The sequence below is a fragment of the Ambystoma mexicanum genome, chromosome 8 (genome assembly GCF_040938575.1).
Source record: "Ambystoma mexicanum isolate Mex_15411 chromosome 8, UKY_AmexF1_1, whole genome shotgun sequence".
Classification (NCBI taxonomy): Eukaryota; Metazoa; Chordata; class Amphibia; order Caudata; family Ambystomatidae; genus Ambystoma; species Ambystoma mexicanum.
In genome coordinates this window covers 801,217,677-801,506,034 of record NC_090929.1, presented here as the reverse complement: position 1 = coordinate 801,506,034, position 288,358 = coordinate 801,217,677, and positions in this window count along the sequence as shown.

Genomic DNA, 288,358 nt, shown 5'->3' with positions numbered 1-288,358 from the left:
GATTGACTACTTACCCACAAGTCAGGTACGCTGTCCTTTGTGTGTGTTCATGTAAGCTGGTAGGGCGATGTTGCTCAGTTTCACGGAGCCATCTGTGGCACTTGGGAATTGGGGGCAGCAGTGGCTGATGGTGAGATCGGCATTGCATGCCATCTGAATGTTCATGGAATGGTACTGTTTACTGTTGCGGTATGCCTGCTCCACCACCTAGGAGTGCACTCATGCCACATGTGTGCAATCCAGTGCCACAATTATATTGGGGAACTGGGCAATGGTGGAGAAACGTGCTTTAGCTGCGTGCACCTGCGCGTCTGCAGCGGGCGGGGAGATGTGCTGATGGGCATGCCTCATGTGCTCATACAAGACTTGCTCCAGCACCTACGTGAATGTTGGCTGGGATATCCCATGCATGATCCCAACAGTCTAGTGGAATCCCGTGGCACAGAGTTGTAGTACAGACACCAGCTTTACCAGGGTTGTGGGGGTGCAATGGCAGTACTGATGGCGATGGCACTTTGGTGATCAGACTCGATCAGGTTCAGCACGTCTGTGATGGTGTGCCAGTCCAAGCGATTGAGTGTGACTAATTGGTTGTCTGTCAGTGTCCAAGGGGATGGGCAGACACGTGGTATGGGTGGCCTTCACAGCACACATCGCCTGTGTCTTTGTTGCCTGTCTCCTTCCCTGCTGAGGCCTTGCATGCTGCTGTAACTCAATGAATAGTCGCGGGTTGATGATCCCATTGTTCATGTCGGTTGTTGCTGCATGTTGCTTGGATGTGTGCTTGGATCAGGTGTGGGCCTTGCATACTCCTCCTGAGTGGATGGGATGCACCTGTGACTTGATTTACATCACCTGCATACATTTACCTCCACCTTTTAGGTGGAGGGAACTGCACTGTGTTTTTGGCTGAATTACCACTGGTATTTCAGGTGTATTTCGACATGTAATATGGTGGAAATACCATTTTTGTTTCTGGTGGTAATTCCGCCAGCAGAATTAGCCACAGCGCTAATTCCGCCAGTTCTCAGCAATAACTTGCCGGTGGTAAGTTTGCTATACTAATTCTGCTGTAGAATTAGCACCAATATTCTGGAAAGCATAATTCAGCTGAGTAATAAGAGTGGTGGTAATTCCATTACCGCCACTGTATCCACTTACAGATGAACTCATAATGAGGCCCCATCTGTTGAGTCGTCGCTGAAGGTGTTTGGTAGTGCTGATTAGATGTGCAGCACAGGCCCTGAGAGAGTGCATACAATCTGCCCCAGAATGGTCATTGCCCAGGGACTAAGGGCACAAAGTGGGTGGGTCAGAAAATGTACATAGTGTATGACAAAAGGTGCAATGTCGAAACCCAAAAGAGTGGGGAGTCAGCGGGTAGAGGCCACAGATAATCTGATGAAGGTTCTCATTCATCATGTTGATAGTGGCCCCAGTGTCTACGATGAATTGATGGTTCAGCCCCTCTATCTGGATGGTCACTCTTGGAGCGTTGCCATCATCGGCCTCTGCACTGATTAGTCACACATATTCCCTGCTGTATCGATCAGTATGGGCGTATTCTTCCTGAGAATACATGCTTTCTTCTTGCTCCGTCGGGGGATTCTCATACAGGTCTCTCATATAACTCAGGTTTTATGTTTCGTGGTGGCGTGTATGTAGCTCCATGGGGTTTTGTGTGGGTTTTCTTGCTCCACATGATACTTTGGTGGCATCTGCAGGGTGAGATCCTCCATCGCTCTGACAGACCTAGTCTGGGTTTGCAGTGGTGGTATGGGTCTCCCTGGAGGTGGTCTCTGGATGTTCTGATGAGGATACATCCTGTTGTTGAATCCTTGGGTCTATTCTTGCCGTCCCACTGCCCCCCTTGCGTGGGGTAGTTTGGGAGAGTCAGTGTATTTTCCGTGCACATCACCTGGAAGTGGTTTTCTCGGCTACACCGCATACACACTTGCCCTAAGGCTGGGTACTGTCCTCGGTGGGGAAATTCAAATCCACACCTGTAGCACTGCTTGGCCCCTTGGTATCTTTGATACGGACCATCTTGTCTCGCCCTGCTGGAACCACCTTGGCTCCTGAAAGCACCGGTCAGCGTAGTTTCTATTGTGCCCACCGTGTCTGCTTTCTTGGGATTCTCCATGGCAGCGGGTTGGACATCTACCTCTCATAGACCCTGGCCAGATCCATGATTTCAGGCCGTTACAATGTTTTTTTTAACAAGTGTTTCCTAAATATCGATGAGGTGTACCCCTGTATTATTCTGAGTCGGATGGCCTCAGCCTCTGAGAAGTTCGCAAAGTCACAGTGTGTAATTTTCTTTTGGATCCTGAGTGCAAACTCCCCTATTGTCTCATGGGGAAGTCGAACACACTGATTGAAAGAGTACCTTTCATAGTCTCGATTGGGCTGCAACACCAGTTTCCTGTTCACCGCAGCCGTCAGCATTGTGTAAGTTGTTCGATCTTGCAGAGGAATTGTCTTTATGATGCTTCTAATTTCTTTCCCTGCAGGTTAGTAAATATATTTGCTATGTGGGGTGTTCCTTGGTCACCCAGTACCTTTATAAAGTTGTCTAATTCTTCCACCCATTCCTCCCATCTTTGGCCTTAGTTCGTGTTGAGGTTGTAATGAAAATGGGCTTGGTCTTGAGTCGTATCTAAGGCACCAGGCCTAGGGGTGCCCCCCATGAACCTCATTTTAGCCATAAGGTGATTACATGAACCTACATTGTTTTTAGGGAGTCAGTTGGTGGCATCTGTACTTTAGATTTGGCTTTATCAAGGGTGGAAGCCATGTTACCACATTAGTAGCTAAATGTACTTTTTGGTAGCCATTGGGCTATCTATGTATTTATTGTATTCATGATCACAGCCATATTTGTATTTTAGGGCTTCCTTTGTTCAGAGCAACTATGAGGTAGGCTCAAAATGCCGGTTCGGACCATGTGGGCTTTTTGTGAGCTCACATTCGCATTCTCCATGTTGGTTGTAACTTGTTTAGACCAATGTAGCTTCCTGGGCTCCTCCCCGACTTCCCACGAGGGTGGTCTAGGCCTGGTACTCCTCTTTGCCAAACTCTGGACCCCAACTACAACTCCACTCTTAGGGGTCAGTGGTGAGCTTTCGGAACCTATGATTTAATTACAAACTGATCGTTGACCCACCATACATCAATCAATATACTGAAACACATACCGCTAGCAAATGCTGTAGTGGGGTAGAAATTATCCTCATTTAGCCAAATACCTTAATCAACCGAATGTCACCTTTTTGGAGATTAAACACATGATGCGACTATTGCAGAAAGAATAGACATATATTTGGACATCATACATTCCCTTTCTAACACGCTGGATAAAGTCAATTATGTGAAGCAGTCTGCGGCTTTGCAGACTTTATCATGTGGTCCCTCTGAAATAATAGACAATGCACCAGACAAGCTTTTAAATCCTAAGGGTTCTAAGGATATGACTACAGAAAAGAGTGCAGGAGTTATGCAATCTGATATTCTGGACATGGCTGTGGTCCGTCATGCACAGGTCCACTGTTCCAGTACACAAGTAGACTGCTCCACTTTTACCCAATCCAGTTCCACTCTAGGAGCTGACACTGAGGGTGTAAGGGTGTTACGGGGTTACAAGGGCTAAGAAGCAACATCAGGGCCCCAATCATGCTAAAAAACCTCAGTGCTGCATCAACAGGGGGCATTCTGAAAAGCTTCCCCATTCGGTGCTAAAGGATGGAAAGAATACTATGTCACTCATGACCCACTAGAAGGATAGAGAGAACAACATTTGATCTGCTGTATTTTTTTAAAACTCTTTTTATTAGTGGTCACAAAAGATACACAGCACTTATCACATCATTTTCACAGTTCACAACAAGTACATAATATATATCTCATTTGAATGTTAAAGATTACATAATCTCATCGTCCTCAGAAATCATGTCGCATAAGTACATTCTGAAGGGGCCCCAGATGTCTTTGGGCCTACTTGTAGTTGGGCGGGTAAGGACAAACTGTTCCTCTGTTTCGTTTACATATGTTAATTCTCGAAGGAAGTGTTTCATGTTGGGTGGGCCAGTACTCTTCCAATTTTGCAAAATACATTTTTTGGCCACCGCACATGAAATGTTAAACAGTCTCCTGATTTTTTCAGAGCATTTGCCTATGTCACCAAATAGGTATTTCTGTGGCCTTAGTATCGGGGGAACCTGTGCGATTTCCTCTAACATCTCCGCCACCTCCCTACAGAAGTCCGGAACTACCGGACACTCCCAGTACATGTGGAATGCACCCGCTTGAGGTGCTTTGCATTTGGGACATTCACCCGAACCCACCAGTGTGAACTTGGCTATTTTGGCTGGAGTGTAGTGTAATCTGTTTAAAATCTTAAACTGGATCAAGCGTAAGCCAGCATTCAAGGATACCTTTTTAGTAAGCGAGCAGTATTTGTCCCAGGTCTTATCATCAATGGGGGCCTGCAGATCTCTTTCCCATTTGTCTTTGACCTGGCTTGTTGTGGGGGAGTGTGCTTGGACCGCCGCATAAAGTTTGGAGATCCCCAGGCTGTCCTTAGCCGTTATCAGCTGTACACATGGATGTGTGGGGGGGCTCATCTGGGAAGAGTGGCCAGTGCTTCTGAAAAGCTGATCTCATGCAATAGTATTGGAGTGTTTTGAGTGGTCCCCCGCCCAGTGCCCTCAATGTGTCTTGTAAGGTCGCACATTTCCCTTCGATGAACATATCACCCAGTTTAATTTCTTCATTGGGATCCCAGGCTTCCTGCAGGTTACAATCGTGTGTTGGAGGTATACCCAGGTAGTTCCAGAGGGAGACCTCTGGGTTATAGGGGGTTTCCATGCCCAGTCTTTTAACTATAGCCTTCTATGCCCCAACCGTACAGCTCACTGGGTTATAATCACACGTGTCTCTATAATGTGTATCGAAAATTACAGACTGTATATTCGTGGGATGTGTGGTGTATTCTTCTATCCACGCGTGGAGGGGGGCCATCGATCTCACTATACCAGTACCTCGCGAATTGGGCTTGGGCAACATAATAATACAGTTCAAAATCGGGCGCGGCTATGCCGCCTGAGGAGTATGGTTCAGTCATTTTTTCCCATCCTATCCTTGCAGTCTTACCGTTCCACAGAAAAGCTATCACCATGGATCGAAGCCTAGCAAAGAAGGGTCGTCCCGGCCATATAGGGATATTGACAAAAAAATACAGCAGTTTGGGCAAAATGATCATTTTAATGACTGCGACTCTACCATGCAGCGAGATCGGAAGGCTTCAACACATCAATAATTTGGTAATAAGGTGTGTAGCACGCTTTCATGATTATCTGTGTGTTAAGATGGATTTCTGAACTCTGTCCTGGAGGGGCAGAGGTTCAGAAGGCCAGCCTAGTTTCTTGGAACAGGGTAACCTCTGGACAAGCTAGACCAATCAGGGTAGCGATGGCGGCGGTCAAGACTAGGTCTCAAGAGGGGTGAGGGTGACTGAAAGCCCGCAATGAGCACACAAAGCAAGGACGCTTACAAATTACTCCAAGCAGGTGTTATATTAAAAATATAGACACATTTATTACAAGGCCTTTGTAACATTGACCATAGTAAAGAATCACAGTAAAACTCAAGTAAACCAACACATCACAATCAAATACAACATATATACAATTACCGAAGGGTCTAAAGAGGTCGAAGCCCGAAATATGCAGACCACCTAGATGGGGAGGAAAACAGGCAGTGCACGTAATCGTTAGACCCAGTTCGCCTTCAAAGGCCACCTAACTAGAAGGAAGTCCAAGCCCTACGAAGAGTGGAGCCTTGTGCTCAAAAGTACCTGCACACGCTGGTGCCAATGGGCCAAGGGGAGTCTCTTCACGGAAATCAGGCTGTTCAGAGCGGTAAACAAAGGAGGGCGAACAGATCTCCGCTACTCAAGCGCGGCCTCCAGTTGCGGGCAGAAGCAGAGCGCGAGTGCGAAAAAGGCATGCTGTTTAACACAGCGAGGAAAAGCTACAGGCTATTCAGGAGGGCGACCAGTTCCTAGCATTGCTACTCACCGGTCCCCGATGCAGGCAGACCCAGGCTTCTCCGCGTCAGTTTCAGTGCTGGCAGGTTCAGATACGAGCAGGGGACGTCTCGGCGTCGTGTAGATTCCGCGGCAGCAGAAGTTAGAGTTGAGGATGTCCCAAACGCAGTGAACCCGCACAGCAGGGCAACGAAGCGGCTGTGTGTATTTCAGCCCAATGTACACTTCTCACTTCAGACCTGGGAATGCCAAGTGTACGAATCGTGTGAGAGTGTCAAGGACTCGGAATACAGCAGCAACCTGACAGCGGTGACAGAGCAAGACTCCTGGGTAAGCTGGTCAGTCCACAGGATGGCCCAGAGACGCTTCCGAAGGCTTACGTGCAGGAGATGAAGATGTCGAGAATAGTTGTTCCCACTATTCCAAAGGGTCGAAGTACCAGTACAGGCCTTCTCGTTCGATCAGAGGCAGAATGGTTTCACAGGGCGACAGCAGTGCAGAGGAGCAGTCCTTCAGCGGGTCACCAGCAATTCCTCGGTTCAGCCTCTTAGTTGCAGGATACTTGGCTCCTGTATCCGTTGTTCGTGAGAACTCAGGAGATCGACATGGTAGTGGTGTTTCCAGCCTCCTCTTATTCCCTTTGCACCAAAACGGAGAGGACCCAATGGGAGATCCGCTCACAAAACACTCACACCATACGTGGACCTATCACGGACCACGGTGGTCCCAGGCATTCAAGACACACTAGACTCTCTGGCAGCCACGATGTGTATTGGGACCAGACATCCCAGCCCACATACTGGAGGCACACACAAGGCATGCAGAAGCCCGCAAAAGCATCTGTGTTTTGCGGGAAAGTACATGCCCAAATATGGATGGCACCGGGTCGGCTCGACCTGGGGAAGGTGAAGGGGCAAGACGGTCAGCAGACAGGACAAAGAACCTCGTGGCATGGCCATTTTGGAAGCCAGGCCACCCATTTTGGCCAAACGCGAGAAGCGTGGTTAACAGGGCAAAAGGGAGTTCAAAACACAAAGAAACGATTGCTGCCAACAGTCCCGTCTGTGACATACTTGCACAGTTCGTTATAAATCCATCGAGTTTCTAGGGCCTGTAGAGTGATTAGAGACCCAAGAGCGCGGTAATGTAAGTTACGGTGCACTCTTGTGCCATGTTGCGCGAAAACTGCAACATGAGAAAAGAACTGTGGAAAACAACGTTTCCCGGTACTGACAGTCTTAAGGGCATGTCAGTTTCCCCGTAAGAATGGAGCGAAAGCCCAGAGGAGTGCGGCGGAAGGCTGCACTTCTCTGGCAAAGTCTAGATCAGGGTGTAAACAACAGCAAAATGTTTGGGGGTTGCCACATGGAAGGAAAATTACCTACAATATGAAATCTTTCCTAACACTGTGTACAGTGTATGTCTGTCTCTGGAGACAAGTATCCCCAAGTATCTAATGTTTTGTTCGGACCATTTAAATCCAGATAGATTATCTCGACATTTGGTTGCCGGAGTAAGTGGGAATATCTCAGATTTATTTATTTATAGTATATCCGGAGTAGACTGTGAAGTTCTGAATCCCTGCCATAATGGGTGCAATATTGTTGTTTGGTTCACGGACGTACAAGAGCGTATCATCCGCAGATAGGGAGATTAGTTGGGTGGAGCCTTTCAAATTTATCCCCCTACCTGAGTGTCTCAGCCTAATCGTGACTGCCATTAGCTCTATTGTCAATGCAAATAATATTGGCGAGAATGGGCACACCGGCCTGGTGCCCCTCCCCAGTAGGAATAATTCAGAGATGGTTGGTTAGTCAACATTCGTGCCCAAGGTTCCATGTATAACAGCTTCACATATCTGATGAAGTTCGGGCCCATCCCAAATGCTTCTAGTACCGCTAACAGATAAGCCCATGACACCGAATCAAAGGCCTTTTGGCATCTAGGGATATGGCCACTGCGTTCCTCCCAGGGTCTATTTGTGCCATAATACCAAAAAGTCTACGGAGATTAAGGACCGTGGATCTAGTGGGGATAAACCCGTTTTGGTCGGGATGGACAAGTGTAGGGACTTCCGTCAGGAGCCGACTTGCCAGCACCTTTGCAAATATCTTGGCGTCCGTGTTTATAAGAGAAAGGGGCCTATAGGATGATATATCTTAAGGTGGGCGACAAGGTTTAGAGAGCATAGTTATTATGGCCTCTCTCATTGTCGGAGGTAGTATGCTGCTCTGGAGGGCTTCCTCCCGCACACGCAACAGTACTGGCACCAGCTACTCGCGGAACTCCTTGTAGAGTTCTGCACCCAATCCGTCAGACCCTGGAGCCTTACTCGAGGCCAATGCCTTAATCGCATCAGCGATTTCCTCAGCGGTAACTGGCCGTTCCATTGCCAGTCGGGCCTCCTCAGAGAGTTTTGGCATTGCGAGTGCCTCTAAGTAGGATTTGATTTCCGGGCTTGCCTTAGTGTCTTTGTTGCTATATAATTCTTGGTAGAATTTAGCAATCTCATTGTTGATATCTTGCTCACCCAGGAGTACCTCCCCTTGTGATGTTTGTATACTTGTAATCTGGTTAGGTTGCCTATCCTGTTTGAGCAAGTTGGACAGTGTCCTACCGGCTTTGTTCCCATCGCCATATCTACGGGCGCGGACCGGTGCCGGCATATATTGCACTTCTCTAGTGGCTAACTTGCCAAATTCTTGAAGACGTGCCTGAATTTCAGCCAATATTGCATTGTCTTGTCTGCGAGTGTAGGTTTCTTCAAGCTCCCCTAGTCTACTTTCAGTTTTGGTTAATTCAGCTCGGACCCCTTTCAGGAGACCCACGGACTTAGATATCAAGGTTCCTCTAACCCAGACCTTAAAGGATTCCCAGACAGTAGAGTATCTGTCGACTGATCCCATATTGTTGGTGAAGAACTCTGTGACTTCTATGTGTAACTCTTCCACAACCCCAGGGTCGCTAATATTCCTCCCGGAATTCTCCATCTTTTTACGGGTCTGGGGCAATCACGAAACTCAACCTCCATCACCACAGGGGAATGATCGGACAGTGTGCGGGATAGTATTTTGCATGTCTGCAATACAATGCTCACAGCAGGGGAGACGAACCAGTAGTCGATTCTAGACTGAGAGTCATGAACTGAGGAGTAATATGTGTATCCCCTTCTGTTCGGGTGCAGCAAACACCAGGCGTCTTCAAGTGAAAGCTGTGGTAGAATTTGTTTCAGGGTAACAACAGTTTTGCTAGGCGACCTGATGGCAGTACTGGATCTATCCAATCTGGGGTCAATCTGGGGTCAAGGGCAACATTAAAATCTCCTCCCCACAGTATGCTCCCGGCCCTGCCATTGGGATCAGTTGATTCCTGATGGAAAACAAGATGGCCCCGGTGGCCTCTTGCTTTCTATTACCCATTACCTTGTTTTTCCAAAGTCCTGCGAAGCCCTGACTCTGTCCCTTCCCCCTGACTGGCTGTTGGGTGGAAATGCCATATATGGTGTTGTTGAGAAGGCCCGGTCAGACTAGCTGGAGCCTTCCCGGTGATGTATGTTGTGGGTACCTCCTGTGGTTGGGACCTGGGTGAATAGAGTGTGTGACGAATATGCATTCTGTGTTGTGGGTGTCTTGTATCTGGTGGTTGACACAATGACTGAGACAACCCTGTCCGAAACCGGTCTGAATGCAGCTTGGAGTGTTGAATGGCTCGATACTTGTCCCAATACACATAACTTGTTGTGAGTGTCTGGAGAGAAGTGAATGGTCTGAATACCTCGTGTGCCTGATTGGCTGCCTGCCTGCATGAATGCCCGTAGTCGTGATTGGATGCTTGAGTGTGACCCAGCGGAATGAATGGGAGATCAACAGTATATCTGGGGACCTCTCACTGCTAGGAATCGTGTTCAGAAGCTGAAGTACACTACGACGAGTAACTGGATTAACTGACGCTTGACCTTGAAGCCCTGCTGGACGAGAAGAATTGCTGTTGCTCTCCTTCACAATCTGAAAGCTGCTGTGCCTCCAAGGACTGACCCAGAGAGGACCTGGTAAGGCGCCCTCTTCCCGAGCTACGAGGGACAGCGTCGGACTGGCCTCATCGGCCGATCGGCCGCTGGCCGATGGCCCTTGAGCACCAGGGGGGCCGGTTTTCATCAGCCACCCCCTGGGCCGGTTTTTGGCAGGTGTTTTTTGAGTGCATGACTGCATGTGCGTCGGGAACTGGGCTGGCCCTGTGCACTGCAGCATCAAAGCAAGGTAACAACGTGTGTGTGTTTACACGTTGTTACCTTGCTTTGATGATTTTTTTTGCAAATTGTTATTTGCATGCATCCGTCAAGGGCCCAGTCAGCCAGGCCATGGAGAGACACCATGGTAGCACTTTTGTCAATTGTCTCGAGTGTCGAGACAATTGACAAAAAGTGCTACGAATGTGCTATGAATTATCCGTGACTAATTCTAGCACGGTGAGCCAAGCGGGGGCTGGGCTCATGGGCTGAGGCCATAACAAGTACTTTAAGTTGCAAGCAACTTGTGCCTGGGCCGGGTCCTGGGGCTGGGGCCGCAGGGGGAAGGGAAGTTAAAAACCAATTAATCAATTAATGCAGGCAGCAGCGCCCGCACACAGAGACTTGGAGGCGCCAGAGAGGTCAATTCCGTGACGTGGGAGTGTTGTCAGTGTCACGTGAATATGGGCCTCTCTTGCTGCCTGCAGCCCGCCTGCGCATGATTTTGCACAGAGTCCGAGTCTCACTCAGAGACAGACACAGCCGCGCACACGGTGCAGCAGCAGGGCAGGGCACTGCACTGGCAGGCAGTCTGTGTTGCACTGAGGACAGGTGGACAGGTGCACTGCAGGCAGCCAGGCACTGTGTGCAGCAGGCACTGTTTGTTGCATAAAAAGCAACGAGGAACTGGAAGGCAACCGGATCCTGCAGCAGGTAAGTGTAGGAGAATAGGCTGCACAGCGGATGAGGTTGGGGGCTGGGGGGACACCCATTGGGGCGTAGGCCGGACCCCTGATACAGCCTGCTACAGTAGTACAGGGTGCTGGGGAACAAACGACCGGCATTGCAGGGTCGGCGGCCGTCGGCCTTAATGGCCTAGATTCTGCACAGTCAGTCTTTTGTTGCCAGCATATAGACATAGATCCAGAGGCCCTCTTGTTTGATTTGCAGACCTCTCTTTGAGGTTTAGATTATGGATCGTGGATGGAATGGAATTCCTAGGCATTATTTAGTGAAAGTTAAGTGGCCCCCTTCTTGGTGGATAAAAGCACTCCCTGTAGCTCGCCTAATACTAAATTATTTATCTGGCAGTGTAGGAGATACTTGAACAGTGCAAGGGGAGGTTACCTGCAGTTAAATGAGTCGGTTGTTGAAATAGCCTGGCTAACGGCTATGTAATGGGATACTCAAATGTGTGGCCTGTTGATCTACGGGACTATAAGAATGTCATTCTTAAGAATTACCTTTGTTGTTGGCCTCAGACTACGATTGACTACTCAGCCCGTGCATAATGTCATTAAAGGTGAGGAGAATTTAGCCGGCCGTAAGAGTTAGCAATGCATGCTATTATTGCAGTGAGTGACTAGGTTTGGCTGTGCAATGGCTAGATGTCAAGCGGCGTTGTTTTCGCTTGGCAGTGGCCAAAGATGGCTCTTGTGAGTAAGACTGGTATTTCAGTGAAAGTAGACATGCAGGTTTATTGATGCGGGAGGAGTGTTAATGCTGGAAAGACACTGAGACAGTCTAGGCATGCGACTGGAATGCAGCTTGTATGACCAAATGTCATGATGGCTTTGCTGCGAACAGGATGTGCAGGAAAGCAGTGAGACAGTTTTGCTGTGCAATAGATATCTGAGTAGTACACTTGAATTAACCTGGCTATGCATTTGGAGCATGGGTAATACAGGAGCTGGTTTTCATTCAATTTGAAATTTTACGGCGATGAGTCGTCACGTTGACATACGCGTAGGCTGCTCCCCGGAGGCAAATCTTTGTCATTTGCACGGACGAGTTCACTTTTGCACTGTTTCATTCAGCCGGCAGATACCATTTCATGCCAGCATTTGCACTGGCATGAAAAGCCATGTTAGCACAACTGCTGGAGTATTTGTATGGCAGAGAGGAAGGGTGGCAGTTGAAATACAAGTTGCATTTTGCCCCTCCTCTCCCCCATACGAATCAATGAAAATGGGCCGTGAGTGACTTAAGAAAACATGCGCAAAAGCCTTACCCACGGCTTTTGCACATGTTTCTTATGTTACGCTTCCATGAACATGAGCTCCAACGAGTTAATCTAGATATTAGTTCAGATAATACAAGAAATCAAGATTTATACAAAGAGTTAATCTAGGTATGCGGGTAATACAATGTCATTCTGTTATGCAATTGAAAAGGGATAATACAGTGAGTTGATACAGTTATGCAGTTTATATGCAAGTAAAAGAGTGACTTGTTCTAGTTATGCAATTGGTAAGTAGATACTAATATAGTGAGCCCATGAAACTAATTGTTGTGCAGGCAACACAATGAGGTAATCAAGCTATGTAGTTAATATGTGATTTATAACTGTGCTTTTGTTGGGCATGTACACCCTGGGTGTGCAGGTAGACAGAAGGGTAATATAGCTATGCAGTAGGTTTATATGTTATATAGTAGTGAGTCATTGTAGTAATGTAATTGGTACGAAGCTAACACATACAACATTATCTGTGCATAAGATATGCAGGTAATGCACAGAGTCCCTTTAGCTGTGCATTGGGCATAGTGGTGAGCAGTAGGTAAGAATAACGATGCATATGCTGTGCTGGTATACAACGTGTCATTTAAGTGGTGGGACTGATGGTTACTGAAATTGCACAGGATTTGCTACGAACTAGACTTGCAGCTGAAACAATGAATCAATCTACATATGTAGGTAACACAAGTATGAAATCTAGATATGTAGGTAACACAACTATGCAAAGTAGACATGTAGGTAGCACAATGAGGCACTCTAGGTATGCAGGAAACACAGTGATGCAATCACACAAACCTAGAGTGTACACGTAGCTTATCTTAATGTTGATCACTCAGTTTGTCTAAAGGTGACAGCAGGGGTAGAGCACCAAGTCTTGCAAGTGCCTTAAAATGTCTGCACCCAATTAAAAGCCTAGCTCTTTCAGTCATGAATGCAGGTGTGGACTTTCCCGGTAGGCCTCTGCACATTGGGCCTCTTTTGGGTGGTACCAACTTTTATTTCCACATTTTCTCATAAGGAAATGATTGGGCTTGCTGAAAAAGTGTAATATGGGGCCCCTTTGAAAATTATTTCCAGGGCCTCTTTTGGTTCCCAGTGAAGTCCACCCCTGGTGGGTGTTTTATGTTAATGAGGTTTTACAAAGTGCAAAACAATTCCCAAAGCCCTTAAATAAATAATGACCTGGGGATGCAAGTTGCTGCTTGCATGAGCGCAGCTACTCAAAAGTCTGGGACAGGTACTCAATACTGGAGTGCATTGGGTTCATTTATGGTGATTTGGGGAGTACAGCATGCTCAACACTTCAAAGTTTTTGGGGCGGCTGGTGTTCTGTATTGTTTACCATACTACAGGATTGTATATATGGTACCGCAATGATACAATGCATTTGTAATGGGAGCATAAAACTACAAGCACCAAAATGCAGAGAAACTCAGGTTGCCCCTTTCTCAGCTGACTTGGGGCATAGTTATGTTATCAAACTGCCATACACCAACACTCTGTTCTGCATCCTGCTCCAAACCGTAATGTGATTATCGTGATGCTGTGACTGTCAGAGTCGGAGATGAAATATTCCTGCTCATTGCAGCTAAGAATATCATCAATGTTTCGGTTTCAAGGTGTTAAGTCGGTTGCTCTCTGAGACCATGTGTTCACATTTTTCAGAAGCCAACTGTAATTATACACTGACAAGTTGTCAGTCACACCTGTGTGCTGTGTGAATCACAAACCTGAGACCCCTCATTATCCAATTACAACATCAACATGTTTGGATGCACAAAGCTCACAGTTCTTGCCCGTGGCCTCCCTGGTGCAGTGATGTCTGTTATTAAACGTTACTGCCTCCTCTTTGTCTACAAAGAGGAGGCAGTATTTATACACCCAGGCCCTCTTCTCTTTGCAAGTAATCAGTTAAGTTGTCCAACCCAAAAATGAAGGGATGGAGAAGATACAATGGGTTGCCCCCTCTCTACTCTCTCTCATTCCCTGTATTTATTTATTTATTTATTTATTTATTGAGCAGTTGTTAGGTGATTATACATCTAATAAATTGTGTATATTTGTGTAGAGTCAGAAGCAGGGACGTGTGTTCTATGAGTGTAACAGCTCGCTGGAAGTGTGTGCAGTGATCAAAACCTTACCCTAACATCCCCAACCTATCCATAACCTCTCGCTAAACCTCATTCCGGTTTCCCTACCCCACCTTCCTAGCAAACCATCATCACCCTAACCCTCCTTCCCTGTTGGGATTGTGGAGCCCTGTATAAGCATCGACATGCAGCAGGTCCCAAAACTGCAGTGTGAGTGGTAGGTTCATGCCACTCCTGCGCCATCGGAGCTGTGGACCCTGTCACAGAACTGTATGCAAAGTTATGTTATTTTATGAGTTGTGTTGTAATGTAACAGACACTCCATAAGTAGCATTTTCTTTAAAGGATTCACAGATGATGGTTTGAGGGCCACTTTTTTTGAGGCAAGGATAGGGCCACTTTTTTGAGGCGAGGTGTGGGCCACTTTTTTGGGGCGAGGGGTGGGCCACATTTTTTTTGGGTGTCCGGGCCTATTTCTTGTCCCAGTCCGACCCTGACGAGGGACCATCGTGCACAGCTGATCTTTGCCAAAGCTCCCTGGTAGACAGACCTACGACAGGCTGCCGACCCTATACGGGGACTGCTGCGGAATTCCAAGGAGAAGCACTCGGACTGTTGTCCGCCACTGTCGACGACCGCCGTCGCCGACCGGAGCCGCTGTGCTCCCGTTTGCCTAAGAACTTTCATTGATCATCGGACGTTCTCGCCTGCATCATCATCCGCTTGTCTCCCGCTGGAGAAGGCCCGACTGTCGACGCGCCGAGGAGCATCCACCGGTGGGTTTCCCGCCACCTAAGGACCACAGAGACGCCGACGACTCGACGCCCATGCTGGGCCACAGTTCTTCATCATCTCTTTGCGGTCCAGAACTATCGTCACCGAGGTGCCCCGCACGCCTCTTCCTTGCAGGACGCCAACGCTCTGTCATCGACAAGCACCGCTAGGAACGAAGCTGCCACTTCACTGCCGTAGTTCCACCTGTTCACCGTCGGATGTTCGACAACCCGTGACTCCCGCCTTAAAGGGAGGGCACTCAAGAAGGGCCGTCGATTCCCCGACACCAAACGCCAAGTTCCCCGACACCTTTCAACGATCCGTGGCTCCCGCCTGAAAAGGAGGCACTCAAGAAGGATCGGTCGACGCATCGTCGGAGAACTCTACTCCACCAGGTACATTGGGGGGGTAAAAACCTTAATAGGAAGAAGTGAGACTATTGAACATATGGACTGGGCTTGTGCGATATATCTTATTTTACAGGTTGCCCAGGTGGGGGGGATCTCCTTACAGAACTGTGTCTAGGGTACGGGGCCAGTATTCTGGCTACTGTTTCAACCATCTTGCGTTCCTTCCTATCTCTATTGCTGGTTTCCTCATTATTAATCTGTGTGACATTTTAACTGTACAGTTGATGCACTTTAATGAGATTTGATAACATTGGTGGTACCACTTTAGAATTGTATATATTTATCATTATTGACTTCCAAGTACAAAGTGCGTTATTGTGATCGTGTACATACCCTTGAATATTAATTATATAAAGACTGTGTTTTCAGTAATACAGTGTGTGGACATTCCTTTGTGGGGGTTCGGGGACTACACTGTACTTAAGAACCAGCCTGCATCACCTCCTGAGAAGCTAGGCCTTGATTGCTCGTCCATTGCTACTTTATAGAGAATCTTGGCTGGGGTCTCCTGTGCCTCTCCTCTACCATATAGAGAGCAGAAGTACAGACACCCCCTACCAGTCTTTACATCAAGGTATGGGTAGACGTGGATCCCCTGTAGGCGCAGCCGCGCCGCCACTGGTGCTAGGCACTTGGTGAACACCCTGGGCGCCGACTTCAGTCCGAAGGGAAGGGCCTTGAACTGGTAGTGCCGCCCTTGGCCTACGAATTGCAGAAACTTTCAATGTTTTCTCAAGATGGGGATGTGAAAGTAGGCGTCCTCCAAGTCCAGTGACGATAGGAAGTCGCCTTCCTCCAGTTGTCCCAGCACTTGCTGGAGGGTGACCATCCGGAACTTCTGGGACCTGATGTACTTGTTTAGACGACGAAGGCCCAGGATGGGTCACCAACCGCCAGTCTTTTTCCTTACGAGGAAGTACCGCGAGTATACTCTGGAGCCCCGGAGCCTCTTTGGGACGAGTTCGATGGCTCCCTTCTTTAACATAGCTCGTACCTCCAGTAGTAGTTGAGGGACGTGGTTTTCCTTTCTGGCCACAGGTGGAATAACGGGACACTTTCTTAGAAATTCCAGTGTGTGCCCGCGGGCCAGGGCATCCAGCACCCAACGGTCGGTGGAGATGGACTCCCACACACTGACGAAGTTCGCCAGCCGGCTTCCCACCGGGGTGCTCAGGTGGGGGCCCAACACTATGGCTGGTTCAATCCTGCTTGGCGGCAGCCTTGCCGCCCTGGCCTCCTTGGCGGCGACGATGAGATCCTACTTGCTGCCGCGTCCCCTGTAGGCTTCCTGCGACGAGGAGCGGGCAGCTTGGTGGTACGTCGAGGAGTTGCTGCCGAATCCCTTGGAGGCGCCTTGCTTGCCTCCGGAGCCCCGGAAGGGCGGCCGTCGTTGCTGAAGAACGTCTCCATGTCGGCTTTGATGGCTTGCAGCGACTCGTCCACTGCCTTGCCAAACAGATTGTTCCCGTCGAAGGGCATGCCCAGGACCTGGTCTACACGTCTTGATGGAAATCGGTTGCCTTGAGCCAACCGCGCCGGCAAAGGCAAACGCTGTTGCCCATCTGGCAGAAGCCGGTGTCGGCAATGTCCGTGGCCACCGTTATGGCATGGTCCGATGCCACCTCTCCCTCCTGTAGGATCTCCAGGGCCTCCGCCCTCTTGTCGTCCGGGAGGAAATCCAGTAGGGGAGCGATCTTAAACCATAGCTCCCTGTTGTAGCGGGCCACAATCGCGAGGGCGTTGGCCGCTTTAATGGTTGTCGACGCCTACGAGATGACCCGTTGTCCCATGGCGTCCAGTTTCTTCCCTTCGCCGTCCGGCAGAGATGTCGAAGTTGACGCCGTCGCCCCCGCCGCCTTCTTCTTGGCTGCCGCGGAGACAACCGAGTCCGGGGTAGGCTGCGCCCTAAGGCACATGGGGGCAGAATCTGGAACCCGGTACTTCTCCTCATACCGGTCTCTCTTGGCAGGGACCGTGGATGGATTCTTCAGGAGCAACAGCCCCTCGTCCCAGATATCGTCGAGTAACGGGACCGAGAGAACCGTCTTCCTTTTGGCCTCCCGTCGTTGATAGAGGAACCCTTCCTTCTTCTCTTCCACGGGGCAGAGCTGGAAGAGCTCGGATGCCCTGGCGATCATGGCATGGAAGGAGTCAATTTCGTCGGGCGGGGAGGCCCGAGGAAGTGGTGATGGAAGGTCCATCCCGTCGTCACCACCGTCGTCATCCGTCCCTGTCGTGGCTGTCTCTGTTCCCGTATCATCCCTCGGCTCAGGAGACGGGGAAGAGGGCTGTGCAGGCCGAGAAGGCTGGAAAGGAGGGGGTGGATGAATTCTCCTCTGCTTGTTTGGAGGGCTTTCCGACAGACCAGGCTCCGCTGGGTCGTCCGTTGGCGGTAAGGGCAACCTTGTCCTTATCTCCGTACACAAGGCCTGGATCGCCATCAAGATCGCCCCTGAGTTGTCTTGTGGCCCAGGGACCGGCTGTGATGGGCGCGACGGTTGGGGAGTGGAATCCTCCGCTTCCACGTGTTCCTCGTCGTCGCCGCCGTCGCTTTCCTCATCCGCCTCTTCGGGATCCTTCCCGTGGGACCAGACCTCCTCGAACTTCTTGTTCAGGATCTTTTCGACTCCAGCCAGTTCCTCTTCAGAGGCTGTATCCGTGTCCGTGATGGCCACCGGGCCCCCCCTCTTTTCCCACCGGGGTTTTCACAGGGGTCTTGTCGATGGGCTGAAAAGAGGATTCCCTCCACGGTGGCATGGAAACTCTAGGCCTGAGGTTGCCTCCACTGGGGTAGCCTCCATAGGCTTCGCCAGGGCCGCCACGACTCCTTCGATAGAGGCCTTAGCCGGGTGAATCAAGGTCTTAACGACCTTGGATGCGCTTGAGGCCTTCACCTTTGGGGGAGGGTGTCATGATGCCTACCTCCAAGGAGCCAGGCCGGGCCCAGCAACCCCAGAGGCAGACATCATTTTCCCCAGGGAAGTCTCAGCGGGCCCAAGTCGGGGCCCTTTGGACTCAGTCCTGGCGCCTTAGGCGCCAGGCTCATAGCGGACCCCAGTCCTGGCGCCTTAGGCGCCAGGCTCATAGAAGAGGATATGTGTTTAAGTGTTTGGGTGCACACTTACCTGATGCAGACCTTGCTGCTTCATCCAGGCCCTCTTGAGGCCTGAATGGGACTACTTTACCTGTAGGACTACTTCACCACCCGGGTGTGGTCGGGGAAGGATACATACCTGATTGGTGGAAGGATACATACCAGGAACTTCTTCCAAGGCTATTTAAACCCCACCCGAACAGCCACACGTGCTTCGCGTTGTTCTGCACCTAGCAGCTGGACGCTCACCGTGTCAGCTCCTGCATCCTGACTTCAGCCACGCCTGCCAGCACCCTGGAACACCTGCAAGGGGAGAAAGGAAGAGAATAGGAGAAGAAAAGCCCTTACCTGCTAAATCTGCATCCCGGAGTCATTTCTCCAACGGCCCTGAAAAGGAAGACATCATTTTAAAGGCATTTTGTTTCGATCGCTGCAGCGCTGCATTTTACTCACCTTTGCAAGGCGCTTCCATCTTCAGCAGCGATCTTCCGGATTCAGCTACGCCCTGGCGCCTAGAGGAAAAAAGACAAGAACAAAGGTGAGAGGGAGAAAAGGAATAAGGAAAGCTCAGTTTCCTTTTAAGTCTTACCTGTTGGATTATTCCCACTGCATTTCGGGTCCTGCCGCTTCCTGGCATCTCCGGACCCCGGCCCCTATGGGGAAAAAAGACAAAGACATTGAATGAGCGAATGCAAAGATATTACCTGAGCGCTCATCCAGAACTGTTTCACTTCGGGTCGGCGCCATATCTCCGGCACTCCGAACCCCGGCCCCTAAGGGGAAAAAGACATAAGCATTAGCGCTTGCTGCAATTAGACAACGAACATTATTATTAAGCTTGAACTTTTGAACAGAACTTTTACAGCGCCTTACCTGAACAGTCAAGCTTACCTGAACTCCCATCAATCCTCAATCCAGTGAAGTAACTGGGTTTCAACGCGCCCCTGCATCAGAAGCAGGATGGAGAGCTCATCCTTCCAAACCCTAAGGTGAGGCTTCACGGGGAATCGTGGAGGAGGTATCGTGGAGGGTTGGAAGGGAGTGGGAGGCTTGAGCATTGTTCCACAGTTGGTAATACTCCCTTTTCACGCACAGGAGGGTATCCAACGAGCCAGGGAAGCCAGAATAGAGGGGCCCTTCCTGTCCATCTTCAGAGTTCTGCGCCTTCGACGCCGCGCCTCCGTGGGAACCAGGTGAGCGTTACAGAACGCGAAGCCTCACCACAATTTCCCACCTGGGCGCTATGGAGACTTCCGAGACAGATCAGCTGGCCCATCTTTTAGGGGAATTACGGGCAGAAGTGCACTCAGCTCGCCAGGAGACTAATGCTCTCAGAAGGGAACTAATCCTATCCAAGGAAAGAACTGATGATCTGGCCAAAAGGTTATTGCAGGGCCAGGCAGAGCACACTCCTTTACCTGTTTCCGGAGATATTTCTACAACAATGGGTTCGAATAACCCGGTACAAATCAATCTACCTGGACACATGCCTTTGGCCCCGCCGGAACGTTTTGCGGGGGATCCCAAGAAATATGCCGTTTTTATGAACCAATGTCGTTTACACTTTTTATGCAGGCCCGGGGCCTTCCCCAACGACCAGACCAAAGTAGCCTTTGTACTATCTTACCTCAGTGGCTGTGCTGCCGATTGGTCTATTCCATTGGTAAATCAGGATGATCCCATTCTCCGGGATTTCCAGGGCTTCCAGTCCAGCATGGAAAGATTGTTTGCTCGACACTCGCAGGGACAGGCCCTTGACAACGAACTGCTATCCTTACGACAAGGTAATCAGGATCTTTTGTCCTATATCGCCACCTTTAATAGACTAGTTGTGGAAACCGGATGGCCTGAAAATAAAAGGATCACATTGTTTCATCGAGGCCTGCGCAGAGAGCTTAAAGATGTTATAGCTCAGATAGTAGATCCACCCCAGGCCTGCGCAGACTACATAGACTTAGTGGTTCAACTTGATCACAGACTTCAAAATAGAAAAGCAGATCGGCTCAAGTATGAAACCAGAGTACCTATCAAGACCCACGTTAACTCCAAGAGTACTGACGTTTCCGAACCTATGCAAATTGGCAGTGTTAAAGGACCATTAACGCAGAAGGAACGAGAGAGAAGGCGACAAATGCAACTTTGTCTGTATTGCGGAACTTCCGGTCACTTTCTTCAAAGTTGTCCAGTTAAACCACCCAAGAAGGTGGTTGGAGCCACTGATAACGAGTTATTGACACCTGGTTCGGGAAACGACCTAGCCCGACAAGCGTAGGGGTCCGCTTGCCGAGCTTGAAAACAAACTCTTTGACCTCGCATTTTGTCATGCCAATGGTGCTTGTGAACCCAAAACAGCCTCAGCAGTTGCATGCTATAAAAGCATACATAGACAGTGGAGCTATTGGAAATTACATAGACCGTGAATTGGCTTCCAGGATTAAGCTTCCTCTCCGCCCGAAAGTAACCCAAGATGTAATTACTACAGTTGATGGAACCGAAATAGCCTCAGGGCCTGTAACGCATTCCACAGTTGAAATCACTCTGGTGGGTTAGGATGGACATCGGGAAGCAATCGTGTTTGATGTGATCAAGGCCCCACAATTTCAAGTACTTCTTGGTATCCCTTGATTAGAAACACATAATCCGAGAATAGACTGGCGAGCAAAGAAGATAACTTTTCCTGATTGTGAACCAACCTGTTACCCAAGGAATCCAGCTATGGGTCTAGCCTCTGTAACTTCCACCCCTGTACAGCTACCATCTGAATACCAAGAATTCCAAGACGTTTTTCAGAAAGAGCAGGCTAACACCTTACCTCCCCATCGATCTTACGATTGCCAAATCGACTTGGTACCCAATGCACAACTACCTTGTAGTAGGATTTATGCTCTTACTGAACCTGAGAACCTGCATTTGCGCCAGTATTTGGATCAATACCTGGCCAATGGCTTCATTCGCCCATCAAAGTCACCAGTCTCTTCCGCTTTGTTCTTCGTACCTAAAAAGGAAGGAGACCTTAGGGCCTGTATTGACTACCGCGCCCTAAATCAGATAACGATTAAGAATCGTTACCCTTTGCCCCTGATACCTGAGCTTATCGACCAAGTAAAAGATGCTCGTGTGTACACCAAGCTAGATCTCCGAGGAGCTTACCACCTGGTACGTATAAAAGAGGGCGACGAGTGGAAGACTGCATTCCGCACCAAATTTGGGCTCTTCGAATATCAAGTAATGCCCTTCGGTTTATGCAACGCACCTGCCGCCTTTCAGTACTTCATGAATGATGTTCTTCGGGAACTTATCGATGTTTGTGTCATCGTTTATATTGACGACATCCTGGTATATCCCTCCTCAGAATCTGATCACAGAAACCATGTTAGGGCAGTTCTTGAGAAATTGCGCCAGCACAAATTATTTGCCAAGCTCGAAAAATGCGTTTTTCATACCACAGAAGTGGAGTTTCTCGGATTCATCCTGACACCTCAAGGAATCCGAATGGACTCGCGGAAAGTGGACGCCATTCTCAAATGGCCATCTCCTAGCTCTGTGAAGGGAGTGCAAAGCATGCTTGGCTTTGCCAATTTCTATCGAAGGTTCATCCCGGAATTTTCTCGAACTTTTCAACCCATCACAGCTCTCCTAAAGAAAAATAAACGCTTTGAATGGACTCTTGAGGCTGAACAAGCCTTTCAGGACCTGAAAACCAAATTCACCTCTGCACCTGTATTGAAGCACCCGCGCCCAGATCTCCCTGACATTGTGGAAACCGATGCATCCAGTTCGGCCATGGGAGCTGTCCTGTCGCAAAGAGACCCAGAAACTAACCAACTACACCCTGTAGCCTTTTGGTCCAGAAAATTCTCTCCACCTGAACTCAATTACGCAATTACCGACAAAGAACTACTGGCTATTAAATCAGCTTTCAAGGCTTGGCGTCACTATCTTCTCGGTGCAAGACACACCATCACCGTAATTACGGACCACAGAAATTTGCAGTATTTAAAGACGGCCAAAGCTCAATCTTCGCGACAACTCCGATGGGCTTTATTCTTTGCGGAATTTGATTTTGTAATTACCCATCGCCCTGGCTGCAAGAATGGTAAGGCAGATGCCTTATCCCGGATAGGCATGGAAGAACCCAATTCGAGTTTAGAACCTGTGCCAATCATACCGGAACAAAGAATTCTGGGCTTGACTTCATTGCAAACCATTGAGGACATCCAAGCTCAAGTAAAACAGCTTTTTGACTCTTCTGCCTTACTGGAATGGAGTCAAAAGGGTCCTCACTACACCGTTAAGGATGATTTACCCTACTTCCAAGAGCGGTTATTTCTGCCAAGTAAAGAATTGCAGGAACTTGTCATTACCCGTCATCATGAATCATTAATGGAAGGACACCCCGGTATCGCGAAAACAGAAGAAAAGATCAAACGCCACTTCTGGTGGCCTTCTTGGAGAAAAGACATAAAGTCATTTGTGTTGTCTTGCGGAATCTGTGCCCAAAATAAGAGTCAAAAGAAAAGGCCAGCCGGCCTACTTCAACCTTTGGACATTCCACCAGCACCTTGGCACACCTTGTCAATGGACTTTATAACTGACCTGCCTCCTTGTGGTGGTTACAACACGATTCTCGTAATAGTGGATCTATTCTCCAAAATGGCCCATTTTATCCCTTTAAAAGGATTGCCGTCAGCTTCCACCTTGGCCAAGGAATTTATGGAAAATATAGTGCGGTTACATGGTTTCCCTTCCATATTAGTCTCAGACCGTGGAAGTCAATTTATCTCCCACTTTTGGAAGAAATGTTGCCAACTAGCACAAATAGACGTGCGGTTATCCACCAGCCACCACCCCCAGACCGACGGACAAACCGAGAGAACCAATCAGACTCTCGAGCAATATCTGTGGTGCATGTTACACCAATCCGAGTTAAATTGGAAAGACATCCTTTGGATTGCAGAATATGCATACAACAATTCAGTGCATTCTGGAACCGGACAGACTCCTTTTTATACCCTGTATGGTCACCATCCTCGGACCTCTGACCTAGATCCACCTCTGACCCTGGAGATGCCTGCAGTAAATCACCTTCATTCCACAATAACCCAAGCCTTCAAAGAAGCTACAACCCACTTACAGCAAGCCAAGAAAAAGTATAAAGAAAACGCTGATTTGCACCGAAGTAAAACTCCTCCTTACCAAGTAGGAGATCAGGTATGGCTAGCAACTAAACATCTACCCCTCAAGGGTCAGCGAACTTTTAATCCCAGATTCATTGGGCCTTACCCCATCAAAGCTATTATCAACTCAGTGGCCTTTAAACTCGATTTACCATCCAACATGCGGATTCATCCCGTTTTTCACGCATCTCTTCTAAAACCAGTACAACCTGGAACCAGACTGTCTGAGCCCCCAGGCCCTGTCCAAATTGATGGAGAATTAGAATTCGAAGTGAAAGACATTTTAGATTCCAAGATAGTTAAGTCGAAACTCTTCTATCTTGTTGATTGGAAAGGATATGGACCTCAGGAAAGATCTTGGGAACCCAGTAACTATGTTCACGCACCACGATTAATTCAACGATTCCATCGAAGATTCCCGCACAAACCAAAACCCCCGGAGGAAAAGACCTTGGGAGGGGCCTTGAGGGGGGGTACTGTCATGATGCCTACCTCCAAGGAGCCAGGCCGGGCCCAGCAACCCCAGAGGCAGACATCATTTTCCCCAGGGAAGTCTCAGCGGGCCCAAGTCGGGGCCCTTTGGACTCAGTCCTGGCGTCTTAGGCGCCAGGCTCATAGCGGACCCCAGTCCTGGCGCCTTAGGCGCCAGGCTCATAGAAGAGGATATGTGTTTAAGTGCTTGGGTGCACACTTACCTGATGCAGACCTTGCTGCTTCATCCAGGCCCTCTTGAGGCCTGAATGGGACTACTTTACCTGTAGGACTACTTCACCACCCGGGTGTGGTCGGGGAAGGATACATACCTGATTGGTGGAAGGATACATACCAGGAACTTCTTCCAAGGCTATTTAAACCCCACCCGAACAGCCACACGTGCTTCGCGTTGTTCTGCACCTAGCAGCTGGACGCTCACCGTGTCAGCTCCTGCATCCTGACTTCAGCCACGCCTGCCAGCACCCTGGAACACCTGCAAGGGGAGAAAGGAAGAGAATAGGAGAAGAAAAGCCCTTACCTGCTAAATCTGCATCCCGGAGTCATTTCTCCAACGGCCCTGAAAAGGAAGACATCATTTTAAAAGCATTTTGTTTCGATCGCTGCAGCGCTGCATTTTACTCACCTTTGCAAGGCGCTTCCATCTTCAGCAGCGATCTTCCGGATTCAGCTACGCCCCGGCGCCTAGAGGAAAAAAGACAAGAACAAAGGTGAGAGGGAGAAAAGGAATAAGGAAAGCTCAGTTTCCTTTTAAGTCTTACCTGTTGGATTATTCCCACTGCATTTCGGGTCCTGCCGCTTCCTGGCATCTCCGGACCCCGGCCCCTATGGGGAAAAAAGACAAAGACATTGAATGAGCGAATGCAAAGATATTACCTGAGCGCTCATCCAGAACTGTTTCACTTCGGGTCGGCGCCATATCTCCGGCACTCCGAACCCCGGCCCCTAAGGGGAAAAAGACATAAGCATTAGCGCTTGCTGCAATTAGACAACGAACATTATTATTAAGCTTGAACTTTTGAACAGAACTTTTACAGCGCCTTACCTGAACAGTCAAGCTTACCTGAACTCCCATCAATCCTCAATCCAGTGAAGTAACTGGGTTTCAACGCGCCCCTGCATCAGAAGCAGGATGGAGAGCTCATCCTTCCAAACCCTAAGGTGAGGCTTCACGGGGAATCGTGGAGGAGGTATCGTGGAGGGTTGGAAGGGAGTGGGAGGCTTGAGCATTGTTCCACAGTTGGTAATACTCCCTTTTCACGCACAGGAGGGTATCCAACGAGCCAGGGAAGCCAGAATAGAGGGGCCCTTCCTGTCCATCTTCAGAGTTCTGCGCCTTCGACGCCGCGCCTCCGTGGGAACCAGGTGAGCGTTACAGAGGGTCACCGCCTCGCTCCCCCTCGGCTGTCGTCGGGATCGACCGGGACTTCTCCCGAAGCTTACCCCGGTTCTCCACTTTCCTCTTCCCTGAGCCAGAGCGTTGGCTCGTGGTTGATGCCATCGGTGAAATTGCGCCCTGCCTGGCAGCCGAGGAGCCCGACCGTTCAGCACTCCCGGTGCCCACGGGCTTGCGGTGGTTAGCCTTCTATTGGGCCCCTGTCGCCGGATCGCCCTCAAAGGACTTAGAAGACCACTCAGACTTCTTCTTTTTCTCACTCGCTGCTGGGCTCATCGCTTCTAGCCAGTAGGTGAGGCGGGTACGACGATCCCTCATCGTCGGCTCGGTCATGTTCTTGCAAAACGTACAGTCCTTCTACACGTGCGTTTTGTCTTCATGAAGGCAGTAGAGACATTGAGAATGTTCATCCTCCTTGAAGACATTCTGCAGTCCACATCCAGGGCAGCTCCTGAAGAGCTTGGGTCCGGGCGTTGTGTTTCCTTTTTCCTGGGCCATGTCCATGCGGGGTAGGCCTCAAAGATCTTCCGGAAGCCTCCGAGAAGTGAAACTCGACGGAAAAAATCGCCCTTGAGGGGCGCAGAAAAATCCGAAACGGGTCCCCGTTGATCGGAAGTAGAAACGGTGGAGCTTGAGGCTCGATTGACCGAAGAATTCGTTGAAATCTCTTTGAAAATTTGCAAAACGCAGTAAAAGCTCGAGAGCTACAGCACGAGGACTCCCAACACTTGAACGTGCGGTAAAAATCTGAAGATGGCTGCTAGAGGAGGGGCTTAGGTAGAGGGTAGTCATTGGCTGGTGGCAGTATGACCCAGAGACCAGTGATTGGTTATTAGTAGAAAGACAGTTCAGAAACGAAACTGAAACTGATTTTTTCTTTACCGAGGATTCCCAGCCTGACGACGGGGAATATTCATGAGCATGTGAATCCATGCCAGACCCCATGCTGGAGAACTTTGGTATTTCTCTCCCTCCTTGTATTGTTGTTGTGTCCTTGCAAAGACCATGTGCATCATGATTGTGGTTAGAGTTCCTTGACCAGATGGAATTGGTAATTAATTATGTGTGTTGTGTGAATATGTAACCATGTAACAGTATCATGAACAAACAGCAGAAATACCCTCAGAAGGGGCGTGCTGTAAACATGAGATGATGCAAATGTTTGTTGAAAGGGGATGGTAGTTAAATAAATGTGTCCAATGAGAGCGTGAGAACTAAAGGAGATTGGATTTCTTTGTATAGGTGTTACCAATCATGTATGGGGAGCCTGATTTGTAATACAATATGTGGGAGTGTTTTAACTGTTGCAATGTATTAATGCATACTAGACACAACTCCACCAGACCCACTAGGTCCCCATACGTACACCAACTTAACATCCCTAAATTCAACCTGAAGAAGGCAGGGGGAGCTAGTTTCCTTGTGCTAGCAGTGAAATGCTGGAACACACTACCTATGGCAATTAGAGCCGAATCCTCGCTCTGGTCATTCAGAGCCAAGATAAAGGAATTGCTCATATCTCAGCAATAAACTGTCAACTGCACTTAGCAATATCTTATATCCTGCTAAATGTGTGCCAATACGGCTACGGACCAACCTGTAACCTGGTCCGTATAACTCTCCTTGCCCATTTTATCACGGACCATTCTGTAACCCGGTCCCCTATGTTATTTTTGTACTGTATCATACCTTGCTGTCTCTCATCTGTGCAACTTTCTGTAACCTATGTTGCTCTTTAAGGTCAAAGCTCCCAGTTACCCCAGGGTTTGGCTGCGCTATACAAATACACAAACTAAACTAAACTAATGTGAAATGTTTGCGTGGTTCGATGAGCCTTGGGGTAGTTTGACTCCACGGCTTTATCTAGCTTGTCCCAGTGGTTTATACAACAAACTTGCTTTATGGACAAACATGCACTGGCTTCTTAAGAGTTGGGCATACATTGGACTAAGGAGATCGTAGATCCATCCACACATCCGTCACATGAAGTATGGCCCCATGGGGCCCTAGCACACTATGACAACATAGTACATAGAACACTACATGACAGCACACCCTAATAAAGACCATCAAGATTTTGATCCACTCTTTCATGTCTCCTAACAGGCACACAAGACGCACAGGACCCCATGGAAGGTTCCAGTACCTCCAGCAAACCTGCCCCAGCAAGTGGGAAAAAGGCCACAGGACATGCTGAACCCATAAAGGGAACTGTCCACAAAATACCCCTGTCCAAGGGCACTGCATCGGCCACCTCTGTGGGTACTGGCACACCTCCCACGATTGAACCACCAACTCCGGCCATGATGGAGGCTGCTGCACCACCCACGACTGAGGCACCACTGCTGCAGAGTCAAGGCACCAACCCACCCTTCCAAATGCTGATAACATTAAGGCACGGGCCCAGCCCACTGCACCCACTGCCACTAAGCAACCGAAGCCTACTACCACTAACTGAAGTCCTGCAACTTCCCCTGCAAGTCAGTTGTCCACTGAATCCTCTCTCCGGCCAAGCATATCTCCCATGTGGTCCTCCCCTTTGTTATCTCACTGTGCCCTTCGTTTTGACTGCCCAAGGCCACAGATTCCCATGGACATGATGACGGGGGGCAAGCAGGCCAGGCATCCAGCAATGAGGGAATGCGCCCCCATCCGCTGTACAGGAGTGCACCACCTGTCCGGTGGATGCACCTGAATCTTGCCTTTAGCAGTCCGAATGTGTGCTGAGTGCAAGTCCTGGTCCTCCTGTGTGCATTATTAGGGGCTATATTTTGAGGTGTACCAGTGTTCCACCAGGGTTCCCCACAGGTGTCATCAACCAGGGTAACTGCATCACCTACAACACATAGGATGTACAGTGTCACACATGGAGGTTTGTCTGTCGAGGTACATGTATAGTGTCCTATTGTGCAGGTGGCCTATGTGTGCTCATCTGTGAATGTGGATCAATTGGGGTGGAGGGTCATTGGCCTACAGAGTGTACTTTCAGTCATTCACAGTGCGTCCAGCATCATTCATAATGTGTTTGTCTATGTGCTGACATCACCCTTGAAGTTGACACTATGACGATGGCGCTAGGCCATGTACTTTCATTTGACCATGTATTGTTAGATAATGGCTTATTGGATTGGACAAGGGCCTCGCTTGGTGAGAATTATTGTGTGCCTGCTTCCATGCATGCCAGGATGTCCTGTGGAGTTACCTCAGGTCACTCTGCGGGCTGCGGAAAATCAGTCATGGCCTATTTATTGTATTCTTGGTATTGCATTATGGGACTAGTTTTGCTCAGTATTGTTCTCATTCCGGTCTCCATGTGTCTCTGTGCCATGTCATTGTCAGATTGACTACTTACCCACAAGTCAGGTACGCTGTCCTTTGTGTGTGTTCATGTAAGCTGGTAGGGCGATGTTGCTCAGTATCACGGAGCCATCTGTGGCACTTGGGAATTGGGGGCAGCAGTGGCTGATGGTGAGATCGGCATCCCATGCCATCTGAATGTTCATGCAATGGTACTGTTTACTGTTGCGGTATGCCTGCTCCACCACCTAGGAGTGCACTCATGCCACATGTGTGCAATCCAGTGCCACAATTATATTGGGGAACTGGGCAATGGTGGAGAAACGTGCTTTAGCTGCGTGCACCTGCGCGTCTGCGGCGGGCGGGGAGATGTGCTGATGGGCATGCCTCATGTGCTCATACAAGACTTGCTCCAGCACCTAAGTGAATGTTGGCTGGGATATCCCATGCATGATCCCAACAGTCTAGTGGAATCCCGTGGCACAGAGTTGTAGTACAGACACCAGCTTTACCAGGGTTGTGGGGGTGCAATGGCAGTACTCATGGCGATGGCGCTTTGGCGATCAGACTCGATCAGGTTCAGCACGTCTGTGATGGTGTGCCAGTCCAAGCGATTGAGTGTGACTAATTGGTTGTCTGTCAGTGTCCAAGGGGATGGTCTTTGTTGCCTGTCTCCTTCCCTGCTGAGGCCTTGCATGCTGCTGTAACTCAATGAATAGTCGCGGGTTGATGATCCATTGTTCATGTCGGTTGTTGCTGCATGTTGCTTGGATGTGTGCTTGGATCAGGTGTGGGCCTTGCATACTCCTCCTGAGTGGATGGGATGCACCTGTGACTTGATTTACATCACCTGCATACATTTACCTCCACCTTTTAGGTGGAGGGAACTGCACTGTGTTTTCGGCTGAATTACCACTGGTATTCCAGGTGTATTTCGACTTGTAATATGGTGGAAATACCATTTTTGTTTCTGGTGGTAATTCCACCAGCAGAATTAGCCACAGCGCTAATTCCGCCAGTTCTCAGCAATAACTTGCCGGTGGTAAGTTTGCTATACTAATTCTGCTGTAGAATTAGCACCAATATTCTGGAAAGCATAATTCAGCTGTGTAATAAGAGTGGTGGTAATTCCATTACCGCCACTGTATCCACTTACAGATGAACTCATAATGAGGCCCCATATGTTGAGTCGTCCCTGAAGGTGTTTGGTAGTGCTGATTAGATGTGCAGCACAGGCCCTGAGAGATGCAGTGCATACAATCTGCCCCAGAATGGTCATTGCCCAGGGACTAAGGGCACAAAGTGGGTGGGTCAGAAACTGTACATAGTGTATGACAAAAGGTGCAATGTCGAAACCCAAAAGAGTGGGGAGTCAACGGGTAGAGGCCACAGATAATCTGATAAAGGTTGTCATTCATCATGTTGATAGTGGCCCCAGTGTCTACGATGAATTGATGGTTCAGCCCCTCTATCTGGATGGTCACTCTTGGAGCGTTGCCATCATCGGCCTCTGCACTGATTAGTCACACATATTCCCTGCTGTATCGATCAGTATGGGCGTATTCTTCCTGAGAATACACGCTTTCTTCTTGCTCTGTCGGGGGGATTCTCATACAGGTCTCTCTATAACTCAGGTTTTATGTTTCGTGGTGGCATGTATGTAGCTCCATGGGGTTTTGTGTGGGTTTTCTTGCTCCACATGGTACTTTGGTGGCATCTGCAGGGTGAGATCCTCCATCGCTCTGACAGACCTAGTCTGGGTTACAGTGGTGGTATGGGTCTCCCTGGAGGTGGTCTCTGGATGTTCTGATGAGGATACATCCTGTTGTTGAATCCTCGGGTCTATTCTTGCCGTCCCACTGCCCCCCTTGCGTGGGGTAGTTTGGGAGAGTCAGTGTATTTTCCGTGCACATCACCTGGAAGTGGTTTTCTCGGATACACCGCATACACACTTGCCCTAAGGCTGGGTTCTGTCCTCGGTGGGGAAATTCAAATCCACACCTGTAGCACTGCTTGGCCCCTTGGTATCTTTGATACGGACCATCTTGTCTCGCCCTGCTGGAACCACCTTTGCTCCTGAAAGCACCGGTCAGCGTAGTTTCTATTGTGCCCACCGTGTCTGCTTTCTTGGGATTCTCCATGGCAGCGGGTTGGACATCTACCTCTCATAGACCCTGGCCAGATCCATGATTTCAGGCCGTTACAATGTTTTTTTTAACAGGTGTTTCCTAAATATCGATGAGGTGTACCCCTGTATTATTCTGAGTCTGATGGCCTCAGCCTCTGAGAAGTTCGCAAAGTCACAGTGTGTAATTTTCTTTTGGATCCTGAGTGCAAACTCCCCTATTGTCTCATGGGGAAGTCGAACACACTGATTGAAAGAGTACCTTTCATAGTCTCGATTGGGCTGCAACACCAGTTTCCTGTTCACCGCAGCCGTCAGCATTGTGTAAGTTGTTCGATCTTGCAGAGGAATTGTCTTTATGATGCTTCTAATTTCTTTCCCTGCAGGTTAGTAAATATATTTGCTATGTGGGGTGTTCCTTGGTCACCCAGTACCGTTATAAAGTTGTCTAATTCTTCCACCCATTCCTCCCATCTTTGGCCTTAGTTCGTGTTGAGGTTGTAATGAAAATGGGCTTGGTCTTGAGTCGTATCTAAGGCACCAGGCCTAGGGGTGCCCCCCATGAACCTCATTTTAGCCATAAGGTGATTACATGAACCTACATTGTTTTTAGGGAGTCAGTTGGTGGCATCTGTACTTTAGATTTGGCTTTATCAAGGGTGGAAGCCATGTTACCACATTAGTAGCTAAATGTACTTTTTGGTAGCCATTGGGCTATCTATGTATTTATTGTATTCATGATCACAGCCATATTTGTATTTTAGGGCTTCCTTTGTTCAGAGCAACTATGAGGTAGGCTCAAAATGCCTGTTCGGACCATGTGGGCTTTTTGTGAGCTCACATTCGCATTCTCCATGTTGGTTGTAACTTGTTTAGACCAATGTAGCTTCCTGGGCTCCACCCCGACTTCCCACGAGGGTGGTCTAGGCCTGGTACTCCTCTTTGCCAAACTCTGGACCCCAACTACAATTCCACCCCTAGGGGTCAGTGGTGAGCTTTCGGAACGTATGATTTCATTACAAGCTGATCGTTGACCCACCATACATCAATCAATATACTGAAACACATACCGCTAGCAAATTCTGTAGTGGGGTAGATAATTATCCTCATTTAGCCAAATACCTTAATCAACTGAATGTCGCCTTTTTGGAGATTAAACACATGATGCGACTATTGCAGAAAGAATAGACATATATTTGGACATCATACATTCCCTTTCTAACACGCTGGATAAAGTCAATTATGTGAAGCAGTCTGCAGCTTTGCAGACTTTATCATGTGGTCACCCTGAAATAATAGACAATGCACCAGACAAGCTTTTAAATCCTAAGGGTTCTAAGGATATGACTACAGAAAAGAGTGCAGGAGTTATGCAATCTGATATTCTGGACATGGCTGTGGTCCGTCATGCACAGGTCCCCTGTTCCAGTACACAAGTAGACTGCTCCACTTTTATCCAATCCAGTTCCACTCTAGGAGCTGACACTGAGGGTGTAAGGGTGTTACGGGGTTACAAGCGCTCAAACCTAAGAAGCAACATCAGGGCCCCAATCATGCTAAAAAACCTCAGTGCTGCATCAACAGGGGGCATTCTGAAAAGCTTCCCCATTCGGTGCTAAAGGATGGAAAGAATACTATGTCACTCATGACCCACTAGAAGGATGGAGAGAACAACATTTGATCTGCTGTATTTTTTTAAAACTCTTTTTATTAGTGGTCACAAAAGATACACAGCACTTATCACATCATATTCACAGTTCACAACAAGTACATAATATATATCTCATTTGAATGTTAAAGATTACATAGTCTCCTCGTCCTCAGAAATCATGTCGCATAAGTACATTCTGAAGGGGCCCCAGATGTCTTTGGGCCTACTTGTAGTTGGGCGGGTAAGGACAAACTGTTCCTCTGTTTCGTTTACATATGTTAATTCTCGAAGGAACTGTTTCATGTTGGGTGGGCCAGTACTCTTCCAATTTTGCAAAATACATTTTTTGGCCACCGCACATGAAATGTTAAACAGTCTCCTGATTTTTTTGGAGCTTTTGCCTATGTCACCAAATAGGTATTTCTGTGGCCTTAGTATCGGGGGAACCTGTGCGATTTCCTCTAACATCTCCGTCACCTCCCTACAGAAGTCCGGAACTACCGGACACTCCCAGTACATGTGGAATGCACCCGCCTGAGGTGCTTTGCATTTGGGACATTCACCCGAACCCACCAGTGTGAACTTGGCTATTTTGGCTGGAGTGTAGTGTAATTTGTTTAAAATCTTAAACTGGATCAAGCTTAAGCCAGCATTCAAGGATAACTTTTTAGTAAGCGAGCAGTATTTGTCCCAGGTCTTATCATCAATGGGGGCCTGCAGATCTCTTTCCCATTTGTCTTTGACCTGGCTTGTTGTGGGGGAGTTTGCTTGGACCGCCGCATACAGTTTGGAGATCCCCAGGCTGTCCTTAGCCGTTATCAGCTGTACACATGGATGTGTGGGGGGGCTCATCTGGGAAGAGTGGCCAGTGCTTCTGAAAAGCTGATCTCATGCAATAGTATTGGAGTGTTTTGAGTGGTTCCCCGCCCAGTGCCCTCAATGTGTCTTGTAAGGTCACAAATTACCCTTCGATGAACATATCACCCAGTTTCATTTCTTCATTGGGATCCCAGGCTTCCTGCAGGTTACAATCGTGTGTTGGAGGTATACCCGGGTAGTTCCAGAGGGAGACCTCTGGGTTATAGGGGGTTTCCATGGCCAGTCTTTTAACTATAGCCTTCTATGCCCCAACCGTACAGCTCACTGGGTTATAATCACACGTGTCTCTATAATGTGTATCGAAAATTACAGACTGTATATTCGTGGGATGTGTGGTGTATTCTTCTATCCACGCGTGGAGGGGGGCCATCGATCTCACTATACCAGTACCTCGCGAATTGGGCTTGGGCAACGTAATAATACAGTTCAAAATCGGGCACGGCTATGCCGCCTGAGGAGTATGGTTCAGTCATTTTTTCCCATCCTATCCTTGCAGTCTTACCGTTCCACAGAAAAGCTATCACCATGGATCGAAGGCTAGCAAAGAAGGGTCGTCCCGGCCATATAGGGATATTGACAAAGAAATACAGCAGTTTGGGCAAAATGATCATTTTAATGACTGCGACTCTACCATGCAGCGAGATCGGAAGGCTTCAACACATCAATAATTTGGTAATAAGGTGTGTAGCGCGCTTTCATGATTATCTGTGTGTTAAGATGGATTTCTGAACTCTGTCCTGGAGGGGCAGAGGTTCAGAAGGCCAGCCTAGTTTCTTGGAACAGGGTAACCTCTGGACAAGCTAGACCAATCAGGGTAGCGATGGCGGCGGTCAAGACTAGGTCTCAAGAGGGGTGAGGGTGACTGAAAGCCCGCAATGAGCACACAAAGCAAGGAGGCTTACAAATTACTCCAAGCAGGTGTTATATTAAAAATATAGACACATTTATTACAAGGCCTTTGTAACATTGACCATAGTAAAGAATCACAGTAAAACTCAAGTAAACCAACACATCACAATCAAATACAACATATATACAATTACCAAAGGGTCTAAAGAGGTCGAAGCCCGAAATATGCAGACCACCTAGATGGGGAGGAAAACAGGCAGTGCACGTAATCGTTAGACCCAGTTCGCCTTCAAAGGCCACCTAACTAGAAGGAAGTCCAAGCCCTACGAAGAGTGGAGCCTTGTGCTCAAAAGTACCTGCACACGCTGGTGCCAATGGGCCAAGGGGAGTCTCTTCACGGAAATCAGGCTGTTCAGAGCGGTGAACAAAGGAGGGTGAACAGATCTCCGCTACTCAAGCGCGGCCTGCACTTGCGGGCAGAAGCAGAGCGCGAGTGCGAAAAAGGCATGCTGTTTAACACAGCGAGGAAAAGCTACAGGCTACTGCAGGAGGGCGACCAGTTCCTAGCGTTGCTACTCACCGGTCCCCGATGCAGGCAGACCCAGGCTTCTCCGCGTCAGTTTCAGTGCTGGCAGGTTCAGATACGAGCAGGGGACGTCTCGGCGTCGTGTTAGAGTTGAGGATGTTCCAAATGCAGTGAACCCGCACAGATTGTTACCACAGCAGGGCAACGAAGCGGCTGTGTGTATTTCAGCCCAATGTACACTTCTCACTTCAGACCTGGGAATGCCAAGTGTACGAATCGTGTGAGAGTGTCAAGGACTCGGAATACAGCAGCAACCTGACGGCGGTGACAGAGCAAGACTCCTGGGTAAGCTGGTCAGTCCACAGGATGGCCCAGAGACGCTTCCGAAGGCTTACGTGCAGGAGATGAAGATGCCGAGAATAGTTGTTCCCACTATTCCAAAGGGTCGAAGTACCAGTACAGGCCTTCTCGTTCGATCAGAGGCAGAATGGTTTCACAGGGCGACAGCAGTGCAGAGGAGCAGTCCTTCAGCGGGTCACCAGCAATTCCTCGGTTCAGCCTCTTAGTTGCAGGATGCTTGGCTCCTGTATCCGTTGTTCGTGAGAACTCAGGAGATCGACATGGTAGTGGTGTTTCCAGCCTCCTCTTATTCCCTTTGCGCCAAAACGGAGAGGTTTAGAGAGCATAGTTATTATGGCCTCTCTCATTGTCGGAGGTAGTATGCTGCTCTGGAGGGCTTCCTCCCGCACACGCAACAGTACTGGCACCAGCTACTCGCGGAACTCCTTGTAGAGTTCTGCACCCAATCCGTCAGACCCTGGAGCCTTACTCGAGGCCAATGCCTTAATCGCATCAGCGATTTCCTCAGCGGTAACTGGCCGTTCCATTGCCAGTCGGGCCTCCTCAGAGAGTTTTGGCATTGCGAGTGCCTCTAAGTAGGATTTGATTTCCGGGCTTGCCTTAGTGTCTTTGTTGCTATATAATTCTTGGTAGAATTTAGCAATCTCATTGTTCATATCTTGCTCACCCAGGAGTACCTCCCCTTGTGATGTTTGTATACTTGTAATCTGGTTAGGTTGCCTATCCTGTTTGAGCAAGTTGGACAGTGTCAAACCGGCTTTGTTCCCATCGCCATATCTACGGGCGCGGACCGGTGCCGGCATATATTGCACTTCTCTAGTGGCTAACTTGCCAAATTCTTGAAGACGTGCCTGAATTTCAGCCAATATTGCCTTGTCTTGTGTGCGAGTGTAGGTTTCTTCAAGCTCCCCTACTCTACTTTCAGTTTTGGTTAATTCAGCTCGGACCCCTTTCAGGAGACCCACGGACTTAGATATCAAGGTTCCTCTAACCCAGACCTTAAAGGATTCCCAGACAGTAGAGTACCTGTCGACTGATCCCATATTGTTGGTGAAGAACTCAGAACTCTGTGACTTCTATGTGTAACTCTTCCACAACCCCAGGGTCGCTCAATATTCTTCCCGGAATTCTCCATCTTTTTACGGGTCTGGGGCAATCACGAAACTCAACCTCCATCACCACAGGGGAATGATCGGACAGTGTGCGGGATAGTATTTTGCATGTCTGCAATACAATGCTCACAGCAGGGGAGACGAACCAGTAGTCGATTCTAGACTGAGAGTCATGAACTGAGGAGTAATATGTGTATCCCCTTCTGTTCGGGTGCAGCAAACGCCAGGCGTCTTCAAGTGAAAGCTGTAGTAGAATTTGTTTCAGGGTAACAACAGTTTTGCTAGGCGACCTGATGGCAGTACTGGATCTATCCAATCTGGGGTCAAGGGCAACATTAAAATCTCCTCCCCACAGTATGCTGGGCACATCTATTGACGCAATCAACTGATATATAGACGTATAAAAGGAAGGGTCATCAATATTAGGACCGTATGTGTTTACCAGTAATATTTGCTGACCCGTGACCTCACCCCAGACCAGAACATATCTGCCAAGCGGGTCAATCTTTTGGCCCAACAGTTTGAACCCCAGGCCTGGATGGATAAGAGTAATGACCCCTCTGGACTAGGATGAATAATTAGTGTGGAATCTCAATTTGCCCCACTTGGGCAATATGTGCTCGTTGTTCGCATTCATCGTGTGTGTTTCTTGTATCATAACAATCTGGGAACTATGCCTGGTTATATAATTGCCCACTTTCTTAGTTTTCAATCGGTTATTCAGCCCCCTTACATTCTATGACAATAACTTTACTTTCAGCCCATCACCAATGCATCGTGGAGAAACGTTTCGATGACACCATGCATCTTAGAAATATACTGTTTGTATAGCACGGGTAGTGCTAGCATCTGTGAAACCACTGGTTTAACCATTAACAAACATTCTACTTCCTTCGTCCTTAACTCAGGATGGGGCTCCTGAACACGGGGCCCATTTACCGTTTCAAACCATGAGTCTGTGTAACAACTGCAACATGCTGCATACCCTCTAACCAACCCCCCTCCCTCATCATCATCCCCAACTTGACGATGTTCCCATTTCAACTTGTGGAATATTCCAGGGGTAGTCATGTTGCCTCACATGACCGCCAATTCAGGATCCCACCGCCCCACCTATCAACGGATCATGAGGCCGTCCTAGGCACCATTCGGCCTCGTCTCGAACCAAAAAGGGAAAAACCGATAGCTCAAATACAGTTGAATTTATCCTGTGTCATTAGTCTGCCGGACGGGTTCTGTTGTTCTGTGCCGGTCTGTCCCCTCTGGGAGGAAGGGGTATAGAGGTCTCTATATATGCTAAGGCTTCAGTCAGATTTTCAAAAACGTGTGCTCTTCCTGCATGTTGAATCCTCATCTTGGCTGAGAACATCAGGGCATAAGAGATCTGGCGTGCTTTCAAATGTTTCTTAACTGGTTCGTAAGATCGTCTGCTTGCCTGAACCGCGGCAGAGAAGTCTGGATATATATGTATGCGGTTCCCCTCATACTGCAGTGTTCCAGCCTCCCTTGCCAGGCGTAGGATAGTGTCTCTGTCTCTAAAGTTGAGGAGACGTGCAATTATCGTACGTGGTGGTGCGCCTAGTTTGGGTACCGGTGCAAGCGTGTGGTGTGCTCTCTCTACCAGGAAATGTTCGGAGAATGCCGCAGACTCAAGCAGGGTTTTGAATAATGCTTCCAGTTGTTTCTCCATTTGACCCTTCCCAAAGGACTCCGCTACGCCAACCAACCGAACATTGTTACTCCTTGATCTGGATTCAAGATCTTCACATTTACTTTGCAACTTGCTCATTGTTTCTTTGATATGAGTAATGTCCCAACTGTGATGAGCAATAGTATCTTCATTCACACTTATTCTACTTTCTGTTTCCGTGACACGTGCGCTCTCCTTATCTATTCTGGCCCTCATGGAGCCTATAGTGGCCACTATCTCGTCTAGTTTCATGTTTACTGCCAAGAACCCATTTTGCAGTAGTGTTGCCAGTTTGTCTTCTCTCTCCACTCTTTCAGACTCGCCAGTTAGACTGGGTTCCGGGTGCATCTCAACTGTCACGGTTTGATTTTGGCCACTGGTATAAGTGTCCATTGGTCCCTTTTTCTTGCTTCCAGGGGTCTTTGATGGTTTGCCTGTTTTATGTGGTTGCCCCATGTCATCGCAAGGCAGCGTGTCACTCCCAGTTGCACTTTTGTCGATGTTGAAGGCAAATATTCTTATAGGTGTTCACCCCCTCTCCATGTGTTTCGCATGGCTTGCAAGGGATGAGGTTAAGGGAATGCCCGTGTACCCTTCCGAGCCTCATGTCACCAAAGCGTATCGGTCACAAGTGGACTGTGCTCTCCCACGTATGTGATATTTTGGTCATAGTATCTCGCAGTTTTTAATTCAGCTTTCTCCCGTGGGACCCGTGTGCGTTTCAGGTGTCTTTCTTCTTAATGTTAGCAGGCTACGGGGACAGTGACTGCGCGCCTCCAGATAACCAAGAGGACGCAGTGTATTAGGCGTTGAGTGTTATTATGGCCTCTCCCCAGTGCTCAATCAGAGGCACTTCTCCGCTTAAAGTTCAAGTGCGCCCCCCGAATCAACCAACCGTGTCTTTGCGGGCCGATCAAGCTACGTGCACTCACCCTGGGGGTAAGAGACCCCCGCACCGCCAGATCCGGCCTTTATATTATGCCTTGAGTCAGGCAATCGTATTGCTTTTTGTTCGCCAGTGCTCGGCGCTCGGATGTTAGCGTTTCCTCAACGGATCCATGCTGACAGGCCCGTAGACCTGTTTGTTTCAATTCACTTGCGCTCTGGCAAGGTCGCCCACCTCAGACACCAAAACGCAGGGCTGCTCCAGCCGCAAGGCTGCATTATGAGAGGGAAACCCCCACGTAGCCAGGTTAGGGCCGCCATACACCGCTCCACATCTTTCCCGTATCACACGGTGCCTGACTTGGGATTGTATGTGTTCACTGTCTCTCCACGAGAGAGCCGAAGTGCCCGCCGCGCCACTTAGGGATATCGTAGGATCACTGTTACTCGTGGCATCTGGGATGGTGTTGGGCACTCTTGTAATCCTCAGCTGGAGCCCAATCGAGCACAGGCACTCCCGGCAGGCACCAGGCGTTGCTGTCTTCCCAGCATTTTGAAGGCAGCTCCCGTGTGTCAGGCCCAGGTGCGAACTGCCACTGCAGGCTCCTCCCCCTGTGCGGCCCGCGGTCCACCCACGTCCTCGGCAATCGGGGGAATCTGTCTGGTTCTTTACTCCGGTTCGCCACAGTGCCAAGTGTCGGCCAGTCTTCACTTGGCCATATCTTGGTGAATCTGGGACGCAGCCACCCAGGATTTTCTCTGGTTGTGATCAGCTGTCTGGGCCGTTGATAGCACAGCTTTCCAGCCTCCCAGGCAGCCTCAAAATGGATAAATTGGCTCAGGATATTACGGTGGAGCGGGAGCTCCGAAATCAAGCAGCCATTTTCCTCGTGTGCAACAGCGCCCCCCTCCGATCTGCTGTTTTAAGGGTCTAATGCACAGCAATAAAAACTCATATAAAAGATAATTAGCTAAAGCCCTGTCTGAATTTCTAGGTGTTAATGATATCGAACCTGTGTTGCTCCGCGTCATCTTGCTTCGAAGGCGAGTGCAATGCTCCGAGTTATCCTGCCAGCCCAAGAGTCCTCATTGTTTCACTCCTTGAAATATCCAAGTTTTTGTCCTATTTTTGGGAAATCTTTAAATAATTATCTTCAACATCAGTTACTTCTGTGATGGCCGGCTACTGAGACCCATTGCTGGTAAAGATCCTGACCATCAATAGGTTTACTCAGCCATGTTAAGTCCTCTTCACAAGTTTGAGGCCTTGCGCATTCGCCATGATGACTGACATGAAGAAAAAGAGCCTTTTCAATGCTTGTACGAAGTGTTGCCTCAAGAATGTCTGTGTGAAGGACCACCATGACAAGTGCTTATATTGTCTACACCCAGACCACGACATGGACCATTGCTCTATCTGCCAGTCCTTTTAATTGAAAACTCGTAAGGACTGCTACTGCAGTTTGATGACTTGGCTGGAGGAGGGTGGCGGGGCCTCTGACTGGACCTCAGTCTGCAGTCATGCCTCTGGCAGGATTGGCAGGCCCATAGACCGTACTCGCTCATCTAAGAGGTCAAGGTCGCATCAAGAACCTTCCCTGGGAAGAACCTTAAAAAGGGACACAAGTCGCACACTTCGACTGCCCCCCCCTCGACTGCTTCGTCGACAACTCTCTCAACGCTAATAACACTATCCACTTCATTGACGGCCCCTTCTATGACTGCTTCGTCTTCAACTATGACTACCAGGTCCACAGTTCCGACGACACCCCTGTCTTCAACGCACTGGTCGGAGAGGCGATGTCCGTCAACGTCTGCAACTACTCCATCCATGAGCCACAGGCATAAGTCGGCCTCATCATCAAGAGCCTTGCCGACGACTACCTTTTCGACGGGCCACACACCAGTAAAATTGTCTACGTCGATGGCTACCCCGTTGACAATGGCCTCGTCAACGGCTACTAGCACGATTACCGTCTCTACCAAATTGGCCAGAGTTTCTTTGCCACCTAGGCCATTGTCAGCACCGTTGGCGTCCTAGTTGTAAAGCTCCAGCAATTGCCACATTTCCCAGAGGTGCTAGTGTGGATCGGGAGATTTTTCCGGCATTGTCTTTTCTACCAGATGCCTTTGGGCTTGGAGCGCTATACAAATAAACAAACTAAACTAACTACCGAGGGTCACAAAGGCAAGGGCACTTTTCACCCTGGTTCCTTCTGTGTTTACTGCTACTGCACTACCTGACAAATTACTGCAAGGAGGTGAAGTCTCAGCTGAAGAGCCTGTGGAGGCCCTATTCTCAGACCACGAGAAAATCAGTGATCAGCCGTATTCTATCCTGCCAATACCTTGTCCGCCAGTTCAGCCTCCTCCAATTCCTGCCATTCCACCCACTCTAGCTGCACCCAGGGACCTTTTTTCTGACATTTTGTCAACTTTGCAGACCTTGGTCACAGAACTGCAACATTATCTTCCTCTTGCGGCCCCTCAAGGAGCCCCTAGTAGGAGCCCTCCAACATTACCGTCAATATGGGATTTAGTTCCACCTCGGCCACCTCAGCTGTTTCCTTGGTTCTCCGTGCCAGTCGCTACCCTCACCGATACCGACACTGGTCCTGATGACATGGACACCACCACTGACACCCAGACCGATGACTATGATGACCTCGACCCGGGTGATGGTGAGACACCAGACCTACCTTCACGTGACTCACCTCCAGATAACATAGGCTCTTTCCATGCACTCTTAACACATGCTGTTAAGCTTTTTGTTCTGGTTCCAGAGGAACAGCTGAAAGAGGGTTTCCTGTTTCAAAAATGTGAAGCCTCCAGGAAGTTAGTGGTCACAATTCCTATGCTAGATGAAATCTGGGAACATGGCCTTTTGGTGATGAAAAATCCCTTCTTGGCTCCTCCAAGAAAGGCTCGCCTGGAGAAGAAGTATAAGGTGACAGATACAGCTCATAAGTCACAGACTCAGTGGTATAGGTGGCTGCTCGAAAGAGATCAGCCAACCCTTCTTTACCATGCTTGGTACCCCATGACAAGGATGGCAAGCAGCTAGATGCCTTTGGCAAAAGGGTCATTTCCACAGCCGCTACAACCATTAAAGCGGCCAACTCATTGGCAATTCTTTCAAGGTTTGACCACGAGTTGTGGTACAAGATAGGTCCCATCTTGGATTTTCTGCTGGATGATAAGAGAGATGAGTCGCTAGTGCTATTATGCGAAGGGGAGGCCACTTCAGACCATAAAATTACTGTTGCAAAAGCCATCGTGCACACTGGTTTTTCATCAGATGGCAAACAGAGTGGTGCTCAGACGCCACAGACTGTTGAAGGCGAGCAGTTTTTATCCTGAGGTGCAATCCAAAATTGTGGCTATGCTGTGTTTGATGGGGTGGACATGTTTGGGAAGAAAGGTGGACGGGACAGGGCTGATACGGATACGGCATAATCCCTAGGCATGCTACAGCAGCGGAGGCAGCCCTTCCGTTCTGGTAAGCAATGCTTCTCCAAGACCTCCAGAGACTACAGGCCCTCCTACCATCAGCCGTCTCACACCAGCTCGCAGGAGGCATAGAGGGCAAGGTAGCAGGTATACAGGGGTCATCAGCGAAAGGCCTGGATCTCCCTCCAGATTGCAAACCCCCAAGCAGGCCTGACCAGTGCCAGGACCCACACCCTCACTTCAGCACCCAAGAGGGAGGCTGGTTGTTGCCATTTGTCAAGCAGTGGGAATACATCTCCACCTGCTGAACATCCTTTGACAGGGTAACATCCTAACATAAAGTCCCTTCAACAAAAGGGAGCTATTGTAGTCATACCATTGCACATCTGGGGCTCCGGAGTGTACTCCAGATACTTTGTGGTGCGAAAAAAGTTAGGTGGGTGGAGACCCATCCTAGACCTCAGGCAGCTCAACACGTTCCTGAAATCACAAAAGCTCTGCATGGTCATGCTTCAACACGTTCTCGACTGTCTAGAACAGGGAGACTTCCTTTCCTCTCTGGACTTGGAAGATGCTTTTTTCCACATTCCCATTTATTGCAAGCACAGACGCTTCCTTTGATTCACAGTACAAGGCAAGCATTATCAATTTAAGGCTCTGCCTTTCGTCCTCAAATCAGCTCAGAGAGTCTTCACAAAATGCCTTGCTCCGGTGACTGACCATCTTCGCCATCTACCCATACCTAGACGATTAGCCAATATGTTTTCCTCTTGGCCGCTAGCCTTGCAACATACCAGGGAAACCATCCGGTGTCTGATTTCTCTAGCGTGCACCATCAACTTTCCGAAGTCATGCGTATCGCCATCTCAGAACGCTCTGTCCTGTGTTCACAGTTGAACCCCCTGGAATGTCTTGCTACTTCCTCAGATGAGAGGGTCAAAGCCATACTCCACAAGATTTGACAACTGTTCACATTGTGTGTGACAACAGTCTACTCATCAAGTCTCTGTTACATGTGATGTCCTCTTGCATCCCATAAATTCCATATTGCAGGCTTCACATGAGGCCTATACAGATGTTCTGGATGCTCGATGAGAGCAAATGTCAGGTTCTTGGAAAGACCAGATTAACTTCACACCATCCTTCCACAAACTCTCCAGTGGTGGGATCATCGCTAGCACCTCACACAAGGTGCTCCCTTTTGCCTCCCAGTTCATCAAGTCACAGTTACCACTGATGCTTCCCTGGAGGGGGGGCCGAAGGCAAAGCCCTATACATAAATGTCTTGGAGCTAAGAGCAGTGTTTTTGGCCTTGAAAGCATTGTAACCGCAAATCCAGAACAAGGTGATTTGTATCTTCACCAGCAACACAAACCCCATATTTTATATCCAGAAACAAGGCAGCAACTGCTCACTGATACTGCCAGAGCAAGCTCAATCGATCTATTACTGAGCATTGTCCGAGAACATGTATCTCCTTCCTTTTCATCTACTAGGAATCCACAACACCATTGTGGATCATCTCAGCAGGGAGCTACGATCTTGCCATGAAAGCGAACGCCACCAGAGTCAAGTATTTTGCATCTTCTCCTCGTGGGGTCGCCAAGAAATCAACTTGTTCGCTATGGCACGGAACTCCAAGGGCCCCCAGTTTGCCAGCCGCTGTCCTCAAGAAAATAGTATGGGGGACACCTTCTCCATGCGTTCACTCCACTTCCACTTCTTCAAGTGATATACACACTCAAACGGAGCAGCTGCAAGATGATCTTAATTGCCCCAGGCATGCCATGCCAAATTTGCTACTACAAACTACTTCATCTGTCGGTCGTTCCTTGCATCAAGCTACCCCCTCTGTTGGACCGCCTGAATCAGTGCTACATCACAATCCAGCAACCGAAGAAGACACTTTGCTTTGCCTCTAGAATACAGAGACATTCTTGCTAGGGCACCCTCTACATTGTCGGGTTACAACCACAAATGGAAAGGTTTCACCATATGGTGTCAATCGCAACAGCTCAACGCTTTCTGGATCAAAGCTGCTCAAGTATTGCCTTATCTCCTGTCCCTGGCAATAGCAGGGCTGGCACATTCATCCATTAAAGTACATTTAGTGGCCACTTCTTACTACACTCACACTGATGGCCGGCCTTCTCTATGGTTCTACAGGCTAGTTAAGGAATTCCTTAAGGGACTCTTCCAGACTATTCCTCCTGTCAAAGCTCCAGTACCAGTATGGGAGCTCAATCTTGTCCTTCCCAAGTTAATGGGCTCTCTGTTTGAACCTCTTCACAGGGCTCCACTGAGGTTTCGATCATGGAAGACGGCCTTCTTGGTAGCCATTACCTATACCAGGTGTGTAGGAGAGCTGCAAGCCCTCTCTTATAAACGCCATATATGGCTTTTCATCAATCCAAGGTAGTGCTCCACATGAATCCTTTCTTCATGCAGAAAGTTCCTTCAGTGTTGCACCTGAACAAGCCTTACTTCTGACAGTTTTCTTTGGTGCTCCCGCTTCGCCAGCAGAGAAGGCCTTACACTCGCTGGATGTTGTGCGTGCTTTAAAGTTTTATACCACACGCACAGAGGAGTTCTGAAAAACGTGTAACCAGTTTTCTTTATTCTGACCTGGGTTTAAAGGCAACGTTTTATCAGTGCACAATGTACCTTCCAGTACAATGCGCTGGGGGCTCTTTTTCATTTTAAAATATCTTTGGTGACTGTACAAGTGTGCCCAGGACAGAGCTGGTGGCAGCAGGTACTTTTAAAGCATTTTGGACTCTTTTCCAAGTCCAAACCGTGTTTACCGCGTTTGGCCCTGGACAGTGGCCACATGCCACAAGGTCCTTTGTTCTGTCCTTTGCCCATCTTGTCCCTTTTCCTTCACCAGGTCGAGCAGACCCGGGAAATTCCTTATTCGGTCATGCAGACCCAGGGCAAACCGAAGCTTTTGTGGGCTTCCGCATGCCTTGTGTGTATGCGCCCAGGATGTGGGCTGAACTGCCTAGTTCCAATACACATCCTGGGTGCCAGGATGTCTGGTGTGCTGGGATGACTAGGACCAAGTAGTCCGTGATTGGTCCGGGTCTGGAATGGTTGAATGTGAGCAGATCTCCTATTGGTTTCTCTTTGTTTTGGCGCAAAGGAGATTCTGGATAAGAGAAGGCACTCTAAACCTATTCCAGGTCGATCTTCTGAGTTCACACCAAACTTAGTAAAGGAGCCAAATATCCTGAACCGAAGAAGCAGATCTGTGGAACCGCTGGCGACCCGCTGGAAGGTTTGGCACCCTGACCCCACTGTTGTCCCTTCGGAGCCCCTGTTTCTCATCGATCACAGAAGGCCTGCAAGGGCGCTTTGACCCGTTGGACTAGTGGGACTAACTACTCTCGGCACTTCCTGCTTAACCTGCAAGCAAGCCTTTTCGGAAGTGTGCCTGAACCGCCCAGTGAACTGACCAGCTCATTTGGGACCTTTGCCTTGGAACTGCCGCTGTCTTGTGTTTCGACTTGAGACTTTGGGAACCGTAAGCTCTTGGTAGAAGGCACCCTCCCGCCGAGTTTCGTACACCTAGCATTCCTAGGTCTGGATTTAGGAGAGTCTGCCACAAGCTTTGTGTGTGCCTTGCTGCTGTGCCCCCCTGTGTCCTAAGACGGGCTGCAGTGGAACTGGCTCGATCCCTTCCCCAGAAGCAGAGAAAACACCACTTTCTTGCCACAGACTGAGGTCTCGGAACGCAGCCCCTGAAAGTCAGAGTGACGCGCAACTGCTTGACTCGAACCTGCAAGCGAACTGGACTTGACTGGCGAAGTTTGGTCCGGAGTGAATCGAGGGTCGGTAAGTACTTGCAACACTTACTGGTGGCCCCTGGCACATCCATAGACTTTTACACACAAGTGGCCCCCAAGGGGCACTCTCCTTTGTTAGTGTAGCCTGTGCTACCATCCTAACATCCTGTAACGCTCACCTGGTTCCCACGGAGGCGCGGCGTCGAAGGCGCAGAACTCTGAAGATGGACAGGAAGGGCCCCTCTATTCTGGCTTCCCTGGCTCGTTGGATACCCTCCTGTGCGTGAAAAGGGAGTATTACCAACTGTGGAACAATGCTCAAGCCTCCCACTCCCTTCCAACCCTCCACGATACCTCCTCCACGATTCCCCGTGAAGCCTCACCTTAGGGTTTGGAAGGATGAGCTCTCCATCCTGCATCATATCTTTGATTGAATGTTTTGAAAGTTTGTATGAATTATATGCAAAATACTAAGTTGTACCCTTCTCTACTTTTTTCTAGAAATTGAATTATGAATTGTGAAATATGTTTTTGCCCCTGAAGAAGAGTCTATACTCGAAACGCGTCGGGCCCAAAGATATTGTACAATAAATATTATGTTTGTTGTCTATATACATTTTGTGAGCTTGTTATTCACTGTGACTGCTCCACCTATTTAATTGTCTTTTGAACTGTGTGTTATGAAATTCAGTAAAACAAAAAAACACGAAAATTATTGATCTGCTTTGCAGATATCAGACAGTGTGCAGGGGACGGGAGTTCCTAAATCGTTTAGGAACAACCACTTTTTATCCTCCATTTCATAAGTATGCATCTCCTAGCTATAATCATACAAGATGTCAGAAGTTTACTACACTTCATGGGCAAACCCGGAGACCACCCCAGCATGCCACATATTATCGTGCGCGGGACATTCTGTCCCATGTTGTCCGTCACAACCTTAAACACCCCCTCCCAAAAGGGGCCCAGAGCAGCACATTCCCATAACATGTGGATCATGTCCGCTTGATCTTTCCTACATCTCGGGCAGGCATCAGACCTTGTTGCATCAAATGTATGCGTACGCGCTGGTGGGACACATGCCCTTTGGAGTGTCTTAAGTTGAATCAGTTGCAGCCTCGATCTGAACGCTCCTGTATGCGTAATTTCACATATTCTCCCCCATTGCTTATCCACGAGGGTGACCCCACTGTCTCGCTCCCAGTGCCCTTTACTTGGGGGGTGGCTCGCGATGAGTGTCTGCCTGTATCATTTTATATATCATCGATACCACTCCCCTGCATCCTTGGGAGTTGCGTATGTAATGCAGCAGGGGGGTAGTCTGAGGGACTTCCGGGAACACCGGCGACCATTCTTTAAAAGCTGCCCTCATCCTGTAATACTGTAACGTGCGCCGAGGACCCTTGCCCATCATACCCTCAAATACCTCCTGAGGGATTAACTTCCCCTCAGGATACATATCCACCAAAGTTTCAATCCCCGCCCCACTCCATTCACCTACAATGGACTTGTCGCACGTGGGCACCAGGGCCTCAAATCTGCCATAGCCGGATGCCCCGGTCAAACGGGTGTTCCACTCCCACACTTTTTGTAACCCGCCTCCATGCATGCACTGTGCATGCCACAGGGTCGAATCTGCATTTATCTGCCACTCTCCCCAAAATCAAGAGCCCCTGCAGTGAGTAGGGGTATACCAAGCCTCTCTCAATATGTACATCTGGTGGCCCCCATCCCTTCCCCATCCAGTACTTCGCAAAAGACAGCTGGGCCTCCAAGAAATATGCCTCAATATCTGGGGCCCCTATCCCTCTGCGCTCCCATGGCTGCACCAAAGTCTCCAGGCTTATCCGCGGGCCCTGGGGTACCAGGTCAGGCGAATCAACTGGGACCTTATCTCATTGAAAAAACTGTTCCCCGGCCAGACGGGTATGTTTGCGAACATGTACAAAAGCTTGGGGACAACTACCATTTTAACAATGGCCACACAACTCATTAGTGTGAGGGGAAGCTTACACCATCTAACTATCTTTGCCCTCAGTGACCTTAAGTACTCCCTGTGATTCATATCCAGCAGAGACTGAGCCTTCCTACTGACCACCACCCCCAGATACGTAACCGAGTCCTGTGCCCACCCAAACCCCTCCATGCTAGTCGGGGGTGTCGTTACCTCATTCAGGGGGAAAAGGGAGGGCTTGGCCCGATTCAATCGAAGTCCGGAGAATTCGCCAAACTCAGCTACTTCCTGTGCAAGGGGTTTAAGGTTAGCCTCAGGGTTTTTTATATAAATAATAGCATCATCCGCGTACAGTGAAATCAATTCCCTCGTCCTGCCCATGCCCAGCCCCCTATGTCCATGCAGCCTTCGGAGTCTACCCGCCAATACCTCTATGGCCATTGCAAAAAGCAATGGGGAAAGTGGGCACCCCTGCCTCGTCCCCCTCCCGAGCAGAAATAACTCTGACCAAACCCCACCCACACTTATCTGAGCACTACACCCCAAGTACAATAACCTCACAGCCTTCACAAAATAAGGGGGGGTACCCACGCCAGCACCTCAAACAGATACTCCCACTCAACAGAGTCAAATGCCTTCTCCATATCTAACAGTGCAGCCACTGCTTGCGTCCCCGGGTCGATTTGTGCCAGAATTGCAAATAGTCGCCTAAGATTCAAAGATGTCGACCTCCCTGGAATAAATCCAGATTGGTCTCTATGCGCTATTTGCGAAACATGCGGCAAGAGTTGGTCCGCCAAGACCTTCACAAAGATTTTCGTATCCAGGTTTATCAAAGAAATTGGCCGGTACGATGAGCAATCGATTGGGTCCTTGCCGGGCTTTAGAATCAACGTGATTACAGCTTCCCGAAGTGTGGGGGGGTATACCCCTGTCCATCCCCTCTTCCCACACCCCCAGCATATGGCTAACCACCTCCGGGCCCCATTCTTTATAAAACGCAGCCGTTATTCCGTCAGTACCCGTTGCCTTCGCAGTGGGTAGGGCTTTTATCACGCCCAGCACATCCTCCACCGTTATGGGTCTAGAAAGTGACTCTACCGCCTCTGCATCAAACCTGGGGAGCACTGCACCCTCAATATAATCCTTCAAGGCAGAACCCGGAGGTGTGCCTCTCGCAGTATAGAAGAATTCATAGAACCTGCGGAACTCCCCGGCTATCTCACGCGGCTGCACCAGGATCTCACTGCTACTGGATTTCACTGCCATTATTTCCCCAAATCCCCACTCTCTCCTGACAAGAGCTGCAAGGTATCTGCCCGGCCTCCCCTCCTCACCATATACACAAGCTCTTGCAGGTCGTGCAAAGTACTGCACCTCCCTTTCCGCTAACGCCCGAAACCTATCTAGCCCTTCCTTCAGCTTGGCCAGCGACTTTGAGGAATCCAGCCTCTCCACCTCCCCCTCCCACTGCTTTATCTCCACTTCCACCACATCGAGTTCTCTCTGTATTGTCCTCAACACCCCGTGCTCTGCAGATAAACACCCCCTTCTCTGCACCACTTTAAACGCTTCCCAAAGCGTTCCCTTACTCTGTACCAAACCATCATTTTCCTGGAAGTAATGCTTAAGCACACTATGTACATCACTTTTGAAGGCGATGTCTTGCAAAGCTGCTGGTTTAAACCTCCACCTTGGCCGAGGCAACGGTTCTCCCAGATCCACTGACCATAAGACCAGGGAATGATCGGACAGAGTCCTAGGCAGCATTTCATTTCCTACTGTGCACTGAATGACATAGGGGCATCCCAACACATAATCTATCCTGGTTGACGTGTTACATACTGTTAAATGGTGTAAAAAACCCGCTGCAGCACCCTCCACACATCCCCCAGCGTAAGAGCGTCCATGGCCCCCAGCACTGCACCCGCCGCCTTCGTGTGCCTCTTTCTCTCCCCAGTAGATTCTAGCCCCGGGTCCAGGATGACATTCAAATCCCCTGCCCACAAGATATATGTATCACGATATTTCAAGCATTTTTCCAGAAGAACCTCAAAGAAGCTTGGATCGTCCACATTGGGACCATAAATATTGACCAACGTTAGCCTTGATTGACCCAGACACCCCGAGACAACAACATACCTTCCGGCCGGATCTATCTCCGTCTCACTGACCTGAATCCCTACGATTTATGAAACGTCATCACGCCCGCCGAATACGACGAATATGTGGTAAAAAACTTGCATTTACCCCACCCGCAGGCAACCCCTTCATTCCTCTGTCCCTTGAGGTGTGTTTCTTGCAACAAAACGATATTAGCGCCATGCCTCTCACAATAGTGTATAACTTTTCTTGTTTTGCACGGGTCGTTCAGTCCCCGCACATTCCAACTCAACACCTTATACACCATTGCTCAAGCCAATGCAGCTACAGGCGGTATACCTTGCCCAGGTGGCTCTGCCCACTCATTCACCATGGTCCTCCCAATGCGATGTGAACCCTTTTCATGAACCCCTCTCCTGCCAACCGGGCAGTTCGTACACCCCCAGACCCTCCTCCCGCCACCCCGCACCCAGACTGCCTGCCCCCAACTTGCAGTGATCACCCCCCACCATCCCGCACAAACAACAGCATGGGCCACTGCCGGGGGCAACGGACACCACTTTCCAAGCGGCCATCCACACTTCAAAAGCAGAGGAGGATCAACCAAAAAGGAAAAACAAATGAAATAATAGCATTCATGCATGCCGCTGGACTGACTAGGTATATAACTCGCTATATTCCAGCTTGACCCTCCAGAGTACAAGTTCCGATGAAACCCGCTTCTACTTGATCTCCTTTCCACGATATAGATACACCTGGTTGCATATCTCTTCAAGCGCAGCCTGACGGGCCTTCTCCGGGTCCCTTATCGTCCCGTCGCGGTAGGTTCTCGATAAATTCATGCGCAGCCAGCACATCTGTAAAGAAATACGCTCTCCCATTGTGCTGCACCCTGAGTTTGGCTGGATACTGCATGGAATACTGCAGACCCTTCTCCCGCAACCTCCTCTTCACTGCCGCAAACGACATGTGAGCCTTCTGGACCGACGGGGTAAAGTCAGGATAGAAGGATACTCTACTGTTCTCGTACGTGAGGTCCCCCAGCTCCCTTGCCCATCTCAGTATGGTATCCCGGTCACGGTAATTAAGTACCTTAGCAATGATCGGCCTTGGGTTTTGACCAGGCCTTGGCACCACCTGCATTACCCTGTGTGCCCTCTCTACTAAAAATTGCAAGTACGAGGCAGGCCCCTGCAGAACATCCTTGATAAAAGTCTCCATGAACACCTCCAGGTTCCGCTGGGGGACAGTTTCCGGGATGCCAACCACCCTTACATTGTTCCTGCGCGACCTCGCTTCAAGGTCCTCATTTTTAACCCTTATGGCCTTCACCTCTCTTCTCAGTTCTTGCACCGCCTGAGCCATCTCATTGCTAGTATCCTCTAGCGCCCCCACCCTGATCTCCACCTCCGAGGTTCTGCTGCTTTCCTTATCAATCCTTTCTTGCATCCTGTCCACCTTATACATCAGACCATCGAGCTTGGAGTTAATAGCAGCGAACCCGGACCGCACCTCCGCCAGGATCATTCCCAACTCAGAGGAGGGGGATTCCTCACTCGGGCCCTTTGATGACTCCACGATGGACTCTGCTTGCGCCATAGTGACTACAGTTGTTCCCAGCTTGGGTGCTTCCCGGTCCCTCCGAGGCCCTTCCCTATGCATGAACGGCAGACGAGTTTGCTTCTTGCCACCCATCTCCAGCAATATCCTCCCGGTTGCCGGCCGCCATGCACCCTTCCAGGACCCTTGCCCTCCAACTGTGTCCCTACCTTGAGCTTAGACCAGGGTCCCAACCCCCACTTCAACCACGTTAGCCCAAAGTCCAATCAGCCCTGCACTCTGATTCCGCCCCCCAGTGCGCAGAGAATCGAGCTTCTGTCCACTGCCCAGCCTACAAAGTCTTCCAGGCTCCTACCAACCACCCACCACCTTCCCCCCCAAGCCCGCGACCTCTCAGACCTGCTCTCCTGGGCTTCGGCCCCACGTGTCCTTCAGCACTCAAAACAGTTTCTGCCCCAGCAACTCACCACTCAGGCCACGGGCGCAGCTAGCCGTGATGCCCCAAGGCTTCCTGTGTCCACCCGCGCCCGCTGCCCTCTGAGTGCCACAACGCCAGCGTCTGTGGGGTGTGCCAAAATCCGATCACCCTCTGGGACTCCTGTCTGATTTCCCCATTTGCAGTCTTGCCGCTAGTTACTTTTCCATTAGTGCACCTCTGTATAGTCCACAGATTTAATTACATTGCTGTAGTTCCAGCCACATCCCAAATGTAAGTGTCAATGATGTTTCAGACAAACTATGGTCCCCGAGGTTTTCACACTCCGCCTCCTCTCCAGCCCGAGGCCTCCCTGATCCTCACTCCTCCGCCGCCGGCACAGGGCACCACTTCTCTGCCCCCCAAGGTTCACTGCCGGCTGCCCTCGGATACAGAAGACGGGGGGAGAGGACACCCGCCCAGGCCAAACATGCGGGGTTCCACGCACTCTCCCCCACCCCACCGGCTGCTCGCACCGGCCTGCTGCCCAGGGCCTCCTCCTCACCTCCTCTCCCGCCAGCCACACCATCCCTCCTCCTCAGCTGGGCCGGCCGTGCACGAGCACTCAGGCCCAAGCAGAGCCGAGCCGCGCCGCCGGAACCATGCTCTTAGTTGGACTTCCACTACTCTGCCGCCGCAACAGACACCCCTGCCGCCACCACTTTGGCACCCGGGCACCGCTGAGCTGGTGCCCTGCGCCCCCGATCCTTTCTGAGGGATACAGCTGGATGTCCTCTGCGGCCGAGTTCTGCCCGTTCCGGGCTCCACGCACTTTCCTGCCGGTCCCTGGGCTGTCCCCGCTCTGCTGCTGGTGCTGGATGCGGCCGCCTCCACGCCTCTCCTCCTCGCCCCACTGCCGTAAGGCCACACTGACACTACTAGTCGGGCGGCACACGAGCACTCGTACCCATACAAATCCGAGCTGCACCGCCCGACCCAGGCCTTCCCCCATGCCACCACTCCCCGTCCACCTCCACAGTTCCACTGGCTGCCTCCGCTCCTGCCCAGCCGCAGCCACGCCAGACGACCAAACTGCTCCAGTCGCTGCCCCGGGTCTCCTGCAGTTTTTTCCGCAAGTCTGTTGTGGGTCTGGGTCCCGGAGGGTCGGATTACATCCTCCTCTGCTGTCGGGCTATAGAGAGCTCGCACAGACCCCGCCATCTTGGTCGTGGGCTCTCTAGCGCCCCCTGTGCTACCATCCTATTCCCAATTTCTGGAAATTGCTCTGCCCTCTTGTAGAGACCCTCCTGGAATAGTGGAACTCTATTCTTCATCACCTCACCGACCTTCCTGAGCCACTACAGCCCCTTGAAGAGACCTGTTGTGTACTTAACCGCACGATTGAGTGCTGCTGCGCTGAACGTACTTTTGAGCACAAGGCTCCATACTTCTTAGGGATTGAACTGCCTATTAGGGTTTGAGTTGTTGAAGGACTGCCTACAGTATATTTGCACTGTCTGACCCCCTTCTGTTTCAGATTGCGGATCTCTACTTATATAATACTGCTTCAGGCCAATAGTTACTGTATATATGTTTCCTAGTATAGTGTTGTGTTAGTATTGTTAATATTGCTCTGGTTGCACTTTGTGTTTCAGCTAAAAGGCCTTTAAGAAAATGTACATGTATTTTTGATATATACACCTGACAGAGTAATTTGTGGTGTTGTTTACTGTGTGTGCTCACTGAGGACTTTCGATCACCCTCACCCCTCCTGAGACCTAGTGTTGATCGCCGCCAAAGCTACCTTGATTGGTCTGGCTTGTCCAGAAGGTTACCCTGTTCCAAGAAACTAGGCTGGCCTTCTGAACCTCTGCCCACCAGGTCAGAGTTCAGAAATGCATGTTAACACTTATAGACCTTGGCTGCGGTTCGTACTAATATGGTACTAATATGGGTGTTAGGCAGGGATGCCAGTTAACCCCCCAGTTATTTATCATCTTTTTGTTAAATTTTAATCCCAGTTGCCAGCAGGGACCAATATTCTCGCTTGTTCTAAATGGCTACAGTTACCCCGCTCTTCTATATGCTGATGATACAATTTTGTTGGATCTTACACTAAGGGCATGGGATGCAGCTTGGGCTATAGGCTAGCTATTTTGAAACTCATGGCCTGATGCTAAACCTGTCAAAATCCCAATTTTTCTTCTTTGGCAAAAATATTTTCAATCACCTATGGGCGATTAACAAGGTGAACATTGAGGTCATGGACTCCTATACCTATTTAGGGACTTTGTTTACAAAAAACTGTAGCTGGGAACCCCACTTTGGAATATTGGAAAATAAGCTATGACTAGGCCTAGGGGGAATGGCAAGATTCTATTATAAGTGTGGGGGTCGGTTAAACAAATGCCTTGAGGTTATGGAGGCCAAAGTATATGCTGTGGTTCTTTATGACTCAGAATGATGGGGCCGTTAGAACGTTGTATTAGATCGTATACAAAATGGCATCCTGAGGAAGATACTTGCACTTGGGCCCAGCACGCCTGGGGAAGCTCTGTGGCTCTAACTGGGAGTACCCAGTATTAAGATCTCAGTGCAGCAAAAATTCCTACAATTTGCCGCAAAGCTATTTACCACCAGATCTGAAAATCCAAATATTATAAATGCAATAGGGGAAATGATGGCCCAGTTCCCGTATGTGAAATATCCATAGAAAAGTGTATAGCCTTGTACAAGAGTTGGGGCTTTGCATTTACAGAGCTTACTAATGGCAAAATACATATGCTGGTCCTAAAAAAGAGAGCTAGGCAGCTGGACCATCACACTACATTAAAGTGTAGTATGAACCTATGTTCTCTGAAGTACCTGACAGCCTCTTGTCGGGTGCCTTCAGTTGACAACATTACTACCAAAGTGAGGTCCCCGGAACACAGAAGAACACAGAATAATTACTTTAATGGTGAGACTGAACATACTACCCCTGAGGAGGCCTATGGATTGGTTAGTCAATACTAGGCACTGTCCCTGTGGATCGGGGGCCACTGAAAATCTGGTAAATGTTTTGCTGACCTGCAGCCACCTGACTGATATTTGGAGACTGTGGCTCAGGGGCCATTTCATCAATTCCAATGTAAACAATACAGCAGAGACAATGGCGTTCTTAATATGTTGCAAAGCTATTCATGTTTTAATAGACATCTATGAATATGGCAAAGCTTCAGAAGACTTGATAGGCAAATTTAATATTATTTTAAAACATTTTATATACTGTATCTAGATTTATTTTGTACAGTGTCTGATGTATTGTGTTATGATGTAACTATTATATGCATGTTTTGTTAGGCGAAAGCCGTATAAATATGGACTTCTCTCATTTGACCCGATAGGGATCTATATGTGCAACATACATGTATATATTTATCAGTGTATTGGTGTGGTGTTTTTTTTATCTAAATTGATGTGTGGACTAATTGTACCTTTGTGTCAGCCTGCTACCCCTACCTTAGAGTTAAGCCTTGTTGCTCTGTCCGTATTACCTTCTTTTAAGAGGTTTGGCTGCCCTTTGTCAGATGTGTTTGCCCCCCAGTCAGTGGAGTGGTTCTAGATCCCTAAACAGAGTTTCACAAAAATTGCCTTACCAGTGACTATGCAGCACCACCAACAGCTAATGTGCCTTCTGCTCACCTGAACCACTCAAGTTCAAAAATACTACCGCTACCACTCTTTGATGCGGCCCCTTTCCTGTCCATAAGGGTATGAGACAGGTCTGCATTCTTGCACGCTTACTGGTTTGCATATGTATGAAAGAAATTGTAGCAGCGCTGCTAGAGGATACTGTAAACTTCCCAAAGATGGGTCAGGATAGCTATCCCGCTCTCCTCTATGCAGACAATGCTGTCCTGTTATCCACTATGCCACAGGGCTGAAAATCTGCTTGGGAATTTTTCTGAATAAATGTGCTGACCTTGATCCAAGTTTAAACGTTGGCAAAATGAAAGCTCTTGTGTTCAAGCCAAAATTCACCAAGTAGTGTAGATTAAATATTGAAGTGGAAGGCTACCTCTTAGAACACGTCAAAGTTTATGATTATTTGGGCATCCGCTTCAACGAAAATAGGCAATGGACCTCCCAGCTAGAGAAGGCACGCTCACGCTGGGGAAATATTGTGGAGCACCATTATCTCTTTTAAAAAGACATGGGAGAGGGGCAATTCACCGGGCTTTTGAGCTGTATGGCAAACATTCTATTTCTGCCCCCTTCTATGGCTCAGAGTTATCGGGTAACTAAAGGACACTTAGGACCTCATCATGAGTTTGGCGGTAACCCTTAAATGCAGTGGTAACGCTATTACCATCACATTTAAGGGTCTGCCAAATCACAGGCTTAGCAGATTTACCCCAAGCTCTGAGCTGGGGGCAAATCTGCTGCAATTTTGCCGATTTTCGGCGCTATTACCGCCGGCGGTATTAGTGCCGAACATTCCCCATTGGCCGCAATGGGGAATGGGAAATTCCAGAATGGGCCCATGAGGAATGGGGACTTACCATTCTGCCAAACCTGTGATCCGGCACTAATAGTGCCGAGGGGTTTGGCGGTAGGGCTAATAGCCCCGGCGGTAATACTGCCGGGGTTAGCACCCAACTCGTGATGAGGCCCTAAGTCTTGCCAGGGTGGAAAATAAAAGTATGAAGCAACACTTGCAGTTCCCTAGTTCGACCCCTAATGCCCTTGTACATTTGGAACACCAAGTATGTACAATCGGGAACCGTGCTTCTCTTTCTACAACATTGGATTGGGTGAGGCTCTGAAGTTCCAGTAATCTGGAGGGAGTATTTAGATGCCTTGAAATATCATCTGGGCCTTGAGGGTGGTAAAACTATTGCTTGGTTGGCGTGTGTGAAAATAAATCTTGCATGAACTCGACAAGGTCAGATTGTGGCATGAGCCTCAAAACACAGACAAGGTTGCCTATAGAAGAATAAAGAAGGCAGCCATTGTAATCACAAGAAAAAATATGATTGAAAAAGCAAGCAGGCTCCAATGTGTCTCAGGGTATCTTTGCTCTAAACTTGAATTTGGTCTAGAAGGCTGTCTTAATTATCTATCCCCCGACACGCAAGATTGCTCTCTGCAAGACTGCGGTTTGGGTCTCTGCTGATTGCCACCTTAACTAACCCTTGGACCGGGCGCGGCTCAAAGGTTTGTCCTATATGTGGTGAGCAAGACGAGACAGAGACCCACTTCCTGTTCTTGTGTGCGGTCACAAAACCACTGAGGGTGAGATATTTACGTCCCCTACTCAGGGAAGCTGGTGTTTATTCAACCATTGAGGCCCTGGAACTATGTAATGGGATCATAAATCCATACATCGAAAGCTGTGTTGCCCAATATGTCCATAGAGCCTGGCTCTTAATATGAAAATGCATGGCTCAGTGATAGAGGAAAAGTGACTTTGAAATCATTTGAACATAAAATACAGCAATTAATTTGACAAAGACACCAACTTCAGCTAATTTTATGAGTCAGTGGGGCTGTGATTATAATATCCCCACTGATCTCCCCACTGATTTACTCTCTCCATTCCTTTTATTGGGCACTTTGCACTTTCACTTTATGTTTTCTTTTTTTTACGTCTAATGAATTTTCACTGATTGAATTTTAACCTTTTGTACTCACATATGTTTTTATCGTTGAGCTTTCATGGCATTGCTGAATAAAGTTATTTGATTGATTGATATAGTAAAGGATGCATTACCAAGAATGCCATTTGGGATGCCATAAGGGAGAAGGTGGTGGCAGTTGGCACTGTACCCTGTCACAACGAGGACTGTGAAAGTGGTGAAATGACCACAATGCCAGGGGCCACAGCCTGTTGTCAATCAAACGGCAGGAGACAGCTGCCACAGGAGGCAGCACTGTGGAGCCACTCACCCTCAAGTCATGGGAGTAAAAGGCGAGCAGCATCCATCACATGGAAGACATCAAGGACATAGAGAAGCCAACGTTGGATAAACCAGTCAACCTGAGAAGGCTGAATATGCATTTCACCTCTCCAATGGCACTACATGACCAAACCCAGTCGCTGTTAGGGAAAATTCTCTGTTTAGGCTGAATTTCCTAAACTAGTGAGTCCCCCAGCAGCTTTGCTGGATTTCTGGAGTTTGTTTTTTTCATCCTGCCAAGAGTGAGACTCTTTTTCTCCCACTCTTGGACATGATTTGTGGTATTTCTTTGAATGTTAATGTGTTCTATGGGCTATGGGGTCTTTTACTCCATAGGGTCTCATGTGTTTTGCTATGTGGGTTACACAGCACCCTCCGTGCAGCGTCGGACTGGCCTCATCGGCCGATCGGCCACTGGCCGATGGCCCTTGAGCACCTGGGGGGCCGGTTTTCATCAGCTACCCCCTGGGCCGGTTTTTGGCAGGTGTTTTTTGAGTGCATGACTGCATGTGCGTCGGGAACTGGGCTAGCCCTGTGCACTGCAGCATCAAAGCAAGGTAACAACGTGTGTGTGTTTACACGTTGTTACCTTGCTTTGATGATTTTTTTTGCAAATTGTTATTTGCATGCATCCGTCAAGGGCCCAGTCAGCCAGGCCATGGAGAGACACCATGGTAGCACTTTTGTCAATTGTCTCGAGTGTCGAGACAATTGACAAAAAGTGCTACGAATGTGCTATGAATTATCCGTGACTAATTCTAGCACGGTGAGCCAAGCGGGTGCTGGGCTCATGGGCTGAGGCCATAACAAGTACTTTAAGTTGCAAGCAACTTGTGCCTGGGCCGGGTCCTGGGGCTGGGGCCGCAGGGGGAAGGGAAGTTAAAAACCAATTAATGCAGGCAGCAGCGCCCGCACACAGAGACTTGGAGGCGCCAGAGAGGTCAATTCCGTGACGTGGGAGTGTTGTCAGTGTCACGTGAATATGGGCCTCTCTTGCTGCCTGCCGCCCGCCTGCGCATGATTTTGCACAGAGTCCGAGTCTCACTCAGAGACAGACACAGCCGCGCACACGGTGCAGCAGCAGGGCAGGGCACTGCACTGGCAGGCAGTCTGTGTTGCACTGAGGACAGGTGGACAGGTGCACTGCAGGCAGCCAGGCACTGTGTGCAGCAAGCACTGTTTGTTGCATAAAAAGCAATGAGGAACTGGAAGGCAACCGGATCCTGCAGCAGGTAAGTGTAGGAGAATGGGCTGCACAGCGGATGAGGTTGGGGGATGGGGGACACCCCTGGGGGCATAGGCCGGACCCCTGATACAGCCTGCTACAGTAGTACAGGGTGCTGGGGAACAAAAGACCGGCATTGCAGGGTCGGCGGCCGTCGGCCTTAATGGCCTAGATTCTGCACAGTCAGTCTTTTGTTGCCAGCATATAGACATATATCCAGAGGCCCTCTTGTTTGATTTGCAGACCTCTCTTTGAGGTTTAGATTATGGATCGTGGATGGAATGGAATTCCTAGGCATTATTTAGTGAAAGTTAAGTAGCCCCCTTCTTGGTGGATAAAAGCACTCCCTGTAGCTCGCCTAATACTAAATCATTTATCTGGCAGTGTAGGAGATACTTGAACAGTGCAAGGGGAGGTTACCTGCAGTAAAATGAGTCGGTTTTTGAAATAGCCTGGCTAACGGCTATGTAATGGGATAATCAAATGTGTGGCCTGTTGATCTACAGGACTATAAGAATGTAATTCTTAAGAATTACTTTTGTTGTTGGCCTCAGACTACGATTGACTACTCAGCCCGTGCATAATGTCATTAAAGGTGAGGAGAATTTAGCCGGCCGTAAGAGTTAGCAATGCATGCTATTATTGCAGTGAGTGACTAGGTTTGGCTGTGCAATGGCTAGATGTCAAGCAGCGTTGTTTTCGCTTGGCAGTGGCCAAAGATGGCTCTTGTGAGTTAGACTGGTATTTCAGTGAAAGTAGACATGCAGGTTAATTGATGCGGGAGGAGTGTAGATGCTGGAAAGACACTGAGACAGTCTAGGCATGCGACTGGAATGCAGCTTGTATGACCAAATGTCATGATGGCTTTGCTGCGAACAGGATGTGCAGGAAAGCAGTGAGACAGTTTTGCTGTGCAATAGATATCTGAGTAGTACACTTGAATTAACCTGGCTATGCATTTGGTGCATGGGTAATACAGGAGATGGTTTTCATTCAATTTGTAATTTTACGGCGTTGAGTCGTCACGTTGACATACGCGTAGGCTGCTCCCCGGAGGCAAATCTTTGTCATTTGCACGGACGAGTTCACTTTTGCACTGTTTCATTCAGCCGGCAGATACCATTTCATGCCAGCATTTGCACTGGCATGAAAAGCCATGTTAGCACAACTGCTGGAGTATTTGTATGGCAGAGAGGAAGGGTGGCAGTTGAAATACAAGTTGCATTTTGCCCCTCCTCTCCCCCATACAAATCAATGAAAATGGGCCGTGAGTGACTTAAGAAAACATGCGCAAAAGCCTTACCCACCGCTTTTGCACATGTTTCTTATTTTACGCTTCCATGAACATGAGCTCCAACGAGTTAATCTAGATATTAGTTCAGATAATACAAGAAATCAAGATTGATACAAAGAGTTAATCTAGGTATGCGGGTAATACAATGTCATTCTGTTATGCAATTGAAAAGGGATAATACAGTGAGTTGATACAGTTATACAGTTTATATGCAAGTAAAAGAGTGACTTGTTCTAGTTATGCAATTGGTAAGTAGATACTAATATAGTGAGCCCATGAAACTAATTGTTGTGCAGGCAACACAATGAGGTAATCAAGCTATGTAGTTAATATGTGATTTATAACTGTGCTTTTGTTGGGCATGTACACCCTGGGTGTGCAGGTAGACAGAAGGGTAATATAGCTATGCAGTAGGTTTATATGTTATATAGTAGTGAGTCATTGTAGTAATGTAATTGGTACGAAGCTAACACATACAACATTATCTGTGCATAAGATATGCAGGTAATGCACAGAGTCCCTTTAGCTGTGCATTGGGCATAGTGGTGAGCAGTAGGTAAGAATAACGATGCATATGCTGTGCTGGTATACAACGTGTCATTTAAGTGGTGGGACTGATGGTTACTGAAATTGCACAGGATTTGCTACGAACTAGACTTGCAGCTGAAACAATGAATCAATCTACATATGTAGGTAACACAAGTATGCAATCTAGATATGTAGGTAACACAACTATGCAAAGTAGACATGAAGGTCGCAAAGAGGCACTTTAGGTATGCAGGAAACACAGTGATGCAATCACACAAACCTAGAGTGTACACGTAGCTTATCTTAATGTTGATCACTCAGTTTGTCTAAAGGTGACAGCAGGGGTAGAGCACCAAGTCTTGCAAGTGCCTTAAAATGTCTGCACCCAATTAAAAGCCTAGCTCTGTCAGTCATGAATGCAGGTGTGGACTTTCCCGGTAGGCCTCTGCACATTGGGCCTCTTTTGGGTGGTACCAACTTTTATTTCCACATTTTCTCATAAGGAAATGATTGGGCTTGCTGAAAAAGTGTAATATGGGGCCCCTTTGAAAATTATTTCCAGGGCCTCTTTTGGTTCCCATTGAAGTCCACCCCTGGTGGGTGTTTTATGTTAATGAGGTTTTACAAAGTGCAAAACAATTCCCAAAGCCCTTAAATAAATAATGACCTGGGGATGCAAGTTGCTGCTTGCATGAGCGCAGCTACTCAAAAGTCTGGGACAGGTACTCAATACTGGAGTGCATTGGGTTCATTTATGGTGATTTGGGGAGTACAGCATGCTCAACACTTCAAAGTTTTTGGGGCGGCTGGTGTTCTGTAGTGTTTACCATACTACTGGATTGTATATATGGTACCGCAATGATACAATGCATTTGTAATGGGAGCATAAAACTACAAGCACCAAAATGCAGAGAAACTCAGGTTGCCCCTTTCTCAGCTGACTTGGGGCATAGTTATGTTATCAAACTGCCATACACCAACACTCTGTTCTGCATCCTGCTCCAAACCGTAATGTGATCATCGTGATGCTGTGACTCTCAGAGTCGGAGATGAAATATTCCTGCTCATTGCAGCTAAGAATATCATCAATGTTTCGGTTTCAAGGTGTTAAGTTGGTTGGTCTCTGAGACCATGTGTTCACATTTTTCAGAAGCCAACTGTAATTATACACTGACAAGTTGTCAGTCACACCTGTGTGCTGTGTGAATCACAAACCTGAGACCCCTCAGTATCCAATTACAACATCAACATGTTTGGATGCACAAAGCTCACAGTTCTTGCCCGTGGCCTCCCTGGCGCAGTGATGTCTGTTATTAAACGTTACTGCCTCCTCTTTGTTTACAAAGAGGAGGCAGTATTTATACACCCAGGCCCTCTTCTCTTTGCAAGTAATCAGTTAAGTTGTCCAACCCAAAAATGAAGGGATGGAGAAGATACAATGGGTTGCCCCCTCTCTACTCTCTCTCATTCCCTGTATTTATTTATTTATTTACTTATTGAGCAGTTGTTAGGTGATTATACATCTAATAAATTGTGTATATTTGTGTAGAGTCAGAAGCAGGGACGTGTGTTCTATGAGTGTAACAGCTCGCTGGAAGTGTGCGCAGTGATCAAAACCTTACCCTAACATCCCCAACCTATCCATAACCTCTTGCTAAACCTCATTCCGGTTTCCCTACCCCACCTTCCTAGCAAACCATCATCACCCTAACCCTACTTCCCTGTTGGGATTGTGGAGCCCTGTATAAGCATCGACATGCAGCAGGTCCCAAAACTGCAGTGTGGGTGGTAGGTTCATGCCACTCCTGCGCCATCGGAGCTGTGGACCCTGTCACAGAACTGTATGCAAAGTTATGTTATTTTATGAGTTGTGTTGTAATGTAACAGACACTCCATAAGTAGCATTTTCTTTAAAGGATTCACAGATGATGGTTTGAGGGCCACTTTTTTTGAGGCAAGGATAGGGCCACTTTTTTGAGGCGAGGTGTGGGCCACTTTTTTGGGGCGAGGGGTGGGCCACTTTATTTTGGGTGTCCGGGCCTATTTCTTGTCCCAGTCCGACCCTGCCTCCGTGCCGTAACACTGGGGTGTCCTAGGTGACCCCCACCATAGACTCCATACCCTGGGACTGACTACTGTCTCCCAGGAAATGTAAAGTCACCATTGGCTTTACTAGACCTAAGTTTACTAACAGAACCAGTACAAACCATCCTATTGTGGACGTACTGGTAGGGGTAATTCGATTACCCCTGGGTCTGTTGTTCGAGGGGGCACTGTCCCGTCCCCCCTCGTCGAGTTTTGGCTGGTGGCAGTGGATACTACTTTTTATATTCGACCGCGAATATATTCCTATGGGATTTTCCCATTGTTCGAGGCTAATACTTTTTCTATATAGCCTCGGTCATACCGCCGGTTTATTACATTAAAATAAATTCACTGGTTGGTATTTTCTGCCAGAACTCGGTTTTTAAATGGCGTATGTGTTCGCCTCTGTAACTCCAAACCAAACGTTGAGCCCTTTGTTCCACTTTTGGCGGGCTTCTGCACAGAAGCCCTCCAGAGTGGTGCCATTCTGTCTGGGTACCACAGGGGGTGTGGGAGGGGGTTTAGGCACCCCGGACTGAGTTGCCTTGCCAACTCAAGTCGCACTCTGGTGTGATTGGCCCAAGTGGTGAGCCGCCCTGCTCACCACTTAGCATGTTTGATTGACAGCTAGGCTGAATGAATGGGGGTTTTCTGCATAAAAGCAGGGCTTTGGGGACTGGAACTTCAGAAGTCGCCACAGGACCTAAGAATCCGACGAGGGAGAAGCTGAGCCGACCTGCAACGACGACACCACCGGTGGAGCCCTGCTGAACCGACTCACCACTTCCCAACGACAGAGGAGATCTCCCTTCTGGAGAGTCTTCTTCCCTTTGACTGGTGGGAACAACCAGTCCCTTGCTTTTTCTTCGCTTCCAGGACGTCTAGTGGTCGAATTGCCCGTGCTGAGCACCCCGGCAACCGGATAGCCACTAACCACTGTACCGCGACCAAAAGGTGGTGCCTTGTGACTGAGCACTCCGCGGCTGGTCTCTTCCCTGGTGGTGCAACGATCTTCAACTTTCCTCTACGACAAGATCATCTCTTCTTCTGGCAAAGCCCCGACTTGCATCCACCACCAGGAACAACTGCCCCCGCCGGAGCTGTCTCTCCACTTCCAAGGTACTGTGTCCGCCGGGCTTCCATTTTCACGGTTAGCGTGAGGTGTCTTAAATCCTTACCTTTCCACTGGGTCGCCTCCAGACCGTCTTAACTTTTGTTCTAAAAACTGGTCCAACCTTTCTGTGACATTTTTCTACAAAGACTTGAAGTGCATTTCCACTGTGGTATTTTTGGGACATACCACCTTGCCTCTCTCCGAGTGGGCCTGGCCTCTGAACTTTGTGATCTACAGTAGACCTTGCCTTGCTTGCCTTGCATTTGCTTCGTAAAAGAGTTGGCACTGAGTTGGTTTCATACCCTGCCTTTTTTCTCTCCCTTCCTAACGAATACTAGAGTGCCATCTAGGTTAAGCACTCACCTCTGTCTGGAAATAAGTGGTGCCTTTGAACCTAGACTTATTGAAATATTATTATGGGATTGATATATACTTATAGTAACTGTGATCGAAGTTGTTTGCCATATTAGTGCCAGTGTGTTTTTCATAGATGTGTTTTTAAATAAATAATTATATATCTTTACACCCAAGTTCTGATCCGTGTCTGCTTGTTCTACTGTGTAAATTGCCCTATCTTGTATACTCTATATACTGCCTAACTCGTCTTGAGAGAAGTCTGACTGCTCAGCCACAGCTACCAGGTAAATCTGGGTGGTGCAGACTGCTACCAATTGGGTTTACTGCTAACTCCTGTAGTCTTACACTTTTTGCAGTGGTCCCAGAGGGAACTGCACAGGTTTCTGCCTAACAGTCGCCTATGCATGTGGCTGCCTGCATGATCAGATGGGCAACTTTTGAAGTGGCAGTGTGACCAATGGCACAGCAGCACCATGCAACTGCAAGAGAAGGAGGGACACCAGGGAAACATACCTGTGTAAATAGATATGTGCCATTGCATATATGCACATGTGACCCCATGAAATCATTAGACACACCCATTAGGGTAGCCCATGGCCATATGCCGACGGGAACCCCATGTGCTCACATTGATCACTGGAATACCCAAAAGCCATTCAACCTACACAGGACACACCACCACTAATGACTGACCCGATACATGTAAATTACATTTGAGAAAGACATCTGCCAATGAGAGCCTGCATACGAGGCAGGGGCAGTCTACATGTTACAGTCAACATGTTACATCACCCTACTCCAACCTTGCAGGAGCAGTGTATGCTACCCCACAACCTACCCTGCCCATGTTCTCTGGTCACCCCACCGGGCAATCCACTGATGACAGTTCAAACATAACACCATGTGTCTAGGTCAGCATCCATCATTGTGCATGTTTGTCTTGCTATGCCATGTACAAGTACACATTATTTGTATTTATTATGTTTATATAGCGCTTTACGCATTATAACAACAAGAATACATTGAAGATGAAAACAGTAGAAGCAAATTACAAAACATGAATCATACAAGTAAAACAGTAAGTAGAACAACTTGCCTATGAAGATAAATGAGAAAGGATGGGGTGAAGAAGGGGAAGGAAAAGGGGAGACAGGAAGAGGAATAGAGTGAAGATGCGAGAGGAGGAGAAGAAACATAAGAGGAAAATGAGCAGGAAGAGAGAGGGAAGAGAGAGGAAGGTGAAAGGAGGGGATGGGAGTGTCATGGTGGGGAGTGGAGAAGAAGAATTATGTCTCATGGCATATCATTCATCACCCATCTAGCCCAAGTACATCACTAGGCTCATACACAGGTGCAAGCACCTTTGCCTCCACCCCTCTGCCTCGCAGCCATGTCACACACAGGAAGACACCTGGGAGGGAAACACCTGCCACAGGCAGCATGCCACACGGACACCATCCCAACAAGTATGGCGGTGGACCCCACAGACAGAATTGATGATGCCACTGCTGGCCCACCACCTGCTGCCAGTACAATCGGCACAACTGCAGGAGCTTCACTCCCACCAGCTGCCGAGGACACCCATCTGCCGGCCCTGTGGACACACATGAGGACTTCCATGCCACCACACCTATTGGGTGACACAGGCACCCACATGCCCAGTCCCCGACTCCCCCTCACCTGAGCCATCAATCTAATGCCACAAGCATCTGGACTCTGACACAGTCACCGATGAAGATGGCATTGGACCAGTGGATACATGTGGCAAGGGGGTCAGGCCCCTTGCTTTATTCCCAACCCTGTACACACTACTGAGGGTGTGCCACAGCGTTGCCTGTATGCCATATGGAGGAGAACACCACCAGAAGGTTATTGAAAACATCACAGAGCTGCAGCTCCAACATCTCCAGGCAATCAGGGATTCAGTGCAGGGCTCATCCCACAGGATTGCAATGGCCGTGGACAGGCAATGTTGCCACCTCTTTGTGGAAACTGCTGCCAAAGCAGTTGTGGGTCAGATGGTCAGAGATATGACAGAGGCTATCCGGGGCCAGGAGTCTGAGGCTTCCACCTCTGTCACCCCCATGGAGGGCTCACTGCCTGGCAGCCCCCATTGCTGCTCACAGTTCACTGAGGAACATGGTGCATACAAAGTGTGTGCGAGATGCCATGCCCAAGAGGGCATGGAAAGGAGACTTAATTTGACTTTGCATTCATACCGCGCACTGGAGAGGTGTGAGGGTTTGGGGAATTGAGGGAGGTGGAAGGGCATGGATGCTAAGTATTGAAGAAAGTGGGAGGCCATGGTGTTTGATTCACTACAAAATAAATTGCATTTACACTTGAATTGATGCAAGAACAATGATTTGTGATTAGGTATGAGAAATGTAATATGTGCCTTTATACAAATGTGTGAGGCAAGTGCAAAAATGTGTTCAAAAGAAATGTTCAATGATTTCTTGCCACACAAGCCACCTGTCTCTGCCTTCTTCCTCACTGCATGGCACCAATTGATTCCCAGCATGCGTGGCATTGTCCTGTGGGAGAGCCATACCAACATCTCGGGCAGGTGGACATGTCACCTGATACAAATGTGGTGCAACATGGGACACATTACTGCTATTTGACCAACCTTCTATGGCTTATACATCAGGGCACCTCCTGTCAGATGTAGACACCAGAAATACCCCTTCACTAGTCCAAAGGTTTGCTCAAAGCAGAGGATGGTCCTAGTGTGTGCCTTCTTGTAAGCCACCTCGTGTGGTGTACGGGATTGCGGACAGGTGTCATCAGCCACGGCAGCTGTAGGTATCCAAAATCACCTACAAAGGGAACGGGCATAGGTGTCAGTAACAGAAATATGAACATGTGTGGCATTTGGTGCAGTGGGAAACCCCATGGTTGTTTGTCCCTATATGATTCGATGTCTCATGTACTACAGGTGACATGGGCAATGTCCCTTTCGGAATCACTGTTTCACACATCACTGAACCACCACCTGTAATAGTCATACATTGTAATAGGATTATCAATATACATTTTGTCTGTGGTAGTATTTTATTGGCTCTTATGCATGTGCCTTGAAAGACGTATGGTTCATATTGTGCACTTTTATTCTGTTAGCATTCTTGCTATTGGGAAATTATAATCATGTTTTGCAGCGTGCATGCTATCACTGCTTGTTTGTGTTAAGCTCTCATAGTGCACTGGTCAAATGTGCATTTGCCTGTGTAGGTATGGGATCCCTATGCATTGTTGTACCTGTAGTTCACTCTTAGTGGATAACTCACTTGCTTTTGGATCATGTGTTACTCTCATGTGACAGCAGTATTATGTAGGGCCTTGTCCTTTGGGATGGTGCTTCTTATGTATTGTGTCAGAGGGCAGGTCCTTCGTGCAAAGGGCTATGACAGGGCATGCATTGAATTGTCAATATAATGTTACCCCTTTCTGGACCAATTTCACTTGTGATGCATGTATGCAATGTGTGATGCTGCTTGTACTTAACTAGTAACCATGTCCAGTGCCCTCTGTGGGGAAAAACAAAGTCAGCCTGTGTGCTGTTTCGCAGGACCATGACATCATCCGTGTGTCACAGTGTGGCCTGCATAACAAGTCACCTGTAACTTCAGGGAATGGCATTGTTTCCTATTCTGTAGACCTCTTTCATTTCCTGAGAGGCCACCAAGGCCACGTGCGTGCAGTCCAGATGATGGGGCAGTGAGGCTGTAGCGTAGAATCATGCCTTTGCGGCATTTATCTGTACTAAGGTGGTGGGCAGGGAGAGGTGCTGAAGTGCATGCCGCGTGAGTGCATCCAGCACCTGGCCAAGCACAATCAAAAAGGTGGGCTGTGAAATGACATGCAGCATGCCCACAGTGTGCTGGTAGATGTTTGTGGCAATAAAGTGGCAATGAAGTGTAGCACAGATACAAGCTTGACAAGTGGTGTATGGCAGTTCGGATATTAATCCTGATTTGTATGTCATATGGTATCAGGATGAGTACCTCAGCAATGATCGTAGACGGTACAGTGTTATGAGCTGCCGATCTGTTAATGCCCAGGGGGAGGACCTGACCCGGGGAATGGCTGCTCACCTTGCATGACCTTTCCTCTGCCTTTCTGCTGTATGTGGTCTCTGGTGCTGCACCTCAGTGAAGAGCAGGAGGAGATGGATCGCCAGAATCATAACTGCTAGGAAGCATGGTGTTGGAAAGTGTATTTGGGGAAGTTGTGAGCCTTATGTACCCTTTCTAATTCCATTGGGTGCACCTGTGGCTTTATTTGACTAATGTGGTAGTTCAGAAGGAGGAGACAGACCAGTTCCTGTCATACTTAAGATTGTTGTTTTAAATAATATGTGAACAGGGTCCCACTATCCCTAATCTGTGGCTTTCGCTACATAACCAAATTAATTAAGGTGCTCGTCGTCTGTTGTAAAGTCAAAAGTAAACAGTCTGGCCTCCACCCAAAGCTAAGCGGATCAGTCCCTACCACTAATATAAAATAACAAAAAGCCAGGAGAATGACTCCCTTCTCCTGGATAGGCTTCCTTAGCTTTAGTAGACAATTTTGAGATACTTCTTGGCTATCTTTTGTATTCATTTAGTTAGTTCTTCTAGTGGACTTTTCCCAGTCCTTGGTAACCCTATTCCTTCTCTTTGTAGACATCTTCTCCTCAGAGTTATTGACTTTGGAAATCTTGGCAGAGGGTCTTTCCTAAAGTCCTCTAAAAGTCTTTCCTTCTCTGATTCTAGTGGGGATATTGAATCCCTCTTTATGTGCTCTCTGTGTTTCTGCAGTTCCTTAAATCTCAATACATAAGACAATTGATACTGTGACTTTCCTCCTGTGGTTCACTATCTTTCTCTATGATATATTAATAGCAGTCCCAATAGTTATTCCTATTCCCTTGTTTAATACTTATACTACTGAGACGAGTAACATGAGTTACTGAGACGAATAACATGAGTTTCACAATGATTTTCATTCTTCTCAACTTCTGCCAATTCACTGGGACGAGTAAACTGTGCCTCTGAATGTTTCTTTGTATTCTTCTTAACTATTGGCCACTCACTGGGATGAGTAGGCTGAACCCCAAAGTGGTTTTCGATCCTCTTACTTTCGGACCACTCAGTGGGATGCTTAGATTGAGCCGCAGAGTCTTTCTCACTCTTCTTACTTTCAGACCACTCACTGGGATGAGTAGACTGATAGTATTTGTGTTCCCTGTGTTCCCCCCATGGGTCTCCTGCTGTTCCCATTTCCTTGGTTTCCACGGGTTGGTGTCACTGCGCCTGTTCGCAGGATAATGACTTTACGGGTTGCCAGGACAACTTTGATTCTTGCTCCAACTACTTCTATTTCTTCTCTGCGGCTCGGCTCTCCGGCACTACTGCTCCAGTAGCCTTGTCGTTGTTTCCGGACTCAACAGTCCACCTCTCCTGGGTCACACCACCGCTATCATTTGGTTTACTCTCGAGGGGCTTTCTTCTCTTTCCTTGTCTGCCTTCGACTTGCTCAGTGCTTCTCTCTCCCAACAGCTTGTTGCTTCCTCCTGACGGAGGATCTCCTGGTCTCCTTCAGCATTCACGACTCGACTGACTTGAAACTCCTGGGTTTCACTTCTCTATTCCAGTAGTCCTTCTTCCCTTTTTATGATAGGTTGCTGGGTCCAGCCCAGTGAAGTATTACAGTCCTTCCTCTCTTTTAGTGGAGCACTCTTCATTGTTTGTTCATTCTTCTTTGTCATAGTATCATTGGTTCTCAACCATTGAGAAATCGATATTACTTGCTCATCATTCTTGTTCTTCACAGTAGTTTTAATATTTTGTTCTTCGGGTGGAATCTTGTTTCTTATGTCACAATAACAAACAGCAGCTTGATTTGATGGATTTTCTATGAAGCTCTGGTGTTACTGTTATTGCAAAAGAAAGGGCTTTAGGCAGTGCCTCTGCGGAACAGGAGTCCTTGTGCCTCAGGGGAGGATTCTCTCCCTGCGAGGTCCGCTTGCCGCCACCCGTAGGGGGATTATTGCATAGGGGCCTCACTCCATAGCTTCACAAGGAAAGGCTCACTCTGGGGAGAAGTGTCTGAATCCTACAATTCAACTCACCTGTTTCAATTTACCTCAGCGTTTTAGGTGGAGGTTACTGCAATTTGATTTGGCAGAATTACTGTCCATTTTCGGCAGTATTTCAGAGGTATTTCACAGTATTATATGGCAGAATTACCATTTTGAATGCTGGCATTAATTCCGCCAGCAGAATTAGCGCAGGGCTAATGCAACCAGTTTTTGGCGTCCTCTGGCAATAATTCCACCAGCACTAAATCCGCTGACAAAATGCAGTTAGAGTGGTAAACGGGGCAGCAATTCCATTATCACCCCTTTTTCCATTTACTGCCTAACTCGTAATGAGGCCAGTTTTGCAAAGTTCTCCCTTAACCAATGTTTTCTTTTTTGATTGACGAGTTGGTTGGAATGCTTGTCGATGGGCTAGGGCCTCAGAGGAGCTCCACAGTGCTGTGGGTAATTTTTAAGCCTTTGAAAACTTAGCCTGTGGGTTTGGATTCCTCCTGTGACAATACCAGTTTAGGAAATTCTGATGCGTCATATGGTCAATTAGGTTGGGCGTGGTTATAATAGCTGGCTTCTGGCTAGGAGCTAATGTTCCAGAGTGTGCTGGTTATCACTTTGGATTTTCAATGTATTGATATGATTGAGAGATTCAGTGAGGACGGTGTCTTGTTTTATTTTTGCACTTTGATTCTGTCTCCTTGTACACACATACAACAGGTATGTTCTTGTGAGATACTTCTGGACTCGTAAATCACTGGCTCTCGTTGTGGACATTTGAAGCATGGCCTCCATGGGGCAAATTGATTTCTCTACTTCCAGGTGACCAAATGTTATGTTATGTCATGTGGTATTTGTATATCGCCTGCTGCCATGTGTTATGGCTTCGAAGCACCGTGGTTCCATTGGCCCTCGGGTACCGTAGTCTGAGCAGATGAGAAACATTTGGGGGAGGGCGTCAGTGACTATGATATCTGGACTCCGTCATATTCTATGTGGAGCAGCGATGAGCGGAAATAACTGCTTAACTTACTTGGTCAGCCCCATGAGTGGTGAGGTGGTTTCTTAGAAGTGATGATTTCTAACATGGTGTGCCAGTGTCCAAAGTATTTGAGGAAGGAAAGTGGGATGTCAGTTAAAGAGCCTAAGTATGAGTCATAGATTATTAAATAAATATATACATGGAGGGTTCTTTGTATTTTTATTTAGAAAGCAGTGAGAAGAGACAAGACGCTCAATTGAGAAAAAATCTATAGTCAATTATGTATTAAATACATTTGTTAGCATTTATCACATAATGCAAATACAACAGCATAGGGCAGAAAGGTAATCATATGCACATTAAACAACGTACTTATCAAAGTTCTGTTTTTGTTACATATATTTGGATTCAGCAAAAACATTTGTCAGGTATGTAATTACTGAAATAGATGGGTTAAGAGTAGAACTGTCTTCCTAGTTTTCCATAGCATCCTTCTTTGCAATGCATCACCATCATGCAGCGACACGGGTTTCAGTGATGTCTTTTCAGCTTACATGGGAGCTAGTTTGGTATATGCTTCTTCCTGTTATGTCTGGGTGTTAGCTCGTTTTTGGTGCTTGTTGGTCTCTGACTGGTGTCAAGACTGTTTTCTCTTTTTTAGGTAATTGGTAAAATGTTTTTCCATTCCTACAATCCATCAGTGTCTCATGACACTGCTCCTAACTTCTTGGGTGTATATTGAGTGTCCTTCTCCTAGGCCAGGGATGGCATACTGTGATTCTATTAAGTTGAACATGTAATTCATAGAGGATCCCTGAAGTGTTTTTCTGCCAATGGGTTTCCCAGGAGCAGTAGTTAGTAGTACATGGGGCCCCCGTTTTAAAGCGATGAAATGTTGACAAGTGAGAATGGCCCCTGATTCCGGTATTAATCCCGCCCTTTTGATATGGTTGTGATATAAATTTAATATGAAAATGATATCAAAGTTGATATCAATGTTATATCAAATCTATATTTTTTTATATAGACTGTTTTTGTACTATATGAGAAAGGCTATAAAGTGAATCTAAACTTTATATTAAAATGATTTTCATATTAAGTTTATATAAAATGTGGCTGGGAGAGCACATGTGTGCACTGTTGTCTGGTTGAGGTCGAAGTGAGTTGTGAGGAGGTAGACTGTGAGTGTTTGGTGGTGATGACGCCGCAGAGGGTTTGGCCTTTAAGACCTGACATTATGGGCCTCATTCTGACCCTGGCGCACTATTCCGAGGTCCCTTAGCAGGTCCCGTTATGGGCGCCTGCTCTTACCAGGCGGCCTTAGCGGGAGCCGCAAACAGACCAGGGAGCAAATAACGGTACCGCAAATTGCGGTACCGTTATTTGCACCTTCCCCATTCCCATTGAGCCCTATGGGGGCTCAAATGGGAATGGGGAATGGAATATTCAATGGGGACTTACCGGTCCCGCAAAGGTCAGGATAGACCGGTAAATCCCCATTGAATGAGGGCGGACTCGGGACCGTTATTGGAGGTAGTCATGGCGCTAATAGCGCCATGACTACCTCCAATCTTGGAATGAGGCCCTATGTTTTTATATATATTTAATAGAGATGTAATATAAAGCTGGGTTTTGCCTTTTAAGACCTGACGTCATAATTGTATAACAGATTTTATATAAAGTTGGAGTACATTTGATAAGAACCTTAAGAAAAGAAACACCCGAGGTCGGAACAATGGTGGCCTATGTACTCTGGTTAAATCACACCTGGAGAGTGAACAGGTGGTTCTGAAGACTAAGGTCCCCTTTATTTTAGTGGTCAAGATACACAGACCCGGCTAGGTGAACCTACTGGTTGTCCGTTTTTATAACAGTCCGCATAAACGGTACGGAAAGAAATGCTTGGGCATACTGGACTCAGTTTTGGAGGAACTCTCCACAGTGCTATCCATGGGCAATCTGTGCTTGGGACTTGGGGAATGGGGGGCAGTTTAATGCAAAATTAGGAGGTGGGCTCTTGGCAACACACTCTTTGATGACACAGAAGATATGGTGGCAGGGATACCCATGTCTGTTATGATGGACCCCAGGTTGTGTGCAGAGGAGTTGCGCCTATAGCACTATTTACATGAATGGGGGTTGCGTGTCACAAATGGTCGATTTAGTGCAGATAGCCCAGGCAGGGTTACTTTCTCTTCCCAGATGGAAACTTCTACTATTGACTACTTTTGCGTTCCCGTGAAGTTTTGGGTGCAAATAGTGGGGTTCAATGTAATGGATAATATATGTAGCGACCATTTTCCAATTAGGCTCGATACTCGCTCGGCACCAAGAGCGATTCTGCCATGCCAGGTATATCCTGTAGAAGTGTCCTTGGATGCCTCCTGGCGTAGACTGAAATGGAGGGAGGAGAAGAAGGACGACTTATTAAGGAAGGCAGTTTTATCGAGCCCCCAGGAGCTAGGGAATTTGCTGTATGCGTCCCTGGACCAGGAATCCGGGTCAGGGGAGTTTTGATCGCTGTTGAATAAGCTGTGTGATGTGTTTTCCAGTGCCCCTGGTAAACAAAAGAAGCAAGTGTGGGGGTGCTGGTTTGACTCTGAGTGCACCGATGCCAGGGCAAATCTTCTTGCGATCCTGAATTGTGTACGGGCTCCGAGAAGCGCAATTGTTAATGCTAGGTCCCACTATAAAAAGGTCCTTGCCAACAGGAAAAAAGCAATTGAAGAGGAAGCATAGGAAACATGGGTGGGTGCCTTTAGAGACAATGGGGGTCATTATGAGGTTGTAGGTAAAGGAAAAACGATGCCAGTAAGGGAATACCGTCACTGCATACTGCTCCGGCCCATTCCAAGTGTACATCCCGGTATTAGCGGCAACGCTAATAACGTTGCCGCTAATAGCGGCATGGGCGCGGGCATGCAGCCCTTTGGCCCGGCATTACTGGGATGGCGCTAAAAGGGGTAGATCCCAAGTCATGTGGACATGCCCATTACCGGTGCTGCGAGTGCGGTAATAACGTATACCGCCGTGCTGGTATTACCGCCATTGCGGACCACCCGCTAACAGCAATCTGCTGTGCTACCAACTGCCACAGGTGCACACAATCAGCACAGGTGGAGCCAATGGAGTCTGGCCCAGCAAAAAAGGAGCACACCCAAATGATCCCAATTGCAGTTGCAATACTGGGCCTGGAGGACATGCTCGCAGAGCTACTCCATGAGCAACAACTACAACAGGCACAACAGAGGAGACGCAGGAGGAGAAGGAGGGTGAGAGCGGGCCCAGCAAGTCCCCCCAATGCAGCCAGTGTTACCACGCAGGCAACCAACAATCCCTCGCATCAGAGCCAGTCCCTTCAACCTAACCCCTGAGCAGATTCACACCCTGTTCTGCCTGGACCGGGACACAATCACCACCATAGTGAACATGATACACAACGGCATCGCCAGCCTCATTGACATCTGTACCGCCATCCCCCCTCTACTGAAGGTGGAGTCTGTGCTCCACTTCCTGGCCACAGGCACCTACCAGCACACATTGGGGCAGATGCATGGCATATCACAACCATTATTTTCACGCACGCTGAACCAAGTGCTCGATGCCCTCCTGAAGCACACAAGCGACCACATATCCCTACCACGGACTGCCCAGGAGATCTCCAACACCAAAATTGGCTTCCATGCACTGGCAGGCATGCCAAATTGCATTGGTGCCCTCGACTGCACCCATGTGGAATTGGTGGTCCGACATGCCATGGAGGTAGTGTACCGCAACGGTAAGCTATACCACTCGATGGACGTGCAAATGGTATGTGACGCAACCAAGATCATCACACATTGTTGTGCCCGATATCCCGGATCAACCCATGATTCAATGGTCCTGCGGAACTCCACGATACCACACTAGATGGAGCGACATGCCGCCGGACGACGTGCCTGGCTGCTTGGTGAGTTGCATGGCAAGCACATGGCAGTGTGATGGGGGGATACATACCTCACGTGGGTGAGATTGGGGGGGAGATGCATACTTCACCTGGGTGAGATTGGTGGGGGGAGATGCATACTTCAACCGGGGTGAGATTGGGGGGGAAGATGCATACTTCAACCTGGGTGAGATTGGGGGGGGAGATGCATACTTCACATGGGTGAGTTTGGGGAGGGGAGAGATGCATACTTCACCTGGGTGAGATTGGGGGGGATGCATACTTCACCTGGGTGAGATTGGGGGAGGAGAGATGCATACTTCAACCTAGGTGGTATTAGGTGTGCGACTGGACAATGCCCATACTGCAATACACTGTGCCCCAAAGCATCCCAGACTGACCTTGACACCTGAAACCAATATGAAAGATGTAAGCTGCACAACAATGACAACATGCCAGTACTGCAACCATACCATATCCATCAACACGTACACTGCACATCATCACACCGTACCCTCTGCAACACAATGCAGCAACATGCTGTGAGTATGCCCAATGCAAATGACCGATAAACAGCATTACACCGGACATGCGTCCATGAGTGCGCACAAATGAATCACACAAAGGCAATACACAGATTGTCACTGGCACACCACCACAGAAGTACAGCATGCCAGCATGAGAACATCAAGCGTGGAATGGTAGATCATTATGAGTCTGGTGGCAACGGTTCCAGGATCAATGCATACGATTAACTACACATCACATAGATCATGGCAACTACTGCTGTAGGCAACCACAGTGCATGAACACTAGCAAGGAATAGGACACCCTGCATCAACTTGACGATGCAACCCACACCTGTGGACCATGTGACTTCACACATTGGGGTTAATTTGAACAACTCCATTCATGCAGGGATATGTGGATGCGAGCAACAAATAACTGCAGGCATGTGAGTGATACGTACAGGTTCCATTTCATGAAATCACTTACACATAGCCAATGTTGCACCCATGCATGTGATACTGGCTATCCCTTGAAGAGGTGGCTCCTTACCCCTGACCGGAACCCGCAGAACAGGCACGAAGAGGACTACAATCGTGCACATACCCGTACCTGTGTGGTGATCGAGCAGACGTTTCGCTGCCTCAGCAGGTTGGGTGGGGCCCTCCTTTACGGGCATGAGAAGGTGGCCAAGATCATCATGGCATGTGTCAAGCTGCACAACATGTGCATCCGACGGAACGTGCCTCTGCCCCCTGATATTGAACAGCAACCGCCAGGTGAGGCTGAGGAGGAGGAAGAAGATGGGGTTGCACGTCAGGCAGGTGGCGATGCACAGAAGGGACGTGCTGTGCGCCAGAATGTGATGGACCAATATTTCTAAAGCACATAGAATCGGAGGGTGCCATGGAGGTGGGACTCAGGGTACTGGGTGTGGGGGGGACACTGTGCACTGTTCACCAATAAAGCACAAATACACAATAACCAATGTCCAGTCATGTGATTTTTCTTGACACAACGGGTGTATTAACCTTAAAGTGTATAGAAAGTGCACAAACCCCACACACCCTCTCCCCTCTCCCCCTCTCCCCACAACTCCCCCACACTCCATCTCCCTCTCCCCCCACACATGGTGTGCACTTCAATGCAGCATTAGTCCGCAAGAGTTCCCATCATCAGGCTGCCCCTACTTCCCGTGTCCTCTACCAGCATCGGGTGGCGGCATGTCTGACCACCGCAAGGTCCGCGCAGACCTGCGCAGGGGGCTGGTCTGAGTGGAGCTGGCAGAGGAGGAGGTGCCTGGTTGCTCCAGTCCCTGTGCGGGACGCTGGGTCTCCATGACATCCGCGATGCGGCTGAGGACCTGCCTCACAGCAGCCAACTCATCACAGATGCGTGTGGTACTCGCTTCTATCGCAACTTTAATGGCCGTAGCGTATTCACAGCACTCCTCCCTCGCCAAGGCACCTTCGCTCACGTGCTGGGTGACCAGCGCTGTGAGCTCCTACTGGCGCTGTTGGATGAGGGCGATTCCCTGGTCTCTGTCCCTGACACCGGTGGATGTTGATGCAGCTTGCGGCATGGGTCCCACATCATGTGTGCTCTCCATGGGGCTCCGGCTCCCTGGACATGACTCACCTCCAGACAGATCATGGCTGCTGGCATTGGGTGTGGTGTGTGGGCTGAGGTGGTGTGACAGCTGCGGGCTGGGTTTGCCATGTGTTCCTGGTGTTTGGCAGTGTACCTCTTCATCCGTCAGGTGTGCCGTGGCAGCTGATTCTCCAACAGAACTGTTGGCAGCAGACAGTGAGCCATCAGCCACTGGCTCCTGTGCGGTGGTAGCAGCTGGTGTGGGTGCTATCGCGGTGTCAGTGCCCCTTTCACGCCTCTGTGCCGTTGCATCCTGAGTTGCTCTGGGCTTCTGTGGCAGTCCAGGTTTGCCTGTGCCCCTTGATGTGGAAGGCCTGTTGCCTCCTTCCGTGCCCCGAGCCTTCCTCATGGGTGTTGTGGCCTGCGCCGTGGAGTCCTGGACCTCGCTGTCAGATTGTGAGCCTGTGGGGGATCAAGAGAGAGACAGCATCAGTTATGGTTCTACGTGCATCATGCATATATTGGTATTGTTGCAGCTCTCTACATTTGAGGGTATTTGGACTTGGAGTTGTGACATACAGGTTGCTTGCCATATGGGTGGGTCATGCAGGCATACGTCTGGGTGACACATGTATGAGGTGCTGCGTGCATGTGGATGTGATGGTGCTGTGGACAGCCTATAGGCAGGGTTGTGTACGTGTGTGTGATGGCCCATGCATTGGCTCATTTCACTGTCACATTTGGGGGACATCATCATGCTTTGCATTACAGTGGTTTGTGTGGACACTCACCTCCATCTGCTGATGACGGCACTCCACGCTCCATTTCCTCCACTCCCTCAATTGACTCCATGCCCATTGTGCTGGCACATGTCTCCTCCCAGTGAGTCATCTTGATCGGTGAGCCTGCTCCGCCACCTGTTCCGATGCCCTGGCTCCGATTGGCTGCAAGAATGTTCCTGATGCGTAGGCGCAGGTCATCCCAATGCTTGCGCACGTCCTTTACGGTGCGGGGGGTGTTACCGACCGCACTGACTTTGCGTGCCACCTCCTCCCAGATCTCCTTCTTTCTCATCTGGGCAGGTCGCCGCAGATCTGCCGCAAACACGACCTCCCCATTTTCGGCAAGGGTGTCCGCGAGCATGTTTAGCTCCTCCTCCGAGAAACGCACCTTGCGCTGGCGCTCAGCACCGTTCTTCAGGGCCTTGGGCATGGTGATGGAGTGGTATGTGAAGTTTGGGCTGCTGTTGTGCTGATACAGGTCCTGTGTATGGAGGATGGCAACGGATTGCGTTTTTAAAGATGGCCGCCATGCTCTTTCCCGTTCCTGTGCGATGACGCTACTTCCGGTTCGGCTTATTTACGGGCACTACTAATAGCGGTGCCCGCTAATGCCGTATCCATTGATGCCGGTAGTGCTGTCAACGCTTTCCATGATGCAGCTAAGGTCCATTTTTTGAACTTTAGCGGCATGCCGGTAATGTCGTTACCGGCATGGCGCAAAGCTTGTGCTCGCGAACTCGTAATAGCCCTCTATTAGCGGGCTCTTTACTACACGGACAAAGTATTTGCTCCATGCCGGTAAAGACAGTTACTTACCTCCAAACTCGTAATGAGGCCCAATGACACAAAATTGTTTTGGGAAATTGCTCAACGAGGTCCTTTCTATACATTTTATTTGGATACTCCAGTCAGTAGTGTATCAGATAGGGCCTGGTTGGAGCATTTCTCTACCCTGTACAGTGCAGTGAGGGGGCTCAAGCACTGCAGGGATGTCAGTGGGGGCAGCTTCGGGTGTCTGACCATAGAGGGCCCTGAGGAAAGAATTGTGTTCACAGTTGATGAGATTAAGAAGGCGATAGGCTGCCATCGCTGTAACAGAGCCACTGGGCCAGATAATTTCCCGTCAGATCTGTTTACTATGGCTCCGGAACTTTGGACCCGAGTGTTGACTGTAGGATTCAATGCGATCTGCGCGGGAAGGAGTATACCACCTTCATGGTCCACTGTTACAATCCACCCAATCTATAAAAAGGGCCCACAGCATCTCTTTCATCATACAGACCCATTTCATTGTTGGATTCTCTTTTTAAAATACTGGTCCGCGCTATTTTGGCCCATTTAGAGGAATGGGTTGTAAGCAGTGAGACACTTTCCCCAGTACAGCTGGGATTTCGGCCAGTGCTGGCTACGGCAGAACAGGTATTAAACCTTTATCTAGTGATCACAAATTCATTTCATTTGAAGGAAGAGCCTATCTATCTAGCGTTCATTGATCTGAGCACGGCTTTTGATAAAATGAACTGTGTTAAACTGGGAAATGCTCAGGTCCATGAACTGCCCACCGGCTCTGGTAAACCATCTGGCCAGATTGCAGGTCTCCATGCAGGCCAGAGTGAGGAGTGCAGCTAATTGGCATTATACTGGCTCCTTCCCAGTCGAACTGGGGTAGCGCCAGTGTTGTGTCCTGACGCCCTTACTTTTTTGCCTTTACATTAATGGTCTGTACAAATACCTCCTTCAGAATTCGTCAGCAGATGTCCCGAAGCTAAGTGGCCAGCATCTGCCAATGTTGGTGTATGCAGATGATGCTGTTTTGATGGCACACACCCTGAGGGCTCTCCACGCTCTCAACACTGACTATGCAAAGTTCATGGACGGTTTAGACCTCATAGTGAAGGCAGCAAAGTCGGCGGTGATGGCCTGAAGGAAGGCGTGACGTCTGATCAAATTTAGGGATATACTCTGTGGGAGTAGTGTGATCCCCAGGGTTGAATACTTCGACTGCCTGGGGGTAAGATTTGCTGCTAACCTTTGTACGTCTGCCCATGTAGCAAAGCAGGTGGCAGGATTCAAGCAGGCTCTGGGTGGGGTCACCAGGGCAATGTCAATGTTTATAACTAGACTGGTCGAGCCACTGATGAAACTGTATATGGCAAGGCAGATTTGGGATGGAACTCTGGAGCTTTCCAATGTTAATTCTATCCAGATTGCCAAGAAAACATTTTTTAAACAATTGCTGGGCCTGCCCGATTCGGCCCCAAACATTGGGGTCCAAATGGAATTAAGGTGCAGGCCGATTGGGGATGTGGTTTCTCTGCAGCCTATGTTTCACTGGCTCAGGCTCTGAGGTAATGAGAAAGCAAGCCTCACGCAAGAACTGATCATTTTTATGATCTCCAAAGACCGAGGTGGCAAGGTTCCATGGCTGTGTGTAAGGGAGAATTCTCATTCTATGGCTAATTTCCCTTACCTATAGAGTCCCCTAGCAGCTTTGCTGGATTTGAAGGGTTTGTTTTTTTCTCCTGCTAAGAGTGTGACTCTTTTTCCCACTCTTAGGCATATTTGCTCTGTGTGTTCTAGGCTATTTTTTTGTCTTTAATGTCCATGGGGTTTATCTCACCCCCATAGGAACCGTCTTTATCCATATGTGTTACACAGCACCCTCCGTGCAGTGACTCAGGGGTGTCGTAGCGACCCCCAAACATAGACTCCATACCCTGGGACTGACTACTGTCTACCAGTAAAGTTTAAAGATGGCCGCCATGCTCTTTCCCGTTCCTGTGCGATGACGCTACTTCCGGTTCCGCTTATTTACGGGCACTGCTAATAGCGGTGCCCGCTAATGCCGTATCCATTGATGCCGGTAGTGCTGTCAACGCTTTCCATGATGCAGCTAAGGTCCATTTTTTGAACTTTAGCGGCATGCCGGTAATGTCGTTACCGGCATGGCGCAAAGCTTGTGCTCGCGAACCCGTAATAGCCCTCTATTAGCGGGCTCCTTACTACACGGACAAAGTATTTGCTCCATGCCGGTAAAGACAGTTACTTACCTCCAAACTCGTAATGAGGCCCAATGACACTAAATTGTTTTGGGAAGTTGCTCAACGAGGTCCTTTCTATACATTTTATTTGGATACTCCAGTCAGTAGTGTATCAGATAGGGCCTGGTTGGAGCATTTCTCTACCCTGTACAGTGCAGTGAGGGGGCTCAAGCACTGCAGGGATGTCAGTGGGGGCAGCTTCGGGTGTCTGACCATAGAGGGCCCTGAGGAAAGAATTGTGTTCACAGTTGATGAGATTAAGAAGACGATAGGCTGCCATCGCTGTAACAGAGCCACTGGGCCAGATAATTTCCCGTCAGATCTGTTTACTATGGCTCCAGAACTTTGGACCCGAGTGTTGACTGTAGGATTCAATGCGATCTGCGCGGGAAGGAGTATACCACCTTCATGGTCCACTGTTACAATCCACCCAATCTATAAAAAGGGCCCACAGCATCTCTTTCATCATACAGACCCATTTCATTGTTGGATTCTCTTTTTAAAATACTGGCCGCGCTATTTTGGCCCGTTTAGAGGAATGGGTTGTAAGCAGTGAGACACTTTCCCCAGTACAGCTGGGATTTCGGCCAGTGCTGGCTACGGCAGAACAGGTATTAAACCTTTATCTAGTGATCACAAATTCATTTCATTTGAAGGAAGAGCCTATCTATCTAGCGTTCATGGATCTGAGCACGGCTTTTGATAAAATGAACTGTGTTAAACTGGGAAATGCTCAGGTCCATGAACTGCCCACCGGCTCTGGTGAACCATCTGGCCAGATTGCAGGTCTCCATGCAGGCCAGAGTGAGGAGTGCAGCTAATTGGCATTATACTGGCTCCTTCCCAGTCGAACTGGGGTAGCGCCAGTGTTGTGTCCTGACGCCCTTACTTTTTTGCCTTTACATTAATGGTCTGTACAAATACCTCCTTCAGAATTCGTCAGCAGATGTCCCGAAGCTAAGTGGCCAGCATCTGCCAATGTTGGTGTATGCAGATGATGCTGTTTTGATGGCACACACCCTGAGGGCTCTCCACGCTCTCAACACTGACTATGCAAAGTTCATGGAAGGTTTAGACCACATAGTGAAGGCAGCAAAGTCGGCGGTGATGGCCTGAAGGAAGGCGTGACGTCTGATCAAATTTAGGGATATACTCTGTGGGAGTAGTGTGATCCCCAGGGTTGAATACTTCGACTGCCTGGGGGTAAGATTTGCTGCTAACCTTTGTACGTCTGCCCATGTAGCAAAGCAGGTGGCAGGATTCAAGTAGGCTCTGGGTGGGGTCACCAGGGCAATGTCAATGTTTATAACTAGACTGGTCGAGCCACTGATGAAACTGTATATGGCAAGGCAGATTTGGGATGGAACTCTGGAGCTTTCCAATGTTAATTCTATCCAGATTGCCAAGAAAACATTTTTTAAACAATTGCTGGGCCTGCCCGATTCGGCCCCAAACATTGGGGTCCAAATGGAATTAAGGTGCAGGCCGATTGGGGATGTGGTTTCTCTGCAGCCTATGTTTCACTGGCTCAGGCTCTGAGGTAATGAGAAAGCAAGCCTCACGCAAGAACTGATCATTTTTATGATCTCCAAAGACCGAGGTGGCAAGGTTCCATGGCTGTGTGTTAGGGAGAATTCTCATTCTATGGCTAATTTCCCTTACCTATAGAGTCCCCTAGCAGCTTTGCTGGATTTGAAGGGTTTGTTTTTTTCTCCTGCTAAGAGTGTGACTCTTTTTCCCACTCTTAGGCATATTTGCTCTGTGTGTTCTAGGCTATTTTTTTGTCTTTAATGTCCATGGGGTTTATCTCACCCACATAGGAACCATCTTTATCCATATGTGTTACACAGCACCCTCCGTGCAGTGACTCAGGGGTGTCGTAGCGACCCCCAAACATAGACTCCATACCCTGGGACTGACTACTGTCTACCAGGGCATGTAAAGTCCCCATTGACTTTACTAGTCAATCTTTATGAACAAAACCAGCACAACCCATCTTACTATGGAGGTACTGGCAAGGGTTAATAAGTTTTCCCTTATGTTCATTTTCAAGAGGGTACCGTACAGTCCCTCTCTCAAAAGTTTCTGGCTGGTGGCACTGGTTAATACCAAAAATATTCAACCGCAAATATTTCTCTATGGGATTTTCCCATTGTTCGAGGCTACCACATTTACTGACAGCCTCTAACATACCACCGGTTTATTTTTATATTAACTTTACTCCGGTAGGTTTTATTTACCAGAACTTTTATATAAATTCTTTCTCGTTTCTTTCTCTAAACTCCTAACCCAGGTCGGGGATCCTTTGTTCGTCCTTTTGGCGGGCTTCTGCCAAGAAGCCCTCCTTTACGCGCCACTGAGTCAGGTGGATCCATTGTGTGGGAGGGGGAGTAGGACCCCTGGACAGGGTTGCCTCAGCAACCCATGTCGCACTCTGCCATGATAGGCTGGAGGGTCTCCCGCCAGGATGCCCACTCCACTGTGTGAGTGACAGCTAGGCTGTATGAATGGGGATCTTTTTGCATAAAAGCAGGGTCCTGAGGACTGGAAGAGCAAGCCGTCGCCACTGGAACTAAGAAGCCGAAGAGGAGAGAAGCCAAAGACATCTGCAACGACTGAACCACTGGTGAAGCCCTGCTGCAGCATCTCACCACTTTTGTCCACACGACGAGAGAAGATCTTCATCTGCGAGAGCCTTCTTCCCTTGAGCTGGTGGGGCCAACCAGTTTGAGGATTGCCTTCCTGGACCTGCCTTGGTCGAATCACCAGGCACCCGTCCACTCGGACTGCGATTTAAAGGAGCGTACCTTTTATTCGTTGGGCAGCACCGCGGCTGGTTTCATCCCTGTGCAGTGCAGTAACCCGAACCTTCCTTCACGACGAGAGTCTCTCTTCCTCTGCTGGATCCCCCGAACTGCAGGAACTGCCAGGAACAACCGCCACCGCAGGAGCCTCTTCAACATTTCAAGGTACTTTGTTCCGCCAGGCCTCCCTTTTCGTGTGGTAGTGCTAAAGGTGTTTTAAATCCTTTACCTTACCTACCTGCTGGGTTGGCCGCTCCTATCCTCTAACATTGTCTTTCTCCTTCTGCATCCACCTTTTTGAATCGTTTAACAAAGACTTGACTGCAGCTACAAGAACATTTTGCTCCTGGGCCCTTTGCCCTGTACCACTGACTCTGGCACAGGCCTATTGACTCTGGCTGAATTTGTTAGAACTGCCTTCTCTAGATTGCTTCTCAACTAGAACTGTGTTGGTGCACCTATTTCTTATAACCACCTTTTCCTTCCCACTTTTAAAACTAGTGAAGTGCCATTTTGCTCGGTTTTCATTTAAGTATTAGACATGCTAAAGTACTGCCTTGCCTAAACTTGTTCACAAACTTATGGGAAGTGTTGCTAGGGTGTTTAAGAAGATATTCCTGTATAACTTGTGCTTTCCCTCCCTTGTGAGAAATTGCTAGAGTGCCATTTGTGTTTGGTTTTCACTGTGCCGTTTTGCTCAGTTTTCACTCTTGCTCAAACTTGTCTACAATTTAACTAGGGAGTTCTGTATACTTTTCTTGACTGCTTTTAACTTGCTTTAATAACTGTGATTAATGTGTTAATTTAGAAGTGCGTAAAATAAATATATATATTCTTTTTAATACAAAGCTTTGGTCAGTGTTTCCTTGTGCCATAGTATTATAGCCCTATTGTGTAAATCTTGAATATTGCTCATCTCCCACTTGAGATAATTCTGACTGCTTAGCCACAGCTACCAACTAAATCTTTGTGGTACAGACTGATACCAAAGGGGATTTATTGCTCATACCTGTAGTCTTAATCTTCTGTAGTGCTCCCTAAGGGAACTGCACAGGATTCTGCCTAACACTGTGCTATATTAAGAAACAACGGAATGCTGTCAACATCACACATTTGTATCCACCAGGTAGCATGCTCTCTGGGGTGAGATAAAACTGTGGACCACAAGTTTTTATGAGTTTGTGTCTATGAATAGAGAGCACACGGCATTGCGTAATGTTAGGCAGAATCCTGTGCAGTTCCCTTAGGGAGCACTACGGAAGATTAAAACTACAGGTGAGAGCAATAAATCCCCTTTGGTATCAGTCTGTACCACAAAGATTTAGTTCGTAGCCGTGGCTGAGTAGTCAGACTTATCTCAAGAGGGAGATGAGCAGTATTCAGGGTTTACACAATAGGCCTACAGTATTATGGCACAAGGAAACACTGACCAAAGCTTTGTATTTAAAAAAGTATATATATATTTATTTTCTATACACTTCTAAGAAAACACATGTATCACAGTTCAAGCAAGTTAAATTAAGTCAAAGGAAAAATACACACACTCCCAAGTTAAATTGTAGACCAAGTGAACCAGAGTGAAAACTGAGCAAAACGATACAGTGACAACTACACACAAGGGATCCTCTAACAATTCCTCACAAGGGAGGGAAAGCACAAGTTATCTAGAAATAGTTTCTTATACACCCTAGCAACCCTTCTCATCAGTTTGTGAACCAGTTCAGCAAGACAGTGCATCAGTATAGGCAATACTTAAAATGAAAACAGAGCAAAATGGCATTTCACAATGTTTAAGAAGGGAAGGAAAGGGTAGTTAAAAGAAATAGGTGCACCAACACAGTTCGCAGTGAGAATCAATCTAAAGATGGCAGATCTAACAAATGTAGCCAGAGTCAGTAGGCCTGTGCCAGAGTCAGTGGTACAGGGAAAGGGCCCAGGAGCAAAATGTTCTTGTAGCTGCAGTCAAGTCTTTGGTTAACGATGTTGAAAAGATGGATGCAGAAAGCGAAAGACAATTTTAAGAGAGATGGGCGGCCAACCCAACAGGTAGGTAAAGGATTTAAAACACCTTTAGGGCTACCGCGCAGAAAAGGCGGCCTGGCGGAACAATGTACCTTTAAATGAAGAAGTGGCTCCTGCGGTGGCGGTTGTTTCTGGTAGTTCCTGCAGTTCGGTTGATCCAGCAGAGGAAGAGAGGCTCTCGTCGTGGAGGAAGGTTCGAGTTACTGCACTACCCAGGGATGAAACCAGCCGCGGTGCTGCCCGACGAATAAAAGGTACACTCCTTTAAATCGCGGTACGGGTGGACGGGTGCATGGCTATCCGGCCTCCGAGTACAGGGTACGGGAGATTCGACCAAGGCAGGTCCGGGAAGGCGATTGGCAAACTGGTTGGCCCCACCAGCTCAAGGGAAGAAGGCTCTTCCAGGTGAAGATCTTCTCTCGTCATGTGGAGAAAAGTGGTGAGATGCTGCAGCAGGGCTTCACCGGTGGTTCAGTCGTTGCAGATGTCTTTGGCTTCTCTCCTCTTCGGCTTCTTAGTTCCAGTGGCGATGTCTTGCTCTTCGAGTCCTCAGGACCCTGCTTTTATGCAAAAAGATCCCCATTCATACAGCCTAGCTATCACTCACACAGTGGAGTGGTCATCTTGGCGGGAGACCCTCCAGCCTTTCAGGATAGAGTGCGACATGGGTTGCTGAGGCAACCCTGTCCAGGGGTCCTACTCCCCCTCCCACACAATGGACCCACCCCAGACTCAGTGGCGCCGAAAGGAAGGCTTCTCGGTAGAAGCCCGCCAAACGGACGAACAAAGGATTCCCGACCTGGGTTAGGAGTTTAGAGAAAGACACGAGAAAGAAGTTATATTAAAGTTCTGGCAAATAAAACCTACCAGAGTAAAGTTAATATTAAAATACACTGGCGGTATGTTAGAGGCTGTCAGAAAAAGTGGTAGCCTCAAACAATGGGAAAATCCCATAGGAAAATATTCACGGTCAAATATTTATGGTAGTAACCACTGCCACCAGCCAGAAACTTTTGAGAGAGGGACTGCACGGTACCCTCTCGAAAATGAACATAAGGGAAAAACTATTAACCCTTTCCAGTACCTCCATAGTAAGATGGGTTGTACTGGTTTAGTTCATAACAATTAACTTTTAAAGTCAATTGGGACTTTACATGCCCTGGGAGACAGTAGTCAGTCCCAGGGTATGGAGTCTATGTTTGGGGGTTGCTATGACACCCGTGTGTCACTGCACGGAGGGTGCTGTGTAACACATGTGAATAAAGATGGTTCCTATGGGGTTGAGAAAATCCCATAGCATTAAACACAAAAATAGCCTAGAACACACATAGCAAAAATGCCTAAGAGTGGGAAAAAGAGTCTCACTCTTAGCAGGTAAAAAGAAACAAACCCTTCAAATCCAGCAAAGCTGCTGGGGGACTCTATAGGTAAGGGAAATTAGCCATAGAATGCAAATTCTCCCTAACACTCGCCCCCCCCCAGACTAAGGGACAGGAGGATCTAATCCACTCCTGGATGAGTCTCTTACCTCTAGTCGGTTATAAACATCCTAGAGAGACCATCAGCATTTTGGTGGTGACATCCTGACCTGTGCTCAATGGTAAAATCAAACCCTTGGAGGCAGATTGACCAGCTTAGCAGTTTTGGGTTTTCCCCTTTCATTTGCATCAACCATCTCAAGGGTTGGTGGTCTGTTTGAATGCTGAAAGTAGATCCATACAAGTATGGTCGAAAACTTCTTCAGAGCCCACACAATGGCAAAACATTCTCTCTCAATAGTTGCCCACCTTGTTTCAGGTTCCTTCAGTTTCCTACTGATGAAGCAAATGGGGTGCTCCCTACCTTTCTCATCCAGTTGACTGAGTACTGCACCTATACCTATATTGGAAGCATCTGTTTGTACAATGAAGGGTTGGTGGTAGTCAGGAGCTCTGAGAACTGCAGCTTGACAAAGGGCTTTCTTCAGGCTTTCAAAGGCCTGATTGCACTCCTCATTCCATTTGATCTTTTTAGGGAATTTAGGAGAAGAGATTACATTCAGTGGAGAAGCTATCGACCCATAGTTCTCAATGAAATTCCTGTAATACCCAGTGAGGCCTAGGAAGGCTCTCACCTGGGTGTGAGTAGAAGGGGTTGTCCAATTTTGCACCGCTTCAATCTTGCTGAGCAAAGGCCTTATTTCACCACCTCCTACCTCATGCCCAAGGTAGACCACTTTACTCTGACCAATTTGACATTTACTTGCCTTTATGGTCAGATGGGCCTGTTCAAGAGCCTGCAAAACATATCCTAGGAGGTCAACATGTTCTTTCCAAGTAGGGCTGAACACTGCAATGTCATCCAAGTTTGCCATGCAGAAGTCCTCCATCCCATTCAGAACCTGATTAACCATCCTTTGGAATGTAGCAGGTGCATTATTTAATCCAAAAGGCATAACCTTAAACTGGTATAAGCCAATTGGGGTGGAGAATGCAGTTTTCTCCTTGGCATGGTCAGTCAGGGCTATTTGCCAATAGCCTGACGTGAGATCAAATGTGCTGAGGAACTTGGCTGAACCAAGTCTATCCACCACCTCATCTGTCCTTGGCAAAGGATGAGCATCAGTCTTAGTGACTGCATTTAGAGCTCTATAGTCCACACAGAATCTCAGTTCCTTGGATCCTGCCTTTGGTACTAACACAACTGGGCTAGACCATGGACTAGTAGAGGGCTCTATTACCCCGAGATCAAGCATCTTGTTGACCTCTCCTTTGATGTGGGTTCTTACATTTTTTGACATCCTGTAGCCCCTGCTTTTGACAGGTAAACAGTCACCAGTTTGGATATCATGCTGGCCCCAAGGGGGCAAGCCTGGTGCTAGAGAAAACAGGGGGGGGCAAATTGATTTAACAAAACTTTGCACTCCTCCTGTTGCTCAGGTGTCGGATTAGAAGAGAGATTAACTCCCTCTATTTTTCCATCCAAAGGTTTGCCTCTGAGGAGGTCAGGTAGAGGCTCACTCTCCTCCTCCTCATGAGCTGAAGCTAGAAGCAGAGCTCCCAGTTCTGGTCTCGAGACATAAGCTTTTAGACGGTTGTTGTGAAAGACTCTAGGAGCCTCCTTAGGATTGCCTAAGTCCATCAGATAGTTCACCTCTCCAAGTTTTCCCACAACCTTGAAGGGTCCCATCCATTTGTCCTGCAAGGCCCTCTGCCTTGTTGGGACCATAACAAGAATGAGCTGGTCTTGAGCGAACTCAACCATGTTGGCCTTCTGGTCATGCCAATGCTTGACCAGAGCCTGACCTGCTTTCAAGTTATCTTTTTACATTTTTTATTTGTATCTGGTTTATACAAAATAAACATTTACAAAATCGAATTAAAACATGTAAAAAACTTAAAACAGTGTACTCTATTATTCAAATATTTAGCCAATCTAGAATAATGTACAAATTCAGTGCAGGTATTTAACATTTTCTTAGAAAAAAACAGAGAAACACAGGTAACCAAAAAAAGACATAATTTTCATTCAGGAAATCGCAGAGCTGATGGAACTTCTTCTAAAGTTTACGTATTTGACATCGAAATCATAAGAACAGGGCAGACAGGAGAATAGAAGGTACTATACTATACATTCATGAAGATGCAGAGTTCAAGTCAGAATTCTTTACACTATTAGTTTTGTTTTCTGTTATTGCTAAGCCACATACTTCAATTAAAAAGTTTACCACAGCTAATTTTAGAGCATTTAGCCTCCCATGGAGCATGTTCCACCATAGTGTTTCAGACAATACTCTCGAAGTATCATGGACAAATCTACCAAAGTAAATAAGTCGCTGAGGCGCAATTGTTTCACAGTAAAGCAATAAATGTTAAAGTGATTCAGTCATGGTTTTACGGTTGCAGAACCGACAGGGGAACCTTTGACCAGTGCATGATCTAATTTCTAATATTTCCCCCGTGGGAAGAACATTAAAACGAAAACGTAAGTATACTGCTCTCCTAGTTGGATCAGGGAATTTAATCAGGTAAGATTCCAACTTGCCTATTTCTTTCCCTTCTGCAATTAGTTGTTTATATACCTTAGATGCGGCCACCATTTCCATAGTATTCGCCCAATCCAACCATTGCAGCCGTTTTTTCACGCCTATAGGATTTTGAGTTAACATTTTGTGTGTTACATTAATTGCCTCCAAGAGGTCTACAAAGTCTTTCTGCAACTTCAACATCCATTTCGAGTCACTAATAGCACTTCTCAGTTTACATCCCAGTAAAGTATATAGGGAATTATTCTTAGATACCATCAAATTCCGATACAGTGTCATTTTTTTCCAATTGACTCTAATTTTTAAAGACGTGAGACCTAATTCATAGCGAATTGCTGATATCGGCACGCATTGGGTAGGTAGAAAATGGTTTTCCGCCATATTTTAGATTCTATTTTCTGTACCAAGCGTGATGTTTCGAATGGTAATATTTCAAAACCATATAATAATTTTGGTACAATTTTCAGGTTATAGAACCTGATCAAAGGAGTAACAGAAAATGTGCAATATTTATTGGCGACCTTCCTCTTTTGAAGGATACATTTTTCAGCCTTTTCAAAATAGAAGTTCCAATAGAATTGCGAAAAAGCAGTCCCAAAAAAAGGGAAGCGTAAATAGCAGAGAGATCTTACTTTTGCAAAAGAGCATGCATTTATTCGCCACTTATATTTTACAGTCTTTTTCCTGGTGGTGAAGGATATTACCACCGATTTATTTTCATTTATTACAAGTTCATTTTCGTGGACGTATATTGCCAGTGCTGTGAGTTTACGTTGCAGACCCACGGGGGTATTTTCAACCAGGAGGAGGTCATTGGCATATGCATTCCAGCATATTTTGATTCCCTATACACTTGGAGAAACAAGGGAAAAGGTTGTAAGAGGGACATTTACATCAGCGGTATACAAATTAAAGAGAGTGGGCGCGAACAGGCAACCTTGTCTAAGGCCATTATAAATTTGAATTATTTTAGAAAGGTCGCCGGACATATTCAATCTCACTTGGATTGCAGAATCCTCATGCAGATTAATGAGAATGGCCAGAAGTCCAGCAGGGAGCCCCATTAGGTCTAATTTTGTCCAGAGTCGCACCCTGTCCACCTTGTCAAAGGCGAGCGAAAGAGCTACTGACACCAGATATGTAGGAGATGCAGTTTTTTAGACGCCTTTTCTAAGAGAAGACAAATAATCAAACCCCCTATCACCGTTCCCATCCCTTTTCGAAAACCAAACTGTTGGGGTGGGAGGATCTTGTTAGATTATGCCCAGTCCTCGATTCTCTGTAATACCAGGCCCGCAAAGATTTTTGAGTCGCCATCCATAACCGAAATCGGGCAGTAATTAGTCGGGCAGGTTCTATCCCCCTTTTTGTATATCGGGACGACATAGGATATTCTCCAGGACTGGGGAATGACCCTGGATTGTATAATGGATTGAAGGAAAATGGATAAAGACTTAGCCCAATGTTCCGAGGACTTCTTCAGTGTATTATTAGTTAACCCATTTGGTCCGGCCGCCTTTGATTTGTTTGCCCTCTTAATCTGGGTTTCGATATCTGTGACTGAGAAATCAAAATTCCAGGTCCCTCTTTTTATAACTACAAGTTCATTTGTCATCTCCATTTTGCCTTTACATAAGGTTGAAAAATGTTTTTCCCAGGTTGCTTCCTGTACATTTACTGCTTGAATAGTAACCTGACATTTTTCCAGTGAGTTTATCAAACTCCAAAACTGGCGCCCCGTCGACCCCCTAAGAGCCTCAAGCATATTAATGTTATTGTTATTCTGAAGGATCATTTTTTGGTTTTTCATCCAGTTTTTTTGGCTTGTTTAATTCAAAGGATTTGTTTCCTTTTTTCTGTTTGAGTCAGATTGGCCTTCAGAATTGCTCTAATTTGGCGGTTTGTACGATTTTTTTTTGCCTTACCAAAGGCTCGTAGGCATGCGAGTAAAGGAGTTTCACACTACCTTGTTTTCTCTCTTTTATCATCCTGCCTATCATGTCTTTGATGTGTTCCGTAAAATTGGATACAGAAAAACATTGAAGTCTAGTAGACAATGGCATATTATTATATTTTTGGACAAAAACGGAGTTAAGTTTTTTGACATTACCTTCATGCAAGGTTATGCAATTTCCACTGCAAGACACTGTAAAGTGCGTCTGCATTGTGCTTTGTTTAGATGTTATGGTATTAGATATCATTTTAATCTCCAAAAATCTGTGGTCGCTCATATTTGTATCATTTATCTGAAATTCTGAACATAAGGCGGATAAAGATTCAGACATAAAAATGTGATCAATCTGCGATTTGGAAACACCATTTGACCATGTATACTCACACAGAGAGGATATAAAGAGACCATTAATATGGTTAAGTCCCCAGTAGTCAAATTTCAAGTTATCACCTGCCTCAGCCATCATATGTGACATTCTCCTCTGGAGTCCTATCACATAGTCAGTGACTCTGACTGGCGTGGGGGAAGGAGCACTCTCCAACCCCTCCTTGATCAGGGCCAATGGACCTCTGACCGGATGGCCATAGAGAAGTTCAAAGGGACTGTAACCCACTCCCTCCTGAGGGACTTCTCTATATACAAAGAGAAGGCATGGCAGTAGAAGATCCCACTTTTTCTTAAGAGGGTCCTCTAAAGCTCCTGTCATGCTCTTCATGGTTCTGTAAACCTTTCTACCAACCCATTTGTCTGAGCATGGTATGCTGTTGAGAACTTGTAGGTAACTCCACAGTTTTTCCACATGGCCTTCATGTAGTGGGACATAAAATGTGACCCCCTGTCGGATATTACTTCCTTAGGAAACCCAACCCTGGTAAAAATACCAAGGAGGGCTTAAGCCACAGCCGGAGCTGTAACAGTCCTCGTAGGAATTGCTTCAGGGAACCTAGTAGCATGGTCTACTACAACAAGTATAAACCTGTTGCCTGAAGAAGTTGGAGGATCAAGGGGACCAACAATGTCGATTCCTACCCTCTCAAATGGTACTCCCACCACAGGGAGAGGCACTAGAGGTGCCATGTTCTTGGAGCCACTTTTACCAGATGTTTGGCAAGTTTGGCAACTCTTGCAATACTTATCTACTTCAGCCCCCATTTTAGGCCAATAAAAGTAGAGAGAGAGCCTTTCCCTGGTCTTCTTGAAACTCAAGTGACCAGCCAAAGGTATCTCATGGGCTAGTTGCAAGAATTGGAGTCGGTTTGCTTGAGGCACTACAAGTCTTTTGTAGTCCCCAGGGAGTGACTCTGTTGGTTCACTATAGAAGAGGCCATCTTCCCAGTGTAACCTATACTTCCCAGGTTCTTGCCCTTCAAGCCGAGAAGCTGCCTGGTGGTGAAGACCTTCCAGAGTTGGACATTCTCTTTGTCCCTTACTGAAGTCTGCCCTTTGGGGTCCCCCTTCTGCCAGTAAAGACTGCAGCGTAGGATGGTCCACAGGGTCAAGATCTCCAATGAGTTCCTGGCCTCCTACTAGATCTGAGTCTTCAGGCTCTAGTTCAACCACACAGGGTTGTACCTCACTCTCAGCCTCGGCTGGAGGAGGAATCACAGGTGTGACTTTTGACAACCTAGGAGATTTCCTGGTTGGCAGCACTGGAGTGCTTTCTGCTGGTTTCTTCTTTGAAGTCTTGGGTTTTCCCTTTGCTTCTGGTTGCTTGGAAATAGCAGTTAGTAACTCCAGTGGAGTAGGAGTGATTTCTTTTTCTATCATCTCCTCAGGAGAGCCCCTCAAGGTCCTCTCCATTGCAGGTCTGGTAAGCTCCTGTAGTCTCTTACTAGGAGGTCTGGGGGTACTAGGCACCACTCTCAGGTATTTCATATCATTGCCCAACAGCACTCTTCCTGGTGTTTCAGATTGTACACTCACAGGTATCCTGACAGTCATTTCATTGCACTGGATGAGAGCTGCTAATTGGGGAAGCATCTGCACAGGCCCTCCAGCTAACTTGGTGAGGCGTTTGGGTGCCTTAGCAACTCCTCCACCTTGAAAAAAGATTTGTCCACAACAGTTATGCTGGCCCCAGTGTCTCTAATGGCAGGCGTCTCCTGACCATTGACTAGGACGCTGTCTTTATAATACTCTTTAGTATTAGGGGGGAAAGAATTATACACATCTAAATTCTGTTGTTCCCACAACCCTAGCGATACTAAAGATACACTAGCTGAGACTCCAATGGGATCTTCAGCTAGTAGTTGAAAGTTTCCACTGGCCATATGTACTTCCTCCTCCGGGGCGAAGGCTAAGGAGACAGTATGGACCCCTGAAGGTTTACCTTTACATCTGGGATCCCCTTTCACATGATCAGTAGAGCCACAAACATACCATTTTCCAAATGTCGTTATGAATGGTGGCTTGTTCTGACCCCCTTCTGGTCTGGGACCAGAACGTGCACTAGCCTGATTAGGTTTCCCTTGTGGCTTACCCTTAGAATTTTGTTTGTGGCCCTCTTTGGAATTGGAATTATTTGAATTCTCTTTGTTGTCTTTCTTAGGCTGCTTTCCCTCATCCTTTTTCTGAGTTACCCCATAATCCTTGTGAGTAGCCCTGTTGGCAACCCACAAGTCAGCAGCCTTAGCTAGTTTCTTAGAATCCAGTTCTTTTGAATCAGCCAAGTGCTGTCTGAGCTCAGGAGAGAAGGCATCATAGATAGACTCTATCATAACAAGATTTCTCATTCCATCATAAGTGTTAACTCCATAACCCTTAATCCATCCCTCTAAATTCTTCAAACACTCATTCACCCAAGTAGCCCAAGCGGTACTATCATGCTTTTTGAGGGTCATAAACCTCTTAAGGTACTGGGAAGGAGTCTTCCCAAATCTAGCTATCAAAGCTAGCTTTACACATTCATAATCGATCCCATCCACCTCCCCCAACTCCATTACCACATCAGATGCAACAGGGGGAAGCCTAGAGAATAACCAGGGGATCAACTGATTCCCTGTGATATCCTGGAGCCCATGATTATATTCAAACATAGCAAGCCAATCTAATACATCCAACTTAGGTTCATACATACCCACAATCTCTTTAGGCATCCAGGGTCTTTTTGGACTGGAAGATCTAGAGGATTCAGGGAGAGAAGCATTTTCCAAAGACAATTTCTTCATCTCAAGCTCATGGTTGAGCTCCATTTCTTTGAGCCTTAGTTCTGGATGTCTCTGTTCAGTTTGGGCACTAATTCTTTTGAATTCTAGTTCAAGTCTCATTTTTTCTAGAGAGATAAATTCAGGACTTAATGTGGAACCTGGTAAGGGTCCAGTAGCCATAGGTTGAGGCCTTTGAGCAGGTAGAGGCCCAGAGGGGGTGACATTGGTATCCTCCTCTTCCTCATCTGTTTCAACAATAACATCTTCAACATTATTTTCCTCAAGGTTTGCTACATTTGCTGGGGTAGTGGGCACTACAGCACCACTATCCAGACTTTGTTTCTCTAACAGTCTATCAATCATTTCTAATTTCTTGCCTTTGACAGGAAGACCTTTCTGTCTACACAGATCCCTTAAATAATCAGCAGTATTAGTAAGGAGGGTCTCCTGGCTGTAACTTTCCATATTTTTGACTTTTGTTTAAAATAAACTTTTTGTGATAGTTAGCCTTGTGGTTATTTGAACCAAGGTACTAGCAGGACTCTAAAATGTAAATCCAATACTTTTATCCTCACCGCTGTACACCAGTGTTAGGCAGAATCCTGTGCAGTTCCCTAAGGGAGCACTACAGAAGTTTAAGACTACAGGTGAGAGCAATAAATCCCCTTTGGTATCAGTCTGTACCACAAAGATTTACAGGGTAATTCATAGAATTTCGCAGAAAAGTGTCGCAAGCGGCTGGCGCAGAGTGTCCGCGTGCGAATGTCTGCGCCAGGCACGTGCGCTAAAACCGATTTCCGCGCACAGCGTATTCATGGATTTTAGGCTCCCAAACCAGCCGTGGCGCAGAGAATCGCAGCGACCCTGCAGCAGCGCCAGTAACGCCCCCAAGAACGCCCTCGCGCAAGGAAAAGCCATCCAAATCGCTAAATCATCGCAAAGGGCTGCGCTAACCCTGGACCAGTTCACCGGGCTGGCAAACAGCAAACGCCAAGCGGGGAACGTGTATTTCAGGGGTGCGCGGGAAGTTCCACACGCGATTGGCCCCGTGCAAGCAGGGTACGTGTATTCCATGGGTGCGCGGGAAGTTCCACACGCGATTTCAGCAGGGTACGTGTATTCCAGGGGTGCGCGGGAAGTTCCACACGCGATTCCAGCAGGGTACGTGTATTTCAGGGGTACGCGGGAAGTTCCACACGCGATTGGCCCAGTGCGAGCAGGGTACGTGTATTCCATGGGTGCGCGGGAAGTACCACACGCGATTTCAGCAGGGTACGTGTATTCCAGGGGTGCGCGGGAAGTTCCACACGCGATTCCAGCAGGGTACGTGTATTTCAGGGGTGCGCAGGAAGTTCCACATGCGATTGGCCCAGTGCGAGCAGGGTACGTGTATTCCATGGGTGCGCGGGAAGTTCCACACGCGATTTCAGCAGGGTACGTGTATTCCAGGGGTGCGCGGGAAGTTCCACACGCGATTCCAGCAGGGTACGTGTATTTCAGGGGTGCGCGGGAAGTTCCACACGCGATTTCAGCAGGGTACGTGTATTTCAGGGGTGCGCGGGAAGTTCCACACGTGATTGGCCCAGTGCGAGCAGGGTACGTGTATTCCATGGGTGCGCAGGAAGTTCCACACGCGATTGGCCCCGTGCAAGCAGGGTACGTGTATTTCAGGGGTGCGCGGGAAGTTCCACACGCGATTGGCCCAGTGCGAGCAGGGTACGTGTATTCCATGGGTGCGCGGGAAGTTCCACACGCGATTTCAGCAGGGTACGTGTATTTCAGGGGTGCGCGGGAAGTTCCACACGCGATTGGCCCAGTGCGAGCAGGGTACGTGTATTCCATGGGTGCGCGGGAAGTTCCACACGCGATTTCAGCAGGGTACGTGTATTCCAGGGGTGCGCGGGAAGTTCCACACGCGATTTCAGCAGGGTACGTGTATTTCAGGGGTGCGCGGGAAGTTCCACACGCGATTACAGCAGGGCATGTGCATTTCAGGGGTTCTGGGGAGTACTACACGTGAATTGGCCGTGTGGGTCCTCCCAGGTGTACGCTCCACAACCTCCACGGCCCCTGCAGGCAGCCCACACCACGGGGGACTACCCTGCACCCCTGCTCATGTCCCGCAGGCAGCCCATCCACCATGGGCATGCCCCCCAGCCAACCCACATGTCACCTTGCACTACTGATCAACAATGCATGTCTCCCACCACCCCCACCCCCCAGCAGTACAGGGGCAGCCTCCACCAGGCCCCCACTCATGTCTCCCACCACCCCCACCCCCCAGCCACCAGGGGCACCCTCCACCAGGCCCCCACCCATGTCCCCTATCACCCCCACCCCCCAGCAGTGCAGGGGCACCCTCCACCAGGCCCCCACTCATGTCTCCCACCACCCCCACACCCCAGCAGTGCAGGGGCACCCTCCACCAGGCCCCCACTCATGTCTCCCACCACTCCCACCCCTCAGCCACCAGGGGCACCCTCCACCAGGCCCCCACTCATGTCTCCCACCACCCCCACCCCCCAGCCACCAGGGGCACCCTCCACCAGGCCCCCACTCATGTCTCCCACCACCCCCACCCCCCAGCAGTGCAGGGGCAGCCTCCACCAGGCCCCCACTCATGTCTACCACCACCCCCACCCCCCAGCCACCAGGGGCACCCTCCACCAGGCCACCACTCATGTCTCCCACCACCCCCACCCCCCAGCAGTGCAGGGGCAGCCTCCACCAGGCCCCCACTCATGTCTACCACCACCCCCACCCCCCAGCCACCAGGGGCAGCCCCCACCAGGCCCCCACTCATGTCTCCCACCCACCCCCACCCCCCAGCCACCATGGGCAGCCCCCACCAGGCCCCCACTCATGTCCCCTATCACCCCCACCCCAGCCACCAGGGGCACCCTCCACCAGGCCCCCACTCATGTTTACCACCACCCCCACCCCCCAGCCACCAGGGGCAGCCCCCACCAGGCCCCCACTCATGTCTCCCACCCACCCCCACCCCCCAGTCACCATGGGCAGCCCCCACCAGGCCCCCACTCATGTCTCCCACCCACCCCCACCCCCCAGCCACCATGGGCAGCCCCCACCAGGCCCCCACTCATGTCCCCTATCACCCCCACCCCCCAGCCACCAGGGGCACCCTCCACCAGGCCTCCACTCATGTCTCCCACCACCCCCACCCCTCAGCAGTGCAGGGGCAGCCTCCACCAGGCCCCCACTCATGTCTCCAACCACCCCCACCCCCCAGCCACCAGGGGCACCCTCCACCAGGCCCCCACTCATGTCTCCCACCACCCCCACCCCCCAGCCACCAGGGGCACCCTTCACCAGGCCCCACTCATGTCTCCCACCACCCCCACCCCCCAGCAGTGCAGGGGCAGCCTCCACCAGGCCCCCACTCATGTCCCCTATCACCCCCACCCCCCAGCAGTGCAGGGGCACCCTCCACCAGGCCCCCACTCATGGCCCCTATCACCCTCACCCCCCAGCAGTGCAGGGGCACCCTCCACCAGGCCCCCACTCATGTCTCCCACCACCCCCACCCCCCAGCAGTGCAGGGGCAGCCTCCACCAGGCCCCCACTCATGTCTACCACCACCCCCACCCCCCAGCCACCAGGGGCAGCCCCGACCAGGCCCCCACTCATGTCTCCCACCCACCCCCACCCCCCAGCCACCATGGGCAGCCCCCACCAGGCCCCCACTCATGTCTCCCACCACCCCCACCCCCCAGCAGTGCAGGGGCAGCCTCCACCAGGCCCCCACTCATGTCTCACACCACCCCCACCCCCCAGCCACCAGGGGCAGCCCCCACCAGGCCCCCACTCATGGCCCCTATCACCCCCACCCCCCAGCATCCAGGGGCACCCTCCACCAGGCCCCCACTCATGTCTCCCACCACCCCCACCCCCCAGCAGTGCAGGGGCAGCCTCCACCAGGCACCCACTCATGTCTCCCACCACCCCCACCCCCCAGCCACCAGGGGCACCCTCCACCAGGCCCCCACTCATGTCTCCCACCACCCCCACCCCCCAGCCACCAGGGGCAGCCCCCACCAGGCCCCCACTCATGTCTCCCACCCACCCCCACCCCCCAGCCACCAGGGGCACCCTCCACCAGGCCCCCACTCATGTCTCCCACCACCCCCACCCCCCAGCAGTGCAGGGGCAGCCTCCACCAGGCCCCACTCATGTCCCCTATCACCCCCACCCCCCAGCAGTGCAGGGGCACCCTCCACCAGGCCCCCACTCATGGCCCCTATCCCCCCCCACCCCCCAGCAGTGCAGGGGCACCCTCCACCAGGCCCCCACTCATGTCTCCCAGCACCCCCAGCCCCCAGCAGTGCAGGGGCAGCCTCCACCAGGCCCCCACTCATGTCTACCCCCACCCCCCAGCCACCAGGGGCAGCCCCCACCAGGCCCCCACTCATGGCCCCTATCACCCCCACCCCCCAGCCACCATGGGCAGCCCCCACCAGGCCCCCACTCATGTCTCCCACCACCCCCACCCCCCAGCCACCATGGGCAGCCCCCACCAGGCCCCCACTCATGTCTCCCACCCACCCCCACCCCCCAGCCACCATGGGCAGCCCCCACCAGGCCCCCACTCATGTCCCCTATCACCCCCACCCCCAGCCACCAGGTGCACCCTCCACCAGGCCCCCACTCATGTCTACCACCACCCCCACCCCCCAGCCACCAGGGGCAGCCCCCACCAGGCCCCCACTCATGTCCCCTATCACCCCCACCCCCCAGCCACCAGGGGCACCCTCCACCAGGCCCCCATTCATGTCTCCCACCACCCCCACCCCCCAGCAGTGCAGGGGCAGTCTCCACCAGGCCCCCACTCATGTCTCCCACCACCCCCACCCCCCAGCAGTGCAGGGGCAGCCTCCACCAGGCCCCACTCATGTCCCCTATCACCCCCACCCCCCAGCAGTGCAGGGGCACCCTCCACCAGGCCCCCACTCATGGCCCCTATCCCCCCCCACCCCCCAGCAGTGCAGGGGCACCCTCCACCAGGCCCCCACTCATGTCTCCCAGCACCCCCAGCCCCCAGCAGTGCAGGGGCAGCCTCCACCAGGCCCCCACTCATGTCTACCCCCACCCCCCAGCCACCAGGGGCAGCCCCCACCAGGCCCCCACTCATGGCCCCTATCACCCCCACCCCCCAGCCACCATGGGCAGCCCCCACCAGGCCCCCACTCATGTCTCCCACCACCCCCACCCCCCAGCCACCATGGGCAGCCCCCACCAGGCCCCCACTCATGTCTCCCACCCACCCCCACCCCCCAGCCACCATGGGCAGCCCCCACCAGGCCCCCACTCATGTCCCCTATCACCCCCACCCCCAGCCACCAGGGGCACCCTCCACCAGGCCCCCACTCATGTCTACCACCACCCCCACCCCCCAGCCACCATGGGCAGCCCCCACCAGGCCCCCACTCATGTCTCCCACCCACCCCCACCCCCCAGCCACCAGGGGCAGCCCCCACCAGGCCCCCACTCATGTCTCCCACCCACCCCCACCCCCCAGCCACCATGGGCAGCCCGCACCAGGCCCCCACTCATGTCTCCCACCCACCCCCACCCCCCAGCCACCATGGGCAGCCCCCACCAGGCCCCCTCTCATGTCCCCTATCACCCCCACCCCCCAGCCACCAGGGGCACCCTCCACCAGGCCCCCACTCATGTCTCCCACCACCCCCACCCCCCAGCAGTGCAGGGGCAGCCTCCACCAGGCCCCCACTCATGTCTCCCACCACCCCCACCCCCCAGCCACCAGGGGCACCCTCCACCAGGCCCCCACTCATGTCTCCCACCACCCCCACCCCCCAGCCACCATGGGCAGCCCCCACCAGGCCCCCACCCATGTCCCCTATCACCCCCATCCCCCAGCAGTGCAGGGGCACCCTCCACCAGGCCCCCACTCATGTCTCCCACCACCCCCACCCCCCAGCAGTGCAGGGGCACCCTCCACCAGGCCCCCACTCATGTCTCCCACCACCCCCACCACCCAGCAGTGCAGGGGCACCCTCCACCAGGCCCCCACTCATGTCTCCCACCACCCCCACCCCCCAGCCACCAGGGGCACCCTCCACCAGGCCCCCACTCATGTCTCCCACCCACCCCCACTCCCCAGCCACCATGGGCAGCCCCCACCAGGCCCCCACTCATGTCCCCCTGCACCCCCACCCCCCAGCATCCAGGGGCACCCTCCACCAGGCCCCCACTCATGTCTCCCATCCACCCCATCCCCCAGCCACCATGGGCAGCCCCCACCAGGCCCCCACTCATGTCCCCTATCACCCCCACCCCCCAGCCACCAGGGGCACCCTCCACCAGGCCCCCACTCATGTCTACCACCACCCTCACCCCCCAGCCACCAGGGGCAGCCCCCACCAGGCCCCCACTCATGTCTCCCACCCACCCCCACCTCCCAGCCACCATGGGCAGCCCCCACCAGGCCCCCACTCATGTCTCCCACCCACCCCCACCCCCCAGCCACCATGGGCAGCCCCCACCAGGCCCCCACTCATGTCCCCTATCACCCCCACCCCCCAGCCACCAGGGGCACCCTCCACCAGGCCCCCACTCATGTCTCCCACCCACCCCCACCCCCCAGCCACCATGGGCAGCCCCCACCAGGCCCCCACTCATATGCCCCTGCACCCCCACCCCCCAGCCACCATGGGCAGCCTCCACCAGGTACTCACAATCCCCAATCATGTGCGTTATGGTCAGCCTCCACAGCCAAAAAGCCCTACCAAGTAACCCATTCACCCACATGGAAAGGGAAATTACATGTTACACCCCCAATGTTCATAAAGCTAATGAACCCATGTCCGTCACACACAATGGTTGAAATTGAATGGGAAAACACCCAACATGACATGCATGAAAACAATGAGATGATACCACACAGTGAAGTATGAAAACAAAATTGTATTAAAAAAAATAAGAATGCAAAAGAAATGAAACAAACTACAATGGCAATGAAAAAAAGATAAGCTGCATGTCCGTTTAAAAAAATAAAAACACCAAATCCTAATCCAAAAAAATGTTGTCCAAAGTCAAATGAAAAATAAAATCAATCCAATGAAGAACTATGTACAAAACTTCCAAGGGTCCATGAGCCCAACTGAACAAAGGAAACCTACAAAAAACCCTAACTAAAATGCAACTATATACAAAAAGTGGAGCAGTGTCAGTCGACTCCAAATCATAAGAACAAACAAAGGAAACCTAAAACTAAAGAACTATATACAAAGGCGGCGGGCAAGTCCAGCGGCTCACTCCGTGGTGTTCCGGGCCAGGGCATCATCGAACTCCTGTTCGATGTCCCAGAGGCGGTCCTGTTCCATGGCCCCGAGGGTCCGCAGGGACGACGCTGTGTCCTCCTCCAACCCCCTGCGGATTGCCTCGAGGCACTCGGCCCGCCTCAGGGCCCTCCGCATGGAGTTCTCCGCCCTGACCATTGTGAGCCGCGCCTCTTCCGCCCACCGCCGCTCCGCATCTATGGCGTGGCCCAACCGCTGCCACACGGAAGACACTCTCTGTCCTGGGTCCTCCTGCCCTCCGGCCGATGCCTGCCCCTCCGATGTCGAAGGCCCCGAGCCTTCATGGCTCCCACCATGTTGCTGCTGCTGCTCTGCCTCTGCCCGTGCACTGCCTCCTGCTGCCTGCACATCCTCCGCCGGCTGGGGTGCAGTCGTAGATGTGGCCACCCCTGCTGGACGTCCGACTCCCGACTGTGGCAGGGATGCCTCCTCCACCAGCCTGGCCGCACCGTCAGAGGCAGCTCCACAGGGCACCCAGGTGACTGATGGGTGGGAAGATGGCACAGAGGACGACTGGCGCGTAGGGGGTCCAGTTGAGGAGGGGGTCGGAGCAGGCCCCATCAGACGGAGGAATCCGGCCTGGGTGACCTGTCCCAGCAGGCTGACGTGGTCAACGAGCCATTCGAGATGACGTGCAGTCTCTCCATGAAAAGACTGCAGGTCACCTCGCATGGCCCGTTGACGCAACGCCACACCAGCCAGGACAGGCTCAACCCGGACCTGGATAGCCACGTCCGCAGGCAGAGGAAGGCCAGTTGACGTCACCTCATCCCCTGCCTGAAAACGGGTCTGGACGTAGGCATCCCTGCTGGTGCAAGATGATGCAGGGACAGGATCAGGGACAGGATTGCACACAGGCACCTCCGCGGCGGCCTGTGCTGCCTCCTGTCCCTGGTCCTGCACTGCACCACTAGCACCAGTGGGATCCCCACCTCCAGACCCCGTGTCTGGTGCTTGCACGGCCTCCTCCTCCACCAAACCCCCCACCAACCTGGATGACTCCGTGCCATCTTCCCCTGTTGGGCCCTGTGGGGTCCCAGCTGCCCCTTCTGCTGCCGAGGAGTCCAACTCCAACCTCCGCCTCTTGGACCTCCCCCCGGCAGCTGCGGCCTGGGACTTGGCACCGGACTCCTCACTCCCCGACGAGATGACAACACGGGAGGTGAGCCGGGCCTTGCGTCTCCGGCTGGCGGTGGGATCCCGCCGCTGTGCTCCACAGCACCTTCTCCGCCCTCTTCATCAGTTGACGCTGCAGACAGGGAGAAACAAAACACAGGCATCAGGGCACTGTACAATGGACACATACACACATGACAGTTGCACATGAGTGGCATTGGCAAACCTCAGACATGTCATCACAATCCCCAACACACATGTCATTACAACTCGCACACATGAGCCATACCACAGCCATATCGCAACTGCCACCACCATCCCTACACATACAACAGCATGAGCAGCCAAAGGTGAGCCCGACATCACATGCAACACAGGAAGTGCACCACACATGTACACACACCACCACACTTGCATGCATGTGTACACCTCTGCCAAGTGTCGCACTGTTCAGACGGGCATCCATGTCACATCTGCCAATCAGGCTTCCACATACCGCTGTCACATGCATCCATGTTGCATCACTGTTGCACCCTTGTCAAATACACACACATGCACATGTACACAGTGCTGATACATGCAGCCGAAAACAACATACATGCGTGACATCACGGACATGTCTACTTACATACACATTCATCCAAACATGTGTGCCCACACAACTGCATTTGGCATGCAAGCCTACACACACAAGCACCATCCATGTCTCACACATTACAGCCCTCGCATGTGTCAGCCCCACGGCCCTGTACACCCCCACCCATACTCGACCCCATACAAACAGATGTGCAACCTGCACACTACCGAATAATCACCACACGCACTGCTCACAATCAGGATGCATGTACACTCACCGCTCGACTCCAGACGGGTCTGCTTCTCTAGGACCTGGATGTGGAGCGCTGGGGATATGCGTTCCAGGACCCTCATCTGTTCTTCCGACAAGTGGCCCCGGCGCCCCTTGGCATCCGCTGCCTTCAAGAGGCGCCGGGCCTTGTTCAGGGTCCTGGACCTGAAGTCCTCCCAGCGCTTCCTGACATGTTGTAAGTCGCGGACTGCCACCCCCTCCGCGTTGATGGCAGTCACGATGTCAGTCCAGATCCGAGTCCGTCCTTCCTTGTCGGCGCGGGAACTTCCGAAGAGGGCATCATACTGCCCCAGGACTTGCTCCACCAGGACACCAACTTTGGTGGCACTGAAGCTGGTGCCCCTCTGCCTCTCTGGCCGGGGGTTGTCAGTGGTCACAGATGGTGTTTGCCCCGACATGACAACCCCAGAGGCAGGAGTGGGTGGGCAACTGGGTCCTGGGGCTGGGCTGTGGAGCGATGGAATCCCAGTCGGGAGTCTTCGGTTCCAGCAGGGGTGGTCACAGCAACAGCACCCCTGGCTGATGTGCAGGCAGCAAATGGCAGTGCACGTGGGCAGCAGGCAGTCAGGCAGCAGCAGATGGCAGGTGGGAGCGTGCTCGGGGCTCTGGGGGGCAGTAGTTCGGCCTTCTGGGCAGGAGCGTGGTCTTCCGTGTGCATACGCTTGGCCAGCTTGATACGGAGTGATTTGGCACGTGAAAAATCTGCACGTCAGCGTGTAATTCGAGGAAAGGCCCTTAGCGCGTAAGCGCGTCTGCACGCATACGCATTTTCATTGGACAGAAGGCCCCTCAAGCGCAAGCGCCCCTGTGACGTGGCGCGTACAGACGTGCATGCGCATTTCAGCGCGCGTGAAAAACTGCACGTCCACGTGTAATACGAGGAAAGGGCCATGCGCGTATGCACGGCAGCACGCATATGCAATGTCATTGGACCAAAGGCCCTTAGCGCGTAAACGCGTCGCCAGCGTATGCGCGTCTATGAAGTCACGTGCACGTTGAATTGGGCACACGTTTGAAAATGTTGCGTGTCAAAAAAATGAAAGACACGTCCGAGTGTCAAAGCGTGTAATTGGTGGGAATGGGCCTACACGCAGAAGTGACAAAGCGTGTAATTGGTGGAAATGGCCCTACACGCAGAAGTGACAAAGCGTGTAATTGGTGGAAAGGGCCCTAGCGCGTACACGCCGTGTAAGTGACGCTGGACGTGTGGGCCTGTATAAAAGGTACGTGTAGAACACAATTTCCTTGTACGTGCTTTTCGTGGAGAGCGAGTGGGTGAATTCTGTACTTCTTGTCGTTTCACACGCGATTTACTTCACAGCGTTTCAAGTTCGTATTCCCTGTTACCTCTGACAGCTTTTTCTCTTTTTTCTCTTTTACTGGTTTACCTGGGCCTGTTCCCTCAAACAGTGTTCCCTTCTACTGTTGTCCTGTCTCCTCAGACAGCGTACAAATCTTCTTTTGGCGGGGGTGTTGCCAACCAAACGCGCTCCTTTTTCACGCTCTTTTACCTGGCAGACGGTGAGTCACGCACGTATCTAACATCTGTGCTTGCCCCGTGTGTAGCCTACCCCTTCAGAGGTCATTCTAGGCTGCGTGTGACACGCATACGTTCATTCTTGTGTTACTGGGTGCCACAGCGTAGTGCAGGTTTTTCTTTCTGCACACGTGGTCTAGGAGGGGTTGCGTGCATGTCATCTCCCTTTTTTGGGGCTCCTGTGCGTAGCGTGACCCGTCATCTTTCCCCAGGGGTTACATTCAGCCTTGCTAGAGCACTAGGGTACAATTACCATCTGGTACCCAACCCCTTTGACCCCCAATTGCCCAGGACAATAGTTTACAGCCACTCCCATACGCACATTAACATCAGTGCCATGGCTGGGAGGCGAGGATTCCGTAAGGGTGGCAAAGGTGGAAGAGCCACAAGTGGTGGCCGTGGTGGATCCGGTAGGGGACGTGGTCGTTACTTGCAGGGTGAGCCTGTCCCCCCATGTGTGGAGGACCAGTCAAGGGCACCCATAATCCCCCCCCCTCCCGTTGAGGCTGATGTGGCTGACACCATCCATGCTCAGCCCTTGTTGGACCAGCCCATTGTGGCACCAGACCTGGCTGACTCCATGGCTGACTTCCAGGTCAGCAGGCCTATGACACGTGCGCTGGTGCACATTGATGTCATCATGCCACGTGCATCTGGGGCAGCAAGGTCATCTGCTGCCCCAAGTAGGCAGGGCGGAGAGGCTGCAGGGGCAGCTGCGGCTCCATCCACCCCAGCTCTCACACACCCAGCCAGGACAGTGTCGGTCCTAGTCCATCCTGCTGACATTCCCCCTGACACCATTACACTTGAGCCAATGCCTGCACCAACTCCCATGCTGAGTTTGCAATCCCACACTCCTGATACAGAGTCCACCAGGGCTCCTGCCCCTAGTGTCCAGAGCGGCGCAGGACACTCAGGATCACCACCACCTTCCAAGCGGAAGAGGAAGAGTGCTCGTCCGGCACAGGCTGATGCCCCAGACACGGCTACACAGTCCGGCCCGTCGAGGAAGCCCAGCTTCACGGATGACGAACTGAATGCACTTGTCGAGTATGTGTCCGCACATGATAACGAGATGGTCATTGTTGCAGGATCCAAGACCACACCTGCACAACGCCAGGCACACTGGCAGACCGTTGCGGACATCGTAAGTGCCCTTGGAATCGTGAGGCGCACAGCCAATGATTGCTATAAGCGCTGGAATGACCTAAAGCGCAGGGCAAAGAGTAAGCTGGCCTCAAGTCATGCCGCAACTCTAGTGACTGGAGGTGGGTCTCCAGTAGTAGACATGGAACTCACTCCACATGAGTCAGTCGCTGGGACCTACGTCACGGAGGAACAGATCCAAGGCGTGGGAGATCTGCCTGATTACGAGGCATTGTCCGGTGAGTGCACATGCATGTGTGTGTCATCCATGTGCATGGTGTGTGTGTGAGGGCTTCTGTTTGTGTGCCAGGTGAGAGTGTGTGCGCCTGAGTCGTATGGGTCAGCCATGTGCTTCATGCAATACATCCTGCGCAGCTGCATTTGGCCATAGCAGTATCCCTTCTGCCAACAGTAGACATCTAGCACAACTGCACGCCAGTTGCCCTTGAAGTGTCACCTTGCCACAACATTGTTGCTTATTTTTCACTGTTCATTCAGTCAGATTGTTTGCATTCCACCACTTTTACTAGGCATTTCGCAGTCCTCTAGTCACATGTCTGACATGGCTATGGTAAAGTGGAGTGACTTTGTTACCTGGATATCATTTGTTCACACATGTCCCTGTGCAATTGGACCATTTTGGACTGGCAGCTCCAGGTGAAAAATCGGACCTGTTTGAATTAGAAAAGCTATTACTTGCGGGAACTGGACTGAATGAATAGGTGCTGCCCTCCTCTCCATCTTCACTCAATAGCAATGGTACATGCCATCTGTGTGATGGCATGTGTGTTTCACCTGGCAATCACAGGCCAATGTGTGATGCCACTGCCAGGCAGCATGCAGAAAATGTGTTCATCTTCCATCTTGGTGTCATCAATGTGTGCCATTTGCCTCCCCTTCATACGCAGTGAGGGTGCATGCATGGGAGGGTTTTAGTCATGTGGGACATGTGTCAATCAAGTACTGGTTCTCTTGCTTCTCAGCCCTCATTGTGTGCCATGGTGCTAATGCCTGTTTCCATTTCTTTGTTTTTATGTCTTTGCAGGGGAAGACGCACCTGATACTGCTGGGGTTGTGGGGATGGTGCAGACCCAGGAGGGGTCCGAGGGCCGACCAACCACCAGTGAGGGACGTGGTGTGGTGGTGGGTGAGAACCCACAAGTGCTGCAGGTCGTGCTCTCAAGGGGTGTCTCTGGCTGCACCTCCCCCGAGCTGTACTCAGGTGTTGATTCGGATGATGAGACCTACGTGCCGTCGCAGGTGAGTGTTCCAGGGAGGGATTCTGTTCTGTCCCACCCACCTGCACCAGGGTCAGAACCCTCAATGGGGATGTCAGTGTTGGCAGCTACGCCTTTGGTGGTTACAGATGCAGGGTCACACTCCGCGACATCTGATCCTGTTCCTGGGCCAGCAGATCAGAGGGGGAATGCAGTCCTGCAGCCTCAGGCAGTGCCGGCACAGCAAGGCGCAGTTCGCCTTGCCCCAGACAGGTGTGGTGCCCGCCGACGTGGTGGCCGTACGCCACCTGGCAATACCGCATGGGAGCAATCCATTTACGGTATGGCAACCCAACAGGCAGCATCATCCGAGATGATGGCTCAGGCCATGGATAGGGTGGCCACTTCCATTGTCCCCCCTGAAAGGCTGATGGAGCGACTACAGCAGGCAACCGACTCCATCTGCCAGTCACACAGGGAGGACATGTTGGCGTCCAACAGGGACAGGCGGGCGGCACTGGCGACTCTGCAGGAGGCCATCTCCATAGAGTCCCAGGGCCACAGGGAAGCCCTGAGGCAGGAGCTCCTTCACCTCAGGACGACTCTTGTTGAGCTTGAGGCTTCAACACACCAAAGGACAGAACAGCAGCTGGAGCGTCTCACCCGTACGCTCTCAGCTGAGATGCAGGCAACGAGGGCGGAGGTCCGGGCATCCCGTGAGTTGTTGCATGGGGACCTCCGCACACTCATCCTCCAGAACGAAACCTACCACACCCGCATGCTTGCAGCCATGGAGGAGCAGACTAGGGCCTTGCGTGGGCTGCCTCCCATAGTGCAACCACCTCCGGATGCAGCTGCACAGGGTGATAATAGCGACAGCAGTGATACTCCCACAATTGGGTAGCCGTGTGGGCCATGAGCCCATGGAGGGGTTTTTTTTCCCCAGGATCCACACAGGTGGGTTTTGGTGTGCACCCTGTCCTCGGACCTCCTGGGTGGCCTCCCCAACCCCCCCAGGCCCATCAATGGCCATTTTTGATTTTTTTTGATTTTTATTTTTATTTTTATTTTTATTTTTAATTATTTTTTTCCCAATTTTTTTGGGACAATTTGTTGCCTTCCGTGGTTCCTGTGGGCATACGCTGCATTGTGGCTGGGCACATGCAGGCTTCTCATGTATTTGGTTCAGATGCTTGGGTTTGAGTCACACACACCCCTCCTGCTTCCCGTTTCCATGGGCTTGCAAAGGGTGTGCCCAAGTGACATTGACGTACATGGTGACATTGGACTCCCACTACATGTGTGGGTAGTCTAGTCAATACTGTGTATACATTCCTAGTGCATATTGCTGTTGTGTTGTACACTGCATGTTGCATTGATGTGTAACTCATCATCTGTGTCTACCTCCCAATTTGCAGGTCCCTTCCTCATGTCTACACAAGGCCCTCTAGTTTGGAGATGGGGTCCATGTTGGCAGCAGTGCACCTACAACTCTACATGGTGCCAACACTGCACAGTTGGTAGTGGTGGGAGTGCAGGCATTTCCAGGTGGTGAGACTACTAATTTATTACATTTGTGATGTCATGTTAATGGTAGTACCTGCTCAAGTTTGTTGTTGGTCCTGCATTACTGTGAGCATTTCAGGTGTTGCAAGTTTCAATTAGGGACACTGTACATTGTGACACTAGTGTCATGTTGTGGGGATTACTTTGTTTACCTGCAAATAGCATGACATGGCACGGTGTGTCGTGTGGCGGTGCTGGGGATGGGTTGGCTGACATGGCACTGTCCTCTTGTTGCATTTTGCAAGTGGGTATTCATTTTAGCTGCTTGAATGTGTTTCTTCACAAAACTGCATTGGTGGTGTCTGTGTGGGTAGGGATGTACACATTGTAACACTTCCAGGTGAACAATCTCAGGCTGATATGGTTTTCACGGTTGATTCTCCAGACATTCAGGATCAGTGTCAGGTTGAGTCATCATTGATTGTCAGATGGAATGTGCCAGGGCAGTGTGCACTCCACAGGGGTGTGATTTCTATGTGAAGTAATTAGCCACTAGCTGTGTACGGGCTGCCTCCCCCCGTGCCCTTTCCCCTCCCATGCGCAGCGGCTGTGCATGTGGTTGGGGATGTGGGGCCACCACCATGTCCACGGCCAGGCCCCGGCGTGTTGCAACGTTGTGCAGGACACATGCTGCCACTATGATCCTGCACACTACTGGGGGAGCGTACAACAGCTGGCCGCCAGAACGGTCAAGGGAGCGAAAGCGTGACTTTAGCACTCCGAATGTGCGCTCCACTATGCCCCGGGTTGTAATGTGGGCTGTGTTATATCTTACCTGGGGTGGCGTGGTGGGGTTCCGAATTGGCGTCATCATGTGGGGGCTGAGAGGGTAGGCACTGTCCCCTGTGGAGGTGGTGATTGGTATCATTGGTGGGGTTGTGACCTTGCTCAGTATCTGACATGCATGCATGTGCAGTGGCATTCATACTCACCAAGCAGCCATGTATCGCCATGCCGCCCAGCTTCTAGGTCCCGGCTTAGGGTGGACATTCGGTAAATGAAGCTGTCGTGGGTGGACCCGGGATAGTTGGCATATACTGAGGTGATGATTCCCTTGGCATTACATACTACCTGCACGTTGATGGAATGCCAGTGCTTGCGGTTCCTATAGATGTGCTCTGATGCCCTGGGGGGACGTAGAGCCACATGGGTGCAGTCGATGGCACCTAGCACTTTGGGGAATCGTGCCACACTGTAAAAATCCAGGGCGGCAGCATGCCTTTCTGCAGGTGTTCTGGGCAGGTATATGTGCCTGCGGACTGATGGGCGTGCAGTGATGATGTTCAAGACCTGGTGTAGGCAGCGTGACTGGGTGGCCTGTGATACCCCACCCACTATGGCACTTGTCCGCTGAAATGATCCAGTGGCTAAGAAGTGCAGTACATTGAGGACCTTCTCCAGGGGGCTGAGTGCTTGGGAGCACAGGGTGGGTGATGTGAGGTCATCCTCCCACTCACTCACCAGGTCCAGTATTATGTGTGGTGGAAACCTGTACCTCCCATACACCTGGTCATCAGGCATCCCGAAAAGGCTGGTTCTGGGTGTGAATATTCTGGCCCTGACTATCCTCCTCCTCCTCCTTTGGTAGCCCACGCCCACTGCTGCTAGGAACGGTATGTTCATCCTGGGTCTGAGCTTGTTATTTTGTTAGCACGCAAATTTATGCGTTGCGCGTGTTGTAGGCGAGCGTGTGACCCGCGCACCCCTGAAATCCAGTGCCCAGTCCAATAGCGTGTGGAAATTCCCGCGCACCCCGGGATACAGGTGCGCTGACGTACTTGCGTGTGTAAGTGCCCGCGCACCCCTGATATACACGTACATAGGCCAATGCGTGCACGCGCACTTTTGTCCAATTACACGCGATGACACTCTGACGTGCTGTCCAATTACACGCGATGACACTCTGACGTGCAGTCTTTCCACGTGTGCTCTGTCATCACGTGCTGTGTGGGAAAAACCCGTGCGGGTCACGTCACAGACGCGCTTACGCGCTGAGGGCCTTTGGTCCAATAGAATCGCGTATGCGTGCTGACGCGCTTACGCGCTAAGGGCCTTTCCTCGAATTTAACGCTGACGTGCAGGATTTTCACGTGCCAAATCACTCCGTATCAAGCTGGCCACGCGAAAACACACGGAAGACCACGCTCCTGCCCAGAAGGCCGAATTACTGCCCCCCAGTGCCCCGAGCAGTCTCCCACGTGCCATCTGCTGCTGCCTGCCTGCCTGCCTGCTGCCACCGTGCCCTGCCATTTGGTGCCTGCACATCAGCCATCTGCAGGGGTCCAGTTGCTGTGTCCACCCCTGCTGGAACTGAAGACTCCCAACTGGGATTACATCGCTCCACAGCCCAGCCCAGGACCCAGTTGCCCACCCACACCTGCCTCTGGGGTTGCCATGTCGGGCACTTCCACATCTGGCACCAGTGGCAACCCCAGGCCAGAGGGGCAGAGGGGCACCAGCTTCACTGCCACCGAAGTTGGTGTCCTGGTGGAGCATGTCCTGGGGCAGTATGATGCCCTCTTTGGATCGTCCCGCGCCAGCAAGGAAGGACGGGAGAGGATCTGGGCCGACTGTGTGGTTGCCATCAACGCGGAGGGGGTGGCAACCCGCGACGTCCAGAAGATTAACAAGCGCTGGGAGGACTTAAGGTCCAGGACCCTCGTGAAGGCCCGGCGCCTCGTGGAGGGGGGCCGGGGCCGCATGAGTTCCATCCAGATGAGGGTCCTGGAACGCGTACACCCAGCGCTCCACGCCCAGATCCTTGAGAGGGAGACCCGTCTGGAGTTGAGCGGTAAGTGTCCGAGCATTGCTGTGTGAGACAGGGCATGTTGCGGTGTGCTGGTTCTCTGATACTTGCCTGTATGTGTGACATAGGCCATGTATGCATGTATGTGTGCAGGGACATCATGGTAATGCATGTGCGACCAGTGATGTGTGAACCACATGGTTGTTGCATGTGTTTAAATGCCACATGGGGAGCCCTATGCAGATTTTAGACATGAGAGCATGCCAGTCTCTGTTCCTGGACATGGGTGGGGGTGAGGGATGGGTGCTGATGGCAGGTACATATATGGTAGCCATGTCTGTGTGCCTGACCTGCGTGTCTGTGACTTGTGCATGCCATGGATGCATGACACATGTGTGTGACAATGCACAGATTCACTGATGCAGCCTAGTTACCCTTGTATCCGCTGTGTTTGGGGTGTATAGGGCCAGATGGATGTGACTGAGGTGAAGTGTGTGCATGTGATAGGCATGACCCATGATGCATGTGAGTTCCATATCATTGTATGTTTCAAGAGTCCATTGGACATGTATGGAAATGTCCATGGCATGCACCATGCCTGTTACTGTGTGTGTTTTGCCTGGACTGACCCATGTGTTGTGGAGGGACATGATGGAAGTGTACTTTGACAGTGGTACTCATCTGCTATTGCTTCCTGTCTAGGGGACCATTGTACAGTACCCTGATGCTTGTGTTCTTTGTCTCCCTCTACGCAGCGGCTAGTGAAGAAGAGGGCGGAGACGGCGCTGTGGAGCAAGGCGGCGGGGATGCCCCCACGGCTGCAGCGGAAGGGGTGGGTGAGCCCCCACAGGGGCCTGCTACGGTGGAAGACGGTGAGGAGCCATCCAGGTTGGTGGTTTCCACAGAGGAGGAGGAGCCCGCCACAGGGGCACACATGGGGCCTGGTGGGGGCATCCCTGCTGGTGCAAGTGGTGCAGTCCAGGGCCAGGGGCAGGAGGCAGCACAGGTCACCGTGGAGGGGCCTGTGCATGTCGCTGTCCCTGACCCTGTGAGTGCACCACCATGCACCAGCAGGGTTGCCCCGTCCCAGGCCCGTCCGCAGGTAGAGGGGATGTCCATGTGACCTGACTCCCCTCCACCTGCGGACGAGGGGACCCGTGTCCGTATGGAGAAGGTCCTGATTGGGGTTGCGATGCGCGCGGGTGCAATTCGTGATGACGTGCGTGCTTCCCGGGAGGAGCACGCACATCATCACGAAGAGCACCGTGCCGACGTGGCCCAATTGGGATCTTCCATGTTCGGGGGTTTCCTGCATGTGTCGGCCAATCTGGCGGCCCTCTCCTCCTCTGTGGAGGCTATACGCCAGTCGTTCTCCTTGCCGTCTTCCGGCCCAGATGCCACCAGGGCCCCCTGTGGACCTGCCCTGACCTATGCAGCCAGCTCGGTGGGGATCCCATCCCTGCCACAGTCGGGAGTCGGAGGTCAAGCAGGGGTGGACACCACAGCAACTGTACCCCAGCAGATGGAGGATGTGCCGGCATCATCAGGCAGGGCACGTGCACGACGGCGTCGGTGGATTCCATCAGCCTGGATGCCGTCGTGCTGGCAGAGGCAGTTGCGTCGGAGGCAGCAGCAGAGTCAACGTGGGAGGCATCATGGCTCGGGGCCATCAACATCGACCCAGGACAGGAAGTGTCTTCCGTGTGGCTGCGGTTGGGCCAGCAGATAGGTGCGGAGCGGCGGCGGGCGGAAGAGGAGCGGCTCACGATGGTCAGGGCGGAGAACTCCATGCGGAGGGCCCTGAGGCGGGCCGAGTGCCTCGAGGCAATCCGCAGGGGGTTGGAGGAGCAGATGGCGTCGTCCCTGCGGACCCTCGGGGCCATGGAACAGGACCGCCTCCGGGACATAGACGAGGAGTTTGATGATGCCCTGGCACGGAACACTACGGAGTGAGCCGCTGGACTTGCCCGCCGCCTTTGTATATAGTTCTTTAGTTTTAGGTTTCATTTGTTTATTCTTATGATTTGGAGTCGACGGACACAGCTCCACTTTTTGTATATAGTTGCATTTTTGTTAGGGTTTTTTGTAGGTTTCCTTTGTTCAGTTGGGCTCATGGACCCTTGGATATTTTGTACATAGTTCTTCATTGGATTGTTTTATTTTTTAATTTTATTTTTTCTTCTCCATGGAGCAATGGTGTTTGGATTTTATTTTTTTTCTGTCGGATGATTGATTTCATTTTTAATGTGACTTTGAAGTACATTTTTTTTGGATTTGGTGTTTTTCATTTTTTGGGACGGACATGCACCTTTTCTTTTTTTCATTGGCATTGTAGTTTGTTTCATTTCATTTGCATTCATATTTTTTTAATACATTTTTGTTTTCATACTTCACTGTGTGGTATCATCTCATTGGTTTCATGCATGTCATGTTGGGTGTTTTCAAATTCATTTGCAACCATTGTGTGTGACAGACATGGGTTCATTTGCTTTATGTACGTTGGGGGTGTAACATGTAATTTTCATTTCCATGTGGGTGAATGGGTTACTTGGTAGGGCCTTTTGGCTGTGGAGGCTGACCATTACGCACATGGTTGGTGATTGTGAGGACCTGGGTGCAGGGGGACATGGGTGGGGGCCTAGTGGAGGCTGCCCCTGGTGGCTGGGGGGTGGGGGTGATAGGGGACATGAGTGGGGGCCTGGTGGAGGCTGCCCCTGCACTGCTGGGGGGTGGGGGTGGTGGGAGACATGAGTGGGGGCCTGGTGGGGGCTGCCCATGGTGGCTGGGGGGTGGGGGTGGGTGGGAGACATGAGTGGGGGCCTGGTGGGGGCTGCCCCTGGTGGCTGGGGGTGGTGGTAGACATGAGTGGGGGCCTGGTGGAGGCTGCCCCTGCACTGCTGGGGGGTGGGGGTGGTGGGAGACATGAGTGGGGGCCTGGTGGAGGGTGCCCCTGCACTGCTGGGGGGTGGGGGTGGTGGGAGACATGAGTGGGGGCCTGGTGGAGGCTGCCCCTGCACTGCTGGGGGGTGGAGGTGGTGGGAGACTTGAGTGGGGGCCTGGTGGAGGGTGCCCCTGCACTGCTGGGGGGTGGGGGTGATAGGGGCCATGAGTGGGGGCCTGGTGGAGGGTGCCCCTGCACTGCTGGGGGGTGGGGGTGTTAGGGGACATGAGTGGGGGCCTGGTGGAGACTACCCCTGCACTGCTGGGGGGTGGGGGTGGTGGGAGACATGAGTGGGGGCCTGGTGGAGGGTGTCCCTGGTGGCTGGGGGGTGGGGGTGGGTGGGAGACATGAGTGGGGGCCTGGTGGGGGCTGCCCCTGGTGGCTGGGGGGTGGGGGTGGTGGGAGACATGAGTGGGGGCCTGGTGGAGGGTGCCCCTGGTGGCTGGGGGGTGGGGGTGGTGGGAGACATGAGTGGGGGCCTGGTGGAGGCTGCCCCTGCACTGCTGGGGGGTGGGGGTGGTGGGAGACATGAGTGGGGGCCTGGTGGAGGGTGCCCCTGCACTGCTGGGGGGTGGGGGTGATAGGGGCCATGAGTGGGGGCCTGGTGGAGGGTGCCCCTGCACTGCTGGGGGGTGGAGGTGATAGGGGACATGAGTGGGGGCCTGGTGGAGGCTGTCCCTGCACTGCTGGGGGGTGGGGGTGGTGGGAGACATGAGTGGGGGCCTGGTGGAGGGTGCCCCTGGTGGCTGGGGGGTGGGGGTGGGTGGGAACCATGAGTGGGGGCCTGGTGGGGGCTGCCCCTGGTGGCTGGGGGGTGGGGGTGGTGGGAGACATGAGTGGGGGCCTGGTGGAGGGTGCCCCTGGCGGCTGGGGGGTGGGGGTGGTGGGAGACATGAGTGGGGGCCTGGTGGAGGCTGCCCCTGCACTGCTGGGGGGTGGGGGTGGTGGGAGACATGAGTGGGGGCCTGGTGGAGGCTGCCCCTGGTGGCTGGGGGTGGGGGTGATAGGGGACATGAGTGGGGGCCTGGTGGGGGCTGCCCCTGGTGGCTGGGGGGTGGGGGTGGTGGGAGACATGAGTGGGGGCCTGGTGGAGGCTGCCCCTGGTGGCGGGGGGGTGGGGGTGATAGGGGCCATGAGTGGGGGCCTGGTGGAGGGTGCCCCTGGATGCTGGGGGGTGGGGGTGCAGGGGGACATGAGTGGGGGCCTGGTGGAGGGTGCTCCTGCACTGCTGGGGGGTGGGGGTGATAGGGGACATGAGCCTGGTGGGGCTGCCCATGGTGGCTGGGGGGTGGGGGTGGGTGGGAGACATGAGTGGGGGCCTGGTGGGGGCTGCCCATGGTGGCTGGGGGGTGGGGGTGGTGGGAGACATGGGTAGGGGCCTGGTGGAGGCTGCCCCTGGTGGCGGGGGGGTGGGGGTGATAGGGGCCATGAGTGGGGGCCTGGTGGAGGGTGCCCCTGGATGCTGGGGGGTGGGGGTGCAGGGGGACATGAGTGGGGGCCTGGTGGAGGGTGCCCCTGCACTGCTGGGGCTGGGGGTGCAGGGGGACATGAGTGGGGGCCTGGTGGAGGGTGTCCCTGCACTGCTGGGGGGTGGGGGTGATAGGGGACATGAGTGGAGGCCTGGTGGGGGCTGCCCATGGTGGCTGGGGGGTGGGGGTGGGTGGGAGACATGAGTGGGGGCCTGGTGGGGGCTGCCCATGGTGGCTGGGGGGTGGGGGTGGTGGGAGACATGGGTGGGGGCCTGGTGGAGGCTGCCCCTGGTGGCGGGGGGGGTGGGGGTGATAGGGGCCATGAGTGGGGGCCTGGTGGAGGGTGCCCCTGGATGCTGGGGGGTGGGGGTGCAGGGGGACATGAGTGGGGGCCTGGTGGAGGGTGCCCCTGCACTGCTGGGGGGTGGGGGTGCAGGGGGACATGAGTGGGGGCCTGGTGGAGGGTGCCCCTGCACTGCTGGGGGGTGGGGGTGATAGGGGACATGAGTGCGGGCCTGATGGGGGCTGCCCATGGTGGCTGGGGGGTGGGGGTGGGTGGGAGACATGAGTGGGGGCCTGGTGGGGGCTGCCCATGGTGGCTGGGGGGTGGGGGTGGTGGGAGACATGGGTGGGGGCCTGGTGGAGGCTGCCCCTGGTGGCAGGGGGGTGGGGGTGATAGGGGCCATGAGTGGGGGCCTGGTGGAGGGTGCCCCTGGATGCTGGGCGGTGGGGGTGCAGGGGGACATGAGTGGGGGCCTGGTGGAGGGTGCCCCTGCACTGCTGGGGGGTGGGGGTGCAGGGGGACATGAGTGGGGGCCTGGTGGAGGGTGCCCCTGCACTGCTGGGGGTGGGGGTGATAGGGGACATGAGTGGGGGCCTGGTGGGGGCTGCCCATGGTGGCTGGGGGGTGGGGGTGGGTGGGAGACATGAGTGGGGGCCTGGTGGGGGCTGCCCATGGTGGCTGGGGGGTGGGGGTGGCTGGGAGACATGAGTGGGGGCCTGGTGGGGGCTTCCCATGGTGGCTGGGGGGTGGGGGTGGTGGGAGACATGAGTGGGGGCCTGGTGGAGGGTGCCCCTGGATGCTGGGGGGTGGGGGTGCTGGGTGACATGAGCAGGTGTGCAGGGTAGTCCCCTGTGGTGTGTGCTGCCTGCAGGGGCCGTGGAGGGTGTACAGGGAATACCTGGGAGCACACAGCCAAATCGCGTGTAGAATTTCCCGCGCACAACTGAAATCCACGTACCCTGACAAATCGCGTGTGGAACTTCCCGCGCACCCCTGAAATCCACGTACCCGGCCAAATCGCGTGTGGTACTTCCCGCGCACCCCTGAAATCCACGTACACGGCCAAATCGCGTGTGGAACTTCCCGCGCACCACTGAAATCCACGTACCCTGACAAATCGCATGTGGAACTTCACGCGCACCCCTGAAATCCACGTACCCGGCCAAATCGCGTGTGGAACTTCCCGCGCACCCCTGGAATCCACGTACACGGCCAAATCGCGTGTGGAACTTCCCGCGCACCCCTGTAATCCACGTACCCTGACAAATCGCGTGTGGAACTTCCCGCAAACCCCTGGAATTCACATGCCCTGCCAATTCGCGTGTGAGACTTCCCGCGCACCCCGGTATACACGCACACATATTTTTTGTCAGCGGGTGTCCGTGTTTGTGGGTACCCCTTTGCACGTCATTTGTCCTGGAGGGCCACAGTATGGGACATTCATCATGGCAGTATATAGGTGCTATTTTTTGCCGCACCTTTTGGCGCACATTTCTTACAGGCGCAGAGACGCTACCGCCTGCTTTCTTGTGGCGGTCGTGTTTGTGCCTGTGCGCTGGTTTGAGCGTGCGCTTTTTTGCCCTATTCTATTCCATGAATACGTGTTGTAGGCGAGCGTGTGGGCATTCCGCGCACTTGTACCCTGTACTTCCCCCGTGACGCCCACATTTTGGCAAGTTGTTCCCCATTCCGAGTGTTCCGCCCCGTGTTCCGCCTACTTTTGTTGCGTGCGCCGCGCTATGTGCGATTTTCGCTGTGGCCTGTGTGATTTTTGCTGTGACCTGGCGCACGCAGTTAGATGGCCTGTGCGCTAACGTGCGCCGCGCACTTTATTATCGCACATCCGATGGTTTTCTCGCGCACGGCCTTCCATGAATCGATGTGCGCTGCTTTTCGTGCGATTTTCGCACTTGCACTGCGATTTTTGCTATTCCACTGCGATTCGCACGTTTTTGGCCACTTGCGCCGCGCTAATTATTCCATGAATCGGCCTCTTAGTTGGTAGTCGTGACTGAGCAGTCAGACTTATCTCAAGAGAGAGATGAGCAGTATTCAGGGTTTACACAATAGGCCTACAGTATTATGGCACAAGGAAACACTGACCAAAGCTTTGTATTTAAAAAGTAGATATATATTTATGTTCTATACACTTCTAAGAAAACACATGTATCACAGTATCAAGCAAGTTAAATTAAGTCAAAGGAAAAATACATACACTCCCAAGTTAAATTGTAGACCGAGTGAACCAGAGTGAAAACTGAGCAAAAGGGCACAGTGACAACTACACACAAGGGGTCCTCTAACAATTCCTCACAAGGGAGGGAAAGCACAAGTTATCTAGAAATAGTTTCTTATACACCCTAGCAACCGTTGCCATCAGTTTGTGAACCAGTTCAGTAAGTCAGTGCATCAGTATAGGCAATACTTAAAATGAAAACAGAGCAAAATGGCATTTCACAATGTTTAAGAAGGGAAGGAAAGGGTAGTTAAAAGAAATAGGTGCACCAACACAGTTCGCAGTGAGAATCAATCTAAAGAAGGCAGATCTAAAAAATGTAGCCAGAGTCAGTAGGCCTGTGCCAGAGTCAGTGGTACAGGGCAAGGGCCCAGGAGCAAAATGTTCTTGTAGCTGCAGTCAAGTCTTTTGTTAACGATGTTGAAAAGGTGGATGCAGAAAGCGAAAGACAATGTTAAGAGAGAGGGGCGGCCAACCCAACAGGTAGGTAAAGGATTTAAAACACCTTTAGGGCTATCGCTTAGAAAGGGCGGCCTGGCGGAACAATGTACCTTTAAATTAAGAAGTGGCTCCTGCGGTGGCAGATGTTCCTGGTAGTTCCTGCAGTTCGGTTGATCCAGCAGAGGAAGAGAGGCTCTCGTCGTGGAGGAAGGTTCGAGTTACTGCACTACCCAGGAATGAAACCAGCCGCGGTGCTGCCCAATGAATAAAAGGTACGCTCCTTTAAATCGCGGCCGGGTGGACGGGCGCCTGGCTATCCGGCCTCCGAGTATAGGGTACGGGAGATTCGACCAAGGCAGGTCCGAGAAGGCGATTGGCAAACTGGTTGGCCCCACCAGCTCAAGGGAAGAAGGCTCTTCCAGGTGAAGATCTTCTCTCGTCGTGTGGAGAAAAGTGGTGAGACGCTGCAGCAGGGCTTCACCGGTGGTTCAGTCGTTGCAGATGTCTTTGGCTTCTATCCTCTTTGGCTTCTTAGTTCCAGTGGCGACGTCTTGCTCTTCCAGTCCTCAGGGCCCTGCTTTTATGCAAAAAGATCCCCATTCATGCAGCCTAGCTGTCACTCACACAGTGGAGTGGTGATCTTGGCGGGAGACCCTCCAATCTATCAGGATAGAGTGCGACATGGGTTGCTGAGGCAACCCTGTCCAGGGGTCCTACTCCCCCTCCCACACAATGGACCCACCCCAGACTCAGTGGCGCCGAAAGGAGGGCTTCTCGACAGAAGCCTGCCAAATGGACGAACAAAGGATCCCCGACCTGGGTTAGGAGTTTAGAGAAAGACACGAGAAAGAAGTTATATTAAATTTCTGGCAAATAAAACCTACCGGAGTAAAGTTAATATTAAAATACACCGGCAGTATGTTAGAGGCTGTCAGAAAAAGTGGTAGCCTCGAACAATGGGAAAATCCCATAGGGAAATATTTGCGGTCGAATATTTATGGTAGTAACCACTGCAACCAGCCAGAAACTTTTGAGAGAGCGACTGTATGGTACACTCTCGAAAATGAACATAAGGGAAAAACTATTAACCCTTTCCAGTACCTCCATAGTAAGACGGGTTGTACTGGTTTAGTTCATAACAATTGACTAGTAAAGTCAATTGGGACTTTACATGCCCTGGGAGACAGTAGTCAGTCCCAAGGTATGGAGTCTATGTTTGGGGGTCGCTACGACACCCCAGTGTCACTGCATGGAGGGTGCTGTGTAACACATGTGAATAAAGATCGTTCCTATGGGGTTGAGAAAATCCCATAGCATTAAACACAAAAATAGCCTAGAACACACATAGCAAAAATGCCTAAGAGTGGGAAAAAGAGTCTCACTCTTATCAGGTAAAAAGAAACAAACCCTTCAAATCCAGCAAAGCTGCTGGGGGCTCTATAGGTAAGGGAAATTAGCCATAGAATGAGAATCCTCCCTATCACGGAAACCCAAGAATTGGGGGTTAATGGCTATTATGACCCCTGGTATGCAGAGATACTTGCTGTGGGCAGAACGCCCAGATGACAGGGTACTGATAACTAGGGCATGTTTCAACTGCATTAGCCTGCCGGCATTGGTGGCAGCAGGGCCTGGGGAGAGTGTGAACGGGTCTTGCCCAATGTGCAAAGCGCCATCTGAGGACCTTGCGCATTTGGTATTCTTTTGTTCCACATATGCAAGAGCCAGAGGTTTTCTTTTTCGGCCCCTACTGCAGGAACTGAATTTTGTGCAGTACCGACCCGCGCTGATGTATTTGTTGTGGGCGGAGTCTCTGCGTGTGGGCTGGTCTCTGCTCACATTTCTGAAATCTGCACTTTACTCACGGAAAAAGAAGTTGAATATTGAGCTCTGAAGTGAGTATACGTTCACCTATAAATGTTTGTGTCATAAAGTATAAGCTGTATCTTTTATCATGTTGTCATTGGAAAATGTACCAAATATCAAATGTATTCTTTTTATCCTGCACAGTTTTATATTTTGTACTGTTTCATGGAATGTTTTGTGCATATCCAAATAAACATGATGATGATGAATAATGTTTATATAAATGTTATATATATTCTATATTTTTTATATATAAAGCTGGCGTATATTTGATAAGAACTTAATTATTTATATACACTTCATATATTTTTATATTATTTGTATATAAAGTGGGCGTATATTGATAACAGTTTTTATATAGATGTAATATAAAGCTAGTTAGGGTGGCTGATGTCCTAATTTTATATAGATTTAATATAAAAAGGAGGTTGTATTTTTTAAGGCACGCCGTCATATATTTAAAATGTACAGTAAAGGTTTGAGCTATAAATAGGTCTGCTAGGGTTTTGGTGTTTAAAAGCGAATAAAAGCTGAATAAAAATGTATGCATGTGACTACAAAAATGTGTTTTGTAATGGGTTGAGCTGGAGCAGACATGCCAGATACGGAGTGGCATGAAACCATTGAAAATATAGGATGACAAAGCAGAGCTATAGGAATAAATAAAAAAATATATATTTTTTAAACTTTTCTTTACTGGCAAGAAGTAGTGGCAGGTACATCACACAGTACACAAACAGTCACAATCACATTATTTTGTTCATACAATGCATTTGAGAGATGTTCAGTGGGGTGGGCTGTCAGCCCAATTTCCTACCCAGAGTACAGAATCAATGCTAGTCTTATGTGCGTCCTCCCTGTTGTTTAGATAGCTGCAGAAGTGTGTCCACACTTTTCTCGGGCGAGAGTGCGCCGGAAGAGAATTGACATATTCCTCTTTGCATGTCTGTGTCCATGTAAGAGCTCTTAGCCACATCTCAAACGTGGGGGGCGGAGGGGCGGCATTTCCAGCACTATAGTATGCATTTTTTTGCCACCGTGGCACTTACATTAAAAAATGTAGACATCGTTTTCTCATTATCGCCGTCCCTAACCCCAAATAGAATAGCTAAAGGATCCAAACCCACAGTGGTCTCAACTATCTCTGAGAGGGCCTCTGTCACCGCCCCCCAGAATGTGCCTTGCGCAGTGCAGGACCAGAACATGTGCATATGGTCAGCATTTTCGGATCTGCATCTGGGGCTACTCTGTGTCTGATTGCGTGTAAATCTCGCCACTTTGTGTGGTGTGTATTATAGTCGGTTGAAGATTTTATATTGTATACAGCGAAATCTAAAGTTGAGGGAGACCTTGCGTGTGTGTGAGCACATTTTCCTCCACAAACCATCTGTGATCTCCACGCCCAGCTCCTCCGCCCACTCCTCGCGTGGGCCGGGGGGGCATCTTCGGATTTTTCCAGTAGTATCTTGTATAGGGAAGACACTATGCCCCTGCTATCAGCTGAGTTAGCGATGTAGTGGATCTCAGGAGAGTTTGGTGGCTCGTCCAGGTAGGAGGGCCACATGTCTCGGACCGCAGCTCTTAGTCTAAAGTATTGCAGCAACTCCAGTACAGATCCCAAGTGGCCTGGGCGCCATGTCTGGGGGGTAATGAATCTGCCCTCGGGATATAGGTCTGTAAGTGCATGGTAACCCAGGTGCTGCCAGTGTCGGGCCAGTTCTTTGTCATGAGTGGGGGCGAGACTGGGGAATTGCCAAATGGGTAGCCACTTATAGTACGGCCGATGCTCAGGCTGGGAGTCCAATAATCGATTCCATGCAATAATTGTAGCAGCTACTGACAGGGTCAGACGGGGCATCTTCACGGTATGCGCGATGGAGAATGAGGGACATAGGGCCTCATTACACGGTAGGCGGTAAGGGTTTACCGGTACCGGTATTTTACCGGTACCGGTAAATCCTTACCGCCTTACTACGAGGTCCCTTTGCGGGTTGGGGAATTTAACGCCTGCTTTTTGCAGGCGTTAAAAACCAACCCGCAAAAGGGACCAGTGGAGCTAATTACGGTACCGCAATTTGCGGTACCGTAATTAGCGCCTTCCCCATTCCCATAGAGCCCTATGGGGCAAAAATGGGAATGGGGAAGGGCAATGGTGGAAGGGGGAATTACCGCCCCGCCAACCTTGGAATGGGGCGGTAATTCCCCTTTCCACCAAGGCATTTTACCGGCATGAACCATGGCGCTAATAGCGCCATGGTTCACCGCCTACCGTGTAATGAGGCCCATAGTATTAATTCCTTCGACCGCCAATTTTTCTAGTTTCACATGGGGAGGTGCAATTGGAAATTTGTACCAGTGTGTGGCGTGGTAGGCTTGTGCAGCAATCCAGTATTGAGTGAGATCGGGGGCCATGAAGCCCCCTCTCTCGTAGGGGAGGGTCATGTGTTGCTACTTCTTGCGGACAGCACCGGAGTGCCAGAGAAGCTGGGCACATGTGGAGTGCAGCTTTTCAAAGCAGTGCTTCCCAGGCCAGATCGGGACATTGGCGAAGATGTAGAGGAGTTTAGGAACCACTAGCATTTTTATTAATGAGAGTTTGCCCGCCAGAGATAGTGGGAGATTGCGCCATCTTGCTATTTTTGTCTCTATAAGCCGCAGCAATGTAGTTGTCCGCTAGTAGAGAGGATCTAAGTAGTGACACCTGAACCCCCAGGTACTTGATACCACCTGGGGACCAGCAGAGGGGGAATTCGCATGATGGTTGCTGGGTAGCTGTGGTGTGCGGGAATATCTCTGATTTAGAGTAATTAATGGTGAAGCCCGAGAATGTTCCTATTTTCGTAATGTCGCAAACAATGGGGTCAAGATGCGTGGACGGGTCCCTGATGTACAGCAATACATCGTCTGCATACAATGATATTACTTCCGGTGTACCCTGCAGGCAAGCTCTGACATTGTCGGCCATGGGTTCGATGGCTAGTGCAAATAGGATTGGGGAGAAGGGGCAGCCCTGTCGAGTACCCCTGTACAGCCTGAAGGGTGAGGACGTCCGGGAATTGACTAGGACTCTAGTGACAGGGTCTGTGTATAATAGTTTGATGTAGGACATCATACTTGGGCCGACCGCCATTTTCTTGAGGACCGCCCACATGTACACCATGTCAAATGCTTTCTGAGCATCCAATGTGACCGCGACTGCGTCCGCTTTTGGATCGATCCTGGACAGTACATTGAAGAGCCGTCGGATGTTAAGGGCAGTTGAGCGACCAGGTACAAAACCACTTTAGTCTTCATGAACAAGATATGGCATAATTGGGAGGAATCTGCTCACTGTTATCTTAGTGAATATTTTCATGTCTGTGTTTATGAGTGATAAGGGCCTGTAGGATCTGCACTCGTCGTGGGGTTTACCCGGCTTGGGGAGCACAGTTATAAGCGCCTCACGCAGTGATTGGGGGAGGATGCACTGGGAAAGTGATTCAGCCCAAACTTCGAGTGGTTTTGGCGCTAAAATGGCCACATGCTCTTGATAAAATTCTGGGGTGAGCCGGTCTGGTCCCGGGGCCTTGCCTTTTGGGAGGTCTGAGATGGCTTTAACTATCTCCCCAAGGGTGATCGGGGTGTCGAGTTGTTCTCTGGTGGTTTGACGATCTCCTGGACCAAATTCCCATGTCTCAGATATCCCAATTTCCTGGGCGGCGTGTTCCTGTTGGGGCGCATATGAGACGGCATAGAATTCGGAGAAGGTGTCCAAGATTCGTTGATCTGACCAGTGTTGTGTGCCTTTTGCATCAGTAATGCTATCTATGCGGGACCTGCCCCCTTCAGCGCGTACCAGTCTGGCCAGTGTTCTCCCCGGCCTGTTTCCCTCCCTCTATTTCCTTGCCGCTAGCGGGCGTGTATAGTATCGTATCTCCCTCAGGCCGTGAGTTTCAAAGACTTCCAACTCCGATCTGATCAGTGCCAGCTTTGCGGGGGTGGACGATATGGCACATTCGCTCTCAAGCAGCTTGAGTCTAGTTTCAGAGCGATGTAGGTCGTGTTTTATGAGCTTGAGTATCCCGGCTTCCCTAGAGACACACATGCCTCTGATATAGACCTTAAATGCCTCCCAACAAGTTCCTTCTTTTGTGTCATGCTGTTTATTGCAGTGGAAGAAGGTTTTTATATCAGACAGTATTTCAGCTTTAAATGCAATATCTTGCAGTGTGTCTGATTTGAAGCGCCAGGCAGTGTGGACAGGTGTGCCCATCCCTAGCCTCATCTGCAATACAACTGGGGAGTGACTCGAGAGTGTTCGCGCTAGCATCTGGATGTCTGTAACCCTACCCATGAGCCTGCGCGATCGTAGAAAGAGCTCTATCCTGGACGAGCTGTCGTGTACTGATGAATAATAGGTGTATTCTTTCGAGTGTGGGTGGAGTGCCCTCCAGGTATCAAGTATGGACAACGATCTCATGTGTGTGTGCAATCGACGGGTTGCGCGAGACATAACCCTGTGGTTCGCCCCAGGTCGTTGTTTAGTATGAGGTTCATGTCCGCTCCCCAAATGATAGGGACCCCAATATATCCCATGAGTAGATTGGCCACCTCATCAAAGAATTCAGGAGTATCTTTATTCAGGCTATATGTGTTTACCAGCAAGCACTCTTCGATTGCTAAAATGCAATGGAGTATGACATACCTACGCTCCTGGTCTATATGGCTCGCCTTCAGTGTGAATTCCACTCATTTATGAACTAGGGTCAGCACACCCCTTGACCGGGTAGAGTATTTTATGTAGATCCTATTGGAGCCCCAGGTTGGCACCAGGCAAGATATAAGGTGCCCCAGGGCGTGTCTCTCCTGGGGGAAGAGTATTTTGATTCTGTGTCTCTGGGCGAATGCAGTGATTCTACAGGCTTTTGTGAGGTTACTTAATCCCCGAACATTACACGACATGAGTCTAGTGGTCATGGCGAGGAATTATGGAACATCCCAACAGTAGGATCTGTCTTCGTTCACCACTGTGCGCGTTGCTGCGGCGCCCAACTCCAACCAGCAGTGTAGTACCCCCCCTAGAGCGGGCTTCAGTGTGCCATCTCCAACTCAGCACAACCAAGTCGCAAGCCCAACCGGGGCATTTACTCAACAGTTCCATCAGAGCACACATTGCAGCCGCAGAGGGGGTCGCTGCTGCCGTGTGAACAACATTACTTAGGACTCAGTATAGTAGGTTAAAGCAAACGTATCTTTCAACGGCAAATGGTTTAATGAGTTACAATATTAACTACGATATGCATGATAAGTAAAACATTCAATCTGTGACATAAACTCCTGAGCCCACACTTGCATTGGTTAGGATGTGGTGCCACCCCGGTGTATGTAATAACCTGTGACGAAGTCCGGAGTGACTCTGCGCCTGAGTGTGGATAGAGCAGAGATGCTGTTGTCGGGGGACAGTCATCCCGTGATAGTGGAGATCACAGTCAAGGTTGAGCAGTAGGCTGAAGGATGGGATTAAACCTGAGGAGGGCCAGCCTCAGATGGCAAGTGTTGCAAGCCTCAGTCATTTTCCTCCAAGTCGTCCACTGGATCGTTGAGTGGGATATGTGCCTCTAAATACTTCACTGCTTCATCTGGGACTGTGAATAAGTAGAGTTTGTTGCGATGAGTGAATTTTAGGCGAGCGGGAAAGAGCATTGCATATTCAATCTTCCTGTCCCTCAGCATCTTTGTCACTCCATTGAATTGCCGTCGCTCCATTTGTACCCCTATGGAGAAATCAGGGAAGATCCTAATGATTTGTGATTCTAGTCTGAGCTCCCCTTTCTCACGTGCCAGACGGAGTATATGATCCCTATCTCTGTAACTCAGGATCTTTGCAATTATGGGCCTGGGGAAGTCGCCCGGCTTGGGGCGAGGAGCGAGTGCACGGTGTGCACGTTCCACTGTGAAGTAGGGGGATAGCTTGGGTTTATCAAGCAGGTCTTTGAGTAGTTTTTCGGTGGCAATCTCCATGCGTCCTGTGAGTGCAGATTCTGGAACGCCCACTATTCGAACGTTATTTCTGCGTGACCTGGACTCCAAGTCATCGCACTTGGCTTTGACCGATTTCATGTCGCGGTCGAGTTCTGTGACAGTATTTTGCAGCACCTGCACCCCATCCTCATAAGCACCAATTCTAGTTTCCGCCTCTGTGATCTTGGCTCCATGTTGGTCAAGTTTGGCTCTTAGTGATGCCACATTTGCGTTGATATCATCTAGCTTCTCATGGAAGGATGCAACATTCTTGGCCATTGATTCCATCATTGCTGTCAAGTTGGGGTGAGGAGGATCCGATGGTATGTCCATATATTTTCCTGGGCTGTGGAGGGCCCCCCTGTTCCGGCCTGGCAGTCACTTTGACAAATTTGTCCATAGCCCCAACTTTATTGGCTCCCCGAGATCCATTGGACATCGTGAAGGCAAACAGTTTGCTCTCCTGGGCAGTTGGGTTTCACATGTGCACCACAATGTGCTTCGCGCTACAGCACATGAGGTGTCTAGTCAAATGGAGGGGTGGTGGTCCTAGCTGTGATAGTGATTGCCCAGTATCCAGCCTTAAGTCATCCGGGGGTTCCCATTGAGCTCTCCTCTTCCTGTGGGTCCCTGGAAGGAATCAGCCGCTCCACCACAGTCCCCGCAAGGGTCAAGAAGAACAGAGGGGTCCAGGAAGATCTCTGCCACCCCTCAATGCAGTAGATGTACAGGGCTGCAGTGCTTTATTTACATATGCAAGAGGGTGCTGGGTGGTGACTTGCAGGGTTACTGAGCACTTGTGGAAGGCCAGGCCAGTAATTCAGAGGGAGAAGCTGTGTGTGTGGCGCTTTAGCAACAGTACCTTTATGGGCCACCTGTGGGTATTTGACCAGGCAGTGACACGTGAGTGGAGCCCAGGCAGCAGTCGTGGGCCCAAGTTTTATGGTGTTGCTGCAGTTAAAGAAGGAGGCGAGGTGGCCAAAGTGTTAGAATCAGTCAGGCTTCGTGGAGAGAGCTAACCCGCAGCCAGCCCCGCATCGAGTGCAGCCCGGGCTCAATAAGTTCTCCGGCAGCCGTCTCCCATGGAGAGGGGCTGGCAACAGCAGCAGGGGGATGGGTCTGCGCTCACAGCCACAGCTCCGGTGCGGCCAAGGCCCCGATCACAGTCCAAGACTGGCCGGGCAAGGAGGAACAGGAGTCGTGCCTCGCCAGTAGCCAGGAAGAGGTGCAAAGTAGCTGGCGGGGGGCCAGGCAGCCACGGCGGAATGCAGAGCCCAGCGACAGCACCGCTCTCCCCCCAGAGCACCTACCTGGGCCAACGAAGGTGAGTCGCAGCGCATGGGCAGGCAATCAGGTCCGGTGAGCGCTACCCAGCGCGGTCCCTCCGCCGCACACAGCAGGCCGCCTACCGGGTGCGCCCATGCCACACGCCTCTCACCCAGGCTCCCGGCCACAGCACAGCACACCCCGGCGGCCCAGCAGGCAGGGCACCTCCAGCAGTCCACGGCGGCAGCAAATGCTGAGGCAAGGATCACCCGAGCAGGCGCCCGGAGGAGGGGCCAGATGAAGAGCTGGGCCGCGCAGCCTGCACAGCCGGCGGGCAGGCCCAACGAGGGATCAGTTGGACACTGGTGTACGCGGTTATATCTGGATCGCAGGGTGTCGGTTCTTGATTATTTCAAGGTCGAATGTCCACCACACCCCAAGCAATGCGTGCATGCGATTTCAGGGCTCAGCATTCCAGGATTCCGCTGTTGTTAACGGATTAATGTTGGTGGCACACAGAGCTTCCAAGCTAGGCAGCCATTTTGCAGGCTGCTCAACAGCGCCCCCCCCTGGAATAAAAAAACATTTAAGTTGTATAGCATGATTAAAAATATCAGAAATGGCAGGCTATAGCTTTAATGACTAGTGCTAGGTTTGATTGGATGTTAATTATGGATAGCACGTCAGCACGTTGAGCCTTAAATAGATATGTTTAACTTATTTGTGTGGTTGTGTAGATGTTAAGAAAGGATAAAGTAAAGTACATTGAAAATAAAGTTTGATCAGAGAGCCCACAACAGCATTAGATAGCTTTTAAAACAGCATTTGAAAAAACATGTACATATCAAGACATGAGCCTGCTGAAAGGTGTCAAAGTTACTTTATTTTCAAAGATGACTCTGAAGAAACTGCTACTGAAAGGTATCCACTTTGTAACAGATATTGGGGGTCATTCCAAGTTGGGCGGTAAGGGTTTACCGGCACCGTTAAGGATGGCCATGCCGGTAAACCCTTACTGCCCTATTCCGAGGTCCCTTAGCGGGCCTCAGCAGGAACGGCTGGTCTGACCAGCCGTTCTTAGCGGGACCCGTTAAGGGACCTTGGAGCTAATAACGGGCCCGCAATTTGCAGGCCCGTTATTAGGCGCCTTCCCCATTCCCATTGAGCCCTATGGGGGCTCAAATAGGAATGGGGAATGGTTTACTGAATGGGGACTTACCGGGTCCGCATAGGTCGGAATGTCACGGTAAGTCCCCATTCAGTGAGACCGGACCAGGACCCGGGTTTGGAGACAGCCATGGCGCTATTAGCACCATGGCTGCCTCCAAACTCGTAATGACCCCCATTGACTCAATAGTTGCATTTTAATAATATAGATTTTATCTTTACAAAAACTCAGTCTTCTCGCAAATAATACATAGGGTGTATTTTTCATTAAGCCATTGGCTTACTGTGCTATACTTCTGATAATCACAATACTTACTAATTTCATAACTTGGGGGTGCTGAACAATGCCAACTATTTTGACAGGGAATGTCTAAACATTCAAAGACAGGATATATCAACTATGTTTACGCTAATGCGCATGCAATCAAAGCATGAGCCAGTTTTATCACTTACTATTTTTGCTCTACATGAATTGTAAAACGCTAAATGTAAAATAAAAAAATTGTCAAAGCTGCTTCATAGGGCCTTATTACACGGACGGCGGTGGACCAAGGTGCTGGTAGCACCTTGGTCCATGCCGGTAAAATACCGGCACCGCCTTGGAGGAAAGGGGAATTACCGCCCTATTCCAAGGTTGGTGGTGCGGTAATTCCCCCTTCCCCCATTGCCCTTCCCCATTCCCATTTTTGCCCCATGGGGCATAATGGGAATGGGGAAGGTGCTAATTACGGCACCGCAAATTGCGGTACCGTAATTAGCTCCCTGGTCCCTTTGCGGGTTGGTTTTTAACGCCTGCAAAAAGCAGGCGTTAAAGTCTCCAACCCGCAAAGGGACCTCGTAGTAAGGCGGTGAGGGTTAACGGTCACCGGTACCATTAACGGTGACCGTTAACCCTTACCGCCGTCCGTGTAATGAGGCCCATAGTGTCTGTAGGAACATGCTGCACCACAGTATGACAGAGACATCATTTTCAACACATTGGGGAAAGCTGAAATTTGAAGACCATTGAATGAGGGGTGGTGGAAACATATGGCCATACATGTGGCCCTTATATAAGCATCGCAGCCATGAAAGTTGGCCTTACCTATACGCTGTTCAAGTGGCCTGAATAATACTGTTTATTGAGAGATGCCAGAGAATGGTAGACATCTAGGAGACCAGGGTAATATTTATGGCGCATAAATCGGTGCGTTTGGGGGCGACAGACATAATAAAATAATGAATGCATTAAAAGCAGTGTTATTCTCATTACACGGCCACAGTAGTGGCCGTGTAGTTATGGTTAATTTGCTAATCCCATAGGAAGAGCACTTTTTGGGCGGCTTATAACTTTGCTCCCCCTGGGCGAATCCTCACCAAACTTTGCAAACAAAGTATATGGCCCACTCTGAATTTCTTTGCAATGTTTGGTGAGGTTTGGTCCGGGGGGGCAAAGTTACAAGGAGGGGTCCCAACATTATACATACATACATACATGGATTTTCACCCGATTTGCGGCAGGAACAGCGGCTTTGTCCCGAAAGCTTGCTTTTGTAAATGTGGTGAAAATCCATCCAGTAGTATTTTTGAAAATGACCAAAAAGTAGGTCTAAAAAAATTAGTGATATCTATGTCCGCTCCGCAGACACACTTCCCTGTTCACTCCACGGACAGGACACCGATTGGGTAATCTGCTTGTGTCATGTCTGCAGACATGCAACGTGTTCGCTGATTGGCTGGAATGAAGCGTGAGGTGCGTCGTATTGTTTTGATGTGTCCGCCATCTTGGATCCGCGGACATCCGCGGACAGCGCGGTAAACAAACTGGGGAGAAATACACCTTTGGCAAGTGTGTTGGTGTACTGGAGTGCTTGGGGAGGTTGGGGGAGTAAGAGATTGGCCAAATGTTGTATTTATTTAGGTGGCAGGCACCCCTGGTGTGTTCGCCATGTCCGCGGACACTGCGGCTGTCCGCGGACATAAAAAAATGCGCATCTAGCTATTTTACTTGAGTATGATATTGGTTTTGGGTTGTTAGTACAGTGTTGATTGTAATTAATATCCTGTATAAGTAGCCCATATAGCTCAGTTAAAATGTTTGATTCTATATAAGTAGCCCATATAGCAGAGTTAAAATGTTTGATTCTATGGGTGTGATATGCTGTGGTGGTTGTGGCCAGGGCCTAGAGTCTTGAGTGCATCGCCTACGCCATGTCATTAAGATTGTAGAGTTTGGTAACAAGCACTGTAGTATAACATATCCATGGAAGTAAACATTTTGTATTGTGGTGTATGGTTAGATGTTTGCTTCAATGGTTGTGTTATGGAGCAGTATTTATGAGTTGTATTCATTATAATATACTTACTGTTTGATTTTTTTGTGATTGGATATATTTTTTTCATGACGTGGGTAATTGGAGCAGATATTCTTTTTCAATTTCTGTGATAAAAGGAAAGATCACGTTAGTGTAGGTAGTTTATAAAGACTTATTACATTGCATAATAGACATTTCTGCTTTATTTCGACCCTCATATTTAGTAGTTTACAAACCAGTGTACTGTGCAATTTTAAAATGTTCGCGGTTCAGAACAGTGTCTGCAATTCAGGACACACGCTCAGCACGGGTGCGGTTACATGATGACGTCGCGAACACGTCCGCAAAGAGAACCAGTGGCCGCAGGACACCAAATGCACAAGAACGGTCGTGCGCATGATCGCAGATGTTCTACGGACAGTGTTCGGGTCCTCAAACTGATAAAAAGTGTGACACGAGTAATACGGACAGTTACGGACAGGCGCAATGTTCGTAGGACTTATGGATGTGGTGCGCATGTGCGTAGATGTTCTACAGGCAGTACGGACAGGTAAAGTGTCCTTAGGACACCTCCATTTTGGGTTAATTGCGAACATTTCAGACACCCAATGTGTTCTAAGAACAGTTCCATGTTGATTGCGGACTGTACGGACAGATATAGTGTCCTTCGGACACCTCCATTTTGGCTAATTACGGACACTCCGGACACCGATTGTGTTCTAAGAACAGTTCCATGTTGCTTGCGGACAGTATGGACAGGTATAGTGTCCTTAGGACACCTCCATTTTGGCTCCTTGTGGACATTCCAGACACCGAAAGTGTTCTAAGAACAGTTTCATCTTGCATGCGGACAGTACGGACAGGTATAGTTTCCTTAGAAGACCTCCATTTTGGTAACTTGCGGACAATGCGGACACTGAAAGTGTTCTAAGAACAGTTTCATCTTGCATGCAGACAGTACGGACAGGTATAGTGTCATTAGGACACCTCCATTTTGGTTACTTGCGGACATTCCGGACACAGAAAGTGTTCTAAGAACAGTTTCATCTTGCATGCGGACAGGACGGACAGGTATAGTGTCCTCAGGACACCCCCTTTTTGGTTAATTGCAGACATTCCGGACACCAAAAGTGTTTTAAGAACAGTTCTATCTTGCATGCGGACAGTACGGACAGCTATAATGGCCTCAGGACACCTCCCTTTTAGTTAATTGCGGACATTCCGGACACCCGCGCTGTCCGCGGACACCTTAACTGCCTTTAAAAACAACAAATAATATACAAAGGACTAAAAAGAACACATTTAAAAAAAAATTATATACAGATATAAAAATGTATGAAAGAGACAGGGAAGCAGAAACTGACACAAACACAGCGGAATTAGGGGTTTGGAGAGGATGGATGTGAGGGTATGAAGGGATGGATGTCTCATCAAAACATTTTTCTTGGTGTTCAGGGTTTGGGGATAGTTGATTGGGACATGGAGAGGGGGAACAGATGCATGTGGGGCAATGATATTTAATTTTTTATCTTATGTGGTCCTCCACAAAATGTTTCAAAAGATTGAAATTTTCCATAAGCATGTCCCTTTTTTGTTCCATCCGCTGCAAAGTATTTTCTAATGTCTCTTTTGGTGTATTATTTTCAATGTTTGTACGGTCTGTTAAAAGAAAATATGTATGTTAAGTACACATAAAGTAATGGTTATTAATGTTCTTATATAGAGAAGTGTCTACCATTAGTATCACTGTCTTCAGCAATTTCCTCACGTGGGAAATTTTCCTCAAGCCATTCCAAAGTACTGGACATTTCTGTGTAAAAAAAAATATACTACTTTTAGTCTACCATAAACAGAAAGTTTAGAAATATATTAGAAAAATGAAGTTTATTTACTAGTTTCTGGTAAATTGTGTTCTTACTGTTGTGTAGGTCTGCTGTTGCTCTTAGCTGTGCACTTTCTGTCAGGTAATTATGTTGGAGGCATATCTTTTTTGTTGTGGTATATTCCATTTTAGTACATTTGGTATTTAAATGGATGGTTGATGTGTTACATATACAGGTTCCATTTCTTATTTATTATTACATATAATGTGTTTATGTGCTGCTTTTTGTATTTTCCAGTGTTTATATGGCATGATAGAACAATCTAAGATACCCCGTGAGTTTTTGAGTAGTGTTGATGTTGTCCGCGCCCATCCGCGGACATTCGAACAGTCCGCGGACATCAAAATCACTAGCAGGGAGTTCAGCATGTTATATGTATATTCAGTGAAAAAACTTTGTTAAAGGGACGTTATGGTTCCAACTAAAACCAAAAAAAACCTGAAATTCGCCAGTTATGGTAAGCTAAGCAACCATAACTCACGCCACCACCGTGCACTGCTAAGACTAACACCCAGGACATCAAAGATGACAACACAAATGTCATTGATGACATCACTGATGACATCACATGTGCATTTACTTTTCATGAAAACTCATGATGGAGGTGCAATATTCATAATCTTGCCGTGTTGAATAGTGAAATGATAACTGTTTTCTAATTAGAGTTTTGTGTACTGTGAAACATGTAATAAGTAGCTAATAAAACCCACATTCTACATAATTGCATTATTACAGACAAAACACAAAGAGACAACAACACATACAAATATGAGTATATACAGGGAAAGTCAAGTAAGCAAAAAAGCAGCAGTAGTACCAGAAAGTGTTCTTAACCTAACTGATTATCTTTATGCAGAGAAATGATTGCTCTGTTTCAAAGCTGCTACTTACCCTATGTTTATGTATCACATGATGTGACTGCACCCTAAGGAAAGTAGTGTGAGTCCAATGTATACAAATATGAGCATATACAGGGAAAGTACATTCATAAAAAAACAACAGAACTATCAGAAAGTGCTGATAACCCTACTGATTATCTTCATGCACAGAAAGGATTGCTGTCTTTCAAGCCTGTGTCTTCCCCTATGTATATGTTTCATATGATGTGAGTGGACCCTAAAGGAATTACTGTAAGAACATACTTGAAGGATAAGTCTACAAATATAGTACCTTTTCAATATTTAGTTCCTGACTGTTACTGAAGAAAACCATGTGGCCTAGATATGTCAGTAAAGGAAAAAAGGGGGAGCCAGACATGTGATGTCATCAGTGATGTCATCAATGACATTTGTGATGTCATCTTTGATGTCCTGGATGTTAGTCTTAGCAGTGCACAGTGGTGGCGTGAGTTATGGTTGCTTAGCTTACCATAACTGGCGAATTTCAGGGGTTTTTCGGTTTTACTTGGAACCATAACGTCCCATTAAAAAAGTTTTTTCACTGAATTTCATAGGATTTTAGTAGCGCAACTTAACCATAATGTCCTCTTAACAACGTTTTTTACACGTTTCTTTACTGAATTTCATAGGTTTTTAGTAGCGCAAATTAACCATAACATCTCTTTAACAAAGTTTTTTTTACTGAATATCCATTTTCATAGTGCAAATTTGATAGATGTGACTAGGGTTCCCTTATTTTATATACAATTAACTTAGAACATACCAAACACCCCGCTAATGATTTTGATGTCCGCAGACGGGCACGGACGACATCATCACTACCCAAACATGCAGGGGGTATTTAAAATAGTTCTTTCATACTATATAAACACTACGCAAGTTGAAAAAACAGCACATATACACATTATATATATTAATAAATAAGCAGTGGAAGCTACATATTTAACACATCACCTAGCTATTGAAATACGATATGTAATAAAATTGATTATACCATAACAAAAAAGATATACCTCCAACATAATTACCTCACAGAAACTGCAGACCTAGAAGCAACAGTAGACCTACACAACACAACGATTACAACTTTCCAGAAACTATAGTAAGTAAACTTGATTTTTTGGTATATATTGCTGTACTTTTTGTGTGAGGTACAGTATAATTAATATATTTTTGTTTTTCACACAGAAATGTGCAGTACTTTAGAGTGGCTGGAAGAACATTTTCCACATGAGGAAATGTCTGAACAGAGTGATAATAATGGTAGACACTTGTCTATACAAGGAAATTAATAATCATTACCTAATTAATTATAATTTAACATGTATATGTTTATTTTTTACAGACCATACAAAGATTGAAAATGTGACTCCAAAAGACACAATGGAAAAGACTCTCGAACGCATTAAACAGAAAGTAGACATTCTTAAGGAAAATTGTGATCGTTTGAAACAATTAGTGGAGGACCACATGAAAGAAAAAATTAAGTACCATTGTCCCACCTATACCTGTGCCCCCTCTCCATGTCCCAGTGACCTATCGCCAAACCGTGAACAACAAAATAAATGTTTTGATGAGATTTCCATCCCTTCATCCTCTCCCATCCATCCTCTCCAAAACCCTAATTCCCCTATTTTTGTATCAGTTTCTGCTTCCCCCTCTCTTTCATAATTTGTGTATATATATATATATATTTCAAAAAAGAAGAAGTTATCGCACTTCTTCCAGAGTGAGACGGCACTCGTCAAGTTACAGCCATATGCCAATTCGTAGAATTCCTTCAGGTCAGCCCATCACACAACAACATGTGTATTTCTTATATCCAGTTTTATTTAGGCATCAGTAGAAACAGATTTGCCTCGTACAACGCGTTTCGCAACGGTCCCGTTGCTTGATCACGTACAAAAGAACAGACATACATCCAGCCATTAAATACAGGTACAAAAGTAAAAAAACTCTATGGTTCTACTGAGTTTCTTTGTCCGTTTTCGCTTTCTACCATAGTTAAATTCTATGTTTTCCTTTGTTCAAAGCATTCGGCCATTTTGAAATGACTTTTATATTCACTACACCTTTGGTTTAAAACATCATAATAATGTCGTCGTTTATGTATTCCATATGTTTCCAGGAATGGGTATATCGGAGAAACTACTTTACTAATTTTTTTAAAAAAGGATATATAAAGTGCATAGTGCATACAAAAATATACATAGTAGTTTCCCGGTGAAGAAAATTCTTATTATAATTTTTCTTTTTTGAATTTACAAAAATATTTACTCATAAACAATTTTTATGCACTCCCATGATTAGATAAAAGGTGGAGAATAAGGTAAAACCAATAAGAACCTTGATGTTGTCATTGTGTATAGAAGCTAAAGTGCATAGTGCATTATTACATAAAATACATAGCTGCCACATTATAAATGCTTCTTTCACACATAATATAATACTCACAAACAACTCTTGTGTACTCCTATGATTGGATAAACAGGTGGAGAATAAGGCTAGACCGATAAGAACCTTAATGTTATCAATGTGTATAGAAGCTAAAGTGCATAGTGCGTTATTTCTTAAAATACATAGCTACCACATTATTAATGCTTCTCTCACACATTAATGGTCAAAGCTTGAAAAAGGGGAAAACATTTAAGGTAATAGATTTCATCATATTTACATTTACATGAACACTCTATACTTTTGGCGGATAAAAATTCACATATAAACTAATAAAACTAGTAAAAAGACTTTCTTAGGGTTGTTTCAATTATTCCCTTCTTTCTTGAAACCCTGGGTCCAAGTCATTCAAATTTTTCAACAATTAGCAAAATATTTCCCAAATATATGGATTTTACAGTATTTTAACACTCTATGTGCCGAGAAAAGTATACAGCTCTTCGTCTAAGTTATGTCCCTTGGGCTTTCTGGTTGCTAGATCTAATATAAACCTGGTTTCCATCTGGCGGAGTTCTAATTCTCGATTGCCCCCTCGTGGATTCTCTTTCACTTGGTGTATTCCGAAAAACTTGAAACAATCCAGTTTACTTTGATGGACATCTCTAAAGTGAACTGCCATTGGATAGGAGGCATCAATATTCTTTATGGCTCGCATATGTTGCAGAATCCTTAATTTCAATTTGCCTATGGTACTTCCCACGTACCAAAGGTCACACGAACAAGACAGTACATATACAACAAACTCTGTGTTACATGTGATCATTGATTTTACTTCTACAATGTTGCCTAATACAGGATGCACAAAATTGTTCTTGTTTAAAGCATGTTGGAACGCTTTACACTTGGTGCATTTATGGAAACCTGTATTCTTGCTCCCTATCCATGAAGTGATGCCAAGCTTTTCTATTTTGGGGGGCAAAAAGATACTCACAAGAAGATCTTTGATGGAGGTTGATTTTCTGAAGGTTATATTTGCTCGTTCAGCAAGGTATGGTTGTAGTGCCTCATCGGATTTTAAGACATGCCAATGTTTGCGAAGTATATTTCTTATTGTCTTGGCTTTGGTACAGTACGTGAGAATAAGCCTTACCTCATCTGTTTTCGTTGCTTCTTCAGATGTTTGGTTAGTTAGCAATAAGGCAGTTCGATCTAGATTGCGTGCTTTGGAGTAAGCTCTTTCAATAACTGCTTTCGGGTATCTTTGATTAGTAAAATTGTTGGCAGTGATTTTACACTCTCTATCAAAGCACTCAAGTTCACTGCAATTACACCGAATTCTAACAAATTCTCCATACGGTATGGTCCATTTTAGTGCAGTTGGATGATTACGGCTAGCAAATAGAGGCATGTCAGAACTAGTGGGTTTCCGATGAAGCTCTGTGCTGATTTCTTTCTGGTTTGTTTTTACCAATACATCAAGGAAAATTAGTGACTCACGGCTATGTGTCTGTGAATTTTAAATTTAAGTTGTTGGTATTTAAAACTTTTACAAAGTCGAGCCACTCCTTTTCTTTGCCATTCCAGAGAATAAATAGATCATCTATGAACCGTAGCCAAAGAACTATTTGATTGGTATACTGGCTATTAGTCTCTGTCCATACTGTAAACTTCTCCCACCATCCCATTGTTAAATTTGCGTACGACGGAGCAAAGCTCGTGCCCATCGCGGTGCCTCTCACTTGATTATAATAAACATTATCGAATAGAAAAATGTTGTTACATAGGCATAGATCAATCATTTCCAAAATCATTTCGCCGTGTGTACGGTAGTTTAAAGATCTACTGTCTAAAAAATGTTTGCATGCTCTCTTCCCATCTTGATGTTCAATGGAGGTATAAAGAGATACCACATCTAGGGTTGCAAACATAAAATCTTTTTCCCAAGCTACTCCTTCAATCCTACTCAAAAAATCTTTTGTGTCTCGTAAATAGGATGGTAAAGTAAAGACTAAAGGTAGCAGCGTTTGGTCCACATATTTCGACATGTTTTCAAGGGAGGCTCCATTCAGGGTAACAATGGGTCTACCTGGGGGACGAGATGGATGTTTATGGACCTTTGGTAAAAAGTAAATTGTCGGTATGGTGGGGAACTTATTGTGCAGGTATTTGTGATCGTCATCATTCAGAATGTCAAGATCTGTCCATTTTTTCAAGAAGTCTTCCACTTTCTTCTTTACTGCCTCCATCGGATTCTCATTCAACTTTTCATAACAGGTGACATCAGACAATTGCCTTTCTGCTTCTTTTATGTAATCCTTTCTGTTCCTTTGTAGCTTATTTTTTTTTTAAAGTAGTTAAAATGTCGGCGGACAGCGCGCCTGTCCGGCCTGTCCGTAATTAACAAAATGTGGATGTCCTAACGACACTACACCTCTCTGTACCATCCGCCCGGGATGTCCGTAAATCAACAAAATGGAAGTGTCCTAAGGACATTATAGCTCTCTGCACTGTTCGCAACCAAGATTAAACTGTTTTTAGAACACACCAGGTGTCCGGGCTTGTCTGTAATTGAACAAAATGGAGGTGTCCTAAGGACACTATACCTGTCCGTACCGTTCGCAACCAAGATGGAACTGTCCGTAGAACAGGCGTGGTGTCCGGGATGTGCGTAGTCATACAAAATGGAGGTGTCCTAAGGACAATATACCTGGCCGTACAGTCTGTAGAACATCTACACACATGCGCACCATACCCATAAGTTCTGCAAACATTGCGCCTGTCCGTTACTGTCCGTTTCACATGTGTCGCACTTTTAATTCGTTTCAGGACCCGAACACTGTCCGTAGAACAACAGCACGCATGTACACGACCGCTCCTGCACATTTCCTGTCCTCCGGACACCCTTTCCCCTCGCGGTCGTGTTCCCGACGTCATCATGTGACTGCACCCACGCTGAGCGTGTGTCCTAATTTGCAGACTCTGTCCGGATGCCCAACATTTTAAAATAACTTATTTAGACAATTCAAATTATTTTACAGTAAAAAATCACCATTTCACATGTCCCAGACAATGGCCCTGGCTTTGCACATATTTTTTGTAACTTTTTAAAGGCTTTTGAGTGTTCGATATGTTCTCGAGGCGCACCCCTCAACCCCTATAAAAGGCCACACCCCAGAGATGTACTTCTGGCTATTGCAGTTTGACTTTTGCTGCCTTTAGTGCTCTAGCTCAGATTACTGCATCAACCCTAAAGGCATCCATGGCTGCTGTTGCTACATCAGCCTCGGCACCACCCCAAACCCTCCACCACCACCGCCTCCCCAAGGGCCTGCAGAGGGGAACACGCGTGAGGATGCAGAGAATGAGGATGAAGAGGATGAAGAGAACGAGGTGGAGGAACGCCCTACTACCAGCACTCGCCGGGAGTCTTGGGTGTGGCGGTTATTTACCGTTTATAGTAACGTACCAAAAGCACGTGTGGACAAGGTCACCTGTAACCAGTGCAAATTAGTGCTGAGTCGTGGGAGACGTAGTGCATACAGCTTTGGTACGACATCCATGAAGCGACACCTATGTTCGTTCCACGGTGCAGACGTTCGCAAGGTTGTACCTTGTGATGAACGTAGAAGGTTGAGTTCCTCCACAGCATCCTCAGTTTCTGCTCCTCTCACCACAAGAGACACTCCTGTGGGAGAGTACAGCCCTCCAGCTGCTTCACAGGCAATCCGCGATACTGTTGACCCTTACCTTTCGAGGGTCACAATATTGTGCATGTACTGTGACGCAGTACTCTGCAGGGGGGAGAGTCTTCGAAGTGCTTTTGAGACTATGGTCACAGACCACCAGAAGACCTGCTACCTACCTAATTAAGGCCCACCCTACATCTTCCTCTCTCCACCTGCCCTTTCTTATCCCAGTTGTTGGTGTCCCTTCCTTACCCTCCTTTCCCCTCCTCTCCTAGTTGTGTCGTGTATAAAAAAGGAAAAAAATATAAAACAACAAAAATCCAAAAAAAGGCTCTTTTCAGAGCCGCCTTTCACAGTTTAAAAATAGAAGTGTCAAATAAACAGTGCAGGGTCCTGCGCATTTTTTAAAAGTCTGCGGACAGTCCTAGGACAGATAAAATGTTGGGGTACTGCCCTAACAAAACCAATGCACTTTTCTCTTGGAGTAAGTGGTGGCTTTGAACAGAGCCTTTTGGTGGTGTTTTGTATGTTTGAAAAACTTGGATTCGCCAACATCTAATGCAAATAAGATGACTATAATTCCCAAAAAGGTCGCAATGCATTATGTACATTTCTAAGAAAAATCCGATTGCCAGCATATGTAAAATGGACTCAATCTCTGCGAAAAATGAATGTGCTACGAAACACAATATTTTCATTGTGAAGAGAGGACATGCCAACATCTCTTAGAAAGGCACAAACAGCCTTATTGACATTGCGCCTCGCTTTCTCCATTTGTGGACCAAATGAAGAAGAACACAGCCACATTTGTCTTTGCGCAATACGAGAAAAAATTACTTGGGAATTTGGAAACATGTCCATGACCTTCTCAAGTCCTTCTTTCATTGCAAATTGCAAAGAAATTCCAGACACATGTCCCAAACTGTTCCCTCCAAAATGAATTATAATTATGGCAGGATGACGCTCTGTCTGTATAGTAGCACAGAGAGGTACCAAGTCCAGCCACTTCATTCCATGTACTCCATGCCAGTGCACCTCCACATGAGGGAATCCAAGATCTGCAGATATAACACAACGTTCTGCATGCACCTCCAACCAATGTATCCATGAGTCTCCCAAAACCCAGATAATCTGTTTTCGAAAACACACAGCCATAGCTATCTGTTCTTCTCTCAGGAAAAAGATGTCCTCACTAAATCTCTCCTTACACAACACACCCACTAAACTTTACTGACCAATCCCTAGCTCAGCTCATTCTCATTTGCAGGCCTCTCCACCCCAGAATGCCTGTATGTAATACGCGCTGTCCGCAGACTACCGCCATGTCCGCGGACATGTAGAAGATCTGAGCGCGGTGAATGTACATTGAAATAGTGCTCCCCATTTCCCCTTTAAGGTGGGCTCTGAAAAGAGACGTTTTTTTGTTTTGTTTGCAGATGCCTGACAGACACCTGTTATTGTATTTTTTTGGGGTTTTTTCTTCTTAGTTTACTCCTAAAATCTTCACATAACCTGTTCCAAAGCAACCCTTACATTCCAAAAGAACATGGCATTTCCCAAAAAAGATAAAGAAACACCATCTGCTTCAAAATAAGCAGCATTACTCGAAAAATGTTCTCGTTGTTACATAAAAACATACCAGCTCTTAGCATGAAAGCACGCATGCCTCGGTTGATTGCACACCTAGCAATGCTTTGATCAAGACAAAAACAGAACTGTTGTCCCATTTTGCTCTAGGAAGTAATCCAGAAAAAATTACTTTCACATTTGGAAGGATGTTGATTACTCCTTGAACCAACTGTTCCAAATCTCCCAACAAAGTAGGGGAACTCACGTAGCCCAAATGGAAAGCACCATAGTGAAAAACTACCACATGGCGACTGTTCATCCTACGCATACCTCGGCAAACTTGGAGAATTGCCTCTACGTTGCAGTCAGTCACAGCGCTCCACACCACCTCCACTCCTCTAACATCGAAAATGTTTGCCACATGCCTGCATTGAGAATACTGCTGTAAACCATGGACAAACATATCTCCGAGCACCAACACACTGACTGTCTCCACCTCTGCCATCTTCACTAAACACACTCTCTTTCTACACAAAACAACAATGTAAACATCTGATTGGCTGATCCCTACAGTCCCCTTTCCATGCTGGATTTGCTGGAAAACCCTGTATATGGCACGCCCTACCACTCGGACAGCTGCGGTGTCCGCGCGGCACGTAACTCTTAGCCAGCCCTTCTACCCTTTCCACATCACTCGTGATTCCATTCCCTCATTGGACACAGCTAAGCAGTCACACAACCATCCACCAATAACATCCAAGACCTCTACATCTAACTCCATCATCAGAGTTCCGCACTTCAAATGTACTGTTGATCACTCTGAATACAAGTCTCATATCATTGCAAAGCACCTACTACAAAAACTACTGTGCAAGTCTCAAAGATTTCTACTTACAGCTCCATGCATATCCACATGCATGACTACAAAGTACAGGTATGCATACTTTATTCAGAGTACATGTACAACTCTTATGATTCCATATAAACAAAGTAATCCCACTAAATCTGCATAGCCAATACATACATGCCAACACTCCCGATTTAAGCGCGAGACTCCCGATTTTTCATTGAAAAATCGGACTACTTTTTACTGTCTCCCGCATAACCTATACATACATGCCAACCATCCAGATTTACGCGCAAACTCGATTTTTCATTAAAAAATGTCACAATTTTTTACTGTCTCCCGCCTAAATTAATGCTAATCCCAATGCAATCGTATGAGAAAAATAAATGTTCCCGATTGCTGTGGTGAAATCTCCCTCTCAGGTGCTCCCGATTGTTCACATATCTAGTTATAATATGAAATTATTCAAATTTTTCCCATCTACTATAATGAACTATCACTTCCAAACCTCTCTGCTATCTACAACACAGTTGCAAAAAAACAAGTGAATTTCATGAACTTAAAATTCTACTCATTTGCAAAGCAGGTTGAACTAACATACTGCAAATAACATATAAAGGCTGTACATAGTCAAATGAAATGCATGCACACACTATGTTCAGATATCAAACAAGAATACTACCGCAAAAACATAAAAATCAACGTATACATTAACATCAGTGCTATAAACACACAAAATTACTAACTTCATCCATTTACAATTGCAGTGAAGACCACTCTCCTGAAAATCAGCAACATCTAAACTACAAACAACATATCCGAAGAAACCTTCTCATTCCACAAAGAAAAAGTAGGTAGAATACTACCTTTATATTCTTACTGTTCCTCAAAGAGACTGTGTGGTTCATTCATGTAATTTGCACACCAAAAAAAAACATCGATTTCTGAACCATTCTGTCCACAAATCCGCATTTATTAAACAGAGAATTGCAGCCAGAATGGACCACAAATCCCTGTTTTTTGTAACACAAATAACATACTCAAGCCTTAGAATGTTACTACTACAAAAGAAAGAACTGTTTTAATTTTATACCATTACGTTTACTATTAATGCTTCTCCTCACCACTTGCTCACTTTCTACTCTCATCTGAACTGCAGTGTAGTAACATACAAACAGAAGAATAGCCTTCCCAACTCATTGTAACTGCCCAATGCACATTCACACACCACCACATACATCTTTCCCATGAAACTCATACAGGCATGCACACAGCACACATTGTCCACAAGGCCTTCTGGGGCCTGGGGCCTAAATACCTTCAACTCTCTCTTCCTAAATATCTTCCTTCCCGAGCCCTTCGCTCATCTGTCTCCAACTCCCTCAGGGTCAGCCGCTTCTCGAAGCAACGAGCTGGGGGTAGATCTCTCTCTGCGGCAGGGGCCTCCCTCTGGAACAGCCTTCCTGCCTCCCTGAAACTTGAGGAGAACCATCTTCGGTTCCGGAAGCACCTCAAAACCTTCCTCTTTGCTTCTGCTTTCTCTCTCCCTCTCCCCTGCTAATTCTTCACTGAAACTGCACTGAACCTGCACCTGGGCCACTCTCACCGACCTCGGTCCTTGGCCCAGCCACTCTCCACTTGCACTGCCTCCCTGGCAACCCCAGCACTGCGGGACTGTCTCTGCATCCCTTACAGCCCCCCCTCCCAGCACTTGTCTGCACTTACCTTGCACTTGCCACCCGCTGGCCCTATTTATTATTTATTTATTTTTTTATTCTACTTACCCTGTTCAGCACTTCCCCCTCTCCCCTTCCCCTTGCACTTTTCCCTTCCCCTGCACTTGCGCGATCTGAATGACACCTGGCCTAGTAGGATCGTTGTCTGTCTTCCCCCCTGTTCCCCCCTCCCTGCCTCGTCGCGCCTTGAAACACTTGTGTATAGGCGCGTTACAAATGCCATATCATATCATATCATACATTGCAAAACAAACCAACCCATACCTTCTTTTTTTTCAACAGACCCCAAAGTATGCCTACCAAAAAGTAAGATCGTAGAAAGCAACGCAGAAATAGAGCAAATGAAAATAAAAGTGTCCAAAATAAGCATCCATCTCTACCAGAGTTTGTACAAAACGTTCAAACAAAACAGCTAATGCAGTCATTTAACGAAACAAAAGAAGCTTCTACTACAGAAACTTTGCCTCCTCTATCAAAATGTAAAACAAAACAGAAAGTGATTAACAAGAATTCAGCTACCACTACTGCTAACACTGCTCCTAGAAATCTTGATGTAGTGGCAAGTAAACATACCAAAAAAAGTATTTTAGCAAAAATGTTCCGCCACAGAGTCCTTCAGAATCTTATAAAAACAGGAGCGAAATCATGCACAACCCTTAAAACCTATCATAGAAAATTCATCCTAGAAGCTCTCGTAGACAGTGCAATCCTTCACAAAAGGAAGTTATTTATTTTAGTTTTAAACAGGATGAAACCACTAACAAAACTAAGTACTAAACTACAAAAGAACCTTCTCAATAAATGCAATGTCAACAAAAATAACTTCTTAAATATCTGTGGAAGTGAATGGAGTCACACCACGACCACAGGACCATATTTTAATGAAGAAGCATACAAACAAAACCAAACAAACACAATTGCCATCCACAGCAGTGGACGAGGTTATGAAAAAATTAATAATACCATCATGGAACAAGAAACACTGCTTACAACAATATCCCCAGAAAACTCAGAATTACCTCTCCATTCAAGTGAACCAGAACTTCCAGTGTACAAATGGCCGTACACGTCATTGTGTAACACTCCCAACAAATCTTTCAAATCTTTACGCCACTTCCTCAATCAGTATTTGAAAGGTAAAGACAAAATCAAAATGAAAGTACTACAAAATATGGATACTTGTCCAGTGCGCAAATTCACAGGACTACACGGACATTCATTAGCCTGCATTTCAGAACCTATTTGCAAAAGCACCTTCCATGATACCAAATGATATCAACACATCATTCAACTGTAAGAAATCTAGTCTATAAACTGTACTATGCTAAAGGTCCTGCTTTAGAACTAGCCAATTTAAATAACACTCTTCTACATGGTACACCCAAAGACCTACAAGAAGAAATCGACCGTATCCAGAGAAAATATTTTGGAAGTGAAAGCCACTTACAAAATGCAATAGCTTTAGAACAGACTAGCAACAATTCTGCACATGGCAACCTTCTACTACACACATACAAAAAAGAAATACTAAAATTTAAAAGTACATCCGCTGAGTACCAAACCATGTGTGTGTGTGTGTTGCGGCAGAACTTTTTACTAAAGTAACACAAAAACTGTAGACGTAACATACAAAATAGAAGACAATCAAGATTCCAAATAGTTTGAATTAGCTCTCTACCTTTTAGCAGAAAACAAATACGAAATAAGTGACCCCTTAATACTTTGCAGTTACTGCACTACAAAACTTGACAGCAACCAAACTCCTTCATGTGCTATCAAAACACCTGCAACAACTCAATTTATATGAGAGCATCATAATTCAAACAGTACACCCATTTCAAGCAATAATACGCCTTGCACCAAAAACAGCAAAATTACCCCCCTCTGAATTGGTGAAAGGCATTTGTGGCAAAGTAGTTTATTTACCATTAGATCTGACAGAAAATGTGCACACTCTAGGAGTGCAACGTCCAACAGAGCAATCTTTAATTGTCTTAGTAAATGGTGTACCAACAAAAGACAAAACAATTTGGCAACAACTTGTGGACTTATATAATGTTAGACAAGCCTTGCAATATCTAAAAGACAATAATCAATACTACAAAGAAATAAATATTGAAGAAAACTTAAGGCAAACAACTGAAATGATTCAAGAGTCACCAGAAACTGGTCAATTTGAACTTCTGGATCCTGCTACAGTATCCAATATTTTAGACCATTATACAATTCATCCATTACACTCTAATGACAGCATAGATGATGCACTAGAAACATACCAAATGCGACAAACCAAAGGATCACCAATCAGCATATGGGAAAAAAGTATAGCAGCACGTGCTTTTCCTCTACTATTTCCTACTGGCAAAGGAGGAAGGTACGATGACAGACCCACTGAGATAACAGCATCAGAATACCGCTCATTACGAATGTATTCTGAAGATCCCAGATTTAGACAAAATGTGGAATACATATTCCACCTACTCTTTGAAAGTGAATTTGCAACTCTATGTTACGGAGTTGCACACATATTGAAATCGGGAACCGACTTTCAAAATATGTCAACTACGCAATTAATACAAAAAGTGCAAGAAAAAGATGAGGTTTTACAATCAAGCATTACAAATCTGTTTGCAAACATGCATGGTACGAAAGAATACTGGTTCAGACGTCACAGAGATGTACGTTGTATGATCAGAAACCTTGGACCACCCACTTGGTTTGTTACATTAAGTTGTGCAGAATATGCATGGGAAGATTTACATGATTTCCTACGCATATCAAACAAAAACAAAACAAACATAGATATACTAACACCTGGAGAACTTTGCTCTCTAGATCCTGTTAATGTTTCAAGATATTTCCACCATCGTTTCATTGCTATGCTACACTTTATTTAAAACTGTTCCTCCCCTCGGAGAAGTGCAACACTTCTTTTGGAGAAAGAATACCAAGCCAGAGGAGCACCACATATCAACATGCTTTTATGGATTAAAGATGCTCCTAAATTTGGCCAGGAAAGTGATGCCACTGTTTTGCAGTTCATCCAAAAATATGTCACTTGTGAAATCCCTTCACAAACGAGACATAGTGACCTTCATGCACAAATTGTACAATTTCAAAGACAGAAATGTGCCAAATATTGTCGTCGCAAATACAAAAACAAAGGGAAATACTACACCAAATGCCGCTTTGGTTTCCCTAGACCAGTTACAGAAACAGGTGAAGTAACAACTTCATGTCTTCAGTTAGACATAGTGTTAAAGGTAAATCACCTAAGAAAACGTATTACATAAAAAGAACAGAAGAATCAAAATATATCAATGATTACAATGCAATCATTGCCCTATTATGAAATGCAAATGTGATGTGCAGTTCATTGCAGACGATTCCACTGCAGTTGCACTATATGTTACAGCCTACTTAACAAAAGCAGAAAAAACAGAGCTTCAAGACCTCTGGAATGACCTATCATCAGACAAAACACTATCTCAGAAATTGTACAGCTTAGGCATAAAGATGGTCTCTTATAGAGAATGTGGTGCCTATGAAGCTGCAGATCGTTTAACCGGTACTGCTTTGTATGGAAAATCTGAAAATATTGTATGGCTAAGTCTTGGTCCTGCTAAATCTAGAAAAAGAGTTCTCAAATCATATGAGGACATAGAAACAATAGCCAAAAATGAGCCCAACAGCCAAGACATTTTGAAAAACAATTTACTAGACACATGCTACCCGAACAGGAGTACCACTTTGGAAACCATGTGTCTATACCACAATGCCCAAAACTGTGCATACAAAAATAATATATAACCGGATGAAAACAAAGGTAGACATAGAGTGACAGATTGTGAAGGCAGCTTAGTGAAACTTACCAAACAAAGCTTAATTAAACATATCAAATTGTCATTAAAAACTCCTCAACAAAAAGAACTATATTACATGTCCCTGCTACAACCTTTTAAACCATGGAGAAAAGAAGAAGAGATACTAGATAACTATGACTGCTATGAAGACGGTTTCAAAGCAAATGAAAGCACTATCACCGATGTGAACTTTACGCAGTACAAAACAATGTTGCACAATGAACAGCAACACGAAGAAGAACTCCAGGCCCAACTAGATAAGGACACTCCCGACAGTAGTCAACCTTCTGTAACAGGAATCCAAGAACCACTGGGAAAGCCACTAATAGCAAATGAGGCAGAATTAGCTATGACAGAAGTAGAAAACACCATGTGTCACTATGAAGAAGATACAGAAGACTTATCTGTACTACAATCAAAACTTAACAAAGAACAGCGCGCCATTTTTGAAGAAGTAACAAAAGAAATTGCACATGGTGTACAACATGATAATAAAGAATGTACCTGCCAAAATTACAAACCTATACTACTATGCGTCAGCGGTGAAGTTGGTTCAGGCAAAACATTCTTAATACGCCTTAATGCCAACTCTTGCAAGCTGTTCCAAATTCAATGAAACAATGTTGAAAAAAGAAATGCAACCAATAATTTAAATTTGCTCCACAGACAAACTGGACGTACATGGTATGACACTACCCATGTGTCAACAAGCCACAACAAGACTAAATACCTTAGAAAATTCTATCTCCAACACAGCTGGGTTGGAGAAAATATTAAAATTATCCTTAAACTGTAGAGTAATGCTTAAACGTAACCTTGATGTGGAGCAAGGACTAGTTAATGGAGAACTGGGTACAATTGTTGGCTTTCAAACATACCCACGTGACAAAAACATTCAGTTTGTCAATATTCTCTTCGACAAACTTTCAGATGTAAAAAGGATAGAGTGCTCAACAGCTCGATTCCTTCTCTTCAAAGACATGTATGTACGCAGAGAACAATTTTCTCTAACTCTTGCATATGCAGTCACCATTCATAAATCCCAAGGTCTTACCCTAGACAAAGCATTGATAGATATTGGTAACACAGTCTTTAAAGAAGGCATGATCTACGTAGCACTATCACGCTTATGTACACTTGACGGTCTATTTCTAATCAACTTTGATGCAAGTAAAGTAAATGCTGATATTCCTTGCATTTTAGAATACAATAGACTACGTTCACTATACACCCCCCACCTAAAAGCATATCCTGTTCCACAAAAAGGAAAATGTTGTAAAACAAAACTAATTCAAACTGAAATGCAACAGGATCTCACTGCAAATCCTCCAAAGAGAGTAAAAGAAGCTAATACTTCATCATTTACCATAAACAAAGAAGAACCTATTAGTCAAAGTAACTCAGGTACTTCTTCAAAGAAGCAACACACACTCTGAAAAAATTACTTGGACACAGAACTATCTGGTCCATTCAAATTTTCAAATGTAAGTGGTGTAAGTTGTTACGCGAATGTAGCAATGAATATTCTATTTCAATTGCCACCAATTGTTGACAACATTTACTTACACAGTACAGACCAATTGTGTTTGCAAATGTTAGTCCTTCATAGAAACGCAACAATCATGACAACACATATAGTGTTCACGGAATAAGACAAGAATTGGACTACTGTGCTGGAATGGTGAAATTCACTATAAACTCACAAGAAGATCCACAAGAATTTCTAATGTACTTACTACAAGTACTGGAAAACAAAAACATACCTATAAATGAAATCTTCCAGATTTCATACATGTGGAAAAATACATGCACTCTCTGCAACAATGTGACACAGGAACAAATCCCTAATGAGCGCTTTGTGTATGTATCCATACCTAATTGTGAATCCATTCCATTTCAGCAACTTGTACAAAATGCAAACTATGGAAGATTATGTACTACCAGCAAATCAGATAATTGCTCCACCTTACTAATACAAACACAAGTAACTACGTAATACTAATGCTTCTACATTACAATGCAGATGGTACCAAAAACAACTGCAAGCTGACTGGATTCACACACGGTCAAGTATCACTTGGTAAGAGGTGGCGCTGTTGCACTTGATCATGATGGCCGCCTGAGCATGACGCTCCACGACGGGGAGAATCCTTTTTGCGGATACCGCCTCGATACCGCTGTGTTTTGGGCTCCAAACCGGCGGATTGCACAAGTACGACCTGCTGATCCACCCAAGAAACTGGCGTCCTCCGGAGAGGAGCCAGCACAGAGATCCCCGCGGTGCAGCGAGACCCCGGCTGGACTCCTTTTGCCATCCCGCCGAGCACAACCATAGAGGGCGGGCTCTCATCTACCCAAGAGCCGCGGATCCTGGGGCCAGCGGGGGGAGGGGAGACTGCCACTCGGCACGGCGCGTCGCTCAGCGCTGCTATCCGGAGTTGTGGCTACGGTCCCAGTCCCCCCTGACCCACTGAAACAGCACTCCCCACTGCGGACCTGCCGGGGACTCTGCCTCTCTCACCCAGCCCCTGCTTGGCTCCCGCCCTGTAACCAGCCACCCAGAAGCTGCAGCCTGGGAGGCACAGCCTGGTGCTGCCACGCGCCCCCGTGACCAAGGGCTCTGCGGGCTGCTCGGAGCCTTGCCGGCTGGAAGAGGCCTCAGGCTGCCGGCTCTAAAGACACATCTGGCCCGGAGCTCCGTGTGCGCCGATTTTCGTCGAGATGACGCGCGGGTGGTGGCGCTGCCCCCCCATCCATCGGGACTCAAGGTAGGAGAGCCCTCATATTCCAAGCCACTCACCAGGTTGCTGCTCATGGGGAGTGGTGGCCACTCTTGGACCACTGGCACTGCTTAGAGCACAGAAGGCAACAAATCAGACTCTACATAACGGTGCACTGAATGACATTTAGCACCCTTGGGCCTTCCTTTCTCTTACTCTTGGCTCCATGTGGCCCTGCAAGCCCATTGTCCTGGATCCATTGTGCGCCCAGGCGCGGCTAGCTCCCCATAGACCACTGGCTTCCTGAACTGAAAGCACCCTGCACTCCATACGACCCCAAAAACCATGCAATACAGCCTTCCTCTATGCCCATATCCCCCTGCACCTCGGCAACCGCCCAAGGATACCCCCCGACTGGGTTGGTCCCCCACTCGCTACCCTGTGATCCACAACGGCGACCCCGCTGATCAAGGACAGGACATAACAGGAGGGTGCTGCGCCACCCACGCATTGGGGCGCAGGGTGCATGCCCCCACCACCTACAACACCAGGAGCTACATGGGCGCCACCATATTAATCCCACTACGGCAACCCTGGCACAAGTGAAAAGCAGAACTTGAGCTAAGACCCCAACACCACAGAGTCACCTGGGACTGAGTCCGCCACACGACGCACTATCCAAGCAACCTACACCTTAAGAGGTGCTGCGACACTCAGTGGACTTGTGACCAGCTGGCAGTACTCCAGACCAGAGACCCACTATACTCGGAGAGTGACCCCGGTGATTAAGCATAGCTAACCACTTACACCAACCCACCCCCCCGGTGACCACCCTTGTCCACCCTTCGCCGACACAATGACTAAAGGGGCGGGACCAAGCAAGAAACAGAGCTCTCTAAACATGTTTGCTAAGACTCCAGCTAAGCCAACAGCGGAATCACCAGAGGAGACCCCTGCAGCATCGGCCACACCATCCCCCGATGACTTGCAAACAATGTTGGAGTACATCCGCGAGGGGTTCACCACTCTTCACACCAAGTTGGATGACATGAATGGCACCATCTCATCCATAAAGGCGCATATTGAGAAAACTGATGGCCGGGTGACAGAAATAGAAACAAGGGTGGGTGCCGCTGAGGATGATCTCAGTTCCCACTGGGCCATGGTCTCCACACTCTCTACCCGAATGCTAGTGGTGGAAAAAAAGAACAATGACTTGGAGTCCCGCTCACGACGCAACAATCTGCGCATAGTTGGCGTGCCCGAGGACAATATTAATGAACCCATGGAAGATTTCGTGGAACATATGTTGTTGTCAGTACTGGATTCCCCGAAACTCTCCCAGCAGTTTGCAGGAGAGAGCCCACCGATCCCTGACTGCAAAGCCCAAGCCTGGCACACCTCCAAGCCCCATCATAGCCAGAATCTTAAATTTCTGCGACCGTGATGCTCTTTTGAGAGCGGCAAGACTCAAAGGAGAGTTGCGGATGGGAGCTGCAAGGATCCATCTCTACCCGGATTTTTCTGTGGCGATGCAGCAGGAACGGAAAACCTTCATGGCAGTAAAAAGAAGGCTTCGAGACCACAGAGCTAAGTACTCCATGTTATTTCCTGCCAAACTAAGGATAGAACATTCCAACCAAACGTTCTTCTTCACGATCCCTGAGGAGTTCTCGAAGTTCATGGATGAGCATTTCCAGGGCTAATACCTGCTTGCCGACATGGCACCAAAGTAACCCGTCCGCCTTGCCCTGACTCCATGTCTCAGAAATGACCCACAGATGCACTCACGCACACCTGAGGTTACTCCACATGGAGTGCATGGGCAATTCAATCTTGTTATTCCACTGTACTACTGATCCTCCGGTTACGCAGACTGTACTAATGTTGTTCAATCAAGAATGCAGTATTGAGAATCTCCTTATATGTCCCCCAGTCCGATGCGTCACTGCCAGGCCACCCAACAGGCCCCCGGGCGCTGATGCTGACGAGTTTGTTGTTACTATGGTTCTCTTGGGCTACCATTCCTCGAGTTGGGGGAGGGATGTGGGCAGGGGGAGGGGGAATGGGGAGTTCTGTTAAAAATGACTTGACGACCACAAGAGATACCACACATACCACTGTATTATATCATGGGCGTGCAGAGGGCACGAAGGGCCCGCCCCCGTTGGGCTGGCAACGGCTACTGCCGCTCGGTGCCCCGGAATTCACCAACATCCCCACACAAATGGCTGATAGTAACTTAGCATTCATGAGCTGCAATATAAGAGGCCTGGGTAACCACAAAAAAAATGAGGCAGATACAATTGTATGTGGAACATCATGGTATTAAAGTACTGTGCTTGCAAGAGACCCATGCCCGCTCAGAGCAGTGCAAGAGGTTTCCGAAACAATGGGGGCCTCAAAGATACTGTACCAACTATTCTACCCAAAGTCGAGGTACTCTAACTTTGATACATAAAACCCTAAAGTTCACTTGCAACCATTCACTGATAGACCCGCAAAGAGGTATGTACTAATCCATGGTAAATTGCAAAATCAAGAGGTGGTTATCCTAAATGTCTATGGGCCGAACATCGATGACCCCGATTTTTACTTACACCTAGCTTCAGAGTTGGAGAGCTACCCCCTGACCCCAATCATATGGGGTGGTGATTTTAATACTATACTAGACGTTGATCTAGACAGATAGGGCTCTAGACCCCGCCAACTATCCAGGGCAGCCCGTGCTATTTTGACTAAGCTTCCCCGTTTGGCGATCGTAGATGCCTGGCGACTCATGTACCCCGACTCCCGCACATATTCCTACTATTCTACAGTGCATGAATCACATTCCAGAATAGATAGGTGGCTTATATCGGATATATTAGTCAGGTGCCTATCCCATCTAATGATCCTTCCTAGAACTTTATCCGATCACTCACCGGTGGTTGTCTCTCTTAACTGGGGGCAAGACTGTAATAAAACAAGACAGTGGAGGATGAGACCTCACGCCCTACTTGACCAAGCCTTTGCGTCTGAACTTGAATCCTCCATCTAAGAATTTTTCGAGATTAACACTGATTCAGTCGCATCACAGGCTACTCTCTGGGAATAATTTAAAGCGTATATCAGAGGTATTGCCATCTCCAAAGGGTGTGGTATCCTGAAGGATATCCGCACGGAAATAGCGGCTAGTGAATCGACTCTAGCTGCCCTCGAGAGCCAATACAACCTCGATCAGGCGCCTGCTGAAACACTTGCACGACTGGGGACAGAGCTAGACACTTTCCGCACCCTAGCAGAACGGGAAGTTAAATTCCTAGACAGCCCACACTCGGTTAGGAAATATGGCGAGGGTGAACGACTAGGTCGACTGCTCGCCAGGCTGATTCATCGGGAATTCGGAGCCCCAGCCTCAACATACCAGCGATAGAGAGATCAGACGGTATACTAGCCACGTCCCCACAAGAAATCAATTCAGAATTTCTATCATTCTACACCTCCTTATACTCTAAAGTTGATGGCCCCCAGATTCCTGAGATTGACTATTTAGAAAACCTCCCTCTCTCGGTCCTTTCCACGTACGCTAGCATCTACCTGGAGAGGCCGTTCACACCAGAAGAACTCACGGAAGCCATTGAATCATTGGCGTCGGGCAAGGCCCCAGGCCCAGATGGCCTACCCATCGACATGTACAAGCAATTCAAATCGCTCCTAGTTCCACACCTATTAACCCTATGGGAAGAGGCGTGTGAGAGGGGCATACTCCCTCCCTCGCTCCGCGAAGCGATGATAACAGTCCTTCTTAAACCTGGCAAAAACCCCACCCACTGCGGCTCATACCGTCCCCTCTCACTAATTAATAGTGATGTCAAAATATATGCCAAAGTACTGGCTATCCGACTGGCCTCGTTTATGCCCCACATCAATCATCCATCCTGATCAGGCAGGATTTGTCCCGGGCAGATCCACCGCCCTGAACCTGAGAAGGCTCTTCAATGTGATCAGTAGGATTGATCCGGAAGTACAAGCGGTGGCGGCCACTCTAGACATGCAGAAGGCATTTGACTCTGTGTCGTGGGAATATCTGTGGCGAGTCCCCGAGAAGTGCAAATTTGGCCCCAACGTTTGCACCTGGGTTAGGTTGCTCTATACTGACCCATCGGCTAGGGTCCGCACGGAATATAGGTGCTCTCCCCCCTTCCAGATAGCCAGGGGAACATGGCAGGGCTGTCCTTTTTCCCGCTTAATATTCCCCATAGCCATGGAACCCTTCGCAGATATGATGCGCCAGTCACACTCGCATAGGGGCCTACGCACTGCGGGTCAAGCCGATATTGTTTCCCTGTACGCCGACGATGCCCTCCTTTAATTTTGCTCCCCAGAAACCAACCTTGCCCCTGTCCTGGAAGACGTGGTCTGCTTCAGACATATATCTGGTCTAAGAATAAACTGCTCTAAATCTGTTCTATTTCCACTCACAGACTCCACACAACCCCCCTCCGAACTGAGTGGATTTACGTGGTCCCAATTCAACATTACCTACCTAGGGGTCATGGTCTCCTGGCATACAGCAAAGCTACGTGAGGATAACTACCATACTTACCTCACGCACCTGGCCACTAAAACAGAGAGTTGGACTAGACTCCCCATCTCCTTGGCGGGCCGGATAGGTATACTTAAAATGGTGGTACTGCCCCAACTCCTATACCGATTCACAAACCTTCCCCTGTGGCCCGGCGATGAGTTTTTCCGATCGCTGCGCGGCATAACCAACACCTTCCTATGGCACTCCGGCGCAGTCCGACTCAAATGGTCAACATTGACCACCCTCAAGGAACTGGGAGGGTTCGGCGACCCTGACTTTGCCAGGTATTGGTTAGTGGCCCAGACACAATTTGCTTCCTACTGGTTTAATACCACAGACCCCCCTCCACATGTCTGCCTAGAGAAATGAACGGTCAGTGATCGAGAAATCGGATCCCTTATTCTTAAACCTGTCCCAGCCAACCCAGAATCGGCGGATCCGGTCGCCAGTACATCCTTAGCTCTCACTAAGATCTGGAAGCTGGTCGACACGCCACACCTCTTCCATGGGAACCTCCCGCTCTGGAACTCTCTTCCCGGTGTTCCATATATCCCACAGGGATGATGCAGGCTTCCTGACTCTCCGGGATATCTACATACAGGGCAACTTCCTAGAATGGTCCGACCTCCCAGCTCCCCTCAGACGGAAACCATCTGTATGGTAGCAATACTCTTCCCTCCGGAAAAATCTCAGGGCCAGATACCCCAACTTTCCTACAATACCACCGGACGAGCCCATAATTGAAGAACTGTGCACCTTTGATTGCTTTAGAGGGAAGGTATCAAGGCTCTATGCCCTACTGCAGAATAAGGACCTGGGAGTTGAGATTACTGATGAACGCTGGTCCCAGATGTGCGCCCGCACCCAAAAAGTGTCATATAACTCCCGGTTTAAACTAATACAATTCAAGGTGCTACATAGGTACCATCACACTCCGGGCAGACTACACCATATGTTTAGCGAGCTTCCTTCCAGCTGTCTCAGATGCGGGGCTGATCAGGCCCCCTATATCCGCATGATATGGAGCTGCCTACAGCTCACGCAATATTGGGCCGAGAAGCCTCCAGAAGGGATTGTCTTTGTTATGTTGCCATAAAACTATCAGAGATCATGGTGCGAACTATCATTACATAAGTAGGTAATTACACAAGGCATTGCTATAAACAGTATTGCATTACACATTACTTTCCATTACAAGACGGAACTCCTGTACAAACGTAAGCAGTGTGTGCAGCATGCATAATACAGGTGCACTATCCACATTTTTCCCCTGTTGCATGGTGAAATGATGCATGCTTTGCTGTTAGACTTTTGTGGACTGTTAAACATGTGATAAGTAGCTACCAAACCCTCAGTTACTAAATAAATATACTACTGCAAAATAAAAATGAAAGACAGCACAACGCATACCAATAGCAGCATATACAAAGTAAGTAAAGTAAGCAAAAATGTAGTAGTACTACCACAAAGTGTTCGTAACCTAACTGATAATTTTAATGCACAGAGGTAAGTGCTGCATTTCAGGCTTCCTTCTTCCCCTATATATATGTAGCATATGATGTCAATGGACCCTAAGGAAAGCAGTGTAAGAACATAGGAGAACGGTAAGGTGTACACATGTAGTACCTCTCACTTTGCATTTCCTCACTGCTAGTCAAGAAAATCACCTAGTGTACATATCTCACTAAACTAAAAAAGAGGGTACCAGACTTGTGATGTCATCAATGACATTTGTGATGTCATCTTTGATGTCATGAATATTAGTCCTTGCAGTGCACAGCGGTAGTGCGAGTTATGGTTGCATAGCGCACCATAACTTGTGAATTTCTGGTGTTTTTAGGTTTTACCTGTAACCATAACATCCCTGTAGCAACGTTTTTCCATTGAATTTCATAGGTTTTGTAGTGATGCAATGGTTCCACCGTGCACTGCTAAGCCTAACACCTAGGACATCAAAGATGACATCACAAATATCATTGATGACATCACTGATGACATCACATGTGCATTTACTTTTCATACAAGGGGTTGTGAATGTAATGTTGGCAAAAAAGTATCAGGGATTATCGGGAGATGTGTAATATACTACATACTTCATTACGCAATGTAATGTTTTAAAGAACATTCCATTGCAGTGTTCTTTCGAGTAAAGGAACCTACTCATACAGAAATGTAGGTATTGGCTGCAGCATACACCACAGAGGTGCAATATTTGTAATTTTCCAAAGTTATTAATAAAATGGTGAATGCTTCTGTATCAGACCTTTCCGTACTGTAAAACACATACCAAGTAGCTAATAATGCATCACTTACTACATACTTCTACTAATACACACAAAGCATAAATAGACTACAATGCATACAAATATGAGGCTTATATATGGAGAGTAAAGTAAGCAAACAAGAGGCAGTACCATTAGCAACGGTGTATAATCTACATGAATATATTCACGCGCAAAAATGATTGCTGTGTTTCAGGCCTGCTTCGTCCCCTATATATGTACATCATAAGATGGGATTAAATTCTATGGAAAGTAGTGTAATAATATGTGAGAATAGCAATATCTATAAATGTAATAATACCTTTTGAAAGTTAAAACTACCTGGCCTAGATAGGGCAGTGAACAAAAAAGAAGGGGCTAGACATGTGATGTCATCAGTGATGTCATCAATTATATTTGTGATGTCATCTTTGATGTCCTGGGTGTTAGTCTTAGCAGTGCACAGTGGTGACGCGAGTTATGGTTTCTTAGCTTACCATAACCAGAGAACTTCAGGTGTTTTTCGGTTTTATTTGGAACCATAACGTCCCTTTAACAAAGTTTTTTTCACTGAATTTCATAGGTTTTTAAAAGCACAACTTAACCATAACATTCCTGTAAGAAAGTTTTTTCACTGATAATAGATATATAGATAATGCCAATTTGATAAATGTTTACTAGGATGTCCTTAGTTTATATACATATAACATACAACATACTGAACCCCCTACCTGCGCTAGTGGGACAGATGTCCGGGGACCATGCGCCTGTTCGCTGATGGACTCGGATAACATCAACACTATCCAAAAACTCAGGGGGTATCTTACATTGTTATATCATCCAAAAAAAAACACTAAACATGTTCAAAAAGCAGCACATAAATAAATTACATTCAATAGTAAATAAAAACTAAAACTGTGTATATAAGACAGTAACAGTCCAATTAGTTAGCATATGCAACATAGTGGAATTTACCAAAACACAATAAATATGCCTCCAACAAAATTACCTCACAGAAATTCCACAACACAAATCAACAGGACACCTATGCAGCATTAACAGCACAACTTAGTAAGAAACTAGTGAATACACTGCATTTATTGTATATATTTATAAACTTTCTGTATTAGGTACACTAAAACTAATATTTTTTTTTACACAGAAATGTCTAGTACTTTGGAATGGCTGGAAGAAACTTTTCCTCGGGATGAAATGATTGAAGACAGTGATACTAATGGTAGACACACTTCTCTACATAAGCCAATTAATAACCATTACTTTATGTGTACTTAACATTTATTTTTTTAAACAGACCATACAGACATTCAAAATAATATAACAACACAGATGTTAGAAAATCCTCTGCAGCAAATGGAGCTAAAAACTGACCTGTTAATGAAAAATGTGATTGTTTTAAAAAAAACTGTGTGGAGGACCATATAAGAGAAAAAATGAAATATCACTGTCCCACATGTACCTGTACCCCCTCTCCATGTCCCACCTAACTATCCCCAAAAACTTCCCAGCAAGAAAAACGTTACAATGAGACTTCACTCCTTTCCTCCCTTACAATCTATCATATGCAAACCCCTAATTCCACTGTATTTGTATCCGTTTCTGCTTCCCCCTCCTTTTCTTAATTTTTATATTTAATACAATAATAAAATATTAAGTGGATTGTTAGTATATTCCTCTGTGTCTTATTTTTTTTTTTTAAAGGCAGTTAGGGTGTCTGCGGACAGCGCGGCTGTCCGGGATGTCCTCAATTAACCAAAATGGGGTGTCCTAAGGACACTATGGCCCTCATTACAACTCAGGCGTTAATGGTTTAACGGCGCCGTCGGCGCCGTTAACCCTTAACGCCTGATTACAAGTGTCCCTTTGCGGGTTGGTGTTTAACGCCTGCTTTTAGCAGGCGTTAAAAATCCAACCCGCAAAGGGACTTTGGAGCTAATTACGGCACCGTAATTTACGGTGCCGTAATTAGCGCCTTCCCCATTCCCATTATGCCCTATGGGGGCAAAAATGGGAATGGGGAAGGGCAAATGGTGAATGGGGAATTAACGCCCCACTCACCTTGGAATGGGGCGGTAATTCCGCCATCCACCATGGCGGAATCATAACCTTAGTGGCATGGACCATGGTGCTGATAGCACCATGGTCCTCCACCAAGGTTGTAATGAGGGCCAATAACTGTTCGTATTGTTGACAATCAAAATGGAGGTGTCCTTAGGACACACAAAATGTCCGCTTGTCAGCAATTAACCAAAATGGGGGTGTCCTAAGGACACTATGGCCCTCATTACGACCCAGGTGTTGGACCATGGTGCTAATAGCACCATGGTCCATGCAGGTAACTTACCGACTCCGCCATGGCGGAATGGGGAATTACCGCCCCATTCCGAGGTTGGCGGGGTGGTAATTCCCCATGCCGCCATGACCCTTCCCCATTCCCATTTTTGCCCCATAGGGCTCAATGGGAATGGGGAAGGCGCTAAGTACGGTGCCGCAAATTGCGGCACCGTACTTAACACCAAGGTCCCTTTGCGGGTTGGTTTTTTAACGCCTGCTAAAAGCAGGCGTTAAAGTGCCATCCGCAAAGGGACCTCGTAATCAGGCGTTAGGGGTTTAACGGCGCCGCCACCTTTTACGGCGCCGTTAACCCCTTAACGCCTGGGTTGTAATGAGGGCCTATATCTGTTCGCACCGTCCTCAATCAAGATGGAAGTGTCCTTAGGACACAAAAGATGCTCGCCTGTGCGTAATTAACCAAAATGGGAGTGTCCTAAGGACACTATACTTGTTTAATTAGGCCGTAGTCAAAATGGGGGGTGTCCGCAGAACACTAAAGACGTCTGCATGTTCGTAGCTATGCAAAATAAAGTGTCCTTCAAACATTCTCCGTGTTCGCATTGTCCGTAATCAGAATGAATATGTCAGTAGAACCCATAGCCCGTCCACCTATCTGCAAAGTTGTGACGCACATTTATTTTGGTCGGGGACCTGAACACTGTTCATAAAACACCCTTGTGCATGCGTAGCACACCCTTGCCCCTACGAACATCGTGCCTGTCCACAACTGTCTGCCGCACGTGTGTCGCACTTTCAATTACTTTGGGGACTGGAACACTGTCTGTAGAACACCTGCATGCATGCGTAGAGCCAGCCCTGCGCATTTGGTGTACTACGGACAGCTGCCCCATTCGCCAATGTGTCCTCGACGCCATCCTGTGACCGCACCCGCGCTAAGCATAACGAACACTGTCCGGGCCCCCGGACAACTAAAAAGTATTTTTTTCAGCAATCCAAGGTATTTTCCTGGGAAAGGTCACCCTTGCACATCTCCCACACTATGTCCCTGGCGATCTGCATACTTTTTGGATTTTATTTAGCCCTTTCTTGGTGTTCGTAGTGTCCTGGGACAGCGCGGGTGTCCCCGAAGCGCGCCCCAGTACCTCTATAAAAGGCCACACCCCAGAGCTGCTCCTTATTCTGTTTTTGGGCTTCCAGGACAGAGACTGCTCCTTGTTCCATTGGATTGCTCTTGCTCTTTGAAACGGCTGTCCTGATGGCATCCATGGCTGGTGCTGGTGCTACTGCTGTCTCAGCAGCACCCCCATCCCCTCCACCATCAACCCCTCCCCGAGGGCCTGCAGAGGGGAACAGGCATCAGGATACAGAGGAGAGTGATGAAGAGGATGAAGAGGATGAGCTAGTGGAAGTCCCTACTACTAGTTTCCACTGTGAATCTTGGGTGTGGAGGTTATTTACCCCTGTTGAAGGAGTACCAAAAGCATGTGCACACAAGGTGACCTGCAATCAGTACAAGATGGTGCTGAGTGATGGGAAACCGGGTTTGTACAACTATGGTACTAACTCAATGAAGCGACACCTAAAATCGTTCCACGGTGGGGCTATTCATAAGGTTGTACCTTGCGATAAATGTAGTAGGTTGAGTTCCCCTACAGCATCCTCCAATTCCGCTCCTGCCACCACAAGAGACACTCCTGTGGGGCAGCGCATCCCTCCATCTGCCTCGCAGGCCATACATGATGCTGTTGATCCTTATCTTTCGAAGGTCACAGTATTGTGCATGTACTGCGACGCAGTAATCTGCAAAAGGGAGAACCTTTGAAGTGCTTTTGAGATTGTGGTCAAGGAGCATGAGAAGAACTGCTACCTACCTGAATAAGGCCCACCCTACATCTTCCTCTCTCCACCTGCCCTGTCTTATCCCCATGGCTGGTGTCCCTTCCTTGCCCTCCTTTTCCTTCCTTTCTTTGTATGTCATGTTTAAAAAAAAAAAGAAAAATAAAACAAAAACAAAAAAGGCACTTTTCAGAGCCACCTTTCACAGTACAAAAAGAGAAGTGTCAATGAAATGCGCAGGGCCCAGTGCATTTTTAGAAGTCCGCGGACAGTCCGCGGACATCTAAAATCTGTGCAATGCTGCCCTGTCACAACCATTGCACTTTTCTCTCGGAGGAAGTGGTGGCTCTGAAAAGAGCCTTTTTGTGGTGTTTTTTTGTGTTTCGAAAACTTCAAATGGACAACACCTACTGCAAAATGGATTGCTCCAATTCCAAAAAAGGTTGCAATGCATTTTGTATATTTGGAAGAAAAATCTGATTGCCCGCATAAGTAAGATGTACTCCAACTCTGCGAAAAATGTGTGTACTACGAAACATAATGTTTTCATTGTGAAAAGAGGACATACCAACATCTCTCAAAAAAGTATTTTGTGGACGAAATGAAGAACACAGCCACCTTTGTTTCTGCGCAATACAGGAAAAAATTACTCTGGAGTTTGGATACATATCCATGACTTTCCCAAGTCCTTCTTTCATTGCAAATTGCAAAGAGAATCCAGACACATGTCCTAACCTGTTCCCTCCACAATGATTAATAATAATGTCTGGATGGCACTGTGTCACCAAAGTATCAAAGAGAGGTACCAAATCCAGCCACTTCATCCACGCACTCCATGCCAGTGCACTTCCAAATGAGGGAATCCAAGATGTACAGCCACTCTGCAGCGATCTGCATGCACCTCCATCCAATTTATCCACGAATCTCCCAAAATCCAGGCAATCTGCTTTCTGAAACACACAGCCATAACTATCTCCTCTCTTCTCAGGAAAAAGACTTTCTGACAAACTCTCTGCTGACACACCACACCCAATAAACCCTATTGACCAATCCCTTCCTGTGCTACGTCTCATTTGCATCCCTCTCAACCTAAAAATCCAATATGTAATAAGCGCTGCCCGCGGGCAACTGCGCTGTCCACAGACAAATCGAAAAATCTGAGGGTGGGGAATGAAAATTTAAATAGTGTGCCCCACTTCCTCTTTGAGGTTGGCTCTAAAAACAGCCTTTTTTTGTTTTTTTTATTTTAGCAGATTTTTTCAGGCTTCTATTTAGGCTTTTTTCAGATTTTATCTGTTACATGACTTCACAACAACTTCCTGATTGAGGTCTGCATATTACCAAGAAATATTGCATGATCAAAATCTGTGAAAGTCATTGGGCCTCATTACGACCCAGGCGATAAGTTACCGCCTGGGTCGTACCTTTACCACCATGGCGTAAACTACGTTTACGCCATGGTGGTTGGCGGACTTACCGCCCCATTCCGAGGTTGGCGGGGCGGTAAGTCCCCAATCCCCATTTACCCTTCCCCATTCCCATTTTCGCCCCATAGGGCATAATGGGAGTGGGGAAGGCGTTAATTACGCCACCGTAAATTACGGTGGCGTAATTAACAACAAGGTCCCTTAGCGCCATGGATTTTAACACCTGCTAAAAGCAGGTGTTAAGTCCTCCATGGCGCTAAGGGACCTCGGAATCAGGCGGTAAGGGTCGGCGCTGTTTACGCCGCCGTAAACCCCTTACCGCCTGACTCGTAATGAGGCCCATTCCATTACAAGAAAAAATTGCATCATCTTCCAAAAGGTTCTCATTTTGAAATGATGACATGCCCACAGAATACATAAAACAAGATATTGCTTCATTAACAAGACATCTTGCTATGTCTTGTTGAGGATTAAATACATGGCAAGGCATCCATGCAGTCCTAGGTGGTATATGTGAAAAAATTATCTTAGCAGATGGAAACAGGTGCATCAGTTCCTTTTGCAACTGCTTCAGTGTACCCAGCAAACCTGTTGCACTCAGATAGCCCAAATGCGTTGCTCCACAATTTACCACCACAATATCAGGAGTGTTAAAATAAGCTATATTTCTACAAAGTGTATAAACACCTTGCACATTTTTCCCTGGCATATCACACCAGGTACCCTCCACTCCCTGCATTCCAACATTGTCTGACATTGTCACACATGTTTGTATACCACTGCAGATTAGTAATATAATGATCTCCCACTATCCACACTCTAACTCTGTCAATCTCAGCAACCACAGCCATCTTCACAGCATACAGCAATTAAAAAAATGAATACCCTCTCTCCCTATGAATGACACCCTCAGCATCTGATTGGCTAATTCCCCTAGTCCTATTTCCATGCCAAATATGCAGCGAAGCCCCAGATGTCGCATGTCCTGTCTGCGAACAGCTGCGCTGTCCGCGAAGCACTTAACACTGGGTCAGCCCTTCTACACTTTCCACTTCACTCTCTGCACCATTCCCTCATTGACTACTGTTAAGCAGTCACACAACCATCCACCAATCACATCCAATAACCCTACATCTAACTCCATCATCCCAGTTCAGCATTTTAGATGTACTGTTGATCACTCTGAGTACAATTGTGCTGTGATTGCGAAGGACCTACAGCAACAACTACTATAAAACTCTCCAATACTTCTGCTTGCAGATTCATGCATATCCACATGCATGAACACAAACTACAGTTATGAATATTTTCTGTAAGTACATGTACAGATCTTGTATAAATACATATAAATAGGGTAACTTCCACTTACCCTGTATAACCTGTAAAAAAGCTTACTGTAATTTCTTCCATCTGCTATGAGCAAGTGTCACTTGCAAAACTGTCTGCTATCCAACTTTCTGTTTACCCATATTACTAACTGTAATGTGCAAACTGTTATTCTCTTCATTCATTCTGTCATTTGTGTAACCACTGCCACCTATTTATCCACATTTCAACCATAATAGCATTTAATGCATTATAGTGCATTGGATGTACATACAATTTCCTTTCTATACATTCTGCATATTTTACATACAATCTATCAATTGAACTTCTTTTAAGAATGATTATAATAGTAATCAGACACAACACACACACCTATCTAGCAAAGTGTCATTTCATGTTAAAAGATGGGACAAATAACAGTATAATTATGGAAAAAAGCGTTCTAGTCTGTTATAAAATTACATGCAGCCAAGATGAGTACATGCATCTTTATTTATGCACACAGATAGCCAATATCATTTGAACGGCTCCCAGCTGAAACAACACCTCTGCCTCTACAACTGTTCTTCCAATCTACATAGCTCTCTCATTCCAGCTGGTTGCCCATTCCGTTCTAGATTTCACAACAGCATTCAACTATGCACAGGTGCAGTCATATCTATCACATCATCTACAACTATGTACAGTGTTGTAAAACAAGACTTACAACATCTACCCCTTCCCTTCAGTCTGCAACACAAGCATCAGATCCTTCCTTGCAACCCTTACTTTATTTCAGACTTTCCTATCTCCAAGCACCACAGAATAACCCAGTACTTAGTAATCACCTACTGAGTAATAAACTGGTGACCACATCAAATCCTCCGGATTTATTTCCCCTAAGCAGCCCACATACCACAATCAAAATGTTTGGTAGCATTGTAGAGTTATGCTGCAGTGGTTGTGGCCAGGGCCTAGAGTCTTGGGTGCATGGCCTACGGCCTTCGACCATGCACCCAACACTCTAGGCCCTGGCCACAACCACTGCAGCTTAACACACCCATAGAAACAAACACCTACCACAGAATCACCCAGTACTTAGTAATCTATACATGCTCCATATTTCACATACATGTTATAATTTCAACTTCCTTTACAAATGACTATATTAGTAATCAGACACAACACACACAGCTATCTAACAAAGTGTCATTTCATGTTAAAAGATGAGAGAAATAACAGTATAATTATGGAAAAAGGCTTTCTAGTGTGTTATAAAATTACACACAGCCAGGATGAATACATGCATCTTTATTTATGCACACAGATAGCCAATATCATTTGAAAGGCTCCCAGCTGAAACACCACTGCCTCTACAACCTTTCTTCCAATCTACACAGCTCTCTCATTCCAGCTGGTTGCCCATTCCGTTCTAGATTTAACAACAGCATTCAATTATGCACAGGTGCAGTCATATCTATCACACCATCTACAACTATGTACAGTGTTGTAAAGCAAGACATACAACATCTCCCCCCTTCCCTTCAGTCTGCAACACAAGCATCAGGTCCTTCCTTGCAAACTTTACTTTATTTCAGACTCTCCCATCTCCAAGCACCACAGAATCACCCACTACTTAGTAATCACCTACTGAGTAATAAGCTGGTGACCCCATCAAATCCTCTGGATGTATTTTCCCTAAGCAGCCCACATACCACAATCAAAATGTTTGGTAGCATTGTAGAGTTATGCTGCGGTGGTTGTGGCCAGGGCCTAGAGTCTTGGGTGCATGGCCCAAGGCCGTAGGCCATGCACCCAAGACTCTAGGCCCTGGCAGCATAACACACCCATAGAAACAAACACCTACCAAAGGACCACAACCCAAAAACATATTACATCCACCTCAAAACTATACACTTCAATTAACATTCTAAAAAATAATTTACTAAAGTAAAATAGCCAGTAGTGCGTCCAGTGTTCAGTATGTCGGTTGACAACCGCGCTGACTGCGGACACCGCAAACACATCACAGCCTTCTCCCACCTAAACAAAAACAGCATTTGACCCATCTCTTACTCCCCCACCCTCTCCAAGCAATCATACAAACCAACACACTCCCCAAAATTGAATTTATGCTCACTTCCAGCGCATGTCCGTGCATAAAATATGGCGGGCACATCGAAACAATTTGACACAACTCACGCCTCATCCCAGCCAATCAGAGAACACAACGCGTGTCCGCGGACACGACGCAAGCCGATTATCCAATCAGTGTCCTGTCCGCGGAGCAAACAGGGAAATGTGTTCGCGGAGCGCACATATATATCACTAACTTTTTGGCCTTATGTTTTGGTCGTTTAAATAAAAACTACTGGACGGATTTACACCAAATTAACAAAAGCACGCTTTCGGACCAAGCCGCCGCTCCTGCCGCGAATTTGGTGAAAATCCATCCAGCGGTTTGGGTGTAGGCGCGACAGAAATGTTTTCCCCATTATATTTATGGGAAAAAAAGAAATTTTAGGACCCCCCTATCATTTTGCCCCCCCCCTTCACCAAACCTCACCAAACTCAGAGTGGGCCATATACTTTTTTTGCAAAGTTTGGTGAGGATTCGTCCAGGGGGAGCAAAGTTATAAGCCGCCCAAAAAGTGCTCTTCCTATGGGTTTAGCAACTTAACCATAACTACATGGCCGCTACCGCAGGCCATGTAATATATATATATATATACATCGCTTGTAACAACAAACAGCGTGATTCGTTGCTGTTTCAAGACACCTGTTCTGGAGGTTCATTAAAGAATCAAAAAGCAACTCCAATGGATGAAAGCTGTAATCCAATTAAGACCTGTTGATGAATCAAAAATCAACTTCAATTGGCGAAAGCTGTAATCCAAGCAAGACCTGTTGATAAATCAAAAACCAACTTCAGTGGGTGAAAGTTGTAGTCCAGGCATGCCTACTGATGAATTTACAAAACAACTTCTGAGTGTTGTGACCCCAAGAAAACTTCATAGGCTCTTGCTGATGCAACAAAAACATTGGAGCCCATCCTTGGGTCATTAAAACACTCATTATTTGTTGATCCAAGAGAAACAGACTGGCTCTTGGAGAGTTTTTTTTATCACGCATTAGGCCCCTGGACATTCTAGCGGACATTGAAAAGACTTCAGAACCAACAGGGCCCTGTGCTGATTCTACAAAAGAACTCTGTGTCGTAGGACCCACCTCCCCCCCCCCCCCCCCCAGATCCAACTTGCCTTGCTTCTGTAACATAAAGATAGACCCCATCTGTGGGTCATTAAAACATTCCGGATTTGTTGACCCATAAGAAATAGGCAGCCCCATCATGTATCCTGGTTGTCATCCAGGTTTTGTGGAATCAACTGCAGAAATATTCAGAATTGCAATGAGCGCCTCTTGCTGCACTCTACAATCTACGTCCAGATATCCTACCGCCTGTGCCATGCAATTGTTTAGAGGCATTTTTATAAAAAGACATAGAAAATATACAATCAGCTTAACATGCATTCAGCATCTTAAACCTTTACAACAACCAAGCATACCTTGAGCCCAAATATAACATACTGAATCCAGGCAGCCTTAAAAAATGTCACCCACTAGTGTGATCTGTGACACATTGACAGACTTGACAATCCATAAAAAACACAAAAAGTTGCAAATACATTTTTTTTTATTGTGGAACTGGTCTAGATTAATATAATGTATTTCAAAACACCGGACACAGGGCCACACATCGGACAATAGGGACACACACATACTGCAGCTGGACCATTTTTATTAAATTATAGGTATAAATAAACATATTTAAGTTGTACAGCATGAATTAAAATATAGCAAAATATAGAATATATATTCTACTAACATTAAACTTGATAGAGTGCAAATAGATGTTGGTAAAAAAAAAGTGCGCTTTTTGTCAGTGTAAAGTGTAGTTTTACTCGGCCAATGCCTGGGGGTAGAGAGACATAATTTTGTGCATGCTAGCCAGCAAGACCCGTTTGCCTTTTAAAAAAATAAAGAGTGGCAATCTAATGCTGGACAATGTTTGTTGGCTGCAGAACACTGTCCATATGCAGTTATAAACAAAAAGGACACAACAATGGCTGGTTTCACAACGCACAGACAGAAGTTGAAACTACTAGATCTGCACAATGCCTGCTGCAGTTAAATGAAGACAATATAAATGGCCCTAGGCCTGGAAAACATTGTGCCTGGCCTTTAAAAACGACTGGCTTTCTCACTGTGTGTCTTTATTTTAAATGAATACTTACACACATGGGCTGGCAGGGTTACACATAACTATGTATATGCCATCAGCTGTGAATAGGAAGACATTTGCTGTGTTTTCTGTTGTCATCCATGCAGCAGGGTGATGAAATGTTAAAACTGTGACTGGTTGTGAGCGCTCAATGTGTTAGCTATACGTGTCAGAGTGCTATGTAGAACATATTTCTGCCTTGTAACAATGAATACAGTTATGTGTTACTAAATAGAGAGTTTGAAGAGGGCCGAGTCATAGTTTTGCAGAATATGCCATGTATAGGGGTGATATGTGAACAGTATGGGCGTTGGCCCTACAGGAGATGTTTAAAAAGCAGACTTGTACATTAGCCAAAATATCGCTTTGGAACTTTGGGAGCAGCCAGCAACCTGCTCCTGCTGCCCTAAGGTGTGAATAAATGATATTGGGCCTCATTACGACCCTTGCGGAAATGGAAAAATGATGGCGGAAATGCAATACCGCCATCGAACACCGCTCGTTGCGATCATGACCCGTCACCGTAAAGTACGATGCCATTAGCGACACCGCAGTGAACGGCAACGCTAACTGCACCAAGTACGCGCACGCGCGCCTTGCAAAACCGGAATCACCGCCATGGCGCAACGGTACGCGAATTCTGACCCTAGCGGACATGTACTGAACGCCATCAAGCACGTCGTAAAGTACCATTCCGCCATGGCGAGAAATACGGCAACGCGAACCAACCGTAAATGGCCCACTGAGTGCCAGTACTCCACTCCCTGGCCTCATTGCACAACTCCTGGCAGGCGCAATGTACTCACACTATGCAACCAGTGAAATCCACAATTCACCCATGCATGCCAACGTAGAAAAGCATGCAGGGGCTCAAAGCGCCCCGTGAGTGGGCATCCATTTACGGCATGTCACCATAGCCGTACTGACGCAGCACAGGCATGTGAAGGTACAATACATCAAAATGAAAATCAAGAACACATGACACAAAACAACAGTAGTCCCCCATCGCTTGCCACCAGCGCAAGGCAACATCCAAAACAGCATCCTGAGGGGGATTGCACCAGCCCTGTACTCATGCCAGTAAACAAACCAACCATCAGCAGAAGCATGTACCACACAAGTCGGCAGAGTGACTGAGCAGCCAGGCTCATCCCAAGAGGGGCCGATGGGAGCTGCAGGGCACAGATGGCATCAATACAGAAGCTATTCCAATGGACATGACCCCAGTCCCCCTCCAACAAACGCACGCAAACACAGTCACCTGTGACCAGCCACATTCTGAACAACCCATCATTCCACCAATCGACCTGGCTGACAGGCACCAGTCGGCCAAAAGCCAATCCCCCGCCCCTGAACAGCACATCATGTAAACAGTCACAATGGCAGCCCCTATCCGTGACCATACTGTGCTACGTAGGCAAACGCGGCCAGTACTGTACCACACAACTCAACTCAGAAGGCGGAACACTATGCAGATCATCACGCAATACATACCGCCACAAAGCGAAAATCGCCACATCACCTGCAAAGAACAACGCAACACGACAAATTTCGGAATACAATTTAAATGCACATCCAAATGACAAAGGCCCCACAGCAATTTGCAAAATACCACCAAAACAACCATCATCACCGAGGGCTGCATCTGCAATAATTGACCGGCTTCCACTTGTGTGACGCCCTGTACCATCATGGCACACAGGGCCTACATCAACGTTCCAAAAGGCAACATGGAAGCGGCAAGAACCGCAGGTCCGTCCCATGAGGCAGGCACTAGTCGAGCTGAAAGGCCGAAATGTTGCACCTAGCCACCAGTACAGCGTAAGGGCATGTGGCCCATTGGCGATCGTCCCATATGATCGAAATGGTGCTCCACTGATTCACCCGAAGCTGCAGGAGTCGAGAGTAAAAACCATCTGGAGGAGTGGCGTAGAGATGGCATCTGCAATAGGGCAGGAGATACCTGTCACCCAAAAGAAACACAAATCAACCGATTGCATTACGGGACTCATGATGCATTACAATCTTCATTCAACACACCAAATCCACACCCATATGCATGCTAGCCCACTCCAAAGGAATATACACACCCCTAAATCAGTATCGAATCATAACGAAATCAATCGAGCTAAATACACCATTGTCAACGTCGGTTACTGTGCATGCGTCCGTCAAGATAGAACCCATTACATGGGATTAGTAACGTGCCTAGACACAAGTGTATGAAGGCGCGTCGAGACAGGGAGGATCCGACAAGGGCAGATAGACGTATGTCCCACTATGGCAGCCTTGCATCACATAACGCAGGGGAAGGGGAGTGAATCAAAAAACCCATGTACATGGCAGACCCTAAACGGAATCATCAGTCCATGCATCCACACATCATTCCCTCATCCCGCAATGAAAACGCATGAATATTCACTCACATAATATGTGAAACTTCCATCGCGTCTGTGCGTAATGCAGTCCGCAAAAACCACTGTGCCCCTGGCCGGATCTGTAGTGTTGTGAAGCAAGATGGATTTGGGAACGTCCTGCCTTATCGTCCACTACGCTATTGCGCATCCCATTCAATTCATATCATTCATTGCCTGCTCGTTATGGGCCATGTCCCAAGGACATTCTACAATAGAACGTTACATTTCCAGCCAGACCTGTGGGCGGATCCTCGCCGCTACTTCAAAACCCAAAATGCTGGCCTTCGAATTCCTCACTTGCAACATTACGTCGAAAAGGCTTCTGTGAACGCTTGCATTCACAATTACATCAATGTAGTGCGGCTGTGTGTCATGATGCTAACTGGCTGCAATCACAAATGGCACGCCACGCCCGTCGGTGAAGTACGTTACTGTGCTGCATGAGGGTCGGCCATCGATCGAGCCCTACATACCACTGACTCTTCACAGGTATGTAAGCGGCTGCAATCATAGCATGTGTTACAATGGGAGCATAGCATGAAGATCAGTCAAAGTACATCACACTGCCATCGGGATTTGATACATGAATCAAATCCCAAGATGCCATGCGGCCAAATGCAGCCTTACGTGCAGGACGTGCTCGGCCAGAAGGGATTGCATCTGCCACAGATTCATTCAATCAGCACAGGTGGAGGCCATACAGGCCGACAGCACATATATTGCAGACCCAAACCCCTCCCACAACCACTCCCACTCCAAAATGCTACCGGCAGGACTAGCGATGTTGGGCCTGGGGTACCAGATAGCACTGCAAGTGCTACAACTACAAGAAGACGACGAACAACAACAGGTACAACAACCGGGCGCACAGGGGAGACGGAGGAGAAGGAGGAGGAGGAGGGCAAGGCAGGGTCAGCAAGGCCCACAAGCACTGCCACTACCACCACGCAGGCGGCCCGCAATCCCACGCCTCCGAGCCGATCCGTTCAACCTCACTGCTGAGCAGATCCACACCCTCTACCGTTTGGACCGGGACACCATAATCGCCATTGTGGACATGACACATGCTGACCTCGTGAGCATGATAGATAGCCCAACCGCCATCCCACCCCTACTGAAGGTGGTGTCTGCACTCCACTTCCTGGCCACAGGCACCTACCAGCACACAGTGGGACAGTTGCATGGCATTTCACAGCCACTGTTCTCACGGACACTCTTCCAAGTGCACGATGCCCTCCTGAAGCACGCCGACGACCACATCACACTACCACGCACGTACCAGGAGATTACCAACGCTAAAGTGGGATTCCATGCACTTGGCGGCATCCCGGGTTGCATTGGTGCCATCGACTGCACCCATGTTGAATTGGTTGTCCCACATGCCATGGAGGTCCAGTACCGCAACCGGAAACAATTTCATTCAATCAATGTGCAAATGGTGTGTGACTCCAACAAGATATTTACGCATTGTTGTGCCAGATTTCCAGGATCTACCCATGATTCTATGGTCCTGAGGAACACAAGAATACCACGCTACATGGAGCGACACGCAGGGCACAGATCCTGGCTACTCGGTGAGTCTCATTCCATGCATGACATCGTGGCCCATTTGATGCGTCAATGACCTTGCAGGGGGGGGGGGGGGCTACTTAGCACTATCATTCCACTGACACCCTTTATTCGTCTCATACAGGTGATGCCGGGTATCCACTGAAGAGATGGCTCCTTACACCAATCCGGAACCCACAGAACGAGCATGAGGAGGACTACAACCATGCCCACTCACGTACCCGTGTGGTCATTGAACAGGCATTCGGCCTACTGAAGGCTCGTTTCCGCAGCCTCAGCAGGTCTGGCGGGGCACTCATGTACAGCCATGAGAAGGTTTCTAAGATGGTCATGGCATGTGTCATGCTGCACAACATGTGCATACGTAGGAATGTGCCCATGCCCCCTGACGCTGTACTGCATGCACCTGAAGATGATGATGATGATGAGGGTGGGGATGTGGAGGCACCTCAAGGAGTCCATGAGGCACAGGATGTACGTGCAATCCGACAGAGCATCATAGATGCATGCTTCTAGCAACCACGCATGGTGCCTATTACACGGAAAGGGGACCTGTGGCACTGTGTGTGTGTAGTACAGGCACATTGTGGACTGTACGCCTATGAAGGCCTCGTACGCAAATATCAATGTCCACACATGTCATTGGATGATAATGAGGTGCTGTATTGTTAATGTGATTTGATTTATACACCCTATGGACCCGCCACCCAGTGAAGCCCAACACACCCCCTCCACCCTACTACCTCCCCCCCCAACACCAGTGTCCAATTATGCATGCTGTCCGTGGGTAGACGCTATTGCAAGCCCCCTCTACGGGTATCAGGGGCACCCCTGCCCGTGGAGCGCAGGTTCCTGCCAGATCTGCGTTGGGGGCTGCCCTGGACGGAACTTGCCACGGATAATGTCTCTGCCTGCTCGCGTCCATGCATGTCTCTGAGGGTTTGTGAGAGCTCCGAGAGCACACGGCGCACAGCAGCAAGTTCAGCACAAACGTCTTTGGACGTCGCATGCAGTTCCCCCCTCAGGCTCTCGGTGCTTTTCTCCATTTGTGCTCTCAGGCTCTCGGTGCTTCTCTCCATTTCTCCCCTGAGGCTCTCACTACTTTTCTCTATTTGTGCCCTGAGTGTCTCGGTGGATGTTTCCATGGCTGCCCTGGAACCCCCGCATTCATTTGCATGGTCCTTGAGTAGCGTGGACGCTTCCTGCTGTTGCTCGATCAGCAGGTCGAGGGACTGTTGCCTCTGCTGGGCCATGGACATTTGCGGTGGTGTGACAGGGGGGCTGCTCAACACATGTTGCCTTGGCACAGGACTTGTGGGGGTTGGCCAGTCGTCGTCTTCAGGGTGCCCCTGCGTGGTTTCGTCATGGTGTAGGGGATGGAACATGCAGGGGGATTGGGAAAGGTCATGGATGGTACCTACGTCGCCAGCACTGTTTTCCGTGTCGGAGCATGCTGGCATGACAGCTGTGTCACCTATGGTGCTGCTACCACCAGAGGCAGTGCCATCAGATACGTTCTTGGGGGGGACCTGTGGTGCTGGGGTTGTGGACTTGCTGGCTGCTGGGGTGCCTGTTGCAGTCCCCTCCAGTGTGCTGCCACTTGATTCCTGCTGCTGCCGTGTCTTGATCCTTGCACCTGAGGTGGAGGCTCTTGGGACGTTGGTCCTGGCCCTCTTTGCAGGCGTGCTGGTAGGGGTGTCCTGCAGCTCGTCGTTGGTATCGGACCCTGTGGTGGAGTAAAGAGGGGCGAGCGTTAGTTATGGGTCTGTCGGATTTGGAATGGCAACGTATCAAATGCATTGGGGTGGTACATGAGGCTGATTTGGGACTGGGCCTTGGAGGTGGTCTCATTTTCGTGTGGATTGAGGATGCATTCATTTGGCTGCCTGCAGTTAGGGGGTGCATGCTGCACATGTAGGGGTTGTTTATGGCTTCTTGATTGATTTGTTTGTTCATTCTGACTTTTAGAGGGCGCTGTCAGGGCAAAGTATGTATTGCACTATGGGGTCACATGGTACTGCACATGTTCGTGGTTTGTGGATTTCGCATTGTTTCTCTTGGCCAACCTACCTGATTCTCCGGATGTCGGCACTCCTTTCTCCATCCCTCCGACTCCCTCTATGCTCTCCATTCCTATGGTGGAGGCGCAGATTTCCTCCCAGGGGGTCAACTTGATGGGCGACTCAGAACCCCCCCCGGTAGCGGTGGCGATGTTCCTGTTCGCAGAAAGTATGCTGCGTACGCGGATCCGCAGGTCGTCCCACCGCTTGCGACATTGCTGTGGCGTGCGGGGTGTTGTCCCCACCGCACTTACGCGCTGTGCCACCAGGGCCCATATGGCCTTCTTGTTGGCAAGGGCCGTCCTGGTCATTTGACTGGAGAAGACGACGGCGGCATTTTCCTGGAGGGTCTCGGTGAGCACGGTCAGTTCCTCTCGGGAGAAGTGTACCTGCCGCTTGCGGTCACACGCTTTCTTGGCTACCTTTCCCATATTTATTTTTTTGACTGGGGTTGCTAACGGGTTGGGATGTGTGTCAGGGTCGGATTTTTATGGTTGTGTTGGGATTCGGATTTTATAGTTGTGCGGCGTGCTGTTTCCCGTTCCGGCCACATGCTTTTACTTCCGTTTCCGTATATTTACGGTGGCCGTAATTTGCGGTGCACGCTCGTTACGGTGACCGCTCATTACGGTGACCGCTAAGATGGGTGGCGGTATTGCACCTGGTGCAGCGTACGGCGGCGGTAAGGGCCGTTTTGGGGTCATTTCCGCCATCGCAGCCTTTAGGATTCCGCCATGGCGTAATGCTCGTGCCCGATGGGTCGTGATTGGCCGCACTTTGCTCCTTCGTGCAATGGCGGAAACGCTATTTACGCTGTTGCGGTCCGGTCAGTCAATTTCCGCCAGGGTCGTAATGAGGCCCATTGTGTTATTTGGTACTCTTGAACCCCTTTTCTTGGTAGTAGACTGATTATTTTCAAACAGTAAGCAAAATAACGGGAGTTATCTTTTTTACTTTTAAATAAATGGCGCAATGTTTTATACAGTTTTATGACACTGTTTATATTTCAGAGCCTATTTTGATGTAGGAAACAGCAGAGCGATGTAAAATTGTGAGCCAGTGTTACACGTGTGAACATGTAAGAAATGCATTTGTGCCAGCTTGCATCTCTATATATCTTAGTTACAGGGACACGTTTTAAAAAAAAAAGGTTTTGTGGCTTGCACGCCAAATAGAATAATGTGTAGAGGTGTTTGCCAGTGGTTATGGTGCAGTTAGTTAAGCAGTTCAGTGCTTAAACATTGAACAGCAGGCATGAGGTCAAATGCATAGGGGGTTTAAAAGTTATTCCTAATATTTCTGTATAATTATTTAATTCTAAAATGCTTTAGTATAGAAAAGAAAATGGTTAGGCCTTTAACACTATAAATGTACACTTTGATAGATATACACTATGGTCCTTTGGGGGCTGGTGTTTAAACAAAATATATTTGTTTTTTGTGAGGTCCTCTCGTTTGGTATGGTGTGCATGGCTGAATTTGTGTTTTCTTTGCCAAACAACACACATGTTGGAGTAGTGCTTGTTAATATTTTTTAAAGAGGTGATTGTTATGAAAACCACCTTTTTAGAAAAGTTTATGTTCTAGAATCTGACATTGGGCCTCATTACCCGGTAGGCGGTGAGACATGGCGCTATTAGCGCCATGGCTCATGCCGGTAAAATACCGGCACCGCCTTGGCGGAAAGGGGATTTACCGCCCCATTCCAAGGTTGGAGGGGCGGTAAATCCCCTTTCCGCCATTGCCCTTCCCCATTCCCATTTCTGCCCCATAGGGCTCTATGGGAATGAAAACCACCTTTTTAGAAAAGTTTATGTTCTAGAATCTGACATTGGGCCTCATTACCCGGTAGGCGGTGAGACATGGCGCTATTAGCGCCATGGCTCATGCCGGTAAAATACCGGCACCGCCTTGGCGGAAAGGGGATTTACCGCCCCATTCCAAGGTTGGAGGGGCGGTAAATCCCCTTTCCGCCATTGCCCTTCCCCATTCCCATTTCTGCCCCATAGGGCTCTATGGGAATGGGGAAGGCGCTAATTACGGCACCGCAATTTTGCGGTGCCGTAATTAGCTCCGAGGTCCCTTAGCGGGTTGGATTTTAACGCCTGCAAAAAGCAGGCGTTAAATCCCCCAACCCGCAAAGGGACCTCGTAGTAAGGCGGTAGGGATTTACCGGTACCAGTATTTTACCGGTACCGGTAAATCCCTACCGCCATCCGTGTAATGAGGCCCATTGTGTATTTTTAAGTATGGGTCTGGTTGAAAAGCATAAAGTGACACACTGTCAAGCAAAACATGTCTATTCTTTGTGTGATGGGCAGCTCAGAGCATCAGCCTGCATTTTTATGTTAAATCTTCAATGTACTTTTAAATCACACTTGTAAAAAATATAACATTGTCAAGCTAGGGTTAAGCTATGCCAGTAACTGCATGGCCTATAAATGTTGGAGGTCACAAAACTGTCTTTGGAATGTGCCTGATGAGATAAGAAAGGCTTAATCTATACTCATGTTTTTGTTTGTTGTGGGGTTATGCCAAGCTCATCAAACTGGTGTGTAGTTAGTGTGCTTGGTAAAAGACTTTGTGCAAGCTGTCACAGGGAGAGACAGCATTCTATGTGTATATGAAAACTTAGTGCTAGGTCTTATCTCTACATGCAAAGCTGACTGCATAGTTTCTGTGTTTGCCAGTTGTAAACCTCTGTAAATATTAATATTAAAACAATTCGACAAGCCGTGTGGCTTTTTGCTGAGGTTTGACTGTAACTGTGCACACTTCGTTCAGCACAACATATATGGTGCATTGTGAAGTGGCGCATAGCACATGGGCTAATAGGACTCTGTGAAACAGTATATACATTATGGGAAAAAAAGGAAATCCTGTTTTTTTTTTGTTTTTGTTTGGAAAAACTGCAAACAGGTCATTTTGATGCCACACAACCAAACGTTGCTGTTGGTTACAAATGCATCCAGGGTTGGACCCTGTATGAGCACATTTTAGAAGAAAAAAGGCATTGACAAAGGGAATAGCTGGGGCCTTTACGTAGTGAAGCAGAAATGAATAATGTTAGAACCATGGTTTTAATTTATTTTATAGCGACTTTGTTTGCGTTGAATATATAGATTGGAACACAAGGGTGCAGCTGGAGAATTGTTATAGACTGTATTAAAGACTTTTGGACTAGATGGCGAGCGCATTTTATTAATGGGTCCTAACGGTCTTAATGGCCTTGTGTCCGCTGTTTTGAAATACAATATACTTATTTCAACCTTGGGCTTTTGAGACTCGTGCGCAGTGTGTTTTGTTAAATGTGTGCCACGTATTTCAAATGTTTTTAAATTTTAGAAGAAAAAAGACAGTGACAAAGGGAATAGCAGGGGCCTCTATATAGTGAATCAGAAATTAATGTTACAAACAGGGTTTTATTTTATTTTATAGCGACTGTTTGCACTGAATATACAGATTTGAACACACAGGTTCATCGGAAAAATTGTTATACACTGTATTAAAGACTTTTGGGCTGGATGGCGAGCCCATTTTATAAAATGGTCTATCTGTCCCATGTGTGACCCTATTGTCCGATGTGTGGCCCTATGTCCGGTGTTTTGAAATACATTATATTAATCTAGACCACAGACTATTGGGGCGCCACAATTAAAAAATATATATTTGCAACTTGTAGTGTGTTTTATAGAATGTCAGGTCTGCCAATGTGTCACAGATCACACTGGTTGTTGACATTTTTTAAGGCTGCCAAGATTCAGTATGTCATATTTGGGCTTGAGGTGTGTTTGGTTGTTATAAGGGTTAAATATGCTCAATATGTTTTATACTGATTGTATATTTTCTATGTTTTTTTTAAATAGAAATGTCTCTCAATGTCTCTCAACAATTGGATGCCAGAGATGGGAGTAGTTTCTTGCCAGCGTTGTTATCTTTCATGGATTCACATGCTGTGAATATTCCTCGTCGTCAGGCTGGGAAACCCCGGTAACTTTAACTTCCTATGGAAAAACTTCAACACCTTGAGTGTCCCATCAACGTCGTTATGGATGCTTTTGACAGCACCAATGGGAGGTTGAGTGTATAGCTCCGCCCCAGCATCTTCCCCTCAGATTGTAACCTCTCCAGATGGAGGATGTCCTGCAATGGATGTTTGGCTGAGGGGGAGGCTGTAGGGTGCATGTGACTCCATGAAAGATACCAACGCTGGAAGAAATGGAGTTACAGGTAAGAAAGAACTCCCTTCTCCAGCATTGGATCTTTCATGGATTCACATGCTGTGAATAGATTGTGTAACAGTTGACATGCTTGGAGGTGCATACCAGGCATACAGGAGATAGACCGTAAACAGAAGTGCACATTAAAGCCAAAGCATACATCTTTAATGGTAGAAAACAGGAACAAACCACACAAGCTGCAGGGCTTACGTTACTGGAACAGTCGTTGGAGGACTGCCCCTCTCATTTGCACATCTTCAGCATGTTGCTGATGTAAGCACTAGTGCCTGGGGAAAAGGGGGTGCACAGCCCATTTTGCCGCCTGGCAAATGTCTTTTATGGGTACCCCGACCAGAGACCTGCTGAGGCAGCTGTGGCTCTCGTGGAATGAGCTCTGGGAGTTGATCGTAATGGCTGTTGGCCTTTGCGTGGCAGAAGGATATCGTAGATGCCACCCATCTTGAGATGCCTTGCTTTGAAATCGACCTCCCTTTATTGGAAAGCCCAAAGATCACACAGAGTTGATTAGCGGATCTAAACAATTTTGTGCGATCCAAGTAGTACTTCAATGCTCTCTTGACCTCTAGAGAATGGAGTGTCTTTTCAGTTAGTGAAGAGGCATTTGGAAAGAAGGTTGGAAGAGTGATCATTGTGTTTTTATGAAAATCCGATGGTATCTTTGGAATGAAATGCGGGTCCATAGAGAGAACCACCTTGCTCTCATGAATCGAAGATATGGAGGATCGATGACCAAGGCCTGGAGTTCTGCCACCCGGCTAGAAGATGTGATGGCCACCAGAAAGGCCACCTTCCAAGTGAAAAACTTGATGTGGGCTGAGGACATGGGTACGAAAAGGGGTTTCATAAGGGCTGCTAGAACTAGGTTAAGGCTCCATACAGATGGAATTCTTTTCCTTGGATGAAAGCTTCGAAAGAGGCCCTTCAGGAACTGCTTGATTAGTCTGTCACTGTATTCTGTAGCTAATAACAAAAGATACGGAAGGAGTTGTTGAAGTGGTATATCTAGCGGTTGTAGATTAGGTTGTTGTGCACACCATGCACAAAACCTTTTCCACTTTCGGCCATATGAGATGTTCGTGGATGGAGCTCTTGCTGCTGCCAGAATACGACAACAGAACTGAGGGATATTCAGATTTCCAAGTCCTGAGTGGTCAGGAGCCATGACGCCAATTTGACAAAGTCTGGATTTTGATGTAAGATCATCCCGTTGTTCTGGGACATGAGGTTCGGCTGGGATCCCAGATGAATCGGATCATCCACTGCCAGTTGAAGCAGGTTGAAGAACCAGGTCTGCCTAGTCCAGAACGGGGCCACCAGGATTATCCTGCAAGGAGCATTGCGAATCATTTGTATGGTTTTCCTTATGAGAGTAAAGGGGGAAACATGTAAGCAAATGTCCCATTCCAAGAGAAGGAGAATACGCCCCCTCTGGAGTTCGGGTGTAGAATTCTGCTGGCAAACTGCTGGCATTGTTTGTTTTTGGGACTGGCGAAAATGTCCAGAGGGGGAAGGCCCCATTTTGCGAAGATCCTTGCTACCTGGGTGCTGTGCAGTTGCCACTCGTGTGTCTGGGAGGAGTCCCTGCTGAGGATATCTGCATGCTTGTTCTGCATCCCAGGCAGGTGGAAGGCTTGGATCTGAATGTTGTGCCGAATGGCCCAGTGCCAGATGGTTTGTGCTTCCTGGGATAAGACATCTGAACGCATTCCTCCTTGCTTCCATTGTGGTTGTGTTGTGGTGAGGACCCTCACCACTGAGTTTTCGATGAGTGGGAGAAAGGATTTGAGAGCCCAGTGCACTGCCCACAACTCTAGGACATTGATATGCAGTAAGGTTTCTGCAGGAGATCAGAGACCTTTGACCTGGTGCTGGTCTAAATTAGCACCACATCCCACTTGGGAGGCATCGGACACAATGGTGCACTGGAAGTTTGGCTCCTCCATTGGCATTCCTTTTGTGATGTTGAAAGGGAGAGTCCACCATTTGAGAGTGTCTGCCAGTGGGTGGGAGATGATAACCGAGTCCTGTAGGCTACAGTGGGGAATCAGAGGAATGCAAGATGACATGTTTCCCAGAAGAGCCATGTAAGAGCGGACTGTGATGGATTTGTTCGGTGTAAAAGTGCCTGCTAGGGATAGAAGCCTTTTGACTGTTTCCGCAGAGGGTTTTACCAGGTTGTGGTTTGTCAGGAATTGTGCTCCCAGCATCACCAAGCTCTTTGATGGAATTGAGCAAGATTTCTTGTAGTTGATGGTAAAGCCCAATTGTTGGAGCAGAATCTCTGTTTTGTTGAGAGACGATAAAGCCTGTTGGTGAGTTGATCCCCGAACCAACCAATCGTCGTAAACGTGATGGCCTTGCCTCCAGAGGAAGGCCGCTACCGGAGCCAGGCACTTGGTGAATGTCCTGGGTGCTGATTTTGAGCCAAAAGGCAGAACCCAGAATTGGGAATGGCTTTCGCCCACTACAAACCTGAGGTATTTTCGGTGCATTGGGTGAATTGGTAAATGGAAATATGCATCCTTGAGGTCTAGGGACGCCTGGAATTCTTCCGGCTCATTTGCTCTTATCACCTCTTGCAGCGTTATCATCTTGACTTTTTGTTTTCTCATGTTTTTGTTTAGTACCTGAAGGTCTAAAATCGGGCATCATTTTCCATCTTTTTTTTTTACCACAAAGAACCTTGAATCCACGCCCTTTCCTCTTGCTGAGAGAGGTACTTTCTCTGCAGCTCTTTTCTTTAACATGAGATGTAATTCGCGCCGCAAGACGTGAAGGTATGAGTGAGAAGCCTTTATGGGTGGGATTGGGAATTGTGGATGTTTCAACTCCAACAAGTGGCCGTACTGGATAGCATCTTGTACCCATCTGACCATAGTTATAGAACGCCACTCGCTGAGGTGAAACGCCACATTTCCTACTATTTGACTGTCCTTGTGGCAGTCATTGCTGTGTTTTATTTTGCCGGCCTCTGTGGGAGGAGGAAGATCCCTGCTTACTTGGTCCCTGGTACTCTCTGTTGCGCTGGATAGATTGGAAGTTGCGCTTGTACCCTTGTGAGTAATATGTGGATCTGATGTAGCCCTTGTTGTCCCTAGAGCCTGAGAATCTTGAGTTTCCTGAGACTCCACAAAAGGAACTAAAGGGGTGAAAGGATCTTCTGCTTTGCAGAGTTGTAAAGGATTTTGCTGTGTCTGAGTCGGCTTTCATGGCCTTCAGGGCGTCATCTATCTTATCAGCAAAAAGATTTTCACCTTTGCACGGCATATCCACCACTTTGTGCTGCACCTCTTGGTGAAGGTCTGTACAGCGAAGCCAAGCTTGGCCTCTGAGAACCAGCCCATTGCCGATCTGCTTAAAGCTGGTTTCGGCAAGGGCAACAGCTATATTGATGCTGTGATTGGACCCATCTTCTCCCTCTCGCACCAGCAGCATAGCCTCCTTCCTTTGTTGTTCTGGTAGATGGTCTGATAGAGGGGCTAAACAATGCCACATTTTGTGGTCGTATCTCGTGACAATGGCTAGAGAGTTTGCGGCTTTCACTGTTGTAGCTCCAATGGTAAGGAGATGCTTACCAAAGGCATCCAACTTGTGATTGTCATTGTCCGGAAGAGTGGCATATTTACGTTGTGTGCAGGCTTTCCGGCTAGCTATAAACACAAGGGTGTGCCTGAACATACAAAGTCAAAAAATATCATTTGTGGAGCTAACAGTATTATTCTCCTGGTAGCCTAAACAATAGATTAAATCAAATTCAATATTTAAATTTACTGGTCTCTCACCAGTCAAAGTAACCTTTATGAGAAAAAAAAGGGGAAAAAAGTACATTGGCAAAAAAAATGTATAAACTTGCTTTAATTGTTAGTTTGTAACTAGACAGTGTGTCAATTTAATAAAAACATACAACATGAAAAACATACAAAAGCAATGCAATTTACAAAGAGAAAAAAACAGGACTATTTAGTCCATACAATCAATGCGAGCAGAATTTATGAAAAGGTTCACAGAAGTAGGGGTACAACTCCACTAGGAAATACACATAGGAACCCAATATATGGGAACTGACAAAAAATGATTTGGTGTTAGCAAAACAGTGAATATATTTTAAATCATAAAAGTTTTCCGAGATAGCTAATAAAACTTAAAGTATCCCTAGCTGACCCTTACTTGTCTAAAGGCTCAGATTAAACAATTTCGTGAAAATGGCACAGTACATGCGCCAACCAGAGCCTGATTATGGCTACAACAAAAAAAATTATATATCACACAGAATATTGTTTACTAAGCCTAATTTTGGCTAACCATGTAAACAATGTCGCATAGTGCTGTGTGTTAAGCCAGATTTTGGCTGAATTTTTTTTTTTCGACATATACAATGTCACCCAAACAGTCATTTATCTGCTGGGTTGTCACAGGCTGAAAGGGGGTGTACTACGCCTACCGCTATAAAGCGTGTATGTCCATGATGCCAAACCGCAGGAGAATGTAGTTCCTGCGACCATTACATAGGACTAGTTGGCGTTTCGGTGGTATATTGATGGGTAGCAACCACCTTCCGCAGCAGCTGAGATCACTGACTCTGGTGTTGGTTGTGACGTAAGGCATTTTGGAGAGGAATCCGGAGCCTTACATTTTTTCTCCAATTGCCCTTTCACTGCTGGCTCCGTAAAGGGATGCTTCATGGTCCGGAGCCCTTCCTGCCACACATGGTCAAGAATTAGAATGGAAAAAACGGCTTTCCTCCTTTTTCCCATATGATCAAAGGGAAGCAATCTTTTTTCTCCTCTTCTGGGATCAGGCCAAATTCTTGGCATGCTTTCGCCATCAGAGTGGAAAGCTCTGATGTTGGCTGGTGGGGAGAGCTGAGGAAGGCTGCCTGGGGCATCCTGGTCTGGGTCCGTGTCCCATGTGTCCGTTGTTCGCGGTGTAGAGGAGATAGTAGAAAGCATATCGTGCTGATCAGTGTCCTGATCGGTGTCCACCAGCTCACCTTTTTCCTGTTCTCTCCATCGTGGACTAAATGTCTGAGGAGATCTGGGAGGAGATTGCCTTCTAGGGCATGAGCCCTTGTCTTGAAAAAGATAAGATGCCTGTTTTGGAGAGGCATCATCTGTGGGTCTCCATATGGTTGGATTGTTGGGGCCTGAGGTAGAGGAAGTCTGGCATCCAGCTGACCGACCAAAGCTTGAAGTGGGGAAAGACCTGCATGGAGAGCAAGGAATGAGGGTTTAAGGGAGGGTACTGGGATGGAGCACCTCCTATGTCTGCTGATGTAGACGGTAAAGAAGGTGTGTGATATGTTTGCTGTAGGCCCAATTCCGCAGATGGATCACGAATGGGAGCTTGCGAACCTCCTTCCTCAGGATCTGATTCAAATACCGCGTGACATTCGTAAGGAGGAGCCTCGAAATCCGATGTGATTTCGTGCTGCAGAATCTCTTCAGGTAAGTCCGTTGGAGAAATTTCCAAAAGAGGCTGGTCTTGCACTCTGGGCCCAGATGGGGGTCTTTAATATGCCTCTCATTGACAATATCTCTTTCTCCATACCTGCACACTCCGGCACAGTAGACGATGTACGTATGTGCTTCTCCGCTTGGGATTTTTTCTTTATCGTCGACGAGGTGGTCATCGACGGAACGGTTGTCAGCGAGGTGGTTGTCGACGAGGTACTCGTCACCGAGGAAGTCGTCGACGGAAGTTGATACGTAGATGGTGTCAAGATTGTGGAGAAGTAGACGACAGCTTGGACGATGATTCGGTCGTCGAATTATATTTTAAGGAGTCTGGAAGAAGACCTGTGCGATCCTGATGCGGGTGGTGCTTCTTAGTGCTCATCTAAGAAGACTTTTGCTTGCCTCAATTTATGCATATCCTTTGAGGACAGAGATTTCCGGGACAAGTCAGCAGATTTGGAAGATGTGTGTGAGCCTGTTAGGGAGAATTCTCTGTTTAGGCTGAATTTCCTAACCTAGTGAGTCCCCCAGAAGCTTTGCTGGATTTCTGGAGTTTGTTTTTTCCATCCTGCCAAGAGTGAGACTCTTTTCCTCCCACTCTTGGACATGAATGGGTGTAATTCCTTTGAATATCAATGTGTTCTATGGGCTATGGGGTCTTTTACTCCATAGGGTCTCATATGTTTTTCTATGTGTGTTACACCGCACCCTACGTGCCGTAACACTGGGGCGTCCTAGCGGACCTCCACCATAGACTCCATACCCGGGGACTGACTACTGTCTCCCCAGGCATGTAAAGTCACCATTGGCTTTACTAGACCTAAATTTACTAACAGGACTAGTACAAACCATCTTATTGTGGACGTACTAGTAGGGGTAATTCGATTACTCCTGGATCTGTTACTCGAGGGGGCACTGTCCCGTCCCCCCTCGTCGAGTTTTGGCTGGTGGCAGTGGAAACTACTTGTTATGTTCGACCCCGAATATAACCCTATGGGATTCGTCCCATTGTTAGAGATTGATACTTTTCCTCATTAATTTCTAACGTACCACCGGTCTACTTATCTTAAATAAGTTTATCGGATGGTATTTTCTGCCAGAACTCGGTTTTTAAAATGCGTCTGTGTTCGTCTCTGTGACTCCTAAACCAAAGGTTGAGCCCTTTGTTCCACTTTTGGCGGGCCTCTGTACAGAGACCCTCCAAAGTGGTGCCATTCTGTCTGGGTTACCACAGGGGTGTGGGAGGGGGTTTAGGCACCCTGGACTGAGTTGCCTTGCCAACTCCGGTCGCACTCTGGTGTGATTGGCCCAAGTGGTGAGCCTCCCCGCTCACCACTTAGCATGTATTGATTGACAGCTAGGCTGAGTGAATGGGGGTGTGCTGCATAAAAGCAGGGCTTTTGGGACTGGATCTTCAGAAGTCGCCACAGGACCTAAGAATCCGACGAGGGTAACGCTGAGCCGACCTGCACGATGACACCTCCGGTGGAGCCCTGCGGAACCGACTCACCACTTCCCGACGACAGAGGAGATCTCCCTGCCGGAGAGTCTCTTCCCCTGACTGGTGGGAACAACCAGTCCCCTTTGCTTTTTCTTCGCCTCAGGACGCAGTGGTCGAATTGCCCGTGCAGAGCACCTCGGCAACCGGATAGCCACTACCCCTGTACCGCGACCAAAAGGTGGTGCCTTGTGACGGAGCACTCCGCGGCTGGTCTCTTCCCTGGTGGTGCACCGGACTTCACTTTTCTTCGACGACGAGATCATCTCTACTCTTGGCAAAGACCTGACGTGCATCCACCACCAGGAACAACTGCCCCTGCCGGAGCTGTCTCTCCACAAACAAGGTACCGTGTCCGCCTGGCTTCCCTTTCGATCGGTTCGAGTGAGGTGTCTTAATCCTCTCCTTTCCGTTGGGTCGCCTCCAAGCTTTCTCAGGTATTGTTCTGAACTGGTTCAATCTGCCGATAACAATTTGCTACAAAGACTCGAATGCATTTCCACCAGATACTTTTTGGGACATATCGCCTTGCCTCTCTCAGAGTGGGCCTGGCCTCTGAACTTTATGATCTATTGTGGTTCGTGCCTTCTTGCCTTGCATTTTTTTCCGTGAAGTATTGAACTGTGTTGATTTCGTAACCTGCTTATTTTTTTTTCTCTCCCATCCTAACTAATATTAGAGTGCCATCTAGGTTGAGGCATACACCTCTGTCTGCAAATAAGTGATGCTGGTAGAACCTAGACTTGTCAAAATATTGTTAGAGGGATTGATCGTTTCTTCTTCGTAGAGTAATTGTGATTGAAGTGTTTGCCGTGATAGTGCCATAGTGTTTTCCATAGATGTTCCGTTATAAATAAATACCTTAATATCTTTACACTGAGTCTCGTTGCGTGTTTGCTTGTCTTACTGTGAATAATTGCCCTATATTGTATACTCCACATACTGCTTAACTCTTCTTGAGGGAAGTCTGACTGCTCAGCCACAGCTACCAAGTGAATCTGTGTGGTACAGACTGCTACCAAGTGGGTTTACTGCCAAACACCTGTAGTCCTAAATCTTTTGCAGTGGTCCCAGAGGGAACTGCACAGGTTTCCGCCTAACAGAGCCCTTTTCTTTTGGTCTCTCCGACAGTGACGTTGACGTAGTATCCTGAGAAAAGTGCTTAGAGACAACATGGAATTTTTCACCATTAGAAAGAAGACTTTTCGGAGGTAATGAGTGATGGGCCCTGTCATGGGCAGAAGAGGATTTAGCCTCACCTGTCCTTTGCTTCTTCGTCGCCGGTTCCTCAGATTTAGATCTCTGACGTGACAGTGACCTCTTGTCAGAGGGAGTGGTTGCCCTCCCGCTCCGTGACGATCCGACCTCCGACGCTGGGTAGGCCCCCACATTGAGCCAACAAATAAGGTATCTATTTCTTTCCTTAAGGGTCTTTTGAGAGAACCCCTGGCAGATATCACATCTGTCGGCCGAGTGGTTCGGGTACAGACAATACAGCCACTCAGAGTGCCTGTTTCCCTCATACACGTTCTTTAGGCCGCAGGTCTCACATGGCCTGAACAAGGATTTTTTTGTTCCTGAAGATTCCCTAATGTTATTGAAACTGAATGCTGAAGAATGCTGAAGAAAAAAGGTGTTCCGAATAAATGTAAATATTCTCTCAGGAGAGAAGCGTGAGGAATACCAACAGTTTGGAAGACGGTTGAAATCTGAGGGGAAGCTGCTGGGGTGGAGCTATGCACTCGACGTCGCATTGGTGTTGGCAAAAGCACCCATAACAACATTGATGGGACACTCAAGGTGTCGAAGTTTTTCCATAGGAAAACTACTAAGTTAAAGTTACCAGGCTTTCCCAGCCTGACGACAAGGAATATTCACAGCATGTGAATCCATGAAAGATCCAATGCTGGAGAAGGCAGGATGTCTGGACGTGGATTGTAGAGCGCAGCAAGAGGCGTTTTTGTTGCATCAGCAAGGGCTGATTAAGTTTTCTGGTGGTCCCAACGCTCAGAAGTTGTTTTGTAACTTCATCAATAGGCATGCCTGAATTACAGCTTTCACTCGCTGAAGTTGTTTTTTGATTTATCAACAGGTCTTGATTGGATTACAGCTTTCACACATTGGAGTTGCTTTTTGATTCTTTAATGAACCTCCACAACAGGTGTCTTGAAACAGCCACGAATCACGCTGTTTTTTGGTACAAGCAACATTTATTACACAGCCACGGTAGTGGCTGTGTAGTTATGGTTAAGTTGCTAATCCCATAGGAAGAGCACTTTTTGGGCGGCTTATAACTTCGCTCCCACTGGACGAATCCTCACCAAGTATATGGCCCACTCTGAATTTCTTTGGAAAGTTTGGTGTGGTTTCGTCCAGGGGGGGCAAAGTTATAGGGGGGTCCCAAAATGTCATTTTTTCCCATAGACTGAATGGGGAAAAAAATGTGCGCATGCCTACAGCCCAAACCGCTGGACGGATTTTTACCAAATTTGCGGCAGGAGCAGTGGCTTGGTCCCGAAAGCGTGCTTTTGTAAATTTGGTGAAAATCCGTCCAGTAGTTTTTTTTTAAACGATCAAAAAGTAGGTCTCAAAAAATGTGTGATATCTATGTCCGCTCCGCGGACACACTTCCCTGTTCACTCCGCGGACAGGACACAGATTGGCTAATCGGCTCGCGTCATGTCCGCGGACATGTGACGCATTCGCTGATTGGATAGTGAAGAGCGTGAAGTGTGTCAGATTGTTCCGATGCGCCCGCCATCCTGGATACGCCGACAGCGCGACGGCGAACAGAGGCGAAATGCAGTTTTGGGGAGTGTTTTAGTGTGCAAGAGTGCTTGGGGAGGTTTGGGGAGTAAGAGATGGGACAAATATTGTATTTGTTTAGGTGGCAGGTGCTACTGATGTATTCGCCATGCCCGCGCTGTCCGGGATGTCCATAATTAGTGAAAATGAGGGGTGTCCTAAGGACAGTATTCCCGTCCGTGCTGTCCGCAGGCAAGTTGAAACTGTTCTAAGGACATGCGCGGTGTCCGCGGACATAGAAATTGCCCATATGCAACAGTTAAAATGTTTGATTCTATGGGTGTGATATGCTGCGGTGGTTGTGGCCAGGGCCTAGAGTCTTGGGTGCATAGCCGAAGGCCATGCACCCAAAACCGAAGTTATATGCACCGAAGTTATAAGCATAACTTCGCTCTCCCCGGATGAATTCTCACTAAACTTTGTGAAAAGTGTGATATGGGTAGGCCCATATAGACAGTTCAAATGTTTGATTCTATGGGTGTGATCTATGGGTGTGATATGCTGCGGTGGTTGTGGCCAGGGCCTAGAGTCTTGGGTGCATGGCCGCAGGGCGTACACCCATAGAATCAAATATCTATCAAATATTTGCAAATCTACAGTTTGTGTACTGTTTGATTTGTATAGTTTGTATGTGAAGTTTTGGATACGTCATGTCATTAAGATTGTAGAGTTTGGTAACAAGCACTGCAGTATAACATATCCATGGAAGTAAACTTTTTGTATTGTGGTGTATGATTAGATATTTGCTTCAATGGTTCAGGTTGCATCAGTATGTATGCGTTCTATTAGAATATACTTACTGCTTGATTTTTTGAGATTGGATATATTTTTTTCATGAGTTGGATAACTGGAGCACATATTCTTTTTCAATTTTTGTGATAAAAGAAAAGAGCATGTTAGTGTATGTATTTTATAAAGACTTATTACTTCGCATAATAGACATTTCAGCTTTTTTTCGACCCTCATATTTATTAGTTTACAAACCAGTGTACTGTGCAATTTTCTCAGTTTCTGTGTTTGTTTTTCAAATCATTGGGTCTGTGGGAAAAAAAATCCATGTCGGATTAAAAAAAACCTTTTTTTGTTATGCTACAGTCTGTTTGTTTTCAGTGTTCACTTGTTGTTTCTAATGTTCTATCTGTTGGCTCGTTGCAGAGTTTTGGACCAGTTAGATACCTGTTGACGTATTCTAACTGTTTATTTCCTGTTATAATTTAGTGGTATTCATTTATCTGTTTGGTTGTTATAGAATCTTGGGGCAGTTAGATACCTGTTGGCGTATTCTAACAGTTTATAGTTTTTTAATTGAAGTTTTGTTAATGTTTAAGTACAGATTAGTTATAAAATTTTGGTTTTAAGAAGATTAAATACGCGTTTGTAAGATTTGCTGGTGATCTCTGCTTTAGAGTAATGGTACTATCATTACATTTGAACCATCCACATTTCTTTTTTATATATGCATTGTAGTGACCTGCATTGGTTGTGGCTCCTGCGTGGTAGATTATACCTATTGTTATGAAGGTTTTCTTACCAAGTGATACTTGGCCTTGTTTGAATCCAGTCAGCTTGCAGTTGTTTTTGGTACCATCTGCATTGTAACGTAAAAGCATTAGTATTACGTATTTACTATGTGTTTGTATTAGTAAGGTGGAGCAATTATCTGAATTGCAGGTAGTACATAATCTACCATGGTTTGCATTTTTTACAAGTTGTTGCAATGGAATAGATTCACAATTATGTATGGATACATACACGAAGCGCTCATTAGGGATTTGTTCCTGTGCCAAATTGTTGCAGAGAGTGCATTTATGTTTCCACATGTATGAAATCTGGAATATTTCATTTATGGGTATGTTTTTGTTTTCCAGTACTTGTAGTAAGTAAATTAGAAATTCTTGTGGATCTTCTTGTGAGTTTATAGTGAATTTCACCATTCCAGCACAGTAGTCCAATTCTTGTCTTATTCCATGAACACTTTACGTGTTATCAGGATTTTTTGTTGCGTTTCTATGAAGGACTAACATTTGCAAACACAATTGGTCTTTACTGTGTAAGTAAATGTTGTCAACAATTGGTTGTAATTGAAATAGAATATTCATTGCTACATTTGCGTAGCAACTTACACCAGTTATATTTGAAAATTTGAATGGACCAGATAGTTCTGTGTCCAAGTCATTTTTTCGGAGTGTGTGTTGGTTCTTTGAAGAAGTCCCTGAGTTACTTTGAATAATAGGTTCTTCTTTGGTTGTGGTAATTGATGAAGTATTAGCTTCTTTTACTCTCTTTGGAGGATTTGCAGTGAGATCCTGTTGCATTTCTGTTTGAATTAGTTTTCTTTTACAACGTTTTCCTTTTTGTGGAGCAGGATATGTTTTTAGATGGGGGTGTATAGTGAACGTAGTCTATTGTATTCTAAAATGTAAGGAATATCAGCGTTTACTTTACTTGCATCAAAGTTGATTAAAAATAGACCGTCAAGTGTATGTAAGCGTGATAGTGCTACGTAGCTCATGCCTTCTTTAAAGACTGTGTTCCCAATATCTATCAATGCTTTGTCTAGGGTAAGACCTTGTGATTTGTGAATGGTGACTGTGTATGCTAGAGTTAGAGAAAATTGTTCTCTGCGTACATACATGTCTTTGAAGAGAAGGAATTGAGCTGTTGAGCGCCCTATCCTTTTTACTTCTGAAAGTTTGTCAAAGAGAATATTGACAAACTGAATGTTGTTGTCACGTGGGTATGTTTGAAAGCGAACAACTGTACCCAGGGCTCCATTAACTAGTCCTTGCTCCACGTCAAGGTTACGTTTAAGCATTACTCTACAGTTTAAGGATAATTTTAATAATTTCTCCAAACCAGATGTGTTGGAGATAAAATGTTCTAAGGTATTAACAGGCTAATTCATAGAATCCAGCGCACAAGTAGCGCACGCGGCTGGCGCACAGCGTGCGCCTGCGATAGTCTGCGCCAGGCACGTGCGCTAAAACAGATTTCCGCGCACAGCGTATTCATGGATTTCAAGCTCCCAAACCAGCCGTGGCGCAGAGAATCGCAGCGAGCCTGCAGCAGCGCCAGTAACGCCCCCAAGAACGCCCTCGCGCAAGGAAAAGCCATCAAAATCGCTAAATCAACGCTAAGGGCTGCGCTAACCCTGGACCACTTCACAGGGCAGGCAAACAAGGAAAGAAAAGCGGGCAATCTTCAAATCAGGAGTACGCGGGAAGTACTACACGCGACTAGGCAGGGAACGTGAATTACAGGGGTACGCGGGAATCATCACACGCGAACAGCCAGGGTGCGTGTATTACAGGGGTAGCGGGAAGTTCAACACGCGATTGGCCAGGGTACGTGTATTACAGGGGTACGCGTGAAGTAGAACACGCGATAGGCCAGGGAACGTGTATTACAGGGGTACGCGGGAATTATCACACGCGAACAGCCAGGGTGCGTGTATTACAGGGGTAGCGGGAAGTTCAACACGCGATTGGCCAGGGAACGTGTATTACAGGGGGACGCGTGAAGTAGAACACGCGATAGGCCAGGGAACGTGTATTACAGGGGTACTCGGGAATTATCACACGCGAACAGCCAGGGTGCGTGTATTACAGGGGTAGCGGGAAGTTCAACACGCGATTGGCCAGGGAACGTGTATTACAGGGGGACGCGTGAAGTAGAACACGCGATAGGCCAGGGAACGTGTATCACAGGGGTACGCGGGAATTATCACACGCGAACAGCCAGGGTGCGTGTATTACAGGGGTAGCGGGAAGTTCAACACGCGATTGGCCAGGGTACGTGTATCCCAGGGGTGCGTGGGAATTATCACATGCGAATAGGCTGAGTGGGCCCTCACAGGTGTACCCTGTACACCCTCCACGGCCCCTGCAGGCAGCCCACAAAACAGTGGACTACCCTGCACACCTGATCATGTCCCCCTGCACCCCCATCCACCAGGGGCACCCTCCACCAGGCCCCCACCCATGTCTCCCACCACCCCCACCCCCCAGCAGTGCAGGGGCACCTGCCATCAGGCCCCCATCCATGTCTCCCACCACCCCCACCCCCCATCCACCAGGGGCACCCTCCACCAGGCCCCCACCCATGTCTCCCACCACCCCCACCCACCAGCACTGTGGGGCACGTGGCCAGCAGGCAGTCAGGCAGCAGCCGATGGCAGGTGGGAGCGTGCTCAGGGCTCTGGGGGACTTAAATTTGGCCTCCTGGCCAGGAGCGTGGTCTTTCGTGTTTGAACGCGTGGACAGCCTGATAGGGAGTGATTTTGCACGTGAAAACCCCACACTCAGCGAATCGCGCGAAAACCCTTCACCAGCATATGTGCGTCACTAGTTACCTGCACGTGCAGTGTCAAAGCGTGTGATTGGTGAAAATGGATCTACACACAGGAGTGACAAAGCGTGTGATTGGTGAAAAGTGAGCTACACGCAGGAGTGTCAAAGCGTGTGATTGGTGAAAAAGGATCCACACGCAGGAGTGACAAAGCGTGTGATTGGTGAAAAGTGAGCTACACGCAGGAGTGTCAAAGCGTGTGATTGGTGAACATGGGCCAAGCACGTACACGCCGTAAGTGATGCTGTACGTGTGGGCCTGTATAAAAGGTAGTGTTGAACACCATTTCCTTGTACGTGCTTTTCGTGGAGAGCGAGTGGGTGAATTCTGTACTTCTTGTCGTTTCACACGCGATTTACTTCACGGCGTTTCCAGTTCGTACTCCCTGTTACCTCTGACAGCTTTTTCTCTTTTTCCTCTTGTACTGGTTTACCTGGGCCTGTTCCCTCAAACAGTGTCCCCTTCTACTGTTGTCCTGTCTCCTCAGACAGCGTACACATCTTCTTTTGGCGGGGGTGTTGCCAACCAAAAGCGCTCATTTTTCACGCTCTTTTACCTGGCAGACGGTGAGTCACGCACGTATCTAACATCTGTGCTTGCCCCGTGTGTAGCCTACCCCTTCAGAGGTCAATCTAGGCTGCGTGTGACACGCATACGTTCATTGTGTTACTGGATGCCACAGCGTAGTGCAGGGTTTTCCATCAGCACACGTGGTCTAGGAGGGGTATTGTGCACGTTCCTTAACTTTTTCGGGGTGCCTGTGCGTTGCGTGACCCGTCATCTTTCCCCAGGGGTGTCATATAGCCTTGCCACTGCACTAGGGTACGAATACCATCTGGTACCCAACCCCTTTGACACCCAATTGCCCAGGACAATTGTGCACACCGACTCCCATACGCACAATACCATCAGTGCCATGGTTGGGAGGCGTGCAAGCCGTAAGGGTGGCAAAGGTGGCCGAGCCACACGTGGTGGCCGTGGAGGATCCACTAGGGGACGTGGTTGTGACTTGCAGGGTGCCCCTGTCCCCCCCAGTCTGGAGGAACAGTCAGGGACACCCATGCCCCCCCCCCCAGTTGAGAGTCATGTGGCTGATACCAACCCTGATCAGCCCTTGTCGGACCAGGCCATTGTGGCACCAGACCTGTCCGAGGGTGATCCCATCGCTGACATCCAGGTCAGCAGGTCCACTGCACGTGCACCGGTGCACATTGGTGTCATCAGGGCACGCGCATCTATGCCAGATAGGTCATCTGCTGGCCCCCGTAGCCAGGGTGTGGCTCCATCCACCCCACCTCTCATACACCCTGCCAAGACTGTGTCGGTCCTAGTTCATGCACCTCAGATCAGGCCTGACCCCATCCCACTACCCCCAATGCCTGCACCTACTCCCATGCTGAGTGGGCAATCCCACACACCCAGTACTGAGTCCACCACGACTCCTGCCCCTAGTGTCCACAGCGGCGTAGGACACTCTGGATCCCCACCCCCTTCCAAGCGCAAGAGGAAGAGTGCACGTCCGGCACAGGCTGATGCCCCAGGCACGGCTGCACAGTCCGGCCCATCAAGGAAGCCAAGCTTCACAGACGCCGAACTGAATGCACTTGTTCAGTATGTGTCAGATCATGATAGGGAAATGGTCATCGTTGCAGGGTCCAAGACCACACATGCCAGACGCCAGGCACACTGGCAGACCATTGCTGACAGAATAAGTGCCCTTGGAGTAGTGAGGCGCACAGCTAGTGATTGCCAGAAGCGCTGGAATGACCTTAAGCGCAGGGCAAAGGATAAGCTGGCCTCAAGTCATGCCGCAACCTTGGTGACTGGAGGTGGGTCCCCAGCACAGGAAATAGAACTCACACCACACGAGTCCGTAGCTGGATCCTACGTCACCGAGGGACAACTCCAAGGTGTGGGAGACCTCCCTGATTACGAGGCATCATCCGGTGAGTGCACATGCATGTGTGTATTATCCATGTGCATGGTGTGTGTGTGAAGCATTCATGTTGGGTGCCTGTCAAGGGGGTGTGTGGCAGAGTTGATAGTGGCACCCATGTGCCTCATCCAGTATGTTCAGTGCAACACCATCTGGCCACAGCACTATCCCTACTGGCAACAGTGCACATATGGGCCGACACCATGGAAGTTGCCCTTGAATTGTCATTTTGTCACTACATTGTTGCTCATACTCCCCTGTCTATTCATCTGATGTCTTACATACCATTCCTATCCTTTCCCCCAGCCATTCAAGTTTCATCTTCACATGCCTGACATGCAATGATACCACATGCTAATGCGTCCTCTGTATATAAATGCCAACCAACATGCTGTCATACTGTGGATGTTGCCTTGACATCCACCTCCTACCTGTGGGCTTTGGTACCGTCTGGTTTCGAGCCCCATTCCCTCACACTCCATGCTGCTCTTCATGGTCTATCTTCCATGACTTCTACAGTTCAGACCATCGTGCCCTACTCACGACACCTGCTTGCCAAAAGTCAAATGAGGGCACCCTGCCCTCCAATGCGACACACCCTATTGCTGACCAGTGCATCTGAGCCTACTCTAAGCTAACTCTCACTGACATCTGCTCATACATGCCTTTGCCTGTCCCATAGACCCTTCACATGGTCCCTGTCCTCTCTCCTTGCTCCTCTTCCACCATCATTGGTGGGACCCGTTGGGGTGTACTCCTGGCCTCCTTCCAATCCTCAGAGGCCACTATTGATGTGCATGGTAATGGGAGCGTCTCAGTCCAAGGCCCTTAGGCCAACCTCAATCTCCTTGAGAAATGCTACCCACATCTCATCAACTTCCTTACCTCTCCTGCTGTCCCCCCTCCTCTCTCCTCATCAATCCTGCACTGCCTCCCTGCACCCTCCCATGAACCTTCTCCGCCTCCCACTCCAACTCCTACACATGCTGCACCTCTGATCTCTAGCACTCCCCGTAAGTCCTACAAGGCTGTCAACCTCCTCCACAATTACACTCCTTTCACTGCGGCTGCATCAGGCATTCCTCCGATATCTGTCACTTACATGAGGTTATGCACCTTGACATCCTTGGTCTCATGGAAACATGTCTGACGGCCAGCTCTGTCTGCATCCTTGACCCTCTCCTTGGCCCGCCACTACTGTGCAGGGGGGGTGTGCCCTTGGCTTCCCTGAGGGTATTCCTGCCACTGTCACTCCTACTTAGACCTACTCCACTCTGGAATGGCTTGTGTGAGGTCTCTCTCCACCACACCTTGACATTCTCAAACAGTGCGTACTGTGTCTGGGAAAACTGGTCAAATGTACTACTTCCTTTCTGAGTGTCCTCACCTCTCCTCCTCACTCATGTCCCCAGACACAGAAATCCTCATCCTTGGTGCTGTACGCATCCACCTGCATGCTTGTTGACGCCCCCACGTGACCTTTCTGTGACCTCAGCAACTCCCTCTCACCCTCTAGACTCCCGTCTGTCCCTACTCATTCTGCAGGGCACACTCTTGATGCTCTGATCTCATCTGACTTTCCCCTCTCCGTCCATCTCTGCACTCCTCTCTCCTGGAGTGATCACATTCTCCTCTCCTCCCAGCTCACCCTCACCACCCCACAGGCAAAGCCACCCTCACCACTGTCACACACCTTCTTGGTATTCCGACCCATGAAGTGTGTGTCAGTCGAGGCTCATGCTGCCAAAATCTCCCCCCCATCCAGCTCCCCCTTAGGCTCACTCCCATCCTGACAGGGCCCACTCCATGCTCCACTCCATGTCAGGTACACTGGATGTCTTTGCCACGGTCATGACCACCTGTCTGAAGCCCCATGCCAATGCAGAGTCCTGGCATGACTCGGATCTTGTGAACCCGTGCCGGGTGGCAGAGAGGGAATGTCCTGCATCATGGCCATCCTCTGGCAAACTGGCCTGCCACATGCTCCAAAGGCAATAGCGCCTCACCCTTTTCACCAAGATGAGATCCCCAATCCAAGGGCACATATCTGCGGCATGTGACAACTCTGCAGGACACATAGAAATCTGAAAGGACCTTGCCGAGCCAGAAGCAGTGTGTACCTCCCCTGTCCCCTCCGAGCCCACAGCACTGCATGATTGACTCTGTACCCCTATAGGCCACCCCCCCAGCACTTGTCTGCGCCTAACACCATCTGCCCTTGACGTCAAGTCCTACTTACCTTGTACAGCACTTCCAGCCGCCACTTCCCCTTGCACTTCATTGTGCCACCCACCCCTGCACTTGCGTGACATGAATGAACCAGCACCAGTAGGATTGTTGACTGGCATCCCCTTCTGCCCCACCACCCCTCAGTGCTCCGCTGTACCTTCATACATTACTTGACCGGTGCTTCACGAATGCAATATGAATCCTTTACAGGTGATGGGGAGGTGGAATCACATTGTTTACTGCATTTTGTTGATGTAGACAAGGCACTGTGCATCGTTGCCAATTTGGACTAGCAGATCCATGTACAACATGTATACTTATTGATGTGACGATGCAATGTCAGGACCAGAGTGGTTGAAATCCAAAAAAGTAGCCCTCCTCTCCCTCTTCACTTGGTGGCTATGTCACATGCCATGTGTGTGATGGCATGTGCCTTTGACATGCCAATCACCGGCCAATGTGTGATGGCAGTGCTAGGCAGCAAGGTGAGCAGGCGTTGCTCTCCAATCTGTACATTGTATGCCCTGAGCCTCCCCTACAGACCCAGTGATGGTGAATGCATAGGAGGTCTCCCAGTCATGTTGGACATGTGTCGTAGAACTACTGCCTCTGTTGTTCATCAGCCCTTGTTGCATGCCATGGTGCTAATGCCTGTTTCCATTTTTCTCTTTCATGTCTTTGCAGGGGACGAAGCACTTGTTGATGCTGGGGATGTGGTGGTGGAGCCGTCCCAGGAGGGCAACCCGGGCCGACCTACCACAAGTGAGGGACGTGGTGTGTTTGTGGGTGAAAACCCACAAGTGCTGCAGGCCGTGCTGTCGAGGGGTGTCTCTGGGGGTTCCTCCCCCGAGCAGTATTCAGGTGTAGACTCGGAGGATGACACCTATGTGCAGTCGCAGGTGAGTGTTCTTGGGAGAGAATCTCCTCTGTCCGACCCACCTGCAGCCGGGCCATTGCCCTCAATGGGGATGTCAGTGTCGGCAGATCAGCCTCCGGTGGTTACGGATGCAGGGCCACACCACCCAATCTCTGATCCTGTTCCTGGGGCTGCAGATCAGAGAGGGAATGCAGTCCTGCAGCCTGAGGCCTTGCCGGCACAGCAAGGCGCAGTCCGCCTTGCCCCAGGCAGGTGTGGTGCCCGTCAACGTGGTGGCCGTATGCCACCTGGAAATACCGTTTGGGAGCAATCCATCTACGGTATGGCCACCCAACAGGCAGCATCATCCGAGATGATTGCACAGGCCATGGATAGGGTGGCCACTTCCATTGTCCCCCCAGAAAGGCTGATGGAGCGACTGGAGCAGGCTACAGAGTCCATCTGCCAGGCACACAGGGAGGATATGTTGGCGTCCAACATGGACAGGCGGGCGGCACTGGCGACTCTGCGGGAATCACTTTCCATGGAGTCCCAGCGCCACAGGGAAGGCCTGAGGGAAGAACTCCGTCACCTCAGGTCGACCCTGTTAGAGCTTGAGGCTTCATCCCATAAAAGGACAGAGGAGCAGCTGGAGCGTCTGACACGGACGCTCTCGGCCAAGATGCAGGCAACTCGTGCGGAGGTCAGGTCATCCCGGGAGTTACTGCATGGGGACCTCCGCATGATTATAACCCAGAACCAGAACTACCAGACCCGCCTGCTTGCAGCCATGGAGGAGCAAACTCGTGCTTTGCGTGGGCTGCCTCCCATTGTCACACCATCTTCTGAGGCAGCTCCCCCACCTCCAGAGTCAGCTGCAGGGTCTGGCCAGAGCCATAGCGACTCATCTCCCACAACAGAGTAGCCGTGTGGGCCACGAGCCTATGGGGTGTTTTCCTTTCCCATGATCCACACAGGTGGATTGTGGCGTGCATCCTGTCCTCGGACCTCATAGGTGGCCCCCCCCCCCGCCGGCCCTTTCATGGCCATTTTTTCTCATTTTTATTTTTATTTTGCAAGAGTGTTGCCTTGTGTGGGTACCTGGGCATACACTGTATTGTGGCTGGGCACATGCAGGCTTGTCCTGAGTTTGGTTTCGATGCTTGGGTAGCAGACATCCACACCCCTCCTGCTTCCGTTTCCATGGGCTTGCAAAGGGTGTGCCCAAGTGACAGCAAATTACACGGTGACATTGGACTCCCATGAGCTGTTGGCCAGTCCATAGTCAATACTGTGTAGACATTCATAGTGTTCATTGTTGTTGCACCTAACTATGCATGATGGTTTGATATGTGCCTCTACTTACATATGTTGCTCATGTTTTGCAGGTATTTCACACAGATCTTCACAAGGGCATACTCTCTGGAGTCAGACTACATGTCGGTAGATGTGCACTGACACTTTTGCATGGCGCCATCACTGTACATCTGGACGGTGAGGACATACCAGCAGAATCAGGTAATGAGACTACCATTGATTACATGCAATGTGTCTTGTTTGGGTGGGCTTCAGGGTGGGTTGGTGTGTAATTTGATTGAAAATACTCTTACACAGGTGTGTAGTAGTGGCTCCAGGGCGGTTAGCTGCTCAAGTGCGGCTATGTTCCATTTGGGGCACTGCTATTTGTGACACTGGTGTCATGTTGTGATGGCCAGTTTGTTTGCTGTCACATACCATGACATGGTGTCCTCAGTGGCGGGACTGCGAAGGGAATGGGTGACATGGCAATGTTGTCATGTAGTGAATCGCCTGTGCCAATGCATATTAGATTGATGGAGTTGTGTCTTTGCGTTGTGATGCATTGCTGGTGTATGTGTAGCTAGGGGTGCACACATATTGACACTTCCATGTTAACAATCTCAGGCTGATGTGTATCTGACTGTTTATTGTCAAGTAATTTTCAGACATTGTCAGGTAGTTTCATCATTAATTGTCAGATGGTATGTGCCAGAGCAGTGTGCACTAGCCAGCACTGTGATTCCTAGGTGAAGAAGTTGGCCACCAGTTGCGTACGGGCTGCCTCCCCCAGTGCCCTTTCCCCTCCCATGCGCAGCGGGCGTGCATGTGGTTGTGGATGTGGGGGCACCACCATGTCCACGGGCAGGCCCCGGCGTGTTGCAACGTTGTGCAGGACACATGCTGCCACTATGATCCTGCACACTATTCGGGGAGCATATAACAGCTGCCCGCCAGAACGGTCAAGGGAGCGAAAGCGTGACTTGAGCACTCCGAATGTGCGCTCCACTATGCCCCGTGTTGCAATGTGGGCTGTGTTGTACCTTACCTGGGGTGGCGTGGTGGGGTTCCGGATTGGGGTCATCATGTGGGGGCTGATAGGGTAGGCACTGTCCCCTGCGGAGGTGGTGATGGGTATCATTAGTGGTGTTGTGTCATGACCCAGTATCTGACATGCATGCATGTGCAGTGGCATTCATGCTCACCAAGCAGCCATGTATCTCCATGCTGGCCAGCCTCTAGGTCCCGGCATAGGGTAGACATTCTGTAGATGAAGCTGTCGTGGGTGGACCCTGGATAGTTGGCATATACTGATGTGATTATTCCCTTGGCATTGCATACAACTTGCACGTTGATGGAATGCCAGTGCTTGCGGTTTCTATAGATGTGCTCTGTTGCCCTGGGTGGACGTAGAGCCACATGTGTGCAGTCAATTGCACCAAGCACTTTGGGGAATTGAGCCACACCATAGAATTCCTGGATGCACGTCCGCCTTTCTGCATGAGTCCTGGGGAGATATATGTGCCTGCGGACTGATGGCCGTGCAGTGATGATGTTCAAGACCTGGTGTAGGCAGCGTGACTGCGTGGCCTGTGACACACCACCCACTATGGCACTTGTCCGCTGAAATGATCCAGTGGCCAAGAAGTGCAGTACATTCAGGACCTTCTGCAGGGGGCTGAGTGCTTGGGAGCACAGGGTGGGTGATGTGAGGTCATCCTCCCACTCACTGACCAGGTCCAGTATGATGTGTGCTGGAAACCTGTACCTCCCATACACCTGGTCATCAGGCATCCCGAATAGGCTGGTTCTGGGTGTGAATATTCTGGCCCTGACTCTCCTCCTCCTCCTCCTTTGGTAGCCCACTGCCACTGCTGCTAGGAACGGTATGTTCATCCTGGCATCTGGCTTGTTTATTGAAAAGTGCGCAAATTAATGCCTTGCGCGTGTTGTAGGCGAGCGTGTGAGCCTCGCACCCCTGGAATCGAGTTCCCACTCCAATCGCGTGTGGAAATTCCCACGCAGCAGGCATACAGGTGCGCTGACGTACTTGCTTGTGTAAGTGGCCGCGCGCCCCTGAAATACACGTACTTAGGCCAATGGCGCGTACGCGCACTTTTGGCCAATTACACGCGATGAAATACACGTACATAGGCCAATGGCGTGTACGCGCACTTTTGGCCAATTACACGCGATGAAATACACGTACATAGGCCAATGGCGTGTACGCGCACTTTTGGCCAATTACACGCGATGACACTCTGACGTGCAGTATTTCCACGTGTGCTCCGTCTTCACGTGCTGAGTGGGGAACGCCCGTGCGGATCACGTCAGACGCGCTTACGCGATGAGGGACTCTGGTCCAATAGAATCGCGTATGCGTGCTGACGCACTTACGCGCTAAGGGCCTTTCCTCGGATTTCACGCTGACGTGCAGGAATTTCACGTGCCAAATCACTCCGTATCAAGCTGGCCACCCGAAAACACACGGAACACCACGCTCCTGCCCCGAAGGCCGAGTTACTGCCCCCCCAGTGCCCTGAGCAGCCTCCCACGTGCTATCTGCTGCTGCCTGCCTGCCTGCCTGCCTCCTGCCACCGTGCCCTGCCATTTGGTGCCTGCACATCAGCCATCTGCAGGGGTCCACTTGCTGTGTCCACCCCTGCTGGAACTGAAGACTCCCAACTGGGATTACATCGCTCCACAGCCCAGCCCCAGGACCCAGTTGCCCACCCACACCTGCCTCTGGGGTTGCCATGTCGGGCACTTCTACATCTGGCACCAGTGGCAACCCCAGGCCAGAGGGGCAGAGGGGCACCAGCTTCACTGCCACCGAAGTTGGTGTCCTGGTGGAGCATGTCCTGGGGCAGTATGATGCCCTCTTTGGATCGTCCCGCGCCAGCAAGGAAGGACGGGAGAGGATCTGGGCCGACTGTGTGGTTGCCATCAACGCGGAGGGGGTGGCAACCCGCAACGTCTTGAAGATCAAGAAGCGCTGGGAGGACTTGAGGTCCAGGACCCTTGTGAAGGCCCGGCGCCTCGTGGAGGGGGGCCGGGGCCACATGAGTTCCATCCAGAAGAGGGTCCTGGAACGCGTACGCCCAGCGCTCCACGCCCAGATCCTTGAGAGGGAGACCCGTCTGGAGTTGAGCGGTAAGTGTCCAAGCATCACTGTGTGAGACAGGGCATGTTGCGGTGTGCTGGTTCTATGATACTTGCCTGTATGTGTGCCATGGGCCATGTATGCATGTATGTGTGCTGGGACATCATGGTAATGCATGTGCGACCAGTGATGTGTGACCCACATGGTTGTTGCATGTGTTGAAATGCGGCATGGGGAGCACTATACAGATTTGGGACATGAGAGCATGCCAGTCTCTGTACCTGGACATGGATGGGGTGAAGGATGGGTGCTGATGCCAGGTACATATATGGTAGCCATGTCTGTGTGCCTGACCTGCATGTCTGTGACTTGTGCATGCCATGGATGCATGACTCATGTGTGTGACAATGCACAGATTCAGTGACGCACCCAACTTACCCTTGTTTTGCCTGTGTTCGGTGTGATTGGGGCCAGATGGATGTGACTGAGGTGAAGTGTGTGCATGTGATATGCATGAGCCATGATGCATGTGAGTTACATATCATTGAATGTTTCAAGAGTCAATTGGACATGCATGGAAATGTGCATGGCATGCACCATGCCTGTTACTGTGTGTGTTTTGCCTGGACTGACCCATGTGTTGTGGAGGGACATGATGGAAGTGTACTTTGACAGGGGTGCTCATCTGCTATTGCTTCCTGTCTAGGGGACCATTGTACAGTAGCCTGATGCTTGTGTCCTTTGTCTCCCTCTACGCAGCGGCTAGTGAAGAAGAGGGCGGAGACGGCGCTGTGGAGCAAGGCGGCGGGGATGCCCCCACGGCTGCAGCGGAAGGGGTGGGTGAGCCCCCACAGGGGCCTGCTACGGCGGGAGACGGTGAGGAGCCATCCAGGTTGGTGGTTTGCACAGAGGAGGAGGAGGCCGACACTGGTGCACACATGGGGCCTGGTGGGAGCATCCCTGCTGGTGCAAGTGGTGCAGTCCAGGGCCAGGGGCAGGAGGCAGCACAGGTCACCGTGGAGGTGCCTGTGCATGTCGCTGTCCCTGACCCTGTGAGTGCACCACCATGCACCAGCAGGGATGCCCCGTCCCAGGCCCGTCCGCAGGTAGAGGGGATGTCCATGTCAACTGACTCCCCTCCACCTGCGGCCGTGGGAACCCCTGGCCGCGTGGAGCAGGTCCTGATTGGGGTCGCGATGCGCACGGCTGTGATTCGTGATGCCGTGCGTGCTTCCCGGGAGGAGCACGCACGTCATCACGAAGTGCACCGTGCCGACGTGGCCCAATTGGGATCGGCCATGTTCGGGGGGTTCCTGCATGTGTTGGCCAATCTGACGGCCCTCTCCTCCTCTGTGCAGGCTATCCACCGGTCGTTCTCCTTGCCGTCTTCCGGCCCAGATGCCACCATGGCCCCCTGTGGACCTGCCCCGACCAATGCAGCGAGCTCGGTGGGGATCCCATCCCTGCCGCAGTTGGGAGTCGGAGGTCCAGCAGGGGTGGACGACACAGCAAGTGGACCCCAGCAGATGGAAGATGTGCCGGCATCATCGGGCAGGGTACGTGCACGACGGCGTCGGTGGTTACCATCAGCCTGGATGCCGTCGTGCTGGCAGAGGCAGTGGCGTCGGAGGCAGCAGCGGGCTCGACGTGGGAGGCATCATGGCTCAGGGCCATCAAGATCGGAGGGGCAGGCATCGGCCGGAGGGCAGGGCAACCCTGGCATGGCGGTGTGTTCCGTGTGGGAGGAGTTTGGCCAGCGGATAGGTGCGGAGCGGCAGCGGGCGGAAGAGGAGCGGCTCGCCATGGCCAGGGCGGAGATCTCCATGCATCAGGCATTGAGGCGGGCTGAGTGCCTCGAGGAGGCTCGCAGGGAATTTGGTGAGCACATGGGGTTGTCCCTGCGAGACCTCGGGGCCAGGACTGAGTCCCGCCTCCAGGACATTGACATGGAGTTCGAGGATGCCCTGGCCAGCATCACCAAGTGAGCCGCAGGACTAGCCCGCTGCCTTTGTATATAGTTTTTTAGTTAGTTAGTGCTAGGTTTCCTTTATTTCTTTTTATTATTTTGGACCGCTTGGACAATGGCCACTTCTTTGTACATATTTTTTTAATTAGTTAGTATTAGGTTTCATTAGTGGTGTTGGGCTCATGGACCCTTGAACAATCCTGTATATATTGTTATTTTTTGGGAGGTACATTTTTTTACTTTCATATTGTTTACACCATGTCGTAATGGTTTTTCTTTCATTTCATACTACATGTGTTTACTTTGGACAGAATCTATTGATTTTTCTATCCTTTGTTTTTTGGTTTCTCATTTTTGTTCCCGGACATGGACCTTTTATTTGCTTTGCCAGATAGTTGTATTAGTTTACTTGATTTTTTTTTTAATACATTTTTATATTATCTTACACTTGTGTCATTTTTTCTTTGGTTTCTTACATGTCATGATATGGGTTTTGACATTCACTTGCACCCATTGTGTATGTGTGTGTGGCGGACATGTGTTCTTTTGCATACTTGCCTTTGGGGTTGTGTCATGTGATTGCATTCACTATGTGGGTGCATGCAATCCTTGCCTGGGTGTTTGTGCTGGGTATGCTGGCCATTACTGCCATTATTGTGTATCGTCAGGACCAGGGGCCAGGGGGACATGGGTGGGGGCCTGGTGGAGGGTGTCCCTGGTGGATGGGGGTTGGGGGTGGTGGGAGACATGGGTTGGACATGGGTGGGGGCCTGCTGGCAGGTTCCCCACAGTGCTGGGGGTGGGGGTGGTGGGAGACATGGGTTGGACATGGGTGGGGGCCTGCTGGCAGGTTCCCCACAGTGCTGGGGTTGGGGGTGGTGGGAGACATGGGTGGGGGCCTGGTGGAGGGTGCCCCTGGTGGATGGGGGGTGGGGGGTGGTGGGAGACATGGGTGGGGGCCTGGTGGAGGGTGTCCCTGGTGGATGGGGGGTGGGGGTGGTGGGAGACATGGGTTGGACATGGGTGGGGGCCTGCTGGCAGGTTCCCCACAGTGCTGGGGGTGGGGGTGGTGGGAGACATGGGTGGGGGCCTGGTGGAGGGTGCCCCTGGTGGATGTGGGGTGGGGGGTGGTGGGAGACATGGGTGGGGGCCTGGTGGAGGGTGTCCCTGGTGGATGGGGGGTGGGGGTGGTGGGAGACATGAGTTGGACATGGGTGGGGGCCTGCTGGCAGGTTCCCCACAGTGCTGGGGGTGGGGGTGGTGGGAGACATGGGTGGGGGCCTGGTGGAGGGTGTCCCTGGTGGATGAGGGGTGGGGGGTGGTGGGAGACATGGGTGGGGGCCTGGTGGAGGGTGCCCCTGGTGGATGGGGGGTGGGGGGTGGTGGGAGACATGGGTGGGGGCCTGGTGGAGGGTGTCCCTGGTGGATGGGGGGTGGGGGTGGTGGGAGACATGGGTTGGACATGGGTGGGGGCCTGCTGGCAGGTTCCCCACAGTGCTGGGGGTGGGGGTGGTGGGAGACATGGGTGGGGGCCTGGTGGAGGGTGTCCCTGGTGGATGGGGGGTGGGGGTGGTGGGAGACATGGGTTGGACATGGGTGGGGGCCTGCTGGCAGGTTCCCCACAGTGCTGGGGGTGGGGGTGGTGGGAGACATGAGCAGGTGTGCAGGGTAGTTCCCTGTGGTGTGTGCTGCCTGCAGGGGCCGTGGAGGGTGTACAGGTAATGCCTGGGAGCACACAGCCAATTCGCGTGTGGAACTTCCCGCGCACTCCTGCAATCCACGTACCCGGCCATATCGCGTGTGGAACTTCCCGCGCACCCCTGGAATCCACGTAGCCGGCCATATAGCGTGTGGAACTTCCCCCGCACCCCTGGAATCCACGTACCCGGCCATATCGCGTGTGGAACTTCCCGCGCACCCCTGCAATCCACGTACCCGGCCATATCGCGTGTGGAACTTCCCGCGCACCCCTGGAATCCACGTAGCCGGCCATATCGCGTGTGGAACTTCCCGCGCACCCCTGGAATCCACGTAGCCGGCCATATCGCGTGTGGAACTTCCCGCGCACCCCTGCAATCCACGTACCCGGCCATATCGCGTGTGGAACTTCCCGCGCACCCCTGCAATCCACGTACCCGGCCATATCGCGTGTGGAACTTCCCGCGCACCCCTGGAATCCACGTAGCCGGCCATATCGCGTGTGGAACTTCCCACGCACCCCTGGAATCCACGTAGCCGGCCATATCGCGTGTGCAACTTCCCGCGCACCCCTGCAATCCACGTACCCGGCCATATCGCGTGTGGAACTTCCCGCGCACCCCTGCAATCCACGTACCCGGCCATTTCGCGTGTGCAACTTCCCACGCACCCCTGGAATCCACGTACCCGGCCATATCGCGTGTGGAACTTCCCGCGCACCCCTGCAATCCACGTACCCGGCCATATCGCGTGTGGAACTTCCCGCGCACCCCTGGAATCCACGTAGCCGGCCATATCGCGTGTGGAACTTCCCGCGCACCCCTGGAATCCACGTAGCCGGCCATATCGCGTGTGCAACTTCCCGCGCACCCCTGGAATCCACGTAGCCGGCCATATCGCGTGTGGAACTTCCCGCGCACCCCTGCAATCCACGTACCCTGCCATATCGCGTGTGGAACTTCACGCGCACCCCTGCAATCCACGTAGCCGGCCATATCGCGTGTGGAACTTCCCGCGCACCCCTGAAATCCACGTAGCCGGCCATTTCGCGTGTGGAACTTCCCGCGCACCCCTGAAATCCACGTAGCCGGCCTTTTCGCGTGTGCAACTTCCCGCGCACCCCTGAAATCCACGTACCCTGCCATATCGCGTGTGGAACTTCCCGCGCACCCCTGGAATCCACGTAGCCGGCCATATCGCGTGTGCAACTTCCCGCGCACCCCTGAAATCCACGTAGCCGGCCTTTTCGCGTGTGCAACTTCCCGCGCACCCCTGAAATCCACGTACCCTGCCATATCGCGTGTGGAACTTCCCGCGCACCCCTGCAATCCACGTAGCCGGCCATTTTGCGTGTGGAACTTCCCGCGCACCCCTGTAATCCACGTACCCTGCCATATCGCGTGTGGAACTTCCCGCGCACCCCTGAAATCCACGTACCCGGCCATATCGCGTGTGCAACTTACCGCGCACCCCGGTATGCACGCACACGTTTATTTTTTCTCTCTGCGCGTGTCTGTGTTTGTGGGTACCCCTTTGTACGTCTTTTGTCCTGGAGGGCCACAGTATTGGACATTGATCATGTCTGTATATAGGTGCTATTTGTTGGCGCACCTTTTAGCGCACATTTCTTGCAGGCGCAGAGACGCTACCGCCTGCTTTCTTGTGGCGGTCGTGTTTGTGCCTGTTTGTGCCTGTGCGCTGCTTTGAGCGTGCGCTTTTTTGCCCTATTCTATTCCATGAATACGTGTTGTATGCGAGCGTGTGGGCGTTCCGCGCACTTGCCTCCTAAACTTTCCCCGTGCCGCCCACATTCTTCCCCATTCCGAGTGTTGTGCCCCATTTTATTCCCCATTCCGAGTGTCCCGCCCTGTGTCCCGCCTACTTTAGAGCTGTGCGCTGCGCTCGGAGTGATGGCGCAGTGGCCGTGGCGCACGACGTTGGTTGACCTGTGCGCCGGCCTGCGCCGCGCGTTTTTTCCGCGCACGTCCTCTGCTTTTCTTGCGCAGGGACTTCCATGAATCGACGTGCGCTGGTTTCCCTGCGCTTTGCGCTGATTTTCGGCGCAGCGCACGTATTGGCCCCTCTGCGCCGGGATTTTCGGCGCACATTTATTCCATGAATCGGCCTGTTAGTCTTGTTGTGGCTTGTTGACACATGGGTAGTGTCATACCATCTACGTCCAGTTTGTCTGTGGAGCAAATTTCAATTATTGGTTGCATTTCTATTTTCAACATTGTTTCATTGAATTTGGAATAGCTTGCAAGAGTTGGGATTAAAGACATACAATTGAGATTTTTGTGTGCTAATTGTTCCATAACATCATTAGCACATGAATTATGGCCATAAAGTGCATGGATGTGCCGAGTTTTTAATATTGCTTGTGCTTCTTGAGATAGTACACCAACTCTAATACTTTTTAAAATGTTGGCGTAAGTGAGGTCTGTAGATTGGCACATGTTTTCTGTTAATTCTCTGTATTGGAAATGTTGCCAACGGTTGACTTTTACTATGCTGCCAACAGTTTTATGACAGAGTTTGTGTCCTAAGGTTTTAAAAATAGGTTCACCTTTCACTGGTGTCAATTGAAGAAGATCTCCGAAAACAATAATGTGTTTTCCTCCAAAGAGCTCTTCGTAGTTTGTTTTAAGTACTTCTTGCAATCTGAGGTGAATCAAAGCCAACATTAGGTTGGAGACCATGCTCAATTCATCTATTAGTAGCATTTTCATTTGTTTTAACACTCTGCGTTGTTCCATTGCAGCTTCTGTAGAAAGTTTGTTATATTCTAATTTGTTTTGGTGTTCTACTGGAAGGAGTAGTAATCGGTGTAAAGTGACACCGCGTATGTTGTAGGCAGCTAAACCTGTGGGGGCAGTTACAACAGCTGACAGTTTGTTGTTTGTCAATTGTTGAAGGAACTTGCTGATGATTTTTATTAAGAATGTTTGCCTGAACCAGCTTCACCACTGACGATAGTAGTATAGGTTTGTAATTTTGGCAGGTACATTCTTTATTTTCATGTTGTACACCATGTGCAATTTCTTTTGTTACTTCTTGAAAAATGGTACGCTGCTCTTTGTTCAGTTGTGATTGTAGTACAGTTAAGTCTTCTGTATCTTCCTCATAGTGACACATGGTGTTCTCTACTTCTATCATAGCTAATTCTGCCTCATTTGCTATTAGCGGCTGTCCCAGTGGTTCTTGACTTCCTGTTACAGAAGGTTGACTACTGTCAGGAGTGTCCTTATCTAGTTGGGCCTGGAGTTCTTCTTCGTGTTGCTGTTCATTGGGCAACATTGTTTTGTAAGGTGTAAAGTTTATATCAATGATAGTGCTTTCATTTGCTTTGAAAGCGTCTTCATAGGAGTCATAGTTTTCTAGTATCTCTTCTTCTTTTCTCCATGGTTTAAAAAGTTGTAGCAGGGACATGTAATATAGTTCTTTATGTTGAGGAGTTTTTAATGACAATTTGATATTATTAATTAAGCTTTGTTTGGTAAGTTTCACTAAACTGCCTTCACAATCTGTCACTCTATATCTACCTTTTTTTTCATCAGGGTTTATATTATTTTTGTATGTGAAGTTTTGGGCTATGTGGTATAGACACATGGTTTCCAAAGTGGTACTCCTGTTCGGGTAGTATGTGTCTAGTAAATTGTTTTTCAAAATGTCTTGGCTGTTGGGATCATTTTTGGCTATTGTTTCTATGTTGTCGTATAATTTGAGAACTCTTTTTCTAGATTTAGCAGGACCAAGACTTAGCCATATTATATTTTCAGATTTTCCATACAAAGCAGTACCGGTTAAACAATCTGCAGCTTCATAGGAGCCACATTCTCTATGAGAGAGCATTTTTATGCCTAAGCTGTACAATTTCTGAGATAGTGTTTTGTCCGATAATAGGTCATTCCAGAGGTCTTGAAGCTCTGTTTTTTCTGCTTTTGTTAAGTAGGCTGTGACATATTGTGCAACTGCAAAGGAATTGTCTGTAATGTACTGCACATCTATGTTTGCATTCCATAAGAGGGCAATGATTGCATTGTAATCATTGATATATTTTGATTCTTCTGTTCTTTATATGTAATACATGTTCTTAGGTGATTTACCTTTAACACTATGTCTAACTGAAGACATGAAGTTGTTCACTTCACCTGTTTCTGTAACTGTCTTCAGGTACTACCAGGCTTATGGGTACAGCTGGTCTTGTTGGCGACCAAAGAACTCAATAAGACTGTGAAAGTCTTGTCAGTTAATCGCGAGAAATACGGTAAAGGAACAGTAAGTCCCTTGGGTTTCAAATCATAATTTCAGGTAAGGTTGCTGGTCACTGGATTGACGGGAAGCCGGGAAACCCGTCATATACAGTTTAAAGAAGGCGGAAAAATCCAGGACAGAGCGCCCAATCAAATGCAAGAAAAATGGTTTTATGTATATTTATTGAATTGCTCTTAGTATTGACACATGTTTCGGCCCAGATGGCCTTTCTCAAAACAGGGCTAAGTGCATTCCTTTAGAATACATAAAAGTAACAAAAAATTGTGTATAAATATACAAATATTACAACATAATAGTTGAAAACACATAAATATCCAATACCATGCGAATCAATACACGAGTACAATTCACAAAGCATCAACATCAAATAATCATTGCAGATGTTGTATGCTCATAGGTTAAAGCAAAAAGCACATTTGTGTTGTGCATTAGACAGAGACAGAGGGATTGGCAATGGGAAGGATACAAAGGGATTCATGAAAAACAAAGAGATGGGTAGATCCAAATAGTAGTACCATAAATGAAACAATCAAAATATAAATTTCATTCAATACAAACCACGAATCAAGGAGATGGGATGGGGAGAGAAAACATACAGAATAGAACACAATACAAAAGAGATATGTCTCATTAGTATTCATAATTCCAAATCAATTTCATTGGTTCAAACCATATCTCAAAACGTAAGGCTTATCCTCTTCAGGAAATAAGATATTCATCACACAATGTTCTTGGGTTTGATCCCATAGGCTTCAGAGCTGTTGTTATAATAATTAAGATAGGGCAACCATTAGTCATAACTATAACCGAAGTCCTGTTAACAAAGCTAGGTACAAAAGTTATGTACGGTGTATGAAGCAAAATGTGTTGATGTCCCTCGATTGCCACCAAAAATGTAAATATGCGCGACCCGCTAGAACGGGCTCAGAAAATATATACTCCGGTCATGTATATTATAACAATTCATGCGATCAAATATCAACAATCAAAATACACTTCATGGTGTTTAAACCACATATAGTGGATCCCTGACAAAACAAATTGTTGCTGTGGCGGCAAAAGCTGTAAGCGTAGTTACGATTTAAATACTCCTATGGTCCAATGCCAGTAATTCACACAAACTCTGTGGTATTTAAACCCCATATGGTGTAAAACTACCATGCCAAAGCAGATCTAGTGTAACGTTACCATGATAAAGCATAATGCTTTGTAGCCGAAAAATGCGAGCACAATAAACTTACCAAGTCATACGCGTTGGCTCGTACAGTAAGGGTAACACGGGCGGGCGCCATCTTGGGACTATATGTTTACTAGTTCCCAAGGTGACGCGTGGATCAGTCCGCCTGCTGTATTCCGTTGCTAAGCAACACACACAGGAGTTTCTACATAACAAAAAGGCTAATACACAAAGATATTCAAGGTTGTGAATTATTAATCTGATACGTAGTGATGACTAATGGTAATAGGTATATCTATGTTTGAAAAAAAGGAAAGAAATGAAGTGTAGAAGCCAAGTATGGCAAATGTATAGATAAATAAGTCTATGCCAACATTAATATATCCTGATCGGATCATTGCCAAGATAACCACCTCCACAGGTGGGAATTTAGAGGTAGATATGTGACATATTTAACTGCCAAGTTATTCACTGCATCGTAAAGTATATAAATGTCGAAATATAAACGGTCTATTTAAACACGCCGTTTTGTAATCTTTTCTACTAATCTAATTAGCCATAAAAGTGCAAATGGGTAGTCCCATATTTTCCACTACTATTATAGATCCTGGTACATTCAAAAAAATATATATAATATATTATGCCTAATATTAGCAGTCTCATGTACTAGTCAAGTCAAACATTAAAGCCCACATTATATCTTATAGGAATGACGCCATTTCCGTATCAAAATTCAAACCCAACATGGTTGTGTTGAAGTAACATATGAGTCTCGCCTCTGCTTGGCGAAGCGCTAGTACTCTGTCCCCACCTCGTTTATTCATTTGGACCTGTTGCAGCCCAACGAATTTAATTGCTGATTTATCATCGCATTGATGGTTTTTCTGCCAGTGTACCGATAGAAGTAGAGTCGGGTCCTGGCTTCCTATCTTACTTAGATGTTCATGGATCCTAATCCGTAGTTCCCTCTTGGTGCTACCAATATAGAACTTATTACAGATATAGATAATCACATATATTACAAACTTTGATCTACAGTTTATCATCTGTTTGATCCTAAACTGTTTCCCATTTGGACCCACAAGTTCTTTGGTCTTGTATAGGGGCACATCGTACAATAACCACATTTGTGAAAAGTAGGTACTTTCTCAGTAAGCCAGGTAACTGTTTTCTCCTTATGTACATCTGGTAATAATGATGGACAAATAATAGTTTTAAGCGTATTAGCCTTCTTGTAGATGATCGTTGGTCTATCATCAATGAATTTCTTTATGTGTTCATCTAAGGTAGTAGATGCAAATGTTTCTGTAAGGTTTTCCTAATCAGTTGGTGATCTTTATTAAACTGTGTGATAAACATAAGCTTCATTTGCTTTGTCTTTGATGTGTTCTTCGCAATTGGAGTATCATTTTGCTGAAGATTTCTTGTTTTTTCAAAGGCTTTCTGTATACATTTATTTGGATATCCTCTTCTCTTAAATCTATTCCTCAGCAATTGGCACTCTTGTTGGAACTTGGAATCATCTTGACAGTTTCTCCTTGCTCGGATATATTCCCCTAGGGGAATATTTTGAATTGTTGAGCGTTGGTGACAGCTCTGTGCATGTAGTATTGAATTGACTTCTGTCGGTTTATGAAACGTCCAGGTTTCTAGATGATCATTCTGTACATGTATGTTGAGGTCCAGGAAATTAATTTGATTGCAATTCTGTTCACCAGTAAATTCTATTTCAAATGGATTTAAATTGAGCCTGTTGGTGAATTCGCAGAAGGAAGCCTCCGATCCATCCCAGATTACAAAAATGTCATCAATATATCTGGTCCAAAGTTTAACTTTCTCCTTGAAAGCTGGGTCTTGGTATACTGTATGTTCTTCCAACATCCCCATAAAAATATGTGCTAATGCAGGGGCATATTTAGTTCCCATAGCAACCCCTTTCAGTTGTTGGTACAGACAGTCATTTAATGTGAACAGATTTGAATCCAGGGTTATCTGTAGCATTTCCTTTAACATAGCTTTTTGCAAGTAGTAGGATGCAGAGTCATTCCTAAAGGTATAATCAATCGAGGCCAGTGCCCATTTATGCTGAATTGACGTGTATAACGCCTTGACATACAAAGTTGCCAGCACAAAGGAATCTCGCCAGACAAATGTTTGTAATTTGCGAATCAAGCGAGAGGAGTCTTTTAGAAATGATTTAACTAAACTTGCTTGTGGTTTTAATATGCTGTCCAGGTATTCTGAGAGGTTTTCAGTAACCCAACCAATTCCACTCAGGATTGGACGTCCCTCAGGAATGGTTTGGTACTTCTTATGAATCTTGGGTAGAAAGTATATAGTAGGGGTTGTCAGATTCTTAGTAAGGAAATACATTTGCTACTTTTATGTATTCTAAAGGAATGCACTTAGCCCTGTTTTGAGAAAGGCCATCTGGGCCGAAACACATGTCAATACTAAGGGAAATTCAATAAATATACATAAAACCATTTTTCTTCCATTTGATTGGGCGCTCTGTCATGGATTTTTCCGCCTTCTTTAAACTGTTTCTGTAACTGGTCTAGGGAAACCAAAGCGGCATTTGGTGTAATATTTCCCTTTGCTTTTGTATTTGCGATGACAATATTTGCCACATTTGTGTCTTTGAAATTGTACAATTTGTGCATGAAGATCACTATTTGTTGCTTCCGATGGAATTTCACAAGTGACATATTTTTTCGATAAACTGTAAAACAGTGGCATCACTGTCTTGGCCAAATTTAGGAGCATCTTTAATCCATAAAAGCATGTGGATATGTGGTGCTCCTCTGGCTTGGTATTCTTTTCTCCAAGTGTTGCACTTCTCCGAGGGGAGGAACAGTTTTATTACAAATAAAGTGTAGCATAGCAATGAAACAATTATGGAAATATCTTGAAACATTAACAGGATCTAGAGAGCAAAGTTCTCCATGTGTTAGTATATCTATGTTTGTTATGTTTTTGTTTGATATGTGTAGGAAATCATGTAAATCTTCCCATGCATATTCTGCACAACTTAATGTAACAAACCAGGTGGGTGGGCCAACGTTTCTTATCATACAACGTACATCTCTGTGACATCGGACCCAGTACTCATTCGTACCAAGCATGTTTGCTAACAGATTTGTAATGCTTGATTGTTAAACCTCATCTTTTTTTTTCTTGCACTTTTTGTATTAATTGCGTAGCTGACATATTTTGAAAGTGGGTTCCTGATTTCAATATGTGTGCAACTCCGTAACATAGAGTTGCTAGTTCACTTTCAAAGAGTAGGTGGAATATGTATACCACATTTTGTCTAAATCTGGGATCTTCAGAATACATTTGTAACGAGCGGTTTTCTGATGCTGTTATCTGAGTGGGTCTATCATCGTACCTTCCTCCTTTGCTAGTAGGAAAGAGTAGAGGAAAAGCATGTGCTTCTATACTTTTTTCCCATATGCTGATTGGTGATCCTTTGGTTTGTCGCATTTGGTAAGTTTCTAGTGCATCATCTATTGTGTCATTAGAGTGTAATGGATGAATTGTATAATGGTCTAAAATATTGGATACTGTAGCAGGATCTAGAAGTTCAAATTTACCAGTTTCTGGTGACTCTTGAATTATTTCAGTTGTTTCCCTTAAATTTTCTTCAATATTTATTTCTTTGTAGTATTCATTATTGTCTTTTAGATATTGCAAGGCTTGTCTAACTTTATGTAAGTCTACGAGTTGTTGCCAAATTGTTTTGTCTTTTGTTGGTACACCATTTACTAAGACAATTAAAGATTGCTTTATAGGACGCTGCACTCCCAGAGTGTGCACATTTCCTTTCAGATCGAATGGTAAATAAACCACTTTGCCACAAATGCCTTTTATCAATTCAGAGGGAGGTAATTTTTTGTTTTTGGTTGAAGGCTTATTATTGCTTGAAATTGGTGCACTGTTTGAATTATGATGCTCTCATATAAATTGAGTTGTTGCAGGGGGTTTGATAATGGGAATAATTCCAAGTTATTTGTGATAGCACATGAAGAAGTTTGGTTGTTGTTAAGTTTTGTAGTGCAGTAACTGCAAAGTATTAAGGGGTCAGTTATTTCGTATTTGTTTTCTGCTATAAGGTACAGAGCTAATTCAAACCATTTGGAATCTTCATTGCCTTCTATTTTGTATGTTACGTATACAGTTTTTGTGTTACTTTTATAAAAAGTTCTGTGGCAACACACACACACATGGTTTGGTACTTCGAGGATGTACTTTTATATTGTAGTATTTCTTTTTTGTATGTGTGTAGTAGAAGGTTGCCATGTGCAGAATTGTTGCTAGTCTGTTGTAAAGCTATTGCATTTTGTAAATGGCTTTCACTTCCAAAATATTTTCTCTGGATATTGTAGATTTCTTCGAGTAGGTCTTTGGGTGTACCATGTAGAAGAGTGTTATTTAAATTGGCTAGTGATAAAGCAGGACTTTTAGCATAGTACAGTTTATAGACTAGATTTCTTATAGTTGAATGATGTGTTGATATCATTTTGATATGATGGAAGGTGCTTTTGCAAATAGCTCCTGAAATGCAGGCTAATGAATGTCCTTGTAGTCCTGTGTATTTGCGCACTGGACAGGTATCCATATTTTGCAGCACTTTCATTTTGATTTTGTCTTTGCCTTTCACATACTGATTGAGGAACTGGCATAAAGATTTGAAAGATTTTTTGGGAATGTTACACATTGACGTGCATGGCCATTTGTATACTTGATGTTCTAGTTCAGTTGAATGGAGAGGTAATTCTGAGTTTTCTAGGGGTATTTCATTAAGCAGTATTTCTTGTTCTATTATGGTATTATTAATTTGTTCATAACCTCGTCCATTGCTATGTATGGCATTTGTGTTTGTTTGGTTATGTTTGTATGCTTCTCCATTAAAATATGGTTCTGTGCTCGTGGTGTGACTCCATTCACCTCCACAGATAGTTAAGAAGTAAATTTTGTTGACATTCCGTTTATTGAGAGTTTTTTTGTAATTTAGTAGTTAGTTTTGTTAGTGCTTTCATTCTGTTTAACACTAAAATAAATAACTTTCTTTTGAGAAGGATTGCACTGTCTATCAAAGCTTCTAAGATTAATTTTCTACGGTAGGTTTGAAGGGTTGTGGATGATTTGTCTCCTGTTTTTATAAGATTCTGAAGGACTCTGTGGCGGAACATTTTTTGCAAAAATACTTTTTTTGGTACGGTTACTTGCTAGTATATCAAGATTTATAGGAGCAGTTTTAGCAGTAGTGGTAGCCGAATTCTTGTTAATCATTTTCTGTTTCGTTTTACATTTTGATAGAGGAGGCAAAGTTTCTGTACTAGAAGCTTGTTTTGTTTCGCTAAATGACTGTATTAGCTGTTTTGTTTGAACTTTTTGTACAAATCTGGTAGAGATGGATGCTTATTTTGGACACTTTTATTTTCATTTGCTCTATTTCTGCGTTGCTTTCTACAGACTTGCTTTTTGGTAGGCATTCTTTGGGGTCTGTTAAAAAAAGAAATGAAGGTATGGGTTGTGCCGTTCTGCAATGTATGGGTGCTGTGTGCCTGAGTCTCTAAGTATGATGGGAAAGATGTATGTGGTGGTGTGTGATTGTGCATTGGGCAGCTACAATTAGTTGGGAAGGCTATTCTTCTATTTGTGTGTTACTAAACCGCGGTTCAGATGAGAGTAGAAAGTGAGCTAGTGGTGAGGAGAAGCATTAATAGTAAACCTAATGGTATAAAATTAAAACAGTCCTTTGTTTTGTAATACTAACATTCTAGGGGTTGAGTATGTTATTTGTGTTCCAAAAAAACTGGGATTTGTGTGCCACTCTGCCTGCTAATCCCTGTTAAATAAATGGGGATTTGTGGGCAGAATGGTTCAGAAGAACAAGTTACTTCTTACCTTGTAACGTTCTTTCGATGGGATGTTCCTCCGACGTATTCCTTATCTTGATAGATTACATCCCAGCTTGCTGGCCTTGGAATTTTTTTCTGCAGAGGGCGCTGCGCGTCGACGTCCCCTCGAGTTGGTGTCCCTCGACAGCCTCAGTCTCGGCGCCGAAGTCATTGTGCGTATAATTAGACTCGCGCAGCGACCGTTGCTCAGTTCCGTTTTGAAGCTTGAAATTAGCTGTGCATGAATTGGTTATTGACCTTGAAGGAGCGTAAGCTGCAACTACAAGGGAAGTTTTACTGTGGGGATGGATGGCAGGGGCGATAAGGAATACGTCAGAGGAACATCCCATCGAAAGAACGTTACAAGGTAAGAAGTAACTTGTTCTTCGAAGGGATTGTGTCCTCCGACGTATTCCTTATCTTGATAGACCACCATAGCAGTGGTGTGAAAAAGGAGGTGGGAGTAAGAATGAACAGAATGTAACACAGCTTTGCCAAATCTTGTCTCCTGGCTAGAGGAGGAATCCAGATTGTAGAATTTTGTAAAGGTATGTGCGGACGACCATGTGGCAGCCGTACATAAATCCCGAATCGGTACCTCTCTTTGGAGAGCCGAAGAGGCTGCAATACCCCTGGTTGAATGAGCCATGAGATGTTGAGGGGGCTCTTTCCCTGCCAATTTGTAGCATTCTTGAATTGCTAAAATAATCCATCTTGAAATGGTCTGTTTTGTGATTGGCAATCCTAATTTGTGACCTGCATAACCTATAAACAGTTGGTCTGCTTGCCTTATCCTAGCAAGTCTGCTGATATAAAAACTCAAGGCACGCCTTGGATCCAGCCTATCTAGCCTCTCTTCCTCTTTCCCTAGATGGGGAGGAGGATGGCATGAAGGTAAGGTTATCTTTTGAGTGATGTGGAATTCAGGAGACCACCTTTGGGAGGAAATTAGGCTTCACTTGTAGGACAACTTCGTCTTTGTGAAAAGTTTTATGAGGAAGTTTGTAAGATAGAGCTTGTAATTTACTCACTCTTCTGGCAGATGTTAGAGCCACTAGTAAGACTGTTTTAAGGGTGATAAATCTTAATGAACAAGAATGGAGTGGTTCAAAAGGAGAACCCATCAGAAATTTTAAGACTAAATTTAAGTCCCACAAGGGAACCTGGAACGGCTTTGGGGGATAGACATTAGTCTATCCCTTCAGAAATTGGACTACTAGGGATAATTTGAAATATGATGGCTCCTCCGCGGTGTGCTTAAAGATTGACAGCGCTGCCAGGTAGCCTTTGATCGTACCAACTTGAAGATCTGAATTCGCCAAATAGAGCAAAAGAGATAACACCACTGGTGTACCGCATGAAAAGGGTTCGATATTCTTTTCTCTACACCAGCCGCAAAATCTGTTCCAACGGCAGCGGTATAAAGTCTTTGTTGCTGGCCTTCTTGCCGAAAGCAACACCTCCATGACATCATCTGGGAGGTCCCAATCCTTGTATCTCAACCTTTCAGAAACCAAGCGTGAAGGTTGAAGGTTCTGATGTCTGGATGGAGAACCTGACCTCCCTTCTGCGAGAGAAGATCCACTCTTCGTGGAAGACGAAACGGAGGGCAGATGGACATGTCCAGAAGGTCCGGGTACCACATTCTCCTGGCCCAGTCCGGGGCAATCAGGATCATAGTCTTCCGGGAATCTTCTCAACCTCCTGATCATCTGAGGAATGACAGGGACTGGAGGAAACGCATACAGAAGTGGAAACTCCCCTCCCAGTCCACTACGAACGCGTCCCCTAGAGCTCCTCTCGGGGGAAATTCCCTTGAACAAAACTGATCGCACTTCCTGTTGATACTGGTGGCAAACAGATCCACTTGAGGGGTCCCCCAAAGGGCGAAGATCTCTTGAAGGACTTCCTGAGCTAGCTCCCACTCGTGGGAGACTGTGCTCTTCCTGCTCAGAGCATCCGCTGTCAAGTTCTTCTCTCCGGCTAGGTGAACTGCCGATAGAGAGATTCCTTTGAATTGCCCAGAACCAGAGCTGCATCGCTTCTCTGCACAGTGGCAGTGATCCTATGCCTCCTCCTTTGTTGAGGTAGTGCATGGCCACTGTGTTGTCCGTCATTATTAGGACATTTTTCCCCTGTACAGATGGCAGAAAAGCCTTCAGCGCTAGTCTGATAGCTCTCCGCTCCAAAAGGTTGATATGTAGTATGGACTCCGATGGAGACCAACGACCGCTGATGGTCAAGTCGTTGGCATGGACTCCCCACCCCGTGAGTGAGGCATCCGTCACTACTGTTATCTCCGGCCATGGTTGTCAAAACTGTTCTCCTTTCAAAATGTTCTCCGACAGGCCCACCACTGAAGGTCTCGAGCCACTCTGTCCGGGACCTGAAGCAGATCTATCATTCTTCCTGAGAATTGTGACCATTGGGTTCTCAGTGCCCACTGGAGGGATCTCATTCTCAGGCGAGCCTCTGGCACTAGGAAGATGCTCCATGAGGCCTAGCAACCTCAAAAGGTCGAAGGCTGGAAGACGTTGGGCATTTTGAAACTTGGTGACCATCTGCAGAATATCTTGAGCCCTCACCTCTGGTGGCGAGGCTTTCCCCAGGGAAGTGTCCAGGACTGCTCCAATGAACTGGAGTCTCTGTGATGGTATCATCTGTGACTCCTTTAAGTTGAGGGAGAAGCCCAGTTTGTGAAGGAAGTGGCAGACATAATCTAGCTGGATCTGAGCTTGTTCCGAAGATGCTGCTCTGATCAACCAATCGTCCAGGTAGGGGTAGACGTGGATCCCTTCCCTCCTTAGACTTGCAGCCACTACCGACATTAGCTTGGTGAAGACCCTCGGGTGGAGGTCAGCCCAAATGGCAGAACTCGAAATTGATAGTGAGAGTTGCCAATTGCGAACCTCAGTTATTTCCTGTGTTTGAGATGGATTGGCACATGGAAATAAGCATCCTGAAGGTCTAGAGATACCAACCAGTCCTGAAGGTGGAGGGCCTGAAGGATCAGAGAGAGAGTTACCATCTTGAACTTGTCCTTCCTGAGGAATTTGTTCAATTCTCGTAATTCCAAGATGGGTCTCAGTCCGTCGTCCTTGTTCGGTACCAGGAAGTAGGGGGAATACCAACCCTTGTTCCTCTCCGCTGCAGGTACCAGTTCTATGGCACCTTTCTCTAGCAGGTCTAGAATCTGCTGCATAAGGAGCGGATCTGGAAACTTCAAAGAGTTGTTCCCCGGTGGATGACTCTGAGGGGTGTGTAGAAAAGGCAGGCAGTAACATTGGGCAACTGTCTCCAATGCCCAAGCATCTTACGTAATAGCCTGCCATTCTGCCAGATGTTGAGTTAACCTGCCCCCTACTGGTATCTTGTGAGGAGAGACCTCAGAGGGGTTTAGAAGCGGCTGACGCAGATGCCGAGGGTAAAGTGGCACCTGCTGCTGCGGTTTTTGTACCTTTAACCGGTCCACCACGGGTGAATCGTTTCTGGCCCCTTTGAGCTGGCTGTCCTCTGCCTTTTCCGAATGCGGAGTAAAAGCGGATTGCAGCCCCAAGAGATTTCGCTGCTGCATTGGATGTTTGTAACTTCTCCAGGCTGTCATCAGCCTTCTTACCAAATAAAGAAGTGCCGTCAAAGGGCATGTTCAAAAGTCTGGTTTGTACATCTGGAGCAAAACCAGACTTCCGCAACGACACAAATCTGCGGATTGTGGTACTTGCCGCCATGGCCCTGTTGATAATGTTTGAAGGGACTCGCACATTGCATCTTTCCCATCTTTAATGATATTTAGAAATGCTTCCCTTTCCTCTCCTTCTGGGAGACAGTCAGCCGCAGATGAAGCACACTCCCAAAGTGTATGGCTGAATCTTGCAAGCGTGCAAGTGGCGTTAATAGATTTAAGCGCCATGCTACATGCCGAAAATACTTTTTTTGACATAGCATCAAACCTTTTATCATCCTTGTCCTGTGGAATAGTAGGGTATGCAGATCTACTATTTGATGAAGTTGCTGCTTGTACAACCAAACTCTCTGGATTTGGATGTTTGCTCAAGTATTCAGGATCTGAAGCAGATACCCTGTATTTGGCAGATAGTTTCTTGTTAACTGCAGGGATAACCTCAGGAGTTTCCCAATTAGCAGAAATCTTTCTTTGGAGGGCAAAAGGAACAACAGGATCTTCCTGTGGACCTTTAACTAAAATGTCAGTAAGGTCATCCTGCTGAAAAGAAGGTGAAGGTGTGGACCACCCCATGAATTCTATTATTCTAGCTATCAGAACCATATAAGGGGTCTCAGCATGCTCCCCAGGATCTGGTTTAGCAAACTCTACTTCTGGAGAAGTATCTAAACCACTTGCCTCATGTAAAGAGTCTTGAAGATCTCTTAACCTGTTGTCTTCAGAGATAAATTCCTCTGGAATGGGTGTAGTGGTCCTTTGTAAAACAAAAGGTCTCTCATGGTCAGAATCCTCCCCTTCCTCATATATAGAGGACAAAGCTCTAAAGTAATCAGACCTAGAATATGGTTTAAAACCCATTTCTAGGGCAGAATGGGCCAAGTTGGTTGGCACTGGTTGAGAAAACGTCAAAGTTGTCGACGTGGAAGTCAAAGGCTTCGACAAAACCGAAAAAGGCATCAAAAAGGTTTGGAGAGACCTCAAAGTACTCGAGAGGATCGGAATCCTACTCTGAGACGTCGAAGTTGTCGATGTCATCCTCGAGGTCATGGTCGAAGTCCTCGATACCTCTACTGTCTGAGATGTAGTGACAGTTGTAGGTCTGTCTTTTATCGGAGTCGACAGTGGCGTCGAAGACGGTGTCAATGCAACCGATTTGTGCGTCGAAGGACCCTTAGACATAGGCGTCGATGACGCAGATTTATGCGTCGAGGAAACCTTCGACAACGGCGTCGATGAGGCAGATTTACTGCCTTTACTCGAGGGTTCATGACGCTCTCGGGTAGTTTCTTTAGCCGGGTGCAACGACTCGTGGCGTTTTGATTTTTCAGGTCTTTCACCCAGGGTATCACCTTTAGCCGCCTCCGAGGGGGTCGAGGCTGCTTTCTCAAAGACACTAAGCATTTTCATACGGAATTCCTCCCACTTAGCTGGAGAGCTGTGTTTAGTGGGGCAGGTGACCCTTTTCGGGGAAACAGGAGAAGACGAAGAAGGGAATAGTTTCTTACCTGTAACTCCATTTCTCCAGCATTGGTATCTTTCATGGATTCACATGCTTAGAATATTCCCCGTCGTCAGGCTGGGAATCCCCGGTACATTATATAGACCCTTTCCCGTAGGAAAACTTTTTTGACGCTTATGCGTCCTATCCACCTCGTTTTGTATCATGCGTGCCCGCGCCGTCAGGACGCCATGATATAAATACAGGACCCGCCCCCGCGCTCCCTCAGATTTCGGCCCCCAAAGTAGTGGGGGAACCAGTTTGCATGCTCAGGGGAGGCAGGCGGGCGCATGTGAATCCATGAAAGATACCAATGCTGGAGAAATGGAGTTACAGGTAAGAAACTATTCCCTTCTCCAGCATTGGATCTTTCATGGATTCACATGCTTAGAATAGACTACATAGCAGTACCATCCCGAAAAGAGGAGGCGTGCATGCAAACGCACATACTTTCCTCACAATGCCGTTCCCTATGGTTGTGTACACATCAGCAATTGTTAACATAGAAAACGAACAATATGCAATCATAATTGCAACAAGATCTAACCCCTCAACCGGGGCTTACCTTATTGGAATAGGTGTCGAAGCACCGCCTGTCCCATCCGAGTATCTTCGGCATGTTGTTGTGACAGGCAGTAATGGCGGGTAAAAGTGTGTGTAGCCGCCCAGGTAGCCGCCATGCAGATGTCCCCCAGAGGGACTCCAGACCACAGCGCCGTCGACGATGCCGCCGCTCTAGTTGAATGAGCTCTTGGGCGTCGTAGAAGAGGCTTCCCAGCCTTGGAATGGCAGTACGAAATGGTAGACGATACCCATCTTGACAGTCCTTGCTTTGAAATGGCTTTGCCTTTAGCACCCAAACCATAGGCCACGAACAATTGACTCGTTTTCCTGAAAGGTTGCGTGCGATGAAGATAAAACTTGAGAGCCCTTTTCACGTCTAATGTGTGTAACGTGCGCTCCGCTCCCGAGCATGGCTCTGGAAAAAACGTAGGTAAGACAATAGAGGAATGTTTATGGAACACTGAAGGAGCTTTCGGTATGAACTGTGGGTTAGTGGCAAGGACCACCTTGTTCTTGAAAAATCTTAAGTATGGTGGGTCTACCATTAGAGCTTGGATTTCCGAAATACGTCGGGCTGAAGTGATGGCCACTAGGAAGGCCAATTTCCACGACAAAAACTTTAGAGACGATGATGACATTGGTTCAAAAGGAGGTTTCATGAGAGACGCTAACACCAGATTGAGGCTCCACGCCGGAGGAAATTTCTTCTCGGGAGGGAAACTCCGAAACAAACCTTTAAGGAAGTGCTTAATCAGGCGGTCGCTGAATAGTGGTGCGGAATGTCGTTGACGTGTGTGATGCTGGAAATGCATCAGAGGGACAGGGCCTCTGAATCCTTGTCCTTTACTGCCTTTTATCGTGTGTTCTGTCATGTTTTCTGCCCAGGAGTCCATTTGGGACTCCTGGCAGTGCAGCTCTCTTTTGGTTTGATGAACAGACCCATGGGATACCCTTATGGCACCCATGGGTAGGGGTACAACCCTGTGCCCCTAGTGTATGTTTTTGGGCACCTGTGGGTGGCCCACAGAGCAGGGTATGGGCTGGTGGCAGCTCCATGCTGAATTTGACAGGTGCTCTGAGTGTCCTCCATTTTGGGATACCCAGGCCCTGCCATTGGGATCAGTTGATTCCTGATAGAAAACAAGATGGCCCCTGTGGCCTCTTGCTTTCTATTGCCTGTTATCTTGTTTTTCCCAAAGTCCTTGGAAGCCCTGACTCTGTCCCTTCCCCCTGACTGGCTGTTGGGTGGAAGTTCCATATATGGTGTTGTTGTGAAGGCCCAGCTAGACTGACTGGAGCCTTCCCAGTGACTGTATGTTGTGGGTACCTCCTGTGGGTGGGACCTGGGTGAATGGAGTGTGTGACCAATATACACTCCTTGTTGTGGTTGTCTGGTTTCTGGCATGTGAGACAAAGACTGAGACAGCCCTGCCCGAAACTGGCCTGAATGCAGTGTGTAGTGTTGAATGGCTGGGTACTTGTCCCAATCCACATTCCTTGTTGTGAGTGTCTGAAAGGGAGGAGTGTGGCCTGAATGCACTGTGTGCCTGATTGGCTGACTGACTGCATGAATGCCCTTCTGTGTGATTGGCTGCTGTGTGTGTGCCAGCAGTGTGGATGAGAGACAGAATAGTATATCTGGGGACCTCTCACCACTGGAAATTGTTCAGAAGCGTTCAGAAGCTGAGTCTCCACTCAAGAGTAACTGGAACTGCTGATCCTCGACGTCCAGCTGGAAGAAGACTTGCTGCTGCATTTGCTTTGACAGATCTGAAGGTTGCCGAATTCGTCGAGGACTGACCCGAGAGAGGACCTGGTAAGGCGCCCTCTTCCCGGGCTCCGAGGGATCATCGAGCACCGCTACATCTTCGCCGAAGCGCCCTGGAAGTCAGACCCTCGAAAGGCTGCCGACCCGAGACGGGACCGCCGAGGAGATCGAAGTGAAGCACCCGGACATCGACGCCGTCGAAGTCCATTGCCGTCGACCAGGGTTCGCAGGTCTGTGTAACCGCTGGAGGCCCGTCGAAGTTGTGTTGCCCAGCCGTGGGAACCACTTGACGCCGTGCCGCCGACGACCGGAGCCGTCCGCTCCTTGCCTAAGAACATTTGAATCGAAGGACTCCCTCGACCGCACCGTCGACCGCTTTATCCTGCCGGAGAAAGTCGAGGACGACCAACGCGCCGAGGAGAAACCTGCCGGTGGGTTTCCCGCCACCCGAAGACCACAAAGACTCGAACGACTCGACGCCCTTGCTGGGCCTCCGTCTGCACAATCTTTGCGGTCCAGAACAATTGTCATCGAGGTGCCCCGCACGCCTCCGCCTTGCAGGACGCCAATGCTCCGTCGTCGACGAGCACCGCTTGGATCGAAGCTGCCGCCTCATCGACGCCGTTCTACCCTGTTCGTTGTCGGACGTTCGACGCCCCGTGTCTCCCGCTTGAAAGGGAAGGCATTCAAGAAGGGCTGTCGATTCCCCGATGCCGAACCCCGAGTTCCTCGACGCTTCTCGACGCCTCTCGACGATCCGTGACTCCCGCTTGAAAGGGGGTCGCTCACGAAGGATCTGTCGACGCCTCTTCGAAGAACTCGACTCCACCAGGTACATTGGGGGGGTAAAAAACATTATAGGAGGGAATAAGACTTGCAGAACAATATATGGACTGGGCTTGTGCTATATCTTCATTTTACAGGTTGCCCAGGTGGGGGGATCTCCACACAGAACTGTGTCTAGTGGTAGGGGCCAGTATTCTGCCTATTGTTCAACCACCTTATTTTCCCTCTTCTCGCTATTGCTGGTTTCACTCTATTGATCTGTGTGACATTGTTACAGTATTGTTGATGCACTTTTCATGAGATCTAATACAAAGGGTGGTACCACTTTAGAACTGTATATATTTGCCATTGTTGATTTTCCTAAGTACAAAGTGAGTTATTATGATAAGTGTACATAACCTTGAATATTGATTATATAAAGACTGTGTTCTAACCAATACAGTGTGTGGACATTCCTTTGTGGGGGCTTGGGGACTACACTGTACTTAAGAACCAGCCTGCATCACCTCCTGAGAAGCTAGGCCTTGATTGCTCGTCCATTGCTACCGTAATAGAGAATCTTGGCTGGGGTCTTCTGTGCCTCTCTTCTACCATATAGGGAGCAGAAGTACAGACACCCCCTACCAGTCTTTACAACGTGTAAACCTGGAGATGGCGGCCAGGTGTACTTTTATCGACGACACCGATAGGCCCTTTTGAGCTAAAAACAGCAAGTATGGAAGGAGCTGTTCCGGCGTAATCGACTGCGGAACCAAACCTGGTTGATCCACACACCACTGACAGAACCTCCTCCATTTGTACGAGTATGAAGTGTTTGTGGAAGGTGCTCTTGCCGCTTGCAGAATACGACGACACTCCTCTGGAATCGTTAGCTGACCAAATTCGGCGAAGTCAGGAGCCAGGCCGTCAACTTGAGGCTGTCCGGGTCGTGATGCCAAACGATACCCTCCTGTCGAGACAGAAGGTTGGGGATCTTCCTGAACCTCATTGGCTCCGCCGCCGCTAGGTGCAGCAGGTCTGAAAACCACACCTGTCTGGCCCAATACGGGGCCACCAGAATCACCCGACATGGGTACTTGAGGATCCAGTGCAACGTCCTCCGGATAAGAGGAAATGGAGGGAATGCGTACAGGAATTTGTTCGCCCATGGAAAGGAGAACGCATCCCCCAGTGAGCCCTGCTGAGGCCATCTGCTTGCATACTGCGGGCATTTTCTGTTGTCCTTCGTCGCGAACAGATCGATGGAAGGATGTCCCCACTTCTTGAATACGTGTTGTAGTTGCTGGTCGTTCAGCACCCATTCGTGAACTTCGTTCATTTCCCTGCTGAGGGCATCGGCCTCCACATTTCTCACACCTGGCAGGTGGAACGCCAAGATTTGCATGTTGTGTTGCAGGGCCCAATGCCAGATTTTCTGTGCCTCCGTCGACAGGGACCTGGAACGTGTTCCTCCTTGTTTCCTTAGGTAAAACATTGTAGTCGTGTTGTCCGTCATGACACGCACCACAGAGTCCCTCAATTGAGGAAGAAAAGATTTTAGAGCCCACCGCACTGCTCTCAGTTCTAGCAGGTTGATATGCAGGGAGGACTCTTGTAACGACCACCGGCCTTGTACCTGTAACGTATCCAGATGAGCTCCCCATCCGCTCAGCGATGCATCCGTCACCACCGTCTTCTGGAACTCCGGTTCCACCAGAGGCATTCCTTTCGTTAGATGAGTGGAAACTCTCCACAAACAGAGTGCTTGTACCAGTTGTTCGTCGATGACCAGTCTGTCGGACCAGCGACCTTGGCTCTGCGCCCAACGGTCCGCAAGAAATTCCTGGCAAGGCCTCATAAACAGACGGCAGTTGTTTATCAACGGAATGCAGGATGACATGGTACCTAGCAGGGACATGTATTTGCGCACCGACACCCTGGTACCGCATCTCCATTCCGACGCCTTGCTTTGTAGCTTCTGTATTCTTTCGCTGGATGGTTTTACAAGGCTTGTGTGCGTATGAAACTCCGCTCCTAGAAAGACCAAGGTCCTCGAAGGCTCTACGAAGGACTTGCTGAAGTTTATCGCGAAGCCCAGTTCCTGTAAGAGGGACATCGTGGCCCCCAGACTGTTTCGTGTTTGTTCCATGGCCGAACCTCTGACCAGCCAGTCGTCTAGATAGGGATAGACATGGTGACCGTCCTTTCTTAAATGGGCCGCTATAGGGGCCAAACACTTGGTGAACGTCCTGGGGGAGGACTTGAGACCGAACGGGAGGACCTTGAACTGAAAATGCTTTCGCCCGACGACGAACCTTAAATATCTCCTGTGTCGTGGACGTATTGGGATATGAAAATAGGCGTCTTGAAGATCTAGCGACGACAGATAATCCTTGGGTTGCACTGACCTGATAACCTCCTGGAGCTTTAGCATTTTGAATTTTAAGCTCTTTAGCCATTTGTTGAGTACCCTCAGGTCGAGAATGGGCCTCCATTTTCCATTTGGCTTCTTGACAACGAAGAACCGGGAATAAACCCCTTGTCCTTCCTGTGCCACAGGAACCCGTTCTACCGCTCCTTTTTGCAGCATAAGCGCCACCTCTTGTCGTAGAACTCGAAGGTGGGGCTGGGCCGAAAACACTGGCGGAAGACTTGGAGGCTTGTTTTTGAATTGTAGCGCATGACCCATGCGAATCGTGTCCAGAACCCATCGATCTGTGGTGATGCATTTCCATTGGTCGATATGATGAGAGACTCGACCCCCCAGGACGTTCCGAAGGCCGTCATTGGTTGCTGGTTTGCTTGTCCTTCGTCGACGAGGGACCCGAGCCGCGTCGTCTGGAGGCTTGATAATCTCTGCCTCTACGTGCCGACTGGGATGCACGTCTGTAACCTTGTGAGGAGTATGAGGGCCTGTTAAATCCACGGTCCCTAGAGGCTCCAAAGCGGGAGTTTCCAGAAGCACCCCTGAAGGGGCGAAAAGAGCGAAAATTTCTACCTGTCTGGAGAGCGCCGAGAGACCTAGCGGTATCCGTGTCTTCTTTCATCCCCTTCAAGGCTTCATCTACCTTGTCTCCAAACAGATGTTCTCCTTCACATGGCATGTCTAGGACTTTGTATTGGACTTCAGGTCTGAAAGTAGTACATTTGAGCCACGCTTGTCGACGTAGTACTACACCATGATTGATTTGTTTGAAACCAGACTCTGCTAGGTCAAACGCAATATTAATTGCGTGGTTCGAGGCCTCCTCACCATCTCGTACTAGCAACATGGCTGCTTTACGATGTTCTTCCAGCAGATGTTCTAGGATAGGGGCTAGTTTATGCCACATCTCCCTATCGTATCGTGATACAATCGCCAAGGAGTTGGCTGCTCTTACCGTCGTGGCGCCGACTGAGAGCACCTTTTTTCCAAAGGCGTCCTGCCTCCTAGCCTCGCTTTCTGGTGGGGTTGAACATTTTTGCTGTACTCTGGCCTTCCTAGCCACTGCCGCCGATACCACAGAGTCTGACAGAGGCTGTGATGTTAGACATTTTGGAGTGGACTCCGGAGCTTTAAACTTTTTCTCAATACGCCCCTTTATAGCCGGCTCCGAGAACGGATGACGCATCGTCTTGAGGCCTTCTTGCCACACGTGGTCCAGGATTGGGATGGCAAATACCGATTTCCTCCTTTGACCCATGTGATCAAAAAGAAAACAGTCTTTCTTTTGCTCCTCAGGAATTAAGCCGAACTCGGAACACGCTTTTCCCATCATTGCATGGAAGGCTCCCACATCATCCGGAGGAGATGGTTGTGCCTGGCTCCTCGTAGACTCTACCTCTACATCCGAATTCCATGTTGGGTCTCTCGACGGTGACAGGGAAATGTCCGACCCTGAGTCACCTCGTATAGAATCGGACTCCGATAGCTCACCCTCCTCCTACGCTCGAGGACGATCCTTCGCCGCCTGGGAGGCCGACGGGCTTTTGGTCGTCGAGCGAGCTGCTTGAGCTTGTTCGTCGACGGAAGGTGCAGAAAATAGCGACGATGAAGTGCCAGGCTGAGGGATCTGCGTATCCAGACGCTGCAGGAGCTTCTGAAGTGTATTAAGCACATCTAGAGACAAAACCGTCTGGGGGGTCAGCAACGTCGAGGATAGAGGGACTACACCCCCACTCGCGCTCGTCGTCGTCGTATTGGAAGGCCGTAAGCCCAAGTCCGACGGCTGTATAACCATGCCACATTCTCCTTCCGCCGACGACCCCGACAAGGCCGTGTCTGGCTGCAGTAGGACCTCAGGGGGGACCGGGTCAAAAACCTCTGGCTGCCAGGCCATAGACTGAGTCACCGTCGACGACGGAATCCCCACCGCTGCTGCCTGAATAGTAATAGGCATCGTCAACGACACCGGGGTCGACGAGCAAGTAGCCGGCACCAAGCCTTTAGACTTCGTAGCTGATTTCGTTGCCGACTTCCCGGCTGAAGAGTCTCGACTCACGGAAGACCTAGGACGGTCCCCTGAGGAGGATTTTGATGTCGCTTGCCTCTCCGTCTTAGAGGATGAGGAGGAGGAGGACTTTTTGTGTGATGAGGAAGCCCCAGCATGCTTCCCCGTATGCTCGTCCGCAGGACGTTTTTCGACAGGCCGCACCTTCTTCGAGGGAGGTTCCGACTTGCTCCTGGAGGCCGTGGAGCCAACTTCCGATGCCGGATAGGCACCCGCTCCGTCGTTAAGCCAGTCGACCAACCTTCTTTTCCGGTCTTTAAGGGTTTTTTGGGAGAAACCCTGGCATATCTCGCATGTATCCGCCGTGTGGTGCGGGTAGAGACAGTAGATACAATCCATGTGGGCATCACATTCATAGACTTTTTTGAGTCCACATGTCGCACAAGGGCGAAATAAAGCTTTTCCGGACATATTTTTTCCAGAATGTAACGTTGCCGAAGCGAAAATACAACCTAATTTCGACTAGCAGTAACCGCGAGGATCCCACTACTTTGAAAAACGGTTGAAATCTGAGGGAGTGCGGGGGCGGGTCCTGTATTTATATCATGGCATCCTGACGGCGCGGGCACGCATGATACAAAACGAGGTGGATAGGACGCATAAGCGTCGAAAAAGTTTTCCTACGGGAAAGGGTCTATATAATGTACCGGGGATTCCCAGCCTGACGACGGGGAATATTCTAAGCATGTGAATCCATGAAAGATCCAATGCTGGAGAAGAGGGATATCTACAATACCTCTTCTTTGAGTGTTTCGATCTCGAAGACTGATGGGAACCGCTTCGAGACCTAGAACGGGAATGTTTCCTGTGACGGCGAGGAGACGAATGTCTCGACTCTGCCGAAGAAACTTTCGAGGGAGTAGAAGTTTTAAGAGTCTTACCTCTTTCTATCTTCCCCTTACGCTCCTTCAAGGCTTTCGCCGTCATGGACATACAGTCCTCGCATTCCGAACAGTGATGCTCCAATCCCAGGCACCACAAACAGATCCTGTGAGGATCCGTCAACGACATTTTCTTCCCACAATCACAACACTTTTTGAAGCCGGACCGTGGGGTCGATGGTTCGGAAGAGGAAGCCATCGAATAAAGATGTCATTCCGAGGTTGGAGGTAAGGAATTACCGGCACCGGTAAGGGTGCCGATGCCGGTAATCCCTTACCTCCGTATTCCGAGGTCCCTTTGCGGGTCCTTCCTTACCTCCTGCTTTTAGCAGGAGTTAAGTACCGGACCCGCCAAGGTACTTCGGAGGTAATTACGGTACCATAATTTACGGTGCCGTAATTACCTCCTTCCCCATTCCCATTGAGCCCTATGGGGCAGAAATGGGAATGGGGAAGGGCAAAAGGTGAATGGGGAATTACCGGTCCCTCCAACCCTGAAATGGACCGGTAATTACTCCATTCACCATGCCGGATTTGGGACGGTTTCGGAGGCAACCATGGAGCTAATTACTCCATGGTTAGCTCCAAACCCGGAATGAGGTCCGATATCTTCGAGGAACGAGTTGAATATTCTTGAAGAAAGAACTGAGCAACACGATTCAGAGGCCCACGAAGCGCGGAAAAACGGAACTGAGCAACGGTCACTGCGCGTGTCTATTTATACGCACAATGACGTTGGCGCTGCGACGGAGGCTGACGAAGGACACCAGCTCGAGGGGACGACGATGCGCAGCGCCCTCTACAGAAAATATTTCCGAGGCCAACAAGCTGGGAAGTAATCTATCAAGATAAGGAATACGTCGGAGGACACAATCCCTTCAAAATCTCCGTTTTTTTTGGTGAGCAAATTACATGAACGAACCACACAGTGTGTTTGAGGAACAGTAAGAATATTAAGGTAGTATTGTACTCACTCTTTTTTTGTGGAATGAGCAGGTTTCTTCGGATATGTTGTTTGTAGTTCAGATGCTGCTGATTTTCAGGAGAGTGGTCTTCACTGCAATTGTAAAAGAAAGAAGTTAGTAATTGTGTGTGTTTATAGCACTGATGTTAACCCCTTTACTGCCATGGGTTTTCCCCACCAGTGCCAAGGCCTTTTTAGTGATTTCAGTATTTCCCCAAGCAAATCCTTCCAACATTTTCTCCTTTATTAACCCCTTAAGTGCCACCGACGAGCCAGCTCGTCGGTGGCAACCTGGAGGGGTTTCCACTGACGAGCCGGCTCGTCGCTGGCACTTAAGGGGTTAATGTAGACATTGATTTTTATGTTTTTGTAGTAGTATTCTTGTTTGATATCTGAACATAGTGTATGCATGCATTTCATTTGACTATGTGCAGCCTTTATATTTTATTTACAATATGTTAGTTCAACATGCTTTGCAAATGAGTAGAATTTTAAGTATATGAAATTCTCTTGGTTTTTTAAAGGTGTGTTGTAGATAGCAGACAGGTTTGGAAGTGACAGTTGATTATAGTAGATGGGAAAAATCTCAATAAGTTAATTTTATAGGCAGACATGCCAACAATCGGGAGCCCCTGAGAGGGAGATTTCACCACAGCAAACGGGAACATTTATTTTTCCCAAAGGATTGCATTGGGATTAGCATTAATTTAGGTGGGAGACAGTAAAAATAGTGTGATTTTTCAATGAAAAATCAGGAGTTTTGCGCCTAAATCGGGAGGTTTGGCATGAATGTATAGGTTATGCGGGAGACAGTAAAAAATAGTGTGATTTTTCAATGAAAAATCGGGAGTCTCGCGCCTAAATCGGGAGGGTTGGCATGTATGTATAGGTTATGCAGGTTTAGTGGCATTACTCTGTTTATATGGATTCATAAGAGTTGTACATGTACTGTGAATAAAATATGAATACCTGTAATTTGTATGCAAGCATGTGGATATGAATGCAGCTGTAAGTAGAAATCTTGGAGACTTGAGTAGTTTTTGTAGTAGGTGCTTTCCATTGATATGAGACTTGTACTCAGTGATCAACAGTACATTTGAAGTGCGGAACTCTGATGATGGAGTTAGATGTAGAGGTCTTGGATGTGATTGGTGGATGGTTGTGTGACTGCTTAGCTGTATCCAATGAGGGAATGGCACCGAGAGTGATGTGGAAAGGGTAGAAGGGCTGGCTAAGAGTTACGCACCGCGCAGACACCACGGCTGTCCGCAGATAGGACGTGCCACATCCAGGGTTTTCCAGCAAATCCAGCGGAAAGGGGACTGTAAGGATCAGCCAATCAGATGTTGACGTTGTGGATTTGTGTAGAAAGAGACTGTGTGTAGTGAAGATGGCAGAGGTGGAGAAAGTCAGGGTGTTCGTGCTCGGAGATATGTTTGTGCATGCTTTACAGCAGTATGCTCAATGCAGACCATGTGGCAAACAATTTCGATGTTAAAGGAGTGGAGGTGGTGTGGAGCGCTGTGCCCGATTGCAATGTAGAGCAAATTCTACAAGTTTGTGAAGATATGGGCAGGATGAACAATCCCCATCTGGTAGTTTTGCACTATGGTGCTTTCCATTTGGGCTACGTCAGTGCCCTACTTTGTTGGCAGATTTGGAACAGCTGGTTCAAGCAGTAATGAACATCCTTCCAAATTCAAAAGTAATTTTTTCTGGATTACTACCTATGGCAATATGGGACAATAGTTCTGTTTTTTGTCCTCAGCAAAACATTGCTAGGTGTACAATCAACCGAGGTATGTCTGCTTTCATGCTTCGAGCTGGTATGTTTTTTCTGTAATAATGAGAATATTGATTCGAGTAATGCTGTTTATTTTGAAGAAGATGGCATTTCCTTATCTTTTTTGGGAAATGCCATGCTATTTTGGAATGTAAGGGTTGCTTTGGAGAAGGTTATGTGAAGATTTTAGTAGTAAAGTAAGAAAGAAAAACCCCCCAAAAAATACAAAATAACAGGTGTCTGTCATGCATCTGCAAAAAAAACCCAAAAAACGGCTCTTTTCAGAGCCAACCTCAAAGGGGAAATGGGGCACACTATTTAAATTTACATTCACCACGCTCAGATTTTCGATATTTGTGCGGACATGGCGGTAGTCTGCGGACAGCGCATATTACATACAGGGATTCTGGGGTGGAGAGGCATGCAAATGAGAATGAGCGGATCTAGGGATTGGTCAGTAAAGTTTACTGGGTGTGTTGTGTAAGGAGAGATTTTGTCAGAACGTCTTTTTCCTGAGAGAAGAACGGATAGCTATGGCTGTGTGTTTCTGAAAACAGATTATCTGGATTTTGGGAGACTCATGGATACATTGGTTGGAGGTGCATGCAGAACGTTGTGGAGTAGCTGCAGATCTTGGATTCCCTCATGTGGAAGTGCACTGGCATGGAGTGCATGGAATGAAGTGGCTGGACTTGGTACCTCTCTGTGCTACTTTAGAGACAGAGCATCATCCAGACGTAATTATAATTCATTGTGGAGGGAACAGTTAAGGACATGTGTCTGGAATTTCTTTGCAATTTGCAATGAAAGAAGGACTTGAGAAGGTCATGGACATGTTTCCAAATTCCCAAGTAATTTTTTCTCGTATTGCGCAAAGACAAATGTGACTGCGTTCTTCTTCATTTGGTCCACAAATGGAGAAAGCGAGGCACAATGTCAATAAGGCTGTTTGTGCCTTTCTAAGAGCTGTTGGCATGTCCTCTTTTCACAGTGAAAATATTATGTTTCGTAGCGCATACATTTTTTCGCAGAGATGGAGTACATCTTACTTATGCTGGCAATCAGATTTTTCTGAGAAATGTACAAAATGCATTGCAACCTTTTTTGGAATTACAGTCATCTATTTTGCAGTAGATGTTGACGATTTCAAGTTTTTCAAACACACAAAAACACCACCAAAAGGCTCTTTTCAGAGCCACCACTTCCTCCCAGAGAAAAGTGCATTGGTTTTACTAGGGCAGCACCCTAAAACTTTATATGTCCTAGGACTGTCCGCGGACTTCTAAAAATGCACAGGGCCCTGCACTGTTTATTTGCCACTTCTATTTTTAAACTGTGAAAGGCGGCTCTGAAAAGAGCCTTTTTTTGGGATTTTTGTTGTTTTATATATTTTTTGGTTTTTTACACACAACACGCTAGAAGAGTTGGGGAAAGGAGGGTAAGGAAGGGACACCAACCACGGGGATAAGAAAGGGCAGGTGGAGAGAGGAAGATGTAGGGTGGGCCTTACTTAGGTAGGTAACAAGTCTTCTGGTGCTCCGTGACTGTAGTCTCGAAAGCACTTCGAAGACTCTCACCCCTACAGAGTAATGTGTCGCAGTACATACACAATATTGTGACCCTCGAAAGGTAAGGGTCAGCAGCATCGTGAATGGCCTGTGAAGCAGCTGGAGGGATGCGCTCTCCCACAGGAGTGTCTCTTGTGGTGAGAGGAGCGGAAACGGCGGATGCTGTAGACTGAACTCAACCTACTACATTTATTACAAGGTACAACCTTGCGAATGTCCCCACTGTGGAACGACGTTAGGTGTCGCTTCATGGATGTCGTACCAAAGCTGCACGAACCACGTCTCCCACGACTCAGCGGCATTTTGCACTGTTTGAGGGTACCTTGTTCGCGCGTGCTTTTGGTACGTTACTATGAATGGTAAACAACGAGCCCACAACAAAGACTCCCGGCGAGTGCTGGTAGTGTGGAGTTCCTCGACCTCATTCTCTTCATCCTCTTCATCCTCGTTCTCTACATCCTCACGCCTGTTCCCCTCTGCAGGCCCTTGGGGAGGTGGCGGTGGTGGAGGGTTTGGGGGTGGTGCTGAGGCAGATGTAGCAACAGCAGCCATGGATGCCATCAGGGTTGATGAGATAATCTCAAGAGCAGCAAAGGCAGCAAAAGTCAATCTGCAATAGCCAGAAATACAACGAAGATCAGCTCTGGGGTGTGGCCTTTTATAGGGGTGGAGGGGTGCGCTTCGCGAACAGATCGAACAGCCCAAAAAGGTTCAAAAAGTTCCAAAAATTATGTGGAAAGCCAGGATCATTGTCTGGGACATGTGCAATGGTGAATTTTTACTGTAAAATAATTTGGATTGTCTGAAAAAGTTCTTTTAAAATGTTGGGGAACCGGACAGTGTCCGCAAATTAGGACACACGCTCAGCGTGGGTGCGGTCACATGATGACGTTGGGAACACGTTCGCGAAGGGAACGGGTGTCCGCAGGACACCAAATGCATGGGAACGGTTGTGCGCATGCGCGCGGGTGTTCTACGGACAGTGTTCAGGTCCTCAAACAAATTAAAAGTGCGACACAAGTGAGACGGACAGTTACGGACAGGCATGATGTTCGCAGGACTTACAGGTGTGGTGCGCATGTGCGTAGATGTTCTCCAGACTGTACGGACAGGCATAGTGTCCTTAGGAAACCTCCATTTTGTTTGACTACGGACATCCCAGACACCGCGCGTGTTCTTAGGACAGTTTCAACTTGGCTGCGGATGGTACGGACAGGTATAGTGTCCTTAGGATTCCTCCATTTTGTTCAGTTACGGACATCCCAGACACCGGGTGTGTTCTAAGAACAGTTCCATCTTGATTGCGAACGATACGGACAGGTATAGTGTCCTTAGGACACCCCCATTTTGTTCATTTACGGACATCCCGGTCACCAAGTATGTTATAAGAACAGTTCCATCTTGGTTGCGAACGGTACAGACAGGTATAGTGTCCTTAGGACAACCCCATTTTGCTAATTACGGACATTCCGGACAGGCGTGCTGTCTGCGGACATTTTAACTGCTTTTCAAAAAAAATACGACACAAAGGATTTCATTAAAAGAAACATAATATTTTTTTTATTATATACATATACACAATTTATGAAAGCGAGGGGGAAGCAGAAACTGATACAAATACAGGGGAATTAGGGGTTTGAAGAGGACGGATGGGAGGGGATGAAGGGATGGAAGTCTCATCAAAACGTTTTTCTTGGTGTTGAGGGTTTGGGGATAGTTGACTGGGACATGGAGAGGGGGAACAGGTACATGTGGGACAGTGGTATTTAATGTTTTCTTTTATGTGGTCCTACACAAACTGTTTCAAAACATTGAAATTTTCCTTGAGCATGTCCATTTTATGTTCCTTGCGTTGCAGAGTCTTTTCCAATGTGTCTTTTGGTGTATTTTTTTCAATGTTTGTATGGTCTGTTAAAAATAAATATATATATGTTAAGTACACATAAAGTAATGATTATTAATTTGCTTATATAGAGAAGTGTCTACCATTAGTATCACTTTCCTCAGATATTTCCTCACGTGGAAAATTTTCCTCAAGCCATTCCAAAGTACTGCACATTTCTGTGTGAAAAACAAAAATATGTTAATTTTAGTGTATCCAATACAAAAAGTTTAGAAATATATAAGAGAAATGAAGTTTACTTACTAGTTTCTGGTAAATTGTATTCATACTGTTGTGTAGGTCTACTGTTGCTTCTACCTCTGCACTTTTTGTGAGGTAATTATATTGGAGGCATATCTTTTTTGTTTTGGTATATTCCATTTTACTACATATGGTATTTAAATGGATGGTTTATGTGTTAGATATATAGGTTCCACTTCTTATTTATTATTACATATAGGGGTCGATTCATGGAAATAATGTGCGCCGAAAATTCCCGCGCAGAGGTGCCAAAACGTGCGAATCGCAGGAAAAGTGCGAAAATCGTAGGAAAAGTGCGAAATTCGCAGGGAAACCAGCGCACAGCGATTCATGGAAGTCCGTGCGCGAGAAAAACATTGGATGTGCGCTAAAAATGTGCGCCGCGCACGCCGGCGCACAGGTCATCCAACAGCGTGCGCCACGGCCACTGCGAAATCGCACATAGCGCGGCGCACATCACAAAAGTAGGCGTAACACGGGGCGTAGCACGGGGCATAACACTCCTAATGGGGAACAACGCGTGAAAATATGGGCGTCACGGGGGAAGTACAGGAGGCAAGTGCGCGGAACGCCCACACGCTCGCCTACAACCCGTATTCATGGAATCGAATAGGGCAAACCAGCGCACGGTCAAAGACGCGCACAGGGCCAAACAAGTACGCCACAAGAAAGCAGGCGGTAGCGTCCCTGCGCCTGAAAAAAATGTGCGCCAAAATGTGCGATAACAAAAAGCACCCATATACAGCCATGATGAATGGTCCATACAGTGGCCCTCTAGGACAAATGAGGTGCAAAGGGGTACCGACAAACACGGACACCCGCTGTGTGAAAAATAGCGTGTGCGTGTGTACCTGGGTGCGCGGGAAGTCCCACACACGATTGGCCTGGGTAAGTGTACTTCGGGGTGCGCGGGAAGTCCCACACGCGATTAGCCTGGGTACGTGTGTTTCGGGGTGCGCGGGAAGTTCCACACGCGATTGGCCTGGGTACGTGTACTTCGGGGTGCGCGGGAAGTCCCACACGCGATTAGCCTGGGTACGTGTGTTTTTCGGGGTGCGCAGGAAGTTCCACACGCGATTAGCCTGGGTACATGTGTTTCGGGGTGCGTAGGAAGTTCTACACGCGATTGGCCTGGGTACGTGTACTTCGGGGTGCGCGGGAAGTTCCACACGCGATTGGCCTGGGTACGTGTACTTCGGGATGCGCGGCAAGTTCCACACGCGATTAGCCTGGGTACGTGTACTACGGGGTGCGCGGGAAGTTCCACACGCGATTAGCCTGGGTACGTGTGTTTCGGGGTGCGCGGGAAGTTCCACACGCGATTGGCCCGGGTACGTGTGTTTCGGGGTGCGCGGGAAGTTCCACACGCGATTGGCCTGGGTACGTGTACTTCGGGGTGCGTGGGAAGATCCAAGCGCGATTGGCCTGGGTACGTGTACTTCGGGATGCGCGGGAAGTCCCACACGCGATTAGCCTGGGTATGTGTACTACGGGGTGCGTGGGAAGTTCCACACGCGATTAGCCTGGGTACGTGTGTTTCGGGGTGCGCGGGAAGTTCCACACGCGATTGGCCCGGGTACGTGTGTTTCGGGGTGCGCAGGAAGTTCCACACGCGATTGGCCTGGGTACGTGTGTTTTGGGGTGCGCGGGAAGCTCCACACGCGATTGGCCCGGGTACGTGTGTTTCGGGGTGCGCGGGAAGATCCACACGCGATTGGCCTGGGTACGTGTACTTCGGGGTGCGCGGGAAGTTCCACACGCGATTGGCCTGGGTACGTGTACTTCGGGATGCGCGGGAAGTTCCACATGCGATTGGCCTGGGTACGTGTATTCCGAGGTGCGTGGGAAGATTCACACGCGATTTCAGCAGGGTATGTGTATTTAGGTGGTGCCGGGGAATGCTACATGTGATTTGGCCGTGTGGGTCCTCCCAGGTGTTCCCTCTACAACCTCTGCGGCCCCTGCAGGCAGCCCACACCACAGGGGACTACCCTGCACCCCTGCTCATGTCCCACAGGCAACCCATCCACCATGGCCATGCCCCCCAGCCAACCCACATGTCACCTTGCACTACTGATAACCAACACATGTCTCCCAGCACCCCCAACCCCCAGCATCCAGGGGCAGCCTCCACCAGGCCACCACTCATGTCCCCCTGCACCCCCACCCCCCAGCAGTGCAGGGGCAGCCTCCACCAGGCCCCCACTCATGTCTCCCTGCACCCCCACCCCCCAGCCACCAGGGGCAGCCTCCACCAGGCCCTCACTCATGTCTACCACTACCCCCACCCCCCAGCAGTGCAGCCTCCACCAGGCCCCCACTCATGTCTACCACCCCCCCACCCCCCAGCAGTGTAGGGGCAGCCTCCACCAGGCCCCCACTCATGTCTACCACCACCCCCACCCCCCAGCAGTGCAGGGGCAGACTCCACCAGGCCCCCACTCATGTCTACCACCACCCCCACCCCCCAGCCACCAGGGGCAGCCTCCACCAGGCCCACACTCATGTCTCCCTGCACCCCCACCCCCCAGCCACCAGGGGCACCCTCCACCAGGCCCCCACTCATGTCTACCACCACCCCCACCCCCCAGAAGTGCAGGGGCAGCCTCCACCAGGCCCCCACTCATGTCTACCACCACCCCACCCCCCAGCCACAAGGGGCAGCCTCAACCAGGCCCCCACTCATGTCTACCACCACCCCCACCCCCCAGCCACCAGAGGCAACCTCCACCAGGCCCCCACTCATGTCTCCCTGCACCCCCACCCCACAGCCACCAGGGGCAGCCTACACCAGGCCCCCACTCATGTCTACCACCACCCGGACCCCCCAGCCACCAGGGGAAGCCTCCACCAGGCCCCCACTCATGTCTCCCTGCACCCCCACCCCCCAGCCACCAGGGGCACCTTCCACCAGGCCCCCACTCATGTCTACCACCACCCCCACCCCCCAGCCACCAGGGGCAGCCTCCACCAGGCCCCCACTCATGTCTCCCTGCACCCCCACCCCGCAGCCACCAGGGGCACCCTCCACCAGGCCCCCACTCATGTCCCCCTGCACCCCCACCCCCCAGCCACCAGGGGCACCCTCCACCAGGCCCCCACTCATGTCTACCACCACCCCCACCCCCCAGCAGTGCAGGGACAGCCTCCACCAGGCCCCCAATCATGTCCCCCTGCACCCCCACCCCCAGCCACCAGGGGCAGCCTCCACCAGGCCCCCACTCATGTCTACCACCACCCCCACCCCCCAGCAGTGCAGGGGCAGCCTCCACCAGGCCCCACTTATGTCTACCACCACCCCCACCCCCCAGCAGTGCAGGGGCAGCCTCCACCAGGCCCCCACTCATGTCTCCCACCACCCCCACCCCCCAGCAGTGCAGAGGCAGCCTCCACCAGGCCCCCACTCATGTCCCCCTGCACCCCCACCCCCCAGCAGTGCAGGGGCAGCCTCCACCAGGCCCCCAATCATGTCTCCCTGCACCCCCACCCCCCAGCCACCAGGGGCACCCTCCACCAGGCCCCCACTCAAGTCTACCACCACCCCCACCCCCCAGCAGTGCAGGGGCAGCCTCCACCAGGCCCCCACTCATGTCTACCACCACCCCCACCCCCCAGCCACCAGGGGCAGCCTCCACCAGGCCCCCACTCATGTCTCCCTGCACCCCCACCCCCCAGCCACCAGGGGCACCCTCCACCAGGCCCCACTCATGTCTACCACCACCCCCACCCCCCAGCAGTGCAGGGGCAGCCTCCACCAGGCCCCCACTCATGTCTACCACCACCCCCACCCCCCAGCCACCAGGGGCAGCCTCCAGCAGGCCCCCACTCATGTCTCCCTGCACCCCCACCCCCCAGCCACCAGGGGCACCCTCCACCAGGCCCCCACTCATGTCTACCACCACCCCCACCCCCCAGCAGTGCTGGGGCAGCCTCCACCAGGCCCCCACTCATGTCTACCACCACCCCACAACCCCAGCCACAAGGGGCAGCCTCCACCAGGCCCCCACTCATGTCTACCACCACCCCCACCCCCCAGCCACCAGGGGCAGCCTCCACCAGGCCCCCACTCATGTCTCCCTGCACCCCCACCCCCCAGCCACCAGGGGCAGCCTCCACCAGGCCCCCACTCATGTCTACCACCACCCCCACCCCCCAGCCACCAGGGGCAGCCTCCACCAGGCCACCACTCATGTCTCCCTGCACCCCCACCCCCCAGCCACCAGGGGCACCCTCCACCAGGCCCCCACTCATGTCTACCACCCCCCACCCCCCCGCAGTGCAGGGGCAGCCTCCACCAGGCCCCCAATCATGTCCCCCTGCACCCCCACCCCCCAGCAGTGCAGGGGCAGTCTCCACCAGGCCCCCACTCATGTCTCCCTGCACCCCCAGCCACCAGGGGCACCCTCCACCAGGCCCCCACTCATGTCTACCACCACCCCCACCCCCCAGCAGTGCAGGGGCAGCCTCCACCAGGCCCCCACTCATGTCTACCACCACCCCCACCCCCCAGCCACCAGGGGCAGCCTCCACCAAGCCCCCACTCATGTCTCCCTGCACCCCCACCCCCCAGCCACCAGGGGCACCCTCCACCAGGCCCCACTCATGTCTACCACCACCCCCACCCCCCAGCAGTGCAGGGGCAGCCTCCACCAGGCCCCCACTCATGTCTACCACCACCCCCACCCCCCAGCCACAAGGGGCAGCCTCCACCAGGCCCCCACTCATGACTACCACCACCCCCACCCCCCAGCCACCAGGGGCAGCCTCCACCAGGCCCCCACTCATGTCTCCCTGCACCCCCACCCCCCAGCCACCAGGGGCACCCTCCTTCAGGCCCCCACTCATGTCCCCCTGCACCCCCACGCCCCAGCCACCAGGGGCACCCTCCACCAGGCCCCCACTCATGTCTACCACCACCCCCACCCCCCAGCAGTGCAGGGGCAGCCTCCACCAGGCCCCCAATCATGTCCCCCTGCACCCCCACCCCCAGCAGTGCAGGGGCAGCCTCCACCAGGCCCCCACTCATGTCTACCACCACCCCCACCCCCCAGCCACCAGGGGCAGCCTCCAGCAGGCCCCCACTAATGTCTCCCTGCACCCCCACCCCCCAGCCACCAGGGGCACCCTCCACCAGGCCCCCACTCATGTCTACCACCACCCCCACCCCCCAGCAGTGCTGGGGCAGCCTCCACCAGGCCCCCACTCATGTCTACCACCACCCCACACCCCCAGCCACAAGGGGCAGCCTCCACCAGGCCCCCACTCATGTCTACCACCACCCCCACCCCCCAGCCACCAGGGGCAGCCTCCACCAGGCCCCCACTCATGTCTCCCTGCACCCCCACCCCCCAGCCACCAGGGGCAGCCTCCACCAGGCCCCCACTCATGTCTACCACCACCCCCACCCCCCAGCCACCAGGGGCAGCCTCCACCAGGCCACCACTCATGTCTCCCTGCACCCCCACCCCCCAGCCACCAGGGGCACCCTCCACCAGGCCCCCACTCATGTCTACCACCCCCCACCCCCCGCAGTGCAGGGGCAGCCTCCACCAGGCCCCCAATCATGTCCCCCTGCACCCCCACCCCCCAGCAGTGCAGGGGCAGCCTCCACCAGGCCCCCACTCATGTCTCCCTGCACCCCCAGCCACCAGGGGCACCCTCCACCAGGCCCCCACTCATGTCTACCACCACCCCCACCCCCCAGCAGTGCAGGGGCAGCCTCCACCAGGCCCCCACTCATGTCTACCACCACCCCCACCCCCCAGCCACCAGGGGCAGCCTCCACCAAGCCCCCACTCATGTCTCCCTGCACCCCCACCCCCAGCCACCAGGGGCACCCTCCACCAGGCCCCACTCATGTCTACCACCACCCCCACCCCCCAGCAGTGCAGGGGCAGCCTCCACCAGGCCCCCACTCATGTCTACCACCACCCCCACCCCCCAGCCACAAGGGGCAGCCTCCACCAGGCCCCCACTCATGACTACCACCACCCCCACCCCCCAGCCACCAGGGGCAGCCTCCACCAGGCCCCCACTCATGTCTCCCTGCACCCCCACCCCCCAGCCACCAGGGGCACCCTCCACCAGGCCCCCACTCATGTCCCCCTGCACCCCCACGCCCCAGCCACCAGGGGCACCCTCCACCAGGCCCCCACTCATGTCTACCACCACCCCCACCCCCCAGCAGTGCAGGGGCAGCCTCCACCAGGCCCCCAATCATGTCCCCCTGCACCCCCACCCCCAGCAGTGCAGGGGCAGTCTCCACCAGGCCCCCACTCATGTCTACCACCACCCCCACCCCCCAGCCACCAGGGGCAGCCTCCAGCAGGCCCCCACTCATGTCTCCCTGCACCCCCACCCCCCAGCCACCAGGGGCACCCTCCACCAGGCCCCCACTCATGTCTACCACCACCCCCACCCCCCAGCAGTGCTGGGGCAGCCTCCACCAGGCCCCCACTCATGTCTACCACCACCCCACACCCCCAGCCACAAGGGGCAGCCTCCACCAGGCCCCCACTCATGTCTACCACCACCCCCACCCCCCAGCCACCAGGGGCAGCCTCCACCAGGCCCCCACTCATGTCTCCCTGCACCCCCACCCCCCAGCCACCAGGGGCAGCCTCCACCAGGCCCCCACTCATGTCTACCACCACCCCCACCCCCCAGCCACCAGGGGCAGACTCCACCAGGCCACCACTCATGTCTCCCTGCACCCCCACCCCCCAGCCACCAGGGGCACCCTCCACCAGGCCCCCACTCATGTCTACCACCCCCCCACCCCCCGCAGTGCAGGGGCAGCCTCCACCAGGCCCCCAATCATGTCCCCCTTCACCCCCACCCCCCAGCAGTGCAGGGGCAGCCTCCACCAGGCCCCCACTCATGTCTCCCTGCACCCCCACCCCCCAGCCACCAGGGGCACCCTCCACCAGGCCCCCACTCATGTCTACCACCACCCCCACCCCCAGCAGTGCAGGGGCAGCCTCCACCAGGCCCCCACTCATGTCTACCACCACCCCCACCCCCCAGCCACCAGGGGCAGCCTCCACCAAGCCCCCACTCATGTCTCCCTGCACCCCCACCCCCCAGCCACCAGGGGCACCCTCCACCAGGCCCCACTCATGTCTACCACCACCCCCACCCCCCAGCAGTGCAGGGGCAGCCTCCACCAGGCCCCCACTCATGTCTACCACCACCCCCACCCCCCAGCCACCAGGGGCACCCTCCACCAGGCCCCCACTCATGTCCCCCTGCACCCCCACGCCCCAGCCACCAGGGGCACCCTCCACCAGGCCCCCACTCATGTCTACCACCACCCCCACCCCCCAGCAGTGCAGGGGCAGCCTCCACCAGGCCCCCAATCATGTCCCCCTGCACCCCCACCCCCAGCAGTGCAGGGGCAGTCTCCACCAGGCCCCCACTCATGTCTACCACCACCCCCACCCCCCAGCCACCAGGGGCAGCCTCCAGCAGGCCCCCACTCATGTCTCCCTGCACCCCCACCCCCCAGCCACCAGGGGCACCCTCCACCAGGCCCCCACTCATGTCTACCACCACCCCCACCCCCCAGCAGTGCTGGGGCAGCCTCCACCAGGCCCCCACTCATGTCTACCACCACCCCACACCCCCAGCCACAAGGGGCAGCCTCCACCAGGCCCCCACTCATGTCTACCACCACCCCCACCCCCCAGCCACCAGGGGCAGCCTCCACCAGGCCCCCACTCATGTCTCCCTGCACCCCCACCCCCCAGCCACCAGGGGCAGCCTCCACCAGGCCCCCACTCATGTCTACCACCACCCCCACCCCCCAGCCACCAGGGGCAGACTCCACCAGGCCACCACTCATGTCTCCCTGCACCCCCACCCCCCAGCCACCAGGGGCACCCTCCACCAGGCCCCCACTCATGTCTACCACCCCCCCACCCCCCGCAGTGCAGGGGCAGCCTCCACCAGGCCCCCAATCATGTCCCCCTTCACCCCCACCCCCCAGCAGTGCAGGGGCAGCCTCCACCAGGCCCCCACTCATGTCTCCCTGCACCCCCACCCCCCAGCCACCAGGGGCACCCTCCACCAGGCCCCCACTCATGTCTACCACCACCCCCACCCCCAGCAGTGCAGGGGCAGCCTCCACCAGGCCCCCACTCATGTCTACCACCACCCCCACCCCCCAGCCACCAGGGGCAGCCTCCACCAAGCCCCCACTCATGTCTCCCTGCACCCCCACCCCCCAGCCACCAGGGGCACCCTCCACCAGGCCCCACTCATGTCTACCACCACCCCCACCCCCCAGCAGTGCAGGGGCAGCCTCCACCAGGCCCCCACTCATGTCTACCACCACCCCCACCCCCCAGCCACAAGGGGCAGCCTCCACCAGGCCCCCACTCATGTCTCCCTGCACCCCCACCCCCCAGCCACCAGGGGCAGCCTCCACCAGGCCCCCACTCATGTCCCCCTGCACCCCCACCCCCCAGCCACCAGGGGCACCCTCCACCAGGCCCCCACTCATGTCTACCACCACCCCCACCCCCCAGCAGTGCAGGGGCAGCCTCCACCAGGCCCCCAATCATGTCCCCCTGCACCCCCACCCCCAGTAGTGCAGGGGCAGCCTCCACCAGGCCCCCACTCATGTCTCCCTGCACCCCCTCCCCCCAGCCACCAGGGGCACCCTCCACCAGGCCCCCACTCATGTCCCCCTGCACCCCCACCCCCCCAGCCACCAGGGGCACCCTCCACCAGGCCCCCACTCATGTCTACCACCACCCCCACCCCCCAGCAGTGTAGGGGCAGCCTCCACCAGGCCCCCACTCATGTCTACCACCACCCCCACCCACCAGCAGTGCAGGGGCAGCCTCCACCAGGCCCCCACTCATGTCTCCCTGCACCCCCATCCCCCAGCCACCAGGGGCACCCTCCACCAGGCCCCCACTCATGTCCCCCTGCACTCCCACCCCCAGCCACCAGGGGCACCCTCCACCAGGCCCCCACTCATGTCTACCACCACCCCCACCCCCCAGCAGTGCAGGGGCAGCCTCCACCAGGCCCCCACTCATGTCTACCACCACCCCCACCCCCCAGCAGTGCAGGGGCAGCCTCCACCAGGCCCCCACTCATGTCCCCCTGCACCCCCACCCCCCAGCAGTGCAGGGACAGCCTCCACCAGGCCCCCAATCATGTCTCCTACCCCCCCCACCCCCCAGCCACCAGGGGCAGCCTCCACCAGGCCCCCACAATCTAGATCTCTGGCCCTTATGGTCAGCCTCCAAATGCCAAACACCCACCCGAGTATTGCATCCACCCACTTAGAAATGGCAAAAACATGATAGAACCCCAATTGCAAGTTTGGAAATGAACACATGTCCCTCACATACACCCAATGGGTGTCAGTGAATGTCAAAACCCATATCATGATATGCATGAAACCAATGAGATGATACTACACATTGAAGTTTGAAGAAAAAATATGTATCAAACGCAACATAAATTGAATCAAAAATAAAGAAACAATAATGGAAATTTTAAAAAAAAAACAGCAGGTACGTGAAAAAATGCAAAACCACAAATCATAATGCAAACGAAAGGTGTCCAAAGTCACAGTCCACAAAAGTTAATCCAATGGAAAATTAAAATCGAAAACCATTGCTCCATGGGGAAATCTTTAAAAAAATGAAAATCCAAAAGTCAACTATGTACAGATAAACAATCCAGGGTCCATGATCCCAACCGAATAAATGAAACCTATCTAATAACACTACCTAAAAAAATAAACTACATACAAAAATGTCAGCCATTGTCCAAAAGGTCCAAAAAAAATGCTAAACCAAAGGAAACCTAACGCTAACTACAGAACTATTTACAAGGGCAGCGGGCTAGTCCGACGGCTCACTTCGGGATGTTCCGGGCCAGGGCATCATCGAACTCCTGCTCAATGTCCCGGAGGCGCTCCTCCTCCATGGCCCCGAGGGTCCGCAGGGCCGTCCACATGTTCCCCCCAAACTCCCTGCGGATTGCCTCGAGGCACTCGGCACGCCTCAGGGCCCTCCGCATGGAGTTCTCCGCCCTGACCATCGTGAGCCGTGCCTCTTCCGCCCGCTGCCGCTCCGCATCTATGGCGTGGCCCAACCGCTGCCAGACGGAAGATACTTCCTGTCCTGGGTCCTCCTGCCCTCCGGCCGATGCCTGCCCCTCCGATGTGGAAGGCCCCGAGCCATCATGGCTCCCACCACGTTGCTGCTGCTGCTGCGCCTCTGCCCGTGCACTGCCTCCTGCTGCCTGGGGTGCAGTCGTTGATGTGGCCACCCCTGCTGGACGTCCGACTCCCGACTGTGGCAGGGATGCCTCCTCCACCAGCCTGGCCGCACCGTCAGAGGCAGCTCCACAGGGCACCCAGGTGACTGATGGGTGGGAAGATGGCACAGAGGACGACTGGCGCATAGGGGGTTCAGTTGAGGAGGGGGTCGTAGCAAGCCCCATCAAACGGAGGAATCCGGCCTGGGTGACTTGTCCCAGTAGGCACGCGGTCAACGAGCCATTCGAGATGACGTGCAGTCTCCTCATGAAAAGACTGCAGGTCACCTCGCATGGCCCGTTGACGCAACGCCACACCAGTCAGGACAGGCTCAACCCGGACCCGGATAGCCACGTCCGCAGGCAGAGGAAGGCCAGTTGTCGTGAGCTCATCCCCTGCCTGAAAACGGGTCTGGACGTAGGCATTGCTGCTGGTGCAAGATGATGCAGTGACAGGATCGTTGACCGCGTCGGCCTACTGGGACAGGTCACCCAGGCCGGATTCCTCCGTTTGATGGGGCTTGCTCAGACCCCCTCCTCAACTGAACCCCCTATGCGCCAGTCGTCCTCCGTGCCATCTTCGCACCCATCAGTCACCTGGGTGCCCTGTGGAGCTGCCTCTGACGGTGCGGCCAGGCTGGTGGAGGAGGCATCCCTGCCACAGTCGGGAGTCGGACGTCCAGCAGGGGTGGCCACATCAACGACTGCACCCCAGCCAGCGGATGATGTGCAGGCAGCAGGAGGCAGTGCACGGGCAGAGGCGCAGCAGCAGCAACGTGGTGGTGTTAGGCGGAAACCTGTGCAGTTCCCTCTGGGACCACTGCAAAAGATTTAGGACTACAGGCGTTTGGCGGCGAACCCACTTGGTAGCAGTCTGTACCACACAGATTCATTTGGTAGCTGTGGCTGAGCAGTCAGACTTCCCTCAAGAAGAGTTGAGCAGTATGTGGAGTATACAAAATAGGGCAATTCTTCACAGCAAGACAAGCAAACACGCAACGATGCTTAGTGTAAAGATATTAAGGCATTTATTTACAACGAAACATCTATGGAAAACACTATGGCAAATTCACGGCAAACAAATCAAACACAATTACTCTACGAAGTAGAAAACGATCAATCCCCCTAGCAATACTCCGACAACTCTAGGTTCTACCGGTACCACTTATTTTCAGACAGAGGTGTATACCTCAACCTAGATGACACTCGAATATTAGTTAGGACGGGAGAGACAAAGATAGGCAGGTTATGAAATCAACACAGTTCAATCCTTCGCGGATAAAATGTAAGGCAGGAAGGCAAGAATCACAATAGATCATACAGTTCAGAGGCCAGGCCCACTCGGAGAGAGGCAAGGCGCTGTTAGGCGGAAACCTGTGCAGTTCCCTCTGGGACCACTGCAAAAGATTTAGGACTACAGGCGTTTGGCGGTGAACCCACTTGGTAGCAGTCTGTACCACACAGATTCACTTGGTAGCTGTGGCTGAGCAGTCAGACTTCCCTCAAGAAGAGTTGAGCAGTATGTGGAGTATACAAAATAGGGCAATTCTTCACAGCAAGACAAGCAAACACGCAACGAGGCTTAGTGTAAAGATATTAAGGCATTTATTTATAACAGAACATCTATGAAAAACACTAAGGCAAATCACGGCAAACAAATCAAACACAGTTACTCTACGACGTAGAAAACGATCAATCCCCCTAGCAATATTTCGACAACTCTAGGTTCTACCGGTATCACTTATTTTCAGACAGAGGTGTATACCTCAACCTAGATGACACTCGAACATTAGTTAGGACGGGAGAGAAAAAGATAGGCAGGTCATGAAATCAACACAGTTCAATCCTTCGCGGATAAAATGCAAGGCAGGAAGGCAAGAATCACAATAGATCATAAAGTTCAGAGGCCAGGCCCAATCGGAGAGAGGCAAGGCACGATGTCCCAAAAAGTCTCTAGAGGAGATGCATTCAAGTTTTTGTAGCAAATTGTTATCGGCAGGTTGAACCAGTTCAGAACTATAAATGAGAAAAGCTTGGAGGCGACCCAACGGAAAGGAGAGGATTAAGACACCTCACTCGAACTGATCGAAAGGGAAGCCAGGCGGACACGGTACCTTATTGTGGAGAGCAGCTCCGGCGGGGGCAGATGTTCCTGGTGGTGGATGCACGTCGGGTCTTTGCCAAGAGTAGAGATGATCTCGTCGTCGAAGAAAAGTGAAGTCCGGTGCACCACCAGGGAAGAGACCAGCCGCGGAGTGCTCCGTCACAAGGCACCACCTTTTGGTCGCGGTACAGGGGTAGTGGCTATCCGGTTGCCGAGGTGCTTTGCACGGGCAATTCGACCACTGCGTCCTGAGGCGAATAAAAAGCAAAGGGGACTGGTTGTTCCCACCAGTCAGGGGAAGAGATTCTCCGGCAGGGAGATCTCCTCTGTCGTCGGGAAGTGGTGAGTCGGTTCCGCAGGGCTCCAAGGGAGGTGTCGTCGTGCAGGTCGGCTCAGCGTTACCCTCGTCGGATTCTTAGGTCCTGTGGCGACTTCTGAAGATCCAGTCCCAAAAGCCCTGCTTTTATGCAGAAAACCCCCATTCATTCAGCCTAGCTGTCAATCAACACATGCTAAGTGGTAAGCGGGAACGCTCACCACTTGGGCCAATCACTCCAGAGTGCGACCTGAGTTGGCAAGGCAACTCGGTCCAGGGTGCCTAAACCCCCTCCCAGACCCCTGAGGTAACCCAGACAGAATGGCACCACTTTGGAGGGTCTCTGTACAGAGCCCGCCAAAAGTGGAACAAAGGGCTCGACCTTTGGTTTAGGAGTCACAGAGACGAACACAGACGCCATTTTACAAACCGAGTTCTGGCAGAAAATACCATCCGATAAACTTATTTAAGATAAGTAGATCGGTGGTACGTTAGAGATTAACGAGAAAAAGTATCAATCTCCAACAATGGGACGAATCCCATAGGGTTATGTTCGGGGTCGAACATAACAAGTAGTTTCCACTGCCACCAGCCAAAACTCGACGAGGGGGGACGGGACAGTGCCCCCTCGAGTAACAGATCCAGGAGTAATCGAATTACCCCTACTAGTACGTCCTCAATAAGATGGTTTGTACTAGTTCTGCTAGTAAATTTAGGTCTAGTAAAGCCAATGGTGACTTTACATGCCCGGGGAGACAGTAGTCAGTCCCCGGGTATGGAGTCTATGGTGAAGGTCCGCTAGGACGCCCCAGTGTTACGGCATGTAGGGTGCGGTGTAACATACATAGAAAAACATATGAGACCCTATGGAGTAAAAGACCCCATAGCCCATCGAACACATTGACATTTCAAAGGAATTACACACATACATGTCCAAGAGTGGGAGAAAAAGAGTCTCACTCTTGGCAGGATGGAAAAAAACAAACTCCAGAAATCCAGCAAAGCTGCTGGGGGACTCACTAGGTTAGGAAATTCAGCCTAAACAGAGAATTCTCCCTAACACTCGCCCCCCCCCCAGACTAAGGGACAGGAGGATTTAATCCACTCCTGGATGAATCTCATACCTCTAGTCGATGACATACATCCTAGAGAGACCATCAGCATTTTGGTGGTGACACCCTGACCTGTGCTCAATGGTGAAATCAAACCCTTGCAGGCAGATCGACCATCTCAATAGTTTTGGGTTTTCCCCTTTCATTTGCATTAACCATCTCAAGGGTTGGTGGTCAGTCTGAATGACAAAAGTAGAACCATACAAGTACGGCCTAAACTTCTTCAGAGCCCACACGATAGCAAAGCACTCTCTTTCGATTGTTGCCCACCTTGTTTCAGGATCCTTCAGCTTGCGGCTGATGAAGCAAACGGGGTGCTCCCTACCTTTCCCATCCAGTTGACTGAGTACGGCACCTATCCCTACATTGGAAGCATCTGTCTGCACAATGAAGTGTTGGCGGTAATCAAGAGCTCTGAGTACTGGGGCTTGGCAAAGAGCCTTTTTCAGGTTTTCAAAAGCCTGATTGCACTCCTCGTTCCATTTAACCTTTTTAGGAAATTTGGGCGAGGAGATGACATTCAGTGGAGAAGCTATGGTCCCATAGTTCTCTATGAAATTCCTGTAATACCCAGTGAGGCCTAGGAAGGCTCTCACCTGGGTTTGAGTAGTCGGTGTTGTCCAATTTTGCACAGCTTCAATTTTACTGAGCAAAGGCCTTATTTCTCCACCGCCTACCTCATGCCCAAGATAGACTACCTTACTCTGTCCAATTTGGCATTTGCTCGCCTTTATGGTCAGATTGGCTCGTCCAAGAGCCTGCAAAACATCTCTCAGGTGGGTTACATGTTCTTCCCAGGAATTGCTGAACACTGCGATGTCATCCAAGTATGCCATGCAGAAGTCCTCCATCCCATTCAGAACCTGGTTTACCATCCGTTGAAACGTAGCAGGTGCATTCTTCAATCCGAAAGGCATTACCTTAAACTGGTATAAGCCAACAGGGGTAGAAAATGCAGTTTTCTCCTTGGCATGGTCTGTCAGGGCTATTTGCCAATAGCCTGACGTCAAGTCAAATGTGCTGAGGAACTTGGCGGCGCCAAGTTTATCCACCAACTCATCTGTTCTTGGCAAAGGGTGGGCATCAGTCTTGGTGACTGCATTAAGAGCTCTATAATCCACGCAGAATCTAAGTTCTTTAGATCCGGCCTTTGGTACCAACACAACTGGGCTAGACCATGGACTGGTAGAGGACTCTATTACCCCGAGATCAAGCATCTTGCTGACCTCACCTTTGATGTGGGTTCGTACGTTTTCTGACATGCGGTATCCTCTGCTTTTGACTGGCAGACCGTCACCAGTGAGTATGTCGTGCTGGCCCCAAGGGGTCAAGCCTGGTGAAAGCGAGAACAGAGAGGCAAACTGATTCAACATAGATTTGCACTCTTCTTGTTGCTCGGGTGTCAGATTGGAGGAGAGATTCACTCCTTCAATTTTTTCATCTAAAGGTAAGCCTCTGAGGTGATCCGGAAGAGCTTCACTCTCTTCTTCTTCCTCGGATGACGCTAGAAGCAATGCTCCTACATCAGGTCGCGAGACATACGCTTTAAGTCGGTTGGTGTGAAAGACTGTCGGAGCCTCCTTGGGATTGCCCAAGTCTACCAGATAGTTAACCTCTCCGAGTTTACCCACTACTCGGTAGGGTCCCATCCACTTATCTTGCAAGGCCCTCTGCCTTGTTGGGATCATAACGAGAACGAGCTGGTCTTGAGCGAACTCAACCATGTTAGCCTTTTGATCGTGCCAGTGCTTGACCAATGCTTGTCCAGCTTTCAAGTTATTGCTTGCTTCCGTCATCATGTGTGACATTCTCCTCCGGAGACCTATCACGTAGTCAGTCACTCTGACTGGCTTGGGGGAAGGAGCACTCTCCAACCCCTCCTTAATCAGGGCCAATGGACCTCTGACGGGATGACCATAGAGTAGTTCGAAGGGAGAGTAACCTACTCCCTCCTGAGGGACTTCTCTATAAGCAAAGAGAAGGCATGGCAGTAGAAGGTTCCACTTACGCTTAAGGGGTTCCTCTAAAGCACCTATCATGCTCTTCATGGTTCGGTTGAACCGTTCTACCAATCCATTGGTTTGTGGGTGGTAAGCCGTTGAGAACTTGTAAGTAACTCCGCAGGTTTTCCACATGGCTTTCATGTAGTGGGACATAAAGTTTGACCCCCTGTCAGAGATTACTTCCTTAGGAAACCCGACCCTAGTAAAAATACCAAGGAGGGCCTTAGCCACAGCCGGAGCTGTAACAGTCCTCATAGGAATTGCCTCAGGATACCTAGTAGCATGGTCTACTACAACAAGTATAAACCTGTTGCCTGAGGAGGTTGGAGGATCAAGGGGACCAACAATGTCAATCCCCACTCTCTCAAATGGGACTCCCACAACTGGGAGAGGCACTAAAGGTGCCACATTCTTGGAGCCAACCGTACCAGAGGTCTGGCAGGTGTGGCAGCTCCTGCAGTGTTTTTCTACTTCGGCCCCCATCTTTGGCCAATAGAAATAGAGAGAGAGCCTTTCCTTAGTTTTCTTGAAACTCAAGTGACCAGCCAAAGGAATCTCGTGGGCTAACTGCAAGAACTGTGGTCTGTTCTCTTGGGGTACTACAAGTCGTTTGTAGTCTTCAGGTGCAGACTCGGTTGGTTCACTGTAGAAGAGGCCATCTTCCCAGTGCAACCTGTATTTCCCAGGCTCTTGCCCTTCAGCCTGAGCTTCTGCCTGGTGGCGAAGACCTTCCAGAGTTGGACATTCTCTCTGTCCCTTACTGAAGTCTGCCCTGCTGGGTCCACCTTCTGCCAGTAAAGACTGCAGCTCAGGATGGTCAACAGGATCCAGATCTCCAATGAGTTCCTGGCCTTCCATTAGCTCTTCCTCAGATTCTAATTCTACCACACAGGGTTGTACCTCCCTCTCAGCCTCAGCTGGAGGTGGAGTTACGGGTGTAACTTTGGACAACCGCGGGGAAGTCCGTGTTGGCTGCACTGAAATGCTGGCTGCGGGTTTCGGGATAGAAGTCTTAGGTTTCCCTTTCACTTCTGTTTTCTTGGAGACAGCTGCCGACAATTCCAGTGGAGCGGAGTGATTTCCTTCTTCATCATCTCCTGGAGAGTACCGCGCATGGTCCTCTCTCTTGCGGGTCTGGTTAGCTCCTGTAACCGTTTACTAGGAGGTCTGGGAGTATGAGATACAACTCCGAGAGTTTTCAAATCGTTACCCAACAGTACGCGTCCTGGTACCTCACTCTGTATGCTGACAGGTATCTTTACAGTCATGTCATTACACTGGATGAGAACTGGTAATTGGGGAAGCATCTGCACAGGCCCTCCAGCTAACTTGGTGAGGCGTTTGGGTGCCTTAGCAACATCCTCAGCCTGAAAAAACGATTTATCCACCACAGTTATGCTGACCCCAGTGTCCCTAATGGCAGGAGTCTCCTGACCATTCACCTGGACACTGTCCTTATAATACTCTTTAGTATTATCGGGGATAGAAATATAGACATCTAAATTCTGTTGTTCCCACAACCCCAGAGATACTAAAGAAACGCTGGCTGAGACTCCAATGGGTTCGTCAGCTAGCAGTAGAAAGTTTCCACTTGCCATTTGGACTTCCTCCTCTGGAGCGAAGGCTAAGGAGACAAGCTGGACCCCTGAAGGTTTACCCTTACATCTGGGATCTCCTTTCACGTGATCAGTCGAGCCACAAACAAAGCATTTACCAAATGCTTTCTGGAATGGTGGCTTGTTCTGACCTCCTTCCGGTTTGGCACCAGAAGACACACTATTCTGCTGTGGTTTTCCCGGTGGCTTACCCTTCTGGTTTTGTTTGGGGCCCTCTTTGGAATGTGAGTTATTAGAATTCTCTTTTGAGTCTTTTTTAGGCTGTTTTCCCTCTTCCTTTTTCTGAGTTGCCCCAGAATCCTTATGAGTAGCCCTGTTGGCAACCCACAAGTCAGCAGCCTTAGCTAGCGCCCTGGAATCCAATTCCTTCGAATCAGCCAAGTGCTGTCTGAGCTCAGGAGAACAGGCATCATAAATAGACTCCAACATAAAAAGAGTTCTCATACCCTCATAAGTGTTCACTTTGTAACCCTTAATCCATCCCTCTAAGTTTTTCAACCCTTCACTCACCCAGGTAGCCCAAGGGGTACCATCATGCTTTTTGAGGGTTCTAAACCTCTTAAGATACTGGGAAGGGGTCTTCCTGAATCTAGCTATCAAAGCTAGTTTCACACTTTCGTAATCCGTCTTATCCGCCTCCCCCAACTCCACTACCACATCAGTCGCAACAGGAGGGAGCCTAGAGAACAACCAGGGAAGCAAAGCATTCCCGGTGATGTCCTGGAGCCCATGATTGTATTCAAACAGTTTCAACCAATCCAACACATCCAATCTCGGTTCATACATACCCACTAATTCCTTCGGCATCCGGGGTCTTTTGGGACTGGAGCTCCTAGAGGAACCAGAGGAGAGAGAAGCATTTTCCATAGACAACTTTTTCATCTCTAACTCGTGATTAAGTTCTATCTCTCTGAGTCTTAACTCAGCTTGCTTCTGCTCAGCCTGGGCATTCATCCGTCTGAACTCGAGTTCTTGGTTTCGTTCAGATTGAGCCAAGAACCGTTTGTATTCTAGTTCGAGCTTCATTTTTTCAAGTTCAAAATAAGCAGGGTTACTTGTGGACCTGGTAAGGGCCCCGTAGGCACAGCTGGTAAGGCAGGTAGAGGAGCAGGGGAGACAGTTTCGTTAGCCTCTCCGTCCTCGTCGGCCTCTTCATCGCTATCATCAGAATTACGATTCAGATCAACACCATTACTGTCGTCTACATTCGCTGGAGAGATTGGTTCCTCTGAACCAGTACCCAGACTTTGATTCGCCAGCAATCTCTCTATTAGTTCTAACTTCTTGCCTCTTACAGAAAGATTCGCTTGCCTACAGAGAGCTCGCAAACTCTCAGTATTTTCACCTGACAAGGACTCTTGACTGTAAGTTTCCATCGTAGACATATTTTTTGAAAGTTGCTTTTTGTGCAAAGTTTTGTGGTTAGTTATCCTACAGTGTCGAAAAGCACTCTAAACTGTATACTCGATACAAATCCCACCGCTGCCACCAGTGTTAGGCGGAAACCTGTGCAGTTCCCTCTGGGACCACTGCAAAAGATTTAGGACTACAGGCGTTTGGCGGCGAACCCACTTGGTAGCAGTCTGTACCACACAGATTCACTTGGTAGCTGTGGCTGAGCAGTCAGACTTCCCTCAAGAAGAGTTGAGCAGTATGTGGAGTATACAAAATAGGGCAATTCTTCACAGCAAGACAAGCAAACACGCAACGAGGCTTAGTGTAATGATATTAAAGATATATATAAAGGCATTTATTTACAACGAAACATCTATGGAAAACACTATGGCAAATTCACGGCAAACAAATCAAACACAATTACTCTACGAAGTAGAAAACGATCAATCCCCCTAGCAATACTCCGACAACTCTAGGTTCTACCGGTACCACTTATTTTCAGACAGAGGTGTATACCTCAACCTAGATGACACTCGAATATTAGTTAGGACGGGAGAGACAAAGATAGGCAGGTTATGAAATCAACACAGTTCAATCCTTCGCGGATAAAATGTAAGGCAGGAAGGCAAGAATCGCAATAGATCATACAGTTCAGAGGCCAGGCCCACTCGGAGAGAGGCAAGGCGCGATGTCCCAAAAAGTCTCTAGTGGAGATGCTTTCAAGTCTTTGTAGCAAATTGTTATCGGCAGATTGAACCAGTTCAGAACAATAAAATGAGAAAAGCTTGGAGGCGACCCAATGGAATGGAGAGGATTCAGACACCTCACTCTTACCGATCGAAAGGGAAGCCAGGCGGACACGGTACCTTGTTGTGGAGGGCAGCTCCGGCGGGGGCAGTGGTTCCTGGTGGTGGATGCACGTCGGGTCTTTGCCAAGAGTAGAGAGGATCTCGTCGTCGAAGAAAAGTGAAGTCTGGTGCACCACCAGGGAAGAGACCAGCCGCGGAGTGCTCCGTCACAAGGCACCACCTTTTGGTCGCGGTACAGGGGTAGTGGCTATCCGGTTGCCGAGGTGCTCTGCACGGGCAATTCGACCACTGCGCCCTGAGGCGAATAAAAAGCAAAGGGGACTGGTTGTTCCCACCAGTCAGGGGAAGAGACTCTCCGGCAGGGAGATCTCCTCTGTCGTCGGGAAGTGGTGAGTCGGTTCCGCAGGGCTCCACCGGAGGTGTCGTCGTGCAGGTCGGCTCAGCGTTACCCTCGTCGGATTCTTAGGTCCTGTGGCGACTTCTCAAGATCCAGTCCCAAAAGCCCTGCTTTTATGCAGAAAACCCCCATTCATTCAGCCTAGCTGTCAATCAACACATGCTAAGTGGTGAGCGGGAAGGCTCACCACTTGGGCCAATCACTCCAGAGTGCGACCGGAGTTGGCAAGGCAACTCGGTCCAGGGTGCCTAAACCCCCTCCCACACCCCTGTGGTAACCCAGACAGAATGGCACCACTTTGGAGGGTCTCTGTACAGAGCCCGCCAAAAGTGGAACAAAGGGCTCGACCTTTGGTTTAGGAGTCACAGAGACGAACACAGACGCCATTTTACAAACCGAGTTCTGGCAGAAAATACCATCCGATAAACTTATTTAAGATAAGTAGATCGGTGGTACGTTAGAGATTAACGAGAAAAAGTATCAATCTCCAACAATGGGACGAATCCCATAGGGTTATGTTCGGGGTCGAACATAACAAGTAGTTTCCACTGCCACCAGCCAAAACTCGGCGAGGGGGGACGGGACAGTGCCCCCTCGAGTAACAGATCTAGGAGTAATCGAATTACCCCTACTAGTACGTCCACAATAAGATGGTTTGTACTAGTTCTGTTAGTAAATTTAGGTCTAGTAAAGCCAATGGTGACTTTACATGCCCGGGAGACAGTAGTCAGTCCCCGGGTATGGAGTCTATGGTGGGGGTCCGCTAGGACGCCCCAGTGTTACGGCACGTAGGGTGCGGTGTAACACACATAGAAAAACATATGAGACCCTATGGAGTAAAAGACCCCATAGCCCATCGAACACATTGACATTTCAAAGGAATTACACACATACATGTCCAAGAGTGGGAGAAAAAGAGTCTCACTCTTGGCAGGATGGAAAAAAACAAACTCCAGAAATCCAGCAAAGCTGCTGGGGGACTCACTAGGTTAGGAAATTCAGCCTAAACAGAGAATTCTCCCTAACAGGTGGGAGCCATGATGGCTCGGGGCCTTCCACATCGGAGGGGCAGGCATCGGCCAGAGGGCAGGAGGACCCAGGATGGGAAGTGTCTTCCGTGTGGCAGCGGTTGGGCCACGCCATAGATGCGGAGCGGCAGCGGGCGGAAGAGGCACGGCTCACGATGGTCAGGGCGGAGAACTCCTTGCGGAGGGCCCTGAGGCGTGCCGAGTGCCTCGAGGCAATCCGCAGGGAGTTTGGGGGGAACATGTGGACGGCCCTGCGGACCCTCTGGGCCATGGAGGAAGAGCGCCTCGGGGACATTGAGCAGGAGTTCGATGATGCCCTGGCCCGGAACATCCCGAAGTGAGCCGTCGGACTAGCCCGCTGCCCTTGTAAATAGTTGTATAGTTAGTGTTAGGTTTCCTTTGGTTTAGCATTTTTTTTGGACCTTTTGGACAATGGGCCACATTTTTGTATATAGTTATTTTTTTTAGGTAGTGTTATTAGATAGGTTTCATTTCTTCGGTTGGGATCATGGACCCTGGATTGTTTATCTGTACATAGTTGACTTTTGGATTTTCAATTTTTATTATGATTTCGCCATGGAGCAATGGTTTTCGATTTTAATTTTCCATTGGATTTACTTTTGTGGACTGTGACTTTGGACACCTTTCCTTTGCATTATAATTTGTGGTTTTGCATTATTTCACGGACCTGCTGTTTTTTGTTTTTTTAAATTTCTATTATTGTTTGTTTATTTTTGATTCAATTTATGTTGCTTTTAATACATATTTTTTCTTCAAAGTTCAATGTGTAGTATCATCTCATTGGTTTCATGCATATCATGATATGGGTTTTGACATTCACTGACACCCATTGGGTGTATGTGAGGGACATGTGTTCATTTCCAAACTTGCAATTGGGCTTCTATCATGTTTTTGCCATTTCTAAGTGGGTGGATGCAATACTCGGGTGGGTGTTTGGCATTTGGAGGCTGACCATAAGGGCCAGGGATCTAGATTGTGGAGGCCTGGTGGAGGCTGCCCCTGGTGGCTGGGGGTGGGGGTGGTAGGAGACATGGGTGGGGGCCTGGTGGAGGCTGCCCCTGCACTTCTGGGGGGTGGGGGTGATAGGGGACATGAGTGGGGGCCTGGTGGAGGCTGCCCCTGCACTGCTGGGGGGTGGGGGTGGTGGTAGACATGAGCGGGGGCCTGGTGGAGGCTGCCCCTGGTGGCTGGGGGGTGGGGGTGATAGGGGACATGAGTGGGGGCCTGGTGGAGGCTGCCCCTGCACTGCTGGGGGGTGGGGGTGGTGGTAGACATGAGTGGGGGCCTGGTGGAGGCTGCCCCTGCACTGCTGGGGGGTGGGGTGGTGGTAGACATGGGTGGGGGCCTGGTGGAAGCTGCCCCTGGTGGCTTGGGGGTGGGGGTGCAGGGAGACATGAGTGGGTGCCTGGTGGAGGCTGCCCCTGGTGGCTGGGGGGTGGGGGTGGTGGGAGACATGAGTGGGGGCCTGGTGGAGGCTGCCCCTGGTGGCTGGGGGTGCAGGGGGACATGAGTGGGGGCCTGGTGGAGGGTGCCCCTGGTGGCTGGGGGGTGGGGGTGGTGGTAGACATGAGTGGGGGCCTGGTGGAGGCTGCCCCTGCACTGCTGGGGGGTGGGGGTGGTGGTAGACATGAGTGGGGGCCTGGTGGAGGCTGCCCCTGCACTGCTGGGGGGTGGGGGTGGTGGTAGACATGAGTGGGGGCCTGGTGGAGGCTGCCCCTGCACTGCTGGGGAGGGAGAGGGTGCAGGGGGACATGATTGGTGGCCTGGTGGAGGCTGCCCCTGCACTGCTGGGGGATGGTGGTAGACATGAGTGGGGGCCTGGTGGAGGCTGCACCTGCACTGCGGGGGGGTGGGGGTGATAGGGGACATGAGTGGGGGCCTGGTGGAGGCTGCCCCTGCACTGCTGGGGGGTGGGGGTGGTAGTAGACATGAGTGGGGGCCTGGTGGAGGCTGCCCCTGCACTGCTGGGGGGTGGGGGTGGTGGGAGACATGGGTGGGGGCCTGGTGGAGGCTGCCCCTGCACTGCTGGGGGGTGGGGTGGCGGTAGACATGGGTGGGGGCCTGGTGGAGGCTGCCCCTGGTGGCTTGGGGGTGGGGGTGCAGGGAGACATGAGTGGGGGCCTGGTGGAGGCTGCCCCTGGTGGCTGGGGGGTGGGGGTGCAGGGGGACATGAGTGGGGGCCTGGTGGAGGGTGCCGCTGGTGGCTGGGGGGTGGGGGTGGTGGTAAACATGAGTGGGGGCCTGGTGGAGGCTGCCCCTGCACTGCTGGGGGGTGGGGGTGGTGATAGACATGAGTGGGGGCCTGGTGGAGGCTGCACCTGCACTGCTGGGGGGTGGGGGAGATAGGGGACATGAGTGGGGGCCTGGTGGAGGCTGCCCCTGCACTGCTGGGGGGTGGGGGTGGTGGTAGACATGAATGGGGGCCTGGTGGAGGCTGCCCCTGGTGGCTGGGGGGTGGGGGTGATAGGGGGCATGAGTGGGGGCCTGGTGGCGGCTGCCCCTGCACTGCTGGGGGGTGGGGGTGGTGGTAGACATGAGTGGGGGCCTGGTGGAGGCTGCCCCTGGTGGCTGGGGGGTGGGGGTGATAGGGGACATGAGTGGGGGCCTGGTGGAGGCTGCCCCTGCACTGCTGGGGGGTGCGGGTGGTGGTAGACATGGGTGGGGGCCTGGTGGAGGCTGCCCCTGGTGGCTGGGGGTGGTGGGAGACATGAGTGGGGGCCTGGTGGAGGCTGCCCCTGGTGGCTGGGGGGTGGGGGTGCAGGGAGACATGAGTTGGACATGAGTGGGGGCCTGGTGGAGGCTGCCCCTGCACTGCTGGGGGGTGGGGGTGGTGGTAGACATGAGTGGGGGCCTGGTGGAGGCTGCCCCTGCACTGCTGGGGGGTGGGGGTGATAGGGGACATGAGTGGGGGCCTGGTGGAGGCTGCCCCTGGTGGCTGGGGGGTGGGGGTGCAGGGGGACATGAGTGGGGGCCTGGTGGAGGGTGCCCCTAGTGGCTGGGGGGTGGGGGTGGTGGTAGACATGAGTGGGGGCCTGGTGGAGGCTGCCCCTGGTGGTTGGGGGGTGGAGGTGGTGGGAGACATGAGTGGGGGCCTGGTGGAGGCTGCCCCTGGTGGCTGGGGGGTGGGGGTGCAGGGGGACATGAGTGGGGGCCTGGTGGAGGCTGCCCCTGCACTGCTGGGGGGTGGGGGTGGTGGTAGACATGAGAGGGGGCCTGGTGGAGGCTGCCCCTGCACTGCTGGGGGGTGGGGGTGGTGGTAGACATGAGTGGGGGCCTGGTGGAGGCTGCCCCTGCACTGCTGGGGAGGGAGAGGGTGCAGGGGGACATGATTGGTGGCCTGGTGGAGGCTGCCCCTGCACTGCTGGGGGTGGGGGTGGTGGTAGACATGAGTGGGGGCCTGGTGGAGGCTGCCCCTGCACTGCTGGGGGGTTGGGGTGATAGGGGACATGAGTGGGGGCCTGGTGGAGGCTGCCCCTGCACTGCTGGGGGGTGGGGGTGGTGGTAGACATGAGTGGGGGCCTGGTGGAGGCTGCCCCTGGTGGCTGGGGGGTGGGAGTGATAGGGGACATGAGTGGGGGCCTGGTGGAGGCTGCCCCTGCACTGCTGGGGGTTGGGGGTGGTGGTAGACATGAGTGGGGGCCTGGTGGAGGCTGCCCCTGCACTGCTGGGGGGTGGGGGTGGTGGTAGACATGAGTGGGGCCTGGTGGAGTCTGCCCCTGCACTGCTGGGGGTGGGGGTGGTGGGAGACATGGGTGGGGGCCTGGTGGAGGCTGCCCCAGCACTGCTGGGGGGTGGGGGTGGTGGTAGACATGGGTGGGGGCCTGGTGGAGGCTGCCCCTGGTGGCTTGGGGTGGGGGTGCAGGGAGACATGAGTGGGGGCCTGGTGGAGGCTGCCCCTGGTGGCTGGGGGGTGGGGGTGGTGGGAGACATGAGTGGGGGCCTGGTGGAGGCTGCCCCTGGTGGCTGGGGGGTGGGGGTGATAGGGGACATGAGTGGGGGCCTGGTGGAGGCTGCCCCTGCACTGCTGGGGGGTGGGGGTGGTGGTAGACACGAATGGGGGCCTGGTGGAGGCTGCCCCTGGTGGCTGGGGGGTGGGGGTGATAGGGGACATGAGTGGGGGCCTGGTGGAGGCTGCCCCTGCACTGCTGGGGGGTGGGGGTGGTGGTAGACATGAGTGGGGGCCTGGTGGAGGCTGCTCCTGGTGGCTGGGGGGTGGGGGTGATAGGGGACATGAGTGGGGGCCTGGTGGAGGCTGCCCCTGCACTGCTGGGGGGTGCGGGTGGTGGTAGACATGGGTGGGGGCCTGGTGGAGGCTGCCCCTGGTGGCTGGGGGTGGTGGGAGACATGAGTGGGGGCCTGGTGGAGGCTGCCCCTGGTGGCTGGGGGGTGGGGGTGCAGGGAGACATGAGTTGGACATGAGTGGGGGCCTGGTGGAGGCTGCCCCTGCACTGCTGGGGGGTGGGGGTGGTGGTAGACATGAGTGGGGGCCTGGTGGAGGCTGCCCCTGCACTGCTGGGGGGTGGGGGTGATAGGGGACATGAGTGGGGGCCTGGTGGAGGCTGCCCCTGGTGGCTGGGGGGTGGGGGTGCAGGGGGACATGAGTGGGGGCCTGGTGGAGGGTGCCCCTGGTGGCTGGGGGGTGGGGGTGGTGGTAGACATGAGTGGGGGCCTGGTGGAGGCTGCCCCTGGTGGTTGGGGGGTGGGGGTGGTGGGAGACATGAGTGGGGGCCTGGTGGAGGCTGCCCCTGGTGGCTGGGGGGTGGGGGTGCAGGGGGACATGAGTGGGGGCCTGGTGGAGGCTGCCCCTGCACTGCTGGGGGGTGGGGGTGGTGGTAGACATGAGTGGGGGCCTGGTGGAGGCTGCCCCTGCACTGCTGGGGGGTGGGGGTGGTGGTAGACATGAGTGGGGGCCTGGTGGAGGCTGCCCCTGCACTGCTGGGGAGGGAGAGGGTGCAGGGGGACATGATTGGTGGCCTGGTGGAGGCTGCCCCTGCACTGCTGGGGGTGGGGGTGGTGGTAGACATGAGTGGGGGCCTGGTGGAGGCTGCCCCTGCACTGCTGGGGGGTTGGGGTGATAGGGGACATGAGTGGGGGCCTGGTGGAGGCTGCCCCTGCACTGCTGGGGGGTGGGGGTGGTGGTAGACATGAGTGGGGGCCTGGTGGAGGCTGCCCCTGGTGGCTGGGGGGTGGGAGTGATAGGGGACATGAGTGGGGGCCTGGTGGAGGCTGCCCCTGCACTGCTGGGGGTTGGGGGTGGTGGTAGACATGAGTGGGGGCCTGGTGGAGGCTGCCCCTGCACTGCTGGGGGGTGGGGGTGGTGGTAGACATGAGTGGGGCCTGGTGGAGTCTGCCCCTGCACTGCTGGGGGGTGGGGGTGGTGGGAGACATGGGTGGGGGACTGGTGGAGGCTGCCCCAGCACTGCTGGGGGGTGGGGGTGGTGGTAGACATGGGTGGGGGCCTGGTGGAGGCTGCCCCTGGTGGCTTGGGGGTGGGGGTGCAGGGAGTCTTGAGTGGGGGCCTGGTGGAGGCTGCCCCTGGTAGCTGGGGGGTGGGGGTGGTGGGAGACATGAGTGGGGGCCTGGTGGAGGCTGCCCCTGGTGGCTGGGGGATGGGAGTGCAGGGGGACATGAGTGGGGGCCTGGTGGAGGGTGCCCCTGGTGGCTGGGGGGTGGGGGTGGTGGTAGACATGAGTGGGGGCCTGGTTGGGGCTGCCCCTGCACTGCTGGGGGGTGGGGGTGGTGGTAGACATGAGTGGGGGCCTGGTGGAGGCTGCACCTGCACTGCTGGGGGGTGGGGGTGATAGGGGACATGAGTGGGGGCCTGGTGGAGGCTGCCCCTGCACTGCTGGGGGGTGGGGGTGGTGGTAGACATGAGTGGGGGACTGGTGGAGGCTGCCCCTGCACTGCTGGGGGGTGGGGGTGGTGGGAGACATGGGTGGGGGCCTGGTGGAGGCTGCCACTGCACTGCTGGGGGATGGGGGTGGTGGTAGACATGGGTGGGGGCCTGGTGGAGGCTGCCCCTGGTGGCTTGGGGGTGGGGGTGCAGGGAGACATGAGTGGGGGCCTGGTGGAGGCTGCCCCTGGTGGCTGAGGGGTGGGGGTGGTGGGCGACATGAGTGGGGGCCTGTTGAAGGCTGCCCCTGGTGGCTGGGGGGTGGGGGTGCAGGGGGACATGAGTGGGGGCCTGGTGGAGGGTGCCCCTGGTGGCTGGGGGGTGGGGGTGGTGGTAGACATGAGTGGGGGCCTGGTGGAGGCTGCCCCTGCACTGCTGGTGGGTGGGGTGATAGGGGACATGAGTGGGGGCCTGGTGGAGGCTGCCCCTGCACTGCTGGGGGGTGGGGGTGGTGGTAGACATGAGTGGGGGCCTGGTGGAGGCTGCCCCTGGTGGCTGGGGGGTGGGGGTGATAGGGGACATGAGTGGGGGCCTGGTGGAGGCTGCCCCTGCACTGCTGGGGGGTGGGGGTGGTGGTAGACATGAGTGGGGGCCTGGTCGAGGCTGCCCCTGGTGGCTGGGGGGTGGGGGTGATAGGGGACATGAGTGAGGGCCTGGTGGAGGCTGCCCCTGCACTTCTGGGGGGTGGGGGTGATAGGGGACATGAGTGGGGGCCTGGTGGAGGCTGCCCCTGCACTGCTGGGGGGTGGGGGTGGTGGTAGACATGGGTGGGGGCCTGGTGGAGGCTGCCCCTGGTGGCTTGGGGGTGAGGATGGTGGGAGACATGAGTGGGGGCCTGGTGGAGGGACCCCTGGTGGCTGGGGGGTGGGGGTGCAGGGAGACATGAGTTGGACATGAGTGGGGGCCTGGTGGAGGCTGCCCCTGCACTGCTGGGGGTGGGGGTGGTGGTAGACATGAGTGGGAGCCTGGTGGAGGCTGCCCCTGCACTGCTGGGGGGTGGGGGTGATAGGGGACATGAGTGGGGGCCTGGTGGAGGCTGCCCCTGGTGGCTGGGGGGTGGGGGTGCAGGGGGACATGAGTGGGGGCCTGGTGGAGGGTGCCCCTGGTGGCTGGGGGGTGGGGGTGGTGGTAGACATGAGTGGGGGCCTGGTGAAGGCTGCCCCTGGTGGCTGGGGGGTGGGGGTGGTGGGAGACATGAGTGGGGGCCTGCTGGAGGCTGCCCCTGGTGGCTGGGGGGTGAGGGTGCAGGGGGACATGAGTGGGGGCCTGGTGGAGGCTGCCCCTGCACTGCTGGGGGGTGGGGTGGTGGTAGACATGAGTGGGGGCCTGGTGGAGGCTGCCCCTGCACTGCTGGGGGGTGGGGGTGGTGGTAGACATGAGTGGGGGCCTGGTGGAGGCTGCCCCTGCACTGCTGGGGGGTGGGGGTGATAGGGGACATGAGTGGGGGGCTGGTGGAGGCTGCCCCTGCACTGCTGGGGGTGGGGGTGGTGGTAGACATGAGTGGGGGCCTGGTGAAGGCTGCCCCTGGTGGCTGGGGGGTGGGGGTGGTGGGAGACATGAGTGTGGGCCTGGTGGAGGCTGCCCCTGGTGGCTGGGGAGTGGGGGTGCAGGGGGACATGAGTGGGGGCCTGGTGGAGGCTGCCCCTGTACTGCTGGGGGGTGGGGGTGGTGGTAGACATGAGTGGGGGCCTGGTGGAGGCTGCCCCTGCACTGCTGGGGGGTGGGGGTGGTGGTAGACATGAGTGGGGGCCTGGTGGAGGCTGCCCCTGCACTGCTGGTGGGTGGGGGTGGTGGTAGACATGAGTAGGGGCCTGGTGGAGGCTGCCCCTGCACTGCTGGGGGGTGGGGGGGTGGTAGACATGAGTGGGGGCCTGGTGGAGGCTGCCCCTGCACTGCTGGGGGGAGGGGGTGATAGGGGACATGAGTGGGGGCCTGGTGGAGGCTGCCCCTGCACTGCTGGGGGGGTGGGGGTGGTGGTAGACATGAGTGGGGGCCTGGTGGAGGCTGCCCCTGGTGGCTGGGGGGTGGGGGTGATAGGGGACATGAGTGGGGGCCTGGTGGAAGCCGCCCCTGCACTGCTGGGGGGGTGGGGGTGGTGGTAGACATGAGTGGGGGCCTGGTGGAGGCTGCCCCTGCACTGTTAGGGGGTGGGGGTGGGGGTGGTGGTAGACATGAGTGGGGGCCTGGTGGAGGCTGCCCCTGCACTGCTGGGGGGTGGGGTGGTGGTAGACATGAGTGGGGGCCTGGTGGAGGCTGCCCCTGCACTGCTGGGGGGTGGGGGTGGTGGTAGACATGAGTGGGGGCCTGGTGGAGGCTGCCCCTGCACTGCTGGGGGGTGGGGGTGGTGGTAGACATGAGTGGGGGCCTGGTGGAGGCTGCACCTGCACTGCTGGGGGGTGGGGGTGGTGGTAGACATGAGTGGGGGCCTGGTGGAGGCTGCCCCTGGTGGCTGGGGGGTGGGGTGGTGGGAGACATGAGTGGGGCCTGGTGGAGGCTGCCCCTGGTGGCTGTGGGGTGGGGGTGGTGGTAGACATGAATGGGGGCCTGGTGGAGGCTGCCCCTGGTGGCTGGGGGGTGGGGGTCTGGTGGAGGGTGCCCCTGGTGGCTGGGGGGTGGGGTGGTGGTAGACATGAGTGGGGGCCTGGTGGAGGCTGACCCTGCACTGCTGGGGGGTGGGGGTGGAGGTAGACATGAGTGGGGGCCTGGTGGAGGCTGCCCCTGCACTGCTGGGGGGTGGGGGTGATAGGGGACATGAGTGGGGGCCTGGTGGAGGCTGCCCCTGCACTGCTGGGGGGTGGGGGTGGTGGTAGACATGAGTGGGGGCCTGGTGGAGGCTGGCCCTGGTGGCTGGGGGGTGGGGGTGAAAGGGGACATGAGTGGGGGCCTGGTGGAGGCTGCCCCTGCACTGCTGGGGGGTGGGGGTGGTGGTAGACATGAGTGGGGGCCTGGTGGAGGCTGCCCATGGTGGCTGGGGGGTGGGGGTGCAGGGAGACATGAGTGGGGGCCTGGTGGAGGCTGCCCCTGGTGGCTGGGGGGTGGGGGTGGTGGGAGACATGAGTGGGGGCCTGGTGGAGGCTGCCCCTGGTGGCTGGGGGGTGGGGGTGCAGGGGGACATGAGTGGGGGCCTGGTGGAGGGTGCCCCTGGTGGCTGGGGGGTGGGGGTGGTGGTAGACATGAGTGGGGGCCTGGTGGAGGCTGCCCCTGCACTGCTGGGGGGTGGGGTGGTGGTAGACATGAGTGGGGGCCTGGTGGAGGCTGCACCTGCACTGCTGGGGGGTGGGGGTGGTGGTAGACATGAGTGGGGGCCTGGTGGAGGCTGCCCCTGCACTGCTGGGGGGTGGGGGTGGTGGGAGACATGGGTGGGGGCCTGGTGGAGGCTGCCACTGCACTGCTGGGGGGTGGGGGTGGTGGTAGACATGGGTGGGGGCCTGGTGGAGGCTGCCCCAGGTGGCTTGGGGGTGGGGGTGCAGGGAGACATGAGTGGGGGCCTGGTGGAGGCTGTCCCTGGTGGCTGGGGGGTGGGGGTGGTGGGAGACATGAGTGGGGGCCTGGTGGAGGCTGCCCCTGGTGGCTGGGGGGTGGGGGTGCAGGGGGACATGAGTGGGGGCCTGGTGGAGGCTGCCCCTGCAATGCTGGGGGGTGGGGGTGATAGGGGACATGAGTGGGGGCCTGGTGGAGGCTGCCCCTGCACTGCTGGGGGGTGGGGGTGGTGGTAGACATGAGTGGGGGCCTGGTGGAGGCTGCCCCTGGTGGCTGGGGGGTGGGGGTGATAGGGGACATGAGTGGGGGCCTGGTGGAGGCTGCCCCTGGTGTCTTGGGGGTGGTGGTGCAGGGAGACATGAGTGGGGGCCTGGTGGAGGCTGCCCCTGGTGGCTGGGGGGTGGGGGTGGTGGGAGACATGAGTGGGGGCCTGGTGGAGGCTGCCCCTGGTGGCTGGGGGGTGGGGGTGCAGGGGGACATGAGTGGGGGCCTGGTGGAGGGTGCCCCTGGTGGCTGGGGGGTGGGGGTGGTGGTAGACATGAGTGGGGGCCTGGTGGAGGCTGCCCCTGCACTGCTGGGGGGTGGGGGTGGTGGTAGACATGAGTGGGGGCCTGGTGGAGGCTGCACCTGCACTGCAGGGGGGTGGGGGTGATAGGGGACATGAGTGGGGTCCTGGTGGAGGCTGCCCCTGCACTGCTGGGGGGTGGGGGTGGTGGTAGACATGAGTGGGGGCCTGGTGGAGGCTGCCCCTGCACTGCTGGGGGGTGGGGGTGGTGGGAGACATGGGTGGGGGCCTGGTGGAGGCTACCCCTGCACTGCTGGGGCGGTGGGGGTGGTGGTAGACATGGGTGGGGGCCTGGTGGAGGCTGCCCCTGGTGGCTTGGGGGTGGGGGTGCAGGGAGACATGAGTGGGGGCCTGGTGGAGGCTGTCCCTGGTGGCTGGGGGGTGGGGGTGGTGGGAGACATGAGTGGGGGCCTGGTGGAGGCTGCCCCTGGTGGCTGGGGGTGCAGGGGGACATGAGTGGGGGCCTGATGGAGGGTGCCCCTGGTGGATGGGGGGGTGGGGTTGGTGGTAGACAGGAGTGGGGGCCTGGTGGAGGCTGCCCCTGCACTGCTGGGGGGTGGGGGGGTGGTAGACATGAGTGGGGGCCTGGTGGAGGCTGCACCTGCACTGCTGGGGTGTGGGGGTGATAGGGGAAATGAGTGGGGGCCTGGTGGAGGCTGCCCCTGCACTGCTGGGGGGTGGGGGTGGTGCTAGACATGAGTGGGGGCCTGGTGGAGGCTGCCCCTGGTGGCTGGGGGGTGGGGGTGGTGGTAGACATGAGTGGGGGCCTGGTGGAGGCTGCCCCTGCACTGCTGGGGGGTGGGGGTGGTGGTAGACATGAGTGGGGGCCTGGTGGAGGCTGCACCTGCACTGCTGGGGGGTGGGGGTGATAGGGGACATGAGTGGTGGCCTGGTGGAGGCTGCCACTGCACTGCTGGGGGTGGTGGTAGACATGAGTGGGGGCCTAGTGGAGACTGCCCCTGCACTGCTGGGGAATGGGGTGGTGGTAGACATGGGTGGGGGCCTGGTGGAGGCTGCCCCTGCACTGCTGGGGGGTGGGGGTGATAGGGGACATGAGTGGGGGCCTGGTGGAGGCTGCCCCTGGTGGCTGGGGGGTGGGGGTGCAGGGGGACATGAGTGGGGGCCTGGTGGAGGGTGCCCCTGGTGGCTATGGGGTGGGGGTGGTGGTAGACATGAGTGGGGGCCTGGTGGATGCTGCCCCTGCACTGCTGGGGGTTGGGGGTGGTGGTAGACATGAGCGGGGGCCTGGTGGAGGCTGCCCCTGGTGGCTGGGGGGTGGGGGTGATAGGGGACACGAGTGGGGGCCTGGTGGAGGCTGCCCCTGCACTGCTGGGGGGTGGGGGTGGTGGTAGACATGAGTGGGGGCCTGGTGGAGGCTGCCCCTGCACTGCTGGGGGTTGGGGGTGGTGGTAGACATGAGTGGGGGCCTGGTGGAGGCTGCCCCAGCACTGCTGGGGGGTGCGGGTGGTGGTAGACATGAATGGTGGCCTGGTGGAGGCTGCCCCTGCACTGCTGGGGTGTGGGGGTAATAGGGGACATGAGTGGGGGCCTGGTGGAGGCTGTCCCTGGTGGCTGGGGGGTGGGGGTGCAGGGGGACATGAGTGGGGGCCTGGTGGAGGGTGCCCCTGGTGGCTGGGGGGTGGGGGTGGTGGTCGACATGAGTGGGGGCCTGGTGGAGGCTGCCCCTGGTGGCTTGGGGGTGGGGATGCAGGGAGACATGAGTGGGGGCCTGGCGGAGGCTGCCCCTGGTGGCTGGGGGGCGGGGGTGGTCGGAGACATGAGTGGGGGCCTGGTGGAGGCTCCCCTGCACTGCTGGGGGGTTGGGGTGGTGGTAGACATGGGTGGGGGCCTGGTGGAGGCTGCCCCTGGTGGCTGGGGGGTGGGGGTGCAGGGAGACATGAGTGGGGGCCTGGTGGAGGCTGCCCCTGGTGGCTGGGGGGTGGGGGTGGTGGGAGACATGAGTGGGGGCCTGGTGGAGGCTGCCCCTGGTGGGTGGGGGGTGGGGGTGCAGGGGGACATGAGTGGGGGCCTGGTGGAGGGTGCCCCTGGTGGCTGGGGGGTGGGGGTGGTGGTAGACATGAGTGGGGGCCTGGTGGAGGCTGCCCCTGCACTGCTGGGGGGTGGGGGGGGGGTGGTAGACATGAGTGGGGGCCTGGTGGAGGCTGCACCTGCACTGCTGGGGGGTGGGGGTGATAGGGGACATGAGTGGGGGCCTGGTGAAGGCTGCCCCTGGTGGCTGGGGGGTGGGGGTGATAGGGGACATGAGTGGGGGCCTGGTGGAGGCTGCCCCTGCACTGCTGGGGGGTGGGGGTGGTGGTAGACATGAGTGGGGGCCTGGTGGAGGCTGCCCCTGGTGGCTGGGGGGTGGGGGTGATAGAGGACATGAGTGGGGGCCTGGTGGAGGCTGCCCCTGCACTGCTGGGGGGTGGGGGTGATAGGGGACATGGGTGGGGGCCTGGTGGAGGCTGCCCCTGCACTGCTGGCGGTGGGGGTGGTGGTAGACATGGGTGGGGGCCTGGTGGAGGCTGCCCCTGGTGGCTGGGGGGTGGGGGTGATGGGAGACATGAGTGGGGGACTGGTGGAGGCTGCCCCTGGTGGCTGGGGGGTGGGGGTGCAGGGAGACATGAGTTGGACATGAGTGGGGGCCTGGTGGAGGCTGCCCCTGCACTGCTGGGGGGTGGTGGTAGACATGAGTGGGGGCCTGGTGGAGGCTGCCCCTGCACTACTGGAGGGTGGGGGTGATAGGGGACATGAGTGGGGGCCTGGTGGAGGCTGCCCCTGGTGGCTGGGGGGTGGGGGTGCAGGGGGACATGAGTGGGGGCCTGGTGGAGGGTGCCCCTGGTGGCTGGGGGGTGGGGGTGGTGGTAGACATGAGTGGGGGCCTGATGGAGGCTGCCCCTGGTGGCTGGGGGGTGGGGGTGGTGGGAGACATGAGTGGGGGCCTGGTGGAGGCTGCCCCTGGTGGCTGGGGGTGGGGGTGCAGGGGGACATGAGTGGGGGCCTGGTGGAGGCTGCCCCTGCACTGCTGGGGGTGGTGGGGGTGGTAGACATGAGTGGGGGCCTGGTGGAGGCTGCCCCTGCACTGCTGGGGGGTGGGGGTGGTGGTAGACATGAGTGGGGGGCTGGTGGAGGCTGCCCCTGCACTGCTGGGGGGGTGGTGGTAGACATGAATGGGGGCCTGGTGGAGGCTGCCCCTGCACTGCTGGGGGGTGGGGGTGGTGGTAGACATGAGTGGGGGCCTGGTGGAGGCTGCCCCTGGTGGCTGGGGGGTGGGGGTGATAGGAGACACGAGTGGGGGCCTGGTGGAGGCTGCCCCTGCACTGCTGGGGGGTGGGGGTGGTGGTAGACATGAGTGGGGGCCTGGTGGAGGCTGCCCCTGCACTGCTGGGGGGTGGGGGTGGTGGTAGACATGAGTGGGGGCCTGGTGGAGGCTGCCCCTGCACTGCTGGGGGGTGGGGGTGATAGGGGACATGAGTGGGGGCCTGGTGGAGGCTGCCCCTGGTGGCTGGGGGTGGGGGTGCAGGGGGACATGAGTGGGGGCCTGGTGGAGGGTGCCCCTGGTGGCTGGGGGGTGGGGGTGGTGGTAGACATGAGTGGGGGCCTGGTGGAGGCTGCCCCTGGTGGCTTGGGGGTCTGGGTGCAGGGAGACATGAGTGGGGGCCTGGTGGAGGCTGCCCCTGGTGGCTGGGGGGTGGGGGTGGTGGGAGACATGAGTGGGGGCCTGGTGGAGGCTGCCCCTGCACTGCTGGGGGGTGGGGTGGTGGTAGACATGGGTGGGGGCATGGTGGAGGCTGCCTCTGGTGGCTGGGGGGTGGGGGTGCAGGGAGACATGAGTGGGGGCCTGGTGGAGGCTGCCCCTGGTGGCTGGGGGGTGGGGGTGGTGGGAGACATGAGTGGGGGCCTGGTGGAGGCTGCCCCTGCACTGCTGGGGGGTGGGGGTGGTGGTAGACATGAGTGGGGGCCTGGTGGAGGCTGCCCCTGCACTGCTGGGGGGTGGGGGTGGTGGTAGACATGAGTGGGGGCCTGGTGTAGGCTGCCCCTGCATTGCTGGGGGGTGGGGGTGATAGGGGACATGAGTGGGGGCCTGGTGGAGGCTGCCCCTGGTGGCTGGGGGGTGGGGGTGCAGGGGGACATGAGTGGGGGCCTGGTGGAGGGTGCCCCTGGTGGCTGGGGGGTGGGCGTGGTGGTAGACATGAGTGGGGGCCTGGTGGAGGCTGCCCCTGATGGCTTGGGGGTGGGGGTGCAGGGAGACATGAATGGGGGCCTGGTGGAGGCTGCCCCAGGTGGCTGGGGGGTGGGGGTGGTGGGAGACATGAGTGGGAGCCTGGTGGAGGCTGCCCCTGCACTGCTGGGGGGTGGGGGTGGTGGTAGACATGGGTGGGGGCCTGGTGGAGGCTGCCCCTGGTGGCTGGGGGGTGGGGGTGCAGGGAGACATGTGTGGGGGCCTGGTGGAGGCTGCCACTGCACTGCTGGGGGGTGGGGGTGATAGGGGACATGAGTGGGGGCCTGGTGGAGGCTGCCCCTGCACTGCTGGGGGGTGGGGTGATTGGGGACATGAGTGGGGGCCTGGTGGAGGCTGCCCCTGCACTGCTGGGGGGTGGGGGTGGTGGTAGACATGAGTGGGGGCCTGGTGGAGGCTGCCCCTGGTGGCTGGGGGGTGGGGGTGATAGGGGACATGAGTGGGGGCCTGGTGGAGGCTGCCCCTGGTGTCTTGGGGGTGGGGGTGCAGGGAGACATGAGTGGGGGCCTGGTGGAGGCTGCCCCTGGTGGCTGGGGGGTGGGGGTGATAGGGGACATGAGTGGGGGCCTGGTGGAGGCTGCCCCTGCACTGCTGGGGGGTGGGGGTGGTGGTAGACATGGGTGGGGGCCTGGTGGAGGCTGCCCCTGGTGGCTTGGGGGTGAGGATGGTGGGAGACATGAGTGGGGGCCTGGTGGAGGGACCCCTGGTGGCTGGGGGGTGGGGGTGCAGGGAGACATGAGTTGGACATGAGTGGGGGCCTGGTGGAGGCTGCCCCTGCACTGCTGGGGGTGGGGGTGGTGGTAGACATGAGTGGGAGCCTGGTGGAGGCTGCCCCTGCACTGCTGGGGGGTGGGGGTGATAGGGGACATGAGTGGGGGCCTGGTGGAGGCTGCCCCTGGTGGCTGGGGGGTGGGGGTGCAGGGGGACATGAGTGGGGGCCTGGTGGAGGGTGCCCCTGGTGGCTGGGGGGTGGGGGTGGTGGTAGACATGAGTGGGGGCCTGGTGAAGGCTGCCCCTGGTGGCTGGGGGGTGGGGGTGGTGGGAGACATGAGTGGGGGCCTGCTGGAGGCTGCCCCTGGTGGCTGGGGGGTGAGGGTGCAGGGGGACATGAGTGGGGGCCTGGTGGAGGCTGCCCCTGCACTGCTGGGGGGTGGGGTGGTGGTAGACATGAGTGGGGGCCTGGTGGAGGCTGCCCCTGCACTGCTGGAGGGTGGGGGTGGTGGTAGACATGAGTGGGGGCCTGGTGGAGGCTGCCCCTGCACTGCTGGGGGGTGGGGGTGATAGGGGACATGAGTGGGGGCCTGGTGGAGGCTGCCCCTGCACTGCTGGGGGTGGGGGTGGTGGTAGACATGAGTGGGGGCCTGGTGAAGGCTGCCCCTGGTGGCTGGGGGGTGGGGGTGGTGGGAGACATGAGTGTGGGCCTGGTGGAGGCTGCCCCTGGTGGCTGGGGAGTGGGGGTGCAGGGGGACATGAGTGGGGGCCTGGTGGAGGCTGCCCCTGTACTGCTGGGGGGTGGGGGTGGTGGTAGACATGAGTGGGGGCCTGGTGGAGGCTGCCCCTGCACTGCTGGGGGGTGGGGGTGGTGGTAGACATGAGTGGGGGCCTGGTGGAGGCTGCCCCTGCACTGCTGGTGGGTGGGGGTGGTGGTAGACATGAGTAGGGGCCTGGTGGAGGCTGCCCCTGCACTGCTGGGGGGTGGGGGGGTGGTAGACATGAGTGGGGGCCTGGTGGAGGCTGCCCCTGCACTGCTGGGGGGAGGGGGTGATAGGGGACATGAGTGGGGGCCTGGTGGAGGCTGCCCCTGCACTGCTGGGGGGGTGGGGGTGGTGGTAGACATGAGTGGGGGCCTGGTGGAGGCTGCCCCGGTGGCTGGGGGGTGGGGGTGATAGGGGACATGAGTGGGGGCCTGGTGGAAGCCGCCCCTGCACTGCTGGGGGGGTGGGGGTGGTGGTAGACATGAGTGGGGGCCTGGTGGAGGCTGCCCCTGCACTGTTAGGGGGTGGGGGTGGGGGTGGTGGTAGACATGAGTGGGGGCCTGGTGGAGGCTGCCCCTGCACTGCTGGGGGGTGGGGGTGGTGGTAGACATGAGTGGGGGCCTGGTGGAGGCTGCCCCTGCACTGCTGGGGGGTGGGGGTGGTGGTAGACATGAGTGGGGGCCTGGTGGAGGCTGCCCCTGCACTGCTGGGGGGTGGGGGTGGTGGTAGACATGAGTGGGGGCCTGGTGGAGGCTGCACCTGCACTGCTGGGGGGTGGGGGTGGTGGTAGACATGAGTGGGGGCCTGGTGGAGGCTGCCCCTGGTGGCTGGGGGGTGGGGTGGTGGGAGACATGAGTGGGGGCCTGGTGGAGGCTGCCCCTGGTGGCTGTGGGGTGGGGGTGGTGGTAGACATGAATGGGGGCCTGGTGGAGGCTGCCCCTGGTGGCTGGGGGGTGGGGGTCTGGTGGAGGGTGCCCCTGGTGGCTGGGGGGTGGGGTGGTGGTAGACATGAGTGGGGGCCTGGTGGAGGCTGACCCTGCACTGCTGGGGGGTGGGGGTGGAGGTAGACATGAGTGGGGGCCTGGTGGAGGCTGCCCCTGCACTGCTGGGGGGTGGGGGTGATAGGGGACATGAGTGGGGGCCTGGTGGAGGCTGCCCCTGCACTGCTGGGGGGTGGGGGTGGTGGTAGACATGAGTGGGGGCCTGGTGGAGGCTGGCCCTGGTGGCTGGGGGGTGGGGGTGATAGGGGACATGAGTGGGGGCCTGGTGGAGGCTGCCCCTGCACTGCTGGGGGGTGGGGGTGGTGGTAGACATGAGTGGGGGCCTGGTGGAGGCTGCCCATGGTGGCTGGGGGGTGGGGGTGCAGGGAGACATGAGTGGGGGCCTGGTGGAGGCTGCCCCTGGTGGCTGGGGGGTGGGGGTGGTGGGAGACATGAGTGGGGGCCTGGTGGAGGCTGCCCCTGGTGGCTGGGGGGTGGGGGTGCAGGGGGACATGAGTGGGGGCCTGGTGGAGGGTGCCCCTGGTGGCTGGGGGGTGGGGGTGGTGGTAGACATGAGTGGGGGCCTGGTGGAGGCTGCCCCTGCACTGCTGGGGGGTGGGGTGGTGGTAGACATGAGTGGGGGCCTGGTGGAGGCTGCACCTGCACTGCTGGGGGGTGGGGGTGGTGGTAGACATGAGTGGGGGCCTGGTGGAGGCTGCCCCTGCACTGCTGGGGGGTGGGGGTGGTGGGAGACATGGGTGGGGGCCTGGTGGAGGCTGCCACTGCACTGCTGGGGGGTGGGGGTGGTGGTAGACATGGGTGGGGGCCTGGTGGAGGCTGCCCCTGGTGGCTTGGGGGTGGGGGTGCAGGGAGACATGAGTGGGGGCCTGGTGGAGGCTGTCCCTGGTGGCTGGGGGGTGGGGGTGGTGGGAGACATGAGTGGGGGCCTGGTGGAGGCTGCCCCTGGTGGCTGGGGGGTGGGGGTGCAGGGGGACATGAGTGGGGGCCTGGTGGAGGCTGCCCCTGCAATGCTGGGGGGTGGGGGTGATAGGGGACATGAGTGGGGGCCTGGTGGAGGCTGCCCCTGCACTGCTGGGGGGTGGGGGTGGTGGTAGACATGAGTGGGGGCCTGGTGGAGGCTGCCCCTGGTGGCTGGGGGGTGGGGGTGATAGGGGACATGAGTGGGGGCCTGGTGGAGGCTGCCCCTGGTGTCTTGGGGGTGGTGGTGCAGGGAGACATGAGTGGGGGCCTGGTGGAGGCTGCCCCTGGTGGCTGGGGGGTGGGGGTGGTGGGAGACATGAGTGGGGGCCTGGTGGAGGCTGCCCCTGGTGGCTGGGGGGTGGGGGTGCAGGGGGACATGAGTGGGGGCCTGGTGGAGGGTGCCCCTGGTGGCTGGGGGGTGGGGGTGGTGGTAGACATGAGTGGGGGCCTGGTGGAGGCTGCCCCTGCACTGCTGGGGGGTGGGGGTGGTGGTAGACATGAGTGGGGGCCTGGTGGAGGCTGCACCTGCACTGCAGGGGGGTGGGGGTGATAGGGGACATGAGTGGGGTCCTGGTGGAGGCTGCCCCTGCACTGCTGGGGGGTGGGGGTGGTGGTAGACATGAGTGGGGGCCTGGTGGATGCTGCCCCTGCACTGCTGGGGGGTGGGGGTGGTGGGATACATGGGTGGGGGCCTGGTGGAGGCTACCCCTGCACTGCTGGGGCGGTGGGGGTGGTGGTAGACATGGGTGGGGGCCTGGTGGAGGCTGCCCCTGGTGGCTTGGGGGTGGGGGTGCAGGGAGACATGAGTGGGGGCCTGGTGGAGGCTGTCCCTGGTGGCTGGGGGGTGGGGGTGGTGGGAGACATGAGTGGGGGCCTGGTGGAGGCTGCCCCTGGTGGCTGGGGGTGCAGGGGGACATGAGTGGGGGCCTGATGGAGGGTGCCCCTGGTGGATGGGGGGGTGGGGTTGGTGGTAGACAGGAGTGGGGGCCTGGTGGAGGCTGCCCCTGCACTGCTGGGGGGTGGGGGGGTGGTAGACATGAGTGGGGGCCTGGTGGAGGCTGCACCTGCACTGCTGGGGTGTGGGGGTGATAGGGGAAATGAGTGGGGGCCTGGTGGAGGCTGCCCCTGCACTGCTGGGGGGTGGGGGTGGTGCTAGACATGAGTGGGGGCCTGGTGGAGGCTGCCCCTGGTGGCTGGGGGGTGGGGGTGGTGGTAGACATGAGTGGGGGCCTGGTGGAGGCTGCCCCTGCACTGCTGGGGGGTGGGGGTGGTGGTAGACATGAGTGGGGGCCTGGTGGAGGCTGCACCTGCACTGCTGGGGGGTGGGGGTGATAGGGGACATGAGTGGTGGCCTGGTGGAGGCTGCCACTGCACTGCTGGGGGTGGTGGTAGACATGAGTGGGGGCCTAGTGGAGACTGCCCCTGCACTGCTGGGGAATGGGGTGGTGGTAGACATGGGTGGGGGCCTGGTGGAGGCTGCCCCTGCACTGCTGGGGGGTGGGGGTGATAGGGGACATGAGTGGGGGCCTGGTGGAGGCTGCCCCTGGTGGCTGGGGGGTGGGGGTGCAGGGGGACATGAGTGGGGGCCTGGTGGAGGGTGCCCCTGGTGGCTATGGGGTGGGGGTGGTGGTAGACATGAGTGGGGGCCTGGTGGATGCTGCCCCTGCACTGCTGGGGGTTGGGGGTGGTGGTAGACATGAGCGGGGGCCTGGTGGAGGCTGCCCCTGGTGGCTGGGGGGTGGGGGTGATAGGGGACACGAGTGGGGGCCTGGTGGAGGCTGCCCCTGCACTGCTGGGGGGTGGGGGTGGTGGTAGACATGAGTGGGGGCCTGGTGGAGGCTGCCCCTGCACTGCTGGGGGTTGGGGGTGGTGGTAGACATGAGTGGGGGCCTGGTGGAGGCTGCCCCAGCACTGCTGGGGGGTGCGGGTGGTGGTAGACATGAATGGTGGCCTGGTGGAGGCTGCCCCTGCACTGCTGGGGTGTGGGGGTAATAGGGGACATGAGTGGGGGCCTGGTGGAGGCTGTCCCTGGTGGCTGGGGGGTGGGGGTGCAGGGGGACATGAGTGGGGGCCTGGTGGAGGGTGCCCCTGGTGGCTGGGGGGTGGGGGTGGTGGTCGACATGAGTGGGGGCCTGGTGGAGGCTGCCCCTGGTGGCTTGGGGGTGGGGATGCAGGGAGACATGAGTGGGGGCCTGGCGGAGGCTGCCCCTGGTGGCTGGGGGGCGGGGGTGGTCGGAGACATGAGTGGGGGCCTGGTGGAGGCTCCCCTGCACTGCTGGGGGGTTGGGGTGGTGGTAGACATGGGTGGGGGCCTGGTGGAGGCTGCCCCTGGTGGCTGGGGGGTGGGGGTGCAGGGAGACATGAGTGGGGGCCTGGTGGAGGCTGCCCCTGGTGGCTGGGGGGTGGGGGTGGTGGGAGACATGAGTGGGGGCCTGGTGGAGGCTGCCCCTGGTGGGTGGGGGGTGGGGGTGCAGGGGGACATGAGTGGGGGCCTGGTGGAGGGTGCCCCTGGTGGCTGGGGGGTGGGGGTGGTGGTAGACATGAGTGGGGGCCTGGTGGAGGCTGCCCCTGCACTGCTGGGGGGTGGGGGGGGGGTGGTAGACATGAGTGGGGGCCTGGTGGAGGCTGCACCTGCACTGCTGGGGGGTGGGGGTGATAGGGGACATGAGTGGGGGCCTGGTGAAGGCTGCCCCTGGTGGCTGGGGGGTGGGGGTGATAGGGGACATGAGTGGGGGCCTGGTGGAGGCTGCCCCTGCACTGCTGGGGGGTGGGGGTGGTGGTAGACATGAGTGGGGGCCTGGTGGAGGCTGCCCCTGGTGGCTGGGGGGTGGGGGTGATAGAGGACATGAGTGGGGGCCTGGTGGAGGCTGCCCCTGCACTGCTGGGGGGTGGGGGTGATAGGGGACATGGGTGGGGGCCTGGTGGAGGCTGCCCCTGCACTGCTGGCGGTGGGGGTGGTGGTAGACATGGGTGGGGGCCTGGTGGAGGCTGCCCCTGGTGGCTGGGGGGTGGGGGTGATGGGAGACATGAGTGGGGGCCTGGTGGAGGCTGCCCCTGGTGGCTGGGGGGTGGGGGTGCAGGGAGACATGAGTTGGACATGAGTGGGGGCCTGGTGGAGGCTGCCCCTGCACTGCTGGGGGGTGGTGGTAGACATGAGTGGGGGCCTGGTGGAGGCTGCCCCTGCACTACTGGAGGGTGGGGGTGATAGGGGACATGAGTGGGGGCCTGGTGGAGGCTGCCCCTGGTGGCTGGGGGGTGGGGGTGCAGGGGGACATGAGTGGGGGCCTGGTGGAGGGTGCCCCTGGTGGCTGGGGGGTGGGGGTGGTGGTAGACATGAGTGGGGGCCTGATGGAGGCTGCCCCTGGTGGCTGGGGGGTGGGGGTGGTGGGAGACATGAGTGGGGGCCTGGTGGAGGCTGCCCCTGGTGGCTGGGGGTGGGGGTGCAGGGGGACATGAGTGGGGGCCTGGTGGAGGCTGCCCCTGCACTGCTGGGGGTGGTGGGGGTGGTAGACATGAGTGGGGGCCTGGTGGAGGCTGCCCCTGCACTGCTGGGGGGTGGGGGTGGTGGTAGACATGAGTGGGGGGCTGGTGGAGGCTGCCCCTGCACTGCTGGGGGGGTGGTGGTAGACATGAATGGGGGCCTGGTGGAGGCTGCCCCTGCACTGCTGGGGGGTGGGGGTGGTGGTAGACATGAGTGGGGGCCTGGTGGAGGCTGCCCCTGGTGGCTGGGGGGTGGGGGTGATAGGAGACACGAGTGGGGGCCTGGTGGAGGCTGCCCCTGCACTGCTGGGGGGTGGGGGTGGTGGTAGACATGAGTGGGGGCCTGGTGGAGGCTGCCCCTGCACTGCTGGGGGGTGGGGGTGGTGGTAGACATGAGTGGGGGCCTGGTGGAGGCTGCCCCTGCACTGCTGGGGGGTGGGGGTGATAGGGGACATGAGTGGGGGCCTGGTGGAGGCTGCCCCTGGTGGCTGGGGGTGGGGGTGCAGGGGGACATGAGTGGGGGCCTGGTGGAGGGTGCCCCTGGTGGCTGGGGGGTGGGGGTGGTGGTAGACATGAGTGGGGGCCTGGTGGAGGCTGCCCCTGGTGGCTTGGGGGTCTGGGTGCAGGGAGACATGAGTGGGGGCCTGGTGGAGGCTGCCCCTGGTGGCTGGGGGGTGGGGGTGGTGGGAGACATGAGTGGGGGCCTGGTGGAGGCTGCCCCTGCACTGCTGGGGGGTGGGGTGGTGGTAGACATGGGTGGGGGCATGGTGGAGGCTGCCTCTGGTGGCTGGGGGGTGGGGGTGCAGGGAGACATGAGTGGGGGCCTGGTGGAGGCTGCCCCTGGTGGCTGGGGGGTGGGGGTGGTGGGAGACATGAGTGGGGGCCTGGTGGAGGCTGCCCCTGCACTGCTGGGGGGTGGGGGTGGTGGTAGACATGAGTGGGGGCCTGGTGGAGGCTGCCCCTGCACTGCTGGGGGGTGGGGGTGGTGGTAGACATGAGTGGGGGCCTGGTGTAGGCTGCCCCTGCATTGCTGGGGGGTGGGGGTGATAGGGGACATGAGTGGGGGCCTGGTGGAGGCTGCCCCTGGTGGCTGGGGGGTGGGGGTGCAGGGGGACATGAGTGGGGGCCTGGTGGAGGGTGCCCCTGGTGGCTGGGGGGTGGGCGTGGTGGTAGACATGAGTGGGGGCCTGGTGGAGGCTGCCCCTGATGGCTTGGGGGTGGGGGTGCAGGGAGACATGAATGGGGGCCTGGTGGAGGCTGCCCCTGGTGGCTGGGGGGTGGGGGTGGTGGGAGACATGAGTGGGAGCCTGGTGGAGGCTGCCCCTGCACTGCTGGGGGGTGGGGGTGGTGGTAGACATGGGTGGGGGCCTGGTGGAGGCTGCCCCTGGTGGCTGGGGGGTGGGGGTGCAGGGAGACATGTGTGGGGGCCTGGTGGAGGCTGCCACTGCACTGCTGGGGGGTGGGGGTGATAGGGGACATGAGTGGGGGCCTGGTGGAGGCTGCCCCTGCACTGCTGGGGGGTGGGGTGATTGGGGACATGAGTGGGGGCCTGGTGGAGGCTGCCCCTGCACTGCTGGGGGGTGGGGGTGGTGGTAGACATGAGTGGGGGCCTGGTGGAGGCTGCCCCTGGTGGCTGGGGGGTGGGGGTGATAGGGGACATGAGTGGGGGCCTGGTGGAGGCTGCCCCTGGTGTCTTGGGGGTGGGGGTGCAGGGAGACATGAGTGGGGGCCTGGTGGAGGCTGCCCCTGGTGGCTGGGGGGTGGGGGTGGTGGGAGACATGAGTGGGGGCCTGGTGGAGGCTGCCCCTGGTGGCTGGGGGGTGGGGGTGCAGGGGGACATGAGTGGGGGCCTGGTGGAGGGTGCCCCTGGTGGCTGGGGGGTGGGGGTGGTGGTAGACATGAGTGGGGGCCTGGTGGAGGCTGCCCCTGCACTGCTGGGGGGTGGGGGTGGTGGTAGACATGAGTGGGGGCCTGGTGGAGGCTGCACCTGCACTGCAGGGGGGTGGGGGTGATAGGGGACATGAGTGGGGTCCTGGTGGAGGCTGCCCCTGCACTGCTGGGGGGTGGGGGTGGTGGTAGACATGAGTGGGGGCCTGGTGGAGGCTGCCCCTGCACTGCTGGTGGGTGGGGGTGGTGGGAGACATGGGTGGGGGCCTGGTGGAGGCTACCCCTGCACTGCTGGGGGGGTGGGGGTGGTGGTAGACATGGGTGGGGGCCTGGTGGAGGCTGCCCCTGGTGGCTTGGGGGTGGGTGTGCAGGGAGACATGAGTGGGGGCCTGGTGGAGGCTGTCCCTGGTGGCTGGTGGGTGGGGGTGGTGGGAGACATGAGTGGGGGCCTGGTGGAGGCTGCCCCTGGTGGCTGGGGGTGCAGGGGGACATGAGTGGGGGCCTGATGGAGGGTGCCCCTGGTGGATGGGGGGGTGGGGTTGGTGGTAGACAGGAGTGGGGGCCTGGTGGAGGCTGCCCCTGCACTGCTGGGGGGTGGGGGGGTGGTAGACATGAGTGGGGGCCTGGTGGAGGCTGCACCTGCACTGCTGGGGTGTGGGGGTGATAGGGGAAATGAGTGGGGGCCTGGTGGAGGCTGCCCCTGCACTGCTGGGGGGTGGGGGTGGTGCTAGACATGAGTGGGGGCCTGGTGGAGGCTGCCCCTGGTGGCTGGGGGGTGGGGGTGATAGGGGACATGAGTGGGGGCCTGGTGGAGGCTGCCCCTGCACTGCTGGGGGGTGGGGGTGGTGGTAGACATGAGTGGGGGCCTGGTGGAGGCTGCCCCTGGTGGCTGGGGGGTGGGGGTGATAGGGGACATGAGTGGGGGCCTGGTGGAGGCTGCCCCTGCACTGCTGGGGGGTGGGGGTGATAGGGGACATGAGTGGGAGCCGGGTGGAGGCTGCCCCTGCACTGCTGGGGGGTGGGGTGGTGGTAGACATGGGTGGGGGCCTGGTGGAGGCTGCCCCTGCACTGCTGGGGGGTGGGGGTGATAGGGGACATGAGTGGGGGCCTGGTGGAGGCTGCCCCTGGTGGCTGGGGGGTGGGGGTGCAGGGGGACATGAGTGGGGGCCTGGTGGAGGGTGCCCCTGGTGGCTGGGGGGTGGGGGTGGTGGTAGACATGAGTGGGGGCCTGGTGGATGCTGCCCCTGCACTGCTGGGGGTTGGGGGTGGTGGTAGACATGAGCGGGGGCCTGGTGGAGGCTGCCCCTGGTGGCTGGGGGGTGGGGGTGATAGGGGACACGAGTGGGGGCCTGGTGGAGGCTGCCCCTGCACTGCTGGGGGGTGGGGGTGGTGGTAGACATGAGTGGGGGCCTGGTGGAGGCTGCCCCTGCACTGCTGGGGGGTGGGGGTGGTGGTAGACATGAGTCGGGGCCTGGTGGAGGCTGCCCCAGCACTGCTGGGGGGTGGGGGTGGTGGTAGACATGAATGGTGGCCTGGTGGAGGCTGCCCCTGCACTGCTGGGGGGTGGGGGTAATAGGGGACATGAGTGGGGGCCTGGTGGAGGCTGTCCCTGGTGGCTGGGGGGTGGGGGTGCAGGGGGACATGAGTGGGGGCCTGGTGGAGGGTGCCCCTGGTGGCTGGGGGGTGGGGGTGGTGGTCGACATGAGTGGGGGCCTGGTGGAGGCTGCCCCTGGTGGCTTGGGGGTGGGGGTGCAGGGAGACATGAGTGGGGGCCTGGCGGAGGCTGCCCCTGGTGGCTGGGGGGTGGGGGTGGTGGGAGACATGAGTGGGGGCCTGGTGGAGGCTCCCCTGCACTGCTGGGGGGTGGAGGTGGTGGTAGACATGGGTGGGGGCCTGGTGGAGGCTGCCCCTGGTGGCTGGGGGGTGGGGGTGCAGGGAGACATGAGTGGGGGCCTGGTGGAGGCTGCCCCTGGTGGCTGGGGGGTGGGGGTGGTGAGAGACATGAGTGGGGGCCTTGTGGAGGCTGCCCCTGGTGGGTGGGGGGTGGGGGTGCAGGGGGACATGAGTGGGGGCCTGGTGGAGGGTGCCCCTGGTGGCTGGGGGGTGGGGGTGGTGGTAGACATGAGTGGGGGCCTGGTGGAGGCTGCCCCTGCACTGCTGGGGGGTGGGGGGGTGGTAGACATGAGTGGGGGCCTGGTGGAGGCTGCCCCTGGTGGCTGGGGGGTGGGGGTGATAGAGGACATGAGTGGGGGCCTGGTGGAGGCTGCCCCTGCACTGCTGGGGGGTGGGGGTGATAGGGGACATGGGTGGGGGCCTGGTGGAGGCTGCCCCTGCACTGCTGGCGGTGGGGGTGGTGGTAGACATGGGTGGGGGCCTGGTGGAGGCTGCCCCTGGTGGCTGGGGGGTGGGGGTGATGGGAGACATGAGTGGGGGCCTGGTGGAGGCTGCCCCTGGTGGCTGGGGGGTGGGGGTGCAGGGAGACATGAGTTGGACATGAGTGGGGGCCTGGTGGAGGCTGCCCCTGCACTGCTGGGGGGTGGTGGTAGACATGAGTGGGGGCCTGGTGGAGGCTGCCCCTGCACTACTGGGGGGTGGGGTGATAGGGGACATGAGTGGGGGCCTGGTGGAGGCTGCCCCTGGTGGCTGGGGGGTGGGGGTGCAGGGGGACATGAGTGGGGGCCTGGTGGAGGGTGCCCCTGGTGGCTGGGGGGTGGGGGTGGTGGTAGACATGAGTGGGGGCTATGATGGAGGCTGCCCCTGGTGGCTGGGGGGTGGGGGTGGTGGGAGACATGAGTGGGGGCCTGGTGGAGGCTGCCCCTGGTGGCTGGGGGTGGGGGTGCAGGGGGACATGAGTGGGGGCCTGGTGGAGGCTGCCCCTGCACTGCTGTGGGTGGTGGGGGGTGGTAGACATGAGTGGGGGCCTGGTGGAGGCTGCCCCTGCACTGCTGGGGGGTGGGGGTGGTGGTAGACATGAGTGGGGGCCTGGTGGAGGCTGCCCCTGCACTGCTGGGGGGGGTGGTGGTAGACATGAATGGGGGCCTAGTGGAGGCTTCCCCTGCACTGCTGGGGAGTGGGGGTGGTGGTAGACATGAGTGGGGGCCTGGTGGAGGCTGCCCCTGCACTGCTGGGGGGTGGGGGTGGTGGTAGACATGAGTGGGGGCCTGGTGGAGGCTGCCCCTGCACTGCTGGGGGGTGGGGGTGGTGGTAGACACTAGTGGGGGCCTGATGGAGGCTGCCCCTGCACTGCTGGGGGGTGGGGGTGGTGGTAGACATGAGTGGGGGCCTGGTGGAGGCTGCCCCTTCACTGCTGGGGGGGTGGGGGTGCAGGGGGACATGAGTGGGGGCCTGGTGGAGGGTGCCCCTGGTGGCTGGGGGGTGGGGGTGGTGGTAGACATGAGTGGGGGCCTGGTGGAGGCTGCCCCTGGTGGCTTGGGGGTGGGGGGTGCAGGGAGACATGATTGGGGGCCTGGCGGAGGCTGCCCCTGGTGGCTGGGGGTTGGGGGTGGTGGGAGACATGAGTGGGGGCCTGGTGGAGGCTGCCCCTGCACTGCTGGGGGGTGGGGGTGGTGGTAGACATGGGTGGGGGCCTGGTGGAGGCTGCCCCTGGTGGCTTGGGAGGGTGGGGGTGCAGGGAGACATGAGTGGGGGCCTGGTGGAGGCTGCCCCTGGTGGCTGGGGGGTGGGGGTGGTGGGAGACATGAGTGGGGGCCTGGTGGAGGCTGCACCTGCACTGCTGGGGGGTGGGGGTGATAGGGGACATGAGTGGGGGCCTGGTGAAGGCTGCCCCTGCACTGCTGGGGGGTGGGGGTGGTGGTAGACATGAGTGGGGGCCTGGTGGAGGCTGCCCCTGGTGGCTGGGGGGTGGGGGTGATAGGGACATGAGTGGGGGCCTGGTGGAGGCAGCCCCTGCACTGCTGGGGGGTGGGGGGGGGTGGTAGACATGAGTGGGGGCCTGGTGGAGGCTGCCCCTGCACTGCTGGGGGGTGGTGGTAGACATGAGTGGGGGCCTGGTGGAGGCTGCCCCTGCACTACTGGGGGGTGGGGGGTGATAGGGGACATGAGTGGGGGCCTGGTGGAGGCTGCCCCTGGTGGCTGGGGGTTGGGGGTGCAGGGGGACATGAGTGGGGGCCTGGTGGAGGGTGCCCCTGGTGGCTGGGGGTGGGGGTGGTGGTAGACATGAGTGGGGGCCTAGTGGAGGCTGCCCCTGGTGGCTGGGGGGTGGGGGTGGTGGGAGACATGAGTGGGGGCCTGGTGGAGGCTGCCCCTGGTGGCTGGGGGTGGGGGGTGCAGGGGGACATGAGTGGGGGCCTGGTGGAGGCTGCCCCTGCACTGCTGGGGGGCGGTGGGGGTGGTAGACATGAGTGGGGGCCTGGTGGAGGCTGCCCCTGCACTGCTGGGGGTGGGGGTGGTGGTAGACATGAGTGGGGGCCTGGTGGAGGCTGCCCCTGCACTGCTGGGGGGGGTGGTGGTAGACATGAGTGGGGGCCTGGTGGAGGCTGCCCCTGGTG